General features: G+C 38.6%; 1 protein-coding gene across 1 annotated transcript; it reads left to right on the top strand.

Moving 5' to 3' along the window:
* The first annotated feature begins 32199 nt into the window (after positions 1-32199).
* On the top strand, positions 32200-198214 carry GADL1 (glutamate decarboxylase like 1). The gene is made up of 15 exons (XM_015132407.3): positions 32200-32703; positions 65481-65653; positions 70047-70173; positions 72399-72489; positions 76254-76360; positions 77088-77203; positions 82703-82782; positions 82905-82959; positions 87997-88113; positions 92841-92905; positions 93186-93267; positions 124305-124504; positions 139060-139111; positions 147167-147256; positions 197914-198214. Exons 1-15 carry the CDS (start codon positions 32667-32669, stop codon positions 198085-198087), a joined length of 1566 nt encoding a protein of 521 aa, XP_014987893.1. The 5' UTR covers positions 32200-32666; the 3' UTR covers positions 198088-198214.
* The last annotated feature ends 39201 nt before the right edge of the window (positions 198215-237415 follow it).

The following is a 237415-nucleotide window of genomic DNA, read 5'->3' on the forward strand; positions in this document are numbered from 1 at the left end:
AAGTTTTCTAGATTTTAGTGTAGAGCCCTTACATGTTTTACAAGATTTATTCTATTCTGATGATTATGTCTTTTCAAAGCAGCAAATAGTAAGCTTTTATTTATACAGTCCAACAACACAAATCATTATATAGAATATTTAGCCTCTTAATGTAATTACTGGTATATTGGGATTTAAATCTACCATCTTTACTATTATGTTTTATCACAACATTTTTCTTTATTAATAAAAAGTAAATAATTTTATTGTGTCACTACTTATTTTGAGACCAAATATTTGAAATTGATTCATTGAGGGTTTTCTTGTTATTTACTGCAAATTATAATTAGTTTACGTTAAAAATATAATCTTTAACATCAATGAATCTCAATAAAATAATAGATTTTTTGTTTGTTTTGTCATTGTATTTGGAAACCTTTTTCATTCACTTTAAAATAGTAGCATAATCAACACAGGTTTTGAGGGAGCAAGTGAATGTCACAAACTATAGAAAACATTTGCTGCATGCTAGGCAAGGTGCTCTCATCTCTTTGCATCCTCTTTGAGACTTTAGTCAAGACAACTGCTTTTAGATTTTGGAATTAAAATTTTGTTTCTTTTGTGTATAACTCTGATGAAATTGATCATGAGGTAGATCAATTTCTTTACATTCTGGAAGTTGCCAAGGGTTTGAGTGGCAGGGTTCAGCCAGAAAATAGAATCTATTCTGAGCAGTTTAATGAAAAGAATGTACTATGAACATCTGATAATCAGAGTGCTAGAAGAACTGAAAAAAACAAAGGAAGAAGGTAAGACATCTCAGAATACCAACTGCAGGAAGATGCTTCCATTGTCTGGGGAGGTGAGACAAAGGCAGGGGGCAGTGCCACTGGATTTGACCACCTTGCAGAAGCTGCAGCCCCCTGGTAGGAGCTGTAACCATCATGGGGTCTGTCTGACCAGAGTTGAAACCAATCAGCTTCTGCTGAGGGGACAACTCAAGGCAAAGAAAAAGTGGAATGATCTTTATTTCTTCTTTCAACCACATTGCAATCTCCTGCCAGGGTCCTCGATAGGCTGAAACTAAGTGAAAGGGAACTCCAAATACCATTAGCTAAGAGATAAGCCTTACTGGCTTTCTAGAACTTTGAGGTTCTGTAGGTGGCTATTTGTCTGTATTAATCTGTTTGGGGAAAAATGTAATCAATAGTTTAAAGATCTGGATCCTAATTTGTGTCTTTACTCTAATTAACTGTGTGACTTTATCACTTCACCTCCCCATTCCCCAGTTTCCCCTTCATTGGACTAGATGGGCTTTCTGCTGTATGATCTTAACTATTGATTTGTAGAGGAATTTACAAAATGTACAACTTGATTTTTAAAAACAATTCTGAGTCTGGCTATATGTCAAAATAATTAGATAAGTTGACTAAGTGTTAATTACCAAGCTTGTTTCTCAGTCATAATTTTCAGAAAAATTCTCTACCCTGCCTTTAGGTTTCCCTACCCTTGACATATTTTCTGTCTTACCTTAGCACATTTATACTTGCCTCCCCCACATTTATGCCTCTTCATTTAATACTGTAACTGTTCTTGTCCTTTTATGATTATTTTATAGGGTATAAGCTGTAGCTGACTTTTCTGAAGCAGAGCCACTTGTTTATAAAATTAGATACCTCATTATTTGAAAACATTAATATGAGCATGTAGCTCCTTTTACCTAAAGACTCCTGAGAAACATCACAGATGAAAAAATGAAGAGATATTCAGCCAGATAGGTATACTCCTTGACAGTTGGTTACCTAGATTAAGCTTAAGTACTTCTAAGATGTAGTCCCAGAAGGCTGGCAACTGCCCACATGAAATATCCCCATGATGAGAATACTGAGAGGGAGGAGCTTGTTTTATAATTTTCTCAGCAGGACATCAGATCATGCTGTACAAGGAGGTGTCCTGCATGGCTGAAGTAATCGATAGTCTGCATGAGAAGTTGGTCTGTTTCTCTGCTCTAATCGATGTCTGACCCTCGTCTCCCTCAACACCTCCATGGGCACACACACATCATTAAAACTGGAGACCACTGGCCTGTACAGGGCAGGCTAAACAGAAGGTTGGTTGCACCTCTAGAGAAGAGGAGGCTGGAAAGCAAGTAGCCTAGCCACTTTTCTGGATGGATACCATCCACAGTGAGTGTCTCCTTGCTGAAAGGCAAAAGGGGAAGGGCAAAAGGGCTCCCTCAAACCTCTTTTATAAGGACACTAATCCCATTCATGGGGACAGAGCTAAGGGTAGGTAGTACTCAGCCCCCAGAACAGGAACTTAATTTCCCCTACCATCCCCATGACTCAGATTCAACATTATCTTTTTTTTTTTTTTTTTTGGTATATGTATTTCGTCCATCTACCTCCCATGTTTGTTTGTTTGTTCTTGTACTATTTTACAGCAAATACCATAGTCATATAATTTACCTGTAAATATTTATGTATTGCTAGAAGATAAAAACTATTTCATTTTTTGAGACAAGGTCTTGCTGTGTTACGCAGGCTGAAGTGCAGTGGTAGGATCCTAGCTCATCTGCAATCTCAAACTCCTGAGCTCAGGGCATCCTTCCGCCTCAGCCTTCTCAGTAGCTAGGAGTACAGGTGCAAGCCACTATACCTGGCTAATGTTTTAAAAATTTTTTGTAGCTAGTAGATCTCACTTTGTTGCCCAGCCTGATCTCAAATGCCTGGGCTCAAGCAATCCAACCGCTTTGGCCTCCCAAAATGCTAGGATTATAGGCATTGGTCACTGTTCCCAGAAAGAACCATTTTTAAATGTAACCGAAAGGCCCACTATCATACTTTAAAAATTCATAATATTTTGTTAATATTATCTAATGCCAAGTCTATATTTAATTTTCCAGTATTGTCTGAAATATTTCTTTTCAAAATCAGTTTAGTCAAATCAGGATCCAAATAGAATCCTCATATTACATTTAGTTGACATATCAAAAATTTTAACCAAAATCTTGAATTTCATCTCAGATTTTAGTTTGTTATTTAGAGCATAACACAGTTCCTTTGAACCTGATTTTCCAATGTACTATCTTATTGTTTGCATGACTTAAACATTTATCATAGTGTGTCTTTATCCAAGTTATTGATTAAAAAAATTAAAGGTAAATGATTAAGTATGGATACCAAAAAGGCTGATTCTAATAAATTGTCCAGTCACAATACATCTACCCAACTGCATGATTACCTAGCCTTCATCTTAGCTACTAAGATAGTATGAGAGTTCTTATCAAATTTATTACCAAAATCAAGTGGCCATTTGTCTCATATTTACAATTTTTATACCTGAACTTTTAGCAGAAAGAATTATAAACATGTCCTAAGAACCATGATGGGTTCCAGTGAGTCTCACTTTCTTTTCTGGGGATTTGTTTAACCATCTGTTTAGCTATGAACACATGGATCAATATAACACATTAGAAACTCAGAAATAGACCTATACTGGAAATTAACATGTTGTATAGTTTCCCTTTTCCTTTGGAATAAATGTATAACTAGCAAATAATGCTTTTTATTAAATGCCCCTGCTACCTTTAAATAAAATATGCTTTTGGTTTGTCTCCTACAGTTCCCTCATCCCTCCCTAATATCTAGCCACATTGATGCATCCGAGTGATCTTTTTGTAACCTAAATCTCTTTACAAGCTGCTTTCTCTGTGTACACTCTAGTTCTATTTCCTTCACCTTCTGACCCAGCAACCTCCCACCTTGCCAAATCCTTCTCATCCTTCAAGATGCTATGTCTTCCTTTCAGCATTCTTTCATGGGTAGCATAGTGGCTTATTTACATTTCTGTCTCCCTAAGTAAATGGGAATTTCCCTAGACAGACATTCATTGTTACATCCCTGCTATTAAAATAAATTAATGAGAATTAATGACCAAACGACTCTCTCCTAAAATCAAGAAAGAATTGATAACAAACTTGGTAGTGTAAAATTTCTGAAATTGAACTGACTGTAGAATACATGATCTTTTGAATATCAGCTTTATAAATGGTCACCACTGATCTTTTGGAAATTCTTGTTCCACATATTTTTGTCACATACGTTTTCAAATAAAAATTCTACAGTCACATCTGCGATTGCTATCACTATCCCATCTAGTTCTCTGAGCATTAAACCAACTTTTCAGCAAATACGGGTTCATTTTTTATTCAATCACATTTATTTCAACCTTTCCAGCTTAAATCTTTTTTTTAATGGAGAAAATAGAAGTACGACAGAAAGGGAATAGTGCTGCTTTTCCTGACCATCTGCTAACATAACACTATCTGCTCCAAACTTTGGCCTATCACTTCTTCCTTGCTCAGAACACACATGAAGAATGACAAAACACCACAAAAAGATTGTCTGATAATAAACAACACTGTTTATTGTCTTGATACATTTTTCAAACCTCAATTTATTTTTAAAATTTTTATTCTCACAGATGTCTCCCGTTTATTCTTGATAATGATATTCTATATCATTTGTATCTATCTTTTAAAATTCAAACTTATCAGATGGTTCCCTGTAGAAAAACATTGGTTTTCTTATAAAATTTGATACTTCATAATTATTTAAAATTACTTAGTTTTGTATAATCAAAATTTTATTTTACAATCTTTAAAAAATATCCATCTTTAGAAATTTGTACGTTGGGATTTATATCTCATAACAGATTATTGCTTTGACTTCCAATTTGTTCGTGCCTCCCTATGCCCCCCACACAGGATTGGCCATGTGACTTGCTTTGGCCAATGGAACAATAGCAAATTTGACTAGAGCACATGTTTGAAATACGCTTTCACATTGGAGATTGACTTTCTGCAACTTTGTGACCACTATGAGAACGAGTTCAGTCTAGTCTACTGAAAGATGAAAAACTATATGGAGAGTGACAACAATCATTCCAGCCATCTATGCTGAGGTCATCATAAACCCAGCCAGTCCCAGACAACTCCAGCTAATGTACTGACAGACACATGAGTGAGACCAACAGAGACTGGTCTCAGAACTAATCTGCTGAGGCCAACCTAAATTGCCAACTCACAGAACCATGAGCTAAATAATTTTTTTATTGTGTTGAGCCACAAAATTGTGGGTGGTTTGTTACACAACACAAGATAGCTGATACATGTCTCCATCTCTCTAAAAATTTGAAAGGCTCTGTCTTCAAATCACAGGTACCTTTAACTTAGTTCAGTGTTGCCAAACTTTTATATTATGAATGATAAGGCAGCACAGTTACCATTTCCTCAAGTTCCACTCCCAAGAGAATCTTTTTTATTGGTTAGAACTTCTGAAACGAAGGAGTATGTTTTGATCTTCAGGATGAAGTTTAGGAAAGCACAGCATTTAGTTGTAACAAATTAGAGAATAATTAAAATACCCTTCTCCCTGCTTTTTTTGTTGTTATATTTAGTTATGATTTCCTGAAAGTGAAGTCATATCAAGAATTTGACAGAAAAATGAATCACCTATAATTTAATAGGGGGAAATATTTATTATAAAATGAGATTCCCCCTCCTTGAGTTCCCTAAAGCACAAAGACTCTGGGCTATCCCTCTTCTTGGCTTGAGTCTGAACCCTAAAACCTGGCAAATACATCTATGTAGATAACTTGACATGTCTTCAAGTGCAAATAGACTGTTTCAAGTCATAATTTTTGATGCCAATGAAAGACAGTAAATTAGCATGTTTAACTGTGTGGGCTCTGGAATCAGGTGAACCAGGTTGGAACTTGGGCTCTATCACTATCTACATGTGGACCTTGAACAAGTTTCATACCTTTGCTAAGTTTCAGTGACTTCACAAGTCCAAAAAAAATTTAGTATTACCTCATGGCATTGTTTGAAGATTACATGAATTAGCACATCAAAATGTTTAAAACATTGAGAGACACACAGAAATGCTCAATAAATGATAATGCATATGTTTTCATTGGGTATTATCTATTACACCTAAACATAGCGCTATATGCTACTTCTATGCGTAAAGTCTACCAAGGCATCGGTCCTCTAAGGATATGTGCTCACCACATTTAACAAAACCTATGAGAGTCATACTTTGAAAATAGAATTGTCATTGTGAAAAATATTATAGTGAATCAGATGATATTGAAGCAGGATATTTCCCTGACCCCTTTTTGGGATCATGACAGGGGTGCCTCCTTTACTCAGCCCACTGCTGTCAACTCCTCAAGGGAGAGTGTGTGTGAGTGAACAAGGCAAGAGCTGCAGTTCACGAGGGCCGGAACTGGCCAGCCATTTCAGCACTGGTGGGATCAGACTCAACTCACTCAGACCTGCTACGTTCTACCACTCATGGGAGGGAGCATGCAGGTGAGTGGGTGCAGGAGCTGGAGCCAGTGTTTTTGGGTGCTGGCAGGAGTGAACTTCATGCAAGCCTATGCCAGGATCCAGGCAGGGTGCCTGTGACTCCCGAAGCCCCAAAGGGCATGTTACAGTGCTCTTTTAGCTCTCCTGTCAGCAGATAGCTTAAGTGTTAACAGCTAAGTGGACCCACAGCTGTCCTCTGCCAGCAAGGGTAAAGGGCCAGTGTGACAGCCCTTTTGTATCCATACTTGTGGCTCCCAAGCTATTGTCCAGTGGCCAGGAAAAATGAGGTCACACGAACAAATTGAAAAATGGTAAATGCGGATTTTGTTGTCAGTGAAAGTGGCTCTCCATGGGAAGGGGAACTGATAAGGGGATGGGGTAGGTAGGTAAATTCCCCCCAAAGTCTGGCTGTCTCTGGCTGGATTCTTCTCCGAAGTTATGCCATCAAGCTCTCCCTCTGAAATCAAGCTGCTTCTCTCCAATGTTCAGCTGTAGTTTCCAATGTCCAGCTGCTTCTCCTTTCTGCCCGCTGAGTCTAGGGTGTTAATAGGCACAGGATGGGGTGGGGTGGGGCCATGGGTGGTTTAGGAAAAGGCAACATTCGAGTGGGAAAACAGGGATATGAGTTCTCACTTTGGGCTATGGTTTCAGGTTTTTTGGCTGGAGGGTGGAGCTTCACCAGGGACCTGCCTCTGTCTGCCTAGAATTTCTATGCTTCCTGTTATTATCAGTATCATCAAAACAACATTTTTTTTCCTATGTCTCCAGAAAATATGGCCTAGTATTCCAGAAAAACAAAGAAATGAAGTTACCAGATCCTTTGACATCCGAAGGAAGCCTGTCAGATTACATGGAACTTTCTGATTTGTTTCTCATGGCTTTTCTCTGGTGGAATTCTACTCAAACCAGTCATTGTTCTGACAATCCTGGTGTGTGTGTCTAATGAGCCCATTGATAGTTCTGAACATCATTTGTCCCACAACTCTTTACCATTGCCTTTACTCCCAATGTGGGTAGACACTGATTATTTAATCTCTCTTCAAAAGCAGTATGACTTATTATCTTGTTTGATTCTTCTATACAGATGCTCTTTGACTCAAAATGGGGTTACATCCCAATAAACTCATTATAAGTTGAAAATACTGAGTCAACAATGCATTTAATACACCGAAACTACTAAACATGATAGCTTAGTCCAGCCTAACTTAAAAGTGCTCAGAACACTTGCGTTAGTCTACAGTTGGGCAGAATCATCTGGCAACACAGTAAACTGTAGAGTATCAGTTGTTTACTTTGGTGATCATGTGGTTGACTGGGAGCCACAGCCCAGCAACGTGTGAGAGTATCGTATCACTTTCACACCATCGTAAAGTTGAAAACTCATGTGTCGATTTAGCATAAATTGAGAGCTATCTGTATAGAGTAAGATAGAAGCCAAATTTTAAAATAAACTGAATATATAAAATGTAAATTAGGCATTGCTTTTTATCCAGAGAAAATGTCAGGCTCACTCAAGTGTGTGAAGTCTACTTCTTTTGTAAAAGACTCTGAGGTCATCCTGTGGATGTTGATAGCCCAAAGCTTCAGGATGGGGTCTGAAAGTGAGAGCAAAATTGGGCCCAAGGAGGAATATGCATGATCAGTGCTGTGCATTGAGCAAGCTGATGAACAGCAGGAGGAGAGCAAGGGACAAGCCAGGAATAGAGAAAAGCCAGCAAGGGGTTACAGTGTCCAGATTATGAATAAGACAGGTGTGCTCAGAATTTATGCTTACTTTAAGCATACTAGAAACAAGTGCTTAGGTTTCAGACAGACTTGGGTTATTTTATATGTAAAAACCTCAGTTTCCTTCTCTGTAAAATGGGGGTAATTGTAGTTTCTACCTTGCAGAATTGTTAGGATTTGAAATACTGCATTTGCCTGGTTTGAGCAGCTGGTCAGGAATTATTAGTTATTTTTCCCCTACATACAGAAAGCCTATTCCTCAAATGGACAGGCTAAGGATACGAGTCTAATGTCAGCAAAGGCAGTTAGTGGGAAAACCCAGAAAGGAGCTTTAGAAACGTTAAGTAAGGACTCAGTGTTACCTGGCTATGAAAGTCAAATTCTAAACACCGAGAAGCTTCCAGTGTAGTGGATTCTGATATTGCATTGAGTATGGCACAGGCCCAATAGATGGCAAAAGCCTTATACTGCCTCTTCTAAAGATAGAACAATGAGGGCAAGTCAATATGCACCCTTTTTCATCTTAGACTCAGTGTTTCCTATCCCTACTGTATCACACCCTGAACTGGAGAATGTTATATGTTACCTTTATTATCAAGCCCCCACCCTCACTCTATCAGGTAGCAATGGGTTTTGCTGAACTCTTAGTGGCATAAACAATAAGGGCATGTAATCATATCACCCAAAGAAGAGTAATCCAAAATAGGTGGTTTCAGATTTCATGCAAGGCCCTGAAACACCCTTGAGGATATATACGCATCGAGAGAGACAGACATCCTGACTCTCTGTACATGACAGGGTTTTTGAAATATTGTTTTATTTTGGTCACCTCATGGTCACAAAGTGGCAGTTATATCTCCAGGCATCATGAACTCACACCAATATCCATGGGAGAGCAAATGTCTTTTTCTATCATGAAGCTCTGTCTTTATGTTCAAAAACGGAAGTCCCCCAGCTCACTTCCTTTTACATTTATTGGAACCCCTAGAATTTAGGGCCTAGATCAATCATTAGTAACAAAGATTGCGACCACCAAGAATTGCTTACACCAATCGTGGTTCATCCCGTGGGACTGAGGCCTCCTCTCCCTGAGATGAAAGTCATCTCCATTTACAGCCTGTATCAGTTGAGAACCTGATAACAACCAGATGGTCCGTTCAAATGAGGACAACTCCAGGAGGGTGAATTTACAAAGGGGCTCATTATGAAGATGTGGCCAGGGTTTGGGGAAACTATAAGGGATGGTATAAAAACACAAGCTGCTACCATCCGTGGGCCAATGTAATGAGGTGAAAGAGAGCTTATGAGATTCAAAAAGAGAAAGATTCTCGTAGAGTCATTCATTTTTAGAGGAGCAGTGACCTTCTATCAAGGAAGAGAGCCAGGTTAAGGTGGCCTTTATAAGAGAACCTGGAGAATAAACACCCCCCTTCGGTCCTTCCGTTCTCCTGCCCAGACTCCTCACTGATGAAACAACTGAAAGCCAAAGGGCTTGGGACCTATTGATGTCATCCAAACAGGGCAGTCCCTGGGGGCAGAGCAGGGTAGAGAAAGATAGAGGAGAGGGGACCTCAAGGAGAAAGCGGGGGAAACACAGCACACCACCCGAACACAGAATCAGATTCTGACAGCAGAGAAGAAAGTGACATGTGCACATGGCAGAAAAAGGCTGCTACATTAGGCAACCTCCCCCACAACTCCAGTCAGAAGGAGAATGGAGCAGGTCCTGTTAGTTATTCTCAGTGATACGCAACAAAGGAGAAGAGAGTATATACTAGGCTTCATATCAAGGCCTCTTTTACTACCATGTTTCCTCAGTGCTAAGATGCCATGGATTATAAAATATGCTGGCAGTTTAACAAGAGCCTCTCAGGTGAAGGAAAGTTGGAAGGGAAAGGAAGGGAGGGAAGAAAGAGGCAAGGAAAGTGGAGACAGAGGTAGGGAAAGGAGACAGCACATTACATTAATTGTAGCCATCAATGGTATTTGAATATCCCCATTTCTGAGACATTAAAATGTGAAAAAGATATGGGTCAGGTGGAACACCAGATATTTGTGCGTCAGGGACGAATACATAACATATTTGTGATGAATACATACCATAAGTTTTTCAAAGTCTATAGCATGTGTAACAAAAAGAGTAGATCCTAATGTAAACTATGGACTTTAGTTAATAATGTGTCAGTCTTGGCTTATCAATTGTAATAAACATACCTCACCAAATGCAAGATTTTCTTTATCCTTTTTTTTTTTTTTTTTTAAGATAGAGTCTTGTTCAGGCCGGAGTGCAGTGGCATGATCATAGCTCACTGCAACCTCAGATTCCTGGGCTCAAGTGATTCTCTTATCTCAACTTTCTGAGTAGCTGGGACTGCAGGTTTGAGCCACTTCTGAGTAACTGGGACTACAGGCAATGAGCCATTGCATTCTGTTAATTTTTTTCCTTTTTGTAGAAACAGGGTCTTGCCATGTTGCCTAGGTTGGTCTTGAACTTCTGGTCTCGAGTGATCCTCTTGCCTCAGCCTCCCAAAATGCTAGGATTACAGTATTAATGTCACCACATCGAGTCTTCAAGATACTTACAATAGGGGAAATTGAGGGGAGGGGTATGGAGAGGGGATTTATGGACACTGTTCAAAATACTTTCTGCTTTTCTCTAAACCTGAAACTGCCCTTAAAATATGAGTCAATTAATTAGAAAAAAAAGCCTCAGACCAAAGGAAACATAGTCATTACACAAATCTTAAAATGTTTTTCACCCTGTCAGGATGTGGTAGGCGTGATGGGAATAATTCTAACCCAGCCAAATGGCATTTAACCAGATCATACTGTTCTGATATGCGTGGATTTCATTACATTTGTAGAGCTTCATTAATGCAGTTACAAAATACACAACCTCCTGATAACATAAGGCAAAATATAAAAACAGAGGCAGATTTTTTTTCTCCTTCAAGACCTTAAATTTGCTTTACAGACACCAACAATAGAAGAAACAATATCAATGGACTACACATTGAACACCTAGTTTTCCTGAACATCAATCAGAGCCTCAGCGGGATCATAATTAGCTGCAGTGCAGGCAAACAAAAGCATGTCTGTGGGTTGGGTCCTTCAACCTGGAAAGTTTCTAATTCAGTTTGTTCTTTAGTCCACTTAGCAGTTCTCAATGTCTTTCTGTGTATAGAATTCAATTAATAGGATGGAAAAATAATTTGACTGCAAGATGTAACAAAGCAACAGCCAATTAAGAAGGCAGCCTTACACAGTGGGGGCAGTGGCACTCTAGTTTATTTGCTCTTGTGGCAGCTAGTCTCCAAAGAGAGTCCCTGCAATGAAGCAGGCCTCCCATGTCCATGTCTTGGTGTTATCCCTTCCCAGTGAATCTGGGCTGACCCTGTGATTCACTTTTGGCTGTAGATGTGGTGCAAGGCGCAGCTTCCGCCTGGATCTCTTGAAATGCTCACTCTGAGGGAAGCCAGCCAACATCTAAGACCTGTCTCAAGGGCTCCTTGTAGATGCACATGACTGTAAGCTAATGTGTTTACAAAATGTTGGATGAAGAGAACTGTTTTTGTTATATTGTGGTTATCTACTGATGGATAATGAGCCACTTCAAAACTCTGTGGTTTAAAACAATGTATTTTTCTTGGATGGGTCCATTTGTTGACTAGCCTTAGCTGGGCAGATCTTGCTTGGAGACGCTTATGTGGTCACGGTCAAATGGAAGCTGAGGCTAGAGTTATCTGAAAACTCCACTGCACGAGATATCCAAGAGGGCTTCTTTGCTCGCATGCCTGGCACCTCAGCCAGGATGACTGAAAGGACTAGAGACTGACCAGGCATCTGTCTCTCTCTCCATGCTGCCTTCAGGTAGCTAGTTAGGGCTTCTTCACAGTATGGCCCTTTCAGGGGAGTAGAAGCAAGACTGAGTGTTCCAAGAGTCCCCATGGAAGCTGCAGGACTCTTTTTGACCTAGTCTCAGAAATTATGTAGTGTTAATTTTGCCTCATTCAAAAAAAATTCTTTTGAATAGTGGGTACATACTAGGTATATATATTTATGGAGGACCTGTGATGATTTGATACAAACAATGTATAATGGATCAAATCAGGGTAATTGGTGTCTCCATCACCTAAGCATTTATCATTTCTTCATGTTAGGAACATTCTAATTCTACCCTTTTCGTTATTTTAAAACATACACTAGATTATTGTTAATTATAGTCACCCTATTGTGCTACCAAATACTAGATTTTATTCATTCTATCTGACTATTTTTGTACCCATTAATGAACTCCACTTTATCCTCCTATTCCTCCTACTCTCCCCAGCCTCCGGTAACCATCATTCTATTCTACCTGCGTGAGTTCAATTTGCTTAATTTTCAGCTCCCACATATAAGAATATGCAAAATTTGTCTGTTTCAGCCTTAGTTCACTTACCATTTTTCTGCTGCATCTACAGTCAAAAGTGAATCACAGGGCCAGCCCAGAGTCACTGGAAGGCGATGACAGGAAGACATGGATATGGGAGGCCTGCTTCACTGGGGGCTGTGTTTGGAGACAAGCTGTGTAAATTAGAGTGTCACTTTTCCGTAGTATCTTATTATTTTGTTTCCAGCAGTCCTCCCAGGTTCCCTTTAAGTAGCAAGTTCAGATCATAACAAGGCGAAGCTTTCCTGAGGATTTCCAGTGTGCCAGGCACCGCTCTAAGGATTTTCTCTCACAAGTATTTTATACATCACAATAACCAATAAATATGAGTTTCTACATATTTATCCCCATTTTTCAGATGAGGAATCAGCCTCAGAAAATATCTTGCCTAAGGACATGTAGGTAGTCTGTGGCAGGCCTATGTGTAATACACAGCATAATCACTTTCCAGCTGCTTCAATTCAGAGCACCTAGATAAACATGTTCAATTCTAGCCTGCTTTAATGCTTTTGTATAAAACCTATGAGAAGCCAAGGCAGCCTGGAGGCAAATGCCATAAAGCAAACCACCATTGGAGCAAGAAAGGAGGTTGTTGGAAGCCCCCACTAAAAACAAAAAAATCAAGACAAAACAAATGATTCTCCTTGAGCATCCCTTAGGAAGGCACACAACTCTCTGTGATGAGCTATGCTTATACCCCTCCCTTGTGTCTTGTCTCCACATTTGGCCTTCATTCTGCTTTAGGCCAGTAATTCTCAAACCTGGCTGCACATTCAAATCACCCGGGGCAGGGCATGGTGGTTCATCCCTGTAATCTCAGCACTTTGGGAAGCTGAGGTGGGAGGATCACTTGAGGCCAGTAGTTTGAGACCATCCTGGACAAAAAATGAGACCTTGTCTTTATGAAAAAATAAAAAAAAAATTAACTGGGCAAGGTAGCATGTGCCTGTGGTCCCAGCTAGTCAGGAGGTTGAGGCAGGAGGATTGCTTGAGAGCCCGGGAGGTCAAGGCTGCAGCAAGCTGTGTTCACATCACTGCACTCCAGCCTCAGCAACAGAGTGAGACCTTATCTCAGAAAACAAAAAAGAATCACCTGCAAGTTTAAAAAAAAAAAAAATCCCAATTTTTAAAAAACTCACCCCAGACCAATTAAATCAGAATATCTGAGGTAGAACTGAGTCATCTGTATTTAATCAGTCTCCCTAGTCCCAGGGGAATCAAATGTGTAGTTAAATGGAACAACCAGAGCTCTAGTCATCAAGAAAAATTCATAGTTCACCAAAAACACCAAGATATCTAGTATTACTGTCTTTTGCATTTACTTAGCAAATTTCACCTCATCTTTCAAAGCACAGAGTATTACTTCCTACAAGAAATCACCTTAACTTTATATCACCCTTCTTCAAGGACACACAGCACCTCCCATTGCTTGTCATGCCTCCGTTGTAGCAGCATTCAAGACAGAATATTTCTCTAGCTGACTTAACTGGTCATTTCCTGCCATCGCTTGTCATCACCATGAATTGTAATCCTCTTGAGAGCAGGGAATGTATTTTACTTAATTCCTGTCACAGTGCCTGGGACCTAGTGCAGTCTCTATTTTACTTAATTCCTATCACAGTGCCTGGGACCTAGTACAGTCTCAACAACTGTTTGTTGCCTGATAAATGAATGAATAAATGAACGAATAGAAGGATGGAAGAATGAATACATGAATGGATTTTAAAAGCTACCACTTGCAGTAGTATTTCTAGAGCTGGGATTAGGGGCATACTCTTGCTCTGTGAGACTATGAAGAATGTTAGAACCGCTCATATGTGTATATTAGTACTCCTTATCCTTAAAGAAAAAAACAATCCTGGTCCATTTCTTCACTCCTATTTAGGTAAATTGTCAGGTGTGGCAGGCTGGATAATAACCCCCACAGATGTTCATGTCGGAATCCCTGGAACTTGGGAATGTTTCCTTATTTGGCAAAAGGGATTTTGCAGATGTGATCACACTAAAATCTTAAAATGGGAAAATTATCCTAGATCATCTGGACATACCCTCAACGTAATCATGTGACCTTATAAGGAGGTGGCAGAGGGAGATGTGACTGCAGAGACAGATGAAGGCAATCTGAGGACTGAAGCAAGGTGCTCAGCAGCTGGCTTTGAAGATAGAGGGAGAGGCTTGGAGCCAAGGAACTCAGAGATGCAGCTTTAGAAGTTGGAAATAGATTCTCCTCTAGCTTCTCTGGAGGGAGCACAGCTTTGCTGATAACTTGATTTTGACCCAGTGAAACTCATTTTACATTTCTGACCTCCAGAAGCTGTGAGAGAATAAATGTGTATCAAGTTGCCAAGTTTGTGGCAATTTTTACAGCAGTCATAGGAAACTACTACAGAAGTTGCCATGGAAAGTTTGTACCATAAGAGGTCCAGCATAGGGCCACTGGAAACCTCCTCAAACCTTTGGTGGGTTTTCTAATGTCGCTAATCCAAGCCATTAAATTACTAGAGCAGGGCAAAGAGAGGTATCTTTGGGCAGCTAGTCACCTGCCCCAGGATTTCCTGAAGCAAAGCATTACCATAAAATGAAAGTTGCTCATGTAATGGGGTGGAAGTTCCTTCTGTTTTAAGAACAAACATCAATGTCAGTTAGCACTTACTAAAGGCTTACTATCTGAGACCATGTTCTGTGCTCTTCACGGGTATTGCCTTGCTAAAGATTCACAGTAAGCCCAGAGGAACTTTTTCAAGCTTTTAAGCATGAGGATATTGAGATATAAAGAGGTCACGTTAGTTTTAAGTTCTAGTGGAGCATTTCAGAAAGAAATGTCTGTGTTTAAGACAGATGCTTCATAGAATTGTTTAAGTGTAGAAGATGATACTCCAAGATATATGGCATGGAAGATTGTAGCAGGACAAACAGATGGTTACAGTACTCTTTCTAAGAAGTAGAAGGAATTTGAGAATAAAGAGATGATTCCAGGAGTGAGGAAAGAGGTAGCTTATCAACAAAGGTGGCCAGTCAGAAATCCCCCCCTCCTTGGTGTGACAGAAATGTCTTTCATCTTTTACTTTCAGTAAAAGCTGCAACTTTTAAATACTTTGCATAAGAGACTGGCAGGAAAATCAAGAGTTAGGAGTGACTGACCACCCCTGGGTCAGTGTGAAACCCAAAGGTGAGAAGAGTTATAGAAGGCGAGAAGAGAGAGAGAAAGAAGTGACCAGAGGAAGAGAGGCATATGACTTCCCTCTTAGTGGAGATCTAATGTTGGAGAGAATTTTACGTACATCTCAAAGGACAAGTGGCTTTGACTGACATCTATTGTACACAGAATGCCTTTTCTACCTGGGAAAAGGGTTAAATCATGTTCAAATGTGGGACATTCAATGGGGTATGGCTCAAAGGAGGTAGCTAAATGGTATGTGCCAAGCATAAGCTCTAACCCTCCGTTTCACTCCTATTCAGTAAAGCTCATGGGTTGCAAGTGAGGGAGAGAGACACAGAACACTTCTAATTTACTATTACATTTCAAAAAGATGTTAATAACATATTACATTTAACCCAGTATATTCAAAACAGCATAAACATACATATAATTCAATATGTAATCAACATTTAGATTATCAATGATATGTTTTGCATATTTTTCATAGATACCCTGAAATCCAGTGTGCATTCTACAGTTTCAGCACATCTCAATTTGGACCAGCCACATTTTAACTGCTCAGTAGGGACACGTGGCCTAGGGCCACCATAGTGGGCTATACAACTCTACTATTTCACTAACGAATTCGTTGTCTCCTCCTATATAGACCTTCCCTTCACTTTCAATTATGTAGAATTTTTGCTTATATTTGAAAACCCAAATATGTGAGCTCCATGGTTGGGGGCGTAGGGGAGGACCAGGAGCGCTCTCTTAGCCCAAGGCAGTATGGGAAGCACATGCCTGGAGGCATTTTTCTTATTCCTTCATGGTAAGACAGACAAAAGTTCATGTGGAGCAATGTTATTCCTTTTCAAAATTTCACCTTTGATAACATTAGATATTTTGATTAACACATTACTCAATCTACTAATACAATTGAGTAAGCATTGCTTAACATATAATAGGATCAAACCCAAGAATTTACTAATAAGGACATGGCACAGATTTTGAAGGCCCTGTTCATAAAACACAAGCAGGGTATAAGTGGTAAAGGATATTACACGGTAGATAAGTTTATCAATCAGAGGTCTGGCGGGAAACCTACGCCTGGGTTGAAAGCATTGAGAGTTTAATAAGAGGATTGTTCTCAAAGGTGCCAGTGGGCTTCAGGAAAGCCACTGAAGATGGTGTGGTCTCCTTGGGTGGGCATCCTTTGCCATCCCTGGACCTGACTGAAGGAGAAAACGGTGGAGAGCAATGACTGGAACCAAGAGAACACAGCTGATTCAAGAGAGTTGCCTGGCAGGGGCCCTGGGTCATTGGTAAGGAGACACCGCAAGGCTGCCACAGGCCAGCAGCAGGCCAGCACAGCAGCACAGCAATAAACACACAACCTCACATTTTCTCCTCTCTCTCACCAAGCCTCTCATTGGCTGAATCTAGTTGAACACCCAAGGGCTGGGAAGCCAGAGAGAGCCCACACAAGCTAGCCTCTGGGGACCCCAAGCAGGTGGAAGGACAGAGAGTGGATCTGGGAAGACTGGTGGAAAATACCCAGTGTAGTAAGATGCTGCAATCCTGGTGACAAATAGAGTGCCACTCCACTGGGGTCTCACCCAACTGCCGCCACATGATGGTTCCTACTCAGTATTTTCAGGAGCACCATCTTGTCTTGAACTTTTTATTTATTAATACTTCCTTTTAAACACATGCCAAATTATTTGAGGATTTCTAAGGATTCTTACTACTCAAACGCACAGGAGAAGAGAGAGAATAAAAGAAAGGAAAAATCCCAAAGCTGCAAACTTACCCTACCAAGTTTAACAAAGACAGTGTTTTGAGTCTACAAAGCATTACAGCTGAGGGGAAGAAAAGTTAGGGGACAAGGCTGTAATGCTTTATATACTCAAAACACTTGGTTCTCCTCAGATTTTAAATTCCTTGGGGCCAGCTCTTTTTAGCAGGAAGGTGCTAAAGACCCTCAAACTCCTCTGCTTTTTAGAAACGTCTGTATCTACTTTGGTATCTACTTTTAAAAATTGGCGAGACTTAGCAAGGGTCACAAATGCAAATGCATGTAAACTATGTGCCTGCTAGGAATTTAAATCAATTTCAATTGGGCTGGGTGGAGACTCTGGCACTTATTAAATGCTGGGCATTAAGTGTTTTACCTACATCAACTTCCTTGCTTATCACAAAAACTCTATGAAAGAGGCATAACTACTATCCCCGTTTTTCAGATCAAGAAACTGAGGCACAGAGAGGATAACACAGAAAATACATTTCCTATATAAAGGGAGCAGCTGCTACTCGGCTCCAGCTCATTCCAATCATGCGAGAATATAGGTCACGACACCATATTTTTTAAGGGCTTGAAATCTGAATTTAATGTGAATTCTCCCAATTAAGAGAAAAACCCTGGCAACCATTTAGATATTTTTAAAACATTATGCAGGCCAAAAAGAAAACCTGTGTAGGCCAACTATGGCTTCAGACAGCCCATCTGCAACCTCGGGTTAATGGGTCTAAAAGCCTTGTAAGCAGCAAAGCTCTAATTTTTTAAATAAAAAATACAGATAACCCCGATAAATTACTGTGAATCTGCTTTGGGTTAGAGAACAGAAGTTAACCCTGTTGGCCACTGCTTTTCATCGGCAAGAGGACCCAGGATACCTACACATCATTTGCAAACAGCCTTACTCAACTGAAAGCCAGTACTCACAGTACTTCCAGCATTGGGGAAAAAAATAAAAAATAAAAAGCCAGTGAGGCTCATTTGCATTGCACACAGGAGGCCAGACACCTGTCTTCTCCTTTTCAATTACCCTTCTTTACATACAGTTGCCAGGAGGAATCTAATTTCACCTCCAGTCATTCCTTCCATTATTTTTATTTATGTAAATAACCATCCCTTGTGCTGAATACTCAAGTTAAAATTTTAGAACCGTTACCCCACTGGAAGAAAACGTTTGGTTTGCTGAGCCCATTTACATTTTAAGTTTTATTGTTCTTGTGTTTTGTAATGTTAAGTTTGAAACCAGCACACATAGTAATGGTTGTGCTATAAATACACCAGAAAAATGCCCCGTGTTGTATCTCTTTTCAAATTGCTTTTCCCCCCAAAGAAAACACGAGTAGGAATTAAGGCTGACATATGACTAATTTGGGTGAAAATGCTTTCAGAGTCAAAGGTTTTTAAAACCAAAAGTTGTTTTAAAAGTGTTCATAATTAGGCCGGGCGTGGGGGCTCACGCCTGTAATCCCAGCACTTTGGGAGGCTGAGGTGGGCGGATCACGAGGTCAGGAGATCGAAATCATCCTGGCTAACAAGGTGAAACCCCATCTCTACCATACAAAAAAATTAGCCGTGCGCGGTGGCGGGCGCCTGTACTCCCAGCTACTCGGGAGGCTGAGGCAGGAGAATGGTGTGATCCTGGGAGGCGGAACTTGCAGCGAGCCGAGATTGCGCCGCTGCACTCCAGCTTGGGCAAAAGAGCAAGACTCCGTCTCCAAAAAAAAAAATCATAATTAGTCATAGTTGATAGCCCTTTCTCTTCTCACCATCCAGTGTCCTGAGGGCCTTGAGAGGCGTCGGGGCCATCTTGACTTCCCTGCAAGTAGGTAAAGCTGAGAGCAGGGGCACAGTTAGCCCAATGGGCACAATCCTGTAGAACAGTGGTTCCGGAAGTGTGGTCCTTTGCCCATTTACACTAAAATTATGGGGGGTGGGGAGGGCTGGGGAAAATGGACTTGTTTAAAACACACATTTTAGAGCCCCATCTCAGACCAATTTCATTATGTTCTCTAGAATTTCAGCAGTGAAAATTTGGAGTTTTAATGCATTTCCCCAAGTGATCCGTGCTCGTACTATAAACTGAGAATCATTATGACAGAAAATGTGAAAGAAAAGCAATGTGTCCACATTTTTTGTGTGTTTACTATGTGCCAGACACTGCTGTTAAGTACTTTCCATACACTCATTCATTTACTCCTCACCAATACCCACCCCTTTGAGGTAGGTCCCATCATGCCCATTTTTCAAAAGAGGAAACTGGGGCAAAGAAATATTTAGTAAATCTCCCGATATCATACATTTGGTTATTGGCAGAGATAAAAGTTGAACCCAGGCAACTGGGCTTCAGAGGGGGCATAATTACTCTGTATCATTTCTCACATGGTGGCTTTCTGGGGTGCTGGTTTAAAATACAGGTCCTGGGGCCCTCTTCCCAGTGATTCTGATTTGGTGGCTCCTGGGAGGGGCCCCCTGAGTCTGCTGGGGGTCCTCAAGTTCCTGGGGGAGGACTTTCCTGCTCCCCAAGGCCAAACCTTAAGAAATACTAGGATTTTCATGAGACATTCCCTCAAGTCAATTTCCCTCCCATTACGCCTAAAAGCAGGACTTGTGGTCTTCCCCTCATTCCTAAAGTCCTCACTTGGAACATGCCCTGGAACCGTCTGTCTCTAGGAATTTTCAGCCTTTCTCTTTTCACTGGGCCTTTCCCTCTCATTACAAATAAGCTCAAGACATCCCCAGCAATTAAGGCTGACAAATGGGGATGAAATACCACAATTGTAGCCTGCTTCCAGTCTCTAGGCTGTTGGGTTAGCTTTAACATCAAATTTATGAATTAGTAGTCCACCTTATTGTCAGAGGCATTTGAACCAGAGTGACTCCATCTTGAATAGGGGCTGGGTAAAATGAGGCTGAGACCTACTGGGCTGCATTCCCAGGAGGTCAGGCATTCTGTCACGAGATGAGATAGGAGATAGGCCCAAGATACACGTCACAAAGACCTTGCTGATAAAAATAGGATGTGGTTAGGAAGCCAGCATCCTAAAACCCACCAAAACCAAGATGGCAATGAAAGTGACCTCTGGTTGTCCTCAGTGCTCATTATACACTAATAATAATGGATTAGCATGCTAAAGACTCTCCCACCAGTGCCATGACATCTTACAGATGCCATGGCAATATCAGAAAGTTACGCTTTGTAGTCTAAAAAGGGGATGAACCCTCAGTTCTGGGAACTGTTCACCCCTTTCCCAGAAAACTCATGAATAATCCATTCCTAGTTTAGCATATGATCAAGAAATGACAATAAAAATAGCCAACTAGCGGCCTTCAGGGCTACTCTGCCTATGGAGTAGGCAGAATACATTTGCTTTCATTTTCTCTATGAACTCACCCTGAATTATTTCTTGTGTGAGGTCCAAGAACCCTTTCTTGGTGTATCAGGACCCCTTTCGGGTAACATTACCATCTGTACTTCCACAAACCCTGAGTGCATGCCTCAGTCCACTACATTCTAGCTGCTGGCCATTCCCCTTCCTTTGATGTGGCTCTAGCTAAGGTCTCCAGTGGCCTCCTAATTGCAAAATCCTATGGATATTTTTCTGCACATCCCCAGGCGGACACAAGGACTGACTGCTTCTTGAAACCTCCCTTCACTGGTTTCTATCACTCTAGTCTTCATGTTCCCAATTCTCTGACTCTCCTTTCTTTCCCGTATTGTAGTATCCTCTCTTGTGTTTGTCCCTTTAATTGAAGGTTCCCTAAGATTCTGTTCTGGATCTTCCTTTTCTTTCTAGAACTTTCAGCCACTCATGTGGCTTCATTAATCACTGATATCTCTAGTATCTTTCTTACTCTTGTAACTCTGGTATCCTATTTTTCAGCGTCTTTTGGATAAGTCTGTTTGAAGATCCCACAGAGTTGTTTCAAACTTGTCCTAAACAACTCACTCTCTACCATATCTCCTCAAACATGCTCTTTGCTCTTTATTTTTGTCATTTCTGTTAAGAGTTTCATCAACCACCTAGTCTCCCCAAGTCAGAAAGCACCCTCCTCTCTCCCACCTCCTCGTTTAATGTAAGTCTTGAAATTTCTAGAGAATATCTCACTACTGTCACTGCCTTAGTTCAGGTTTGCAAACAGCTTCAGAGCTGGACTGTCTGCCTCCAGTTTTTCTTGCCCAGTCTGTAGTATGCCATCGGATTTAATCTCCAAAGAAACAAAGTTGATCAGATCACATAATTTTTGAATTTTCATGCAACCAACAAGCTTGAGTAACCTTGATGTGAGGACATGACCTGACTTGAGCTCAGCCCTTTCTCGGGTCCCTACCACTCTGTTTACTCACACTCTCTTCTTGCCATACTAAACTGCTGCTCATTTCAGTCAGCCTTCAGTCTTCTTTATTTACACAAGCTGATTCCTTTGGCTACAATGCTTTATTTTTTTCTTTATCTAATAAACCCACCTAATCTTCAAAGCCCAGCTGAGATGGCATCTCCTCCAGGAAGCCCCAAGTTGTCTGAACAGAGATTATGTTACTCATGCTTTAGCTGCTTCAGGGTTTGGATCATCCTCTGAAATAGCATTCACCCATCTTGATTATCTTTTTACACAGCTGAATTCATCCCTCTGTGAGAGCATCGTAGGGTGAGGAACACTGATTCGTCTCATCTGTCTTTGGAACCTCAAAGCCTGCACATAGTAAATACCCACTAAGTGTTTTCCTTGGCATTCAGAGGGCAATCAAGGTCACTGTTACTCATTTTCCTAAGGTCCATTAAGTTTAGTTTGAGTGCTCGCTTGACAGATTGGTTAAACATTCTCTAGCAATCAAATTTGGGAGACCCCTTGAATCTTACAAGACCAAAGAATTAGTGATGGGAGAATTAGTGATGGGAGACAGCTAGTGAGGGACATTGCTGCCAAGACCAAGACAGACGAGCCTCATGGCTCAACTTCCAATTAATGCAGTAAGATCAGGCTCAGGCAATCTTTATTCACTCCTGTAGAGGTGCCCATATTGCTAGTCCCATCTGAAGCAGACCTACCTCCAAGACCCAGGACCTAAATTACCTAGCAACTGCAAGCACTCTAGCCTTTGACCTGCCCTGTCCCAGATTTGGACAGTCCCTGGGTCTACCATGTTGTATCCTCAAAGTCCAAATCCTCTGTCACCTCTATTTCTCCAGATGTCTAGATGAAATGCTCTGTTGACTTTGTCCAGGAATTGCCAACTCACATGGCTACATGGATCAGGAAGTGAGCTGTCAGGAGACAGCAAAAGAGGGCTGAGGATGGCGGCTGCTTTTCCGCTTCAGTGGTTGACATTGTGAGGTAAGGTAGGCCCAGTGTTCCCAAAAGGCTCTGATCTTTCAAGAGAAGCTGGCAATCAAGATTTCTATGAGAAGTAGTTTTGTAATTAATTTTTAAAAAGTCAATATGAGAGGCAAATAAAACCTGTCTGTAGACTAAATTTAACCTGTGTGGTTAGGGAGTGTGTGACCTCTTACCTAGGGCTTTCTCTCATACAAACATTTTGAGGGTTTACCTCTAGGTTCTTTCCCCACCTTCTCCTCCAGCAAATTTTCATCTGTCCTGAGAAAGAAAAAAAAGAGCTACTTACTTTCACTAGAGAATGAATAACCTAGTGCTGGCTGCTTCTTCCTTTCTAATGATATGGGAAAGTTAAAGACTTCATGATGGGTTACAGACATAAAACCATAAAAAGCAAAGTCTAGTTAATTTCGTCAAAGTCATCTTGTAATGTTGACTGTGGCAGGGGAATGATAGATAGTCCAAGGTTGTGCCTCTTCTTCTAAGGACCACTTCTGTATTTTACAGTGACTTTCTCCCTGTGTGTTTTAAGCTATATATAGGGAAGGGCTCTTTTTAAAACTCTGTAGGAATTAAGAGCAAAATATAATAATGAATTACTAGAAAATGGAATTAAAAGACTCGATACAATTTTATTTTCATATTATTGGATTCTTAGGCATAAAATTACTCTATTAAATTGTTATAAAGACATGGTTCTCACCTGGGACATTTTGACTTATGGGGACATTTGCCAATGTCTAGAGACATTTTTGGTTGTCAAAACTGGGAGAGTGCTACTAGCATCTAGTGGGAACACATCAGAGATGCTGCTAAACATCCTTCAACGCATAGGACAGCTCCCACCGCAATGATCATGTTCCGGAGGTCAACAGTACTGAGGATGTTTCTATTGTAGTGTCTAAATGACTCACCTCAATTTTTGCTCTTACCTTTCATGGGCCAGTTATGAGCATGTCCCAGATCAGCACTGGTCTGCAGAACACACTCTGAGAAGTAACATTCTAGAAGAAGTTTTCCCGCTGCCTTTCTCATTAGCCCAAGGATGAGATCCCAACGTGGGGGAATTTCAGAAGAATTTGTGTATTACCTAAGGGTAATAAAAACAGATGGAAATCATGTAACTTATAATAGAGATATAATAGAGACATTTATTTTCTTAAAATGACATAACTAACCCTACTATAAGTGCTCTAGGATATGAATAGGAGTGCTCATAAACATCTCTAAACAGCACTGAAGAATGAATGCACAATCCCAGATGGAATCATGACACCTCTTTGACATACCCAGCACCCTTGTCCTTTTTGACCACTAATATTTTAGTCAGTTTAGCAGGATTTACCTAATGAACCATTAGTTTCTTACCACTAATCAATAGTTCTTTTTAAAAATAGAGATTTCAAGATTCATCAATAGATGGAGGAACTAGGTTGGGGGATTGCTGGGAATCTGTATATTTAATAAGTACCCTGGGTGAGTCCAATAATTAGAGAGGTCTGAAAATACTGAGAGAAAATATAACCCCATCAGATATGCTCCCACCATTTCTGAATCCATTCACAAGTCTTGTTGATGTATCTATTCAACGACCCCTTATGCATTGCCTCATGCCACTCTGGGTTTGGGGCTTCAGCAGTAGTAAAGGCAAGAAGTCCTGGTGCACTCACAGCTCGGGCACGCCCCTTGCATGCTCCCTCCTGTGGACCCTTCCTCAGTTTTTACTGTCCCTGCCTTGCTGGCAGGACTTGCCACCGCTCACCTGGATTATTACATAGAATAGTACCCACCCCTGCCCTCTGGGCATGTTCCATAATGATACTCTCTCCATCTGTCCCAGATTAAAACTCTTCCCTGGGTCTCCATTGCCTAAAGGAGAAAATCTAAGCTTCTATATATGGCCTACAAGTCCTTCAGGACCTGGGACCTGTTCCCTTCCCCACCCTCATCTCTGAACACCCTTTTCTCCCAACTTTTAACTCCTCCAGAAAGTACTGGCTCAATTATTGGTGCTGGGTCAGAGGTCAATACTTGGCCTGTACTTGCCCCTCTGCCTGGAAAACCAGTATTCTACCTTATTAACACCATCTACATGGAAAACTTGTATTCATTTTTCAAAATTCAGCTAAAATATTAGCTTTTTATGCTGATTGTTAACATTTAAGAATGTACTATGTATGATAGGCACTGCGCTGAATGTTTGTTTCATTTATTCTCTACAAGAACCCCATGAGGTAGGTACCATTTTATTATTAATAGTACATTAACTATTGATGAAATGGAAATGGCACTTAGCTAATTTAGGTAACTTTCCAAGGGTTATACAATAGTCAGTGGTAGAAACTGGATTCAAACCCAGGACGAATCCAGATCCCACCCTTCCACCGGACAACTTCACATTTCTTCTCTCTGGGAAAGCCTTTCTTGTTGCTCCCCTCTCCCAGAGGGCTCATGTGGGGGACTATATTCTTGTTTAAAAACACGTGCTGCCCCTCCCTGGGAGAAGATCAACATTATTATTTCCCGTCCTATTGGTGTCAGTTTTGGCCACGTGACTTCCTTTATCCCATGAACTATAGGCAGAAATATGGGTATTCTTCCTGGATAGACAGTATGGGAGCCAGGACATGGTTTGCTACTCTTATCTCTCTTAAGTGAGCCTGTCCAGAGAGAGGTTACTTCAGCATCCTGGGTACTGGTGGCTGGGGTGGGGCGGGGGGTGGCATGACAGAGGGGGTAGAAATGAAGTACAGAAGATGCATAGTGGACATTTAGCAGGAGTGGGAAATAAATCTTAGTAGTTCTGGGGATTTACTTGTTAAAGGGGTCCAAGTAGCTGCCTGCTCAGCACTGCTTCTGTACATTTTTCTGTGCATACTTCTATTGTTGCACTTAACACAACATATTGTGATTTAACTGTCCACATATCAATCTCCTCTGCCAATTCTCTAAGGAACCATGACTTATTCATGTGCCACATTTAGCTCAGTGCCTTTCACATCAAAGTTCAATAAGAATTATTTGAATGAGTACCTGATCATTGGAAAAATAACTATCAAGTGTCCACACTGTCTACTAGCTAAAAGAACAATGCTCCATGTCAAATGGCCTTGAGTATTACATTGTCATCCCCTCAAATCCCTTGACTTAGACAAAGTGAAGCAGATTTTAAAAAATATGTCGAATCCAGATAAAATAAAATATGGAAGTAGGGTCAAATATTGCAAAACAGAAGAGCTCTTGAAATCCACGAACCTAAGTTTGAGTCCCAGATCTGTTGCTTACTAGCGATGGGTCCTTAGATAAATGCGTAATTTTTAATTTATAAAATGGTAGTTACAATTATTGCTTCCCAGGATCATGGTGAATATTACATGCCTAGTGCTCAACACAGCTTGGCTCATTAAGACACTGTGATTGATATTTGTCCCTCTTTTTTGTTGTTGTTTATTTGGCTGTCCTGCATCTAACCCTCTTTCCTGCAAGTGTAAGAGTCCCTCTTGGAGGATGATAATGGTGGGGTCAATTTACCACCCAGGGAAGACAAAGGAAGAAGATTCATCCTATCTCAATCCTTGGATCCAGGCATGACATGGGTAATCAGGCACATACACCTGATGGATTTGATCAAGTGATACAAAGATAAGAAACTGGATTCACCCATTGACCCTTCCTCCAGGCAAACCACCATGGCACATGTTTACCTATGCAACAAACCTGCACATTCTGCACATGTATCCCCGAACTTAAATTTAAAAAATAAAATTAAAAAATAAACTGGATTATCTCTGAGTACTTGAGATAGGATCTGATGGTAGCAATGGGGCTTTCTTGCAGCAGTGGGACAAGGGGGGTATCCTTTACCAGACTCATCCCTGTAAAAAATTACTTGTTGTGCTTCCTGCCTTTTGAACTTCCAGAGTTTGGTTCTTGCTTAACTGCCAAGTCTGATTTTCCGTCTTTACAACCTTCAGTCAAGTCTGTGTGGCCTTGATATCTTCCCAATTGATTGCTGTAAAACCAGTCTTAAAGGCAGACGTGATTTAGGTTGTTTGCAAGCAATACATATTAGATCTCTTTCTCATTTTTTCTCTTCCACCTTCCCACTTTTGTTTCTATGAATTGCTGAGCTCTTTCTTTCTCTTGGCCTGGAGTTCGTCTGTGAAGTAACTGAACTGTGTTCCTATTCAGGCTTTTAGTACCAAAGTATGCAAAAGATTGTAACCTAAATGATGTTTCCTGGCAGTTTTGAGCTCAGCTTGAAACTGTTAAAATTAATGAGTGTTCTGCCTCTTTCATGAGAAGTATCTGATCAAAACTCTTTCTCACACTCAGCCTCCACACACACACACACACACACACTTAGGCTAGTTTTATTATCATTTGTCAGGAATCTGTTTGATTTTCTAACATACCGATTTTTTTTTTTTGAGTATTTACTTTGTGGCACTGGGTCAAATCTGTAACTACAGTGGATATTGCTGGCTGTCCACCCAATCTCCATTCTCTTTTTCTTTGATAGCAGAACCCCTAAAGTGCCCACATTCACAGACAGACACAGACACACACACACACACACACACTTCCTAGCCTCTCTTGAGAAGAAGCGTCTGTTGAATTTTAAATAGATGTTGTTGAACAAAGCCACTGGGAAAGTTATTTAAAGGGTCTGAATCAACTGCCAGATGCCACTTTCTCCCCTTTCCCCTTTCCTTTCCTTTCCTGTTTGGAAGACTAACGGGAGTCCTCCGGAGTTCTGGCAGCCATTACAAGACCATGAGAAAGTTCTGAGGCTGGAAGGCTGCATTAAAGATGCTACAGAAGAAGATTCAAACATGCTTGATTAAAATATAGAACTGTAATAACCCTAGACGATGTCTACCTCCACACTTTGTGCTAAATGATGAAAAAAACAACCTAATGTAGTTAAATCATTGCTAATTTAGATCTCTGCCATTAGCAACTGAAAGCACTTCTTTACTAATACAGAGACATCACACAAAAGTTCCTTGAAGTTTATACTATTAATCCCACTTTACAGATGTGAAGTCTTAGGGTTAGTTTTATCGCTTGCTCTAGTTACTCATTCATTGGATAGTACTGGACTGACCTCGTATTGAGCACCATTGATCGGACTGGTCAGCATCTGAATGTAGTGTTTACTTGACACCAAAGACTGGATTCTTAATCACTGCATTTTGCTGCCTCTCTGTTGAGTGCGCTTCCAGATTTTTCAGACCCACACAATCTGGGGGGCCTCTTGGATAGATGTGACCGGTAGAGATTTTCTCATCTGAATAGAAGCTTGGGATCTTCTTTATTCTCTTTCACTTCCTATTCGACAAAAGGCACATTTCTCAAGTTTAAATAAAATGGCCTACTGGCCAACTCTGCATGGAGTAATGCTTCTTTTTTCTCTCTTTTCATGTACATATCTAATTCCTTGGAGCATTCCTATGGAAATCTGTTGTTGGGATGACATCAGCTTCCATAAAAAGTATGTGCAATGTAGTAGGTGCCCAGCAAATGTTGAACAAATTTATACATTAATAAATGCATTTCCTTGGCAGTCCTGCCTGGGATATTGATTTTCAAGTGTTTTTGTTTTGTTTTGTTTTGTTGGAGACACAGTCTTGCTCTGTCACCAGGCTGGGGTGGAGTGGCTTGATCTCAGCTCATTGCAACCTCCACCTCCCAGATTCAAGCAAGTCTCCTGCCTCAGGCACCTGAACTGGGTGTGCGCACCACCACACCCAGCTCATTTTTGTATTTTTAGTAGAGATGGCATTTCACCATGTTGGCCAGGATGGTCTCCATCTCTCGACCTCATGATCCACCAGCCTTGACCTTCCAAAGTGCTGGATTGCAGGCATGAGCCACTGCGCAAAGCCTTCCAAGTTCTTTTTAGAGAGCCATTTGTGTGTTCTATCTTGTCATGACAAGTAGTGATTCCTCGATGAGGGAAATGTGACTGCCTAGGCACAGTCCAGTTTCCTATAACACCAAGTGGCACATCTTCGTACTCACAAAAGACTTTCTGAAAGGTTTATGTGAAAAGTTTTACACTACAAGGATTTTACAAAGTATCTTTGCTGATCAATGCAGTCCACTGTAGAGATAGGAAACAGGCTTTATAATAAGAGACAACTGCATTCCGATTATGATTCTAAAACTCTTCACCTCTGGGTTCTTAGGCAAGTTACTTAATCTGTTTTGTTGGAGACAGAGTCTTGCTCTGTCACCAGGCTGGGGTGGAGTGGCGTGATCTCAGCTCATTGCAACCTCCACCTCCCAGATTCAAGCAAGTCTCCTGCCTCAGGCACCTGAACTGGGTGAACCTCAGTTTGTCCATTTGCAAAATGGGACAATAATTCCTATTTTTACAAAGGTTATAAAAGGGAATGTATAAACAGCATTTGGCGGAGTACCTAGTTCATAGTACACGACAGAAACTGTCATTAGTGAATTTTTCCAAGTATTTCAAAATGGTCTTTTCCGGTTGGAGATGGTTTTTAATCCCCCTATTAGAATTAACCATCCCCTCAGCAGCGGCTCCTCAATGCCCTTTATCTTTCACAGAAAATAAAACATCTAGGAAAGGTTAGCTGGTTTTATGCATCTCTCCCTCAATTATACCGAACTCTCCGAGGGCAGAATTTTTCTTTAAATCCTTAGTGTCGGGCGCTGGGAAAGTGTCTAGTAATTGAAGAATATAATGCAATACACCTTTGTACAGGAATAAATGTGATAGTTGAAATAAGGCATTAAGAGGTGCGCTATAGGGCAGTTTCTGGTTTTCAATCTAAGAAATTTTGAAAGGCATATTCCCTGCTTGGGGGTCTTTGTCCGGGTTTGTAAAATGACTGTGGCCCCTTCAGGCCCTGGTTTGTTACACAGAGAAATACGAAATTTAGCAGCAGCTGCCACGGGTCACTATTCTGAACTAGAATGGAGAGGATTTTCTTATTAAAATGCTAAGAAAAAAGCGAAAAACAGGCTGGAGTGTATACGGTCATGTGCTGCATAATAATGTTTTAGTCAACTATGGGCCACATATATGATGGTGATTCCATAAGAATATAATGTAGCTGAAAAGTTTCTATCACGTAGTGACTTTGTAGCCATTGTGATGTTGTAGTGCAGTGCATTACTCCTGTGTTTGTGGTGATGCTGGTGTAAACAAACCTACTGTGCTGTCAGTCCTATAAAAGTATAACACATGCAATTATGTATAATACATAACACCTGATAATGATAATAAACAACTATGTTACTGGTTTATGTATTTACCATACTATACTAACTATATACTTAGTAATTTTATAGTGTACTCCTCATACATATGTATATTAAAAGTTAACAGCAAAGCAGCCTCAGGCAGGACCTTCAGGCGGTGTTCCAGAAGAAGGCATTATCATCATAGGAAACGACAGCTCTATGTGTATTACTGCCACTGAAGACCTTCCAGCGAGACAAGATGTTGAGGTGGAAGACAGTGATATTGATGATCTGGACCCTGTATAAGCCTAGGTGAATATATATGTTTGTGTCCTAGTTTTTAACCAAAAAGCTTATAAAATAAAAATAAACATAAAACTTATGGAATAAGGATACAAAAAATAGTTTTGTACAGCTGGACAATGTGTTTTAAGCTGTGTTATGACAAAGTCAAAAAGTTTGCCAAATTAAAAAACTTATAGAAACTTCGTTTGTTTTAGACAGAATCTCGCTGTCGCCCAGGCTGGAGTGCAGTGGCATGATCTCGGCTCACTGCAACCTCCACCTCCTGGGTTCAAGCGATTCTCCTGCCTCAACCTCCTGAGTAACTGGGACTACAAGCACATGCCACCACACTCGGCTGACTTTTTGTATTTTTAGTAGAGATGGGGTTTCACTGTGTTAGCCAGGATGGTCTCGATCTCCTAACCTCATGATCCGCCCATCTCAACCTCCCAAAGTGCTGGGGTTACAGGCGTGAGCCACCACACCTGGCCTATAGAAACGTTTTATACGTTTTTGGTTTGTTACAATAAGCTAGGATTAATTTATTAAATAAAGGAAAATATTTTTAATACATTTAGTATGGCCTAAAGGTACAGTGTTTATAAAGTCTACAGTAGTGTACAGTAATTTCCTAGGGCTCTCATTCTCACTTAACACTCACTGCCTTAACTCAGAGCAACTTCCAATCCTACAAGCTCCAATCATGGTAAGTGCCTTATGCAGATGTAACGTGTTATTTTATCTTTTATGCCATATTTTTGCTGTATCTTTTCTATGTTTAGATACATACATACTTACCATTGTCTTATGGTTGCCTTCACCATTCAGTACGGTGATGTGCTGTACAGGCTTGTAGTCTGGGAGCAATGGACTATACCATGTAGCCTAAGTGTGTTGTAGAATGTGCCATCTAGCTTTGTGTAAATACACTCTAGGATGTTTGCATGACGGATCGCCTAGAGATGCATTCTCAGAACATATCCCCACCATTAATCAACACAGGACTGCACTTCTTTCAGTATGTTTTAATAGAGTTACAGAAGATTAACTCCTAAGTTATGTATGTTTTCATCACTAGATCTCAGTGATATTTCTGCTGAGACTGGATACAAAAGAGTGTGGGGGGATCTCGGAAGCTTACACAGTCTTTATGAAATTTATCTGCAGCGTCTTGACTTTAGTAACTCTGGTTGTTGGTATATTAGAAATAATCTATCCTTATTTGGAAGAAAGGTCTGCACTGTCTTCACTGATGTGAACTACAATTATGCTTACCAGAGGAAAAAAATTCACCTGCTAAGAAGTGACACTAGGCATTTGCAAATGTAAAGTGAGATTTTTTTCGTCCATTGAGAGATCTGGATTACAAATGCAGCTCCGTAAATGCAGTTGTCATAAATGTGCTTTGAGATGGCATTAACTGATTGTTTCTGTCACATCGACAGCCTCAGTAAAAAGGTCCTAAGGGAATTCCACTTTAAACATAAAGCCTGTTGGAGGAATGACAAAGCTGCACTCACTAATTAAATTTAAATTTACAATAGGAACATGACTGAAACTAAAATTCCAAGGGCTTGCTGGAGCAAATACAGTGAGAAAATTTTACTCTAAAGACCAAATATTGAGCCTTTTGCAATATTTCACCTTTTACCAGCTCCTTTTGCACATTATCATAAGGTAACAACATGCCTACCACTCCCAACCATTTCCCTTTTCCAAACTTAAAATTTTGCAGAGGTACACACACAGAGAAAGTTGAAAGTGGACTGGGAAAAGGGATTCACTTATAGAACTCTTAAATGTCAGGACAGAGCTGAATGAATGGGCAGTGGATCCTGTTCACCACAGCTGCCCTAAAATAGGTTCCTTCAGCTGATGACCTGGCTCAGGCATCATATTTAGCCTGGGGCTCCTCCGGGTGGATGAGGCTCTGCGAAGTGGTTACTCCAAAGAACGCGACGCTGGAAAGGTCACCAGGCCAAGAGCCACTTATCTGCCTTGCCCAGCCTGTATCCTAGGAGGGCTGGTAGGGTGCTCCCTGCCTTTTCCTACCCAAATTACCCACGTTCCTACACACTTTCCCACCCCTTCCCCTCAAAGGCGGAGAGACCCTGGCCCTGGGTCAAGCCTGTGGCAACGCAGCCAGCAGCGCTCCAAATATTAAGAGAGCCGCGGGCTGCAAAAGTCTGGCACTGGAGCCTGGGATACCAAAGCGAAAGGAGCACGGAGCGCGCGCGTCCTCGTCCCTCTCTTTGCACTGGTGTGCGCTCCGCGGCTGCCTGGTGCACCTGCGGGTCCCTAGGGGGGCGCTGCCTCAGCAACCACCGTCGCCGCCCAGACTGCGGGAGCCGCGCCCGGGGCAGCCCGGAGTGGGGGAACGGAGATGAGCAGCGACTCGGACCACCAGTGCCCTGTAGACGGTAACGACCCAGCGCGGCTGCGGTTTTTGTCCTTAAGCTCCCTTGTCTGGATTTTAATCTCCTTACTTTTTGACCTGGGGACTAGAAGTTTGGTTATTTCCTTGTAAAGCGCCTGGGGTGGTAGAAAGTCCCCATCTTCATGGATTTTTTGCACCATTTTCCGTACCTAAAATGTTATCATTATTTAGAATCAAATGAGTTCACTTTTATAAAGCGCGAAGAACCGCGCCTAAGACATAATGGGGTTTTGTTAAATAGATACGTATTGAGATTTTACTGCTTGGCGAACTGCTGCACGTTTCCCTAGTTAGACTGGAAATACCTGCCCTGTAAAAAAGATGATTTTGCTTCTTTTTTGGGGAACAAGGACAGCATCATCCCAGTCCTGTCACCTGCAGCCAGTTATTCTATAAACAAGGGTTAAAAGAGGCTACCCTCATCTCAGAGTGCGTGATGCCCTTGATGTTCTTTGGATCAGAGCTGCGAGTTAAGAACAGGGACGTTAGTTGTTTGAAGATCTTGTGCAGCAGGATTCCCCAAACTGTCTTTATAACTCGGGTGTCACTTAGTTCTACTTCGGTAAAATAATAGTTACTCCTTCTTTGAAAGGTGATCATTATTGTCCTTCAGGTATTCTCACTAATGAGTTGTTGACCTTTTAGGAGTGATCCTCCAGGAATAACTCCTCTTTGTATCAATAACCTTTTTGAACTGTGCTGAACACAGCTTAATGAAGCCTCAAAGCTGAATCTCTCTGGGGGCTTCTGCTCAACAGGTAGGTCAGGTAACTCAGCTAGGGTTCCCTGCAGATCAGTCATATTCAGGGCTGGGAATTTTGCACAGTAGTTGGTGAAGCAGAAGCCATTTTTCTGAAAGAAACACTTCACCTTTTATTGTCCCAAGGAGAGTTTCCAGCATAACTGTCCTGACGCTCTTTTAAAAAAAAAACTTTAAAAGTTGTGTTATTATCATTATTGTTTTTACATATGGCATAAAACCTGGTACTTAGAAGTAGAAAGTTAGAATAGTGGTTACCAGAGGCTGGGGAGGGGAGAGACAGGGCTGTAGACATGTAGGTCAATGGGTACAAGGCTGCAGTTAGACAGGAAGAATAAATTCCAGTGTTGTATTTCACAGTAGGGTGAATATATTTAATGATAATGTATTGTATATTTCAAAAAAGCTAGAAGAGAGGATTTCCATGTTCTCACCACAAAAGAGATGACAGGTATATGGTAATTACCCTGATTTGGTCATTAAACAATGTATATGTGTGTTGAAACATCACATTGTATCCCATAAATAGGTACAATTGTTATGCTTCAATTAAAAACAAAATAAAACTTAAAAAGAAGAAAAGCAGCTGACACTTTAAACTGCTAAGGCTTTTTGTCAGACTCTTATGTTCCTAGGGTCAGCACATACTTATTTAAATATTTGGCTAGGCTGGGCATGATGGCTCATGCCAGCACTTTGGGAGGCCAGGGTGGGCAGATCACTTGAGGTCAGGAGTTTGAGACCAGCCTGGACAACATGGTGAAACCCCATCTCTACTAAAAATACAAAAAATTAGCCGGGCATGGTGGTGGGTGCCTGTAATCCAGTACTCGGGAGGCTGAGGCAGGAGAATTGCTTGAATTTGGGAGGTGGAGGCTGCAGTGAGCTGAGATTTGTGTCACTGCACTCCAGCCTAGGTGACAGAGCAAGACTTCATCTCAAAATAAATAAATAAACAAATATTTGGCTATTTGAGAACAGATTGAAAAGCATAAATTAGATTATTTAAGAATCCTAATACAGGAGACTTTTTATGTGAATGAAGGATGGTCAGAATAATTTTTTCTGACCTTAACCCTGCTCTGTTTTGATTGTTTTTAACCTTAATTCTTGTTTTAAAGCCATATAGCATAGTCTTCAGAAATCTGATAGGAACGTTTTTTAAATAAAGTAAAATAACAAGGTATCTACTTTTCCTAAATTAAGCATGTGCCTTGTAGCAAAGCATGTCTGTAGCTTGTGGTGACTTTGGTAGCTGAATATATGATTTATAAATAGTAAAGTTCAAAGTTTGCCTTAAATCTGAATTTCTGAAAATACCAGAATTCTTGGGTTGCTCTCTGGTTATCCTTGAGCAGGTGATAAGGCAGCAACACACCTAATTATGCCAAATGCTTGCTATGGCATATTAAAAGAGTACAAGATAACTATCTGTCAGACTTAGTAATCCTCCAAGTATGTATGATGAGATCCTGAAGGTAACACTGGATTAGGATGTTAAATGATATCTTGTCTTAAATTCTCTTGTTGAATATCTGTTACAGACCTATACATTATGGAAGAATACCATAGGGAATCCTGTTGCAGATAAAGAATTCTTATTCTTCTCTTTATGCTTTGATATCGTTTATGATCTTGCTGTAGTACATGCAAGAGAGGTTTAAGCAATTAGTTATATCAGATTCAAATTTTCATTATATTAAAAATGAATGATTCTTCAGACTCAAATAATGTTTTTTTCTCTATCACTTGAAATAACAGCACAACCTTCCATTCTTCCTGAATAGCTTTGATTCTTGTTAAAACATGTTTAAAGAGAAGTAGAATTCTAATTTTCATGATGGGTCAAAAATTTGTTGTTGAAATGCTGGCTTTTATATACCGTTGTAAGACTGGCATGTTGTAATAAAATTGGAATCATGAAATTTGGGACCAAAACTTCTGTATTTTTTTGCCCCCTCTAGATTTTTTCTCTTTTTCTCTGTGACTTTTTCACTTTTTATTTACTTCTTATCATTTAAATGAAACCCCCAACAGGCAAAATTCATCACTGGGTGCCTGGTCCCTACTATTGCTGTGCTGAACTACAAATACTATCTTATCTAACCTTCATTAACAAGTCAGTGGGGATACTATTATGGTCTGCTTTTTAATTTTTATCTTAAGGAAACCAAGGCTTGGAGAAGGTAAAGATCAGTTCTGGGCATTAAACCCAGGGCTCTCACTCCAGAGTCCCACACCCCTACATTCCTAACACCTAATCCCAGACCCTGGCCTATGTTACAGAATATGGGCCAGTGACCTGGAGCAGCCTCCTTTGCCTGCCTGTGCTGGGACCATAGGAAGAACGCTGGAGAAGACCCTGAGATGTGTGTGGCTTTAAGTTCCTTGAAATGACAGTAGCATTCTTTCCTCTTTGAGTGGGAAGGATGAGAGAAAAACTGTCAGTTTTGGGAGGTTCGCACTCGTGGTAGGACTGGATGTGGCAATCCTGATGAGGCAGAGCTCACTGCGCCTCTCAAAGGCATGTATATGTGCTCTGCTGTTTGGTTGCTAAGAATCAAAGCAGCTTGGCTCTGAGGGAAAAGGGCAGCACCCCATGGGATGAATTCTGTAGCAGCCCTTTCTCTTGGGGTAGGTTTACTGATTCTTCCTCTCAGATCACGACAGATGAATCCATTTTATAAAGCAGTACCCTGGGAGCAGGCAGACTCACCATAGCTGTTCTCTATCACTTGAAATAGAGAAGGAAGAAATAGGAAGGAAGGAAGGAAGAAAAATGCAAAGTAAATACTCTAGCCAACAGCCTGTTCAGACTGTGTCTCTGGATACATGATTTAACCTCTATGAGCCTCAGTTTGTTAATTTGTAACGTAGGGATAAAAATATGTACTGTTTAAGATTATCATGAAGATTAGGAATAATATGCAGAATACATGGCAGGTGGTAGGTTATAAATAGACTTATGATGTTCAGAAAATTGTATGTGAAAGTTAATGAGGTTATTGAAATGTGTTAGCACCACGTGATTTTACAGAAAGAGCCCACGGTGATGTTCACGCAACTCCACAGTGCTGCCAAACACAATCTCATACTCACCTATTGATGAAGAATGTCCACCAGCTGCGTGATTACCCCACACTCTATACATTTGGTCTGCTGCTGAGTCTTTGTAATTTGAGCTTTCAGTTTTAGGAAAGAATGAGTAGTTAATATACATATTGAAACAGGAGAATGAATTAAGAATCCAGGTGATTCATAGGGAGGTGATTTTCAGAAAGCAATTTGGTCACTGGTGTAATGGAATTACTACCACAGATGTTTCAAGATTTTTATCTCTGTTCAATGGTTTTTCTACTGTATTTGGTAAAGGTTGTATTGCCCATATCATCATTCTTTTTTAAATGTTTACAATTCTATATATCTATTTCTTGCCTGATGTCTATGAGGGTATGGAACACATCTGTTTATTTACTGCATCCCCAGCATCTAGCAAAGTGCCTGGCACACAGTAGGTATATATATTTGACATGTTTGTTCAATAAACTCATACACGAATGATTTAGAGAGTGACAAGAATCATGACAGTGCATGATTCCTGAAATCTTAAGTTCTTTTCATCTTTGCATTTAAATCTTAAGTTCATATTCACTTTTGCCTCCTTGAAGCTCTTTATAATAGTAAAAATTAGTAACCATTTACACATCAAAAAAGGGGCATTGTTTGGAACATCTAAATATCTAATAGCTGGATGGCTAAACTAAATTATGATAGAGTATAGAATACTATGTGAATGCATTCCATGTTTGGACAATGACTATACATTGCAAGAGGTTCTAGGTGGTTAGATAGCCAAGAACAGGGGTTGTCTCTAGGTAGATGGGATTGTGGATATTCCTTAAATTCTTTGACTGTATTTGATTCTTATATAAAGAATTTGCATTGGTTTTACAAGGAGGAAACACAGTATAAGAAATATAAACTATGTATATTATAGATCACTTATACTGTACCACCTGTTACTAGGCACTTAAGGTTGTCTTCTCAACTCATTTTCTAAATTTGCCCTCCTCTAACCCTTTTTGAACATTTCAGTAGTTTCCAACCTCTCAGCATTCCAAAATTGCATAATTGAGTTAAAAGAGATGTGCGATTTAAAAAGAAACTCAAAGTAGGAAAAAAAAGTTAACTGGAATCCAGTGACTAAGAATATTAATTTTTCAGCATGTTGCCAGGTTAAATACGTTGCTTTGCTGTAAATCATAGTTAACTTTTGGTCTCATTTCTGCTTTTGGCTTTTCCTTTGTTATATATACATTTTCTGACAGTTCATGAATACCTCCTTTGTAAGTGTTCCCTAATTGTTTCGCATGTGTGCTTGAGGTGTTTGCAAGGTGGCCACTGTTGAGTATCATTTCTTTGTCTGAGAAGGCAGTTCCAGGAACGAGAAACTTTGTAAAGATGGCTTCTGATATGGTTTGGCTGTGTCCCTACCCAAATCTCATCTCGATTTGTAGTTCCCATAATCCACACATGTCATGGGAGGGACCTGGTGGTTTTATAAAGAGCAGTTCCACTGCACATGCCGTCTTGCCTCCCACCATGTAAAACATGCCTTTGCTCTTCCTTTGCCTCCCACCATGATTTTCTTTATGGATTACCCAGTGTTGGGTATTTCTTCATAGCAGTATGAAAATGGACTAATACAGCTTTTCTCTTTTTTTAAATTAACATTTGGGAATAGAGGTATGAATGAGCAAACTTTTAATATTATACATTTATATATATTGCAGAAATTTTACTGTTGGTTCTACACCATTTCTGGGAGCATATGACATTGTTTTCTTTCTAACATCTGGTTGCTTCTTTGGTTTTCTGACAGAAGTGGAATTCAGAGTCCCTTTTCCCAGGATCCACCAGCCACATCACTTTTTCTTTCATGTAGGGAACTCTTTCAGTCTTAAAGGAAAGCCCTACTTCATTTTTAATATTTTCCCTCATAGGCACTCTGATAAAGTTGCATGCCCTTCATACTGTCTCCTTGTTGTTATGCAGCCCTAATATACTCCTTTCTCTTGAAAAAGGGAGTAAGAAGTCCTAATCTCTTGATTTGAAGGTGATACCCCTATTGCATCCCACTTGGGGATAATAGGTATGGAATGGGAAAAATCCTGAAAAAAAATCTCAAAAATAGAATCTGTCCCCACTAAACCTACTGCTAGCACTCAGGGGTTTGGAACATCCCTCTTCTCTCTCCTTCCCACTTGGTTTTCACTATGAGCTTCTGAGGATTCCTGAGTCTCCACAACTCTATAATGGTGGTCCTGTTTTCTGTTTATTAAACTTTTTTGAATTATGAGGGCTGCACACATAGAACACCCACATATTATTTTGTACACTTGTAACCACCACCCAGAAGAGGAAATATAATTTTGCCATTATCTTAGAAGGTTCTTTTGTGTGCCTTATTCCCAGAGCTCTTTTTTCCCCTAGAAGTAACCAGGATCTTGATTTTGATAGCACAGTTGGCCCTTCATAGCTGCAGTTTCTGCATCTGCATATTTAACAAACTGCAGAAGGAAAATAAAAAATAAAAACACTATAAAAAAGAACACAAATAAAAACAATACAGTATAACAACTACTTACATAGCATTTACATTGTATTAGGTATTATGAATAATCTTGAGATGATTTACAATATACAGGAGGATGTGCATAGATTATATGCAAATATACCTTTTCACATAGGGACTTGAGCAGCCTCGGGTTTTGGTATCCATAGGGGACCTGAAACCAATCCCTTTTGAATACCAACCATTGACTGTCATTACTTTCTGGCATTTTAAAAATAGTTTTACAATTCATATATGCATTCCTAGTTATAACAATTTAGTTTTACCATTTAAAAACTATGAGATGTCTTTTTAATGTATAGATTCTCTCTCATTCTTTTCTATTCTTAAAACTTACCTGTTGAAGAACCTGGGCCATTCAGCTTATAAAACTGACAATCTGGGTTTCACCACTTTTGTGCCTACGGTTCAACATTTTCCTGAAGATTGCCTCTTAGTCTCTTTTCTGTTGCTTATAACAAAATTCCCTAAACTGGATAATTCACAAAACATAGGAATTTCTTATAGTTCTGGAGGCTGGGAAGTCCAAGGTCGAGTGGGTGCATCTAGAGAGAACCTTCTTGCTTGTGGGGATTCTTTTTGGTATCCCAAGGTGGTGCAGGGCATTACATGGCAAAGGGGCTGAGAGTGCTAATGCACTAGCTTAGGTCTCTTTTCTTCTTCTTATAAAGCCACCAGTTCCCTTCCCATGATAACCCATTAATTCTCTAACTCAACAATCTATAAATGCTTTCTCAAAGATCCAGAGGCCTCACGATCCAATCACCTCTTAAAGGCCCCACCTCTTAGTACTGCCACATTGGGAATTCATTATCAACATGAGTTTTGGAGGGGATATTCAATCCATAGCACCTTCTTTTTAACTCCAGTTTGTACCACCCCAGAGTGTCCTCCTCCTCAGTCCTTGACTGCACATGCTAAGTACTCTATTAACTAACAGGTATAACAAGGTGAGGTGACACACCATGTTGGAGTCCAGGCTCTACCAGTTACTGAAGTCTAGGCACTGTGGGCACTGAACTATGTCCTTGGGTATGCTGCCCCAATTCTGAGGTCCAGCTTCCTTATCTGTAACTAGTAACAGAACCTGCCTCACAGAGTAGTGGTGAAGATGACATGAGAGGATATCTGTAAACACTTAGCACTGGCTCATTCTGTATGTGCTCTCTCTAGATTAGCTGCTGTTATTATGATTATCATTAAGTAGAAAGAAGTGGCAGACAACATTTGTACTGAAGCTCCAGTGTACCCTATTAACTCCATGTCCCTGGTTTTTTCCACTGTCTTATGCTGCCTGCCAGGAGCTCTAGGCTGTGACCTTGCACACAATACAGATTGGGACCTAGAAGCTCCAATTCAGGCTGCGTGCTGCAAAGCAATCAGAGTTGTCTAGTCCTTTCTGTATAACGCAGTTGTAGCGAGCAAAGAATTACAACATGAATTATTAGCATAAAGCTAACCCCCATGCTGAGAAGTTTGCGTTCTACTTCAACAGGCTCCAACAGCACTGTTTAGGTCAGAGTCCCCTCCCCTTCAATGAAGCCCCTTTGTCAGACATTGCTGTCCCACCCCACTCCCCATCCCTTGCCCTTGCCCTTGCCCTGTCATCTTCTCACCAGCCCAAGTTTGCTCTTGTTGTGCCCATAGTTTGTTCTTTATAATGCAAAACTACACAGTTACTCCTGGGGGAGGGTCTTGCTTACTTCTGCAGAAACCATGGATGCTGTAAAAAGTAGTGGTGAGAAATCAACACCTTGTCTTTTGGTGTGCAGAAATGTCTACATATCACTTCTTCTGTTGGACATATCCAGTCCTCTTGACTACAGTACATTCCGTAATCTAATCCTTAAATTCCAGAAAAAAGCATGAAGTCATTTTATCATCTATTGGGCTTCTTATTAGGCGATCGAGTCTTTTATTGAGCTCTTCATATTCAACTCTTCAGTTCTTGTGTTAGCTTCATTAACCATTATAATGATTGGTAAAAATTGATGTTCTCATTTACCAATTAGTTCAAATATTAGTAATTTTCATTGTGATGCATTATGGGGCAGTTTTACAGACTTATATATTAAGCCTTTTGTTGACGTATATTTAGAATTTTTCAAGTTTATTGCTAGTCTGTTTTTGGTCTCTTTATTAATTTTCTGGCAATTATTTCTTTTCTCTGCCAATAATGGTAAAATATTCATATTTGTTAAATGCTTAGAAATAAATATTAATTTAAAAACATAGGCTGGGCACGGTGGCTCATGCCAATAGTCTCAGTACTTCAGGAGGACAAAGGAGGAGGATCACTTGAGATCAGGAGTTCAAAACCAGCCTGGGCAGCATGGTGAGATCTCATCTCTATTAAAATACATAAAATGTAATTTTATAAAAAATGTATAAAAATGTAAATGCTGACTTATTTACATTATAGTAGATTGAAAGGGTTTATATAGAAGTCTGTCTTGTTGAAAAATAATCATCCATTTATACATATGAAACTGGAATTGAAAATATTTACATGTAGGAATTAAAAGTAGTTGTGTGTGATTGGGTGGATAATGGAATTTTTCTTTAGATTCATCTGCTTGTCTGTATTTTCCATAATGAGTTTGTATTGTTTCTGTTAAAAAGAAAAAAAAAAAAAACTTGGTAGGGATGGAGCTTTCATTTTGCTTAAATGCTTTTCTCACTTTAGGCCAGGCTTTTTAGCTTTATCCATCTGGTTTTGGTTTTCATCATCATCTTATACAGGCATGAATGTTATTCTATTGTTTCAAAAATTCTTACATTGGAATCTAAAATGTTTTCTAATTAATCCCCTCTTGCTGGATACTTAAGTTATTTTAACATCTTTAAATCATAGATAAGACAGAAGAAAAAATAATTGAATGGAAATTAATTAAAAATATAGAAGCAAAAAATGGAGGAACACTGCAATTCTGGAAAAAGATTAATAATGTTTTAAGGTGGAACATGCCAGAATTACTAATCCCTGGAAATCAGTAACTGGAAATACTTATTTTTACCAATGATCATCTTGACCAATTTGTATTTGGTTAAGTTGGTATTGAACAAATACTAGATGCTTGTCAGGACAGCAAAGGGGAAAAACAAAGTTTGAGCATTATTCTGATATGGACTGAGGTGTGGGTTCTGACTCTAATAGCAATGAGCCATCAGTTCACTCCCCCATACAATAAAAGTGATAAGAAACAACACTACTTACCTCCTAGGGTTTTCTGAGGGTTGATAGAGAATATATGTTAAGTATCTGGCACATTAATAAGTATTTCCTGCCTTCCTCCCTCAATAAATATTTATCACATTGAATTCTATGTATACATATGCATGAAAATCTCTGGGGAGTATGATTTTTAATAAGGATTCATTTAAATATGTCCTCCAAACCAAATAACAAATGCAATGTATAATGAGGAAGGGACACCTTTGACTTTTAGCACTTGTAATAGAATAACTGAAAAAGGGCGGTATCAAAGATTCTTTCTGCTCAGAATGGAAACAGCACAAATAGAAAATATAATAGAAAAATCAGTGTAGGAGATAAATAGATTAGGTTTTTTTGGCTACTAATGAAATTATGGTGGTTGAAGTTGGTATCTTCCTGAACCTGTGCTCAGATTCGATCTCTCATGGATTTAGGGAACTGAATTTCGTTCTGCTTCTATTGCCACCACCACTTTAAGGACTGTCCCTTCAACAGGTGCTGCAGACTTGCACAGGAAGGGAATAACAGATCACCAATATGAGTTTTTGCCTGATGCTCATTTTTGAAGAGTATATCATGAAGTTCTCATGCAATGGGATTGTCTCGGGGAAGGCATTTTCCTTCCCCAACTGGGCTACATCTCAGGTCCCCAGATGTGGTTCAAACACTCTGCTTAATGTTGTCTGATCTGTGACTACTGTGGCTGTGGCTGTGGCTGTGGCTCTTCAAGTTGGAGATGGACCGTAGAAAGTGGTGTCCTCAGACCCACCAAGATAATATGGAATGCATCCCTCCTGTTCCTTATTGGCAGTGGAATAGCAAAATTTTGCAGACTAAGACGTGCAAGCATTTGGAGTTGGATGAGCAAATAGGATATTTAGAGTTGAAGGACTTAGACAAGTGGGATACCAGTTGTCTTTACACAGCTCTCTCATTGTTAATCTCTTAAAAAACCAATTAAAATTTTTATTTAAAAACTTAAAATGTTTACAATAGCATAAAAAATAGTAACAAGTCCAGTGAAGGAGATTAAAGACTTATATACTAAAAACTACAAAATATTGCTAAAAGAAATTAAAGATACAAATAAATGAAGAGACATATTGTGTTCATGGATTAAGAAAATTGTATTTAGATATCCATGCTACCCAGAGCAATGTACAGATTTAACACAATCTTTATCAAAACCCAAATGGCATTATTTTTGCAGAAATATAAAAATTTACCCTTAAATTCACATGGCATTTCAAGGAATCTGAAAGTCCAAAATGATTTTTAAAAGAAAAATAAATTTAGAGGACTCATACATTCGGATCTGAAAATACTACAAAGCTATAGGAATCAAGAGTGTGGTACTAGCATAAAGACAGACGTATAGATAAATGGAATAGGATAGAGAAACCAGAAATAAACTCTCACATATACAGTCAAATGATCTTTGATAAAGGCTAGAAGACCACTCTATGAAGAAAGAACAGGCTTTTCAATAAATGGTGTGGGGAAAACTGAATATCCACATGCAGAAGAATAAGGTTGGATCTTTTTATTATACTGTATATAGAAGTCAACTCAAAATGGATTAAAGATGTAGTGCAAGACCCCAAAATATAAAATTTTTATAAGGAAACAAGAAGGGAAAACCTTATGACATTGGATTTGGCAATGATTTCTTGGATATGACACCACAGCACAGGCAACAAAAGCAAAAATAGACAAATGAGACTACATCAAACGTAAAACCTTTCATGCACCAAAAGACACAATCAACAGTGAAAAGGCAATCTATGGGATTAGAGAAAATATTTTCAAATAATACACCTGATAATATTGTGAATATACAAAGAACTCCTACAACTCAAAACAAAATAATTGTATCACTCAACTTAAAAATGGGCAGAGTACTTGAAAAGACATTTCTTCAAAGATGATACAAAAATAACCAACAAATGTATGCAAAAATGCTCCCTATCACTAATGTTAGAGAAATACACTGAAACCACACTATCACCTGACACCTATTAAGATGGCTACTATTAAAAAAAAAAAACCACCTGAAAGTAACAAGTGCTGGAGAGTATGTGGACAAACTGGAGCACTTGTACACTGTTAGTGACATTGTACAATGGTGTAACTGCTATGTAAAATAGCATTAAAAATGAAAAATCAAAAAAATAGAAATAGAACTACCATATCCAGCAATTCTGCTTCTGAGTATCTACCTCGAAAACTGAAAACAGGGTAAAGAGATATTGGCACACCAATGTTCATAGAAGCACTATTCACGACAATAGAGAGGTAGAAGCTACAGAAGTGTCCATCAATGGAAGAATGGATAAACAAAATGTAGTATATACATACAATGGAATATTATTAAAAAGGGAGGAAATTCTGTCAGTGCTATAATATGGATAAATCTTCATGACATTATGCAGGGTGTAATCAGTCACAAAAAGACATACTATGTAACTCCATTTATGTGAGGTATTTAAAGTAGTAAAATTCATAGAAATAGAAAACAGGATGGTGATTTTTGGTAGATTGTGAGGGGGGAAGTGGAATTATTCAATGACTATACAGTTTCAGTTTTGGAAGATGAAAACGTTTTGAACATCTGTTTCACAATGTGAAACATTGTTATATATGTCCAAATAAACAATGCGAATAGACTTATAACACTACTGAGCTGAACACTTAAAAATGGTTAAGATGGTAATTTTTATTATTCATGTTTTACAATAAAAATACCTAATTAAAAAAATATTTTAAGGATAGAAAAGTGTGTAAAACTATTTAGAACTTTCCTTGTCAAACTGTCTTAGTCTATTTTGTGCTGCTATAACAGAATACCACGGAACGGGTAATTTATAACAATTGTATTGGCTTAAAGTTCTGGAGCTGAGAAGTCCAAGATTGAGGGGTCAGCATCTGGGGAGCCTTCTTGCTGTGTCATTCGATGATGGAAGGTAGAGAGGCAAGAGAGCAACAAGGGGGCACACTCTTGCCTTTGTAGCAACTTCAACCTCCACCCATGAGGCTGGAGCCCTCACGACCTAGTTATTTTTTATGGTATTTCAAGGTCCCACCTTTTAATGTTGTTACAATAGCAATTAAATTTCAACATGAGTTTTTGGAGGAGACAAACATTCAAACCATAGCAGTCACTGATCAAATTTATCATTTTTTGTTTTTGACATTTTTGACATTGCTAGACAGCACTGGTCATAATGTAATATTTCTAAAGAGTAGAGATGTATCCAGTTATTTATTTGTCCCTTCATTGAACAATCTCAGATGGCTGTTCTTGAGTTCTCACATCTTTTTTTATACTGTTGCCATCTCCCTCCATCAGGGTCTCCCATGAAGGTCAGTGATATTTTCTTCCTTCTCTTGAATTCCAGTAGCATCCTTAACCGCTATTTGATGCTTTTGTGTATTGCATTTAACAAGCTTGGTCATCATTTTATCTTCTAGTTTTTTAGCCCACAAAAGGTTGGAATTACATATAGCGTAATTTGGGTTGCCTCTGAAAATGTTAAGAGGATCTACTATAAGAGTTTCAGTATCTGTTACTTTTACATTGTTCTAATTTTTGGCATTCTTCTGTATTCTTGCATATGTTCTAGTTATAAGATTTTATCAGATAAGAAGCTTGCACACAAAGTGTATGTAAGTGAAAATATTTTTATGTAATGTATACATGCATAATTACAATTTATGCCCATGATTTGTAAAAGCTGATAATATTTTATTGCTCAAGAGATACACATATAAACAGAATTGCCAGATAAGTCCCAGTTGAAAGGAATATTATAGCTTTCTACTCACTTACCTGCACTGGAAATGTGATTTATCTCTAGCCCTTAGCTAGGAAAAGGACAATGCCTATGCTTTCTTTCCTTACTTTCTCCATTTTCACTGCTCTCATAAGCAATACTACTAAGAGTTCATAGTACAGCTTAAAGGGGGTGGCCAATTATCTTTCACTCTTTTTTATACTGCATGTAATTTTTTAAGAGCTTTCTTGAGGTCTAATTTGTATTCCACAAAATTCACCAATTTGAGAGTACAATTCCATTTTTAAGAAATTTACAGTTATTTAATCCTCATGTCCATAAAATTTTAGAGTACAGTCATCCCTCAGAATCTGCAGGGAATTGGTTCCAGGACTTCCTGTAGATACCAAAATCCACAAGATGCTCAATTCCCTTATATAAAATGGCATAGTATTTGCATATGTATTAGTCCATTCTCAAACTGCTATAAGGACATACCTGAGACTGGGTCACTTATAAAAAAGAGGTTTAATGGACTCACAGTTCCACATGGCTGGGGAGGCCTCACAATCACGGCAGAGGCAAAGAAGGAGCAAAGGCACATCTTATATGGCAGCAGGCAAGAGAGCGTGGGCAGGGGAACTGTCCTTTATAAAACCATCAGATCTCATGAGACTTATTCACTATCCTGAGAACAGCATGGGAAAAACTCACCCCCATGATTCAATTAATTCCCACCAGTTCCTTCCCATGACACATGGGATTATGGGAACTACAGTTCAAGATAAGATTTGGGTGGGTACACAGACAAACCGTATCAGCATATAACCTGTGCACATCCTCCTGTATACATAAATCATCTCTAGATTACTTACAATACTTAATGCAATGTAAATGATATGTAAATAGTTATATTTTATTTTAAAAATTGTACTTTTATTGTACTGTCATTGTTGGTTTTTAAAAATGTTTAATATTTAGAAGTATTTATTGAATCCATAGATGTAGAACTCAGACAGAGGACTGTGTTTTCATGTATGTATTTAAAAAATTACTGTGCTTTTCTTCTGCTGCTTTTATGAATACCTCTTCCTTTATGCCAGCAGTGTCTGGCTGTGAAAGATTCTGATCTTAGTAAGTAGAATGCAAAGAGAAAGGCAGTTACTGTTTAGATTCAGGCAGTCAAAATAGGAGTTTCAAAGCAAAACAAGAGTTTTCTCATTCCAGCTATTGCCTTGGGCTTTCTACATTCTTTTATTTTCCCTTTAACTTAACCAATTTTGCCTAGAGAACCAAATTATGGAGTTTTTTTCCTGGTGCCAAAAAGATATTTTTGTGTACATTCAATGGCTATCCATGAGGCTAGCATTAAGAAAAATTAATATTTAATGCAGGCAAAGTCACTGAAAAATCTCCATTTCTGGCAAGAAGTGACAATGAGAGGAGGAAGGATTAAGCAAGAGAGGCGAGTGCAGAAATGCACATTCTTGATTTCTTATTAGTTGGGATGGAAGCAGGGGTGGAGTAGTATTTTACTACTTTAAATATATCACACAAATGGAGTTACATAGTATTTGTCTTTTTGTGACTGACTTCACTCTGCATAATGTCATGAGGGTTTATCCATATTATAGCACTGACAGAATTTCCTCCCTTTTTAATAACATTCCATTGTATGTATACACTGCATTTTGTTTATCCATTCTTCCATTGATGGACACTTGGGTAGCTTCTACCTCTTTACCATTACCATTAGTAAAACTAATGGTAGTTTTATGGAAATAAGGTAAGTAACAACATAGGCCTTTATCAGTTTCTCTTGGAGGAGATCACCTTGCAGACTTATCAAAGCCAAAGTGATGGCTCACTAAAGTGGGATGGAGAGGGAGAGCCTGTATTGATCTCTTCAAGGGGTGGAGATAATTCAGAAAAGCCCTTTTCGTCCTCAGAGGAAGATAGATTAATTGAGTACCCTTGGTCCTCCCAATGGGCTTTCTCTGATGAGGATGAAGGCAAAAACTATGGGATGCATTTGCTTTACTGGGGAGCCAAGGAAGGATGGGGCATAAGCCCAGAAATGTCTATTCCATCACCAAAAGCTAAAGTGAGACAACCTTATCCAGAGAGAACCCTAGTCTACGACTAACATGAGAGATAAGAGGCCATGAGTATGCATCTCACATGACTGCCAGGTGTGAATGGAGTCAAGATGTAGACAAGTGAGATCGCCCAGGGACAAAGGTATCAGTCAGTGCACACTGCAGTGATCCAAGGACTCCACCACTCTTCCTCCACTCTGAGGTTGAGTGAGACATTCTTTTCTCCCCATGTACCTAGAAGTCATCAAGAAAATATTAGAAGTGGAAATCTGAGATAACATGTTCAAACAGTTAAACAGAACATTGCCTCAACGAATTGTTTAACTTATTATATATGTTTTAACCAGATTGGACAAAATAAAATAAATTTTGTTACCTTTTTTTCAGCAATATGGGCTCATGTGGAAGACAAGATTAATTAAAGAACATAATAAGGATACTATATTTTCTCTATATACCCTAGTGTCCTAAAAATAATAGTACAACAGGCTTAAAACAAATGCAATTGACTGCTTGAGCTAGTACCACTGCCACTGGCACTGTCTTGGGAGAAGTGCAGTTGCCAAAGGTAAATATGTGCAAAGCTGGGTCTCAGGCCTCTGAGTGGAGTGTCCTATGGTAAGTGAGTCTCACTAGATTAAGTTATGTATTTTGTAAAGAGGGAAAAGAGATGGGTGTCAAATGTCTATCAGTATTCTTATAATTTAAGTCAAAGTATTCATGTATTCATCCAGCCTACAAACTCTTTGTTTAAAGAAAGTTTACACAGATACTTGAGATAAAATTGCGTTTCTATACCTAAAGTAGGCCTCATGGGCCTACAAGACTACCTGCTCATGTTCTCCATCACTTCCTTCCCTGAGCTACTTCCATGAAGGTCCTGGACGATTTTAGAAATTTATGGTTCTGAAGAGCACTAATAAGGACCACTTTTAGAAACGGTAGCATGTGATCTTTGTTAGTTACATGAATAAGAACTTAACTTTAAAAAATAGGCTTTAGCTGTACAATCACTGTTAGAGTGACAAGGTGTTTTGTAGAGCATTATTTAACTGAGAGTATCATTTAACCAGAAAGGTTAAAGTACTTGAAGCCACAGAGCTACTTAGGGGCCAGAGTCAGGGCTAAAACTCTCTCATCCCAGACTCCAGAGGGTTCCTTTTGTGCATATCACCAGGGCAGGTAATTAAAAGTAAGAAACAAAACCTGTAAGATACTGATCAAATCATACTGGGAATTCATGTGTGTTTCTACCAGCATCTGAGATTTTTTGGTGTAGTGCTTAATAATTTCAGCATTCAGAACTTTCTTCATGTTAAATATTGTAGAGCAACTATCTAAATTACTTGATGACAGCAAGCCACTGTTAAATATTAAAATATATTATGGTTAAATATTAAAATCTATATGGTTAATACTACATCATTAACCATCTTAAATTTCCACACTTCAGTTTTTGTCCCTTTAACAGATAAAAGTCAAATCAAAGTCCTTCCTTTGCTGATGTTAGCTGGTAAGCCTATTCCCATCTCAGCACTGTGTGTGCTGTGTTGTTTGATCTTCTAATACTTTGTATTGACTTACAAAATCAATAGAGACGTAGTTGGCATTTTATGACATACCTGATTTTTCAGATGCTATGTGGGCCGAAAAATATACCCAAGCAACGTATTTCCTTCATATGCCTTTTCATCATGGTATATGTCATGACACTCAGTTTTATTTCAGTACCTAATTTGTATGATGCAGTGATAGAGGAGAAAGAAAATTTATGAAAAATTGGATTTCCTAATGTTAGTCAGTGGCCTTATTTTTCAAATTGATGGTACAAAAAAAGAGAATTTTAGAAAGTAATTGTAGAACATAAGTCTGATGACAGTTTTGCCCAAAATTGTTCAATATGTCATCTTAGCATTTGTTCTTTTATTGTTTCATGTGTGTTAGTCCAATCTTTCTGGTAAGAGAGGCTACATAGTTTAGTGGAAAGAGAAGAGGTATTACAATTGATCATAATTTGAATATCAGCTTTGCTATTTACTATTATCAGCTATGTGACCTCCATAGCGTTAACTGACCTCTCTGATCCTCATTTCCATATTTGTAGAACTGGGTATACTTGCCTTATAGGGTGCTATGAATATTTGTCCAAAAACATGAAATATAAGTGCCTCGTGCAGTGTCTTTCTGGTCCATTGGGATTCAAAATATAAAAGGTATTTGTTAGGTTTTTCAGAATCAGGCTCTGAATCAAGAATTAGAATGTGGGTAGTTACTTTGTAAGGTGATTTCAGGGAGACAGCCAAATAGAGGATGCATAATAAAGTAAGGTATCTATCACTGTGGCTAACTGAAGCTTAATCCTGCTGGGTAACTCTGGGTGTTAATGAAGACAGACATTAGTATTATCGCATGTGAAGAGCAAGAAAGCTGGCTATTAATACATCAGTTTCTATCACTTACCGGTTGAAGGATGCTGAGCTATGGGTATTTAATTTTCAGAGCTTCACACTTGGCACTTAAGTGGGCATTAAAGAGAAATTAGAGAGCCTGTGCGTGGAAGAAACATCTGAAGAAACACTACTCCATTTCTGTTATTTTTTCCATTGATGAACTTTTGTTTTCTTGGCTCCCCATGAAAAGGCATGTTGAAACCACCTCATACTTGTTCATCACAAATGTTAAATATTCAGAAATGTTGTGAGCCAGTTTTAAAATTGGCCCTGAAATTAGCCATGATCGGGGTCTTTACACCATAGAAATAGGTAAATGCTACCAATCAGTCTTTTCTTCAGAAACCAATTTATCAGTACACATTACTGTCCTTATCCTATCTCTTTCCATAAATAGAGAATAGGGGTTACAATCATAGGCTTGAGAATCATATAGACCTATTCGAATTTGATCTCTGATACATTTTAACTGTGTAGCCTTGGGCAAGTTACTTAACTTCTCTGAGTTTTAATATTCTCATCTATAAAATGGGGATGTTAGTATGTAACTTGCATGGCTGTTGTGAAGATTAAATACAGTAACATATAATATGTGCAGAATATTATAGAATACGGAATGTATTATAGGAGTTAGACCTTACACAATTGTAATAGGAACTGAAGAAGAAAACATTCATAAGGGAGAATTGGAAATCAGAGAAAAGTCACAGATCAGCCTTCCTGAAGAACTGGCAAGAATGGCCAAGTTGGAGCTTGTAGGAAAATCTGGAAATCCAGGCATGTCCAATTGCCCAAGTGCAATAGTGAAATGGGCTGGAGAAACTTTTTCCTCTGTGTGAATATCTCTGGGATCAATCATGAAGCATCTAGATGAGAAGAGAAGAGAGTAAGGATAAACTGCAGTATGCTGGCACGTTTGTATCTATCCATCATGGCATTTGACCTCAGAGAGGCTGGGCCACTGCTTCACTTCTGCCAGAGTGTGGAGCTAAGAGCCACAGAGAATATTGGTTTAGGAAACCACCCCAGAGGGCAGAATCAGATCCTACTTAATATGTGAAGTATGTGCCCAGTGGGATTTCAGAACTGCTATAAGCCAATGATTACCCTCTGCCTCCCATTCTTTCCTGAGAGTGTCTGCAGAAATTATCCTGGCCTCTATCACTATTGTATGTTGCGTGTGACGTCTGATAACTTGTGTTTTTAGTTTAGGGGTCTCGGGACCAAGAACATAACTGAACAGTCTTGTCCGCCTGTAGACAAGACACACAGACCATGGCATTCTAGACTTCAAGCCTAATTCTATAATGAGATAAGATTTTGGGAGGTCATCATATGGAAGTGAGAGGAATTTAAATAATTTTGGTCAGACACTGGACTATGAGAGATTGCAAAATTGGTTTCAGAATCCTTTCTGCCTAGTATGCTTACTACTTTGCAATGTGACACTGCCCTCTGTCATCAAGAGGTGAGCTTTTTTTTTCCCTTCTCTATATCCTTGAGTCTGGCTGCTTTTGTGACTTGCTTTGACCACTAGACAGCAGAAGTGATATTTCTGACAAATCATCTGAGATCTCAAGAGGTGCTGTAGCTTTTGCCTTCACTGTCTTCAAAGCTGGTATTACTTTGTGAGGAAAAGACGAGTCTTATCTTTGATAATAAAAGCCTACATAGAAAGACCCAGCCATCTCAATCTTCCTGGCTGAGCTGAGCTCTGAGTCAGGGCACAGGTTGGATGCAGTTGTGTGAGTGAGCCCAGGCAAGACCAGCAGAATTACCCCGAAGCAATTATGTACGTTGGTGCTGCTTTAAGCTACTAAATTTTGGGTTCATTTTTTGGTACAACTATAGATAGCTGATATATCCTTTAAGTAGGTTTTTTTTCTGATTTACTTAACCAGAGTGAATTTAGTTGTATTTTCAAAGAGTTGTTGTTTTGTGTAAATATGCTGCTGTTTACAAAGGACCTACAAAAATATGGCATAGAGTAAGCACTAAATAAATGCTAGCTATGATTATATGAAATAGGTTCTAGATGCTTATGAGAGGTGGAATGTAGATAACACTTAGTGGATCTGGTGAATCTTTAGAAGGGGTTACATGGGCTTCAAGCAATCTCTGTGTCGTCAAACCTTGGTTCTCTCAAATTCAAAATGAGGACATTTGCTAACTGATCTGTAAAAGTGCTTGTAAAGCTCTAAGATCCCAAAATCTTACACATAATTGGCCAAAAATATCCTTGGCCCATATCCTAGATGGTTTCAAACCCATATCTCAGTGAATTTCAGTTGAGGAATAACCCAGACCAGCCTTACTATGATCTGTTAGGCAGTGTTCTGCGAGTACTTCATTTCTCAACATGACAGTGGCAGTGAGATGTGTGGGCATTCCCCAGGGCACCTGCATTTGCCACTCCAGTGGTATAATCTATAATGTAGTTTATGTTACTGTGGTGACTCCCAGGAAGCTACAATTTTCAGGACATTTGCTCCAATTCTGTATAGAGGTGAAACTGAATCTGTGTGGCATAAAAGGATGAGTTTCAGCCTCACCCTCTTCACTACTTCACTAAGCAATTCAGCTCTGGCCCCATATTTGCAAACTCTACTCAGCAATGCATTTTTCTTGCAGGTAACAGTGTCCTCCCCTCCCTAGAAGGCAGTTTGGACCATCTGTTTTAATTCAAGTGTAGCCCTTGGAAAGGTTTTATTGCCATTCCAATGAGCATCTCAATATGTATTTTCCAATCACATTTAGTAACTCTGTAAAGGAATTTGGTGAGTAGTTTTCTGTATCTGAAGGTGGCCACATGTGAATGTCACAACATGTGAATTGAGAAGCAAGAGAGCTGAGAGTAATTGCCCCCTGTTCACCTATAAAATGATTCACCAAAGCCCTAAGCAGGAGGCAGAACCCTGGGCAAAGATAATCCCCATATCAGAGTTAATCAACAGATGATGCAAATGAGGCACCCATTTCTAGCATTTATTTAAATTTTCATTTAAATTGCTGGTTAAATGGAATGCATTTAAAATCCTGTAGTCAACACTTGAGCAAATTGTTTTTAAAACTATATATTAAATTGTAACACATTGCAATTTAATACATACTTCTAAGATAATTGCTTATTGCTTTAGGAGCACAAAAATGTGTCCAAATAGTTTAGTGTGGTTGATAAGACACAGAAAGCAATATCTTCTTGCTTGCCTTTTTTAGAAAAACAGGAGAATATGGTAATTATTAACATGGGATCTGGAATCAGGCTGCCTGGCTTTGAATTCTGGCTCCACCACTTACTAGCTATATGAGACTTGGGCAATTCCCTTTCTCTAACTTCAGTTTTCTTATCTATAAAATAGAGTTTAAAAAGATATCTTCATCATAAGGCTGTTATGAGAATTAAATGAAATAATCTATATAAAATATATAGCCCAATACCTGGTCCATTGTAAGTATCCATTAAATGTTAACCACTATTATTTTATAAGTGCAGTTATATTTTTGTTTCGTTTATGCCACACTACAACTAGAAAAGCTACTAGAGAAGATAGAATTACTCGGGTGGCTTGTGTCAGTGGCTTGCATTATATTTCTTTTTGGCAGCACTGTCCTGGACTCTTTTTGCTATGACTGCACTATACCCACTGACCTCAAGCATCCAGAATTATACATGGGAAGAATGTTAGAGAAAAAAACAGCATATTTATTGTCTGACAGTGACTGGTTGACCTCCAAGTTTTGGAAAACAGTGTAAATAGATGAGAGACTCTGAAGGTCAAGAGAGTATACTTAGTAAGGTGTGTCTAGTTGATTTTAATTTTCATCAGTTGGAAACCGCTATACAATCCAGGCTACTCAGAGTATTCATTATGGCTCTCTAGTTTCACAGAGTGCAGAATGACTCTTGCTCACCAAAAGGGGGAGTTTATTGAGAGTATCTTAGAAAGCTCACAGAATTAGAGAAAGATAAATAATTATGTCTTAAATAAGACAGAAACCAAGGTGACTCTGGAGATCTGGAAAACTTAGAACTTGGAGATACCTGCAAAAGGGCCTTTATGTAACTGACAGTATTACCAAGACCATGTCCTAGGGGAACTGTGGTTCTAGTTGAGAAGCTAGTTAGGCCAAAAATGCCCTCAAGTAAACAAGCAAACCAAAAACAAGTCTTCTCTTTACTCGGCCCTGAATCTCAGAAAACACAGAAGTTACCATTAAAGCAATGAGTGAAACTTGGTGTTTTACAAAGGTATATGGACAAGAAAAGGATGAAGAATAAGAAAGGACAATCAGCCAAGATGTCAGAGGAGGAAAATGCCAAATGCCAACAGAAACCGTTACTATGGGAGTGACAGTGGTTAATGAAGAGAAGAAGGAAGATATAGTTAGTACAGCTGCTGAGGAAAGTACTGCTCTGTGGTGCAGTAGCTACTGCTGAGCCACATTAAAGCATATGGTCAAGTTCTCCAACCTGGGACTGAAGGACAGGTATAAAATTCACTGAATGGGTATGCTACATCATTTTTTTTTTCATGGAGCCCAATTTCACAAGTTTTTTCAAGCTGAATTTGGACCCATTAAAAAGTTCAAAAGGTTTAGAAATGGGTTAGTGGGTGGAGGTGTTTTAGAGAGCTGCCTTAATATGACAATGTAAGATATACAATTGCAGCACATCATGCTCCTTATTAAGTAATGTTTACTCAAGCAATAGGAGTAAATGTCTCTGAAAAATCTACTCTCCTGGAAAGATTAGGTTATTTAATTCCTGGCCTTGTGCCCAGTGAAAGGAAAACATTATTGAAATTAAAATAAGCAGGGTTTATGGTGTACTGTGTATTTATTGGCTATTGGTAGGGCACTGCCAGCTATTTTTCTGGCTGTTTCAGAGACTCCCTTCTGAGGAGCATGTTCTCTCAGAAGCTGGATGGTGTTTATGGATCTGGCTCTTTGGTTCGTGGGGGTGCCTTGGTGTTTCAGTAGAATCAGAATTATCTGACTGGTATCAGATTCTAACATAACAATCTCATAACATAAAACTCTGGGTGATGGGAACATGTTTGCTCCCAGAAATATTACATGTTCATCTGTTTTGCAAGAAAGGAGCTGATGCACAAAGTGATTTTCTCCCATCTTCTGTCACTTTTTATCTAATGATCATTTTTAGAACATAGACTTACTGGAGGACAGAAAAGCTGTCTATCCATGGAGTTGTAGAACTCTTTACAAAGATATGGGATACCTGGCTGAAATTCAGTAACAGCATTGTAGGAGAGAGTGTAAAATAAATGTAAACCTACCATCCTGTCTACTATTTATTTCATTTCTTCCCTCTCCCTGACCTGGATTATTGGCGTAATTTCTTCCTTCAGTTCTTGGTTTCCCACCTAAACTTTATACCAGTCCCACTTCATCTTTCCAAGGCAGTCTTCCTATCCCATCGACAACGTTCAGTGGCCTCCTATTGCCCACTCAGTAAGTAACAACTGAACTCTCAGTTTCTACTGAAGTCCCTGCAAGGTTGGTCTCTTTGCCTACTTCTCGAAAGCTCCTTCCCTCATTTACAGACCCTGCCCTTTGGACAAACAGAAGTACTTGAGGTTCCTGGACAGACACACACACTTTTTTGCCTTAGTTCATGTTGCTTTTTCTGTCATGAAAGTCCATGGCGTGAATCTTGTTTCTATGTCATCATGAGCAATCCCTATGAATTTGTCAAAATGCTGATCTTCCTACGCGCCAGCCACACACTTGTCTAACTTGCTTTCCCCCAGCATTCCCCAGATCAGTACAGGGGGTTCCACATCTATCTCATTGCTCGGGTCTCAAACCTAAGAATTACTTTAAATTCTTCTGCTTTCTTGACCCCTACACATCCAATCTATCAGCAAGTTCTTTAAGCTTTATCACCTAAATATCTCCCAAGTTGCAGCACTTTACTCCATCTCCTCTGTTACCATTCAGACCAAAGTTCCCATTATCTACTGTCTGGACTTCTACAGTAGTGACCTAAGCTTTCTCCCTATTTCCACATCTGTCTTTTGACAGTTCATTCTCTACATGGCATCCAGAGTAATCTTCCATAAATGTAAGCCAGTACACGTTACTCCTCTGTTTAAAACCCTTAAGCGGCTTCCTGTTGATTTTAGAGTAAAATACAACCTGACCTGATCTGCTCCCGGTCCCTATTTCCAAATCTAATTTCACCCTTCCTTTCCCTTGCCCTCACACGTGGGCCACACTCGTCTCTTTCTACTTCTTAACGAGGCCAACTTATTGATTGTTTGCATTTTCTGTTCCTTGTTCCGGGATCATTCTCTTTCCATATCTTTTCGTGTCTGGCTCCTTCTCTTTTACAACTCAATTCAGATATCTTCTGCTCAGAAACGTTTTTTCCTAATCATATCTACAATAGCTCCTTGTCCTTATTCTATGAAGTCATTTAGGTATTTCCTTTAGAACATTTATTAGAGCCTGCATTATTTTAATAATTTATCTGTTTAACTGCATATATTATCCACCCTAACTAAATGTAAATTTTTCTTGTTCATTGCTCAACCTCGAATGCCTTACACAGAGTTCTGTACATAATAGGCACTAAATATAAGTCTTTGCTGAATGGAGGTCTGTCTCAAATACCACCTCATCCAGAAGGACTTTCTGCTTCTCACATTCAGAAGCAATACCCTTCTCTGCAATTTCAGTATGTGTTTTGTCTGACTTCATATATCAGAATGTCTGCCTTTTGGATAGAATTTTAAGTATTCATAAACATGTCTCATTTCCCTTATTGGATTTTGGGGTTGCCAGCTATGTGTCTGTTTGGTCTTGAAGTTTTCTATAGTGCCTGCCCTAATGTCTTGAACATAGTAGCAATTCAATATTTTATGAATATTTCATGAAAGTATGAATAAGAGAAGTATCTGCTTACTGTGGATTTCAGCTGAGGAGAATGAGCCCAAGAGGAGACTAAAAGAATGATTAAAATTATCTTGTCTTGCTCTTCCTTTTCAAAAAAAAAAAAAAAAAATAGATACCCATCTCTTGCTGACAAAGTTGTAAATATAGTTTTCTGTTTACTCCTTTGAATTCATGTTTGTGGATTGGATATGGAAATGGTTCAATCCCTAAGCATTATGATTCTATCAAATCATAGGGCTAGATCCGGGGACTAAGTTGCCACATTTGTCGCCATTACCCAAAGCTTCAGAGCTTCTGTTCTCACTGCTTTGTATTAGTGTTATTTCTTAATATTTATTTCCCATAGTCTTCTTCTTTGTAGGTTGTTCACAGTTACCCTGTCATTGTCATGTCATTTTTAAGACAACTAAAATGGCTTTAAAACCAGTGTGAAATTCAGAAGTGTGGCAAACAATCTATGAGGCTGATGTACCAGGTACATCAAGTAAATGAGGCATCCATTGTTTTGAGCTTAGAAGAAATACGTGACTTAGAAAACTCCAGAACAGAAAATATATCTTCAGTTTTTTAAATCTCAATTTTGCTTTGCCCTGGTTTCCTAAATATTCTCTTTCTAGACTTTTAACAACTTGAGAACAGAGACTGTGTTGTTTACTTCTGTATCCACAGGTACCAGGCTGGGTGCTTGATACTTAGTAGGCTCTTATTAATTTATTAATTAATACTATCCCAGCTCTTTTCTCAAACTTTACTTCTCAGACTCTCTTGGACTGGCCTACTGGATTCTCTAAGTCCTGATCCTCCTGCCTCACTCAGTTTCCAGTGTCTTTGCACTAACTTTCTGAAGAGCTCGTTGGCCTCCCCAACCAGATGTCTGGATTCACTTTTGATTCATTGTTTCTCATTTCTGTCCTTTGAAAGCAAACATTATTTTTCTATTGCTAATTTGCTCTTAACAATTAAAGAGACTTGGATGGGAAACTTGGCTTTTACTGGCAGACTTTCTGACGAAACCCTAAGACTGCTAATTATGACTTCTACCTGAGCCAACAGTGTGAGTGCCAAAAGAGAGTTCATATAGACTGAGCCTCATATAGTCACCATTTATTGAGTTCTTTACACTGTCCCTGGCACTTTGTTTAGTACCTTGCATACATTACCACATTTGACCCTTTCGATGACTCATAGCTGTTTTCCCCATTTGCCAGATAATAAATATGGATCACACAGAGGTTAAACAACATGGGCAAGGTCACAGCAGCGGAGTTAGAATTTGGGCCAGGATTTAAAGCTCAGGCTTTGGATTCCACTATGGTGTCAATAAAAGCTTTATTAATGAAATCATGGCGCCCAGAGGATGGGAAATATGAGTTCTCTGTTGAGAGTTGGTGAGATCACACCCGGAATTTTGTGAGATGCCTCATTTTATAAGATAAAAGCAAATTGGTCCAGACTACGGACCACGGACTATCAGAAACCACTGGAAAAAGTGAGAGCAGTTTTAACTGACAAAAGAGAGTTGATACAAAGTCTTCACATATTTGGATCATAGTGCTGTGGAAGAAACATTCCATGCACTTTACTCATTTACTATAAAAGCCTATAGACATGACACAAATGCATATTTGGAGTCACTCTCAGGAAAAGCTGTGTGACCATTGTGAAAGTGACAAGATGGGAGGTCTGAGCAGCTGTCAATGAAGTTGTTACTTTAGAAGTGATGAGGTTTTAAAAGTATTATTATTTATTAGTGCATATGTTCAAAGAGCAGGCAGGTCTTCCAGTTTCAGAAATCTTTCCCGACACCTCAGCTTCTCTATAACCACAACCTTTAATTTCAAATGTCTACATTGTTTACATTCAGAATGTTTTATTGGTGTCTTCCATGTGGCACTACTTGATACCTAATTATCTTCTGTTGCACCTATTATCTTCTATTCATTGCTTTGAGCCCCCCAATTACCCAAGTACAGTAATTTGTCTTGCCATCATTATTAACTCCCTAATGATGCCTTGATAATGGTTGACACCCATAAAGCAGAATCTCATTGATCCTTCATAGAACTTCAGTAAATATTTAGTACTCAGTAAAAATTTAACTTCAGCTTCACTACTCACTAGTTCTGTGACCTTGGGCAAGGCAATTTAACCCAATTAAATCCTCTGTTTTCTGAACTGAAAAACTGAGTAACTGGAGTTTCTGTTACAATTACATTTGTTAAATCTGTAAATCGTTTAGAACAGGGCCTGGCACATAGTAAGTACTCTCTCTCATATATATGTGTGTGTAGTATTGTAATTTTTCAGTTCTTCTCAGGGATTGATGCATATTTGTTAAGATAAACACATAATTATTAAAGGATTAGAAAGAGGGGCTAGACAACTGAAGATTTGAAGTTTTGGAAGGACTTTAGAGGTCACCCAGAATAGCCATGCTCACACCACTGCATATTAGTGTATTTCGGTATTATTAATATAAATGGGAATACTTGCTAACATTTTAGATTCTAGGCTCTACGTAGAATCCTTTTGGGTAGGAACTCAGGATTCTGAATCTTCATTAATTTTCCCAGGAATTTTTTGGAAACTAGCAGATCACTTTCCTCAGATGGGCTCCAATTTTTATAGATGAGGAAACTGAGGCACAGAGAGGTTGTATTATTTCAGTATCAGAGAACTTGGGAGTGATCAAGTGGGACTAGAAGTCAGCTCTCCTCATTTCTTGGCCACAGGTTGTGGAGGGAATTATTGGATTGTATGAAAAAGTTAGATAAGATGACTTCCAAAGTAAATATACAGTCAGCCAGTCAGTCCTCAGAGAGCTATTGAAAGCCAGTTGCTGAACTCTGTTTCTGGAATGGTCAGTAAAATGGTTCTTTTTTTCTATAGGTTTATAACCTGGTATAAGAAATAAAACCTCTACACAGGTAACCACAGTGCAAGGTGGAAAGCAATAAGGCAGGAGGTCTAGCAAGCTACCTACCCAGTGTGGGTTGAACTACTTGGCTACCATCTTGCGTTCATGAACGTGGTGGAGGGAAGCTCTGTTCTTCTCACAGGGAAACCCCCAACCACTGTGGTCCTCTCTTCCTGCCCTTCCAGAGGTGATAACTCACCAGCTACTTGGTCTAGAGTTTATTACCCTGGTCATTTGATCAATCTGAGAAGGCCTCTCTTTCCATTATCACAGCTTACCATCACATGCAAGTTTCCTTTACGCATTTATGTACTATTATTACTATTATTTTTGAGACACAGTCTCCCTCTTTTGCCCAGGCTGAAGTGCAGTGCTATGATCTTGGCTCACTGCAACCTCCTCCTCCCAGGTCCAAGTGATTCTTGTGCCTTAGCCTCCCAAATAGCTGGGACTACAGGCACGTGCCACTGTGCCTGGCTAATTTTTGTACTTTTTGGTAGAGACGGGGTTTCATCATGTTGGCCAGACTGGTCTCAAACTCCCGGCCACAAGTGATCTGCCTGCCTCGGCCTCCCAAAGTGCTGAGATTGCAGGTGTGAACCACTGTGCCTGGTGGCATTTATGTATTGAATAAGTATTGTTGTTACTTAGTACTGTTAGCTAACTTTTATTTAGTTCCCACTATGTACCAGACACTGTTTTAAGGCATTATCTGTATTAATTCATTTAATTCTATGTCAAAGGAAGAGGCTATCTCTCAAAATCTGAAACAATATTTGAAGCTCAATTGTCTGTTAATCAAGGGAGAACAACATATCTCTCTGAACAAAGCAAAAGTTGAGCCTATATAGAATTTTGGAAGCTATGGAGGGGAGGAATTAGTAAAAACGCAGAAGTTGGAGTCTTTAAGGAATTGACTGGCTTTCAAATTCAGAAGTGTGGTTTCTGGAGTGAGCCCGTGGTCCATGGTCTGACTTTCAGAAGTCAAATGACTACCATAAAGAAAATAAGAGCACAGAAAGAGTGGCTGCAGTAGCAAGAATGGAGAGGAGAGGAAAGGGAGGGTCTTTCAGCCACAGTTTCCTTTAATAATGCAGAGAACAGAACCCCAGGTTTGCCTTGCTGACTGTTCGCGGGGTTCTTTCAGCCTCCACTGTCTCTTCTCTATCCCATTATCTGTGTTCTATGTCTATTGCATCCCCAGCCAAAGGTTTTTCCTGCTTAATCAGGTCCAGTCTCCTTGCTGTGCTATCAGTTCAGAAAGGCATACAGACAACCTGCGATGGCATCTCAGAGGAGGAAGACATTATCGCTGGTTGGTTGAAGGAACCGGGAGGAACTTATTTCATTGAATAGTCAAAAAATGTTCATCAAACTCCTACAAACTGCCAGGCACCTTCTGGGTGCTATGGAAATAACAGTGAAACCAACAGACACAAACTTATGCTCTCACAGAGCTTCACCTTTCTTTATTGGAGAGACAGATATTTTTTATATATATATATATATTTTATATATTTGTATAGGTATTATATGTCCCATCGTAGTCACTGCTCTGGAATCAAAACAGAGAAAGTAGTGCAGAGAGGTAGTTGCATCGTCGTATGAGGTGGTCAAGGGAGGCCTCCCTGAGAAACTAATGTTTCAGGAAAGAATCAGAATGGTGAAAAGACCACAGATGGTAGAGCTGTACGAGCTTGGAGAACAGTAACTAGATGAGGTCTGAGGTCCATGAGATAATAAGGAAATGGGCCTTAGAGGTTATCAGAAGGATGTTAGCTTTCAGTTTGATGAGGAGTCATTGAATGGTTTAAGCAGAGAAGTCATCATGTGATCAGATTTACCTTTTCAAGGGAACGTAGGAGGTACTGTGTTTAGAATAGTCCACAGAGAATGAGGGGAAAGGGTGGAAGAAGGTGGTTAGTTGGGAGGCTACTGCAGTAACCCTAGCGTTTGATGGCGGTTTGAACTAAGGTGGTAAAAGTGGGGGTGATGAAAAGCAGTCATATCCTAGGTATAGTCTTCATGGAAGATTCCTCAAATTGAAAGATTTGATTAAGAGCCACTATAAACTCTAGCAGTTAGAATGAAAATTCTGAATATCCTTCCTCAGGAGACCACAGCTTGACCTATTCTAGAATCTCCAGAGGTCCTTTTTTGACCTGGGCTGGGGGAGAAAGAGGCACATTATCACATCTGGCTATAAAAATGAAATATGTCCATCAAAGACAAGACATAATCTAGACCCAATTCTGTATAGATTTTTATAGTATTTTCTCCTAGATAATTGTGTGAATTATGGGGATTTTTTTAATTCATTGGTGTGAAGACAGTGATAATTTAAATTTTACTGCTATTCTAGTTACGAGTGGGTGTTGACATTTTTTATTTTATCGTGTGTGTGTGTGTGTGTGTGTGTGTGACACACACACGGAGCAGGGTGAGAGAAAAAGAAAAAGACTGAGCAGGCTATAGAGCTGCTGCTATTCTCTGGGTAATAAAAGCTTGAAATCCTACTAATGAGGTTAAAAAAAAAAAAACCTTAACTTTTTCTGTGTGCTTAATAATAGCACTGCCTACTCACATAACCAGAGTTCTTGGAATAATTGCCCTCTTTCTTACTCTATTTTTAGGGCCTAGAAAATTTGGGAGGACAGGAAAGTACCTTCAGGTGCAGAGCATTTCCATCTAAAAGCTCAATTCTAGGACTTCAACATTTGGCTCTAAACCATGTTAAATGTTTCCTTTCATGTGAAAGTGAAGGCTGGAACTGACATTCATCATTGGAGCTCTGAATGGCTCCTCTTTCAGTGAGAGGACAAAAGATTGATCCTTTGCTGCAGATTCCATCTTTCCCCAATTGGGGGATCTTCCTGTAATATTTTTTTCTGGTGCTTTTGTAGACACCATTTGTGTTTGCCAATAACAGAATTGAAGTGTTTGTGAAGCCATAGAATTTTATCAGAACGTTTAACTTTGAGGAGAAGGTGGAGTCTAAGGTATGATAAATGTTAATATTGTTAGAGCCCTCACTAAGAGTAGAAGTGTTTGAAATACATATATTTAGAAGGGTTTTTTTTTTTTTGTAGACCATTGGAATATTTAAGATGGATTTAAAATAGAAGGTACTGTGTGAGGTGCAGTAAAATTGTTCCTGTAAATTTCAACAATTAAATGAACATATACATTATAAGGTGGAGAAACACACTGATTAGAAAAAGGGAATATGATTAAATCAAAGCTTGTGCTAGAAATTGGTTGAATATCTGCATTGAGTTGCCAGAATTATTTTTGTGGAGGGCTATTTTGGGTAGGCAGTAACCTTTCTTCTCAGATATAGATTTTCACGTTGACTTTTAACATTTAGTCAATGATCGGCATGTACAGTCTTGAACATGTTCCGTCTCATCCTTTTACCTGTGCTTAAACTGCAAGGTTGAAAAGTTTAAAGTCATTTAATACAGGCTTAACAAACCATTGTGCTGCTTTCTTTCCTCTATCATTCTCTAGGTAGAAAATGGCTGAAAAATTACGGGCTTTCAGGGACAAAACAGTATCTGTAATATAGAGGAACATTTAAACATAGAATTAAAACATACAATTAAGATTAGTGACATATTTATATTGCTGCTTTTAGGAATGATTTAAAAGGGAAAATATGGTATCCCTAACAAATTACGAGAGAAAGAGTGTGTGTGTGCACGCGTGTGTGTGTGTGTATGTGTCTGTGTGCATGAAACAGACGTGGGCTTATGCTTACGAAGATCTTTTTGTACATGTGTTTGAAAGGTGACTGCAAGAATGAGTAAAATGAGTTGCATTTACATTTCTTCAGCTCCTCCACACTCCCTGATGCTAAACAAGATGCTGCAAGAATGGAAAATAGAACTTTCCGTGTAAACTTTGTAATCTAGTTCATAGAGAAATTGGCCAACAGCTACATACACCTAAAGGAAGAGGGAACATACATTTGGAGAAACATATTCATGTGTGCCAGTTCAAGAAGAAAGCAGCTAGCTCTTTGCCTTTGAAGATTTCAATATTCACTTTGCTGAAGGTGACCCTCTTAGATGCTTCCATAATTCAGATACATCAAATACATGATGGATCTTTATAAAATTCAATTTGTTATTTCAGTCTGGAAATGCATTATCTCTTCCTTAAAGAAAACAAATTGTGTAAGGACAGGTGATATTTTTTTTATCTCTGCCCAAAGATTCATCCTAGGGCTCAGAAATGCTAAAGGACTTTGTACAAGGAAATGAAGCTAAAAGCTTGCTACCTTAATTATAGGATACCAGATTCTGAAAGTTATAACAACTATTGTATTATATTGTATTATTTATATTTTAAGGGGACACCGAAAGCATAGAGGAGGTGTTAATTCTAGATAAAATCTGAAGTGATTTTTCCTCATCCTTTTCTCCAAATGCTTTAATCTTCTTCCTCCATCTTAAACTCTCCTGTGGTAGAGTAATGGCTGTCTCTGAGGAAAGGATTAGGGAAATCACTTAATCATTCATGCATGTGTAGGAATGCCAATGAATATATACTCTCTTTTAGGGGTATAGTTGCTTTGTGAACCAACTCTAATTACGGAAATCATTTTTTTCCCAAATCATTTTTCCCCAACTTCAGACACCATCTAGCATGGGAATTGGTGTATGTGAATGGTACCTTTCCTCATCAGACCTGAAATTATACTGAATGAGGGGTCATATACTCCATGACTAACTCAGCCCAGTACAGAGTAACATATAAGGTAGCTTTACTTAATCCATAAATTGTGAGCTTTCCTTGTAAAATTTTCCTTAACTCTATCATACCATTGTGTGTCATAAGAAATCGTCAGCTCAACACCTCAAATGATGCCTTCATGTATTAAAAGATGTGCCATTTGAAGCTGGGATAGTGATGCATTTTGTCCCCTGTGCTTCATTATGTGATGTATTAGATTATATCTCAAACACAATTTGTTTGCATGCTTCCAGGAGCTGTTGATCAGCAAGAGATGATTCCAAGTAAGAAGAATGCTGTTCTTGTGGATGGGGTTGTGCTGAATGGCCCTACAACCGATGCAAAAGCTGGAGAAAAATTTGTTGAAGAGGCCTGTAGGCTAATAATGGAAGAGGTGGTTTTGAAAGCTACAGATGTCAATGAGAAGGTAAAAATTAAAACCTGTAAGAAATTGCAGAAATGGGAAAGATAGATGTTCCCCAAATCAGTATGGCTGAATATAAGGGAAATGGGAAGGCCAAGTTTTTATTTCTTCTATGCCTTTGTCTCAAAAGGATGTCCAGATATAAAAGTGTAGGCTGTCCTTCAGGCAATTCCTGCTTTCCTTGAAGGGTTGACTCCCTCTGCCAGTCATCATTCATGGGAAGATTGACTGAGACCCTAGAGCTTAATCACATAAGGCCATGAAGCACAGGGATGAAACTCTCTGCCCTAGATAATAACATAGATAAGTAACCTGCTAATCTGACTTATGCAACTCTCTAATGCTCTTCACTCCCCATTTTCTAGTGCACACTCTTCATGTTGCTCATGAAAATCAAGCAAAAGATAGAAAAGGATGTGAAGATATTTTAAATTTATCTTAAGGTCCTTATCAAGAGCTTGTCTGAATTTAGCCTAGAAATCTTAGATGGTTAAGCCTGACTCCTTTATGGTACCAATTATTGATTATAGATTTCAAATTCAGGCTCAAATTCAATTCAAATTGATACTAGAACCGCTGCTAATGGCATCTACTCTTAAGAGTACTTACTGTGTTCTAAGGACTACTCCTTATGTATTTAATCCTTTCAAAAGCACTAAAAGGCAGATACTATTTACTACCCCCATTTTAGAGCTGGGAAAGTCAGGCAAAAAAAGAAATACCTTGCCCAAGATTATACACAAGTATCAGAGCTGGGATATGATCTGTACTCTTAACTACTCCATATGCCTCTTAAAATTACTGAATTATCCTTTATCACATTGGTTTTCATGTTGGAGGTAGATTATCACCAAATGTTGTAAGGAAGAGATTTTTATTCTAGTTATATTAGTTAGAAATAAATATCATTTTTAAGAGATTTTAAATGTGAGGTGATATTTATTCTGAAGTTTTGATCACATGCCTTTGGGAAAACTAATAGGAAAATAGATTGATGCATGAATTTGGAAGTTATGTTTAAGGCAAAATCCTGATGGTGTTTGGTATTTGCCTAGAGAGCATATGTATAATTACATAATTTCTGGTCTTCTCTGTACTTGTGAAATACTTTGGACCTGCTTTACTTTGGAGTACACTGTTCCTCTGGCAGGGTTTTTTTTATTGGCCTTTATTCAGTCATTAAATATTAACTGAGTATTAGCTATGAATAAGGCTTTATATTCAGCCCTAGAAATACAAAGAAAAACAATAGAAAGGCCCAGCTCTGAACAGAATTTATAATCTAATTGGAAGGATATGTTTTCATTAGAAAAGGCAGTGGGGGTTCCAGTAAGGATGTGAGAAATGCTTTGAGACTGGAGCAGATTTTTGGAATTTCACTCAGGAGTGGGTACTTTGAGCTCAGATGTGGAATGTAAAGGGCAAGTGGCAGGGGAAGAGAAAGGTTGGGTTTAGGGTACTCATTTCTGAGGAAGAAAGCAGGAAGGTCAATAATGGAAAGAACATTGCAAAAGGACAAGATGTATTTAACACAGCAAGGGGACCATTTTTTGCCCGGAAAAAAGGGCTCACACAGGGGACGAATAAGATGAGAAATGGAAGATCTTAAGATCCCAAGTTGTCAATGAAGGAACCACAAGTCAACCACAATGTAATATATGTGCAGGCTACCACGGGAAGTTGAATTGAAAGCTATGTTAGAGTTCAGGGAAGGAGGTGAAGTTTTGATACCACTAACTTAACCTACCTTGTTTGAGATCCAACAGAGCACCATTAAAAAGTAGCCTGCAGACACATACTCAAGCTTGATGCAATGATCACTGCTAGTTTCATTAGTAGAAAATTCTTCAGTCAGTTTTTAAAACTAAATTGTAATTTACATTCAGTAAAATTTACCCCTTTGGGGTGTGGTTCTATGAGTTTCAGAAGTCATAACTATTACTGCGACATGATGGAACTGTTCTATATCTATTAGAATAGTTATACAACTATTCTGTGCCCCTCTTTAATCAATTCTCTCCTTTCCTCTAGCCCCTGAAACCACTGATTTTCTTTCCCTGATACTTGCCTTTTCTAGAATGTCATATTGATGGAATTGTATTGTAGCAGCCTTTGAGTCTTGCTGTTCACCCTCAACAAAATGCATTTGAGATTCATCCATGTTGTTGAATGCACCAGTAGTCATTACTTTTGATTGTCTCAGGCATTTCCAATTTACCTCTGGCCTGTCATGGTTATAGCATCAGAGTTCAATTTCATACTACTTGCACAACTTGGTATTTCCTTCTGCTTCCCCCAACCTCCCAGTCTTTTCACTCCCTGGCTACTTCCCTATCTCTCTCCTCCCCTCCACAGCCAAAATTTTTAGAGATTATCTATACTCCCTCCCTCCCTTCTATTTCTTCACCTCCTACATCCTCACTTCAAAGCAATCTGGCCTCCGCCCCCACCTCTCTAAGTCAAGCTGCTCTTGCCAAGAACACCTCCTTGTTGATAAATTCCATGAGCACTTCAGTCTTTATCTAATTCGGCTTCTTAGCAGTGTTTGACAGTGGTGAACATCTCCTTCCTAAACATTCTTTCTTCTTTGTTATGGTAGCACTAAACTCTCAGGATTCTCCCTACCCCTCTGGCATATCCTCCATAGTACAGGCAAGCTCCTCTTCCTGTGTCCATTCGCAAGTGTTGGTGATGCCCAGAAAGATTCTGCTCCTCTCTTCTCTGCTGTAGGTTCTCTCTGCGCCACATCATCCACTGTTATATTATCATAGTATATCCCTGGAACTCTGTCCTCGATCTTTTGCAAGAGCCTCAGATCAACTGCTATATAACTTTTGGATATTCTGAAAGTGCCTTGTCCTAAACATGCTTACACCTCATCATCCCCACACCACCCCAAACAGATCCTTCTCCTGCTCTCCCCATTGCTGCCATCCAATCTTGTGTCTAAGCTGGAAACCTCGGAATGATCCTTGGCTCATGCATCTCACCCTCAAAATCTAACTGATTTTCAAGTTCTAGTGATTCTGCATTTTAAATATCTCTAAAAACTACATACTTAATACAGCATTGACCCTCATCCAGATCATCACCTTCTCTCGCCTGGTTTATTACAGCAAACTCTTATTTCAAATTTTATTTGGAATCTCCACATAACAACTAAAGCTATTGCCCCAAACACAAATATGATTCTTCCATTCCCCTGTCCTACACATTTAAATGGCTTCCTTAGAGCCAAGTCCAAACTCTGTAAATGTGTCACATAAAGTCCATTATGATCCGAGCCTTGTTTATCTCTGTTTATTCATTCATTTATTCAACACATCTTTATGGAGCACTATTATGTGCAGACTCTGTGGTAGTCACTTGGGATCAGTGAGCAAAAAGATCTACTTGTATGGAGATTATGTAGGATACAGTAAATAACAGTATATTAGAGGGTGATAAGTGCTTTGTAAAAAGGAAGAGTAGGAAAGGTTAAAGGGGATTGATAGAGGTAATGGTTAGATTTTAATTTTGGGTAAGGGAGGCAGGATTGCTGTTGAGAAAGTGACTTCTGATTTAAGCTTTGAAATAAGTGAGAGATTCGGTTATGAGGATATTTTGAAAAACGTTCTAGGCAGAGGGCACAGACAGTGCAGAGACCCCAGTATGGGAACATCCCTCATGTAGTTAAGAGCAGCAAGGAGGCCAGGGTGGCAGGAGCAGAGTCGGCCAGAAGGAAAGTACTCCCAGATGAGACTAGAGAAAAAATGAAACCAGGAGAAGCAGATCATAAAGGATCATTTTATGTCTTTGTAAGGACCTCAGGTTTTACTCTGAAAGAAATAGGGAGCCATCAGATGTATTTGAGTAGAGGAATGGCCATGGCTTAAGTTTAGGAGGATCATTCTGGCTGCAAGGTTGATAGCAGACTGCATAGGGAAGGGTACACGCAGAGAGAAAACTACTTCAGCATTCCTGTTTTATTTATTTCCTCTCCGTTTCTCAAAAATCCATGTTCTAACCAAACCAAATGTACTTGATTTTTCAGATGTGCCATAGGATCCGAATTTTTAATGTTTTTTAATTTTACTTTTGGTCTCTGTTACTTCTGTCACTTCCATCTAGAACCTCCCTAAACTTTACTTGGTTTACTCTACTCTTATTCTATGTAACAAGTTAGATTATCAGTGTCTCTAAGAAATCAGCCTTAACCTTGCAAATCTAAGATGGCACCCCTCCATTAGTGCCATCAACATCTACATTACTGTCATAGTTCTTTTCGTCTGAACTATAGTTGCATGTTTAAATCTCCCAGTGCCCAGACGTTGTAATGGTAGAGTCCATGTTTCTAACATCCTCTCAATACCTGGCTATGGTGGATACTCAATTTGGGTTGTGGTTGAATCTCCAGGTGTGTGAATGGAGGCCTCCTGAGCAACTGAAACAGCTTCTTGATTTGGAGATGAGAGACTCAGGCGAGCCACCCCATAGACTATTGGAACTCTGTCGGGATGTCATACGCTACAGCGTCAAAACTAGTAAGAACTTTAATTTACTTCCTTGATCTGTACCTCTGACAAGTTCTTATGTTTGTAAAGCATTTATTTACCTCTCAAAGCTGAGTATAGCGATATTTATGGAATGAGAAATCTGGATTAAAAAATTAGTGTTTCTGACGTTTTTGCAATGGTCCCTTTAATCCCTAATCCAGATCCACTGCGAAGGCCAAAGATAAGTTGATAGGAAAACTGTTGATGTTAGTGTTTGTATGTAAATATCCTCTTCTCCTTGCCAACACCCACATACTATTTGTAATCGAGATCACATATCACTGTTACTTATTTCTTATGTTAGACCAAAGTGGCAAATAGTATTTTAATGATATATGTTCGTTAAGGGATTTTAAGTCTTGATGGCCCAGAGTATGCAAAAAAACGTGTTCAAAAGGTATCTTTAATATAAATAGAAATAGATTTGGAAGACACTGATTAACTCTTAGCAGTTGGTAACTGCCAAACTATTTGATCAAATCTGGCAGTATCAAAAAATAAAAATAAAAAATAAAAGCCCTTAGATGGATATAAGACAAACGAATACATTCCAAGTTTTTGATGAGATTATTTCACAGTGATGTCATAACTGTGAACTTTCTACATGCAGTGATTGGACGTCAGTCTTACACTGAGGCGCATTCCAACTTACCTGTTAATATCCTGTTCATCCAGTGAACAAGTTTCAAAAATGGGAGAATAATCTTCCAAAATATTTCTCAGTGTAATGTAAAGGTAATCCAGTGCTTAAGACCATACAGGCATTACTTTGTAAATTCTGACACTGGACTAAATTTAGTGGAAAGAACATAATAAAATTCTGGCTAAAAACAATTGGAGTATATTCCCTTGGGAAAGTCTAGTGTATGTATCAAAAACCCAGTTAGCATTTCAAAAGCAGAGATATTTATCTTATTATTATAGTGCATGTCAAAAGTGTAGAATGACATTTAATGCAGTAGATTTTTCAGTTTACTGGATATTTTCCATGTTACCATGGAAATCAATCATAAATTAACACAGAACTAAAAAAAAGTATTAAAATTACTTGTAGCAGTGTCTGTTTGTTTTCTTTTTTTTGCCAGATCAGAGGAAGTTTTCCACGTTTAAGCTGAAAAGACATTTTCTTTTGAGACTTGTTTTTTATTGAACCCCTAGTTTAAAGAGAAAAAAAAAAAAAAAAACTAAAATAAATTAAAGCCAGATGCTGTAAGTTGTAATGAGAGGTCACCAAATTAAATGATTCCCAAATACTCAAATGTAGAAATAGACCTCCTGCCTATTTATTCTGTCATGCTGAGCTTCCTGTGATTGAGAATGTCAAGCCAGTTAGCCAGGTGTATGGTGTGATTATTCACATGGTATAAAGCCAAGAACCTTTATGAGACCTTTTATAGGAGGGGAAAAAATTAAAACTGGAACAAGATGTTGTTTGTCTCTTAAAGGCAATTGCATTTGAAGCAAATTGAATCAGAAGTGTACATAAGCCGCATAGTGAGTCACATCTTACTCCATCTACATACCGCCAGTCGCATGGGTACAATCTGAAAAATGAAAAGGCTGCTCAGTGCCATAGCCTGGGGTGAACTCTGTTGTAAGTGAAATGTATATGAAGTGAGAAGTTAATATTGATATTTTCAGAGAAAAAGGCAGTACCCTGTGATCCTTGGACAAACAGTGTTCAAATAATTATTTAAAGGGTTCTGGTTTGGGTCTGGGTTGTAAAAAAGAGGAGCAAGTAAATCAAAGCTCTTAAAAGACAACTCATATTTTACTTAGAAACATTGATCAGCAGAAAGGGCTCCGAGATGAGTCTTCAACATGTTCTTCCTTGTACATGATCCTGTTTTGGATTTTTTTGAGAATGGGGTATAATTATATTCAGTAAAATGCACAAATCATAATTGCTTGGCATGATGAATTTGTACCTAGCTGTGCATATGGAGCCATCACCTGGATCTAGATATAGACCAATTCTAGCACTCCAGAGGCTCTCTGAAGTCCCTTCCCAATCCATAATTCTTTCCACAAAGTACCTAGAATTCTAACCATCATCTCCTTAGCTTTGTTGATTTTGAACGCCGTATCAATGGAATTATGTTATATATAATTCTTGTGTGTCTTTCATTTTCTGAAAGATTCAGTTATGTTAATGCTGTATCAGTTTTTTTTTTTATTGCTGCATAGATGAATACTCCGTTTTAAATTTGCAGACCACCCAAGATTTTTCAACCAATTGTATGCTGGACTTGATTACTACTCCTTGGTGGCCCGATTTATGACTGAAGCATTGAATCCAAGTGTGTAAGTGCCATGCTATAGAAATTTCACACCAAATGTGGATTAGAGACTTTTTAGATGACATTTTATTTCAAAATTTTCTATTTAATGGTTTCTTTTGCATAGTGCCATCGCAAATAATGGAATAGTTTTATGATACTTATCAGATTCAAATAGCTGTTTGATTTAAATAGTGGTACTGTGAGATGGAAAAGGCAATTATTATCTCCACTTAACAGATGAGAAAATGGAGTGGGCAATTTTTTATTTGTTCCTGCATGAAAAGCCATTTTCTATGCTAAGTGATGGAGAGACAAATTGAACAAATAAACCTTGACTCTGCCCTCATAGAGCATAATATCTGGTATAAAAATGCTAATCGAAGTGGTCCACAAAAATTCATGTAAAATCCAAACTCTCATCTGAAGGAAAAGTACAAAGTGTTCTAACTATTAATACGAATGGGGCAATTCTTCCTAGTTGGAAGCTCAGGAAAGTGTGCTCTGCAGAGGTGACAGTAGGCACTGAAGAATAAGTGTTATTAAGTAATACGGTGAGGGATGAGTTCTAAATAGACAGAATGACGTGTATAAAGGCTCTGTGGTAGGACACAGCATGCCATTCTCTATGAATTGGAAGGTCAGTGTGGGTATAGCTGAGAGAGTTACAAGGACTGTAGTGGAGAATAAGACTAGAGAAAGAGAGAGAAAGACAGGAGCCAGATATACAGGGCGCAGGTGACCATGTTTATGAGTCATTCTAAATTTAACAAAAAGCCATTGAGGGTTTCTAAATCACTAGGTGCCATTTGCTTATTGAAAATATCTCTAAAAGTATAAATAGGTTGGAGAGGACCCGTTAGGAGGGCATTACTTAGTCAAGTGAGAGAGGAAAGTAGCTTGGACTTGAAGTAGGAATAGAGCGGGAAAGAATGAGTTCAGAAAATAAAACAGAAAGGACGGGATACACATCTTGGAAATAATGGTAGGATGGAGAAGGTTTCTGGGACAATGGCTGGGTTTCTGGCTTTCATAGCTGGGTACATGGTCATATCATTCATAGAAATAAGAAGCACTGGGAGAGGGAACTGGTTTTCAAGTACATGGTGAAGGAGGCAAGAGCAAGCAATCCATTTTCAGTTGTGGGCATTTGAGTTTGCAGTGACTTTAAAATACCCAAGAATACATAGGAACTAAGCTGAGAAATATATGGGCCTGGAATTCTGATGTCTATATGAAAGGTATAAATTTAAGAATTATCAGTGAAATGATGGTAATTGAAATGGTGGACGTGGATGAGATTTCCTATGTCAGTGATTCAACACCCTGACTATTCATGAGAACCACTTGAGAATTTTATAAAAATGTATTGATACCTGGGTACCAACTCAGGCCAATTAAATCTGAATTTCTGTGGCTGTGCCCCATGCATTGATATATTTACAAAGTTCAACAAATGATTTCAATGGGAAGCCAAGATAAAGAACCGCTGCCCAGGGGACAGAGTATAGAGTGGGGAGAGAAGAGGGCTCAAGACTGGGCGTTGAGGACATCTAACCTTTAATGGTTAGGAAGAACAGGGTCAGCTTACAATGGCGAGAATAGAAAGAAAAAACTAAAAGGCTAGCTGTGGCAGCCATGAGGAGAGTGTGCCTAGTGTCACATGTTGTTGAATATTCAACTAAGAGCCTAAACAGCGTCCACTGGATCAGCTACATGGACGTCACTGGCAACTTTAGGGATGTTTTGTTGGAGAGATGAGAGCAGATACCAGGTTACAATTAGTTACACAGTGAGGGTAAGTCAGAAGAGACAGTAAAATTACATACCTTTCTCAATCTTTTCTTGTATATGCCAGGTTTTCTAACTCTTCATCTAAGTTCAAAAATCTCTAAATATTTCAGATTAAAGAAGTGTTAAATTGCTGCTAAGCTAAACCATCCACTCAAAATATGCCAGCCCACGAGTGTGTTCTATCTTGTCTTCCCCTCCACCTCCAAGCTGATTCCTAGGTTTATAATTGAGCCAGTTTTCAAAGACAGGCTTAATACTTTTATTTTGAACAAGTGAATAACTATTTTATATATATTTGTAGGTTCACATAAATATATATGCTTTCTTTTCACACTTTTGGTGTATGTACACTGGTTTCATAACATGGTTGAAAAACAGAATCTTTTTTTTTTTTTTTTTTTTGAGACAGAGTCTTGCTCTGTTGCCCAGACTGGAGTGCAGTGGCACAATCTCGGCTTACTGCAACCTCTGCCTCCCAGGTTCAAATGATTATCTGCCTCAGTCTCCTGAGTACCTGGGATTACAGGCCCCCGCCACCATGTGGCGCTAATTTTTGTAGTTTTAGTAGAGATGGGGTTTCACCATCTTGACCAGGCTGGTCTTGAACTCCTGACCTCATGATCCACCCATCTCAGACTCCCAAAGTGCTGGGATTACAGGTGTGAGCCACCTCACCCGGCCGAATCTATATTTGTAAGATGGCATAATGTCTGTAGAGTTCTTGACACATATGTAGGTGATAAATAGTAGGTGATACATAGATGACCAACTTTTATGCCTCAATCCCAAAGTTTTCCTTTCCAGATGTTAAAATAATTGCATTAAATTCTGTGACTATAAATCTAAATGTGTCTGCTTACACATTTAGAGTACACATTTATTCAGATACAATTTAATGTAATCCCTTAATTGAAAAGGAGATCATAGATATATAGTCACCCTCAAGTTGTCTGGAGATAGAGAAAATACTCAAACACTACCAAACAAGGCATGGTGACTGTTGCAATGTGGGTTCCCAGGAATGCTGCTCTAGATGGTGTTTAGTGAGCGGGATGTTTATTAAGGATTACCCTTGGGATCAACATGAGTGACCTGGGGAGGAGGAGGAGGATGCAAGAAAGGGCAGGGATAGGAGGCAAGTTGCCATGCAGCCTCCATTGCAATCTTGGCTGATGCTCGGAGATCTCTGGAACTACAGTGGCCCTTCAAGACTGGTCTGCAGTTGGGCCCAGACAGCCAGGCCTTTACATCTCCACCAGTCATCTGGTGTAGACCATCACAAGAAGGGGTGTGACCCTGGAGGAGGTAGCTCCCTGCAGCTGAGGCAATTTCTAAAGGGGCTAAAACAGCAATGCTCTGAGACAACAGCATTCCAGCCCGAGCAACAAATCCTACACTGACAAGGGATTTGGGTAGTGCTTTGCAGTAAAATTATCACGTAAGAGATGTCTCACAGAACACTCGTCATTTATACAGAGAGTGTAGAGGAAACCCTGGTTCAGGTGGAGTAGTCTCCACTTAGAATATCTAGAGGGGACTGTTAGCGTACTCACGATAGTAATCTGATAAAACCTGGTTACGATAGTAATCTGATAAAACCTGGTTACCATGACAATGAATTTTCTTTGACCATCAACAGCATCCAAGGCAGTATTCCAAGCATCCAAAGAGTGAAATGGCCACTGCCCATGGCTAATACATAAGATGCAAATGCATTGCCTTTATCTCTCCTCATGGAATTGAGGTTTTTCTAGAAAGTAAGACTGCTGCAGCAGCTTGCAGATCCCTAAGGCCACAAGCTATTGGCACTTATCTAACTATGACTAGTGCTGTCACTAATGGAGTAATTCTCTATTTTCAATGGATAAATTTCCAAAGACTGCCTACACTTCAGCAGCCACTTGGTTTAATAGAACTCTGTGTGCATTTCTTGGGACACCAAAGGAATGTTTTGACTCTAGTCATAGAAGTGAAGTGTTTTTTATATCCATCTAGTTATACGTATGAGGTGTCCCCAGTGTTTCTGTTAGTGGAAGAAGCGGTTCTGAAGAAAATGATTGAATTTATTGGCTGGAAAGAAGGGGATGGAATATTTAACCCAGGTGAGTACAATTAGTTATATCAATCTTCCAATACAAACACATAAAAATTTACCTATATGAGGAACAACTCCTTACAGATTTATATATGACAAAAAGTTGGATATTAATAATTCTACTTGCTAAGAATCTAGGCTTATGCCTTTCTCCAGAGTGATCACATTTTGTATTAATGCTAAATAAGTGACATACATACTTCATGAATGAGATGCCTACAATTTAGGATTCATATCTAACAAATGAATTGATCAGTTGCTGGAAGTTTGGAAAGGCTATAAGTCCTCTAAATTTTAAAATCAAATTTTACTTGAGAAGATTTCTGAATTACATTTGTTTATCCTGTAGTCCTTTTTTGGAGCCAGAGACCAACAAATATTATTTCAATTTTATTGATTAGGTGACAGAAAGAATATTAACTATGGAGACCTAGGTACTGACTCTAAGTCCAGAGCTGACAGATTGAGACTTTTGGTTTGAAAAAAACCCTGTCATGAAAATACACCAAAATTTATCTTTTTTTCTAAGAATAAAAGTTCTGGAATTAGAGATTAGGGTATGCAATAAAATCTTCAGAGTAGTGGGAGCAGGGAGGTCGCTGCTCATGTGCTTTTCACAGTGATTTTTCATTAGACTAGGGCAGCCATGGCCATCCATGCTTTCCACTGTATTCAGCATTTTGTGAGCTACAACTTCATGCTACAAATATGCCATTTTAATTTTGTTTTTGCAGGTGGCTCAGTGTCCAATATGTATGCAATGAATTTAGCTAGATACAAATATTGTCCTGATATTAAGGAAAAGGGGCTGTCTGGTTCGCCAAGATTAATCCTTTTCACATCTGCAGAGGTAAAAATTATTTTTTGTGTTGAATATAGATTTTCTGAGAATGCATTTTAAGAGGGCTTGTTTGAGGACTCCTGATGCGATTTTGTCCTATACCCATGTGACTGATATGCTGCAGTATAACATAGTATTTCATTCCAAAGTAAATTCTAAGGAGTTTGATGTTGTAACGCTTGGTCCAATTGTGTGTAATTACCTTTATTTAAAGTGTATAGTCTGTAAAAACATTTTAAGAAAAGAATATTTAATTTGAAAGTGCTATCTCTGTGAATCTCTTTTTTTTGAGTGTCTTATTTGTCAGTATTTAGATGAACACTACAGATCTCAGCTATGTCTTCTACTCACATTTCCTTGTAAAATGATTGCTTTGATTGGCTAATATAAGGGATGTGTATCTTTTCCAGGGAAAAGGAAGATATACAGTAACAATGAAAACACACACACACACACACACACGCAGAAAGAGAGAGAGAGAGAGAGAGAGAGAGAGAGAGAGAGAGATTTTGCGGTGGCAAAAGAGATTGTGTTCTCAATCTCTTATATTTTACTCTCTACTCAAGTAGGAAGTCAGATGGTGGATAAGTGCATTGGCTTTGAGTTAGGCTGCCTGGATTCAGTCCCTGCCTCTGCCACTTACTATCTGAGTAACCTTGAATGAGTTAATTTCTCTGAGCCTCAGTTTCCTAAATTTGTAAAAATAAGTTTATCGTTTAGCTCTTATAACCAACAAATCACCCCAAATATACAGTTATCATTCCATAACTGTATATTATCTCTTGTAAGTCTCAAGGTAGCTGGGCAAATTTGCTGCTCTTGGCTGGGCCCCCTTCCACGTCTAGGGGTTGGCTGACTGATGGCCCATCTATGAGTGGCTCAGCCTGGATGATTCCAGCGATGCCTCTCTGCTCCATATGTCTCTCATTCTCCAGGTCAGTCTAGGTGTGTCCTCATGGCAATGGCGCAGGTATAAAAGGGCATGGCAACACATCAGGTCTCTTGAGTCTTAGCCTCAGAACCGGCCATTGTTACTTCTGCCTCATTTTCTTGGCAAAGTCCCATCTGTGAGCCCAGATCCAAGATGTGGGAAGACAGACCCCACCTCATGGGGAGACTTGCCGTAAACTCACCAGGCAGAGGATTTGAATACATGGAACAGAGTACCACTGGAACCACTAGAACAATCCAGCAACCACGTGGTAGTTGATTAGTGAGTTTTGGCAAATGTTAAATGAGTAATTGCATGTAAAGTAGCATCTGGGACATAATAGATTTTTTTAAATATTAAATATAATTGTTACTAGGAGAATGATCCAGCTACAACAAGGTGGGCAGAAGTAGATGGCACAGCTTAAGTGCATCCTTTATATGGAAGAGACTTTTTCCCTTTCCTGTTCTTGTGTGACTCCAGTGGATGCCTCTGTCTATTCTACCACTGCTTCATCACCCAGGTTCTTGGCAGAATGAGTTTAGCTTCTTACCTTCTGAGGTAATACCAGGTATCCTGTCACTAACATGAAGTGGGCAAAATAAAAAACTGAGGGTTTGTTATTTCCAGCTGGGCTTTCCTGTATCTATCATTTTCTTCTAAATACAAAAGTTAGTTTCTTATTGCAAAAGGACCAATTGTGCACTAATTTCTCCTCAGTAGGAGAAAATATGACCACTCTCATGTTTTCCTCTTGCCCTGTCTGACCTTTGCTCTGGTTCTTTCAGCACTAAGTGCAAAGTGGGAGTTGAGTGATGGGAGGCAACTGGGAGGAATCATCTAGCGCCTGAGATTCTTAACTCAGCCATTCGAGGCTCTTGTTCATAAGACATTCTTTCTGTACCAAGAGAAGAATGTTTGGTAATATGGACAGCTGGAAAAAAGTACCTGATTATTTGGGATTATTATGGAATAGAGTTTCCTTCTTCATGCTTCAGCCCTGGATATTTCAATGTGAGGGACCCCAGTGGATCATAAATGCAGAGTCTCTTCTGCATTCAAACTGCTATTTCCAAGCATGGGAAAGCTGATTAAATGGCACCCTGGTTATCAGCTCAGGTTTTTCACTTTTGCCTTTTTCATTCTTTATTTGGTTTAAAGCTTGCTGGAGTTCTTCTGGAATAATTACCATGGAAAGGGGAAAGATATTATGTGGAAGCCTAGAATAAAGATGATGCCTGGGAAAGATCAGTAACAGGTGGGGCTTGTGAATTGGGAGTGAAAAGAAAGTGAAACCTTATGTAGTTGTGAAACCAGAACTAAGTGGTTTTCAAAAATTTTCCAAATAGAGGCAAAATATATGCCTTGGCTAACATGCCAGCAGAAGCTGGAGCCAGCAAAACCAAGAACTAGGTGTGAATTCCACAGAAAAATTACATCACTTCGAGCACACTGTAGCCTGGAATTTATATTTTCACTCCATTGGTTGAAACATTACTTTGCAGCTCATTCCTTTTCCTGCTCTCTCGAAGAGTCTAGTTATAGCATTTGCACTATTTTAATTCATATTTTATTGACTGCCTTTACTGCTTATCACAACAAATCAGTCTATTTCATTAAAGAATTAAAGAAGGTTGTGTTTACTAAACAGTCTTAAACGCTGCGTTAGTTTTTTTTGCTATATCTCCCTTATTTCCTTTTAGGGGTTTGGTCCATGGCCCAGTACTGTTCTATTAGGTGATCTTTTCCAGTTTTTGTGCTACCCCAAATTACTCCATCTCTGTCTTGCACCATCAAGTGCAGAATATACGTACCCACCACTGAAGGTGTTTTTGCATGCGTTAGGCTTTTATTTTAATTCTACTATTGATAGAGACCTGCAAGATCACGACAAAAACCTCTGCACTGTCAGTATATCCAAGGTTGCCTATCTAGTGCTAAATGGGAATCTAAGAGAAGGGAACTTTTGGAGAAATAAAAGTAATAAATCTATGACTTGGTTTGTACTTTGATATAAATTCCATGGGTGTATAGAAATCCCAAGTTTGTAAAGTTCCTGTATATTTCAGATGACTTCTGGAATTAGCATAAAGTAGTGATCATGATTTGCCACTAAAAAGCAAGGGTGAAAAAGAAACTCTTACCTCCCAGGCCAGTAATCAATGGCCTAGCTCCTCTCTAGCAGGGCTTGGGCTAGGAGAAGCAAGTGAGGTAGGTATCTAGGGTGTGTCTCAGTGTCATGCCTCTAAATTGTGCACCCTAAGGTGCCTCCTTCACTTCCTCCTGATCGCTGAGTGAGAGCTGAGGTTGAGTTGCGATGGGATGTGATTGCAGGTCTTCTCCACAGGCAAGCAGGTGCTTCGTAGGACATCTCGCAGAGCATGAGTCTGGGTTCAGTCTATCTGGCTTCTGGTTCTGGCCTCTTTGGGAATTAAACCAGCTGTGTGTTCTTAGAGACATCCCCTGGAAACTCTTTTTCTTCATTCTCTAAAATGTAACATTTATATACCCCGTTCTCTCTACCAGCTAACTTGAGAATCAAATTAGTCAGCATTGGAGTCCAGGTGTCCAGGGCACAGTGTACACTGAGGAGAAAGCAGCAGTTCATTGAGCAGCTCAAGGTCATAGAAAAAAAATCCTTGTGGGAGCCAGAAAGTAAAACTCCTGCTCAATGCTGTCTTTCATGTAGGCACTTGCCATTTTATCTTTATAGAAAGGAACACCCACTGAGAGTTTTTTCGTCTTCTGTAGATTTATGAAACCTATGGGGAGGTTGGGTCTTAGAACAACCGACTTATCTTTTGCCAGTGATAGAAACAGCCACTGTTTGTTTCTAAATGCAGTTGTTACTTTTGAATTCCAGCCTTCTAGGTTTTTCCTTTCCTTGAAACTACTCAGCATGTCTGAAGCATCACCTTCTTTTGTTCCCCTTCCAGGACTCTTCCTTCTCTGAAGCTTTCAGATATTTAAACTTCAGTTTTGCAGATTTTTTTTGATCTATCTCAGATTGACATTGGGTTGTATTTTGCACTGAGGTACTTAAAGAGAGCTCCACTATTCTTATTCTGATTACAAGTTTTTTATTCAGCAGATTCATTGGTTGGAGATATTTTGCTATTTCTCAGGGGGAGAGCATTGTGATTTTCCTTATAGGTAGATATCAGTGGGATAGACTAGCATTTATCATTATGAAATCAATAGCTGTTTGGTTGCCAGAGCCCAACTCTCTGGTGAGAAATAACTCACCCGAGCTATGTCACCTTAGCTATGGCAGGCAGGTTACCACCAACCAGCATAGGCTGGTGGAGCAAGTAGAGAATTAATTACACTTTCATGTACATCATTACTCTTCAGTATGCATATGGTCTTGTAACAACCTGAAATAAAAGCATCCTATAGGCATTTTGGACAGGTCCTATTTGATATTTGGAAATTAATTATTTAGAACTGTTTCATTGTTCCTGATGTTACTTCTCCATTTATTTTTACAGAGTTAAAAAAAGAGCTCCCAATAAAACTCTCGACAAAAGAAGGAAAAAAAATTACCACATTTGAGGGAATATATCAAGTGAAGTGTGAAGGCATGACTACTCTTTTAATGTATTCATACCTACAAATTACTAAGATTTTCTTTGGTACAATGATGTCCTTTAGCACCCTCATTTTTCTGGGATGAAAAAGAATTAATTGACCACCTGTCCTCACTAATGTATGAAAAGCGACATATTCATTGTTTGCATGCTAATTATTTTATGGGCTTCATGTAGTAGAGAAGGCCCAATAATGTAAAGCACACACTACTATTTATCAATATGAAATAGACCAGACTTAATTCCATATTCACCTGTTAGCCTCACTCATGCCATAGCTGAGTAGGTTTGTCTATTAGTACTCTCGTTCTTATGATTTTAGCCACATTCTTGTGTGTTTAATTTCAGTCTTGTGTTCAGTATTAAACCAGATTGGTCAAGTGTCTGATCAGCACCTACAACTCATTGTTTGCTCTAAGAAATAATTAAATTCCTCTCTAGCCTGTGATTGCAATCTTTGAGATAGAGTCATGCCCTCTCCTTAGCGGGTTTCAAAGTCAGCAGTGGACTAGATTCTAAATTTCCATTAATACTAAGTCTTAGGGGTAGCATCAGGAGAAACTTTACTTTTCTCAATGGGATGGAAAACAACAGCCTCCAGTGTCCTGGTTTGTTCCATGTGCCAGGCTCTGTGCTAAGCCCTTTACATATATTATTAACCCACTTATCACAAGCAGATGGAGTAGGCATTATTGGCATGATCCCTTTAAAGATTAGGAAATTGAGGCTTGGAGAGTGTATATTATTTATTCAAGATTCCACAGCTGTAACTGGAATACTTGACATTAAATCTTGGTTTCTCTGACCCCAAAGTGGATGTTCTCAACCACTATGCTAAGGAGCTCAATTAAATTACTTTTTTATGCAATGATGTCCCAAAGACTATGCTCAGCCATACTGACTTTCATCTGCCTCTGATAATAAGCAATGCTTTTCTTGTGCCATGTATTCATGTCTCTCCGTTCCCCACTGTCCCTTTTAATTCAGTGTCATTACTCCATGAAGAAGGCAGCCTCTTTTCTTGGGATTGGCACTGAGAATGTTTGCTTTGTGGAAACAGATGGAAGGTAATGGGGACAGGATCCGGAAGCCTGGTGGGTGGAGGGAAAAATTCATACGGTTTATAAAGCAGTATCATTGTCTGTTAACTACAAAACATAACTGAAAGTCTCAAATCTTTGTCCCTTAGAGGTAAAATGATACCGGAGGAACTGGAGAAGCAAGTCTGGCAAGCCAGAAAAGAGGTGAGAGGGGAGAAAGCAAGAGGGAGAGTTAACGTGTGTGTGCGCGCGCGTGCGCTTATGAGAGAGACAGAATAGCAAGGAGAGAATGCAAACAGCCAAAACCATTTCTGTGTGTGGGAGAGAGAAGAGAGCATGTTGGAATTAAAATAGGAAAACTCATTTACAGATGTTCTATTTCCAAGTGCTTGGCTCTCCATGTTCTGTGGAGTTTCCCGGATATTCATGTTCCCAGGTAGCTGGAGCCTATTAAAACAATGAAATCACCCGTATTCAGGATTCTTGGCTAGAAGAAGCTCTAAGGATGAACCCAGTCTCTCCAGCAGGGCCCCAGCATCTCCTCTCCTTATAACTCCTCCCTCTGAGAAATCTGCAGGACAAACCGATTTTCTCTGGGCTGCATTCAGGGTGATTCCTGATTTCTTGACCAACCTATTCTCCCAGGTTGCTTCCAACCCAAAAACCCATCTATTACTATCACCCCCCTGTTGGGTCTGTATCTAGTAGTTCAGTGGCAGAATGTCCTTTCTTCCTTAGCTGCTAGAACATATTAAAACTGAAATATTGGAGAAAGCAAGGCATGGCTCTGTGCACCTGCTATGGCTCCAGCCAAGGCTGGCCTTAACACCTGCATTTTAAAAAGGGATGTCATTAGGCCAGGTGCAGTGGCTCACACCTGTAATCTCAACACTTCGGGAGGCTGAGGCGGGCAGATTATGAGGTCAGGAGATCCAACCCATCTTGGCCAATACAGTGAAACCCGGTCTCTATAACAACACACAAAAAATCGCCAGGCCTGGTGGCACATGCCTGTAATCCCAGCTACTCGGGAGACTAAGGCAGGAGAATCGCTTGAACCCAGGAGGCGGAGGTTGCAGTGAGCTGAGATCACACCAGTGCACTGCAGCCTGAGCGACAGAGTAAGACTCCATCTCAAAAAAAAAAAAAAAGAAAAGTATCATTATTTTGGTGTCAGCCATTTTGCTTTTTGGACCAAAAGCCTGCTAGATCTGCTGCTTCTCTCCCATCCCACCGCTGCCTGCTAATGGAGCTTGAGTCTATTCTCCAGTAACTTTCCAATAGGTAGCAACAAAGTCAGGCATGACTACTGAAAAATAAAAAGCCTGGCTCCTGAGCTGGGATACATGTGTATCTATCCTCATAGGAGTTCATCCTCTAACAAGGATGGGTTTTTAAATGTTTTTAAGTTCAAATATTACAGTTCTGTTATTGTACTTTTTTTTTTTCAAGTTTTCATAAAAATCACCTAGCCCTGGGGAATGCTAGATCGCAATATTTGGCTTGAACTTCTGTATTTAAAATTTCTGCCATTATTGCAGATGTATGACTTCAGGTATGTGTCCTTCATCTACATTTCTTTTTTAAACATTCCAATGACAAGTGAACTTGATTGTTATCTGATGGTTTACGTAATCAGATTTGACTCGGGTATAATTCTGAGTAACAACTTGTAAGTTCGTTCTGCTGAGAACTGCAGATATTTTCTAGTTTTAGTTTCTTTCTACACAAATTCCTATCAAAAATAATTTGCATATATTATTAATCTTGGTGGGGAATATTAATTGTGTCATGATTGTTTTTCTTCCCTCCCTATTTCTCCTTTCCTTCTTCCCTTTCTCCGTTCCCTATTCCCCACTTCTTAATCTTCTCATTACAAAAAATTGTAAATGTTTCCTAAAAAACCAACACACACACAAACCAAGAGACTAATATCATAAGCCTTCATATACCCATTCTGTAATCAACAGCCATTAGGCTCCTTTCTATTTCATCTGTACCACATTCCTTCATACCACCACTAGATTGGTTACCCTAGACATAATATCATTTGATCTATAAATAGTTGAGTATATTTATAAAGGATATATACTTGCTTTAAAAACATACCATAGTTTTGTTTAAAATATAATTTTTAATATCAAATCTTCGGTGTATATTAAAATTTCCCTCATTGCCCTTTAAAAAAAATAGTTGGCTTGTCTGAATTAAGGATTCGAATAAAGTTCACAAATTGCATTTTGTTGATATGTCAAATGTAAATGTTTTCTGATCTATGGCTTCCTCCTCCCTCCTCTGTCCCCCACTACCATTGATTTGTTGAAAAGATCAGGTCCTTTGTCCTGTAGGGCTTTCCACGTTATAGATTTTTGTGGATTACATCAAGAATTTGAGACCCTAAGTGCTCACCTCCTCTGCACCATCCGGTTTGTTCTTTTTATTTTCTGTAATTTGGCAGTTAGATCTTGAGACTCAATGAGATTTAAGCTGTATCTTTTTTTTTTTTTTAAAACCAGGGAGGCTTCATGGGTCCTGCCATCAGGAGACATCCTGCGTCTCTTTTTTGTAATAACATTGATTGGTGGCGTCTGGTATCGTCAGTCTATCCATCACAATATACCCTCCATCAGCTTCTCACTTGATGGATTTTGCTGCCATTGATGATCATTGTCTAGACCCATTATTTCATTAAGCGATGTCCTAATTCCTTCTCTCCTTCCTTATTGTCAGGCATTCTGCTATAAAGAAAAATATTCCTCATTTTGTTTCCCTAAGGAAACACTGCACGGCAAGACAGGATCGACATCCTATTCTTTCCCCTTATTTATCAATTTTTAAAATAGTGAGTTTGTTGCCTAGCATCCCCTAAAGATAATCCTTATTTTTTTTAGTGTCATTAAGAATTCATATTTCTAGCATAGAGGGTTTTATTCCACCACAGTCATTATCATTTTCGTCGCTCAAATTTTTGTTTGTTTTGACAGTGAAAGTACATGAAACGGACATAATACTAAAGTTGAGAACTCAAAAAAGTAAGTTTTTGAAAAGTAAAAATTGCTTTAGGCACATTTAAAAGTAGGGCAATGGGGTTAGAGTTGGTATGTCTCCTCAGTTTTCTTTCAAGTCAGCTAATACTTGAGCCTGGATTCACCAAGGACAAACCTTGCATCCATTCTGAGATAATAATATATGATGACTGGTTCATTTTTCTCAGTAGCTTCAGACCTAGTTGTTTTGTTTCAAGCTTTTAACTTGTGTTGTTTCAGATATAAGGAATAGTAGTACATCAACTACTTTTTCTGCTGGGATTCAATTCCCTGGCCTATGACAATCCATTGAAAAACTGTTGCACGGTGACCTTGTCTTGATGTCATTACAGAGATGGTGAAAACCACAAAGCATCATAGGTTCTAAAGGGCTTACTGACAAGCTCAAACTAGGATGAACACTGAATATTTAGAGACATTTTGTTAGAGTTATGAGTGTGAGAAATGACACATTTTCTTAGGCAATACAGCTCACTGGCAGCATGCAATCAATACTGTTTCTACTGAATTTTCTCATTAACAGCATGAGATATGGGGAAGAAAATCTAGAAGGTTAAATCCAGATTGCAAAAGTTTAATTTCTGGGCTTGTATTTATAGTGAGATCTTTTTAAAAAGCTGAGAAAAACTCATTAATAGACTCTAATAGCTTGCAAAGGTATTTTCTCATGCCTGTCAGGATGTCATATAGCTTATGAGGAAAAGCCCAACCATTAAAGACACCTTAAATGGTTTTAGAAAATTACTTTTTCTATTGCTTTTAATGATTTTAATGATTGATGTAAAGCTGGTCTTATTTCCTTTAGGTCAGTGGTATGATAAAGCCATAGTTGTCAGTAGTTTGAATACAGGGAAGAATTTTCAAAACCTTTGGTTTCTCCAGGGCTCTGTCACCTACTGACTTGGCTCTACAAGTTTTGGGTAGATGGAATTGATTCTATTTGCCACAGCTGTCTCCCAAGATAGCAAATGGATTTATTATATACCATCACTTTGATCTGTATGAGTCTCAATTTAGAGATGCAAACCATATATTCTTGCTCTGGCCCCACTTTCCATTGAGAAATAACATGTTTCTGTCAAAAGTCAGTTAAATTGGAAAGAGTTTGGTTCAAACACAATAATCCCTGGCATAAAAGGACATAAAAATATATTGCAATGAGCATGCACTTTATAAAACTGAGGGGAAAAAGTGGCTCCATGCTAAATGGAGAAAAAAAAAATTTTAGAGGCAGTAAACGACTTTTAGAGGCAGTAAACATTCTTGTCGCCATTTCTCAGGTGCTCTTGAATCTTAATATTCTAGTTGCTCCCCTCACCCCCACGTGTCTGCAAGTGTTCTTGCAGGGCACCTACACAGTGAGCAACACACCTCTGCCACCATCCTGGAGCAATCCATGTGGAAACAACCTCATGTACTCTTCCTCGATCTGGTTGGCATCGAGTCCTTTAATGGGGACAAAGCGTGTGACTAGCTTGACCGAGATAACCATTCACTGTGTGTGTGCACCCACATTCTCCCTTTCCTTCTCTATTTCCCACCAGCGCCTGTTCACTCCACGAGATGCAGTCATCAGCTATGTGAGGAGGAATAACCACGATAGAAGTGATACAGATTTTCTTTTCCAGCACATGCCAATGGATTTCTCTGTTGCAGCACCTGTTTTGGAGAAGGTGTCTCAGTGAGGTTGCCTTATCTCCTCTGTTGCTGAATTTGTACCTGAGTATAATTCTACATTCTTTGTTTTATAACTGCACTTACTTTACAAGGAGACAAGCAAACAGGCCTGCATGGTTTACTCCTGGAGCTCTGTTCATATTCCAATTTTTTTTGAGAAGGTGACAGTGATGGCACAATTTTTTCAGGAAGAAATTAGGAGTCATACAAAATGTCAGTTTGCTGTTGCAGCTGAAGTTATTAAATTTCTATCTGGACAATTTAAAGAACAAAACATTACAAAAAGAACATGAGAATACTGAAGAATACTGAGAATACTGAAGATGTACACTTGATCTGTTTATAATGCCAAGAGACCACATATTGACATTTAAAAACACCCATTGAATTAGTGACTATCTCCAAAAAAAACCATGTAACTCTCTGGATGCATAACCCTTTATATTTTCCAGCTATTACAGGACAAGCTTAGTGATGACGGTGACAATTCTCTTTGTGTTTTGGATCCTTCTTACAGGGGGCAGCACCGTTTCTTGTCTGTGCCACTTCTGGTACAACTGTGTTGGGAGCCTTTGACCCTCTGGATGAAATAGCAGACATCTGTGAGCGGCATGGCCTCTGGCTTCATGTAGATGTAAGTTCATCTATGTGTACATACGTGTTTAACCTTTGGTCTTTTTGTAGCCTTGGTATGACATTTTTCTTATTCTCAGAAACTAGATGTGGAGTCCCCACTGCTTTTATTTGTTTTTCACATTGGGGAAAACAAGTATGCCGCTTTCTGTGAAGTATAAATGAGAAGATTCCAAGGCTTCGTAAATTTTTAGTTTTCTGGATTCCATTTTGCTTCTTTCACTCCCATGAGCCATCTTTGGTCCTCAAATCTACTGTCATTGAAGCAGCCTGGTGTAAGGGACACATCTGGGATTAGGGAGCTGAGAGATTGGTTTGAGACTCATCTGCCTCTTCTTCATTGTGATCTTAGCCTGTTGGATTTCAATTTCTTCATTTGTAAAGGGGGGGGGCATTGTGGATGTGGGCTATAAAGGATCTTCTAGCTCTAAAATTATGATTCCAAACAGCTGGAAAATGCAAAAAGCTACATGACATAATTGCATGCTACACCTAAAGCAAGTTCTCTCTGGATCTATCAACTAATTATTTGAGGGGGGTTGGGATAATATACTCTTCACTGTTTTCTAATAAAGCACTGGCTTTTAAAAATTTTTTTGTAAGTCCTGTGGTTATTCAAAATACGTATTTCTTTAAATCAAAGGCAACTTTAAAAATTCTACTTCTCCAGGGTTAGAATGCTGAATTCAATCAACTATGAACACTTGTTGAGCTTTTTAATTTTCTTTTTTAAAATGAAATTGCGAAACCAGGAGTTCATTAGTTTGATTCTAACCAAAGAGACAATTGCATGTGGTATTTTGGGACCTTTCCTCTGGTAAGTGATAGTTTCAGATCCTCTTTATCAGAAGCAATGTTCTTTGACTTGCTGAACAAAAGAAAACAGCATTTGGGGGATATATCCACACATAATTTTGTAGTTTAGATGATTTTATGCTTTTGAAGTGTTTATTTCAATCCAATCGTATCATGTAGTACAGCGTCTGTGATATGATTCAAAGTTTACCTTAACTGTATACTAACATTTGGTAAGAGCAACAGTAGTATAAAGTTCACTAGAGTTATTGCTTCTATTAGTATGCCAATGGCAATACTTCAGGTAGATTATTTGTGACTTCTTAATGGGATTTTAGCATTTGTATCTGTTCATATTTCAACTTATATCTTATTGATTTTTATAGACTTAGAAGCATAACAATACATTATATCCTAAAAGATAATATGAAGTGAGCATTTTTTAACTGTGGAAATAAGGGGAAAAAAATCAAATACATCAGCAGTTATACCTAAATATTATACTCTCATAAAAGAAACATCACATATGGATTATATAGTTTATGTAGTTTGTATAAAACGGAGAAAAGTAAATAGTTTATGTAAAACAGTAACCACAGCAGCTTTTAAATTGGGAGTGACATTAAGAGATTTATGGGGCTTAGAGAAAATTGTGATTTATAAGTATGAATGAAAAGCTCTTTTGGTTTTCTAAAAATTAAAGGTTGAGTCTTTGAAGAAAACTTCTTTATAAGGGAATGTAAACCACACCAAATTATCCTATTTGTGCATAGCATGCCCATCTGGCAAATGCCTATAGTATTATATTAAATTTGACACAAGCCTACCTGGCTTATTAAAGACAGTGTTTACCCATCCTTTAGTATTGTGGGTGTCAAATCCATAAAATGTTATTACAGGAACATGTAGCTTATGTTGAAGAAACTTCATATGCCATAGGTACTTTATTAGTTTTAAAGAGAAAATATTAACAAATTGCAATAATTGCTTGGACCTGTTGGAAATCTTCTAAATGGCATTTTAAAGCTTCTTTAAAATATTAAAAACTGACATTATCTCTTTTTAAAAATGAAAAGACATTTACTTGTTCTGAGTTTTCAGTAAAACAATACTGCTCTGCATACATATCACATTTTATTAATTCTAAGATGCACTTATTTGAAAAAAATTTAACATCTGAAATTGGTATTTTGATGTCAATTTTTATTAGTAGTACACAAAAAATGGGGATGCTTACATTTGATAGTGTCTTCAATTTGGTAATATAATGCATTTTTAAGCCACCGAATAAGAAAAACTAGTTTTATTAGACTCTTTCACCTCCAGTACAGTTCTTCCTTCATGAGGGCAATTGTTATGCAAGCTTCTGTCTGAGAGCAAAATGTCGGACTGGTCTAGCTCTTCTTTAAATCAGAGGTTGTAGCTGCTGGAAGCCTCATTCCCAGCAAAGCTTCCTATTCTCTCACCCATTCTTCATTCCACGTCCCATAGAAGGCAGCAAACATATTTAAAATCCTGGGCTTTAGAGGCTGCCAAATCTCAATTCCATTCCTTCCTTCACTTCCCTTTCAGGATTGGTTCTACTATTAATTTATTAACCAATTAAAGACAAATATATAAAAAATGATAAACTGTGGTGCCTCACATATAGTAAGAGCTTAATAAATGACAGTCTTTATTGAGATGGAAAGCCAAACTCCATCATTTAGGTGATTGGTTTGATAATTTCACAGGTTCTGGAGTTAGGAATTAGAGTAAAGCAAATTAAAGTACGGCATTTACATCAGGAGTGTTTTATTTATTTATTTTTTTGAATAAATTTATGGATGAGCTGTTCCTAATCCTGCCAAAGTACTTTGCAAACTGGTGAACTAATACCTTGAAAGAGTTCTTGTGATTTCAAAACTTAAATCCAGTTCACTAGAATTGGGAGATGATTATTGACCTTTCTGGAGAAGGAATGGAGGCAGACGCTAGCTCAGGGAGCATGAAGGGGTAGAAGTGTAGGGTATGAGGCAGGTGGAAAGGGTTAGTGAGTAAACAGGTGTAACTGAGTAGACTAATCCTTCCTGTAGTTGTCACTGAAAGGTTCTCAGAGAGGTTGGGCAATAAGAGAAGTGAGAAAAGTAGGTAATTTAGGATTTAGGATATGTAATGCAAGTCAAGAAAAATGGGATATGTAACTCATCTTAATATTTGCAAGGACCAAGTTCTCAAAATCCAGATCTGGAGATCCTCAAGGTGTAGGCTGGGATAAAATTTTCCTAGATGCTGAGGACATTTGCCTTTGTGGCTCAGCCTTAGTCTCACATGGTCCATTGTGAATCCAAGTAAGGGAGAAAATGCAACAGGAAGGGAACTTGACTGACAATACTAAGTTACTAATCCTTTACCTGGGAATGCTTTGGGATTTGAACACACAACATCCTTGAAACACATCAGACCTCACAGGCCTCTGGGGACCCCATCGAGTTGCTGGAGACTCTAGTCCATGGGATCAAGGTTGGTGCTAATATGAGGCCAGTGGGATTCGCAGGGCTCAAATTTTGAGGATTCACTCTTAGGGCCTTGCAAGAGTCCAGCTCTGAGACTGAGTTCCTCCTTGAATTATGCACCCTACTGACTCATTCACTTTACCCTAGTCTCAGCTGTCAATGAAAGTTGTTTTTAAGTGGGATTTAAGGCCACAAAGTTGCTTGTGCTGTACTTTCTCATTGGCTACCAATGGGCCCAGCTTTTGTAGTACTCTGAGGATCATGGAGATACTTCATTTTCTTTATCTTCCATATCTGTGATGCGTACAACCTTGCCACTTCCTTCTATATATTAAGGTCTATCTATGCCTTTAAATTCCATAGCCAAAAACAGAGGTTGCTACATCCTAAGCAACTCCTGAACTTACCTATTGCCTGAAGCATCTCTGTCACCCTCATTGCACATGCTATACTCCCCACTTTGGCCAAATTGTCACCTTCCTTAAGTAATGATGTTAACATGACAAGAGAATAGGCTTTGAATCTCAGATCTGATTTTTGTCATTGGCAAGACCTTGGACAATTTACCTGAACACCTCTGAACTTTAGAAGAAGTGGAAGTGATCATAACTCCATTCTTAATGGAATGCTGTAAGGTTTAAATAAACATGGAAAGCATTCAATACAGCCCAAGCTAGTCCCCTCAAATTCTCAATAGTTATCCTTTAATGTCCCTACAAATTAAAATTTATGTCTGCTCCATTTTCAAGAAGCATACTAACTTTTGTATTTCTTACATCAATTTTTCTCCCTTTGTTCCAGACCTGTTGACTATGGGATTTTATCTGAGCTCCCCTCTCCTTTGCTCACAAAATTTATTTCTCCTGTGGATAACTTCCTTATGTCCCAAGCTTGCTCTCTCTCTCATTTGTCCTTGTTTCATTTGCAGATATTTCTGAAAGCCATTTAGCTAAAATGATCTAATTTTTCATTAACAGATATTTCCACCTAGATCATTCTAGTTGGTCTTCTATCTACCATGTCAATAATATGCCTCGTTCATTATGTAGAATGCTAGTCCTTAGCCCATGTCTCATCAAACACTGAATGGCAAAATGTTAGCATTGTGAAGATGTTGTCTATGTTAGAGTCTAAGCTATAAGAGGGCATAGACTTTGAACCTCTTCATCCACACATAGCTCAGTTGGTTAATATACCAATATATGATGTGTGAATTTATAATTCTAAGGGTCAGTGAGGGCCCATCTATTGTGATGAGGTTCTGGTTGCCTGAGTAGAACCAGTGATCAGAATTTCCTGGGGTACAAATCAGTTAACATGACATAAAACAAAATATCAAATAATGCGGATTGAGGTCATCACTGAGGGTTTTCTATGACAATCCACTGGCAAATAACATTGAAATAACATTGTTTTGGTACTGTAAATATCTCAACAGGCTTCTTGGGGTGGCTCAGCTTTGATGTCGAGGAAGCACCGCAAGCTTCTGCATGGCATCCACAGGTAAATGTAGTTTCCTGGTGTACAGCCAACTTTTGTCAGGCAAAGGGATCTCTTTGGACTAAGTGATATTTTGAAAATAGGAAAAAACAAAGTAATTGTTTTCTTTAAATAAACCAAAAAAAAAAAGAGAAAAAAACCCCAAATTCCTTAAACCACTCAGACAAGGAGTTCTGTAGAACAGTAAACTTTATGAGTACTGAATGTAGATACTGATGATAGTATTCCATTGCCTGTGGAAACTGAGTCTTCTCCCTTCTCTGTCCCTTTGTTTAAAAAATAGGGCTGACTCTGTGGCCTGGAACCCACACAAGATGCTGATGGCTGGGATCCAGTGCTGTGCTCTCCTTGTGAAAGACAAATCTGTAAGTTTTCCTTTTGTGTTCTTTGGGCTTCAAGGGGGTTAAGTCACTGTGTTTGCCAAGGGCTTCATTTTTGCTCACTCTTGGCGACTTGGGCAAGGTGTAAATTGAAGGTCTTTGGGAAATGTTGATGGTCTCTAAATGAAAGACAAAAGAAGCCTAGATAAAATATTTAGTGATTCTGCTCAGGTAATTTTGTGGATTTGATTTAGGTATTATATAATCTCATTAGTTACAGCAAAATGGTCTCTCTCACCCGCATTTGGATTATATTTTAAAACTCAGTTTTAAACATTGCCAAGATTTTTTTCTCCTTGATTAAGTCTGGGATTTAAGTTATCTTGAAACTTCTGCTCACTGAGAAAGTGGAACAGATGTGTGTCATACATTAAATTGAATACTTAATACGCTTAGCTAGGGCTTAACAGCCCGTTTATATGGGAAGACATTTGTTCAGGGCTGATCATTGAACACTGATTTATTAGGGGATTGTTCATCCCAAGTGGTTGGTACTTAGCTTCTTTTGGAATGCTAGGGAGAGTTGGAAACTTGTCTGGATAACTGTGAGGCAAGTGGGAAAAAAGTTGAGGCTCCTGTTGGCCGGAGGTATAAACTCTGTGTTTTCCATGGGTTAAATAAGGATCCTTGTGGGAAGTGGCCCAGGCTGGGAAGTGCTACTTCATTCTTAGAAATGCCTCCTCAAGATCTGTGTTCAGCATGTGGGTGATCTTTCTCAGCCATCTGTTTACATTTTTTTCTTAGGGAACTCCCTTTGCCAATGTTAAAGTCATTTTCTGTTTTTAAGGAATTTTATTTCAAATGAAAACTATTTTTAAAACTTGAAACCTAGTCTTGCATGTGTAGCTATTTACAACTTTGTAAAGAAATTGTGATATTTATATGCTACTGCCCTGTGCATTTTGACATGATCAAACAGAATGTCCATCAGAAACTAGGAACAGGTTTTGCTTCTAGAGAAATAGACACCACCAGAAATATGAATCAGTTCCTTAATGTTGTATTAGGTTGGATATAGTTGAATGTATTCAATACCATTTAATTTTTAAATTTAAGTTTTAAAGTTGTGGTGTGACTGTATTTGTAACTGAAAGGTAGTTTAAGATTACTGTATTGATTGTGAACCAAAGAACGTAATCAACTTGCCCATAGGTACACATTTAGGATGGTACAGAGATAGGAATTTACTCAAGTTTTCTTTTGGTCTAGGTATAAAAACAAAAATGTGTCAATCATCCTTAATGAGTGAGGTATTTTACATGTGCTTGCTACCTAAATCAGACAATCTGAATGACAAACTTATCTGTTGGTGTGATACGCTAAGGAGTGGGGAACTTAAACTAAAAATTTTATGACTACTCTTAAATAACTTTCTAGCTTTCATACACTTTCCTTGTTAAATATTTGAGTAATTTAGCCAACAACTGAATTACATTTATGTACTTGAGGCAATTTAAATTTTTCTGGATCATATAACTCCTTAACAGGGTTTTATTAAAAAAAAAAAAAGAATTCATTCCTGGATCTTAGTGACAATCATAACCATGTCTGTTTTCATGGCATGAATTAAGAGGTTCGGGGAATTCTATTCACTGTGCAAAGAACTGAGCACTTTCAAAAAGTTACCTGATTTTTTTTTTTAAATGAAAAAGACTGTTTTCAATTTAAATGGAATAGAAAGCTGAACCATGAGATATGAGATATGGCAATCAGTTTAAGCTTTGTGTTGGCAGTTTTCTATCTCTTTTGTAACCTGGTTTCTGCCTGTTCTTCTCTCTTCCATATCATTAATTCATTCCATCAACCAGCATAAATGATTTGTGTAGGCTAGACACTGTGCGATTCTAGGCTCTTATAGCATTGAATCAGACATATTCCTCAGAGACAAAGAGCTTTTAATCTCACAGGGAAGACAATAAACAAAATGCAGGTATTTAATTTTTTAACTGCTATTTTGATAAGTGCACCAACGAATGTCAGACTCTGTTGATTGTAAAAATCAACAGGCATTCCAGCCTCCTTCTCTTCTTGCCCATCTCCCAATATTCACCTAACTAGCCTCCCCTGCAGTTTCCATATGACATAGATATGTCTAATGTGATGTAGGAAAATGTGATGAGGACCTTGAGAAGAATTTTATACGAAAGCATTCTTCTCACATTTTTCTACCTTGAATGCAGTTGCATCAGACTTGATACATGGGTTGTTACCGTAAGGCAATTACCCTCAATTTTAAAAATTAATATGCACAGAATGACAGAAACAAAGGGAAAGTCTTGGATTGGGGTAATTTTGAAACGTTGCACCCCCAAAATGTGACTCCTTTCAGACTTTGTGATATCAGTGGTTAAAAATTAAATGTTCTTACTACTGAAACCATCTCCCCATTGGGTAATCTGTTAGTTGCAGCCAAATGCACCCTTGTCTGATATAGAGAAGAATATGTCACTTCAGTAATACACAGTAGGGAGATCTATGATGTTCCAGGTGGAAGGAACATCATGTAAAAATTCCTTAAGAAAGTAATGTCCTTTTTTAAAAAATTAAAAACCTGAAAAAGCCTATTTTGACTGAGGCATAGAGAATAATGTGAAGATTGACATAATATGAGACTAAAGGATCAAGCAGTGGGTAGATCATGAAGGGTCTTACAGACTATTGTGATGATTTTAGACTTGATCTTTAGAACAATAGAAGAACTAAAAGTTATTGGAAAAGATTTTCATTTAGGACAATGAATTGGAGGGGAACAAGAATAGATAGAAGACTAAAAAAAGGCTTGTAATATCCTATGCCAGAGTTGATGGCAAGAGAGATGGGAAAATGTGATATTTAGTATACATTTTAGCTGTCAATTTAGACAGGGCTGAATTATCAACTATGATTATCAATTCATTATCAATTATTATGGAAGATGAGAGAGAAACAGGTGTCATGTCTATCTCCCTAAATAGAATCATTCATTCGGTTGCTGTATCAGTAATCAGGATACAGCAACCGAATGAATGATTCTATTTAGGGAGATGAAGATCACTGGAGGAGAAGAGTTGAGAGTGAAACACGTTTCAGTGTTGCTTATACTAAATGAGGTTCTTCTGAGGTATTCAAGTGAGGAAGTCACATAGGAGGTTGACATACGGACCCAAATCTAAGAAGTCTATATAGTAAAGTCTATTACAGAATTGTTGACACATAGATGACATGTGAGGTCATAGGAATGGGTTAGATGCCTTGGGACGCTCTTTGGAATTAGAAGAAAATAAGATCTAGAACTTAGCCCTGAAAAACTTTAGCATTTAGAGATTAGATAGAGGAGGAAGGATTCCCCATGAAGGCTGAGTCAGAATGGCCAGGGAGATGGTGGGAAGACCACAAAGAGGGATGCTAACCAAACAGAGAAGAACATGTAGGAGAGAAAAAGTCCTCTCTTTTCCTTACCCATTGCAAGGTTCATGGCTGACTTTCCTATAACAAAAGACATTGACAAAAGAAAAGCATAACAAGCTTATTTAACCAACATTTTATGTGAAACAAGAACCTTCAGAGATGAAGCTCCAAAGGCCCAGGTAAAACTATTTTTCTGGACAATCATGCAGAAGTATGGTCATAAGCTGGCAGGGGGGACTTTGCAGAGCCTGTTTGTCTAGGCTTCTTGACCTCCAGGCATAAGGTAGGACCCCTCTGGAATGAGGGTCTTAACAGCCTCCTTTTAGAGGAGATAGGTCAAATAATTATTTATGACCATGTTTCAGGGAAGAAAGATGAGAGAAGGTCAGCGAGTGACCTCCAAGGTGCCATATTTTGGATAACTGTGTTCTGAGCCATACAAAATGTGAGGCATGTGAATGACTTTCATCCTTCGTGTGACAGCTTATTGTCAACCCTCTTCTTTGAAGAGTCCCCAGACTTACCAAGATAAACTGGCACCTCCCCAGTGTTGTTTCTCAGACTGTTTCCCTCCTTTAAAGTGCTTCTAGTTACTATATGCATAATAGTGTGTATAATTACTATTTGTAATGACTTCTCATGTAATATCATTCTCTCCTACTGAATGTAAGCTGCATGAGGAGAAAGACTATCATCATGTTCACCACTTTGTTGTCAGTGCCTAGCAAGTAATTCACTGAAAAGGGAAAAAAATCTAGTATCTAAAAACTGAATGGTTAATACATTAATCATCCTCAGAAATATCTGCCTTCATGTCAGCAGTAACTAAGAATTTGAATTTTTCCCTCACCCCAAATTATTCCTTTTGAAAACTCCAAGATACAATGATTAAAATTACAGTTGATGAGCTCTATTGCTTAGGTCCTAACACAAGGCTTGTGTTAGGACAATCATTGATGAATAGTGATTTTAATTGGTACTTCTTCTGTTGAATGTAAGAGGATAACTCTAGTTTAAAAGAAAGTAAATTACTTAGTAAATATACTGCTGTTCAGGCAAAAACTAATTCCCTAATTTGTACCTGCAAAACCCTGACATCCACAATGCTGTTTTCCTGATTGACTGGTAGCTTTTGCATTTTTGATTTCCTGTGTTAGTAAATAGGACTGCTTCAGGAACAAAGCACAGCTGTTGCTCTCAAAGTTGTAGTATCACTAACCCCCTTTGAATTACAGGGATAAAAAGAAAATCAGGGATTTAAAAAAAAATCTGATTATAAATAGGTTGACTTCAGAGATAAATGCGGGATTTGCGTGGCTGTTTTGGATCAAAGACAGTTTTGATGCTTTGATCTAAAATAAAAGGCAATATATTCTAAGAATCAGTTACATAGATGGAGAAAAATCTCAGTATCAGCTTTTTGATTTTTAGTGTTTATGAGACAGATTTTTTAGTTCAAAAAAAAAAAACCCAACAGGTATGAGAATATGAAACATGCTAATCAGATGGCATTTTAAGTATAAATGATTCCTCTTTATTTCTACCTACCATTATCATTCCATTTGAACTCACAATGCCTTTCTGTTGAACCTAGCTGCTACAGAAAACTCAAGTGAATTTTTTTTACTTTTTTAGAAAGACTATGTTGACAGTATGGATTTTAAAAAATCATGTTCATTTTTAATATTTTTATTTCAGAAGTAATTCATGTTCACCATCCAATGAGTCTGAAAATTCAGATAAAAAGAAAGGTGAATGAAAAGCAACACAGAATACTGATATCTGAAGATGGCCTTTATGTATTTCCCAGTGTATACCTACATTTAAATGTATGTGTATACACCATCCTTCATCTAAAAAATTTGCAGTATATCTTGCTTTTAGCATGCATTTTCTATTTAACAAAATTATGAAAACTGTTTCATGTCAATATGGATGCTCTTACAATTTTAATAGCTGCAGAAAGTCCTATCATTTTGATGTATCATAATTAACTTGGCCAACCCCTTATTGCTGGCCAATCAGATGATTTTAATTTTTGTCTATTACAAATTTGGTTACCATCTTTGAGACTAAATCTTTTTGCACAAACTTTAGTCTTTAGCATAAATCCCTAGAAGTGGAAGAGCAGTATCTAGCTTTCATAATGCTTTTTAAATACAGGTTTCCTAATCTTTCTTCAAAAGCATTTACATTCTCATTAATGGAGTGTGTGTGTATATATATATATATATATATATATATATATATATGCATGTGTGTGTGCATGCATATGTTTTTGTTCTAACCTTTGACATCACAGGCATAGTTTTGTCAATTTGATAGGCAGACATTTGTACACTTACTGACACAGATGCAAACATTTTCCTTCTAATTTTATCTATTGACATTTTATACCTCCTTCTCAGGGATCTTCTTTGGCTCAGTGTATTGACACGCAATTGTAAATTACCTAGGTTTTAAATGTGAGGCCCTGGAGATAAGCTTGCAAGGCTTTTCCTTTCCTTTCATCTTCATTCTAGAGGAGGCTCAGAATATAGACCCTCCCCGCCCCCCCCCCCCACTTTTATTTTTGGAGAAGGAGTAGCAAAAAAAAAAAAAAAAGAGTGGGATAGTCATTCAACACATAGTTATTGAGGATGTGCTGAGCCACACACTGCAATGTAAAGAAAAAAAGGAGACTAATGTCATTTCCCAGTGTGGTTGCCAGGAAAAGACAGAATTTTTGCTGGAAAATATACCCGAGAAGCAGGTTTCTTAGCCCCATTTTCATTTCTGTTCTGAATGATTGATATTACAAATGACAATTATTACATGCCTGTTAAAAAGTGTGCAAGTAAAGAAAGAAAATACATTTTTCTTTTAAATCAGAGAAACTAGAACAAACTGAATCTGGTTTTGTGGGGATTTCTTTCCTAGCTCTTGCTTTTCTTCATAGAGTTCCTATGGAAATGCCATTAGATGGTTTGAACATACTGAACAATCTGATCAAAGAAATTTTTTTCTCTTCTGCCAGAGAACACTCACACTTTTTCTGTACAGGTACCTTGTAAATTTATTTAGGATGACAGCCTACCAGCTAATGTAGCAGAAAAAGGGGAAGGTAGGTGTTCAAAACTGATTAGAAAAGAGAAGCATTTGACTTGTAGGGGAGATATCAGTCTCTTGTGCTTCATGCTGCCATAATCATTCTCTGTGTCTGGGCTGTTCTTGCTTGAGCTCAGAAAATTCTTCCCAGGCCTTTCGGCAAGGTTGAGAATCAAACACAGAGAACTCATTGATTTCCTGATTGGTAAATACTCTTTAATTCCTGTATTTTAAAAATTATAATAAGCAACAGGTAATTTTCTTTCCACGAAGTTTTGCAGGTGCATCACATTAAAAAACATGATTTCATCAGTAATCACAAACACCGCTGTCATTTCTGCTTTCCTTCTCTAAAAGGTAAAGGGATAATAATGTTAGAACCTCCTGTGTTCAGAATCCATTATCTATTTCTCCACCAAACCAATAAAATTTTTAGGATTTGTTGGTATTACCACTGCCATTCGTTTTAACAAGAGAATTTGCATTTTGCTTTAGATCCTTGACCCATACAGCTCAGTATATTGCTGCTATTGCTGACTGTGGCCCCAAGAGATGTGTTATTATGTGTTATTATGTAATTGTGATTGTACTACCTGATCTCAATCATCAGTTACCATCTAGTCATAAATGTGTACCGGTCCTAATGCAGGGCTTGAACTGGGCACCACAGTTCTTAGAATCATCTGTGTAGTACACTGAGAGCTACTTGAGGACAGAATGGGTCTCACTCACCACTGTTGCTCCACTACTGAGTATAAAACCCAAGCCTCAGCTAATTCTCAATTAAAAAATGTTTCCTGAAGTGACTAAATCTGTATCTATTTCCAATACCACCAAATGGCAATGTGTTTTAAGTTTTTTACCCACAGTGTGGAGTAATATGTCCTTTATCATGCATTCTGATCTTTCAAGTCTCAAAGCATGTCCCTTCTTGCTAATATATAGGAATTTTTTTGAAGGGGTATGGAAATCATTTGTCTCATCCATATGGCTTGATGTAGCCACCATTACCTCCCCTCATCCCATCCCATGTTGGCACTTTAAAAATCTTGACTCTGGGTTGTGCCAACATTTGGCCTTTTACCTACATGCCTTAGAGACCAATAATAAACCAGTGACTCATGGTTTCCTTTTTCAGAAACCATATTGTCTTTCCCCTAGGAAGTTATTTTTGTTTTAGTATCTAATGATGCTGTCTTTTATTGGAGACTGGACAAGTAGAAGAGACACTTGCTTTTCTAAGGCTCCCTGGGTCCTCTCTTGACCCCTTCTAATGAACAGAATGACATTCACAATCTGCCAGTTTGCTGCAAATGGCTGTCTGTAATGTTGGATGCAGCATCTTGGCCAACGGTCTCCCAATTTCATCCTTGAGTTCCTTCAAAACTCTTGGGTGGCTGCCACCTGGTCTTACTGATTAAGCTACATTTATTTTGTCAGTTTGGCTTAGATGAGTTGGTGTTTTGCCCATTATTGGATTTTATATTTTCTGCCTGTTTCTGCAGAACCCTGAGGGTGTAGGAATCTCGCTAACGCCCTTCCAGGTAACGAATTCACTTATCTTGGCAGTCAGCCTGTTTCAGTATGGAACTCCAATCTTTGCTTCTCTGCCCCGTCATCACAGAGGACTTCAGATTCGCTAAAAAATGACAAGAAAAATATGAAATTCTGCTTTTGTGTCCTTTTGTCATTTTATAAAAGACCAGCAGTTGAAAAATATCCCAGAGAGAGGATTCTGTTTACACACTAATTTTTTTCCATCTCAGCTTGAAACAAAACTGATTAGGGTCCCACAGCACAGAAAGATTATATAAATTAAAATCTAAGAAAGGAAGAAACATAAGATTTAAGGGAATAAAAGGAAGCCTGGAATGAACGTAATAGAAAAATTTATGCCATACTAAGCATGCTACACCTGCCTCGGGTGGGCTAGAATTTGGTTTTACTATTTTTAAAGGATTGCAAGTATCTGCCTTTTTGCCTTTTATTTTACTATTAACTCGTGGCAACAAGGCCTTCTCTTTTTAAGTTCTGGGATACGTGTGCTAAGCGTACAGGTTTGTTAAATAGGTACACATGTGCCATGGTGGCTTGCTGCACCTGTCAACCCGTCATCTAGGTTTTAAGGCTTGCATGCATTAGGTATTTGTTGTAATGCTCTCCCCCTCCCCTTGTCCCCCACCCAAAGACAGGCCCTGGTGTGTGATGTTCCCCCCTCCCTGTGTCCATGTGTTCTCATTGTTTCTCTCCCACTTATGAGTGAAAACTCGTGTTTGGTTTTCTGTTCCTGTGCTAGTTAAGGCCTTCGCTTTTACCACAACTCTGATAAGATACTTGAGGCCCCCTTTTGAGTTCTTGGAATAAATTATTCTATTTGTTTTTCTTTGTATAATTTTATTGTCATATTGGTTGTTTCCAAGGAAGATATCTTAAAACATACCTGATAATTCTAATTAGGCTTTCTAGCTTTGTTGTTTCATGGCCAAAATATTTAGGGAGTCAATTTTTTGCTTCCATTTCTCTCTCCTTTTCTGGCACATCAATTAAATATATAGTAAGCCTGTTTCCTTTTTTTTCTTCTATTTTATATGTTCCATAATTGTCTTTCCATGTTTCATTGTGTACAGTTTCTTCTGACCTATCTTGAAATTCTCTAATTTTCTCTTCAGCTGTAGCTAATCTGCTGCTAAAGCCATCTGAGTTATTTTGATATTGTCTTACCTATATACTGTCTTCTCTAGGTTCTTGATGTTTTTAAGATTAGTTTTTATCTGCTTGAACACTAAGCATATTTACCATCTCTTTTGTTAACTTCAATATCTAGTTTCCCTTTGGTGTTATTACTATTATTTCTTGTGTCTGTGATTCCTGGCTCTCATATTGTCTAGAGAGGTACCTTATAATCCTTGGTGGTTTACTTAATATTTTATTTGAAAAGTTACCCTTAGGAATAATTTGAGACCTGAAGTGATCTTTCTTTATAAAAATGGAATCTCTATTTTCATTTTTATGAGCATCTGAGGGAACTGGCAGTTTAGGACCAATGTTTGACGTTTTTTCTGGATCTTCGAGGTATAGCCTGCACCTCCATTTCATGGTGGAGACCTTTGGGTCCCAAACAAGAAAAGGGATTTCTTTCTTGGCCTTAATGACAATGAACACTTTTGAATTTTGTTTCCTGAACCCTTTAGGATATCTGGTGGTGAGAACTGATAACACTCTAGGTCTCCAAACTTGGTGGACATAGGACCTCAATCATTGTTCCCTTCCTTCTCACCATTCTGGTTCTTGTCTTGACTGTCCTTCCCAACTCTGAAAATTTCCCGGAGTAGGAACGTCTCTAGCTTACCTCCTTGAGTTCCCTTTTCCCTCTTTGTACCTCCAGCAGTTTATCCCTGTCTTGTGGAGGTCTGCTAGGCTTTTCATTAGATGCAGTTTTATATTTTGTTCCAGGATTCCTGGCTGTCTTCAGTGGGAGGGACTCCAATTCATCTATTCCTTTATTAGAATTGATATGTACCACATTTTGGATTTTTAATAATTAGCAGCTGTTCAGTACTGCCACTGGAAATAAGTATTTGTTTATTCAGTCTTTCATTCAACCTGAAAATATGTAGAGACTACTATGTGTTCAGTGAATAAGACATGCCCCCTACCCTAAGTTAACGCAAAAGTTAATTAAAAAAAAACATTTTAAGTAAACAATTAACATATACTATTCTTTAGTTATGTAATGGTTAAAAAGGAGTTGGAGAATGTAGATAAAATAAGAGAACACTGCTGAAAAGGCTGGTCAAGAAACTGTTGCAACAGAGGTGACTTAAAATATCAGTTACTGGTATTTTCTTTCCATATTTTAAAAGTAATATATGATCACATTATCAAACAGAGTCAAGCATAATTAAGAACACAAAAATTACTTGTAAAACACCAGCCAATATTAAATCATTTAAAATTTTCTTGAGATGCATGTTAATATATGTCTATGCTAAGTATAAATTAATATATTTTGCTTATATAACCAGCATCTTGCTTTCTTTATCCACTTCTACCCCTTCTTATGATCTAAAAAAACAGTCTCCTTGGGTTTAAAGAAGCTTGAGAATATTTCTTTAATCACGGCCATCTTTACCACGAAAGCAGCTAATTCAGCACCTTCAGCCAAGTTCAGCGGTGTGCATTACATGAAAGTCCATATATGTTTTTAGAAGCTTTCTTCCTATTACAAAATTTGCAACACCTTCTCCCCCATCCAGACACTTCTTACAACTGTAGTTACTGAGGTAATCAGTGACTGTCAGAAACATGGGAAGCTAAACCTGTCTTGTTCAATTAGGAGATATTGGTATTTGGAAATATCATCCAGCCATCTATTTTTCTTGTGGAATTTTGTCATCTTTTTGTGACACACGTTAACTATTCATCTATAGAGAAAGTCTCCAAGTGATACCAGATTTTCGTATGAGCAAATTATCCCATTAGATCTACCAAATGAAACCCAATATTGTACAAAACCTGCATATCAACTAGAGGAAATGTGGAATAGTCTAAAGTGAAAATAATTTGTAAAAAACATAGCATTAGTGCATAAACTGGAGGAGAAAAGTAGAGGAATTTTAATTAAGGGTCAGAAGACTGGGTAAGGCATGAATATAACTTGATATTACATTTCTGAAATAATCCCATTCATTGGATCAAACGGCTGTTGATTGTTTTGCAAGTCCACCTTGCTGTAATCATTGTAGCTTCAGAATATATTTCATCTAGTAGAGTCTTTTACAAAATGACTTATCTATTTATTCTTCCAAACAGTTCTCAAAAACTTAAGTTTAAAAAACTTCCACAGGGGAGTTTTTCTAAAGTTTATATTAAACCTACAAGTTAATTTCAGAAGACTTAACATCTTTGTATGATTTTAGCCTTCCAACCTAGTAATATTTATTCAGATCTCATTTATTTCAAAGTTTTTTTAACTTTGTTATAAATTTCAAATATGTACAAAAGTAGAGATGAACGTTCATGAACCCATCACATGGTTTTTAGCAAGGATCAATTCATGAGAAGTTTCATATCTACTTCTTCCCCCTCTTGCCTGTGTATAAAAAAAAAGAGAAAAAAGACACTCATACATTATATCAGTTTACCTGTAAGTATTTCAGTTGTAATGGCTTTTCTAACAGAGGACCCTGCATATGTTTTGCTTGGATTATTTATACATTTTGTATTATATATTTTGTTTTTTAAACCTTCTGACTGCTAAGGCTGATGTAAGAAACACTTTTGAAATATTTACTTATATTTAACTACTTTACCAGATCGCTAGCTAATTGGTTCTGAGAGATTTTAAGTTATAATCATATTCTTAGAAATGCAAGAGAATATCAGTATAAACTGTCATTTTTTTCATTCTAATATCTAACCTTCATATTGGTTACAATTATAATGCACTGATAGAATTTTCAAAAATATGTTCAGTAATAGTAAACAAAAGACATTGTTGTCTTTGTAATTTTATTGAAGGTGCCCTAACTTATATATTCTTAATATTGAGAAATTATCTAGTATTGAGTTTTACCATATATCTTTCTATTATCATATAAGGCAATTCTATCAATTTACTCCTTAAACAAAATTCATGTTAATAGATTTTCTATGTTACTGATTCACCTCATTTTATTACATTAAATTATTTTAATATGTTAGTGGATGATTTTTGCCTCCATATACATGTGATCAATCTATTCTTTGTGTTTTATCTTGGTTGGATAGTATTTTGAGTACAGTTTTAAAATGTCTTTTTTAAAAAAAATTTCAATAACAGGCATCAGTTTTTAGAAATGTTCAGGAAATGTAATAAAACTCTTGCTCAGAAATTTTGGGATAGATAATTCTTTGACTGTGTGTTCAGTTTTTAAATTGAACTATTAATTTTCTGCTGTAGTTGAGTTCAATATTTTCTCAAATACATTTTGCTAAGATTTTCAAAGATCTTAGCATAATATATGCCATGTCTTTATTTTTATCTCATTTTTGTCTCATATCCCTGCCTGAAATCTTAATTTTTAATTAAAAAATTTTCCCTGATTACTTATTTTCTTTCCATAAGGAATCACTTTTTGCATTTATTTTTCATGTCCTTATTAAATTTATGTAATTAATATTCCACTTCTCCCGATTTATGTTTTTGTTCTGTAAGAATGCTGTTTTACATTTGAGGGCAGTTTTGGCTCAGCTCCTTAAGTTCCATTTTGGAGTGTTCTCATCTAAATTATTTTCCAATTAATCTATAATAACCATGTTAGTTTACTCTGAGCAAAGACTGATTTATAATAGTGATTTTAATCTCCCAAAGTGCTTAAGATGTGTTATGAAATTCTGGGTTTTATTGTACTCAGATAATGATCAGAATGAAACCAGAGATAAAGGGTGACAAATTTTTACCTTTTACACTCCATAGTTATTCTTGGAAGGATATCTTATATGAAAAACCATTTTTAATTCACATCCTCTTTCCCAAGTAGATAAACAGGCTTCAGAGTTGGGGAGGGAAGAGGCCTCTCTGAAGAGAAAGCAATTCTTAAGTGTAAACCCAGGGCACCAAGAAAGAATAGAACCTCCCTGTAAATGAAAGGATAATAGGTTCTTTCCTGTCAGCTCAAATTCTAGGTGAAAATGTGGGAAGCCTCCCCCTCCATCTCCCATGTCAATATGGTCAAGCAGAAACTAGAGATGGCCCTTTATCTAGGCATTAGAGTACCTGGGGTAGCCCCCTGTGTTCCTGCAGGCTTCAGAGTGGCTGGTATGGAGGATCATCCAAAAGTGACTGAACATGAACAAGACAGAAAGATGCCTGGAAATAGGAGCATGAAGCAAGAAGCAGGCCTCAAGTGATCTGACATTCAGAGGCCATGGCAGATCTTCAGGCATAAGCAGGAAGGTGGGAAGACCATCGTGGGATGAGCTAAGGGCGGAGCTCAACACACGACTGCAGTGACCAAACTGGACAAGCAGATTTCACACCTCAGTATAAGGTTGCCAGATTCAGTAAATAAAAACACAGGAGGCTCAGTTAAATTTGATTTTCATTAAACAATATTTTAGTGTAAGTATATCCCAAATGTTATATAGGACATACTTATATTAATGGTTTTTATAAATTTAAAATGTGTTTGAAATTCAAATTTAATGGGGGTATTTTGTATTTTAACTGGCAACTCTTCTCAACAGCATTTGAGAAATTCACAATAACATGAAATAGAGAACAAGAGGAGGAAGAAATTACCCTCAGAAAAAAAAAAATTCTTGATCAACTATGTTTTATTTCTGAATGGTCTGACTGGTCAATTTGAGTTTTTCTGGAAGTGACCAGACTAAATATTATGCATTAGAAGTAATGGTGGCTCCAAATCAGAAATGTTTTAAAGAAAAATAAAGTTCCCTTTGTATACATCCAAAGTGATATAATTTTAAAACTTCTAACAATTATATTTGCTTTTAAGTTCTCATGACAGGAAAAATATGGCACCTCCACAGTATAATGTTTACATCTCTGCCCAAAAGACTAGCAAAGCTAAATTAGAATATCTCAGTGTTAATTCTACATTTCTAGTCTTCTTAGCCTCTGGTCCAATTGGTGGGGCAGCGGGATGGAGCGAGGGTTCATTATGCCCATCTCTATGGATGAGAGGGGAAGTAAGGGGTCATTGTGAACTGGGCAAGGAGGCTAAATTGTGTCTACAATGAACATCTTCCATGCCTTGCTGTGACAATTTACTAGTGGATTGCCGATTTTTAAATGTAGTCCAGAAACTAAAAAAAAAAAAAAAAAAAAAACAAACAAACCAAGAATTGTATCTTCCCCATCTCCAGTTCCATAGCAGTTATCAGAAAGAAGTTTACCACTTCTCCTTTATAAGGCTACTCTCTTCCCAGTACATTTCATTATGCCCTTGTCATGGAGTAGCACATGTGGCTATTATATGTTCTTTTGGTCTTACCTTGAAATAGTATTCGTCTGTTTTATTTTCAGTCTTAGCACCAAAGTGTAGATTAAACCCTTGACATCCAGTTATAGAAATACTGGTGCATTCATTCAGAGCACTGTCAGAATCTTTGTGCCATTTCAATATCCAACTTGCCAGAGAGGGAGTGAAATGCAATGAAATACGTAGCTGTTTTCAGAGCTAGTGTGAACCAGAAATTTATATGTAATAAGGAAAAGATTGTTTTCTGCCTGTGAGGTAGCAACATCAAGCGTTAGAGGGTTAGCCACTCTAATAGATTTCATTTCCCAATTTTGAAAGATATAGGGCCCCTTCACGTAAAAGGTTCAATTGAAATCTAAAAGGAAAATCTCTAGGAGTTCTTCAGTTGTCTTCTTTGTTTAAAAAGCTTTTGATTGAGGAAATGACTCACCCATGATTGGTGGGCAAGGTTAATTTCATGGAGCTGGAATCTTAAGTATATTCTAGAATCTGATATTGGATTTACAATACAACAATAAATTAGTATGAACTCATGGAGTTTAACTCTCCCTGTACGGAGATTTATTTTCTCAATGCCTCTATAGCTTTAGACAATTTTGACAAAGGTTGTCACTTACATTCAAGACATTTATAATTATTTAGAACCAAAAACAGACATGCATGCCAGGCTACATGAGACTAGAAAGAAGACATATTGTCACTCATCATTGTAATGCGTTCATGGATTTTGTAAGGCAGGCGAGAAGGAAAGTGTCTATGGTTCATTTTAGGTCACTGGGGTGTGGGCACTGTATGTCAGCACATGGTGACTTTTTAGAGGGTATGCTGAGCCGTGATAGGCGTGGGGACTACATCAGTGTTTGGATATGGGACAGGAATAGGGTGTGGCACCCTTCACCCTAAGATACTGTAAATACAGTTATCCCCTGATTTCTGACAAGCACTGAACTGTCACAGAAATTAAGAATATGTGGGCCGGGCGTGGTAGCTCATGCCTATAATCCCAGCACTTTGGTAGGCTGAGGCGGGCGAATTACCTGAGGTCAGGAGTTCAAGACTAGCCTGGCCAACATGGTGAAATCCTGTCTCTACCAAAAATACAAAAAGTAGCCAGGGATGGTGTCATGCACCTGTAGTCTCAGCTACTCGTGAGGCTGAGGCAGGAGAATCGCTTGAACGCGAGAGGCAGAGATTGCAGTGAGCCAAGATCATGCCACTGCACTCCAGCCTGGGTGACAGGGTAAGACTCTGTCTCAAAGAACAAAACAAAACAAAACAAAGAAAAAAAAAAGGAAAGAAAAGAAAAACACAGATTAAGAATCTATGGTCTTGGGGAGAGCAAAGTCAGATCTGGACAATGACATGTGGGTATCTGGGACTGGGGAACGATGTGCTGGGAGATGAGGCTTGGAAGCAATTTCAGATCACATATGGAGGGATTTAAACATCATGTTAAGAATGCATTTATTTTCCTACAGTCAAGTTGTTCCCTCTGTGTGGAAAACCAGATACTCTCTTTGCCTACTTGAGTCCTACTGTTTCTCCCATAAAACACAGCTCAAGCCTCAACTCTGCCAGGCGGCCTTTCTGCTTTTCCAGGACGCTTTAGGGGCCCTCCTCTCTAGCCAAGCATTTGTTCAGTACATATCGCAAATTCCTCTAATGGTGGAGCCATTAGCCTCTCACCTATATTGAAAGAGGCTCCCTGCCTGTTCCTCATGTCCAGTACAGGCCTGGCAAGTTCCATAAACAGTTAAAACAAGTGGATAAATATAGTAACCCATCAAATCCATATATCAATCCCATGAGGTAGGGACTATTCCCCTTCCTACTGTACAGATGAGGAACCTGAATACAGAAAGCATAAACAACATGCTCACAGCCTTCCATGAATCTCATAAAGGATGGAAGTGGGATTCAGTCAGTCATGCTCAGTCCACAATCCATGCTTTTAACCACATAGCTTATGTGTGCCTAAAACAAGACGGCAGGTAATGGATCAACACTATTTCCTGCCTAAAACTGAATTTTAAAGACATAATAATGTACAGAAATAGAAAACGTTGATTTAGAAAGATAAAACCTGCCTGTTTAATCCCCTTTGGAACCTATACAAAATGAAGTAGTAATGCTGATGATTTTGCTACTTCTAACTCATTTCCACAGCCAGTCTAGTTTAAACTGACCTATGAATCTCCACCTAACTCAATTCGGTCCCCAGACTCTTGCCTGTAGGTTTTTCTCATTACACTTTCCCTCTTTCAGCCAAGGTTGTACAGAAATTCTGTAGATATAGTCACTCTCTCCCCTGGATTTGCAGTCATGGTTGTTCTAAATACATCTGGTTCTCTTGTTCCCTTCGGGACACGTGCAATTTGTCAGACAACGGTTTTCTTGTTTGGTTTGGACACCATAATTCTCATACCTACAGACCTAGGATTGCGCCAGAGAATCGTAAACGTCATCACATATCCCTCCTTTTAACCGACCAGAGAGACCTGTCTACTTTCCCTCCCTGCCTCCTTTTTTGCTCCTTTACTGGTAGCTTCCACTTACTATTTGCAGTAAAACAGAAAATGAAACCAAATTTAACCAGTTTCATCAGAGTATTTTTTTTCTTCTTGGGGTATTGGGGGAACAATGAAAATTAGAAATTATAAGCCAGTATGGGTCTTGATTTTCAAATGTCATTCTCTATGGGAATTGTGTAAAATGTTTCTCAAATCCAGAAAGGAAAATAAACCATGGCCGTTTTATTAAACAGGATTAAAAATTTACCTTAATGAAAATGAAAGAATTTTTTTTTTTTGGAGACAGAGTCTGGCTCTGTTGCCCAGGTTGGAGTGCACAATCTCGGCTCACTGCAACCTTTGGTCTCCCAGGTTCAAGTGATTCTCCTGCCTCAGTCTTCCAAGCAGCTGGGATTACAGGTGCCCACCACCATGCCCAGCTAATTTTAGTAGAGACAGGGTCTCACTGTGTTGGCCAGGCTGGTCTCGAACTCTTATTCCTTTTTTTTAAATCAAGAAAAATGTCTCTGGTTTTGCAGCCTTCATGTAAAGGTTTAACTTTTTCTGCCTCTACAAATTTGGAAATGACAAGGAGTGTCTCTTCACTGGAATGTCTTAAAGCAGGGGTCCAAAAATTATGGCCCTTGGGTTAAACCTGACCTGTCACCTGTTCTTATAAAGTTTTATTAGAATACAGTCAGTCATGCTCATTTAAATATTCTCTATGGCTGTTTTCATGCTACCACCATAGAGTTGAGTGGTTGTGATAGAGATCATGTGGCTTGCAAACCTGAAAGTATTTACTACCTGGCCCTATACAGATAAGATTCTATCTATCCTATATAGGATGTATAAGATGGAATCACTTGCTGATCCTTGTTTTAGAACATCCAGATATGCGGGTTTGCTTTACCCAGTCTCCAAGGCTATAGTCTGAACTGGGAAATTCTGGGATTAAATATTTCTCAGTGGGTAACATACGGACCTTGAAAACCCAGCAAGATTTGTATTTGAGTTATTCCTCTGCGTGGGACTGCCTTGTGTGACTTTGAGAAGTCATTTAACCTTTCTCAACCTTGATGCTGTTGTCTGTATAATGAAGACACTTTCTGTTTTGAAAAACTACTATAACATTAAATAAGGTTCAAACATGTGCAATGCATTGTTAACCAGGTAGTCAGCACACAGCAAATAATTCCCTTTTTCCTTGTTATGTCTATGTTGAGTAAGCCACATGCAAATGCACAGGCTCTTCTGTATGAACAAATATCCATTAGTATAGTGGAAACATTTGTCATTTTAGCACGTTTCTGTAGTTTATAAGTCCTTTAAAAAAAATGCTATTGTCCACTACATCTTTTGTTGTATCCAAAAGGTTCCACCAAGTACTTCCTAAATTTTTAACTGGCATTTAAGGATAGTTTTAAATAGGACTGCTTATGGTGATGGTAATGTCAGTAATGTCCCACAAATCTTCAATGGGATTTATATAAAGAACAGGAAACTTATGTTTCAGAACTCACCTTCCTGCATAGCATTTGCCTTTCTGTGATATCAATCTCCTACCTATACTTCAGGCCTCAGAGGCCAGAACTCTCAAGAATGCTCAAACTCCAAGAAATGTAGGCCACAGGCCTTACTGCTAAAGGTAAAATTCAAATGTAAAATTCCATTTGAGGAGGAACCGTGCCTTTGTTGACAGCATCACAATAAGCTGGGGACATAGATTGATTTTGTTAAGTATTATGCTCTTGGTGAAGAATTGCTCTTCTAGCCTCAGTCCAAAGCAGCACACTTACTCTGTGTCTGTTTTGTCCAATTTGAAAGAGAACATTTCTAGACATCTGTCTACCTATTTTAGAGAGATGCAATTAATCCATCTAGACTGAAGAAAAACATCCTGTGTTAATATGTTTTCTCAGGCATTTACTTACACATCATGCCACAAATAATCCACATATCTCCAGGTGGTGGGCTGCAGTGCAATATTATTATCCTCAATCTGCAGATAAATGAAAATGTTATATGATGAAGCAAGGTGATGTAGTTGACCATTACACAGTAAATACCCAAAGTTCAGAAGCAGCAAATGACTACTAAATGCCTTTGCTACACTATGTGTCAGTTAACTAGATATGCCAAACATTTGCCAAATTCTGTAATCTCTCGTCTTTTGTCTCCCTTCTCATGTGCCTTTTGTGTGCAGACATGCCAGGCTTCCTCACTGCATTTTCTCTTGCCTTTGAACCTCATTTATTCTCCTGTTCCACATTCTCCCTTTTATTTCCCCCTCCTCTTCTTCCCCCATCTCTACCCTACCTCCCTCACTTCTCCTATCTCTTATCTCTCCTTCCTTTTGTCCTCTCCCAATCCTACCATATTGTAGGCTACCTTAAATCCCTTTTGCAACAAAGTAGGGTCTCAAATGGATCCCAGAAACTCAGAGTTAGCAGTAACATAGGAAGAGGAAGGATCGCAGTTCTTCCTATCAGAGACAAGTGAGCAAAGTTCACCTATCAGTTGATACTAGCTTCTGAAAACAAATGGTTTTTCTTCCATATCACAATAACATAATGATATGGTTTGCCTGTGTCCCCACCCAAATCTCATTTTTAATTGTAGTTCCCACAGTTCGTTTGTGTTGTGGGAGGGACCCAGTGGGAAGCAGCTGAATCATGGGGGCAGGTCTTTCCCATGCTGTTCTCATAATAGTAGTCTCTCAAGATCTGATGGTTTTAGAAAAGGGAGCTTCTCTGCACAAGTTCTCTTGTGTGTCGCCATGTAAGATGTGCCTTTCACCTTCCACCATGATTGGAAGGCCTCCCCAGCCACGTGGAACTATAAGTCCATTAAACTTCTTTTGTAAATTGGCCAGTCTCTGGTATATCTATCAGCAGCATGAAAACAGACTGATATACATGGCAAAGCAAAAGGTTGAATAAGGTTCTTGGTTTTGTTTGCACATTTCATCCATGCTGTAAGCCCGTGGACATAGGTTTTATAGTTTGGAGCTTCTTTTTTCCTCCTACTGATTAAGACTTCAGCATGGACGACATGTAACCCATATTCTCTTTGGGTTACATGGAATAAAGCCATTCTTCACTTGTATTCACACACAAATAAAACTCTTATAATAAGTACTAGTAGCAAAAAATAAGTTAGATAATCACCCTAGTTTATATGTTATCAGAAAAACTCAACACTTCAGACTTCTCTAGTCCCAACATGAATGTAATATTCACTGAAACTTCTAGATCAGGATTTTTCAACGTGAGATCAAGACCCATCAGAGCAGTGGTTTTCAATCCTGGCTGCACCTGAGCATCGCCTGTGAAACATTTTGAACAGTAACATTGCCCTTACTTCACACAGAAAATTCTGGTTCTGTGGCCTGGAGTAGGAATCCTGCAATGTTATTTTTTGGGGGAAAAAAAACAACAACAGATGATTCTAATGTTATCCAGGGTTAACAATTACTGTACTAATTGTTCTTGAGTTACAGTCAATTGTAAGTCATGCCAGCTTTTTATTTTTCCTTTTAATGAACAGAACAGACTGAAATAGAAAAAAATCAGTATGCGCTCCATGTGGTAATGTGTACTATTCCATGAAATTTTTCTTTCAGTTTCATGTGTAGTAGGGTGGATACTGTGTCACTATTTAAAAATAATTTCTTACTGTGAGTTGTAGTCAGAGTTTGAAAAACACTGTTTTAGATTATTTTTAATAGAGAAGGTATGTTGATTGTTGCCTAGGGAAAATCAAAAAATCTCCATCTGTCCCAAGAGAGAAGCCCGATTGTACTATTTTTAAACGCTTGTAGGGCATGCCGAGGTATTGCCAAGTGATCTCTGCACTATCAAATGTTTCTTACCTATTTATAGAGGCACTTACACATTCTCTAAGAAACTGAGTCCAACTTTCCTCTCCTGTAGGCAGCGTTATGGTTTAAAATTATTAAGTTGCATTTCTAAAAATATCTTTTAGTTCAGTCTCCTCATTTTCTAAGCAGCTCATTCTAACCCTTAGTTAGGGGTATTTAAGGAAGATTTACACTCTGGGAGAAAATATCTCAGATCTTGCACTAAAGTATGCTAGCAGTTCTCTGAAAATTCCTAACAGGTCTGCAGCCCTGAAACTTAAAGCTTTCTGGAATCTTCCAAGAGGCTTTCTGGAATTGGAAGGGGAGTCTTGATCTCAACACTAAGTGCTGAGAATATTCTAGAAGTCAGTAGTTTTTACAGATGATGTCAAACTGATCTAGTGCCTGCGACCTCTTGGCAGTTCATAGCTGGTAATGTGTAAACCACTATCAAGAAGGCTGGTGTTTCCAGCCCCGCCCTTGTAGCATGAGGGGGAGGGACTTCCCTCCCCCTCCCTCTCTACTTTCATTTTGCGTGGAAGGCTGCTATTTCCTTTGCCCATTGTGCTGTGAGATTACTGTGGGTGACTGGGAGAGAGAGTAGCAAAGATGACAAATGAGAAGAAAGGCGAGCCAGAGGAGGGTGCAGCCAAGAGACGACTGGGGGCTCATGGGAGGAACCTGGGGAGTAGTGCCCACCGCACAAAATGCCCTTTCCTGCTCTTCTGCCTTGAGCTGGACAGAGCTGTAGGATCTCTTTGATAACCTATTACATAAAGCAATATACACAGTGGGAAAGTGAGGATTTTGAACCACCACAAAAATGTCAAATGTATTAAGGAAAGAAGCAACTGACCTCAGCTTTGTAAAGCAACTTAAGAATTTTCAAGAGCGCATCAACGAAAGGGTCAAAGGTGGAATACAAACACAGATCTCTCTCTGTATATATTTCTGTATTTACCTGTCTATATATATCATGTAAAACTTTTCTTTCATAGTATCATGAATTGAAATGCTGATGTTTTCTCAAAGAATATATTTTCACAGATAGCTGTGAAGTTAAAAGCATTATGTCAATTAACTGAAACAAGAGATGAAGTCACATTGTTGGAAACCTAGCACACAGCACCCAGAAACTTTCTGGAAACGGCTTGAACCAGGCAGACCATCGAACCAGTTTGTGAGGAGGGCTGACAGCACACAGTTTTTGAGAAACTGGAGATCAAAATAAACTCGAGGAAAGGAGATGTCAAAATGGCAGTACAAGCTCAAATATGTCACTATATGGCAGAAGAATACAGGGCAGACTGTTCACCAGAACAGAAATTCAATCACAAGCACCTTATGTATCAGCAAAACTTCATTATGTATCTGATACACTTCAGATTATTTCTGAGAAAATATTAGAGCAAGGTTGTTGTCTCCTTGTAGCCTCATGCTCCTTAAATTGGAATAAGACAAAAAATATGTATATATCCCCCAGAGAATATGCATAGAGATTCTTCTTATAGTATGAATTTTATGCAATGATGTTTTTGGAGGAAAAGGTGTGTGTGAAAATATCTTTTTCTTAATATATACTTGTAATAAATCCAAGTAATATAAAAATAGAAACTTAAAGTTCTCTACAATCCCACCTCTGAAAATAAACTATTAAAAAACAAACAAAAAAGTATCAGCAAACTTCTGTACACAACATGTTCCAGGAAGTACAAGAGATCATGAGAAGGAAGTGAGAATTGGAGAACTAATTGAGGATTTGAGCAGAGGTTGATCTATAGGCGATACCAGTGACTGGAAAATGCTTGACTGGAATGGGAAAGATAGCTGAGTCAATATCAAAAAATGATTCGGAACTGGTAATAGAAGCAAGCCTTTATATCATGATTTGAACCTCCTACATTGAAACATCCAATGGAGCACAATGTGTCTGCAATTAGTCTCTCAAATTGCAGATGAAAAGGCAAATAGGAATTCAGATTTGGTGGCAAATTCAAAAAATAATTGTGCCCCTTTATAAAAAATAAGTTCTCTCTCAAAGCTGTATGCAAACCGGATGATTTTAAATATTTTCTATTCTGACAGAATGAAAAATCTACAGCAGAAAAATGAACTAAATAAATCCAAGTAAAGAAATGAATGAAAGACATGCCATAGGAAAAAAAAAATGAAAGATGTCTATTTCAAGATGACAGAAATGAAAGAATACCTGCTTTGGATTATAGGTGAACATAAGTAGAGTAAAATGCAGAAAGATTGTGAGTAGAGACTCAGGAAATGAGTCCTCGCTGGTTAAAGTTGAAGGCAAATTCCCAGTTATAAGTGAATAGCTCTTACAGTAGAATGCCACCATCCTTCATTCACTGTGCATGAGACTAGGAAAGCAGAGGTTACACAGAAGAACAGACACAGGAGGGCGAGGTGAAGGTTAAGTGCAAAGATTGTTTCAAATGATTTTGATGACCTGCTCTCATTCTTACCACAGGACTTGTAACATGTTGTATACATTTGAAAGCCCGAAAAAAGGAACATTTATAACACTGAGGAAAAAACAAAACAAAACAAAAAACCAGAAAGACAAAAGTAGTGGGTGGACTTGCATTTAGAGAAATGAAGAGAGTTATTTTCCCACTTTCTAACTTCATACATCAGCATTTTAGACAAAAAAGGCAAAAGATTGATAAAAGTGGTGTGCTAATGTAAGAATCTGTGTATTAGATGGCATCCAAATAGTCTGCTGGTTTCCACAAGCTCAAAATGCATCCATTTACACAGGTGCCTTGTACTGACCTATACTTTAGCACTTGAAATCTCACCTTTGAATGATATTCCTCATATTGTTTTGTTTTTGGTTTTGAGATGGATTCCTGCTCTGTCACCCAGGCCAGAGTGCAGTAACGCTATCTCAGCTCACTGCAACTTCTGCCTTCCAGGTTCAAGCAATTCTCCTGCCTCAACCTCCTGAGTAGCTGGGATTATAGGCATGTGCCACCACACCCAGTTAATTTTTGTATTTTTGGTAGAGGTGGGGTTTCACCATGTTGGTCAGGCTGGTCTCCAACTCCTGACCTCAAGTGATCTGCCCACCTCGGCCTCCCAAAGTGCTGGGATTACAGGCGTGGGCCACCAGGCCTGGCCTGTTCATCCTTTGTTTCTTCCTTTTTCCACCTCTCTTCTCTGTCCTTCCCTCGCTCTTTCCCCTCCCTCCTTTCTTTCTTTTCTTCCTTGTCAGACTATTCATGGCCCAACCTAATACACTGACGTTTTACATGGTTCGGTCTGATTTGCTTCCTTTTGGGAAAAACAGTTTTATTCCCCCGCCCCGATGGAGTCTCCCTCTGTCACCCAGGCTGGAGTGCAGTGGCACAATCTCGGCTCACTGCAATCTCCACCTCCCAGGTTCAAATGATTCTTCTGCCTCAGCCTCCCGAGTAGCTGGGACTACAGGCATGTGCCACCATACCCGATTGATTTTTGTATTTTTAATAGAGATGGGGTTTCGCCATGTTGGCCAGGCTGCTCTCAAACTCCTGACCTCAAGTGATCCACCCGACTCAGCCTCCCAAAGTGCTGGGATTATAGGCATGAGCCACTGCGCCCGGCCGCATATCCTCTATTGTCCTCTGTTTACTCTCTTCCTTCCACCCCACACCAACTACGCAGAAGTTAACATAACCATTTTTCCCTCTTTGCTTAAGGAAACTGGAGAAAACTCAAGTTACACCTGGCCAATTGATGGCTCCTTAGCTCTCAGTCCACCCGGCGTATGCCCTGGGTCATTCTAATTTTATGTAATGCCTTTAGGGTCTTCCAATTTAAACTACGCTGAGACTTGTAAAGACCCACAGCATCTACAAAGGACTTCAAGTATGGGAGCTTAATTAAGTCAGGATCCGCTCCATTTGAAGGATGTAGAGCATTGATAACTCTTTTTATTGCTTCAAGATTTTTTGTAATATGTTCTGTCAGCTCGGCCTACTTCTATAACTGTATAACTGGCAAATACATTCCATTAAAAAGGAAGGTGGGTGAGGGTTGTAATATGTTCATTTCATAAACAGTGAGGAAGTCGAGAGCTGATGTTCCGTCCTGCAGCTTGCCTGGGGGAAATAAAGTAAACCAAAGGAGGAACAGGCAGTGAGAGCTCAGAGGGGTCAGGGGATACCGGAATGTGCAGAAGAGGAGGAGTGGTGGGTAAGATTTTTGGTTTAAGACTGAAGAGTATTCCCAGTTAACGTTAGTTCCTTAGATTTTCCTAATATGTATGATGGGTAGAACAAGTAACAGCATTTTCATTAGGCCAACGAGAAAAATGAAGCCCAAGATGTTAAGTGACAGGCTTTGAGCTCTGACACCAAGTAACTAAATCAAAAGCGGAATTCACATCTGCTGATTCTCACTTTGTTCTGCCAGATTAGTAATGAAGTTTAAACTGTAAGATCTATAGGAGCCTGGGAAGATTCCATCACTAATCATTCTTACTGTGGCATTTAAGATGCTTGGTGACTGACTACTCTAGATTTCTAGCCTGAACTCTCCAGCTATGGCCCACTTCCTTAATTGGCTCCAGTTATACTCAATTAATTCTGTCCTCTCATTGGTCCAGCTGCCTCTCACTTTTCAGCTCTCAGCATCTTCTGAAAAGCCATCTCTCACACCTCTAAGATGGTGAATATGACCCTCCTTTGTGCTCGGTCGCGCCTTGTGCTTTTTCCTATTCTAGCACTGGACAGTAGTGGCCTGTTTTTTCTGCTCTTATTCCCACCTGAAATGTCTTAAGGATGGTGACTTTCTTATTTACATCTCCAGTGCCTAGCACAGCTTTCAGCCTATATTACTGTACCCAAATGTTTAATAAAGCAAGCCAGTATCAGATGGCATAATCATTTTAAAAGTTCACTTTTATATTTTAGATTACAACCAAGTCTTCTATTTGCAAGAATTTGATTTTGTACATTATGCCAACAAATATTAACCCAGATACTTAGCACCTTCATGGGCTTGTATACCCAGGCTCCTGGCATGATAGTGCTTGTTATGTAATAGGTCCTCAATACATAATTTTTAGATGAATTATTAAAAGATGATTAATATCCCTATTTTCTAAGTCATTTAGTTTAGACCTTTTTTATGGTGACATAGGACAGAATATAGGAAGGGCCATATGGGAAGAGCTTTTGGTAGCTTTTCTTTGATGAGCTGAAAAACATGATTGCAAGGAGGAAATACAAAGGTTTTTGTTATGTACAGCAAGGATCCCCCCACCCAGGCCACAGACCTGTACCAGTTGATGGCCTGTTAGGAATCGGGCCACACAGCAGGAGGTGAGTGGTAGGTGAGCAAGCATTACCACCTGAGCTCTGCCTCCCGTAAGATCAGCCTTGGCATTAGATTCTCATAGGAATGCAAACTCTATTGTGAACTGTGCATAAGAGGGATCTAGGTCGTGTGCTCCTTATGAGACTCTAATGCCCGATTTAAGGTAGAACAGTTTCCTCCTGAAACCATCTCCCCAACACCACCCCCCCACATCTGTGGAAAAATTGTCTCCCATGAGCACTGGTCCCCTGGTGCCGAAAAAAGGCTGGGACTGCTGGTGCACAGAATCCCGACTTAGTAGACCCACATGGTCACTGACCAAAAAGAGACCACAGAATCTGATCTAGCCTATGGAAATCAAAGATGGCTTGGCTAATCTTGGTCAGGAGAATATGCAACCTACAGATTCATTCATTCACATAATGAGTGAATATTTTGGATAATATTTCCAGATTCACAAGTATTCATAAAGATCTCAAAATGCTTTATAAACACGATATTACTGGTGGTAAGACCAGAAGTCATGTTTATAGAAAAAAGTAAGAGTTTGAAACAGGATCTTAGTTATTTTGACCTCTAGCTCAGCTCAGTGTTCTCTCTTCTGCCATTTTCCTTTTTACCAGCCTCTCCAAATGGAGCACCCTCTTTCACATATATTTAAGTGCCCACTGTCGATGCAATAAAGTATAATAGGTTAGAGTTCAGGCCCTGAATCTAAGTTTTGGTTTGAAACCTGGCCCTATCACCTAGTAGCTACATGAACTTAGGTAATTAACTTGCTGTGTTGCAAATTGTACAATGGACTTGACAAAAATAGAATTTATCTCACTGGGTTGTTATGAGATTTAAATGAGTTATTACATATGAAGTGTCTGGAAAATAGTAAGAGTTCAATAAATGTTAGCTCTGGTCATTATTATGTGCTAGGTTAGGTGTTGTGAAGGCAAAGAGGGAAAGTAAAAGTTGTGGTTTCTGTGCTTGTCGTTGGCTTCTCTTTACCGTAAAATCCAATCCATTCTTTACTTTCCTCTGCTCTGCTCTGCAAAAGGGCCAGACTCCTAAAAGCCATATTTACCAGGCTCTTTTGCCAATTGGCTTCCTGCTAGGTTTGGTCACAAAGAGGTTCATATAAGATAGTGAGGTTGGGAGGTCAAGTGTCTCTCTCTACATGGGTAATGTTAAAGAAAACTAGAAGCAGACAGTAAAGTAGTAAAAACAGACTTTGTTCAGGAACTACTGCAATGAGGAAGAGAGACCTCAGTATAACCTGACTCACTTCTGAATACAGCATGGACAAGTAGGGATTCATAGCCAAGGGGCAGGTTGGGAGTCAGTGGGTGGAAAATGACTGAGAAAACATTAGGAATAAAAGGATACAGATTAGACATCTGACAAGATGCTTGCTGAAGGCAGGCTAGAAGGATGAAGAACTTGGTCAGACAAAGGGAGATATTGGGATGGGGGATTCTTTCCAAACTGACTAGCAAGATTCTTGCTACAAGAGGGCGATGCATTTATAGAAAGATAAATATCAAGGTGGAGACCTAGAGGACTTAGACTAACTAAATGTTAGTCAAAAAGAGAATGTTTGTTAGTAGCACCACCAGCAAAAGTTGTCTCACTTCCTGTCTCCAAACAGAGCCTTTCTCCATGCTCTTAGATCCCACTTGGAAGCTTCAGTTTTCAGCCTTCCTACCAGCTTTCCGTGTAGGGAATGAGGCCAATACAGGCTATAATAGAACAAGACGAAAGGACATATTCCTGATAATGGGTATTATTTAGTACCGGATTCAACTGTGCCTGAAGATTATATATACGACTAGATTTTTAAATATACAAGCCTATAAAAAGACTCCCTTTTGCTTAAGCTTCTTTCGCTTGCCACTCTACAAGTCCCAATACAATGTCTACTAACCCCTAAGAGTTTGAATTAATGTCACAATATAAAGCAATTTGAATTTTCATTGGATACTTGTCTCTGAAAGCCATGTTACTAGTATTTATTGTCCTGCTAGGATTAAGAGTATATGAAGATGAGCAAGATAATTATGGTGCTTCTCTTTGATAGCACAATAACTATTTTCAACAATGTTAAATTTTACTATACTTATTCTAAAATGTTTTCACTGGAGATCTGAGCATCTTCTCTTAGTTGATGTCTTAAAACTAAAGGACATCTCATCCACTTTAATACAAGGACATAGACTAAAACGCAAAGTGAAATATTTGGGAGGAAAGTTTATTTTTGATAAAGTAAATCCCAAGCCTCCAGTTCTTTAGGAAACCTTCCCAAGGCAGAATTTTTAGTGCCATGAAATTAACTGTCACTACTGCAGGACAATTGTTTCTTCTGCTATTTGCTTTCTTGGCTCTCTTGTTCTCCACTTGCTTATGATTACACACATTTTTCTTCTGATAATGGATGAGCCTCCTCTCCCTTTCAACTTGCTCAATAAATGTCCAAAGTTCATTTGCTTTGGGAATTTTTAATCTTTCATGGTTGGTGACAGTAAATTTATAATCGTAATGCAAGTGTGTGTGTGTGTGCCTGTGTTGTGAATATGTGTGCGTGATTTGTCCTTAAAATACATGCAGTGGCCTTTTAGTGTTATAATATATGGTCAGACTGTAGTTGCTATGGAAACAACCAAATTTCCCGACTTTTGAGGGCAGGGAGATGCAGCAGTGGCAACTGTGATCAGAGTAGTGTTATTGATGATAAAATCTAAGACTTTAAGGGATTTTTCTACTTTAGTGTTCAGGTCAGAGCAATCTGCTCTTTCCCTGTATCTCTCAAGAATACCCATCGGAACCAGGCTGAAGGCATACTAATGTTTATTATTATTATATTATTATTCTAGAGACAGAGTCTCACTGTTGCACAGGCTGGTAAGCCGAGGTGTGCTCACAGCTCACTGCAGCCTCGACCTCATGGGCTCAAGTGATCCTCCCACTTCAGGCACATGCCACAACCACAGGCATGTGCCACCATGCCCAACTAATTTTTATGTTTATAGAGATGAGGTCTCACTGTATTGCCCAGGCTTGTAGCAAATTGCTGGCCTCAAGTGATTTTCTTACCTCGGCCCTCCAAAGCATTGTGATTACTGGTGTGAGTCACAGTGCCCAGCCTTATTGTTTTATATTCAGTTTATAGTGGATACTGGATGAGGGGCATATTGTAATTCTTGGTTATGTTTGGTATATAATTTTTATGTAGTATAAAATCATACTTTTTGATAACAGAACATATTTAGATCCAGACTAGTATGTACACAAGACAATGTTGCTTAAGTCAGCAAACTTATGCTTTCATTTGAAATGTGATACGTTGAGATTTCCTTTTCATTCGACTAATTAGCACAAGCTGATTAGTCAAATGAAGCACATTTAATACATTCTCTGATCAGAAGGAAACATTTTCTAGGACCCCCATGTCTACTGAGCAGCTTTTTTGTAGCTTCCTGTACAGCACTAGTAGTTTTGAATTGTTAAAGTTTGGAAAATGCACCAAATGAGAAGCTCATCTATCCGTGTTTATTCTATTTATACCACATGTCAGGGGTATTGGGAGAGGAATCATTGTCTTCATAGCTTAATGAGAGTGCTCTGTGCCCAGCAGTGTTAAGCTACATGGATATAACGATGGATAAGAAATGATTCCTGCTCCCAAGAACCTGCTTGACCACACAAGGAGAGAATATAGGTAGTGACTGCTCATTGCATGGGGAAAGCACAGGACGAAGGCCAACGAATGCAACCAAATACCAGTTATTCCTTTGAGTCCAACGAGATGGGCAGATGAAGCTGAAGGGGAGGAAAAAGTTGAGATGGGACCTGATGGAAGGGCAGGCCTGAGAAAGAAGGCAAGGCTATGTTTAGTGTCAGTAAACTTCACAGCTTATAAATAGACTGCATATAGTCTGTTGAAAGTGTCAAGTATCATAATAAAATAGAGAGTTAGATGCAAGCAAATGGTATAAGACATAGAAGAGACATGATGAAGTGGTTCAGGGACATTGAGTACATTGGCTCCACTGAGGAGGCACAAGGATCTAAAATATTTTAGGGGAGTTGTCAGGGCTGTAAATGATTGATTAGGAAATCCTGGCTTTTGTAGACACTAGATGACATTGAAGACAACATGGCTTCAACTTTAATGGTTTGAGGTCGAGGCAAAGGCCCTATAATCGTGGTGAACAGTAAATTGTTACCCACTTCCTAATGATAACAAGTTAGTAAATGCAGATGGAATTTGGTTGCAAATAAAACCAGCATGAGACAAACATGAAAGACCCTGTGGAATTATAGCTGACATTTTGTGGTAGTGAGAACTTGTTGGCTCTTGTTTACCTCTTCCATAGCTCTTTCACTGGGTTTTTATCCCTGGGCTTTTTCCCTGAGTTATGTCGGGTCTAGCCTTTTCAAATGAATATGAAAAAGAAGGTCTTTAAACCTATTTTGCTTATGAAATTGTATAACATGTGTAAATATGTCAGTTTTTTTTTGTTGTTTGCCAATGGAGAGCTGTAAGTGAGTTATAGACAGTTTTATTCATACTGAAAAACTGGCCCGCCTTGATGTCCTAGCGATAATGACATGGTCTTTTCAGCTTCTCAATACTCAGTAAAATTGTGAAGATGGATTTTAGCATTGTCAACTCTGAGGCTTTGTTTGGTAACACTGTGGGTAACGTGTATCTCAAAGTCAATGTACACTGATTGTGTCCAATGCAAGGCAGTCACAAAGTGAGATGTACATTTGGCATAGGTAGAATATACACATTGTGTGTGTACATGTGTATGTTTGCTTTCAAAATCAAGTAGTATTCTAAAATTGAACAGTCTTGTAATCTTTCTTTCTTTTTCAAAGGATCTTCTTAAAAAATGCTACTGTGCCAAGGCATCTTACCTCTTCCAGCAGGATAAATTCTATGATGTGAGCTATGACACAGGAGACAAGTCTATCCAATGTAGCAGAAGACCAGATGCATTCAAGTTCTGGATGACCTGGAAGGCCCTGGGTACATCAGGCCTTGAAGAGAGAGTTAATCGTGCTCTTGCTTTATCTAGGTACTAGCCTCTCTCTCTCTGTGTGTGTGTGTGTGTGTGTGTATATTCGTGACTGTCTATAAAGACCTAAGGAAAGTAATACTTCAAATGTGTTGCAAGTGCATATTTTCATTTGTGCATTCTTTATTTCATCCAATACACGTTTTCTTAATACCTACTACGTGTCAGGAATTATGAACAGAGCAGTCCTACCACCTCTTTCCAAGATCCTAGCCTACTGAGAGATACAAATGGCCCTCCTTTCTAGCAAGGTGAGGTATAGAGTCTCCAATCCCAATCAGGAGGGCTCTCTAGTATGTTCTTGAGGAACACTAGCAGAGGCTCTTTGGAGGAAGTGACTTTCAACTGAGATCTAATGAAGAGAAGGTGATATCGTTTGGCTCTGTGTCCCCACCCAGATCTCATCTTGAATTGTATTCCCATAATTCCCAGGGGTTGTAGGAGGGACCTGGTGGGAAATAATTTGAATTATGGGAGCTGTTTTCCCCATACTGCACTGTGATAATGAATAGGCCTCACAACATGGGATGGTTTTATCAGGGGTTTCTATTTTTGCATTCTTCATTTTCTCTTGCTGCCACCATGCAAGAAGTGTCTTTCGGCTTCCACCATGATTCTGAGGCCTCCCCAGCCATGTGGAACTAAGTCCAGTTAAACTTTTTTCTTCCCAGTCTCAGGCACGTATTTATCAGCAGCATGAAAACTGACTAATACAGCAAATTAGTACCAGTAGAATGGGGTGCTACTGAAAAGATACCCAAAAATGTGGAAGTGACTTTGGAACTGGGTAACAGGCAGAGGTTGGAACAGTTTGGAGGGCTCAGAAGACAGGAAAATTTGGAACTTCCTAGAGACTTGTTGAATGGCTTCGACAAAAATGCTGATAGTGATATGAACAATAAGGTCCAGGCTGAGGTGGTCTCAGATGGAGATGAGGAACTTGTTGGGAACTGGAGTAAAATTGACTTTTGTTATGTGTTAGCAAAGAGACTGGCGGCATTTTGCCCCTGTCCTAGAGATTTGTGGAACTTTGAACTTGAGAGAGATGATTTACAGTATCGGATGGAAGAAAGTTTTAAGCAGCAAAGCATTCAAGAGGTGACTTGGGTGCTATTAAAAGCATTGTTTTAAAAAGGAAACAGCATAAAAGTTCAAAAAATTTTCAGCCTGACGATGCAGTAGAAAAGAAACGCATTTTTTGAGGAGAAATTCAAGCTAGCTGCAGAAATTTACATAAGTAACTAGGAGCTGAACGATAGTCCTCAAGAAATGGGGAAAATGTCCCCAAGGCATGTCATAGTTCTTCATGGCAGCCCCTCCTATCACAGACCCAGAAGCCTAGGAGAAATAAATGGTTTTGTGGGCTGGGCCCAGGGTCCCCATGCTGTGTGCAGCCTACAGACTTGGTGCCCTGCATCCCAGCTGCTCCAGCCATTGCTAAAAGGGGCCCAAGTACAGCTCAGCCCATGGTTTCAGAGGGTGCAAGCGCCAAACCTTAGCAGCTTTCATGTGGTGTTGAGCCTGTGGGCACACAGAAGTCAAGAATTGAGGTTTGGGAACCTCCATTCTAGATTTCAGAAGAGGTATGGAAATGCCTGGATGCCCAGGCAAAAGTTTGCTGCAGGGGAGGGGGCCCTCACGGAGAACCTCTGCTAGGGCAGTTCAGAAGGGAAATGTGGGCTCCGAGCCTCCACACAGAGTCCCTACGGGGGCATTGCCCAGTGGAACTGTGAGACAAAGGCCACTGTCCTCCAGACCCCAGAATAGTAGATCCACTGACAGCTTACACCGTGTGCCTGGAAAAGCCACAAACACTCGATGCCAGCATGTGAAAGCAGCCATGAGGGGTGCTATACCCTGCAAAACCACAGGGGTGGAGCTGCCAAAGACTATGGGAACCTACCTCTTGCATAAACATGACCTGGATATGAGACATAGAGTCAAAGGAGATCATTTTGGAACTTTAGAATTTGACTGCCCCGCTGGAATTCAGACTTGCACGGGCCCTGTAACCCCTTTGTTTTGGCCAATTTCTCCCATTTGGAATGGCTGTATTTACCTAATACCTGTATCCCCATTGTATCCGGGAAGTTACTAGCTTGCTTGACTTTACAGGTTCATAGGCAGAAGGGACTTGCCATGTCTCAGATGAAACTTTGGACTGTGGACTTTTGGGTTAATGCTGGAATGAGTTAAGACTTCAGGGGACTGGTGGGAAGGCATGATTGCTTTTGAAATGTGAGCACATGAGATTTGGAGGGGCCAGGGCCAGAATGACATGGTTTGGGCTCTGTGTCCCCACCCAAATCTCATCTTGAATTCTACTCCCATAATTCCCAGGTGTTGTGGGAGGGACCCAGTGGGAGATAATTTGAATCATGGGGGCAGTTTCCCCACACTGCTGTTGTGGTAGTACATACGTCTCACAAGCTCTTTGTCAGGGGTTTCTGCTTTTGCATCACTCTTTTCTCTTGCCACTGCCATGTAAGAAGTGCCTTTTGCCTCCCACCATGATTCTGAGGCCTCGCCAGCCTTGTGGAACTGTAAGTGCAATTAAACCGTTTCTTCCCAATCTCGGGTATGTCTATCAGTAGCGTGAAAACGGACTAAAACAGAAAGGGAGAAGAATGACCTGGGTGGAAAGAGCAGCAGGCCTAAACCTCTGGATGTGAGGTGATGCAGAAGTCTGGATGTGACAGTAAGGACCTGAAAAGCATATCTGTGAGTTTTGGTGGCAGCTTAAGTCTTAAAGGGAAAGGCAGTATGGAAGCACCATGTTTACTTGCCTTGTAGTAACATTAAGAAATAAAGCTGTTATCACACTTGTGAGAACATTAGAAAAGCTCGAGAGATAGGTGCCAGACATTGCTACTTGAATAGGACTGAACTGCTAAACTTAGATCAGTGGTGGACAGGCCATAGCCAAATTTAGTTTTACATGTATTTTGTTGGGCTTATACTGCTTAGGGTTAACTTCCATGGTGTTAAACATTCAAACATTTAAATATTTAAAATGCTTTTTTAAAAAAATAGATTTCTCAAAAACCTGTATTTTTTGTTTTTCTCAAAGTTTAGAATGTTCTCAATCCCACATGGTAACAATTAGCTGAACATGATGATGCCCGATTCTGGAGAAACACAGTCCCTTATCACTTCTTACAGTTAAAAACAACAACAACAACAACAAATAAATCTAGCCTAATAGCATAGAGGTACAGACAACCTGGATTCAAGACCTAAGTCCTATGTGACTGGGGCAAGTTTCTTACTCTCTCTGCACCTCAGTTTTGTCCCAGGAAAATGATAATAGCACATATCTCAGTTACTGTAAAGGTTAAAGAAATGGATACATGTAGAACCCTTAGATCAATGCCTGCGATGTCCTACATGCTATTTAAGTCTTAGTTATTATTTACTTAACTGCTTGGCCAGTATAGACATTAGGCTTTGAACTCTGGTTTGGATAGTCTTTCCTTCTTTATTCCCTGTTAACATTTCACTTGGAAAATCATGAAGGACCTTCTTAGAGATTTAGAGCAATTTCTTCTTTCTATAGTGGGTATGGGTATTCTGAGCAACAAGCTGTCTGAAACCTAATGTCTTAAAACAACAATTGTTTTCCCCCTAGAGGTCTCAATGTTGGCTAGCATGACTTTATAGCATACCATAGTGGCTGGGGTGTTTGAGTCTACTCTCCACATGTCTTTCATATTCCTTGATCAGCATGCTAGCCAGCACATATTCTTGAGATGGCCATGACAGAAGGCCAAGAAGGCAAACCAATTATGTAAAAGCCCACTTTAAACTCCTGATTGCATTATACTCCCTTGGTCAAAGAAAATCATATGGCTAAGCCCAATGTGAAGAGGTGGGAAGTACCCTCTGGCTTTTAGCAGGAAGAATTGCGAAGTTACGTGGCAAAGGGCTTGGATATAAAGACAGGTAAAGAGATGGCTTTGGCATTTTCAGAGGACGTTTAGAAGTCAGTAATTCTGGTGATTATGGGTATGAAGTAGTTTGAAAAACCTGTGAAAGTTACATGAGGACTCTTGGTAGTAAGCGATGGAAACATTAACTCAAGGTATTATAAACAATGGTAATTTAAGGCTGTTAAGACTAGTGTAGTGACGACTTTTGGAAGGCTTAGTCTAGGTGCTTAAACAATATCAGCAGTCTTCGGTCTCTCTGCATCTTTCAGCTCTGCTTTCCTTCAGGTTGAGTTTATTCCTATGGGGGAAGGTGGCTGCAAAGAGTGTCAGATCTCTGTTCTTCCGGGTTCAAGATCAAAAGATAAAGTACTCCTCTCTCAACAATCTGAGGAAAGTTTAATTATTTGAGAGTGAGGTAAATATCCATCTCTGAATCAGTCATGGTTTCCAGGGCAATATGATGCTCTCAGTAGTAATGATGACTCACCTGCTCTCTTGGCACTGGGGAGAGTGTCAATTCCTTTTATAGAATGTGTACTGAGCCTAGATGACGAAGGTACCTTTGTCAGAGATAGGGTTAAAGTGCTTCTATTAGAAGTGGGGAGATAACCCAGTGTTGAGAAAACAAGACGGTCTACGGTCTACCATAAATTATTTATAGCTGCTCACTAAATTAGAAGTCCAGGAAGCTCTGTTCCCTTTTTGTGGATTTTCTTGCACTATTTAAATGGGGTAGAATCTCTGCATTATTTTGTCTAAGCTTTGAAATAATTCAATGGGAGGTGTTTTGAAATAAGGTTAGATATAAATATTTTACGATTGTATTTATTATAAAGTTAACATTCATCTCAGGGTGGAATTTAGTTTACAGTCTAAGAATACTTTCTAATTTTTGCAGAGAAATATCACAGGAGGATAAATGTTAATATTTCAATTCAACAAACACTTATTGTTTGTAAATGTTTGTCAAGTTGAATTGAATTAACATTTTAGTGAGCATTGCTGCAGACTCTGTGACCTATATTTAAATATTTGAAAAATAATCCCTCCTCTTTCCTGCTGTTACTTATAATAGTTTTTTTTGGCTTAACTTCCCACAGTCTTGATATCCAACAGTCTATTCCTGGGGTGGGCAAAAGTCTGCCTCCAATGCCAAGGAAAAGGGCAGAGTACTTTGAGGCATGTAATTTGGTATGAATGTGAAATTATAAACTTGAAGAGAATTTCTCTAGAGTAAGATTTGTAGTAAATTAGCAACAGAAGGGCTTTATTTTCATGATTTCTTTTCAAATTACAGATTCATTTGAAGTTCTGCTTTTTAGGAAAAACAGAGTATTTTCTCAATTCTAGGGTCTCTTGCGTTTGCGCTTAAGCCTATATGCAGTGGTGTGGCCGTAAATTGGCTTTCAGAAGGAAAAGCAAGCGCCAGTTATGTCTTCCAATTTTCATGGTGTAAATATTTCTGTCACAGCAAATTGCAAGCTACCAATGGTTGTAGTTTATGAATTTCCTGAATATTTAACAGTGGACTCTCAACCACTACAAACTAGCTCTAGAACACCACTGGTTCTGTGGGCCATAATCTTAACTCTTCCAGCCCATAATCTTAACTCTTCCAGTCTTCTAACCACGTGCATAATGTGAAGTAGCATAATCAATTCAAAAACTCTCAGGGTCAAGATATTTCCCATGAAGCTCACTGATGTCTGGCAACTGGCTTCAGAGTTTACCAAATCAAAAGCATTTCACCCATGGTTGGAAGGTTCCACCTGGAATAATTTCTAAGTCACAGTAACATTGTTTTGTTTCCAAGAGGTGTAACTTCTTTCAGTAGATAACTCTAGCAAAGTAAAGCTGCATGTGATGATTGCATTAGTATTTGAGGAGCACATTATTGGCAGGCTCTTATAGCTAAAATATCCACTTCCCTAGGCCCTAGGTCAGATCTCTAAAATACCAGAAAAACTGTGCAACTCTTTTCCTTTGAATTCCATAGATTAATGTTTCTATATTCCTGAATCTAAATGGAGTTTAACTTTGAAGTTTTTATATTGACTAAGATTTAAGGACGATATTTTGATAGGCCAGTGATCACTTGCACTGATAAGATAGCCTTCTTCATCTTCCCCTGGGAAAGTAAGAGCAGACACTTTCAAGAGGACAATGATTCCAATTTCATGGGTTGTCAGAAATTTAGCAAGAAGGAAAAAAATTAGTGCCTAGGAGACCTCTAAGGCTTTTCCTAATTTCCATTTGACCCTGTCAACCCAATTGGAGAGATAACATTTCTCCCAGAAAATATTAATGGCTAATATGCTTTTTTTCTTTGGTTTGAAAATCAGCGACACTGAGAGCCTAAAGCAACATGTGATTATTGAGCATAATTGAAACTCAGGGGGCTCAGGTTTAAAACCACCACTATGGCAGAAAACCAGTGACTATATTTCTGATATCTGCCTAGGAAAGTAAAAAATGTTTTACTATACAAGGTTACCTGTTGCTGAGGGCACCTTCTAGGCCTTTGTGATGGCATTCAGGTTAAATGGATATCCACTAAAGGATAATTTTCAAGCAGGCCTAGAAGAGTCATGTCTGTAAGTCTTTTCAACAACAACAAACAGCTCAGGAACTCCCACTCTGCTACTTTGTTTGGTCTCCCGAGTATCATTTATCTATTCCCTTGACACACAATCTCTGCAATCTCTCAGATGGAAATCACTTCATAGACTTGCATGGATACCGAGGGGTTTATTGTTTTCAATATGGAAAAGGTGAGCAGTTACACAATGCTGCTTTTGTGCCAGTGTATTTCTCTAGGTGATGGGAGGTACAGAGTCTAGAAAACTAGGGAACAGTCTTTGTTTTTATTTTTATCTTTATATTGGTGATCTTTTTAAAAGTTACAATTACAGTAGAATAGAGCACGTGGGTGTCTGTGATGAATTCCACAAGCCATGTGATATGTGCTGATATATGCAGAGCATACGGAAAGCAGATGGAAAAAATCTCAGGAGTGCTGGGAGACTCAGTGCATCAGAAGAAATTTCAAATGGGAAGATGAGACTAGGAGAGAAACTTGGTCCAAAGTGGTCCAGGGAGGCGCTAAGTAGCTGCTGAAGAGGGGGACTGGAAAGGCTATTTTCAGAGAGAAAAGAATGTCTTGCAAAAGGACAAGAGAAATAAAAACAAAAAGCGGGGGACTTATATAACCAATCTGAGAACTGAGATTCTCTAATGTTAGAAGCATAGTTGTAAGTAAAGGAAAATTATTTTGTAGCAAGTTTATCATTATTGCATATGCCAAGATCAAGCCAGAATATTAATGTTATTACCACACAGTAGGATTGGTGAAACCTCTTGCTTATTTTTCTCTCTTCTATGCCAAGGTTAGTGGAAGGGACAAAGAGTTTTATGAAGTTATTATTGCTTTTCCAGTCTACTTACTTGAATGCCTTTTGACAGTAGTTTATGGTTTCGGTATTATGTCCCCAAACTGAACGTACCTTGTTTACTGGCTTCCACCATATAAGATTAGTTTATTAAATGTATTTTGTCTTTAGGCTGTTTTCATATATTGAAAACAAGAGTTGTGAGGAATAAATCGTCCCTAGAAACATAGGCAGAGGTGACTTCAAACATTTTGGCTTTCCTCCCAACAACTCATTTCATTTAAGCATTTATTTAAGAAGAGGATAGGGTACTTTATAGTAGAAACACTTCTAAACCAGCATTTATGAAAGTATGCTGTGGCCAGTAGACTTCCAAGAGATCTTAATAGATGATCTCTCAAAAAATGGTTCCATGGTTAAATAAGTTTGGGAGATGCTAACTGCTATATTATCCCTCTCTTGGAAATTCAAAGTACTCATTAGGACATTTAAAATTTTGAGAGGGCCTGTAATATAGAAGCATTGTTTTTTAAATTGTACTTTAAGTTCTAGGGTACATGTGCACAACGTGCAGGTTTGCTACATATGTAAACATGTGCCATGTTGGTGTACTGCACCCATTAACTCGTCATTTACATTAGATATATCTCCTAATGCTATCCCTCCCGCTTCCCCCCCCAAATCCCACGACAGGCCCTGGTGTGTGGTGTTCTGCACCCTGTGTCCAAGTGTTCTCATTATTCAATTCCCACCTATGAGTGAGAACATGCGGTTCCCCAACTATTAGTTTAGGGGAGGGTATGTGGCTCAGTCAACAAGTTATGGTGAAGACATCAATGTGTAAGATACTGTGAAGACTTCCGGGGAAAATATTCTTACCTAAATAGAGAGAACTTAAGTGCTTTTGCTATAGCCCCCTCCACTCTTGGGACACTGCTGTATAAGGATGGGACATATGGAGTTGTAGCAGCTGTCTTGTGAACATGAGAGGAAACCTCCCTAACACTGAGCATGGCTAGCTGAAATTATAGTAAATAACTGGTTCCTGATATTATTGAACAATCCAACCAGCTTGACAAATGGCCTTATGAATTAAGCCAAGTATACTTTTTTGTTCGAGAAGGGCTTATTCTGTCACCTAGACTGGAGTGCAGTGGTCCAATTATAGCTCACTGCAACCTCCACCTCCCAGGCTCAAGTGATCCTCCCACCTCAGCCTCCTACGTAGCTGGGACCACAGATGTACACCTCCACACCCAGCTAATTTTTGTATTCTTTGTAGAGATGGGGTTTCACCATGTTGCCCAGGCTGGTCTTGAACTCCTGGACTTAATCTGCCCACCTCAGCCTCCTGAAGTGCTAGGATTATAGGCATAAGCCACCATGCCTTGCCAAGTGTACTTCTAAGTGTAGACAAAAATCAATGTAATTGATATGCCTAGCAGTGTTCAAACTTATTTGATAGTAGGACTTTTTAAGTGGAAAACCTATTAAGATGGTATACCATGGAGCATAATTTGAGAATTCTGGTGTAAGACCTTTGTTATCATAGTTAATAGCTGCATCCCCTCTTGCCTCAAATCACCTCTTTTCAACTCAGCTGGAGTGTTACACTGGGTGTATCAGTCCATTCTCATGCTGCTAATAAAGACACCTGAGACTGGGCAATTTATAAAGAAAAAGAGGTTAATGGGCTCACAGTTCCACATGGCTGGGGAGTCCTCACAATCATGGTGGAAGGTGGAGGAGGAGCAAAGGCACGTCTTACATGGCAGCAGGTAAGAGACTTATTCACTATCATGAAAACAGCGTGAGAAAACCCACCCCCATAATTCAATTACCTCCTACCAGGTCCCTCCCATGACCCATGGGGATTATGGGAGCTACAATTCAAGATGACGTTTGGGTGAGGGCACAGCCAAACCATATCCCTGGGCTTTACAGGCTCTGAGAGTGACTGCGATAGGCACATTACCCCAACACAAAGCCCAGATCTACACGGTTAGCAAAAAGTTTTAACCGAAATAATTCAGCTGTTTTAGGATGCCTTTCCCCCAAGAGCACCTTTAGCCAGTTTGACAGAAGCATTTTAAAATGATACTATGGTTAATACATGTAAGTTTTGTGTAGCCATAACTTGTTAGGGAAGGATTTTACCAATTTTATTGTATGTCTTTACATGCACGAGGAAATGGAGGCAGGCTCAGGAAGAGTTAGGAATTTGCCTAGATTCAAAGTTATTTAGCTGCACAATTAGAATCTTATAGTTATTCCCAAGATTTCTGGAGAAAGCTTTCTTCATAGCCTCAGTTCAGGATGAAATCATAGCATAAGCTTTTGAGTTAACAGATTGCCAGTACAATTTGTGCCTGAAAAGGTGAGAAAAAGGATGGTTCAACAAAGCTTTTCTCCTATAGGTAGGAAGTATATACGTCTATTTGTTTTATACTTTTTAAGTTCTTTTCAAAAACTATACGAGAAACCACATGTATGAAACTTTCAAAAGATATAAAAAGCGAATGGAAAAGCCCCCACCCCCATTGCATCTTCTTTCCCCCTCCCTCAGGTAGACTAAATTTATGACATATCCTTCCATATTTTGTGTATACATGTGGATTTTTAAAAAAATGTTTAAAAATTGAATCAAATATCCCTGTTTCTCAGAACCTCACTTTTATCTTTTACTAATTTATCATGATCATCCTGTACTTTAATTGAAGTAGATAATTCATTTTAATAGCTGCGTATTACATTGTTGCTATAGTACATTTTAATTCACTATTAATTTCTGAATATTAAATCTTGTTTCTAGTTATTTTGTATGGAATATACCTATACACCCACAGTACAGAGATTTAGATATAACAGCATATATGTGCACATATTTATATGTACCATCTATCCTCGATATTGATACCTTTTTTCTTGGTAGACCAGCATTTCAAAACTGGTTTGCTCTGTAAGAAGATATGAGTATTATTAAAAGGTTTATAGCAGCTTTCTATCATTCTCACCACCACTGGAAGTTGTCACTCTAAAGTTTGTTTCCGATATCATTGGGAAACATGGTTAATACAGGAATCCTTCATTTTATGTGCTTAACCTTATTTTCCAGACATTGTGTTTTGGGGGGTTTTGTTTTACAAATTGAGGGTTTGTGGTAATCCTCCATTGAGCAAATCCATCAGTGTCATCTTCCCAACAGCATGTGCTCACTTCATGTCTGTGTTAGGTTTTGGTAATTCTCATAATAATGTTTGAGTCATCAGTTCTCTTTGATGTTACTGTTGTAATTGTTCTGGGGCTCCCCATAGAATGCGCCCATAGAAGCTGGAAAACTTAGTATTTATTGTGTGTGTTCTGACTGCTGTCCAACTGGCCATTCCCCCCATCTCTGTCCTTCTCTCTTCAGGCTTTCCAATTTCCCGAGACAGCAATATCAAAATGAGGCCAACAAATAATGCTACAATGGCCTCTGAGTGTTCAAATGAAAGGAAGAGTCACATGTCTGTCACAAACTAGAAATGGTTAAGCTTAGTGAGGATGGTATGCCAAAAGCCAAAACAGACAAAGTTAGGCCCCTTGTGCCAAATAGCCAATTTATGAATGCAAAGGAAAAGTTCTTGAAGGAAATTAGAGGTTCTACTTCAGTGAATACATGAATAAGAAAGCAAAACAACCTTATTGCGGATACAAAGGTTTTAGAGTTCTGAGTAGATCAAACCAGGCATGACATTGCCTTAAGCCAAAGCCTATTTCAGAGCAACACACTAACTTTCTCCAATTCTGCAAAGGCTGAGAGGGGTGCAGAAGATGCAGAAGGAAAGTTAGAAGCTAGCAGAGGTTGGTTCATGAGGTTTGAGCACAGCAGCTGTCTCCATAACATAAAAGTGCAAGGTGAAGCGGCAAATGATGGAGAAACTGCAACAAGGTATCCCGAAGATCTAGCTAAGATCATTGAAGAATGTGGCTACATTAAACAGGTTTCTGATGTAGGCAAATCAGTCTTATATTGGAATAAGCTGCCACCTAGAAGTTTCATGACCAGAGAGAAGTCAATGCCTGTCTTCAAAGCTTCAAAGACAGGCTGAATCTATTTTTAGGAGCTAATGCAGCTGGTGACTAGGTTGAAGTCAATGCTCATTTACCATTCTGAAAATTTGAAGACTCTTCAGATTTATGCTAAAGTTACTCTGCCTGTACTCTGTAAATGGAACAACAAAGCCTGTGACAGCATATCTCTTTATAGCATGGTTTACTGAATATTTGAAGCCCACTGTTGAGACATGAGACTTACTGCTCAGAAAAAAAGATTCTTTTCAAAATATTACTGCTCATTGACAATGCACCTAGTCACCCAAGAGCTCTGATGGAGATGTACAAGGAGATTAATATTTCCATGCTTGCTAACACAACATTCATTTTACAGCTCATGGATCAAGGATTAGACTTTCAAGTCTTATTTAAGAAATATCACAGCTATACCCTTACAGAATATATAAGTGATTCCTCTGATGGATCTGGGCAAAGTGAATTGAAAATTTTATGGGTTTACTCTTTTATACACCATTAAAAACACTGATGACTTATAGGAGGAGGTCAAAATAGTAATAATGGGGATATGGAAGAAGTTAATTCCAACTCTCGTGGTTGACCTTTAGGGGTGGTAAGACTTCAGGCAAGGAAGTCACTGAAGATGTGGTGAAAACAGCAAGAGAACTAGAATTAGAAGTGAAGCCTGAAGATGTGACTGAATTGCTGCAGTCTCATGATAAAACTTGAATGGATGAGGAGCCTCTTCCTATGGATGAGCAAAGAAAGTGGTTTTGTGAGAAGAAATCTACTCAGTGAGCATGTTGTGAATCTTGTTGAAAGGATAACAAAGGATATAGAATATTACATAAACTTAGTTGGCAAAGCAGCAGCAAAGTTTGAAAGGGCTGACTTCAATTTTGAAAGAAGTTCTGCTGTGGGTAAGATGTGTTCAAACAGCATTGCCTACTACAGAGAAATCTTTTGTGAAAGAAGAGTCAGGCAATGTGGCAAACTTCATTGTTGTCTTATTGTAAGAAATTGTCAGTCACCCCCAACCTTCAGCCCTTTGATCAGTCAGCAACCATCAACATCAAGGCAAGACCCTCCAGGAGCAAAAAGATTACAACTCACTGAAGTCTCAGATAATCCTTAGCACTTTTTAGCAATAAGGTATTTTTAATCATGGCATGTGCATTGTGTTTTAGATATAATGCCATTGTACACTCAGACTACAGTATACGGTAAATGTAACCTTTATATACACTGAGGAACCTCCAAAATTGTGACCCCCTTTTACTGCAGCATTCACTTTATTGTAGTGTTCTGGAACCAAACCTACAATACCCCAAGGGATGCCTGTATGATTGTTTTAATTTGTACTTCTTTGATTATTACTGATTTTGAATACCTTTTCTGGTATGTATTGAGCAATGAATTTTTTTTATGAAAGCTAGCCAGTGTGATAAAAGGTTTAAAAACTTTATAGCTACATACGTCTTCTGAAAAAGTGTTCAGAGAATGGCGTACATAGAACATCTAGTACTTTGTGAGCGTGTGTGCCCGTATGTATGCTAACATTATTGCTCAAAGATTCCCATATTACTAGTTAATATTGACAATTTTAAATAAGATATTGTATATTTCAATGATAGTATCTATATGCAAACATCAATATTTAACTTAATATAAAAAGCTGTATACATTTGGAAAAAGGAACTTCATCTTACTGTATTCCATATTCACATTATAGAATGGCCTTCCTAAAATGATGTAATTGTCCCTTCTTTCCAGTTTTTATAGTCTGCATTTTTTCATGTTTATGATTTTAATTTTTACAAAAACCATTTCAAATTAGAAAAGAAGATTGTATTAGTCCAGTTTTACAGGTAAGAGACTTGAGGCCCAAGAGGAGCATCGTTGTGTCTTTAAATATTAGTTGAACATTTATGATTTAGTGACAGGATCATAAGATCATAATTCCATTACTGGAATCTAGTTTACAAAGGCATTCCTTATGTTTGGTGTGATTTTTTTTTTTTTTTGCTATTACATATAAAAATCACAATAAATGCTCTGACAAACATTTCTGTCAGTGTCTCTATTTCCTTAGACTTGATTCCTAGATTTGAAGTACCGGGTCAAGTGTTGTGAACATTTAAAGGCTCGTGAATCGCTAGTTTTTCAAGGCCATTTCCGACTTTTCTTTTGGTATAGACAAAAGCCAAGCCTAAAAGAGAGGAGTCAATGTTATTATATAGAGCACCATGTTCTCAATGCTATTTTAGTCTTTTCTCACTCATATTCCATATTTCATCCATGCCCTTAAGTGTGATAATTCTCTTTCCCCCCAACATCCAAAATGACTTTATAGATATTCTATCAATGGCTACAGCCCACTTTTTTGCCCCCTCATATTCAGGTAATTTATTTTTTCTTGTATTTTTTTAAGTTTTGGGGTACATGTGCAGGTTACCTAGGTAAACATAAACCACACAGTTTGCTGCACTTATCAACTCACCACCTAGGTATTAAGCCCCACATGCATTAGCTCTTTTCCCTAATATTCTCCCCTCACCCTCCCCTGATAGGCTCTAGTTATGTTGCTCCCCTCCCTGTGTCCATGTGTTCTTATTGTTCAGCTCCCACTTATAAGCGAGAACATGCAGTGTCTAGTTCTCTGTTCCTGTGTTAGTTTGCTAAGGATAATCAGCCCACTTACTTTTAACATGATACTGATTATCAGTCCTCCTTCCCGCTGGGCTGGACTAAGATTATGTTGATCTTCCTTGATTTTAAATGAACTTACAAGCAGGATTACACACCAAAAAAACCTCTTTCCTCCAAGCCAGCTATTTAATATAAGTGCCTATGTTAAATCCCCGATTTCGGATATGAAAGTAAGACCCACATGTTCAGAGATATATATCCAACCTGCTTTATCTAGCTTTTCACACCAGGGTTAAAGCCTGACGCTAACATGTGAGATAAATCTCATCATCAAAAAGATGCATCTTTTTACTCAGGCCAAGGAAATAACAGTAGGTCTGGAGTATTTATCTATCCATAGCTCTGCCTATACCTTGACCTTTATCTGTATCTTTCTTATCGCCAAGCCCTGTCTCTGAATCGGTTTTGTCATACATCATTCATGTTCATGACATTTTTACATTGCAGATTATAATATTGTGACTTTTAATTTTAGGTACCTAGTAGATGAAATCAAGAAAAGAGAAGGATTCAAGTTACTGCTGGAAGTAAGTGATTGCATAATTATGCTTGTGATTTTGTCAGTTAACAGTGATGAAGGTGGTAATTTTCTAATCTGTTATATATTTCATTGGTTTTTGTGTTGCAGACTTAAAAAACAAGTCATTAGTTTAATTCATAGAGTCTATTATGTTAATTTACTCTATTAGTGAGTACTTTTCCTTTGTTGGATTCACAGAGAATATACTTGCCTTTAAGTATTGAAAATTAAAATGCTCAATTATCAAGGATAATATTGAATAAATTATAACCTCTATCTTGATATATAAATTGCATAATGATTGTACTGCAAATATTCATCTGTGATTTAGTGGTGCCTGCATGTGAAAATTAAGTGAATGTACAATACTGCATACAGTTTTCTCTTTTTATAAAATAATGAGAGCATATTCGTTTTGGAGCAACGGGAAAACAAGTCATTTTGTCAACGTTGTATTGTTTGCTATGTGTAAGAAATGAGGTTGTTACAAAGCTAACTATAAATTGCAAGGTTATCTTAGATTTTGTTATAGTATATATATTATAGCAGTTTTTAACCTAATGTAAAAATAACCTAGAGATTCTAGTCTTGGAGCCTGTGCTATATATAAGAAATCTAGCTGGCTGGGCATTGGTGGCTCATACCTATGATCCCAGCACTTTGGGAGGCCAAGGCAGGCGGATCACCAGGTCAAGAGTTCGAGACCAGCCTAACATGGTGAAACCCTGTCTCTACTAAAAATACAAAAGTTAGTCAGGCATGGTGGCTCATGCTTGTAAACCCAGCTACTTGGGAGGCTGAGGCAGGAGAATTGCTAAAACCTGGGAGGTGGAGGTTGCAGTGAGCTAAGATCATGCCACTGCACTCCAGCCTGAGCAACAAGAGTGAAACTCTCTCAAAGAAAAAAAAAAAAAAAGCAAAGTAAAAAGAAAAAGAAATCTAGCTTTTTTTGGGTATTTATTCAATAAGATGCATTGAACAATTTACTATGTGTCAGGCATGGTTCTAGGCACAGGAGATAGAAAACAGAAAAGGGGCCCCGATTTCATGATGCTTACATTTGACTGGAAAGTGAAACGCACTAAATAAGCAAATTAATTAATAGGGAAATCAGGTAGTAAGAGTCTTAAAACAATAAAACGTGTTCATGAGATAATCTAGTATATAAATGAGACAAGGTTATAGATATATTATTGTATTAGGGGGAAGAGGGTAAAATGCTGAAATGGGGATGGCTTATTTGGTTTGGGTAATCTGGGTAGGGGATTTTAAGGTTATCTTTGAGCTGAGACCTGAATAAAGAGAAACAGCAAGCCATGCGGATATTTGGGGGAAAGACATTCTGGCAGAATTGGTAAACAACTGCAAGGCTTAAAGCTGAAGAGAGTTCTATCTTTGAGCAGCCAAAAAAAGTTGTATTGAATGAAGGGGAGTGGGCAGCAGGTGATGGAATTGGAGAGGTGGGCAGAGACCAGATCAGGTGGTGGTCAGGTAGGTCAAGGTAAAGCCTTTCGCCTGTATTCCAAATGTAGTCATTGGAGATGTTTTAACAAGACAGGGGTTTGACTTGCATTTTAAAAGACGATGCTTGATGTCATGAGAAGAGAGGAATGTTGAAAAAGCAATAGTGAAGAGAGGACAAGATAAAAATAAGGAAGACAAACTTGGAAACTTTTTAGTAGCCAAAGTGAAATATGACAATAGTCCTCAGGGAAGTTTGGGAAATACTTTCCAAAGAATCTAGACCATGGATTCCACTACTGTCTACAAAGGAAGCACCAGATTAGAAAGTTCTAAGCTTCCAGAAAAGCTAGAGATATGGAAGATCTTGCATGCATTCCAAAATAATAGTTAAACAACTTTCTGGTAGTACTAGAAAGACGACAAATTTAGAGCATGAAAAGTTCTACAGAACAGACAACCTGGTTTCTTCAATAGGCCAGTGACGTGAGGAAAAAATAAAGGAGGGAGTAATGATAATCTCTTTAGGTTCAAAGAGACCAAAGAAGCATAACAACCAAATAAAGCATATAGACCTTGTGAAATCCCAGTTTGAGCAAGCCAACTGTAAAAAGTAATTCTTGTAACAGTTGGGGAGTTTTGAATATGAACCGGCTATTAGACGGTGTCAAGGAATTGTCAATTTTGTGAAGCATAATGGCATTATAACTATGTAAGAAAATGTCTATAGTTTTTAGAAGTACATACCTAAGCATGTATGGGAGAAAAAGCAGTTATTTTACTTGAATTGAGTTTGATTACTTTATATTTTCTCGGGTTTGAGTTTCCTATTTTCTCAAATTTGGGTTGTGTTATTTTCTCTGGTAATGGGAGCTATAGTACTTATGAAAAGTCCTGTACACATTAGAATTGTAGTCTTTTGATAGAGCTGAAAGTGAGAAAAAAGATGGGCCGATTAAAAAGTTGTTTATATATTCTTCCTGAAGGTTTAGAAAAGAGAGGAACCACTTACCATTATCATTAGGAAATTGCAAACACTCAAGTCCTTGCAATGAAAGCTAAGGTAGGGTTTAATTATTAGTCAGCCTTCTGCCCCTGGATTTTTCATCTGTGGGAGCCAGCTGGCCCACAAGCAGTGAAGGTGATTTTCTAAATGGTTTTCCAGAATTCCTGCTGTAAGAATTTTTGTATGTGATCTGCATTTGCCGCTTTTCATTACAGCAATAAATAAAGCAGAATTAGACCTTGAATGTCACATGTAAGTATTAAGTTGATAGTCTTTTTGCTTATATATGGCATTCGTATGTCTCTATGTACATGTGTGTATTAGAGTGTGAGTACATGTGTCACTGTTGTCTAACAGCAAGGAGAAGGTTAAGTGGAACATTGGAAATTGTAGATGAACATCACAAGACAATACCCAGTACTTGAATTTTTTTTCCTGAAAAGAACAAAAATACATTTCCTGAAGATGATTGAAAGTTATTTTAAGTGAATTCTGAATTATTCATAGGCCTCTGAAAATCATCTCTTTTTCTGTGTTGGATCTAAGATCTAATAGACATTTCCTAGAGGTATATTCATTCTTAAACTATCATTCACATATTTTATTTTTATCTCTTGGGAGTCCTAATTATTCAACTTTTTTCTTTTCTCAAGGTCTACACTAGGAGTTATTAATGTTTCATCAACTTTGAGCTACAGAAGATCTTCGAGGACATATAGTCAACTTCCTGCACGATGCAGGAAAGCTATCTTAACAGTATCTGTTAACAAGTGGTCAACCTCTGAATACTTCCTATTTGCAGAGAATTCACTAGTTCATTCCTCTTCCAGATAGCTCTAACTATTCATGTTCTAATGGTGAACCCACTAATATGTATCAAGCAATTGTGATTTTTCTTACATTGTTATCTTGTTATATAGTTTTATTAGATTACAACTACCTCCTAATTGCTAAATCCAATGCATATTTTAATCATCTTGCTGAAATTCTGTAGCATCATGTTATCTATTTACTCCATCTCTTGATAGTCTTCCCCTGTCTTAGTTTCTTTGATTTCCTTTCCCAGTCTCCCAATTCCATGTGACTTGTTCTTTTCAGTCTCCACGTTAAGGGGTCTTTTCATCAGTGCACCCCCTTAAATATTCTTCTATACTCTGTCATCTTTGGCCAGTCTCCCTGAAATTTCTTCACATCCAGAGCTTTGTTATCAATTGCCTCTTTATAGCTCCTCATCCTCAACTTAGCTCCTAAACTCTAGGCCTTTGTATATGAATATATCCTGAAATTTTCACCTAGATGCCACAGACACCTCAAATTCAACATTTCTAAAGTTTAAGTGTAGTATTTTCCTTACCAAAATTCTACTTTCTTCTTTTGGTCATTAGAGCTATGATCCACCCAAGCCAAAGTCTTGATGTTGTTCTTACTATCTCCTTTTCTTTCCCCGCTAAATACATCTTGAATGCTTAGTCTTCTCCACTCCCAAAGCCACTGCGCCTTAGTTCAAGATCTCATCACTCTTCAGGAGGTTGGTACTATCTAGGTACTGTCTCCTAACTTGTGTCCCACTTCCAGTCTCAGATCCCTCCAGCCTAACCTCCACACTGCTGCTAGAGCAGCTTTTCGAAAATGAGATCTATTTCCTAGAGTAGTGAAACTCTCCAGTGACTCCGTCTTCCTCTAGAGTCAAGCCCAAGCTTCCAAGCATGTCATATAAGAAGTCCTTCATGACATAACTCCCATCTGCAATTCTAGCTTCACCTCTCTTCAGTACACCCTGTCCTCTATTCATTCCAAGTTCAGAAAGTGTTAGTCATTTTCTCGTCCCAATGCCTAGTCAATATTTATAACAAAGTTTTGCTTATTAAGTTGGACAGCTTGGTTACCCCTCGTTGGACATTAATGTTTCCCTTCAAATATATTAGCTAGAAATTAACAGTGATGTACCTCACTAGTACACATTTTAATGGAGCTACTCATTCACTTTAAAAGACATCTCTTTTTACCATTATGGCCCCAAATAATAGTCACTGACTACAGTGCTTGCTGTGTGCCAGACATGGTACGAAATTTTGAAAACACATTTTTTCTATCATCAAACCAACCCGGTGGAGCAATCATCATCATCTACATTTTATAGCTTAGGAAGCAGAAACTGAGAAAGTTTGATACTCATTCCAGCAAAGATCTGATGAAGTTGAAATTCAAAGCCACATCCTTCCAACTCCAAAACTTAAGGCTTTTTGTGCTATCCAGTGCTGCCTTTGAAATTTTTCAATAGTCTAATCTTAACACCTATAAGCTTGAAGTCAATTAAAATTCACCATTCCAGCTTTTCCTTCAGTCTATATTTGCATGATTGAATCTGTGTGCTGGATTCTGCATATATATTTATTAAAACAAAACAGTGCTAGCTTTATTATTCTGATCCAATGACATTATAAAGCAAAGGAGATTAATTTCTTTTGATATGATTCAGAATGTGAGCTGCTGCTACCTCTTAGTGACCACTAATTTCTTTCCCAAATGGTCTCAAAATTTGATAATTCTTCCTGAAATTGATAAAGAACTTTATATATTTTTTGTTTGAAAACCAGTATAAAATGTATTCACTCTTCTTTAATGGCACATTACTCTTTTGTTGTGAATTTTTAAAGATTATGATAATGCACTTGCTGCTACGGAATTTTTGCACCCTTCACTAGACACGTGGACTCCTGTAATACCTTCCTAATTTTGTGGATTTTAGAACACACTAAATGCGTTCTCAGGACACCCAAGTAGTCAGACTTTCATATATGTAAGCAATTAGAATTAAGTGGTGTATAAATGATTTTACTCTGAAAATACTCAGTGCCTTGAAGTCTCTTAAAAATTATGTAAAATACAAGCTACAGAGGCAGAGACAGGAAAAACTCATACTTTTGCAGAAATTCAAAAGGTATGTTTTTCAACTCTTAATGATTTGGGAAATTGCCAAAGCGAAGATACTCCAAATGAAGCATCAAATGTCTTCCAATGAAATGAACTGTCAGAAGGACTTTATAAGCTTTCAAAATGTTGTAGCACTGAAGCCATTCCATTCTAAAAGTGTTTGGGCAAAAGGAATCAGATCTATCGCTAAACCGAAACTTACTAAAAAATGTAAAAGATTTAAGTCCTAACTTGTAAAATATAGAACCTATAACAGCAGATAAAACATCGTAAACTGTTTTGTAATGTTCCTATGCAAATGAAAGGGAATAACAAATTTGGTGACACGTATTAGAGTCCATTCAGAAGACAAGAACTGCATGGTAAAGTGGGAAATGTATCAAGAATTATTAAGGGATTGGAGGATTGCTTCATAGGAGAGAATGAAAAACCTAAGAATGAACAGGAGTAGCAGATATAGAGAGCAGCCACCACTCCTGGAACTGAGATAGAGCACCCAAGAGAAAGGCCATCCCTTCGCAGGACTGAGGTCTAGACCTCTTCAGAGAGAGTATGACCTTGGCTCATGGGATAACAAAAATTCACTGAGGTGTTACATTGGTGGTACTCACTAGAAATCTAGTCTGGATTGCTGAGCTGAGGGAAGCCATCCACAGGGGCCATGCCACAACTTGGAAATCACTGCAAGCTACCCAGAAGGAGTGCCAAAGAAGTCATCCAAGGCAAGGTGCCTAGCTGGCATCTCTCATGAGACCACCTGAGGGGAGTATGCCAGGAAAAGCCATTTATGGGCCCTTCACTTGCTGCCTGTCTGCTGTGATGCCACCTGAAAGGGGTGTACTGGGGGAAGCTGCTGGGGTCGATGGGTGGGGATGTGCTCTGGTTTCTGGTTACCAGTGCTGCTGAAAAGAACCACAGATTCTGTAGGAGACCCATGAAGTGAGCACACCAGGAAGGCATTCCTCCTTCCTTCTCCAATGTCTCTCCAGCGCCCTCTGCTGACAAAGTTTAAGATTGGACCAGATGTCAAGGGAGAAATATCTGCAGAGTCCACCTACATTATTTTAGGACACTCAAAAAGGGTAGATTTGTAGCTGAGAGGCAATAAATCGGTAACTGACATAACACAATCTAGTGACAGTGCTGCAAAAGTAATTGCAGTTTTTGCCATTACTTTCAATACATCAGAAATCCACGTATAAATTGTGTAATTTGTAAGAATGATTGTAGTCTCATGTTTGTAAAAATTGAGTTGAATTACAGTGTTTCATTTTTAACTCTTTATTTTGAAGACTTATTGGACTTAAGAGCAGAGCTATAAGAATGTTAATTTCAGAGATGAAATGATAAGATAAAGAACTTACCTTGTTGAACTGGGAATGTTTCTGGGCATTCACTTATGATTTAAAATCCACTAAACATTATATATACATATAATACATATATTTATATTACATATATAATATATATTATATATATAAAATATATATATCACCAGTCTTGATTTTAAGATATGAGATGATAGGTCTATTTCTCTTTATGAAATGCTTTTAAACTTTATATACTAGAGCATAATTCTGATGGTTAGAGAACTGTTATAACATTGATTATTACAAACTGTTTATGGCAGAAAATGAAAATCAGTTCAAATATTGTCAGTGTGAAACTGACAATGAAGATATGTATGACTCAATCTTTCCTGAATACAATTCTGTATGTCTAATTTGTGAACCCCCAACATAATGTCCCAAATCTCCTCGTCCTGAGTACAAGTCTTTTGGTCATGGAACTTCCTATATTTTTGTCCAGTGAGGACAAAGCCTTGTCTGCATGACAAAGGCTGGGCTAAAGCCTGTTAGAATACAGTTCCACGTTTAAGCAAATCACGTCTGATAGAAAAACAGACCAGCAGTGAAGATGACTGGGTTACGGTTACTTAGTGTAGATGACAGTTTCTCATAGAACATACACTGCCCACTTCAGAATCACTTGACATGCTTCATAAACTGCCAATTCTTTAGCCTTTTCTGGGATGGACTTAGACACTGGACATTTTGAACATAGGAACTCAGAATCTACATTTTGAATAGGTCTTCTAGCTAATTCACACTTTTACTGATATTTGAGAGCCGGGAGTCAAGGTGATGCTTTTTCAAAAGCAGTATTGGCTAGGATCATAGTAGTGCTGGTTAGTGAAGCCCACACATGTCGTGCTGCTATCAACTCACAGGTAATCAAAGCTTTTGCATTTGTCAGGTGTAGGGGGCCAACTTTGGCTGCCTTAAGAAAAATAATTATTGGAAGCCTATGATGATATAGCAAATAACTTAAGGATCAGTGTTGGAGAGAAAGGATCCAGGGCATCTCTAAGCATATATGCAAGCAGGCACTAACTGACAAAGCTGGGTTGAGTCAGCCTTAAACTTAACTTTTTTCCTATTTTCACATTAAGATGAAGGAACCCACTAGGTGCACACTATGGAGAAGAAAATTTTTAAATAGGATGTTATCAGAAGGCAGAAGGGATTGTTACTCTAAGATTGTGATATGTTAAAGTTTTATACACATGGTAACCCTTAAAGAAACTAAGTTTTCAAAGTATTTAATTGCATTCTAAGATAAATCTTAGGATGACAATTTTAAATTTTTTCTAATTCTCAGCCTGAATATGCCAATATTTGCTTTTGGTACATTCCACCGAGCCTCAGAGAGATGGAAGAAGGACCTGAGTTCTGGGCAAAACTTAATTTGGTAAGTAATAAGTAAATGGTATTTTTCTTTTTGATGAAGTTGATTCAGTGCACATTATCTGTTGATCCTATAAATAATTCTGTGCTTGCTAGGCCCTCTTATCTAGAGAAGTGTCTTCTAGTTTGTTAAAAAGTAATGACAGGCCAAACAGTTGTAGACGTTGTTTACATTTAACAAATGAACATGGTTGACACACACTCTCAAAACAATTAGGTTGTAAGATAATTATGGAATTTGTTAGAAGTTCTGGCTCACAGTGTACTTCAGGAAGTGCCATCTGGTCATGGGACACAAGGTTAGAGTTGTGTGATGAATGACTATTTCAACTCTGCTACTGCATCTGGGCTGTTGTATCACCTTACTTGGAAAATAATGTTAAAAGTCTAAATCTGATACTTTTTGTGAGCTTGAGACCTTCTGTCTTCAACAAAGGCCCTATATCTTACACCCAAGGAGATTACATAGAAGAGAAGAGATGCTAGCAATGGGTTTCAGTTGAACATTGAACAAAATGTGCTTGGAAGTGTCTTCACACACAGCTGTTGGGGCTGATCATACAGTGTGAGGAGAGGCCCCAGGCTTCAGGGACTGCTTGTGTCTCATCTACTCCTTGCCTAGCATGGCCCTGCCAGTTATAATCCTGCCTCTAATTCAGATTTCCAAGAACTATGGAGTCTTGCAAGTAACACTATTTGATCCCACTTTCCAGATGTATGAACATAATGCATATTGAAAGTGAACCCATGGGAGTTCCACTGGGGATTATGTGGTCATGTAGAGTGCAAATTCTCAGGCTAGCACCAACAAAATCAGGCAATTCCCTACCCTCTTGAGTGAGATCAAGTCAGCACAGCTGACTTTATGACCCTGGTTAGTAAAGCTCTGACTTGCAAACCCCTCCTTACCCTCAGGGGGAAAAGGATTTTTTTTTTTTAAGCAATTTTTGTGTTCCATAGCCTTTAGAAGACAAAAAAACAAAAAACTCCCTGCTCAGATAAGTGACAAACATTTGCTGATGTCCACTAAACTATGCACTGGAAATACAAACATCAAAAGGATGTGTCTCTGCCCTTGAGAAACTCAATATTCCCAGAGACAACGAGTAGAGAGACAATAACAAGGTAGCCAAGAAGTGCCTGAATGGAGATTAACTATGCCAGTGAAAGTAGAAAGGGTATTTACCCCATTGTGTGATACTAGAGCTGAGTTTTGAACAATAAGCAGATGCCAGTCAGGGGACAATTGTAAAGTGGATTCCAGGAAGAATCACAGCATGATGACTCAGGCTCAAGAGGAGAATGTGGTTCCATGACCACAGGGGTGCAAAGAAGCAGTGATGGGAGGTGAGAAGAGTAACAGACAGAGGGAGGGTCATGGAGCCTTGTCTCCCATGGCAAAGAGCTTGGGATTTTTGCCCCAGTCTAATTAGAAGGAAGAGGGCAGAGCCTTTAAGTCATAGTCACTGATTGCCTCACTTGGCAGCATGTCCTATTTAGCTTCAGGTCATTTTCTGTTTATTCATGGTTCAAACCTCCTAACCTGTAACATAATAGATGACCAATACAGAAGTCTTCTACCTCTTATCAAACCTTATCAGGTAGCAAAGACGGGGAGAGATGGATGGTGTTAACTGTGCCCTTACCTATTTCAGGCAGTTAGCATAGACCTTGGGATTTGTCTTGTATTTTTGTCACATGCAAAATAGCAAAGTGCTTAAGAATACATATCAGATGTTAAGTAACTCAGAGAAACAGGAACTGGACAATGTGGGAATTTAGAGGAACATTTTGTCACTTCGATGGAATGTGGCTGACATTTTTTGGTAGGGTAGAGAAATAAATTACAAGTTGAGAAAGATATGGTCACCATTGTTCTCACTAAGCTAGAAATTGTTTTTTCATTAAGAAAAACAATGAAGAATGTGGTATTTGTGTTTCACTAACTCAGTACTGTTGGACTGATAGGAATAACTAGATATTCATATATTTGGGGACTTTTTACTTTTGGTTTACTTTAAAAAATTGAAATTGAGTATGGATATAATACAGAATATAATGCATTTTTCGGCCCAAGATGGTGTCTTGCTCTGTCGCCCAGGCTGGGGTGCAATGGCACGATCTCTGCTCACTGCAACCTCCACCTCCCAGGTTCAAGTGATTCCCACCTGAGTCTCCCGAGTAGCTAGGATCACAGGCATCCACCATCATGCCTAGCTGAGTTTTTGTATTTTTGTCGAGATGGGGTTTCACCATATTGGCCAGGCTTTGACTTCAGGTGATCCGCCAGCCTCGGCCTCCCAAAATGCTGGGATTACAGGCATGAGCCACCACGCCCGGCGTGTAATGCACTTTTTATCTTAATTGGGAATTGAGCAGGAATTGGGACCCCTCTCTTTTATCCCCAATATTTGCCAAAGTGGATCATACGGTAAATATCCAGTTTATTTTCTTTACTGTCCATCTTGGACTCTCCATCCCTTAATTTTGGAAATGCTTTTCTGCCATTTACAGCTATTGCCTGATCTAGTAACAACTTCATTTGTTATATAGTTGCTACTGAATAGAAAAAATGCCTGCTGCAGACAAATTATCACTAGTCCTGAGTTTCTTAATTTCCTATCATTCTCCTCCTGCAAGTCGAGGTGTCTGCATGAATTTGGCAAGGGGGAAGGGAGACATATATGTATATGTATACATATTGTTTATGTGGTTTTATGCTTACTGTAGAATGAGAATGCAAGTGTATGATTTATAACCTGTAGTGTACTTAAAGCATACTTGAAATTTATTTTAGGGTTTATCTTGAATAGAGAATCACAAATTAAGGCTTTGCCCCTCTGATGCAGACTAATGTCAGGTTGAGCTGTCAGATTTCAGGATCACTGGTGTGATAAATCTTCCATTTGGCGGCAGAAGGGGAGAGGGATTATTTGGTAATGAATCTGGAGAGTTGGAGGGTATAAGTGTACATGTGTGCTTGCAGGTATGTGCGCATACGTGAGACTATTTGAGAACACAATTTAGTCTGTGGCCTAACAATACGATGACACTGTGATACTGGATCAGAGTTCCAATGACCTCTTTTCAAGATGCCCACCATAAGATGCTCCTGTTTCTGACTCATTCATTATTGATATCTTACGTCTTCATTACTTCCCCAAGATTGTATTTGTCTCATTTTCTGGTCTCTTTGCCTCCTGCCATCTCCTTTTCCAGTTTCTTTTCTTTACTGTCAGCCCCTCTTTACCTCCATCTCTGCTTCATCATGTCACTCTTCTGGCTGGAAGTCTGACTTGCTTCCCATCCCCTAGTCCCATAGAGCAACAGGTCTCAAACCCATCCGAGTCAATGACCACTATTTATAGTAAAATACAATATTTAGGAGAATATACCCTTTACTCTTCTAAAATGAAACCAATGGAATACATGACCTCCCTATACGCAGTTTTGTAAAGGGCAACATAAGACTTTATAATACAATGTGAAAGTTTATAATAAAAATTTTATGTAAGTGCTTAAGCATGACAGTACTGGAAGACATGAGGAAGTGATAAGATTGTTGCATATACTCTTAGAAACACAGTGAATGTAGGCTATTTATGAATGCACACTATTATAAGTAGGTGATATTGGTGATGAAAACAACAGTAACAGTATGGTATTAGTGATATACTTTTCAAAAATGATGAACAACTTTTGCAAATACTCTGAAGAAATCATTTTTCCCTTGCTTTACACGGTAGAAAACTATTAAAAATGGCCACAAAATATTTGGCATTGGTACGTAAAACAGGTTCTGTGCTTGAATAATTATAATCAGGCTTCTTACCTCATGCATTTCTACTAGGACATTTGAAAGTTGTATAAAACATGGGACAGTTCAATGTCACTCAAGATAACTCTACACAGTGCAGGGCAGCTGACACCTCTGGTCTCCACCTACTAAATGCCAGTAGCAACCCCCTCAAGATCATGAAAATCCAAAGCATTTGCCCAAATTTCCTGTAATCCCCTAGGCGTGTAGTAGCATTTCCTTGAGAACCACTGTCCCACAGAATAAAATCTTAGCATGTCTTACCAATTGAATCTTGTCTCTTTGGCATCCAAAGTCCTCCATGTCTGATCCTAAGGCACTTTGCTAACTCAACCTATGTGATTTCTTATACTGAGTAAATTGGTCCAGGAGTTAGAGAAACACTGGAAACTGGGTAATGGATATCATCTTTCACTAATCAAATTGACAAATCACTGGAGTTTTCAATGTTGATTGTCTACTGTTGGTGAGCGTCAGGAGACTCCTGTAAGCTGTTCTTGGGTAAATTTTGTACCATTTTTCTGAAAAGCAACTTTATAAAACATATCAAACATATCTTTATTTTTCTTTCAGCAAATTCCTTTTCTAAAAATGTATTATTTAAAAATAGTTATAGAAATATTGGGGGAAGCTACTAAGACATTCATAGGCATTTTAAAATAGCAAATATTTCAGAAGAAACTAAATATTCTACTATAGAGAACTGGTTAAATTTTAGTACATAACTTATAAACAAATTTGTAGTGTCCAGACAAAATTGTGTTTCAAAATAATTCATATTAAAAAGGGGTTTGAAACAGCCACTGTATTATACCAATATCGAAATTTTATGCTTAAATGTACATGAGTACATATAAAATACTGTGTATGCTTTAAGGGTACATAAGAGGTGCCAAAATATTTTACAATTGTAGGTGATTTTATATTTCTCTTCAGTTTGAAAATTTTCTATAATTAGTGTATGTTTGTGAAAACAATAAAATGAGATACTTTAGTGGAGTAATTGATCCAATGAAGCCACAGATTTCCCTGAGTGCTTTATCTGGACAGAAGTTATCTAGGTTTCAACCATGTATTTCCCAAGAGCCAGAAAAATTAAGCATTAATCCCAATATGGTACATTTTTACCATTTTAAAATTATCTACACGTATTACTTGAGAAATATAGCATGTAGATTTAACATAAAATTTTTGTAAGGATGAATTTTAAAGTTTTAAATATTAAAATGTTTTAATCTTCTTGTACCATTCTTTAAGGATCATTATACAATATTCAATCGATTAGTTTGCAAACTATTTTCTCTTATGACACGTTCCTAGGTATTGTGTTCAAATGTCATCCCTTCCCATCTCTCCCTCCTTGCTAAAACACACATTCAGTTTAGAGGCATTAATAGTGGTGGTTCATAGTGATCTTCAATAGGCTTCCTAGATTTCCCTGAAAGCTTCCGGCATTGTGGTAGTTATACTTTGCTTTTTTTTGTTTTGCTTTTTTAAGATGGAGTCTCACTCTGTCGCCCAGGCTGGAGTGCAGTGACACAATCTTGGCTCACTGCAACCTCCGCCTCCTGGGTTCAACCGACTCTCCTGCCTCAGCCTCCTGAGTTGCTGGGATTACAGCTACTCACCACTACGCACAGCTAGTTTTCAATATTTTTAGTTGAGATGGTGTTTTACCCATGTTGGCCAGGCTGGTCTCCAACTCTGGACCTCACGATTCACCCAACCTTGGCCTCTCCAAAGTGCTGAGATTACAGGCGTCAGCCACCGCACCCAGCCCTATACTTTGCTTTCTAAAGTGACTTCTTGAAATAAGTTTGTATGTTTCCTTCTTCTGAAGCTGCCCGATAGTGATCAGATATTGAGAACGAGTAAGTTGAGGATAGAATGCAAAGATAAGATGGGAAATGTTAGACCCAGAGAATGTAATTGAAAATTCCACTCGTTTGTTTTGCCCCGTCATTACTTGGTACTCTGATGAAGATTTCTTCTTTTGTCAATATTTCATAAATAATTCTACATTATGCCAACAAAATTTACATTCTTAAAAGTAATTAACAAGCTGTCTTTTTGTATTCATGTATGGTTGTTTTTTCTCATTTGCTGACCTGCAGATTTGTGACGTGACTAATGTTATTTATAACAGGCTCCTTTCTCAATAGTAGAGGGGAAATAAATCTTAAAAATCTACTTGATGGGTTTTATTGTTTGGTGATAAAACTTGATGATATCCCAGATATCTTAAGAATTTAAGTATTCTCCCTGGCAGGTTTCTGATTAACGGCACTTGAAGATGAGACTGCATAATCTGGGTAGGGTGATGTGGAAACGTCACTGTGGAAACCTCACAGTGAAGACATCCACACAGGCTGCTGCTTTGGATTTTAAGGGAGGGTTTTAGCATCTCTTTCCTTGCCCCATTTATTTTCTGAATGTGTTTTTGCGTGTCTAGTATCTGGACATATTTCTAGCCACTCCAACAGCAGTTCTGTATATAATGTCTTCTGATCTTTTAGGGACTCAGATATGCTTACACACGTGCACAAGTTCACAATTGAAGGCTTGTGTATTTTTCAGAATTCTGATTTTCTTTTGTCATTGTCTTTGACATTAGTATATTCAATCACTCAATTTTGGATTGTGAACTAAAAGCACCTGGGTCTTCAAAGGTGCAGCGCTTTAAAAAATGTTCAAAGATTAGATTCTTTTTTAAACTTTATGCTACAGAATTTATAGTATATCCTTCAAAAAATCCTGTTTCCTATCACTTTCAAGCTGTAGTTTAAAATTTATGTTTAAAGAGTCTAATATCAAAGTGCCTTTTAAAGAAAATAGTTCTAAATATGACTTAAGAGGCTCCCCTTATTTGGATAGTGGCTGGGATGTAGATTTCAAGAATGCTTAGCTAATGAATATTCTGTGTTTTGTAGACATATGCTCTTTCCCCTGAACTATTAAAAGCTAATATTAAATGTTATTTTAAGTATTCTGTCAGGTAGAGATATTATGTACAATTTGTCATGCATTCTAATGGTAATCAGTTTTGTTCTTATGCCTTTCTGCAACTAAGGGTCAAGAAGCCACTTAGGTACTTCTGATATAATTATGGCCAGCTTCAGCTGATTGCTGAAGCTGGAGTGTCCCTTCAGCTGGAGGGCAGGGAATATTCAGTGCTTTTCTTGCTTTTATGCTCATCTCTTTTCCAGTTGTTAATTGTTGTCTTTCTAAATATACTCCACTGGATTTATACAATTTCAACCAACAAAAAGTACCAATAAAATTCTTGTTGTATGTGCATGTTTGAGGGGAAGTTCATGAGTTTTCCTTTGTGTTTAATAGCATGTTTCAATGAATTTATTACTTTACTTATTTGCTAATATGTTGTTTTGTGGTCTTTAAACATTTTCATAGATAAGTGTTTTATGGCTAGTAACTTGAACTCTCCAGGAAAGCCAGATAAGTACAGATGTCCTCATTATAAATTTCTTTCTTTCCTTGAGTTTAACAGCCTCCCTTCTCTTATTTCTGTTGGACTGTTCCAATCTGTTGTGGCATACATTGAGTTTGGCCTATCTCTTGAAAATTAAAATAGAGAAGAATGAAGCTGGCATTTACTGCAGACTGAGGCTGACCTCAGAGGCCTAAGGCCAGGATGAGACCAGTTATCAGAGGAATTTTCATGGGAGTGGCCACCCACAGCTCACAACAGTAAACACTTGTTCACTTGTGACCGACTGATCCACTGGGCACCTTTGATGACAGTCATAGGAAATGAGGCCAAGGAACAGCTAAAGCTGCATTTCACGAACATCTTTTTGTACATCAGGTCTATTGTTCTATAGACACACATATGAGGCAAAAGTATACTATTCTCTGTACTGGAGTGCCACTGGCTTTCTGTGTAACATTTGCACATGAGCCAAGTTTATCACTTAAGTCTGTTTCTTTAATGTCTGTTCATGTAAGGTCTAAGTGAAATAATTCTGAATTTCCAAATATATCAGGGTGAACATCAGGGAAAGGCAGAAGCTTAATTAATGCTTATGGACCACTTATCGCTGTGTATCTATGATTTTATTTGATTTACTCAGTCGAGTTGCAAACCCAAATACATATAGAAGCTAGACAAGTGGCATAAATGAGAGGAGCTCGAGCATAACACAGGAGGGAGTGATGGGGACTGTGATACACTGAAGTATATTGGCCCCAGCTAAAGGGAACAACCTCTACTCAGCTCCTAATCATGACTGCCATGCAGGAATGCAGGTCGGAGTTGCCAAGTCTTATTTTTAAGAGAAGCTAGATAATGTACAGATGCTTACATGAACTCTGTTTTTAATGTTTTCAATATTGGCAAATAATTTAGAAACGTGTGATACACATTTGTCAGTGGGATCTGGTCTTCAGGCTTTTAAGCTTGCAATTCCTACCTAAATTCATCAGTCCTTGATTACCTGTGTGTGTCACTGGAAGCTCCTTGAGAGTTTGTCTCATCTTTGGCTCCTCCATGGCAACAATTCTGGGGTTGGCCCACTATCGACTTTGAGGGATGCTTGAGCTCTGTCATCTACCGAAAAACTGTCTCACGCTGTCAGACTGTCAAGTGAGTGTTTTAAGGACTGTAACCTTGTGGCAAATGTGGCAACACAATTTAGACATATGGGTGTGGGTGCGTTTTGGTCTTGTGTTTTCTCCTTTCCGGATTCCAAGAATTAGACAGGGCCTCTGGGCTTTCATGCCTCTCCTGAGGTTTGTGTGTTCTGAAGATGTCCAGCTTCCTAGATGTTCTAGTAACCTAAGCTGGCCCGTGATGAGACCATAGAGGCAACAAAGAGGCAGGCACAGGAGGAAGCAGGAGAAATTTCCCTCAAGCCAGAGGAGGGTACAGGAGACAATTTCTACAGATAGGTTACACAAAGCAGGGAAGCTGAGGATGATTCCTAAGGAGTTATCGGCGGGGGGGGGGGGGGGTGGTGTGCGCACATGTGTTCCAGACATTGGAACTTCTGCCCATATCCTAACAGATAAGGATACAGCACTGTCAGTGTACCAAGACATGTTGGGTCAGGTCATAAATATTTCACTGGTCACTGGATGGACCAATGACCTAAACATGAGCACTGAATAAGATCCTCATTACCTCTATAGAATCCTTTGGGGCTGTGGGAGCTGTAATAACGACTGAGCGACTTTCAGCAGCCTTGCCTAGGATGGTGGCTTGCAGTTGGATTTAATTTTATTTAGAGAAAATATAGTACTGTGACATTTCTTGCACACTTGAGTTTATGGAGCAAAATCCATACCCACAACATAACCATTAAGGAAATTGCTCTGGACTTGATGCAGTATTTGTTGTTGCAAAAATAAAGAATGGACCCCTGGGCTGAAAGCAAAAGACTTTTTTCCATGTTCTCTTTGAAGTCCTTTGCCAGTGCCCAGCCTGCCCCCTGGTGGCACTTTTGCTCACGTTTTTGGTCATAGCTGGAAAATGACACACTAAATGCTGAGTGAACAACTGTGAAATGTTACAGAATTACAGCATCACAGGTGCCAAGGGTATCCGATTCTGCCAGACCAAGAAAGACTCAAGTCAGAAATTCTCAGAGGATCAAATTGTTCCTTCTCTTCACTTCAGATATGTTTCTTTCTTCCACTTTATCTCAGAGGAAGTCACATCCTTTGTCTCCAAAGCAAACTTTTCCACGTTTGCCTTTGAGGCTTCTTCATGCCTCAGAGGTCACTGCACCTGCAGTCTCGCCATTCTCTTCCTTCTCCCCCCCTCCCCCGCTTCCTGTCCTTTCTTCTCTCCCTCTCCCCTTCTCAAAATTTCATTCTTATTTCCTCCGATATCTTGTTCCCCCCTCAATTGATAAACATGTACAGGCTTCAACGAAAGAAATGACAATTTTTCCTTAATATTGTTTTCCCCTCAAGCTACTTCACACTGTCTCTTTCCTCATCCCTTTGGACCAAACTCCTGAAAAATAAGAATCTTCAAATGGCTTGCCCTCTGTAACAAGTCATAATTTATAAAACCATTCCCATAATTTGGGGTATTTAGGTTTCCAGGATTTTGCCACTGTAAACAATAACAGATGAACATCTTTTTTCGCTCACATCTACTTTTGCTATTTCCAGGAGATAAAATTCTCAAAATGTAATTGCTGACTATGAAAACACTCATGCGACTTTGAGCCTGATTAGTTTGTATTACTATTTTTTAAGAAGTCTGCATACATTTACAATGCCAGCAGTAAGGAATGCGCACACCAGGTTCAATCTAACTCTGACAACATTGGGTGTTGTAGGGATAAGGTGAGTATGGGGAGTTAGAGAGATACGATTTTTTACCTTTCTAAAGTTTTATTTTACACATATATGTATTTATTAATTGTTGGTAGGCTGAACAATTTCTCATGATTATCAGTGTATCCATTTTCATATTTTAAGTATTTATATTTGAGATCTGATGTTTTCCTTTGTAAATTTGAATAAGGGTAACATGGTTTGGGTTTTAAAGCTGTCTTTGTAACATGGAAAGCAAATATTGCCTTCAGTATAATGTCCTTTGTATTTAGTCTTGCCGTTTTTTCATTGTACAGAAGTTTTAAATTTTTTATGTATTCAAATCTGTCAATCTTTTCCTGCATAATTTATTCCACTGCTTCAAAGCTGAAGTTACTGTTTTCTCACAAATCTGATATTCTAATTCTATCTCCTGCTGGCTTTACTGTCATTCAATTTTTTGTATTTAACTCCTTAATCCATGTAGGGGTTATTTTAGTGCACCATGCAAAGTATGAATCTAACCTGATCATTTCCTCAAAGTATTATCCAGTTTTTCTAATTAATTCCTCCTAACACTTTATTTTGGGGGTACTTATGTGTTACAATTTTAAACACTATTTCAGTTTTCCAATCTGTTCTATTGATCTGCGTCTCTTTTTGTGCCAAGAACTAAAGGATTTAAAATAGTTTTCCTTTACAATAGTTCTCAAATCTGCTAAAACTCTATCCTCCTGGATTCCTTTGTAAAATGGCATTCTTTAATAATTTTTAGTTTTTATATATTTTAGAACGCTTTAAGTTAAAAATGGCATCTTTTAAATATTCTTATTGAAGATTAAATCACCGATTCTGGAGTTAAGTAAATAATGCCTCTGCCGCTCAGTGGCTGCGTGACCATGAACAAGTTACTGAAACTTGCTTTCCTTTTATTTTTCCATCAATAACATGAGGATGTTAAAAACTACCTACCTCACAGAACTGTGATGGGGATTGACTGGTATAATGCTTAAATACTGTAAAGTGCTTAGCATTGTGCCTGGCACAGAGTAAATGCTTGATAAATATTAGCTTTCATTATTATTCATCCTGTTACCTCACATTTGAAGGACTATATGAGCCCAAGATATCTTCTCCATGCCTTTTTGTTTGCTCAACAAAATACCTTAACACTATCACAATAGAATCCCTAAAGTCCAACTCTCAATATGTCAACTTTCATGTTTCCCCTTGTCCCATAGGAAAGAGTCTATAATCATTCAGGGACTACAGTGATCTCATTTACTCAACCTTCTTACCTTGTCCTCTGCTAATCCTGTTTACGTCCCCTGTGGTCTAGCCGACTGAGCCACCTGGCTCCTGTCTTTACTTGGAAAGCCAGCCTATCACTGTCATTAAAAACACACTGGCTTGGCAGTCAGAAAAACCCGGATGCGAGTTCTGGCTTCATCACTTCTTCGTGATGTGCCTTTTGGCAAAGTATTTTACTGCTCCATGCCTGTTTCCTCATGCAAAACAACAAACAACAACAACAAAAAATCACAGTAATATGTTGTAGATTTTCAGGGACTAAATAGGATAGTACATGTTAACCACTTTATATAGTGCTAAGTAGGACAGGCTACATAATCTGCAGAGCCTGGTGTAAAGTAAAAATGTGGGGTTCCTTTTCCAGAAACTACTAAAAATTTCAAGATGGCAACAGTACAGCATTACCACCAAGCATGAGGCCTTTGTCTGCTCAGGAGCTTGTGACTGTGCTGGTTGCACATCTTGAAGAATCCCTGGTGCTCAGGGTTAATGAGAGTGAATTGAGCATTGCCACCACCTCCTTGTATTTTCTCTCTGCTTTCTTTGTCCCTGGTGTCTTGTGCCTATATTCTACCACCTCTTCATTCTTGGTGCCCCATGTTCAATTTCCTTCCTGGAGGCCCCAGATATATACTTGTCTCCTCCTCTGAATGGGGAATGATGTAATCGTTTGTAAGCCATTTATAGCTTTTAACCAATGTCATCTAACCAATAGTCAGTTTTTATGTCTGACTCCAATTTAAAATTAGAAGGTCAGCCTCTCAGCTTTCCCAAGAACTTATTTCCTGGCACCTGAGCATGAGTACCCTTTTCAGATACTTTTATGACATTTTCTTCCCCTGTCTCGGCAGTTACAATAGGAAACCAATATTGTGGGGGGTGGGGGGCGTTGGAAAAGATTATGTCAAGCTAGAGGCGAGAGACAGTGAGAAATGACGCAATGCATAGGGGAAAATAGCTGATGAATGTTAGCACAGGGATGATGCATTACGATTTCCCTATGATACAGTAGATTGCAGGGGAGATGAAGGTGGGGACAATGTGTCACACTAGGGTCATATTTGAGTTTCAACCTTCCCAAGCCTGGCTACTACAAAAACTCATGCAAAATAAAAATGTAGGGCTCCTTGTTCCAAAATTACCCAGAGTCTTAAGATGCTGACAGCTGAGCATTAAACCAAGCATACCCTTCTGAGGGCAGGGCCTTGTTCAGCTGCACAGGTTGCACACCCATGAAGCAAGCCCTGGTACTGAATGTTAAATAATGGGGTTGATTGTTCTTGTATGTTTTCACGATGTTGCTATCACATAGTAGGATGCATAATATTTTGCTGAATCAATAAAGGCATGAACTTGATTTGGACAACTTATATGCTTATCGTGGCTTCCTGAAGACATTGTGGTTCTTTGTCCATTATCCCACTTATAGTTTTACAGAATATGACCACTCATCCTGAAAGTGTGATTGAGTTGGTCTGCAGTAAAAACCTAGGATCATCTTTTTATCTGGCTTTTGATGTGCAGGAAGAGCTGAGAGCCACCACTTCTGATGAGTGATCTGTGTGGGGAATTCTCAGGATAAGGACAGCTTAATAAGGAAGACATGTTAGGGGAGATGAACATTTTGATGGCTCTCCTAACATTGCCTTCGAGGGAACTACCCTCCTCTGTCTTGCGTAAATCTAGCAGAGTTAGGGTTGTAAATTGATATCTAGTTTTGGTTCTGCTGGCCAAATCAGTTCAGAATGAAAAAAGAAAAAAAGTCAATTTACTGTTGTGACTACAAGATGGCTAAACCTCCATTGTCAGACTTTTCCTACAATCTGTCCTTGGATTATGCTTTATGAAAGTGTCCCCACCTTACAGGATGTTCTAGAAATGGTAGTGCCTCACTGTTTTAAGGATAGGAATAATTCAAATTCTGGCAGTACCACAGCAGAGCTTGCTTTAATCATTGTAGTATCACCTGCCTAATTCCGAATGGAGATTGTCAGTACAACCTGGGGTGAGCTGACACACTGAAGTGTACTGAGGTAGACTAGAATGCTGTGGCAGTTTAGTTTGGTACTAATCACATCTATCATGTGAGTTAACAAGTGTAAGATGATCAGAGAGAATTCTCATGGGAACTTGCTTATTCATTAAACAATATATTTATTGAGCATCTATTGTGTTCCACTGTTCTTGATGCTTGGTACATATCCTTCGAGTGATTTCTCTAAATGCTTAGTAAGGGGCTTAGAAAAATTATAAAGAAGGACCGAGTAGTATGAAAGATAGTCGGAAAGATAAAATGTAACTACACTTGGCTCAATTTTTCCATAAAATTGGAAGTAAACTGAAAATCAAACAGCTTTAATGCACAGGTCCTGTAGTTTTACTTTTCTTATGAGTTATATTTTTTATATTTTAAGTATAATCTTACAAATTTTGCAGGGTTTCTCAGTCTACACACCGATCATGTCTTAGAAATTAGTTTATACTGTGTATCTTCTTACAATGAGTAGGGAAAGTGACTCAGATCTAAAAATATGTTCTTATAACTATTAAGATAAATGAGGACATGAAGAAAAAAATTTTGAAAAACTTAAATCAGGCAATTTTTATTTTGTTTTGTATGAAGTTTAAATATAAAATCACTTCGGTAATGTTAATATATTTAATAAACATAAGTAAATATGCATTTGAATTTTTATGAATGTTAAAAACTTTCTATGCTATTTTTACCAAATTATGGAATATTTTAAATCCTGTATCCTCATTTAGAGATTTGATGTTAGTTTAATAGGAATATTCTATAGTTTTTTATTCTTTGTTAAGAAAAAAAGTCAATGGAAAGTTTTTTTCCTTTGTATTATCAAGAGGATTTATAGTCATTTTTCAAATATAGATAACCAAGTTATATCATTTAAAGGTGATATTTTCTGATATATTCACATTTCTTCATTTAGAATTTTCTGGTCAAAAGCTGACTGAAGATTATGTATATCTATGTATCTATAGATGGAGACAGATATATAAAGATGTGGTCTTTAAGACTAACAATGCTTAGACCTAAGGATTTTTCAACTTTCCAATGTGAGAAACTTGCAATTTTGATGTAATGTACGGTATTCAATAAAGTCTATGAGATCTGCAACACTATTATAAAGTAGGCTTCCTGTTAGATGATTTTGCCCAACTATAGTCTAAGTGCCTGAGTATATTTAAGGTAGATTGGGCTAAGTTGTGATATTTGGTAGGTTAGGTATAATAAAATACAGTTTTGACTTACCATATATATTTTTTTTTCCTGAGACGGAGTCTCGCTGTCGCCCAGGCTGGAGTGCAGTGGTACAATCTTGGCTCCGCCTCCCAGGTTCACGCCATTCTCCTGCCTCAGCCTCTTGAGTAGCTGGGACTACAGGCGCTGGCCACTACACCCAGTTTTTTTTTTTTTTTTGTATTTTTAATAGTGACAGGGTTTCACTGTGTTAGCTAGGATGGTCTCCATCTCCTGACCTTGTGATCCACCCGCCTCGGCCTCCCAAAGTGCTGGGATTACAGGTGTGAGCCACCGCACCTGGCCAATACTTTCAATTTATGATGGAATCATGGGTATGTAAACCCATTGTAAGTTGAGTATGTATATGTATAAATACACATACATACATGTGTAATTTGTATGTACCTTTATACAGTTTTACTTTTAATTGACATGATTGTACCTATTTATGGTCCTATAGAGTTTTAATTGTCTACCTAAAAGGAAATCAGTATATGGAAGAGAAAACTGCACTCCTATGTTTGTTGTAGCACTGTTTACAATAGCTAAGATTTGAAAGCAACCTAAGTGTCCATCTGCAGATGAAGTACAGTACATATACACAATGAAGTCTTATTCAGCCATAGAAAAGAATGAGATCCAGTCATTTGAAACATGGATGGAACTGGAGATTGTAATGTTAAGTGAAATAAGGCACAGAAAGACAAACATCACACGTTTTCAGTTATTTGTGGGATCTAAAGAAACAATTGAAGACATTAGAAAGATGGTTACCAGAGAATGGGAAGGGTAGTGGGAGTCTGGGAGGTAGGCATGGTTAATGGGTCCAAAATAAAGAGAATGAACGAGACCTCTATTTGATTGCATAAGAGTCACTAGTCAATAACTGTATTTTTTTTTTTTTTTTTTGAGACGGAGTGTCGCTCTGTTGCCCAGGCTGGAGTGCAGTGGCGGGATCTCAGCTCACTGCAAGCTCCGCCTCCCGGGTTCCCGCCATTCTCCTGCCTCAGCCTCCCGAGTAGCTGGGACTACAGGCGCCCGCCACCTCGCCCGGGTAGTTTTTTTTTTTTTGGTATTTTTCAGTAGAGACGGGGTTTCACCGTGTCAGCCAGGATGGTCTCGATCTCCTGACCTCGTGATCCGCCCGTCTCGGCCTCCCAAAGTGCTGGGATTACAGGCTTGAGCCACCGCACCCGGCCAATAACTGTACATTTTTAACAAGTATAGTTGGGACATTTGCAACTCAATGGATAAATGCTTGAGGGAATGGATCCCTCATTTTCCATGATATGCTTATTTCACATTGCATGCCTGCATCAAAACATCTCATGTACCCCCAAAATTACACACCTACTAAGTGCCCACAAAAATTAAAATTTAAAAAGTTTATTATAAAAATAAGTTTCTAATTCGACTTCGAAGTTGTTGAAGTACATGAGTTCAGATATGCTTTGTGTATTTTTTTCATGCTGTGACCAATTCAGAAAAATCGCATGAAAACTTTTAGTCTTCCAAAGGACCTTGTATTGAATTACCAGGTAGAAAAGGAAGCCTTTTAAAGCATATGTCCTTGCTTTTTTCTCACTTAGATTACTGCCATGAACCTTCTCGACATAATTCGCGTACTCCTAGCGTTGTCACTACCCCAAGCCCCTCTTCTCTCTTCACTGTTAGAGGCCTTGTATAAACAGCCATTGACTCCTTCAATTCCACTATGTAAAGACTTTCCTGCTGCCTTCTCTATAAAACATGAGTTCCTAAGCAGGGTAGTCAAGGCATTTAGTGATGTAGACTTTGTCTCCTACATCCAAACCTCTTACCTGCTCAGGTCACATTGCAAGGTCTGTACTCAATGTCTCGCCTCTTTTGTGCCTTAGTTCCAGATACTCTATTAGACTCCCACTCCTCCCACGGCCCTAGATATTATATGCAAATACATATACACATGCATATAAATGTCATATTATGTATGCTGTGAAATGCAGCATTTTTGTGTTGTGCTGTTTCAAGATTGCCATTAAAAATATTGACCATAGGTTTGAATCTAATTGGTAGAGGTACTGGGTGGAGGGGATGCTGTATTGTGATTACAAGGTAGAAAATGTGTTCCAGATTTTTTCCTTACTGGTCTAATAATGTTACTTTTCTGTCCACTTGCCTCACATGCAAATGGATACCTCTAAAAATTTTTAATTATTACTACAGCATGCTAAGGATTGACAGTTTCAATTGGATAAAGTTTTAGACTGAAAGACTTTCCAGATGCAAAACAAATGTCAGCTTCAGAGTCAGGGAAGGAAGCTTACTCAATAACCCTTTGCACTAAAAACTTGGGTAGTATATAGGAGCTAAAATATACCATGCAGTAAAAATAAACATATCTATCCCCAGGTTCTGCAGTTCATTGACCATGAAAATGTGTGTGTGCCACCAACACTGGGTGCCTGGAAGAAGACTTGGCTACTTGTTTTGTCAATAAACCCTACAATATTTGGTTAACTTAGTTGTTTATGCCTAGAATTCACCAAATAAACATTGAGTCAATTTTAGCTTAAGCTTGTTGAGGAGCTTTGAAAGGCTGTCTTCTCCCTAGAGACTCAGAATTCTCATTGCTATCCATGATAGAACCTCTCTCAATGTATGTGATAGAAATATAGCCTGATTTAGAGGAAAGCTGGAATGTTATTAAAGTAAATAAAGCACACAATATAAGATTTACATCCAGGATCTCTTCAGAGATCCTTCATTCAATGCCTATGTGAAACCTGACAGGGTTACATTTTTTGAAATGAAAAAAAGTTATCCAGTTGCAAAATGTTCTGTGGGCTGTGTTCTGCATGGTAAATTTTAATCCTTGTTTTGCCAGTCGAGGTAAATATTGCTTATGTTTATTAGCCACTGATTTTTTAGAACAGCACAGGACATCAGCCTTTAATTTTGCTGGTTGAAGCAGGAATGGCCGGTTTCCCTATGTCCTTTCCCTTCTGCAAATGACTACCTGAAATCTTTATCAGTATATATGATGCTCCACATGCTGCCCATCATCACCCTGCCCCCAGCTGAAGAAAAACATATGGAGTAGAAGTCCTGAAATTAGAGAACCAATTCAGGGACAAGTTACATAATCAAAATTGCTCTTTGCTTTACAAAAATGATTTCAAATAGTATTCCTTCAAATTAGAAGCTCCACTAACCTAATAAGTAACTTCCTTTGGAATGTCTGTCAGAACACTTAAGATATGTGGTAATTATTAAAATTTGGAGTCTGGTATGGTGAGAAGAAGGTAACGATAACCGATTTTGTGTATAGATGGCCTGGAAGATGGTAAGAGAAAACTCACTCTTCTGTTTCCTCTTTAAGAAAACATTGCTGGATGTGGTTTGGAGAGTTTTATGTAAGATGTTAGGAAGAATGCCAGCTACAGACAGTCTGTTGGTAGCTAGAGCTTGGTGGCTGTGACTTAAGAAAAAGTCCAAGGTTGGACAGAATTTAGGAGTTTTCCATAGAGAGCGATACAAGTCCCTGAAAATGATTTTTAAAAGAGACGAAAGCTTAATGAAGAGAAGCAAAATTTTTGAGTACCATCTATTGATAATGCAGAAAGATATAAGGTCAAGTCAGTAAGTAACTGGGGCACGAGTAATGTGTATTGCTATGGAAATGAAGGAGATGAGCCTCGAGGAGGAAGATGGTTGTGCAGGAAGGAAGTGTCCTAGAGGGAAGTATTAAACTTCATACCAGTGTATGCCTTCTTCTGGTAACATCGTTTTCTTTGAAAGAATTCTCTAGAAACATGACTCATTGTCACACTGTGAAACAATCACAAAACTTTAATGATACAAGACAATAAGCATTTATCGCTGATGCATCTGCAGGTAAAAGGCAGATTAGGTAGCTAATTAGGCTGAACTTGGCTGGGGGTGGCTGTGCTCCGTGAATCTCTTATCCTTTCTTGAACAACTGGACCGTCTGAGGAATGTTCGTATGATAGAGGCACACAGCACAAGCCCAGCTGCATAAGAGCATTTTGCGAGTCTGTTATATCCGCTGACATCAGCTTGGCCATAGTGAATCGCATAACTGAGCCCAACCTTAGAAGATATTGGAGACGATACTCCACTGCAGTTAGCCAAATCCAGCCATATGCACAAATCCAGTGTCAGTGAAGCAGGGAAATATATTACACTTCCAAGGAAGTGAAGTAGTGAGGATACATTAGTATTTCTGAAGAACCTAATCTACCACAAATAAGGATGGTCACTTTTAAAACAGTTTAAACATAATTTAGCAATGTACAGAATATGGAATAATAAGACCTAGTGACAATTCAAAATTAGGCTTTAGCTTACCATAGTGTTACTGTGGGAACCTGTCTCAGTTCAATTCAGCAAATGCTTTGTGCCAAGCACTATGGGAAATATCAAAGGTGAAAATGACATAGCATCTTCCATCAAGCTTTCAACTTGAGGAAAATATGAATGTATCCAAGAGTTACTGTAATAAAACGTCCAGTGTAACAATTATGTGCAAGAACAAGTCCTGGAGGTACAGAAAAAAAAGAGCAAGAGCTCCTCTTAGCTATTGTTTAGAAATCAAGTGCAGAGAGTAGAATATACTCTGGCTAATTTTGGAAGAAAAAGGTTTATAGAGAATTAAAGATTTACATAATCATTGGGAGAGCTAGAGACAGATGTCCAAGTTCTACCCCAAAACTGGGGTACCCAGGGAGCTGCTGCTTCTGCTCCAATCTGCAGAGGCCTGTTGAATTGTGAATTTGCCTTAAGAAATGCCAGCACTAAATCCAACCACCTCCATCGTGATCTGCACTAGATTGGGGGGGCAGGGGGGAACACGGATTTTTATCATTATGACTCTTCTCCCACTTGTTTGAAATTATAGCTTTTGTGCAGGTAACATCTGGCTGGTTCACTTTAAATTACATCAGACTAACTGCAAGGGAGTTTTGGAAATGTGTAAGCCTCTGCAATATAGGGACTTTAGAAGGAGATTGAATAAATGTTGAATCAGTCCCCTATATCTTCCACTGGAAGCTCAGGGAAGACTATCAAAAGGGTGACACTTGTACCAGCTTTCACAAAGTGCTGCCTAATGGCAAGGATGGGACAGGATTCTGTTTATGAAAGTACTTCACTATGAGGCAAATAAATAATTGCTTTATGGAAATACAATGGAGTCCCTCTTGGAGTCACCATGAAAGCCTTTATCTCAGTGATAAGAATCCAGGATTAGTTTTTACTCTTCCACCAAGTCTATATATTCATAGAAGTCCCACATTTATGTTTGAGCATTTACCATGTTATCTCATTGTTACCATCTCATAGGGTTTTGTCAATCAGTTACTGGCAGAGCCAATCTGATCCTAAAGTTCAAGCAGTCACTGTGGTTCTTTCTGAGAGGGGAAGACAGGGGGAAAAAAAAGGCAAACATGGAGCAAAGTGTAGGAAATGGAGATCTGACAGAAGGAAGAGCTGGAGGGAGGCTGCAAAGAATAGCCCAGAGAAAACTCGTCAGCTAAGGAGGGGCTCCTTTAGAGTGGAGTGCTCCACCAAGCTCTGTCAAAGAAAGGTGTTCACTAAGAATACACACTTGGTTCACACAACTGTGTATGCGATAGTACTTGGCAGATAGGAACGTGTAGTACAAAGGCAAAGAATGTTGAGTAAAGCCAAGACATGACGTTCGGCTGGTTGAAGAGAGTAGTTTGGTATCATACAGATTTGGTTTATGCTCTGACCTGTGCAGGAAACTATGAAAGCTATGAAATTTTTAGGGCAAGCTACTGCATCTTGCAAAGTTTCATCTATAAAATTGGTTAATACCTAACTCATGGAATTGAGAAAACAAATTTGAGATAATGAAGAAACACCATGGTACTACTCAGCACATAAGTAACATGTTCAATAAGTGTTATCTGCATTTATTGGTACTGGGTACCTGACCCTTCCATCTTAAGCTCAGATATTCCTTTTGAATTTTGCTGAACTGCTAATAATCTGAGCAGCTTTGCTACTGGTGTGTTCTGATTAGAGAGAAGAAAGAAGTCTTGGGATCCAGTAGAGTAAAAACTGTTTAAACAGGGGTGGGACTACATTTGTAGGAGTTGTAGAACTCCTTCAAATTCTTGTAATTTTGTGAATCTGATCTACTAATCACAAATAACTCTTTGGATGATTGGAATTCTAGGTCCTTCTGTGTTTACTCATTCTCTGTGGGAGGGGCTATGCCCTGGGAAATAAAAGGGCAACCTTAAAGTAGAAATCTACTAATCTATGGGCCTGTAATTATCCTCTGAATATTTACTACTGATGGCATTACATTAGTTTTGGCTGTACACAGAGTTCTCTGAGCAAGGATATACTTTGCTCATAAAAAAAGATGAACTGGTTTCCCTTTCATGTCTTTAATTCCCTTTTCACTTTCCGTGTGAACTGTCCTAAGCATTTATGCTTTTTATAGCCTTCTGATGATCTAGTCTCTGATCTATTCACTTTCCCACTTTTGCTAACTAATCCCTTCCGGCCTTTCTGTATCAGCTGATTTTTAAGTGTCAGGCTGGGTAGGTTGATTTCGGAGGCTATATTTAAAAGGAGATCTGAGTATTTCACTCTTGATTGAGACAGCATACTTAATTTGATAAGAAATGGCCTGCTGGACCCTATTTTCTTTTATAAATCACATTTTGGAAGCAGAGTTATAGCGGTTCACATAGCACTCTGAATTAAGAGCAGTCTAAGTCTGAGAACTTCTGATCTCAGCAGTCTCGAGGTAAGCCAGAAGCTGTGACTACCACCCCCTGAAAGTGGAGAAAGCTGAGTGGTAATGCTGAAACAGTAGCCATTGATTATCAAGACCTACACATTTTCTGCCTTTGTTAACCCTCCTTTGACATGTCCCCAGGGACTCTGGTTGGCAGCTACAATGCTGAAATCCGTTATTGCTACCAACTACCCCCAAACACAGTGGTTTACACACAATCAGCCTTTATCTTTCCTCATGAATCTACAGATCATCTGGATGGATCTACTTATCTTGGCTTGTCTCTTACAACTTGCCATCAACTATGAGTCAGGTAGGGAGCGCTGCTGATCTTGGCTGTGTTTGTGGCTGAAAGGTGGACAAGGATGGTCTCATCTGGGACAACTAAACTCTACATTGATCTCTACTTCCTAATCAGGCTAATCCAGGCTTGTTCTTCTCCCAGTGGTAGGGTTCCGAGAGCAAATATATTTGCACAAGAAATTATCTTGAGGCCTTGGGTCAGAATTAGCACACCATTACTTCTGCTGTTTTCTATGAACCAGAGCAAACTGCAAGACCAGACTAGATTAGAGAGAGGAGGTGGAGGAATAGACTTCACCTGTTGATGGGAGGAACTTCAGAGGCACAGTGCAAAGTGGTAGAAGGATAATTGGTACCATATTTCTATCATTCTACCACAAAGATGCCTTTAACACTTCATGCATTATAGTGTTTTATGGCTTGACAAGTGTTTACACATCCACAATCTCACTTGATTTGGCTACGAATCCTAGATGGTCCATTTCCTTCTTCTCATGCTCATCGTATGTATGAGGAAACTGAGGCCAGATCAATTGAGTAGCTCAGTTTCAGGACTTACACGTTTCTCTTCGTTACCAAGCTCCATGTTCATGTCATGGTCCATAAAATCATCAAAATGAAGTGAAAAATGCTTGACATAGCTAGATCCTGTGCCCAAAGAGTGGCAAGTCATTTCGTCTCTGCTGCTGCTGGTTTCCTGCTGCCAAAACATTTTGTGAAACTCCTGCTGCACAGTCCTAGATCTCCTGCACAGTCCCAGGTTTCTCTGTGAGGCCTAGGGTGAGGTGACTGGATGATCAAGAAGCTGAGGTCTCTAATCTGCATATAGAAGGTGGCTTGTGGAAGTCTACCATCAGTGACATAGCAGTGGCTCACAGAGGAACCAGCCATTTAAAGCTGACTTGGGACTGTGTATGAATGTTGTGTATACAAGTGATGCCCTCTTAGTAGGAAAAAGTACCTTTGGCATTTAAAATCTTTATCAACAACATAGATATCTAGACATTTGCTTTTTGTTTCACTCATTCATTTAACAAGTATTATACTGAGCATTTCCAATGTGTCAGACACTATTCTACGACTCCCAGACCTGCATGAATTTATAGTCTAACAGGGGATTCAGACATTTAACTGTAACACTACCAACTGAGGCTAGTATATTTTCTACAACTGTCACACTCAAATGGACGATTTCCTGTCATAATATTGCAAAAGAAATAGCCCTCCTAGGACAGGCCCAAGAAATTCCTTAGGGGGAGGCGTTCCTTCAGGTTACTGTAATATTTTTAAATGTGTGAGCAATCACCTTTGTATTTATTCCAGTGCTGGCTTAGAGAAGTTTAGCTTATTAAAAGTTTTGCTATGCAGATATTTCAAGGTTTTTTAGTAATAGTATCTTCTTCCAAAGAGCTGTCTTGGAACTCTCATCTATTGTTGCTATTTAATAAGAAAAGTGTCCAGGTTCTTTAATAAATCAAGCTGATGGTTTCACCATGTAAACATCTTTGCATATATTTTAAAGTCAGTAATTATCTATTGCATGCAAGACAAATATAATTGTGATATGATTTAAAGTACAGGTTAGTTCTTGTGGTGGGAGGTCATCTGTATATACGACATTCGTATACAGAGTCTCAAGTCAGCTTTAACTGACTAATTTCTGTGTGAAGCACTGCTTTGTCCCTGGGCAGGCTAATCCTCTGGATATCCTGCTAGATCAAACGGTATTCTTCAACCAGAATCCTTTTCAGAGATGCTGAAATGCTCTCCTTTTGGTCTGGCTTTCTCAGTGAAAGTCTCTTGGTTTTTCAATATTTGACCCTTATCAGTTACTGAATAATTTTAAAAATTCTTCCCAAGCACATGAGACTTTCAAGAAAGGAAGAAAAAAAAAAAAAGGAAAATAAATCAGTGCCCTGCAGTTGTTGCCCCCTCATAGAACAGAGTTAAAATTCATTTTCAGAGAAACATGCTGGGTAATTACATCTTCTACATTTGCCAGTTTATCTCTGTTAAACATAGTAAACATCTCACTGCTTCATTTGCTCTGTCAGCCACGGCTTTTAAAAGAACTGGAGCTCTTAGGCAGTTGAGATTTTATGTCTGCAGTATAATTTCACAGGCAGTTTTTTAATTTTGTATTCTTGGCTCATTTACACAGTCAAATATCTTCCACTCCATGAAGCTTAAATATTTAGCCATTGAGGTAATACACTCTTTGTCATCTGTCAGCTCAGTGGTAGAATTTTGATTCCATATTCTTGATGCTCCCAGAACTCCTGAAGATTCCAGAGTCCATCACTGGCATTCCTGTGAGGCTTTTTTCCATATCCCTTTCAGGATTCATGCTTTTAAGGCTTATCACGGTTGAATATCCTGTCAAAATGTAGTCCCAACATATTCTCTTTCCTGAAGGAAGCTAAAAGATATTACTTGATAAACTTATTTCATCAGCTTGACAGAATTATAGTTTGTTCCCCAAAAGGCTTGCATATGGTTCTCCTTTACACATCTTGGAAAAAAAAAGGCAGGCTTTCTGCCCCTCACATTGCATTGAACTTGTAGACCCATGGGGAAAGCAAAAAAGGATGAAGCCATACCTTCAAAAGCCAGTAACACAACCTTGCCTATTTTTCTTAAAAGGGATTTTACTCATCTGGAGACACATTAGCAATCAGATGCTTTTTCAGGAAAGCCTGTGTGTTACTAATTGAGTTTACTATTTGCAGGTGGAAAATATAGAATACAGTTGGTAATGCAAGTAGCCCTCACCCTCAGTCCTCCTCGGGAAAATCTGCAGGTGGCCATGGCTTTTAGTGTGCTCCTAACAGAGTAGTGATGTCATTTTAGGCAATTGCTTCCCTCTTCTGATTCATCAATGGTCTAGTCACCTCGTCTGCAGGGTCCACTAAAAGGTACTGAGTGAGGAGCCTCAGATTTAAGTGTACACGGAAGCTAGCCTGTTTTCTTGCAATTTATGAATTATATAAATCTTGCATAAGAACACATTTGTAGGTTTAGTAGTTAAAAAGCAAATAAAGTTCTTTATGATACTTGTGCCACTGAATTCACGTTGGTTTCCTCATATTATCCGATTGGGATTCTCTAAGCCACATCCCACAAGTAAACAGAATTAAGAGTGAATTTAAGTATCACTCAAGAGAAAAAGTTACCCTTTGAGTCTTGTTGGTCTTTGGATGCTTATTTGAAATAACTCAATAGAGAATGGCAAAGCAGGGATTTCATCACCTTTCTACAGGGAACTATCCTTCCTTAAAATTTTTTTTTTTTTTTTTTAAGATTAAAAACCTGAAAATTTTTCCTAAAAATTAAAATTTAAAAATAAACTAAGGAAAAACCCTCAATTAACCAAGGTAAATAAGCAAAATGCAAGTTGTGCACAAACCTACCATGGATATTTTCTTCAAAGATGTACTTGAAATTAGGATTCAAAATATGGTTGAAGGATTTCTAAATCAAAGGAATAAATATCAGAAAACATACTATTGTGTATAGAGAGCATGTAATGTAGACTGGAACTGTCTCCATTCACACAATCTGAAGGGAATTTCTTTCTGCTTGCCTGCAGTCAGGGTGGGGCCGTCAGGGGTGGGGCCTGTGAAGCGTGGTTAATATTTCACAAGGTTACTTAGATTGAAATTACAGTGAAACTAAATGACTCACCGATAAGAAAAAACATTGCATTTGTTTATCGGCAGTGACAGCATTTGAATTTAAAGAGAAGCTGGTTTAAGAAGCTGCCCATTATGATTCTCCTTTAGGAATCTGAATATTTTAAAAATTTAATATTTAAGTATTGCCGATGAAGTGTTCAAAACCAATTTAAGTTGGTGAAAATGTGTTCTCAACTGAATTCAGAAGCACTACCAGCTTGCCATCTTACACTGGTTTGACTTCCATCCACTTTTAGAGAGCTCGAAAAATTATCCTATTAACTTAAATCGAACACACTCTAAACTTCCAGCAGCCTGGATTGTTTTAACCTGCCATTAACATCTCTCAAATGCTAGCAAATCTTTGGACTCCAACACTTTCTAAATACTCAAAGGAACCAAGAGCTGGGGCAAGCAAGTTCCTCTCGAAACAGTCACTTTTCTCCCTTCTGCTGCTGTCATGGTGCTATGAAGTATGCTCCAATGGACGTTTTCTTGTAACTATCAGATATTTTAAGGGGAACAGGTTGAGAGAAACAGACACTTGTTAACACTCTTTGAGACTGGGTTTATGAGTGGTTATGGTGATTTAAAGACGCAGTGTCCCCCAGCATCCTCATCCCCCCTAAGGCTATCACAAATTTGTAGTAATTAGATACAGGACATTATCTAAAAGTGGAGATTGGCTGCGGCACAGACTCCATTGTTACTCGTATCCTCTTATCATACATTTCTGCACCTCCATGCAAAGTGCACCACTTAAATAGATTTTGTGCTTAAACTGCACCCGTAACTGCAGCAAGACAGGTAGGTTCCTACAGTGCCTGAAGTGAAAGTTAAGCTTTGTTTCTTCCCAGCCTGTGCTAGTGCTCAGTTTGTGGATCTGGCTTCCCTTACGTATAAAAGACAAGACTGTTGGTAACAACCCTGAAGTTATCTGAGAAAACTTGATAAGCAGCGCTACATCAGAGCCGCATCTTCTGCTCAAAGTTTTAAGTACTCAGTCAGGTGCCACTTTGTGTGTGGAATGAGAAACAACAGTGCTTTAATGAAATGTTTTAGCACATGGGCCTGGGCGGCTTTTGGAAGCATTCCGCCTGCTGGGTTCAATTTCAGAATCTCGTCCTATCCTATTCAGACAGCCATCAGCAAGTCTTCTGTTTTCATCTTCGGCCTCATTACCCTTTGCCATTCAATGGGATGTTGGGAAGAGAGAGGAACAAGATTGGTTGGGGATGAAGAGGAACGCTAGATTTAGCCCTACCATTTAATCCTACTTCTGTGTCTAGCCAGAGACAAAGGCAAACTTTCCAAGGGACTTTCCTCTAAAAACCGTGAGCCGTGAAATGGTAAGGCCATTGGGGGCACCAGCGCAGCAGAAATCTAATTCAGTTTCTCAGTGCATAGATCTTCGTGTCCGTGGGACACAGTTGTAGTTAAGACTAGGTAGAGGGGTGGGTTTATGGGGAGATAATTCCTCAAGCCGTTTTTCTTTCAGTTTTCACGTCAGCCTATCTTCTACAGATACCTCCACTCAAACTCGAGAGAGCTTTTCCTTCCTACTCAGTAGACTAGAAAAAAAGACATTTCCAGTTTGCCTATGAAACCGTTAAAAGATCTAGCTGTCTAGATTCTTGGAGTGTCGAGCAAAAGGCACAAAGCAACGAAAGACAAAGCAACAGAAGAATAGAGTAAGGGAAAAAAAAGCAGATTGTTCAAAGACAACTCACAGAAAAGAAACAAACTCCAACAAGCGGCTCAAGAGCCTCCTTACCGAAAAGTTCCCAGGGTTTTATAAAGCCGAAAGAACTTGGCAACACCCACCAGGTGTCCTTTAGAGGCCTCCAATTGGTTACGCCCTTTGAAGGATTCGCCTGCGACCAATCAGAGGCCGAAGTGAAGGCTCGGCACGCAGTTAATCAGAGGCTGAACTGGAAACTCCTGTCTCGCTACTACGGAGCGAGAATACGGCCCGTAGGCTGCCCAATCTTGCCTAGAACTGGCTGCGCCTGCTGTTCTTTTGCTTATGCGAATTGGCTGCACCTGCTGTTCTTTTGTTTATGCCTTAACCCCGGTTACCCTAATTCCTATTCTCCTGTCTCAATAGTTCTTTACTTCTTTCTCTCAAAGCACACTTCTTTTATATTTATTACCTTGTGGTTTAGATAATGTTCTGTGTCTTTCACAAAATATTTAAAATATATAGTGCTTTATTTGTTACAGGATCTACCAGAGCCTAATGTTTATTGAAAATAAAAAATGAGCTAAGGCAAATGAATTAGCAACTTTTTAGTCAAGCTGAAAATAAGATAGTTTGAAGATATGAATTTAAATCCATATGAAACCACAGCACACATTACATATACGTATGTGTATATTTTATATTGTGTGTGTATATGTTGCTAATATTGACAGCTGTAGCGATTGTGTTTAAAAAAAAAAAAAGTGGCTATAAGGGGAGAAAAGGGATATACAGAAATTTTTATCCACCGGGCTTTTCCATCATTTCATTCCATTGAAAACATCAACTGGCACTCTTTCCACAACTAGTGTGGCATTTCACATAACCTTGCCTTTGCAATGTTGTTTGGGCATCTCGGTAGACCTGGTGCTTTGGAAGCCTAAGCAGAGGGAGGCCGACAGTGCCGGTGGTGTCAGTAGATGTCGACGATGCATCATGCCCTCTTGTGCCACTCCATGTGCTGTTACAGCTTTCATAAGATAGACTGTTGGTGCGTGTCTGTTGACCAGAGGATGAATTGCCCAACACAGGACATTTTTGAAAGTGAAAGGATACTATCAATAATCACACCAGAACAACAACAAATTCTTGTACTGTAACCTGAATCATAATAAGTTGCCTACACAACACACAACTGATTGAATGACAGCAAAATCTCCTAACCTTTGTCTAAAGTACAAAACCTCCTGCCCAAAGCACTCTTTTCCATTGACCCTGACCATTGGCTGTAGAATATCCTGATTTAACTCTCCATCACAGTTAATTCTTCAGTTATGACAGCTAACCCATTTCATTTTATATCATAGCTGTTTTCATGTTTTATTGCCGCTCCCTGAGTAGTGACATGCTACGTCTAATTATCCTCGTTAGACTGCCTCTGGAGCTTGTGGCAGGCGCTCAGCTGGGGCAAATGAAACCACTCAGTAGAGGACTGCTGCCTGCCTTCAGGTGCTTCTCAGGTGTTGCCTAGCAGATTGAAAATGTGTTGCGAGGTAAAAGCCTTCCTTCTCTATTATGTCCAGGACCACAAACACACACAATCAGGGAAGCACAGTTGGAATGTTTGAAAACTGTTCTATTCTCTAAGATCAAAGTAGGTCCCATTGGTCTAAAGTGTTGGCTTCTTGAAGAAATGCCCCAAGATTCACCTGTTGCTAAAAATAGGCATGAGTTAGTCAGTACATTGCTGGATTAAAGATAGTGACAGCTAATTAGTCATGGTTCAAACAATAGAAGAGTTGAAAGGAGAAAGTGAGAGACACTCCAGCATTCTGGCCAGTCTTCTTTTCTTCCTAATATAGAGAGAAGACCAAGAGTGTAATGGGAGGTCACTATCTTCCTAATGGCCTATACTTGAGGATTTAAGACCTTATGTAACCTTTTCTGCTTCAACTAAAAGGAAAATTTAACATGTTGAGCAACACAAACACAGCATTTATTTCCATTTCAGACTGGCTAGAATCAATTACTCAGAAACTATGATACCGCAAATGGCAGGCTGACCATGTGACTTCAGAGCAACAGCTAGAAAATACAAAGCAAGATTCCAATGAGGAACGGTGCAGTGAGGTTTCCTGAAAGTCAGAATAAGGTAAATGAAGGCAAGATTGATTAGGGAATTGATAATTATAGTGAAAGAACCACAATATTGAATGTGGGGAGTTGTGTTGTTGTTTTGCTTTGTCTTTTTTTCCCTCTGTGGGAAGTTTAGAGGCAGTCATATAATATTTATTCAGTGCTAACAGCACGTGGATCAATGTCCCAAGGGGTAAGACATCGAAATGTGGAGTTGAGAAGTTCAAAAAATAAATAAATAATTGAGGACACACTTTTATATAGAAGAATTCAAAATGTAATGGTTGAATTATATTCAGCTTTCTTCCCAAGTTAAAAATTCTAGCTGCCACCTCTAGTCATTGAACAATATTATATTTATTGAATGCTTTTTGTGTGCAGCACAGTGTGAAATAGGTGCTGTTGGTACCGATTTTCTGGCGATAAAAGCTATTGAGTTCCAGAAAATTTTTTTAATTTTTTGATAGCTAAAGCCTCTTACACATATATTGGTTAACTGAAAAATACCATGGCTGATAGATGCTTGTTTGAAAATCTGGTGCCCTGGCATCATTCTTCTCAAATCCTTTGGTGCGATTCCAGATGCTGACATTCTGGCAGAAGGAAACTATTGATTGTCCCAACTTTATGGGGGTGTTTCTTACATCCTTACTGTAGTCAGTGGGAAAGTGCTAAGACAGAAAGAGGCAGGTGGACTCATTAGCTGAATCTGGTTGGTGCTGGAGTACACACTGGTCATTCTGTTTTGCTTTTTTCATAACTTAAAAAAAATTACATCATTATTCATTTCAGAACCATTTAAAGTAGCCTGAAAGGAAATGTTAAATGAATTGAATCAGGAGTTGATGTGGGATTTTTCTATGTCCATGCACTTCCTCACATCCTTCACTAGATGGTGTTCCAAATCAATCCATAGTGTCTATGCCATTGATTTGGTCCAGGAGGAAGGTGAGAAAACACCAAGCCATCCCTTTCTAACTCACCTAACTTCGTTTCTCTGGCTTCAGCAATGGCTGGACTTTTCATCACTATCTGATGAGTAATTAGGTTTACATGCTGTTGAATTTTTTTGTAGGCTATACTTGTAAATATTTGGGGGATTAGTTTGGACAGGAAGCATTTTTCAGCCATCGAATTGTTTTATGTTCTTGGCAGGGAGGTTTGCTAAACTCATCATTAGTGGCCCTAGTGATCTAGCTGGTACTGTGAATCAGAACGGACTCATTTGAATTCTCTGGCAAAGGCAGTCAGTTAAACCGCAGGCCACGATCCTGACAAGAGCTGGAATCAGGTTAGGAGAATGGAGTGGACAGATGGGTAGTAGATTGAAAATATTTACAGAATAGGATAAACCAAGGAAGTGGATTGACCATGAATGCTCCTATTTAAATGTTTGGTTCCTATTCTCTTAGATATGGCCATGTCTAGAGTCTTCATTTCAAAGGAAATTATAGATTAACTTTAAAAACAAACAAACTAAAAATCCATTTGATTCAGAAAATATATTAGAGACTGTCTTTTCAAAAGAAATTGGATTTGAGAATTCTGCACAGATGTCCAAAGAAATGTACAGATAGATGTGAATTTATCCTTTACCAGAATTGCTAAGTTTGTGAGGTGTCAGACTCTACTCAATTCCACCCTTCTTTCACTCTCTCCTACCCTTCCTTCTCTAGTACTCAGATAGACAAATGCACCATCATTTTGACAGATATATTTATGCAGTTGATTCATTATTGTCAGTAGCCAAGGAGACATTTTTTTCATGGTGTGTTTAAGGTCTGGAAGCAGCTCCCTGGAAAGAACTTTCAGACAACCCAAGGTGCTGGATGCTGAATCCCTGGGAGGGAACAATGGCCTGGGTATTCTTGTGATCATTTGGCTATCAACATAAACAGAAAAGGGCTGATTCTAATTGATTGGTCTGCTAATATGCTTCATGTGCAAATCACTTACCCCAGGCCTGTGATAGTAAAAATCATCTGAGAGGCAAAAAGAAAAACGCAGGATCCTGACAGGCACCATGTTGCAGAGAGACCCCTATATGTCTGCTATAATTATACAAGGTACCAAAAAGGGCCTGTGAGGATAAAGAGTGGAAAATTCCTGGCCTAAATTGGGTTGTTTCACTGAGGGATTTCTCAATATCCTTCTGCCCTTCAATGCTTAAACTCACATATCTCATTTTCACTCCCCTGCATTGCTGGCCATCAGGAACACCAAAACACAACATTGAATTTATAGATAATAATTCTGTAGATATGATAGATCTGGTTCACTTTTTTCAGTTACTTTAATGGACACTTTTATTGTCAATTATCTTAATGTCCATTGTTTTCTTCCGTCTCCAACGTATATGTCACTTTTATGTGTTGGCATTTCTGTGTGTATGAAATCTGATGGCCCGCGATTAGATACTGTTCTCAGCTAAAGGAAAGGTACGAAGTAAAAAGAGAAGAAAACTCCTCCTAACAAATGTTGGCCCACCTGTCACCTTATCACCCCATCACCTGTCCCACCTGGTGCACTTGTCACCTTATTACCTTTATCACAGCCCTGGTGCTGTTTTTTATGCCCCTGTGAAAATATTGATGGTGATGACTATTGGCATCTCTCATGTTCTTCATGTTCCTTTAATAAGGAGGGTCCCATACTTGGCTTCACATTAGAATCATAGGAAAATTTGGTAAACATTGTATTTCTAGAAACAACTTCTTAGAGACTGGAGGCTCAGTAGGTCTGCAGCGAGTGCTACCTTAAAGTGTGTAATTTTAACAAACATGTCCAGGTGATGCCAAGGCAAATTTTCCATATTCTGGAAATGCTACGCAAGATGAATGCAGGACTGGCACAGATGCTGTTATCTTCCCCGCCACTATGTGTCAATTATATTAGCATCTGGATTCAATGCATATTAAGTCATTTCCCAGTTCCATACTCCTTTCCCCACATTTATTCAAGCACACAACAGTGCTGTCTCCTCAGAGAACTTTTACTCACCTTAAACATCTCTTCTACTCTGTGAATAAGGTGGAACTCATCTACTTAAGCATATGCCCAGGTTTTACAGAAAAATATTTACATCTTGTGTTTTTTTTTTTTTTTTTACACCAGTTAAGGAGGGGAAGTATTCACACCCAGCCTGATGTCTTGAGAAGTAATTGTGTAGCTTGATGTATGTCATATTATCCATCTTGTGGATAGACCAGACCTCCTGAGGTTGTTAAAAATATTAGTCATTACGTAGCCATTAGAAGAAATGGAGGCCGGGTGCAGCGGCTCATACCTGTAATTTCAGCACTTTGGGAGGCTGTGGCCGGCAGATCACTTGAGGTCACTTGAGGTCTCGAACCAGCCTGGCAAACATGGTGAAACCCTGTCTCTACTAAAACTACAAAAATTAGCCAGGCATGGTGGCACACGCCTGCAAGCCCAGCTACCCGGGAGGCTGAGACAGGAGAATTGCTTGAACCTAGGAAGTGAAGGCTACAGTGAGCCAAGGCCCCACCGCTGCACTCCAGCCTGGGCGACAGAGCTGCACTCCAGCCTAGGCCACAGAGCTGCACTCCAGCCTGGGCGACAGAGCTGGAGTGCAAAAAAAGAAAAACAAAACAAAACAAAAAAACCCAAAAAACAAAAAACAAAGAAGAAGAAGAAATGGAAAGAATAAGGGAACAGAATTTTAATATTTTGGAACAAGATGAACTCCAAGTGGAGGCCTAGGAAGACAAATTTTAAATGTTAAACGAGGCAGAGAATGTATTGGAAAAACAAATATTCTCTTCTCTGGTGTCATTTAGATTTACAAAAAGAAAAAGATAGTTCAGGTATCTCAACAATTGTCACTATGGCCCATGCACCAAAGATGATGAATATTGGCCATGAGCTTCTGAGCATATTTGACACTAATTATTCATGATAGAAGGTATTTAACAGAACATAGAGCAACATATTGAGATCCATTGCTTTTTGAAAGAAAATCTGATGTCTCAATCTGAGTTTAATGAATAACAAAATTGACTTCTGTTTAATTGAGCAGCTTCTTAATATAGCAGATAGCAATAGGGTTTTATTTTCTATCCCTTGTCCATGCAGGACAGAATTTCATGATTTGGGTGTGGAACACAGATAATTATTTTCTATCATTCCAAATGTACCCCTGCAATAAAAATAAAGCATTTCTATGTCAAATCAATATAACTAGGGATCTAATTAATAGACATGTAAATCATGACATATTAATATTTATTCTTCATTACCATAAGTTTGAATTGCTCAGCAAATGTTGACTTAAAGGATTCTCTGCTTCACCTTATTACTGTTTGACCTCATTCATTAACTTGGCATGAATTAAATAGGCCTTCACTGATAATCTACTTTGAGTCCTGAATAGTAGCACACAGAAAGATTAAAGAAGCTGAAATTTCATTGAGCACTTGCTCACTCATGCACACTTTGTATTTCATCTTAATTAATTCCTACCAAAATCTTTTCAAATACCTTTTACTGCCTCTATTTTACATATAAGAAAACCAAGAACTTAACGATGTTCTTCAGTGGCTCCTGGGTAGCTTTTAATTTTAAAATCATATAAACATAGTTGTAGAACATTCTTCATTAGGTTTGTTATTTAGATTTTGTTCACCACTGTTCGTGTTTCTTATTCTACAGCAAGGGTCAGCCTACAGGCAAAATACATCCCATTGTCATTTTTTTTTGTAAATAAAGTTGTACTGGAACATGGCCACTATCATTTGTTTTATTTATGGCTGCTTTCACTTACAACCTGAGTGGTTGCCACAGAAACTGTATGGCCTGCAAAGTCTAAAATACTTACTACCTAGCTTTTTCTTTTCTTTTTGGAGACAGTGTCCCACTCTATTGCCTAGGCTGGAGTGCAGTGGTGTGATCATGGCTCACTGCAGCCTCAAACTCCTGGGTTCAAGTAATCCTCCCACTTCAGTCTCCTGAATAGCTGGGACTACAGGCATGAGTCACCACACTCGGCTAATTTTTTAAAGTTTTTTTGTAGAGACGGAGTTTTTTTATATTGCCCAGGCTGGTCTTGAACTCCTGGTCTTAAAGGACCCTCTCCCCTCGACCTCCCAAAGTGCTGAGATTAGGGGCCACCATACTCAGCTACTATCTGGCTCTTTACAAAAAAAATTTTACCATCTCCTGTATTATAGATTGATATTATCTATATGACTAAACCACTTTTATAATGGCAGATACTCCTTGAACAATAGCTTGGAATCATCAGCTTGTTGCCTTGACTTTGCCTAAGGAAGTCTAAATGCATAGTATCTAAATGCAGGGTTTGGGGACTTTGAATCCAGGGATTATTAATTAGAGCCATAACTTACAAACAAACAACAGTTACCAGGATTTCCTCTAAAGTAGAACTCACCTAGATCTAACCAAATATACCTTGTTTGAGTCATGTGAATTAGGTTTCACTTAGTTACACTGCAGCAACAAATAAGCCTCCCTACCCCACCCACCTTTCCCAGCCAAATCTCAATGGTTTATATTACAAAGGTGTATCTCTTGAACATGCTTCACGCCCTGGGGGGTCAGTCACAGCTTTGCTCTGCTCCATGGTCTTTCCCCTCGCATCCAGACTGAAGGAGGAGCCTCTGTCTGGGAAATGCTATTCTTGTGGCAAAGGGAAAAGAGAAAGCCTGGCAGAAACACACAATGACTCTTAGAGTTTCAGCTCAGAAGTGGTCACTTAGCAATGGAACAAAGATGCGTACCTCTCCTACAGCAGGCCCTGTGTGTGGGTTATGAGGCAAAGGCAAGAAGGACATTTAAATAATGAAGAACAATCAGTCTCCCATTTACCCACTAGAAAACACCCATGCTCCTAACCATCCACTCAGGGAATCAGGGTGTGTTGTGAATTCTTAGAGTGATTGTGTTCTGTAAGTACCTCGCTAGCACACTCCTCTGGATGGGCTATTGTTCTGTGTTTTGTTCTAGCAACCCACTTTCCTCGTCTTCCATACATGTGTTTCTGTTTTTCTTTCTGGGATGAATGCCTTTGACCTGATGAATAATCAATGGTGAGGTAAAAGCAGACCCTGTGACAGCTTTTGTTTGCTTCCATCAATTGTTAGGCGCTATTCTGAGACACCTCAGACACTCCATCTCTCTCCTTCAGTCATTCCACATCTCTGCTTCCTATTTGCTGGAGTTATAAAATACAAAGTAAAATTATCTAAAAAGCTGCCTGGTGATATAAGTTTCAATTTCCTTTTTAAAGAAAGCCAACCCTTTTGTGAGCTTGAAGATGAAAGTTGCCTGTTAAATGCATGTATTTCTGGCTATTCTGCCTTGAGGTCAGTGAAGTAGAGCAAGATATTAAAGATACTCTCTCTAACTGGGTCAGAACTGTGTTAAAAGATGAGAGGATTATTTCAGGAAGCCACACAATAATCCACTCACACAGGTTGAAAAAAATTGATGTAGCATTTTTGGACTCTGAAAAACCATCTGAAGAGATGGATTAGTCAGCCGTTGTAGCGTACAAGATCATGCGCAGGTTCTGTTTTTATTGCTCCATTCAGCAGAACGTCATTATTTCTAAAGCTAAGCAAAAGCAGGCTTTAAAAAGCAATTTCATAATTTTCTTCCTATCTCTGAAAAAGTAAATCAAAAAAGTAATCCAGAATTACTTCTCCCACTTAAATGGAGCAAAAAAAAAAAAAAAATTACTTGAAATATGCTAAAATATATGACCTTCAAAACTAATAGTAAGGCTTAGAGGTTATCTTCTGATTATATTATTTTGTTTTCTTGTATGATGTTTAGACCTATATATATTAAACATGAAATGCCTTCCCCTTAAACTCATTAACAAATTAGGAACGTCTGGCTGGACCACTGTGAGTTAACGATGTTCTAGGAGTACTAGCCAATATAATGACCAGAAAAAAACCCTGAATTTTATAATATTTTAATGGTGAAGATCCAAATATGTTCATTTTAAATTGTGTGATTGTGTATCTATAAAACCTAAGAATATTAAATAAAATACTTTTAGAAATTTACTATAGTAGATGTACAAAGTTGAAAAACTACACAAAAGGTAAGAAACTGGGAGCTAGAAAATGAAAAATTACATCAGAAGGTAGCTTTTTAGTCAGAATAATTTTATCACCATAATAGCAAAAGTATGTTAAATAACTAAGAGTTAACTTTAATAAAGTGTAATATCTATGGAAGAAAACTACAAAAGTTTAAGGCAAAAAAAAAAAAACAAAAAACACTTAATGTTCCAGTAACAATTTCTGTTTTACAAATCACTCTGAATGTAGGAGCATTAAGCCGTATTTTATTATGCTCATGGATTTTGTGGGTCAGGAATTCTGACAGAGCACAGAGGGAATATGATGGCTGGATCTCATCTGGGAAGACTAAAATAGCTGAAGGTGATTTACTGTCTGGGCCAAATTATTCTGGAAGCGTCTTTACTCACAGGTTTGGTGGTTAATGCTGGCCCTTAGCTAGGACCTCATTTGGAGCTGTCAATCAGAGCACCTACAGGAAAGCCTCTCCATGTGGTCTGGGATTCCTCATGGTGGGCTCAGGAGAGTTGAACTTGGAAGAGTCAGTGTACCTGAGAATAAGTTGGACAATAATCCACCTCTGCTGACCTTGCCTTGGAGGCCACACAGGGTCTCTTCCACTGCATCCTACCAGTGATTAGTGTGCCACAAGCCCTCTCTCATTGAAGAGATCTCTTTGAGGGAAGTGTCAAAAAAATTGCAGTCATATTTTTTAAATTACCTCATTTTGAAACTGAAAAACACCATCATAATTTTAGTTGAGAAGATTAATTTTTCCCTAATTTATACATGGGCTTAATATAATTCTAATCATAATATTTAAATGATTTTTTAAACTCATCAAAAACACTTCTAGATGTCATCTAGGAGAATAAGTTGGTAGTAACAGGTAAGAACATTTTGAGAGGGGAGTTCTCTAGGAACTGAACATATTATAGAATTATATAAATCAAACAACTTGGATTATTCTGAGAATAGACAGGTAAATCTTACAGAATAGAAGACTTAGGCCCAAGTATTTACAGGAATCAAACATGTTTCTGATACCTACTGGGGAAAGGCAGGCTTGTTCTATCAGCAGTGTTGAGACTACTGGTTAAATGTGGGGATATAGGAGTGTATCTCTATGCAAGGTAAAAAAGTGAATGTTTAAATGGATTAAAAGTTTAAGTGTCATAATCAAATCAGAAAATAACACACATTTTTGTATTCTTGGTGTGGGCAGAGAGAGCTTAAGTATAACACCACAGTGTTGGAATACACATACACACACACACACACAATTATATAATATATATAATATTTATACAAACAAACCACCTATCTCACATATATAATAGGAATATATATATAATACAAACACCTCTATATATTTATACAAACATTTATATATTTGAGAGAGAGATATATATGTTTGTTTGTATAAACATAAAAATTGCTCAGGAAATAACGAAAAACAAAGTTAAAAGCAGATAACTTGCAACACGTAAAGTCAGAATTAATGTTCTTCATAATAATGGGTTTTTCTAAATTTGTAAAAAAAAGATGATCACCCAAAACAAAAATATGCAAAGAACATGAATAGGCATTTAACAGAAAGAAGACATTCAAATGGCTAGTAGATAACTTGAAACCCTAGGGGCATATATGGGAGAGTAAGAAAGTAGGAGTTGAATAGTGATTACCTGGAAGAAGCAAAAGAGACCTTTGGTGGGAAGGTGATAGTGCTTTGTTACGTAACTGCTTTAGGACGTACTTAGATGTTCAATTATGTGAAATAGTAGTTTATTATTATCATTACTCGACTTGAACATAACTTGACAGTGTATCACCTACCCTAAACTCTTAAGCAAAACAAACTTGGTTTTAGCAGACAACATGTTTCTCTAGGACCTTTCTCACAACTTCCCCAACTTGGAAAGAATGCCAGACTCCAAGAGCAACTTTCTCCCCTTAGACATGGCATGTAGGAATTCCCTTAGCTAACATCTTGAGGGCTATTTTGCAGTTATTGCCAAATAAAGATCTTGAATAATAACAAAAATACATTACCAATCGAATTCGAACTCTGTCTTTTTAAATACCAGAGTCCTTTTTGCCAAGCAAACTCTTAGTAGAACTCTGACATAGGAAGCAGGTAAAGCAGAGCTTAGTTTAGGCAGAGCTGGGTCCTGCCTGCTTTGCTTTCTTCTTGCCCCTTGTGGGAGCCTTCTATTCTTCCATAGCCTGTAGTTTCCTGGACACAATAGAAACATTATGACTTAGAGGAAAGAGTAATTTCCAAACTTAAACACTAGGAGTGTTGAGCAAGCTCCATAAAAAATAATGTGTAACTTGCTTCCATTAATTTTCTCAAAATGTGCAAATCAAAAGCATTTCATTAAGTAAATGGTCTGGATTGCTTTTAAAAACTGTTGGTTAATATTTATAGCATTAATGGTAAGGACTCTTCATTAGTATTTATAAAGATTTCAAGGAGGAACAAACACCTCATACTTAATATTTTCTCAGTATTTTTATGAGTAATACAAGAATAATAATTATTTTAAAATATCCTCATGGTAGCTTTCTTTGATTCAGTGACAGAAGTAAAGTAAGGTACATAACACGTGAGACTTTAAAAGTTCAGATTTTGCCTCTGAGGTTGAAACACCAAGGTGCTTTAGGATGCACTATAGCTGAATAAAGAAGTGCAGTAAAATATATGAAAATGACATAAATAGAGATGCAAAGAGAAGGTATAGGGAGAGCTGAGAACACATCCTGTGTGTGTGCAGCTAACTTTGTGTGGATAGTGAACACCTGTATTCAAAGAAACGAACAAAAAAAACCGGTCAACAAGACAATTTAGACTTCAGTTTACTCCTGAAGCAAATAATCAGTGGAAAAAACCTATAAACAAGATAAGATACAGGTGCATGGGTGCAGGCGGTGGGCACAGGCAGGTGGGGGCAGGTAGACAGTCACACAGGAGGACAGGACGGGCACAGGAAGGAGGGTGCAGGCTGGTGGATACAGGAATCTCACCAAGGCATAATTGGAATGTCTTGGCAGCCTGTGCAGAACAAGATGTCCCTTAGGTCAAAGCAGCATAACCCCATGGGCTCCCTTCTTTTTTCACCCCCTGCCTTGTCAGGCCCCTGAATCTACTATAAAACCAGCAATTCTGTAATTCCGGAAGCTAAGCCTCCCAAGCCTAATATGCAGGTTCTACAATGTAAAATTACTGCTGTGCCAACACGGGGGCCGCTTCCCACATCTGTGCGTGTGCCACTAGTTAGGAGTTTTGCATTTATGCCCAGAAGAGCTTTGTTGGCTGTCAGTGGCTTGCTAGAGTGGAATAAATCAAAAGAGAAACTTAGAGCTGCTAATTTCCCAATGTCAAATATTGAAAAGTAATAGGATTCTCAGAGAAAGTTGCCCTGAGAAAACCCGTGAGAAAATGAATCATAATTTTCATCTGCTATAGAGTGTATTTGAGGTGCTCCTCATCTCACTAAGTGTGTGGGTAAGGTGTGAATGTGACATCTGTGTGGCTAAAAACTCACGAATGTGACCCACTTATTGTAACAGGCAGTAGTGCTGAAACTAAAGCATTGTATCCCTGCTAAAATGCTCAGACACAATATTCGGAAATATTGGACCACTAGCCGTAGAACCTGAAGAGGAACCTGGGATTGTACTCATTCTCTCCTCTCGGATGGAGTGATACTCACTGAGTATGTTAAGAATCCTTGGAAAACAACATGAACATACCTTTAGGCACTTATGATCCCATTTACTTTGCTCTTGGCCAAAGCAAGGTTAATGACTCCTCAGAGAGACTTAAAGGTCTCGGGGGTGTCAAGAAAGAGTGTAGAGATGTCGATGGGGATTATGGGGCTCCTGAAAAGTGTTTCTCAACAAAGGTACTACTGGCATGTTGGATGACATGATTCTTCCTTGGGCAGATTTATTTTCAGCATTGTGAGGTGTCTGGCACCCTTAACCACGGGACACTAACTGCAAGTAGCACTCCACAGTCATTGCAACCATCCAAAATGCTTTCCCATGATTCCAAATGCCCCAACGGAGTTGGTACCACCTCTGGTAGAGACCTACTGAATAACTGCATTTAGGGAGCAGTACGGGGATCTCCCTACATAGGCAGAAATTTGGGAGTTGGCCCACAACAGTTACTCAGGAGCTATTAGCTCAGATGGCTGCTGAGACACAATTGGGTATTAAGCTTTTGCTTTATAGAGTGTATAAAATGTTTATTGTGTCCATCCTTCAGCTAAAGCTTTCAGTTCAGTTTGGTTTGTTTTTATGACTGTTCATTTCAGCTGCCTTGAATATATGACTGATATTAGCTTTATTGGAAGTGCTGTCATCGTCGTCACTACGTTGTAAACACCAAGTGTGAAGCTCACTGTGTTCTTCTGGCTTTTGGGGTTTCTAAACTCTCTGTTTCTGTGGCTTTGCTCATCTGTATTGGAAAGAACATGAATGAGGCAGTTCTTTTATTTTGTGCATGTCTGATTTTCAGATATACTCAGGAGGAAAATAAGGGTAAAAGTTCATATTTGAAAAACGTATGTTCAATCAAAGTATGGCTTTTTCCTTCATGTTCTGCCAAGCTAAAATGATCCCTTAGATGCATATGATTTCATGGGCTATAGACCACCAATTTTACATAATTTAAACTTGAGAGACTTACACTAATGCATTTTACTTCTAAATAATGGATTATCGGGGGTACCGGGGGAAATGAGTAAGGGTTTTATAAAGGAGTAAGAGAAGAATTAGATAGTTTAAAAATGGCAGAAAATATAGTAGAAGAGAAAAATTGATTCTTTGAGCAATCAAAACTAAGAGGCTCATTGTTTCCTGGGCCATGGTTAAGTATTTTAAACACTTTGGCCGGGCGCGGTGGCTCAAGCCTGTAATCCCAGCACTTTGGGAGGCCGAGACGGGCGGATCACAAGGTCAGGAGATCGAGACCAGCCTGGCTAATACGGTGAAACCCCGTCTCTACTAAAAAAATACAAAAAACTAGCCGGGTGAGGTGGCGGGCGCCTGTAGTCCCAGCTACTCGGGAGGCTGAGGCAGGAGAATGGCGTAGACCCGGGAGGCGGAGCTGGCAGTGAGCTGAGATGCGGCCACTGCACTCCAGCCTGGGCGACAGAGCGAGACTCTGTCTCAAAAAAAAAAAAAAAAAAAAACACTTTATTAGGTTTTATGATTAACAAAAAAGTTGGCTAACAACTTCTTTGAAGGTCACTGGTTTATTACAAAATCGACATAAGCAATGCAACAAGAGGAAATTCTCAATTTCCTCTCCCCTCTTCTGTCAAAATTGTTTTTCCTTTCCTAAACTCCTCTTACCTCCAACCTCACCTTTGCCTCTCCCAAAGTCCTAAATAAGAGATCATCATTCACCAAATTAACATAATGAAAAAAAAGCATTTGGGTGGCCTGGTAAATATACAGACCACTAGGCTTATTCGGATGAAATTCAAACTCAGCTGCTCTGATCGGGGCCTGAATCTAGGTGATTTGTATTTTCATGTACATTTGGGACATACCAAATAGTATTCTTCAACCTTTCTTTGATAAAGACATAAATGACAAGAAAGTACAAGGAGACTGCACAATGCTGGAAACAAGCTTATGAATTTTAAGTACATGGCCTTTTCATGGGTCCAAGAAAAAGTAATTTTTTTTACTTTTAAAATGCTTTTGTATTTTAACAACTTATGCAACAGATAGAAATTTCTAGAATATAATAAACTCATCCATACCCACAATAAATTTTAGTGGAAAACTTCCCTCCAAAATATCTGCCAAGATTATCAATGACTGTGTTACTTTGTGAAGGAAAAATGTAAGTTGACTTTATCAACGTTTGAAAAAATCCTGCAACTTAAATGGAAGATTAATGGCATACATGGGTGCAATATTTAATTTCTGAAACTTCAAACTTGCAGCCTCTCTCATAAATATTTAAATACAGTTTAGACACTTTGGGGAGAAAATAAATTATGTCATGTTTTTCATAGCACTTGGAAATGTTCATGTCTCAAGAGATAATAATGAATAATGTAATGAAAGTCCAAATGTGAGTGTAAATTGATTAAATACAAATTTATTTTAAGAAATAAATAATATTAGTTCCATTACTGAGTGCCTAATGTGCCAAGCACTATGCTTATTGTGTTCTCATTATTTCACTTAGTCCACATAAGGACCTTGCAAAGGAATATCGGCTCTGAATGGAAGAGACATATGATTCCCAGAGGAGTTAAATATTGGCCCAAAGTCACAGAGAATTTCAGGAATTGGGTCGCAAGTCAGTCTAAGCTAGTCTGTTGGTCTATGTATGGTCAATGTAATCCATAAAGTTTATCATCTGAACTGGGACACTTATGGCCATGAAAAGGGGTGTTATTGATAATTACAGGAAAACATGTATAAAATGGGTCTCTCCTGAGCAAACCAGATATTTGATCACACTAGTGTGAACTGAGTTTGTTTATTTAATCATCAGGCAAAATAAACATGAAGAGGATAGAATTCAATAGGGCCACATTAAAATATTTGCTAGTTTTAAAAATGGATCCAAAATGTAAAAGGAAAACTAAAAAACAAACACAACAAAAGATTATGTTAACTGAGTCAATCACAATTCAACTGAAATCTTCTATAATTCCATATGAATTATATTTAATAAGTATGTTGGGTACATTTAAATATGTTCAGTCTGATGTGTGGTAGAGCCCCCCAAAATCCTTGAGCCATGCAGTTCCCATTATTCCACTCAGCCCACCAGGAAGAAAAGCTTCAAGTTCTACCGTGTTCCAAATGCCTTCTTCCTTTGCACCCAAGAGTGAAAGGCCCAGCTTCGAATAGAATTTTTTGCCCATTGGTGTTTATATACCCACCATGACAGTACCACAGTGTTCATCATTCACCAAAATTCCCTAGGACTGACTCATTGCAGTTAACCCTTCCCCTCAGCCCAAGTCCTGGCAACCACTCATCTTTTCTCTAGCCATTTGATTTTGCCATTTCCAGAATGCCACATAAATGGAAACATATAGAAGGTAGCCTTTGAGTCTGGCTTCTTTCTGTTAGCATAGTCTATTGGAGATTCATCTATGTTGTGTTGTTGGTAGTTTATTCCCTTTAATTGCTGAGTAGTATTCCATTGTATAGGTATTCCCATAGTTTGTTTATCCATTCTGTACTTGAAGTACATTTGTGTTGCTTTGAATAAATTACTGTAAACATTCACACATCTTTTTTAAGACTATACAGCCAAAACACCAATGTAAAGAAGAAAAAAATGGAGTGAATAATTTCATTTGATTTGGCATTTTTAAGAAAAATGTTCTAAGTTTTTCATTAACAAACAATTGCCCCAGAAGGTTAAACTGTGTAGTGTGACCGCTTTTACACAATACAGTGGGAGATTCAGTTTTCTTTACTGCATGGATCAAGTAGCTTTCAACAAAGGGCAGCACTCTTGCTATTTTTCTATTCCAAAAGGAAAATGTGTAACTTGATGAAACAACAGTGAAATAAGATCATTTTACCTAAGACTAAATCAGGTAGAAAAAACAACAAAGTAGAGAGATTTAGATGGTACCTGAACACAAACTAAGAAGACTATTATTTTCCCCTCTTTAAATTGTCAGGTGCTCTAAGAAACAAGAAGGTGATATAGTACTTGTTCTGGCAAATACTGATTTCTTCCTTAATGGGGACTGAAATTGACTATACGATGAAGGATAATCAAAATTTCTGCAGTTTATGGCTATGGACAAAAGCAAGCTGTGTTGGGAGGGCAAATGTCTGGTATGTAGTGGTATGTAGGATGTCTCACTTGGGACAAGAGACAAATTACTCAGACATATTTGGAAATAGAAAAGCTTCTATACTGTGGGTTAGCCTTTTTTTTTTTTTTTTTTTTTTTTGTATTTGGTGAGACATTCCATTTAATACATTTTAAAGATGTAAAGCTAACCATTAACACAAAAAAACTTTTTATATAAGACTAAAACAATCACTTTCTTTTTTACACTATCATATGTTTAGACCATAAGGAAATGCTTTCTGTCAACAGCTGTTCATTTAGTAACAGCCTGCCTGGCTAACATGGAGGTGACACACTGGAGGATGTATGTTTAGCTGAATCCAAAACCCATTTCAACTCTACATGTTGTGAGCTGCATGTGTAAAGGAAAATTCAGTTCATATTTACAGGCAGAATAATTCCGTTCATATTTATGGTCAGATATGTAGTTCAGAAATAAGAATGTTCACTAGGTTTTAAGAAGTACTTGTATGAGACATATTGTTGAGCTCTTTCATCATCAGAAACAGATGAAATCCACTTTTCCACTGAAGAATATACTTAAACAAAAATTGAAACTAAAAGGCAAACAGACATGTACATCTATATGAGACTTTGTGATCTAACATGGTTCTGATGACCTTAAATTCACTGCCAACTATAATGCTTTAGTTATGCAGATAAATACCAGAAAAATTAATAAGCAAATAAAAGAATTTCATGCTTTCTCACATGTCTAACTTTTCACATCTGCAGAAGTTGGCATTCAGTATTCTCTACGTTGGCTTTTCTCAGATGGGTAATCAGGCTTTAGCTTTTGAGGACTGTGGCTACTTTCTCCTGAGTCCAGTGAGGCAGGAAAAACTCTACCTTCTAAATTGCCACTGCATTGGTGCACCCTCTCAGAAGGGGGAGGCACGTGGAAAGCCATCAAAATCTGAATTGGTTTGACATGCTAATACTTCTCTTGAACTGAAATCCTTCCGCTTAAGTTCTACCCTTGATGCTGTTCATACCCTGAATTCTGGCCCCTGCCTTGATCCATGGTGGCTTCAGAAAATCTAAGATGACCCCAAACTACAAAAAAGAAAGAAGAGAAAGCAAGCAAGCAAGGGAGAGAGGGAGAGAAGGAGAGAAGGAGGGAGGGAGGGAGGGAGGGGCAGGAAGGAAGGAAGGAAGGAAGGAAGGAAGGAAGGAAGGAAGGAAGGAAGGAAGGAAGGAAGGAAGGAAGGAAGGAAGGGAGGGAGGGAGGGAGGGAGGGAGGGAGGGAGGAAGGAAGGAAGGAAGGAGAGAAAAGAAATGACTTTACAGGGGAAGGAGATATATACGTCTCAGTGATAGTTTTGAGTGCCAGATACAAAGTATGAACATTTCATGCCAACGTTTTCCATGAACTAGATTTCAATATCCCACTCAGCAGAACCCTCCTCAAGTTGACATAGAAAAGTGGGACACATTGGGAACCCAGATTACGTGGGAGGAAAGTATAAAGCAAATTAGTTTTTGTGATTGTTCCAGAAAAACTATACTGGAAGAAAGCCACAGCAGCAATCCCAACCCATCTGTGTTACCAGTCTGCAATAAGAAATTTATGGAAATCCACAGTTTCCATTTAGAAATTTTTATAGCAACCTTAACAGATTAACTTTACTATTGAACTTAAAAATAAACAAAATTGGGCTTGTATTTTTATTTCATTTTGCTAGTAATTGATTTTTATTGTATTTTACAAAAGTGCTAGTCTATAATGCATTGAAAAAAATAAAACTGATCCTTCTCCACAGATAGTTTGAAAAACACTTTGTGTTTTATTACATTTTTTTAAGACAGAGCCTCACTCCGTCACCCAGGCTGGAGTGCAGTGGAGTGATCTTGGCTCACTGCAACCCCCGCGTCCCGTGCCACAGCCTCATGAGTAGTTGGGATTACAAACAAGCAGCACCACGCCTTGCTAATTTTTGTACTTTTAGTAGAGACAGGGTTTCACCATGTTGCTCAGGCTGATCTCAAATTCCTGGCCTCAAGTGATCCTCCCACCTCGGCCTCCCAAAGTGCTGAGATTACAGGCGTGAGCAACCGCACCCGACCCTGAAAAACACTTTGTATTTTAAAAAACTGTTGTTAACACTGAGCATGTAACAGTCTTAAAAAGAAATGTCATTTTATGGAAATTATCATTTTATTTTAATCAAAGGCAATAATGATGCCTGGTCAGTAGCTTTTTATCAAATTGCCCCACTTGGTCAGAAAGAAAGTCATCTTATTTTATTTTTCCTTGGATTTCAGCAACTTTAAAATATCAAATCCTATTTTGTGCTATAGCGATGTGACAACAAAACTCTACTTAAATGACTAACTCACTGATGGAACATAACTTAAGGGTAGGGAGAGACAGAAATTCTATAGAAATGTGTAGATTAAGTCACTGTGTATCCAAATAGAAATATCAGGATCTTCCTCCGCTTAAGATGCAGGAACCAGTGCACTGAGGCACAAGAAAAGAATTTGATTTACAATTTGAAGGAAAAACAGCAGTAAAATAATTGAGAGCTGGAAAGCAATCTCACTCCTGCCAAATTGCTTTCCTCTATGCGCACCCCATTTAGGGGTGATATCTGGATGCCGACATTTAGTTCATACACATTTTCCTTCCCCTGTGACATGCCATCCTGTCAGATCAGGACTGTTTCTCTGCTGTGATCAACAAAAAGGAATATCCAAATTACCTAGCATTGGATTATGACTGGAGCTTTATAAATTAAAAAATGGTTGATTTTTTTTTTAAGTGCAAAGGTGATACGCTTATAAAAGCTTTAAAAAAAAAAGATTGTTAGTAAGAATATGCGTGGTCCCTAAATTACCAAAAACATGAATTCCTTTCAAGCAAGCTTTAATTTCAATTTATGGGAATCAGACAGCGAAAAGACATTGCAAATTGTAAAGAACTGTTAAAATATGTGTTAAAAACAACTACTACTACTACCAGCAGAATAGGTTGTGATAGAGATTTGATGAATATCAGCTTTGATGTTGTTTATTACTTTCTTTCCCTTGAAGTATTCATAGACAGGGGAGACCTTCCGTCTTTACCTAGTAACTGCCTCTAGGAATTAATCTTACAGTTCATAGACTCATAAATAGAAGTGTGTTGTACTGTCAAACCCTTGCTTAGCTAGTCCTCTGAGTCATATATTTAGTTATGTCTTTATAATCTCAGAAAATCAGTAACAAAATTTGTCCTAGAAGTTTGGCTTTTATTCTCTGTGTTTTGCCCATGGAAGTACATTCATGTGCTTTACACGAGAGCAAGAATTTAAACATCCAAAGTATCTTTATATTAAAACATCTGAGGTGCCCTCTTCCTTTAACTTTCTTGTTCACGTTAGAAAGTATTTCTGGCTTCCTCACAAGAAATACAAACGTGACAGATTCATTTTGATAATTGCCTCATGTGAGCCTCAGACATATTATGTGCTGGAATCAAAATTCTAATACTCTCCAAAGATAAGGCAGGAAATACCATTTTGGGAGAAAAAATAGAAGTATTGAAAAGTAAACAGGAATAGACTATGCAAATTAGGTCTGAGCCAAGAGCATGCCTGTTTTAAATTTAAAATTGGCTACAAGCCAGAGCCAGTTATACCCTGGGTACCTGGAGGACAACGAAGAGGAATATGAAGAGCATTTTAATTTCAAAAACAAGAACCACAGAACTACAAGCTGTAAGTTCTAAAACTGATAGCCTGTGGCTCTTCTGGCCAGACATTTGGTCCATGTAGTGGACCAAATTAGGTCTTCCTAATCTTGATTTAGCACTGGCAGTGCTGTTGTCTTTTTCTCACAGTTTACATTCAGAAGGCCACTCGTTCTTTGAATTAAAAACAAACGTACTTTTATCATGAACCTAAGTCAAAGCATGGTTCGCCATTGCCCTGTGGCCAGAGAGGTTTTAAGAGCGGTACAATATGGTGGGTCAGAGGTTTAAATTATATGTGTGTGTGTACATACACATGTGCATATACACAGGCACACACACACACGCTTATGCATGCACACCCATTTATATCCACACACACAGGAGAAGCCCTCCTACCTAAGGTGAGAAGGATTAGTCGGTAAAGCAAATAATCTTAGAAAATAATGTGATGCATACATAATGTGAACATTTTCCAATATTTGTATATTTATATTTACATTTTTAATGTTATATTTGTACATCAATGTACATTTATGTTACCATCTTTTGATGGAAAGGTTTTTTCCACCTAGTGAAGATTTCCAAATGCTTTTTAAAAACAAGTGAATCTTTTCTTAAGTAGAGGTCTGATGATGAGAGGGCCCTCCACAGTTCTTGTATAAACCACGTTCTTCAAGAATCATCTTGTCTTATGCAGCTCAGGTTTCTTCAGGTGAAGTACTCAGGCACCTGTGTAGTGATCGCAATGCACAATCAGTCTGGATTCTCATAAGCTTTTACAGTTCTCTTACCTAGTGTGATCGCAATGATGTTTAGACGTCCCCCTTTATCCAGTCTTTCCAACGGACTCAACTTAGTTTTTATAAAAATCACTTTTTTTGGCACTCACCTGTCTTTGTCTTACATATTATTTTACTTGATTTTATAATTACTACTTGCATAAATGGATTTGGAAGAAAACTCAACCAATGCATACAAATTCATGGGTTTCAAGCAGATACGTGTAAGCATAGTAGAGAGTTACTTCCTAGCTTCCAGCTTCCAGCATCAACTGGACATCTGTCACTCTTTTCAAGTGAATGGAGGCTGTTGTTTAATCACATTTTTCTAATCTCTAGAAAGCTCAGAATAAAATGTGTCACATATATTTAGAAATTTGTAGAACCTGATGGCCCATGCTTTTTTCACTAACTTGACCTCTAACATCACCTTTTCTACATTTTTTCTTTTACATGCATATATTTTCCTTTCGTATCTTGTTATAATGTAAGAAACTTCCAATCTTTTGCTAGAATGGCAATGTGATTTTGCTGAATAGATGTTTGTTTTGTTATTGTAAGCACTGTGTAGTCCATGTTTTGCAAGACTTATGTTCTAAAATTAGCACATATGGAAAAAAATTGTTGAGTTAAAATTACCCTTGAACATCCCTTGAGAAGGCTCTGTGGTACAGTTCAGCACGTAGTATCTTCAGAGGTCTAAAACACCCAATTTTTCCATCAGCTTTGGAACAGATCAAGATTGTGTTGAGTGTCAGATGAAGTCATTCGACTTGCTGACAAAATGTGGGTATGTTCAAAAACTGGAGCGGTATGGGATTGTCACACTATGAGAGAGAGACTCGTGGGAACCAAGATTCATGCCCCTCACCTAAGGAGTTCAAAACCACACTCTGCCTGGTGGTCTTTCTCTATGTAGTCCTCCCTTCTGGAGGACTAAGTCTCATCTTCCTGAGAAGGCAAGGATAGACACTCATCGTATTCCCTTTCCACATATTTGCATAGGACACACTCAAAAAAAAAGTTAAAATAAAATTCAAATGGAAAAACTTCACTTGGATTTCCAAGATAGTAAAAGTGCATTCTTAATATTTTAACTCAGTGTATCAAAAATGAACTTCACTATTTTAAAAGTTTACAACCTAGCTCTTTGGTGGCCATACTACTGATTAGAAAATGGACTGATTTTCCCATGTGGTTTTTAAATTAGTATAGTTTCTTCAAACATTAAACTTTTAGAAAAATCTGTGTATCTGGATTATCAGGGCCTGTACTTCGCATGTCAGCTATAGATCTTTAAAATATCAGGCCTAATTTTATTACCACATTTACATCTCTTAATAAGAGACAGAGTGTTTATATTTCATATGTGAGAATAATATTTAAGTTTCATTTTTTTCTAGGAATGGCAGCCATAAATTTTCAAAGCACAATAATTAATGAAAAATACAGGTTCTATTCATAAATTAATAAACTGTTAGGCTTCAAAATAGAACTGCACATAATATTCATGTTTGTTTTTTCTTGGTAGACAACTGGCAGGTTTTCTTTCTTTTGCATCTAGGACTAATTTTGTTTATTCAAGATACCTGAACTGGGGTGTTTGTTAGTTAAGACAAATTTGAGAATGAGACTGTAATCCCTGTGGACACCCGATTTGTTTTTAACGAGGCAGCATTGCATAATGATTTATACTTAAGAGTATGGGCTTAGGGAGAAAATGCCTGGGACCTTGAGATATTGATTTAGTCTCCATGTACCTGTTTTCTCGACCACAAATGGGCATATTAGTAGCATCTTCCTCACGGTTATTGTGAATATTAATATGTCTAAAGCACTTGAATCAGTACTCATATGTCATCAGTCCTCCATAAATTATTATTGTTACTAGTGTCACCCTTGTGTGCATGAGAATGGGATCCAAACCAGTCGATGCCCAGTAAATGTCAAATGGCTGGTGAAAATGCTATTGAAATGCCTTGGTGTTCTGGTCTTTCACCTCCCTCCCCTTTTCTCTCCACACAGGTGGCCCCAGCCATTAAGGAGAGGATGATGAAGAAGGGAAGCTTGATGCTGGGCTACCAGCCGCACCGGGGAAAGGTCAACTTCTTCCGCCAGGTGGTGATCAGCCCTCAAGTGAGCCGGGAGGACATGGACTTCCTCCTGGATGAGATAGACTTACTGGGTAAAGACATGTAGCTGCGGCTTTCGTCCCCCAGAGGCATAAATCCTGTCCTGGGAGAGTTTAGATTCAGAACATCTTGGGGATACACAGTAGATTGCAGCCCTTCTGATGAGAAATAGGAAATACTCCCAAGTCCAGGCCCAACAAAACCAAAATGCTAAGCAATGAATATGAAGGACTCTCTAGCTGCCTGGGCATTACTGTTGCTAAAAGAAGAAAGTTAAAAAAAAAAATGATTTTCTCAAGGAATGCCCCTGGAACACAGCTCTGATAGTAAGTACCATGTAGGTTCTGGATTCTAAGCTTACATTGCTCTTTTTTTTTTTTTTTTTTTTTTGAGACGGAGTCTTGCTCTGTCACCCAGGCTGGAGTGCAGTGGCCGGATCTCAGCTCACTGCAAGCTCCGCCTCCCGGGTTCACGCCATTCTCCTGCCTCAGCCTCCCGAGTAGCTGGGACTACAGGCGCCCGCCACCTCGCCCGGCTAGTTTTTTTGTATTTTTTAGTAGAGACGGGGTTTCACCGTGTTAGCCGGGATCGTCTCTCGATCTCCTGGCCTCGTGATCCGCCCGTCTCGGCCTCCCAAAGTGCTGGGATTACAGGCTTGAGCCACCGCGCCCGGCCAAAGCTTACATTGCTCTTTAAAGAACTTATAAACTAACAGTTTAAAGCAGTGGTTCTCAAAGTGCGGTCCCTGGACTATCAGCATCAAAGCATCACCTGGGAACTTGTTAAAAATGCAGATTCTCAGGCTTTCCCCAGACCAACTGGATCAGAAGCTCTAGGGGTAAGGCCCCGTATTCTGGGTTTTAACAAGCTCTTCAGGGTATTCTGATGCACAGTAAAATCTGAGAAACACTGGTTTAAGAAAAACCTTGTAATGATCGAATGCAAAGGGATATCTAATGTTTCAGAAACCTCTGAGCCAGTCTTTGAAAAAATACAACTATGGCATCTGTAGCACAAATATTTAAGGACATCAGAAGCATGTCAAAAGCTGTTTTTAAAGAGAGAAACTGTATAAGATGTTTACTTCATAGAGATGTATGTTTTATGCAGGCTGAATGTTTATCTCAAAAGTTCAAATTATCCATTCTGTTTTTTCTCAGTTAGAGATTAGAATAAAAGGCAAACACTTTGTAGTATGGCTCTTTCAATCAATGAGCAATAGTCCTAATTCACTTCCCAAAATCATTTGTGTCATTAGCCAGGGATGGACTCTCTCTATATATATATTCAAACCACAATAATTGAAAGCACAATAATTGACAGAAAAATACAGGTTCTATTAATAAATTAACAAACTGTTAGTCTTCAAAATAGAAATGCACATAATATTCACATTAGTTTTTTCTTGGTAGACAACTGGAAGGTTTTCTCTTTTTTTTCATCTATGACTAATTTTCTTTATTTAAGATACCTGAACTGGGGTGCTTTTTAAGAAAAATTTGGGAACAAATTTGGGACATATATATATGTTTCTGTGATATATATACATATATATATACACACATATGTGTGTGGATATATATACATATATGTTTCTGTGTTCCTCTTTTAGCTTGAGTGGCTTGTTTCTTATCTTGCTCTGTGCCTCCTAGGGAATAAACACAAGGACATCCACGGTTGTACAACATTCCCTTTCCTAAGATTTGAAATATCAGTATAGATTATTAAGTGGTTTATATTAGAGATCTGGGAATCATCAGCCTTTCAGTGGAAATACTTCCTCCATTTCGCCTGTGATTTTAACTCTATCTCTGACCCTGGTCCTAGATTTCTAGGAAAGTTTTATTTAACTAAGAAATTGATGGAATTCATAGGTGTGGGTGTAGAGTTCAACAAGATAAGATTATGAATATAATAAAGCTCTGCATTAAAAGGTGAATGATTGAAGAGTATTAAAGTATTAGACTTAGCATATTCAATAACATTTTCATACTCCATTATTAACTAATGTCATTTAAATTTTGAGTACTATTTGCTTTTATTGCTTATTTTCATTTTAGTGTGCAGTTTCTCGGTATCTCTATTGGTCAAAGAATATTAAATCTTTCTCTGAATTACTTCAAATTCTTAGGTGAAACCTATTTGTGTGTGTGTGTGTGTGTGTGTGTATTTATTTTGCATTTCTTGTTGCCTTTTTGTTTTAATGTCTACATAAAATATTCCTAAAATTGATGTTTGTAACAATTTGAGTTTCATGAAACAAAAAGGAACATTACTATACTTAGTGTTGTTGACTTTTCTTTTCCTGTCATCTCCTCCTTACTGGATTGTACCAACACATTTTAGAAGTGAACTGGACTTGGTTGGCATTTTAGCTTAATGACTGAAAAAGCAGGTTGAAAGCTCTCTGTATTTTAGTTAACACCTTGAATAAAATGGAAAAAAGCAGTTATAGCAAAGAGTGGACTCTCTTGTTTAGTCTTTCTCAATTACTAGGTAAGCCATGGGTAGCTCAGCCACAGCTCAACTCCTGCTGTGCCTTTTTATGAGAGGGCAGCTCCTTGATCAATATAAAAAAACAACTGCTGCCAGAAATTTTGAAAATTTCATTATTTTTTCTTGAAACATTCAAACATACTACACTCAATCAGGTATTTGACTAAGTGGTCAAAAATAATTTTTTGAGAGAAGTATTATTATCATGCATTTATTCTTTCATTAAAACATTTATAGTATGCCTGCTATGTTCTAGGCAATTATCTAGGTACTAGAGATATTCAGTGAATAAAATAGAAAGTCCTTTCTAACATTTTCATCCTAATAGAGACAGACAACACATAAATATGTAACAAGTCAGGTGGTGATAAATATTCTGAAGAAAAACAGAGTAGAGGGATAGAACCTGGAAGGGAGAGCGTGGTGGGCCATGCTATGGTAGAAAAGTTGGTTAGTCACGGCCTCTTGAGTGGAGACTTCCAGGAAGTGAGGGAGAGAGGCACAAGGTAGCTGGTGAGAAGATCTTCTAGATAGAGGGTATGATAAGTCAGAGGCCTGAGGAGTTGCATTCATGGTATGTGTCCAAGGATCAACATGGAGGTAAGTCTGGCTGAAACCAAGTGAATGACAGAGTGAGTGGTAAATGATGAAGTAAAAAAGTGTCTGGGAGTCAGCTACACTGGGTTCTGTAGGTGAAGACTTAGAGTTAGATGGATATACAATGGAAAATTTGAACAGGGTACTGATGTAATTCAACTTATATTTGAATCAAGATCACACTGATTACTGCTTAGAGAACTGGGTGTGGGGGGGTGGGGGCAAGAGTAGAGTCAGAGAACTAAAATAGGAAGCAATTGAAAGAGTTCAAGCAAGAAATTATGGTGGTTTACACTAGCATTTTAGTGGCGGTATGGTGAAAGGGGGTCAGATTCTAGAAGTATTTAAAGGTAGAGTTGATAGGATTGGCTACTGGAGTGGAGTGTTGAAAGAGAAATGAGGAAATGTGGCTAGTTTCATATGCTTTTGGCCTGGGCAACCATTATAAAGGAGTTGCCATTTACTGTGTTGAAGATTGCAGGAAGAGTGATTTTGCCTGGTTTCAGCCATGTGAAAATTGAGCTGTCTAAAAGCCAGTCAACCACAGATGGTATATAAGTAGTTAGTTATGAGTCTCAACTTCAGGGGAGAAATTGGGGTTGAAGATGTAAATTTAAGATCCATCAACCTAGGGATACTATTTCAAATTATGGGATCGAATGATATCATGTGGAGCATGCTTTTTGATAAAGAGGAGAGACTGGCCAAGGATTGAGCCTGGGAATACCAGCTTGAGATGAGGGGAAACCAGCAAGGGAGACTGGAAAGCAGCAGCCAATGAGGCAGAAGGAAAGCCAAGAGAGGGTGGTTGCCTACAGACCAATTAGAGAAACATTTTTCAGAAAGAAGGAAAGGACTCTCTATCAAAAGCTATGGATGAATCAAGTAAAAACTGAAATTTACTAGTTGGCAATGTAGAAACCATTTACTTGTTGAAATTGTATTTGCTAAAAGTAAACATTTAGAATATAATTTTCAATATTTTAGTAGGCATCAGACTTTATTCAATAAAAAGGCTTTTAAATTTTTCTTCTGGTTTTTGGTTTTTAATAGCTGTTCTTCATTGGAAAAAGGTCTAGTAATAATAAAGTGATTTAAGCTTAAGAAATTATTGGCCAGGCGCGGTGGCTCAAGCCTGTAATCCCAGCACTTTGGGAGGCCGAGACGGGTGGATCATGAGGTCAGGAGATCAAGACCATCCTGACTAACACGGTGAAACCCCGTCTCTACTAAAAAATACAAAAAACTAGCCGGGCGAGGTGGCGGGCGCCTGTAGTCCCAGCTACTCGGGAGGCTGAGGCAGGAGAATGGCATGAACCCAGGAGGCGCAGCTTGCAGTGAGCTGAGATCCGGCCATTGCGCTCCAGCCTGGGCGACATAGTGAGACTCCGTCTCAAAAAAGAAAAAAAAAAGAAATTATTACATTGCTAATTGGATCGGATGAGGTTTAGCAGCACATAAGAGAATATTCAAATAATTGTGATTTAATTAAAGAGGCTTATGTTTCTTTATTCAAAATAAGTTCCAAGATAGACAATCCAGAGATACTCTTACATTTGGTTACCTCATAGACAGGTATGAGACAAGGATTTGAGAGCAAGTAGCCTATTCATTTGGTGATGCCAGGAAACACTGTTTAGAGAGTGGTACACTGAGACAGGAAATGGAAGAGAATCAGTAGTGATATTAGTGAGAAAATTAGTGCTCTGAGCAACTGAGGCTTAATCCTACACATGACATCTGGGAAAGGGTATAGAATATACCTTGGAGATGTTCCATCTGAGGGCTGGGGAAGAACAGCTGTTAATCCACTGGTTGATAAGTTGGTTGATAACTGATTCCAGGGGCATTAGCAACACGACAGTCCCCCACCATGCTCCCATGGCCCAAGAAATCCTTTAGACAGAGTACAGATGCTTGAAGCTAAAGTCTTCAGCAGGACTGGTGAGTGCCTAGGAGATTTGGAAGGAGCACTGACCACTTTGGAAACAGGGGATGGTACCTTCACCATGTTATCAGGGACCCAGGATCCTTATATATTTTTATTCTGACATCCTTAGAGATGAATTAAGTCACCATGTTTTACCCATGGTTGCAACTCTGTGGTTCCAGACATTTTCCACAATTCAGGCACAAGAAATAGAAAAGAACTCATTTTTCAATGCCCACTCCACTTGTCATATTTCTCTTCAGGACAGACTAGAAAATGTAGTCTTTTGTTTGTTTTTTGCTTTGTTTTAGCTAGATACATTGATGACCACAATCGTATAAGGTCCACTAGTAATGAAGAAAACTACCAGAATGGACACTGACAAGCAACTCATCGTTTTTGCCACCATGACTCAAGCATGGAGAGACACCAGTTCTTAAAGCAATGTTTTGTTTTTCCAGACAGCACAGAAATTAACCTAGATTGATAAAGCTTGATTCGAATTAAACTGTTTAGCATTCAATTTGTCTCATTCTAGCTGATCAGAGCCAGCTTGCCTGGTTCATGCTTATCTAATCCAACTGGAAATGGATTGATACAACTTGAAATGTCTTAATCCCCTTGACTCAATTAGAGCCAATTTTGAACTGGAAAAAAAATTTGACTCAACTTAAGCTCTTCAGGACCAGTTTGATTCCTTTTAACTGGTCTGAGGTAGCCTAATATCATTTGAACTGGCCTGATTGCAGTTTGAAGTAATTTTATATCTCTCTGTTTTGATCACATTCTATTTGAGCTCATTTGATCTTGGGCAAATTTATTTCAACTAAGTAGAACTTGTATGATTTGTTCAAATTTGTATAGGATTTATTTTATACAATTTAACTCAAGAAAAGATGGATTAAATTGTTCAATCCAACTGGATTCAGAAAGAAGTTCCTTTTTCATGACTCTCTTGGCTTTAGGGAACACAGTTCAGTAGCAACATTGCAATAAAGGGACTCTTGACAAGCTTTTAAGGGAAAACTCATCTAATGATACAAAAACAACCCGAAGTTAAATGTAAGTCACAAGGGGAGAAAAATGAGAGCTCTCAGTCTTCATTCTATTTTCCACTTCTTCTCAATGGGCATGAGTTTAGTCAAATGAAGCACTGGATATTTAGACCCTTATAGTTCCATAGGGTTGGCAGTGAGTTTGGGTGTGGGCCTGAAGTACATTAGAAAAATAGTATAGGTTTTCTGTTTCCTTAACTCTCTAATTTTGCAGGCATGGCACTTCTTACGGCCAAAATTCTACAAGCTTGAGAATCCTCTAATGCAGTAATCCAAGGATGAAAATTATAGCAACAACTAACATTTATCGAGTCCATACTACACACCAAGTACTACACCAGCCACACTACATGGACTTAATTACTTCTCATAATACTCTATGAGGTGGTAGTTGTTATTATCCTCAACTTATAATTGAGGGACCTGAGGCTCAGTTTAAGAAAATTTCTTAAGATTATCGATCTAGTAAGTTATAGATTCAACAGTCAAATCTAAGCCCACCTCACCCCAGAGACCAGACTCTTAACTTCTTCTTGTTAGTATAGCTATACGGAAAGGAAAGGCCATTAAGAACCAAGTTGGTCTTAGAAGGCAATAATTACATCATACTACCCTGCCATCTTTCTCAAGCCTGAATACAAGAATTTTCCTTTCTGCTTTTTGCCACTAAAGTTGGAGGATAGCAGTATAAAGGGCCCTTTGGGTGCACATACTAAGAAATTTAAACGGGAACCACAGTGGAGATGAAATAATTATTTTCTGAGTATTTGGTCATTGCTTTGTTTCTCAGACCTTTTCTGATCTCCATGACCACATGTCCAAATGCTTACTTGACAGTGCCACTTGAGTATCTCAAAGACACCTCAAACTCAGCATGTCCAAAACTGACTCATGATTTCCTACCCACAACCCTCACATTTCTCTCCAAACCCGTTCCTTTTCTATGTTTTCCACCTCAATAACTGCCAGCATTTTCTATCTAGTTTGCAAACCAAAAATTCATAAATTAATGCTTAACACCTCTAACTCCCCCTCTCCTCCACTGTTAGCAGGCCTTGTTGGATCTACTTTCAAAACACGTCTCTAATCCATCCATTTATCCTATCTCAATTGTCATGTTAAAATTCCAAGCTTCGATCACCTTCCCCCTGGACTATAGCAATAGCCTCCTTACAGCCACATCCATACATTGATTCTATGCTTTCTCCAATCTACTCACCAAACTGCCACCAAATTAAAATGCTGGTCCTATCTTTTACTTTCTTAAAAATCTTCAATAGCTTTTTGTTTGCTCCCAGGATTGACAACTACCAACTCTGCCAAAGACTACCAGAAAACCTGTTAAGTGAAGAAAAGCTAATTTATCCTATGGCCTTGAATAAGTTTTAGAGGTGTCCCAGAAATGGGGAAGAGGAGACATTTATAGGCTTTGGTTCTGGACACAAGTGGCTTAGAAGACAAACTGACTCAAATACAATTTATCATGTAATCATTTGGCACCAGTGAGCACAGCAAAGTGAAAGTCTTGATGTGAGTCTTGATAAATAAACTGCTGTTTGATAAGCAAGCTGTTTCTGCAGGTGAGCATTCTTTTGTCCTGATGTGAGAGATGAGTCAAGTGTTTATTTGGATAAATCAGGTAGCAGGAATTTCCTAAAGTAAACAAAGTTATTCATTGATTTACAACCTTAACTTTCTGAGCAAGAATCTACAGTTAAGAATAAAGAGTTAAATCTTGTTGGTGTAAGTGATCTTCATTCTTAGTCCTGATAGTTAAGCTCTATGGAAGGAAGTCATTTGAATTCTCATAAGGATCAAATTCTGCAAATGGTTGCCAAAGCTCTGCATGCCTCCAGGTTCCATGAAGTTTCAGCTTTATGTTTTGCAGCCTCTCTCATGCTGGGCTCCAGAAAATTCAGTCTTCTTTCAGCCACCCCTGTCCTTTCCCCTGAATGTCAAAACCTTTGAATATTGCATGTACTCCCTTTTCCTCAAGTGTGATTTCCTTCTTCTCTCTCTACACCTACCTAAATTTGTGCTTACAGTTCAGATCTCAGCTTGATTCTCAGTTCTTTAAGAATGGCTTCTCTGCCTATTCTCTACCCACCCAAATGGCGTCTGCACCAACATAAGCTGCTGTACTTTCCCTAAACTACAGGTGCAACTATTTGTAATTACCTATCTCTGTGCATTTAAAAAAATTAGACTATAATATTTATAGAGGGCTTCACACATAGTAATTAATTGCTCAATATATAATTAGGGAAGTGAGGAAGATTGGCAGATGGGTGCTTTTGTATTTGGAGATGACTTTTTAATTTGAGGGGCATATCATAAATGTAAAACAACTAACCAATTGCCTTAAAGAAAGCGCTAAAGTCACCTCTAATTTTAAAACACATGCTACAAATTGAGACATGATGTGTTTTGGTCAGTAAATGTGCCCCTACAGGAAAAGAGAAAAGTTTCTTCTTAAAAATAAATGTAGACTTGACTTACCTCAGAAAATGTTTCTCTTTTTTTTTTTTTTTTGAGACAGAGTCTCGCTCTGTTACCCAGACTGGAGTGCAGTGGCATGATCTCGGCTCACTGCAAGCTTCGCCTCCCGGGTTCATACCATTCTCCTGCCTCAGCCTCCTGAATAGCTGGGACTACAGGCCCGCCACCACTCCAGGCTAATTTTTTTGTAGTTTTAGTAGAGATGGGGTTTCACTGTGTTAGTCAGGATGGTCTCGATCTCCTGACCTTGTGATCCGCCCACCTTGGGCTCCCAAAGTGCTGGGATTACAGGTGTGAGCCACCGCGCCCAGCTAGACTTGACTTATCTCAGAAAATTTTTCTTCTTAAGCATGATTTTGAATTGTAAATATTTCCTCACGATAGAGTATGACAAGAGTTCATCCATCTTAAGACTTCGCAAGACACCATATAGACTCACATTTGAAATATTCTGGAATTTGAAATTCTAACTGATAACAACGTAGTAGACAAATAGTTCAAACTATGGTTCATGTGGATGGTGAGTCCTAAACAATTTTTATTCTGTTATTTGAAAGCTGTTTTTTGAAGTTTTTTTTAATTCTGAAGTGAATTTATTATTTTGAAGTGAATTTTTATTCGTTATTTGAAGTTTCTCTGGGTAAGTCATGCTCTGCCAGAAATGAAGGGATGAGAAGATGGTTAAACCGTAATGGAAACACAGCTGTTCTCTCTGCAGGTGTGGTTCCTTTCTGCTGATGGGCTGGGTACAGAAGAGGATGAGCAATGGATGCTTGAGCAAATGTCATTACCTCCTCAACTCTCTTCTTTTAGGACTAATTTTTGTATTTAGCATGGGTTCTCAAAAATGTCTTTCGTCTCATATCTAAGTTAACGTGTGTTGAATTTTTAGTTGAATGACTAGGTCAAGTATTCAAAAACCCCTCTAAGGCCTCTAATTTGGATCTATAGGAGAGAATTTTCTCATTCTGGGATGAATATCCCCAACTCAAGTGTTTACTCTCTGCTATCTGGAGCCTGTGAATCAATTTTGGTATTTCTCACATCTTTGAGGGCAGAGCTATACAATCCAACCTGAATGACTTCTAAGGAGCTTTTATATTCATGTTATAGTGACTTGCTGGTTTATCAGTCAAGAACTCACATATCGCCCTAATCTGGTATGCAAATTGTGAAGAATTTTTAAAAATCTTTACTCTCTGCAAGCTCAGGATATTCATATGTAGTGGTAGCTGAGTAAGGTGTAGGTGCGAATTTCTGCATCTCTTCTCCTAACGTGAACAAACAAGAGTGAAGAACAGATCCTAGAGTTTGTGAATAAACTAATTGTGTGGCACCTAGGCCTGTTCCACCCCTGCTATAGCTAACTAAACCAGTGAAATAACAGTCACGTGACTAGTCCTGCATATTTATGCTCTAGCATAGTGTCTTCCAATCTCTATTGGTCTGAGTTTTAATATCATGGAAACATCTTAATAGATACAGGTTTCACACAACAGCTCTACTCTTGGCCTATGGTGTGTGTATGTAGTTACAGGTTGGGGACTGGATTATAGGTTGAAGGTATGGTACTTTTAGGGATGGGGCTGACTTGGTCAGGATGTTGGCCAAGTGTTGGCAGCAGGTCTGGGTTCTCTAAAGCCAAAAATGAAGTACAAGATTTTTAACTGAAATGCAGTGACCACCACTACACTTTACACCTTGGGAAAAGAGCAAATTGAATGCTGCATAGGCCAAGCCTAAACAATAAAATCCAATTTCCAAAAATGGCGAGTAAGGCAGAGTTAACAGAACCTGGTAGAGCTACAAACACATAACTTCTAAAAGAGATTAAATTGGTACCAAGGTCATTGACCTGAACACTAGCCAATGTTTAAGCTTCCCCTTCACAAGTCAGCAGTTTAATATACATGATGTGTGTATCACACTATTCTAAAGGACCAATAGTAAGGGTGCACTATTATGAGTAAGGATATTTGTGGAAGATTGATGCAAATCTTTGATTATGGGTAAGTGGAAAAAATGACTGTCATTACCAGGGAAATTTGGAAGGAAGGTTAAGTAGGCAAGTGGGTGAATGAATTTGGATGAGCAAGTAACTTCCAGAAAGAGATGTGATACAACTCAGAAAACAAACACATCAACAATCATAACTTACTACTGCACATAAAAACTGAAGAAAAACTGGATCACCAGCCACTGTGCCAACTGCCATCTTTTAAGAAGTGCTTGGTAATTAGAAGTCAATGGTTGGCATTTATGCTGCTGCTCTCAAATCCCATGGTTGCTGAATGTTTTGTGATGCTGCCTGCTGTAATGATAACTAAATGTCTTAAAGTCTTAGGACTGATGCTATCTAAATGGGTTGTCTTTGGTTCTTATCTTCAAAATTAAAAATCCAATGAATATTCTTCAAAGAATTTGCTGAATTAAGAGCACTAGCTGCATGTTTGGGTGACTTTGGACCCCACTCTGAGTTTGATTGCTTAAAGATGATTTTTCTTAATTTGAAGAGTAATTGCTCATAAAATCCCTTTTCTCTCTTTTTCACCAAAATAGCCATTAAACCCTTAAAACGAGGAAAAAATACCCAGCAACAGTTATTCTGGATCACAAGAGTCAAGCATATTTCAGGTTTCACAAAGATTAGTTATCAGTTTGCTTCCTATTAGAGAGTTCACCTGAGTGAGCGAGCTGCAGTGGTGAAGTAGAGCATCAGACTCAACCAGTTTAAGCTGCTGTGGGGTTCTCACGAACTTAAAAGGACAGACCTGAATCACTGGGAAAGAAATGGAAAACATGCATAGCATACTGGGAGAAAAAGTAGTAATAAATTGATCTCACAGAGTCGAGAGAGAGAGATTATGGGGGTAAGATTTAGTTGTGGGTAAAAAATATAAATATTTTTTAAACATATTAGAGTGCTTTATGTTTACCCAGATACTCTTTTTTAAATAATCCTGAAAAGTATTATTTTATTAATTCCATCACTTATGTATTCTGCATATACTTTTTGTGCTTCTGTAATTCATCTCTGTACTGGAAACAGCAGGTATTAGCAATGATTGTTGATATTTAGATAATACATAAATATAAAATACTTTGATGTTTAGATGAATTAAGCACAAGATTGACTTGAGAAAACTGTCATAAGGGAAATCAATGGACACAGATAAAAAGATTGGGTGATAAAATAACAGATGTAAAAGCTAGAATTAAAGAACTTAAAGAGTGTTTCACTTCTACAAGGTGGAGTAGCAGGAACCAAATTTATTCTTTCACATGAAACAACAAAATAACATGACAAAACACATTAGGTTTTTAAGACACTGGACATCAGGTAATGAAGGACAGTGATCCCTGAAAAATAGGAAACTAATGAGGTGAACCCAATGATTGCTCCAGCTTAATGAATGAGGTGTTTTTTGTTTGTTTTTTAAGTGTGGCACAGGAAGAGAAACCAAGGTGGATCTCAGAAGACTGAGTTAGAGACAGATTTGAAAGACTGGGGAAACCTGGTATTTAGAGAATATGGGACAGATTACTGAAGAGAAAAGAGCTGCATTGAGAGAAAATTCTGATCCACAGAGTGTCTCCCTTGAGTCTTCAACAGAGTACTTATCAGCACATGTATGTTAGAAAACTACCTGAGGCGGAAGAAAGAATTCCCTTAGAAGGTTTAAGGAAACAGTGTCCACTTCCCATACAGAGCCTGTAATATTGCCTCCTTCTATTAGCCAGGCTGAAAAACCTCATGATTTACAAGACATTGGGTAGAATAGTTAGAAAAGCATTGGGTAGAACACTTTAAAAAGCCTTGCCTCAGTAGTAGTGTGTCTGGTGTCTGAAATGAGGGGTTCTTGTTCTCGCTGACTTCAAGAATGAAGCCGTGGACCCTTGCAATGTTACAGTTCTTAAAGGCGGGGTGTCTGGAGTTGTTCATTCCTTCCGGTGGATTCGTGGTCTCCCTGACTTCAAGAGTGAAGCTGCAGACCTTCACAGTGAGTGTTACAGCTCATAAATGCAGCGCTGACCCAGTGAGTGAGCAACAGAAAGATTTATTGCAAAGAGCGAAAGAACAAGTCCTCCACCATCTGGAAGGAGATACCCGGGTTACGTTGCTGGTTCAGACAGCCTCCTTTTACTCCCTTATCTGACCCCGCCCACATCTTGCTGATTGGCCCATTTTACAGAAAGCTGATTGGTCCATTTTGACAGAGTACTGATTGGTGCATTTACAAACCTTGAGCTAGACACAAAGTGCTAATTGGTGCATTTACAAACCTTTAGCTAGACATAAAAGTTCTGCAAGTCCTCACCCACCTCAGGAGCCCAGCTGGCTTCGCCTAGTGGATGGCGCACTGGGGGCAGCCAGTCCTGCACAGCGCGCCTGCACTCCTCAGCTCTTGGGCGGTCCATGGGACCAGTGCTGCGGAGCAGGGGGCGGCACCTGTCGGGGAGGCTCCCTCCGCAGGAACCCACGGCAGGGAAGGGGGTGCTCGGGCATGGCAGGCTGCAGGTCCTGAGCTCTGCCCCATGGGGAGGTGGCTGAGGCCTGGTGAGAATTCCAGCACGGCATGGGCAGGCCGGCAGTGCTGGGGGACCCGGTGGACCCTCCATAGCTGCTGGCATGGGTGCTAAGCCCCTCACCGCCCAGGGCTGCCGCACCAGCTGGCCGCTCTGAGTGCAGGGCCACAGAGCCCAGTCCACCCAGAACTCGTGCTGGCCTGTGAGTGCCGCGCATAGCGCTGGCTCCCACCCAGCCTCTCCCTCCAAGCCTCCCGGCAAGCAGAGGGAGCCGGCTGTGGCCTCCACCAGCCCAGAGAGGGGCTCCCACAGTGCAGCAGTGGCCTGAAGGGCTCCTCAAGTGCGGCCAGAGTGGACGCTGAGGCTGAGGAGGTGCCAAGAGCAAGCGAGGGCTGCTAGCACGTTGTCACCTCTCAGTAGGACAAAGTTAGCCTTAGACTAAGATGTCTGGGTTGTGTCTAGTCTTATTACTGATGATGTTAACGTTGATCACTTGGTTAAGGTAGTACCTGACAGGTTTCTCCATTGTGAAGTTAGTTTTTCCCTTTTCATGCACTATTATTTATAAGTGAGTTACTTATGGAGGAGAATTAAGCTCCATTTTTGGAGTGAGGAGTATAAATGAATCTGTAGACATAAAGTAAAACCACTAACAGTAATTAATACATATTTTAGGGGAGATTTTTAGGATATGCAAGTATCCTCTTTCTCCTTAAAGTTTTGCTCATTCATTTTTGCAGTCATCAGTGGATGTTGCCAGCTGCAATTATTCCTGTGGTGTTCTAATGCTGACTTTATTGATTTATTTATCTATTTGAGATGGAGTCTCGCTTTGCAGCCCAGGCTGGAGTGCAGTGGCACGATCTCGGTTCACTGCAACCTCCACCTCCTGGGTCCCAGAGGTGGGACCCAGCACTCTGTCAAAACACCCTTTGCTGGGTCTCGGGAGCCTCAGCCTCCTGAGTAGCTGGGATTACAGACACGCACCAACATGCCCAGCTAATTTTTATATTTTTAGTAGAGAGGGGGTTTCACCATGTTGACCAGGCTGGTCTTGAAGTCTTGACCTCATGATCCACCTGCTTCAGCCTCCCAAAGTGCTGAGATTACAGGCATGAGCCACTGTGCCCAGCTTGACTTTATATTTCTGTCATGCCTTTTACATTTATTAATTGGAATTATTTTGTAAGAAAAACATGCATTTCCCCATAGTTATTTATGTATTTAATTTTGTACTTACATCAGTGTGGACTCAAGGATATTCATTTTATGCTCAGGTGGTTCCAGGTTTGATCACTGGGAGCTTTCACAGATTAACTTCTGTGTCCTTTTGACATGCCCTTATCTTTTACAAAAAGCAGTTTCATACCTTTTGGTACTATAAGATGCTCCAGGCTCATTTTTTCATTATCCTAACTCTAGATTCAGCCATTTCTTCGAGAAGTCCTGGTTTCTTTTATTGGAGAATGGTAGAAACTACTATCTGGACCTTAAGTGTGCTCATTATCCCTGGGTGCCACTAAGAGGACATCTGTTCATCTAAGAGGACAAAGCTAGGAAATACATGTGTATATCCTAATACAAGTACATATACATTCACAAACATGTAATTTATACATATTACAGACATATATGTGTACATGCATGTTTGTGTGTGTGTGTATATAAACATGAGTTTTTACTGATTTCTGTGATTTTAAGGCAGCATCACAGAGTTATTTTAGCCTTCTCCGACTCCTCCACCTCTTGATTATTTGTAACTCCTTTCTCTGGCAATAAGAAATCTGGCTGTCTTTATCTACAACATATTTACTTATTGGTTCAAATTTATTATACATATAGATTAGTTCCAGAATTGCTAATCTGTGCTTTTGTGTGAAAAAAAATTTCCCAGCTAGAGGATGGTGTTTGTGAACAGTACTTTTGTTCTCTAGCTTTACAGCACCCACACAAAAAATTGTTTTCCAAAGTTACCTAGGTCAGCTTCTTTTCTCTCTATCCCCTTCAGTGAAGTTATGTCATAAATTTTTAATACTGCTAGATTTATTTGTTACCATCTACATTTCATTCTGGTTATGGATAGGCTGTCTCCTTAACCAGTCTTTAAAGGCTCCTCTGAGCGTGTTTCTCAACTAGGCCTTCATCTTGGACTTTCATGTCCATCCTTGTGCAGTCCAGTTTTAGCAAGAATCCTGCTAAGTCAGTTTAGGGAGAATCTTCCTTTCTTGATATCTGATCATCCTTGATATCTGATCAAGCTCTTCATCCCCCACCTTTGATGTCCAAGACCTTGGCCGTTTGTAGCAAGAATCCTGTCATGTCAGTTAGGCAAAAAAATCCCCCTCCCCTTGAAGGTCTCCTGTTAATGATTTCCCTTTTTTTTTTTTTTTTTTTTGCTTTTATTGAGACAAGAGTCTCGCTCTGTTGCCCAGGCTGGAGTGTAGTGACACAATCTTGGCTCACAGCAACTTCCGCTTCCTGAGTTCAGGCAAGTCTCCTGCCCTGCCTCAGCCTCCTGAGTAGCTGGGACTGGAGGTGTGTGCAACCATGCCTGGCTAATATTTTTGTAGTTTTAATAGAGACGGGGTTTCACCATGTTGGCCAGGCTGGTCTCGAACTCCTGACCTCAAGTCATCTGACCGCCTTGGCATCCCAAAATGTTGAGATTACAGGCGTGAGCCACTGTGCCCAGCCTGCTGTTAATAGTTTTCTATACACTGACTCCATTCAATGTGCTTGTTGGATGTAAATCCCCAGTCGTCTTTGTTGTTTTTGAAACTGAGCCTGTTCTCTCTTGATATTCTTATTGCAATAGAGGAGAGAGATCAGATGGAAGTTGATTTATTTAATAGTCCTGAATGAAATCTTACTTACCATTTTACCAAATGCCAGAATAATTTTTTTCTTTAATATTACCCTGATATCCCAGTTGATTTGTTAACATTTGCATATAGTAGAATTCATTCATTGTGGTGTGTACTTCCATGGTGTATACTTCCAATTTTGAAAAATATTAAAGTCAGGTATCCACTACTGCAATAGAGAAAAGTTCTACCACCTAACAATTTTCTTGTGTGATCGTTTTGTGGTCAACTCCTCTCTTCTCACCTTCAACACCTTGCAACTAATGGTTTGCTTTCTATCCTAATGTAATTGCCTTTTTTTATAATGTCATATAAATGGAATCATATAAAGGTAGCTTTGGGGGTGTAGCTGCTTTCATTTAGCAAAATATATTTAAATTTACTCATGTTGTGTTAACCAATAATTTATTCCTCTTATCACAGCGTAATATTCCATTGTATGGATATAACACAGTTTGTTTATCCACTTACCTGTTGAAAGATATCTGAGTTCTTTCAAGCTTTGTATAATTATGAATAAACCATCTATAATATTTATTTATAGGTTTTCATGTGAACATGTTTTCAATAAGCTTAGAAGAGGATTTCTGGGTCATATGATAAGTATGTATTTATTAGAAACTGCCAAATTATTTTCTAAAGAGGGTGTACTATTTTGCATCTCTACCAGCAATATATTCTATTTCGGTTGCTCCATATTTTCCTAGCACCTAGTAATGCCATCTTTATTGGCCGCTCTAATACCTGTATCTTCTTGTGGTTTTTTTTTTTTTTTTTCCATTTTTACTGTGATAAAATACACATAACATTTACCATCTAAACCATTTTTTAGTGTAAACTTCAGTGATATTAAGTACATTCACATTGTTGTACAACCATCATTACCACCTATCTCCAGAACTCTTTTATTCTTGGAAAACAAACTCTAGATTCCCCCCAAAAACAGTAGGTCTCCATTCTTCCTTCACCCCAGTGCCTGGAAACTACCAATCTTTCTGTCTCTATGATTTTGACTACTCTAAGTACTTCATATAAGTGTAATCATGTAACATTTGTCTTTTTATGACTGGCTTATTTTACTTTGCATGATATTCTTCTTTGTCTCTTGTAACTTCTTGTTATTTCAAGTTTATTTTGCCTTGTATTAGTAGAGCCACCTGTGTTCTTTGGTTAATGTTGCATAGAATACCTCTTTGCATCCTTTCACTTTCAAGCTATTTGTATCTTTGGATCTAAAGTGAGTATCTTCTACACAGCATATAATTGAATCATATTTTTATATCCATTCTGCCAATCTCTGCCTTTTGACTGGGGAGTTTAACCTACTTACATTTAAAGTAATTACTGATAATGAGAGACTTACTTCCATATGCGTTATAACTTTTTGTCTCTTAATCCCTATTGTCTTGTGTTTAGTTGATTTTTCTTGTAGTGAAATATTTAAATTCCTTTCTCATTCCCTTTTGTGGATATTCTATAGCTATTTTCTCTGTGTAGTTACCATGAGGATTACATTTAACATCCTAATTTTATAACACTCTAATTTGAATTTATAATAACTTAACTTCAATAACATACAAAAATTCTGCTCCTTTACTACCCGATAGCCATCCTTTCCAGTTGTTAATATAACAAAATTATATTTTTGTACATTGTTTGTCCAAAAACAAACTAATAATTCCTTTTTAATACATTAGTCTCTCAAATTATGTAGAAAACAGAACATAAAATTAAAAATAAATGTTATAACATTAGCTTTTAAACTCATAATTTTTAAAAAAATGCATTAATCTCCTAATCATGTAGAAAACAGAAAGTGGAGTAACCAACCAAAGTTACAATAATACTAATTTTATAATTTCCCATGTGTTTATTGAGATCTTTATTTTCTCATACATATTTAGGTTACTGTCTACTGCCCTTTCATTTCAACCTGCAGAACTCCTGTTAGTATTGTCTGCAGGGCAGGGCTAGTGGTAATAAACTATCTCAGCTGTAGTTTCTCAGGGAATGTTTTCATTTCTCCCTCACTTTTGAAAGACAGTTTTGATGGATATAATATTATTGATTGGTAGCTTTTTTCCCTCTCTTTTAGCCTTTTGAATATATCAGCCCACTGTCTTCTGGCCTCCAAAGTTTCTGATGAGAAATTTCCTAATAATCTTATTTATGATTTCTTATATGTAATGAGTTACTTCTCTGTTGTTGCTTTCCAGATTCTCTCTGCCTTTGGCTTTTAAAGGATTTATTACAACATGTCTTGGTTTGAGTCTTATTGAATTCATCATACTTGGAGTTTATTTATTGAGCTTCTTGGAGGTTTATATTTATATCATTGATCAAATTTAGAAAGCTTTAACTCATTATTTCTTTAAATAGTCTCTCTATTTTTCTCTCTCTTCTCCTTCTGGGACTTTCACAATGTGTACATTGATTCACTTGATGGTGTCCCAAAAGCTGTGTTCACTTTTCTTTAATCTTTTTTCCATGTTTTATCTTAATAATGTCCATTGCCTTATCTTCAAGTTCACTGATTCTTTCTTCTGCCTGCTCAAACCTTTGAATATCTGTAGTGAATTTCTCATTTCAGTTATTGAAACTTTTGGCTCCAGGATTTTGGTTTTTGTTTGTTCATTTCTTTTTCGGTTTTACATGTCTTTATTGCTATTTCCATTTTGTTCATAAAACATTTTGTTGACTTTCTCCACATCTTCCTTTAGTTCTTTGAATATCTTGAAGACAGTTGTTTTTAAGTCTTTGTCTAGTATATCCATTTTCAGGTATGGTTTTTATTATGTTTCTTTTTTCTTTGAATGAGCCATTATTTCCTGTTTCTTTATTTGTCTTGTAATTTTTTGTTGTTGTTGAAAACTGGCCATTTGTAAGTAATAACATGCTAACTCTGGAAATCAGATTTTCTCCCTTCCCTGGGGTTTAAGTATTTTTGTTATTAAGACCTTTTTGGTTGTCATTGTTGCTATAGACTGTATCTTTGCCAAGAATCAACCTCAGATGTGAACTTAAGGTCTTCTCAGATCTTTTCTGAGCTTCTGTCTTTCCCTGGGCATATATAGTGATTTTCTAATTTCTTTCATGTATGTGCATACTTTTGAATGCCATAGTCTTTCATTTCTGGCTTCCAAAAAAGGAAAAAAAGAAAAATGAAGGGGAGGGGGCACCAGCTTTATACATCCCCTGGAAATCACTTCAGCTGGAGAAGAGGCTTGCACAATTTGGGAAGGTACAACAACAATGCTATCACCTTAATGTCTGCACCCTCGTGATCAGAGTGACAATTAACAACTAAGCACGGATGAACACTATTTAAAGACTAGAATTAGTTTTCTCCACCCTGGGTCCTATAAGCTGTGTGCAAGTTGCTCCAGGAACATGTGCAAATAGTCTGCCATGTAGCTGAGGTGTACAGCAGGGGTCCCCAACCATTTTGGCACCAGGGACCAGTTTTGTGAAAGACAATTTTTCCATGGTCCTGGTATGGGGGATAGTTTCAGGATGAAACTCTTCCACCTCAGATCATCAGGCATGAGTTAGATTCTCAAGATCACTGACATGCACAGTTCATAATAGGGTTCATGCTCCTATGAGAATCTAATGCCACCACTGACGTGACAGGAGGTGGAGCTCAGGTGGTAATGCTTGTTCACCTGCCACTCACCTCCTGCTGTACTGCTCAGTTCCTAACAGGCCATGGACCTGTACAAGTCTGTGGCCCAGGGGTTAGGGACCCCTGGTGTAGAGCATAGGTAGCTACTACTATTTTAAGAGCTGGAATTGACTAAAATAACAGCAAGTTGTCATCCAAGCTTTCCCCTGAAAGTTGCAAGCCTTCAGTAGACTTCAGAGTTCCAAAACAGTTACATCAGACAAATTCTGCCAGTGCAATTATTGACTTTGGAGGAGTCAGATTTTGATGCTATATACTCCACCATCTTTGCAGAATCCTCTGCCTTCTTGTAGTTTTAATTTGCATTTCTGTAATGACTGATAATGTTGAGATGCTTTTAATATACTTACTTGCCATTGTGTATTTTATTTGATAAAGTTCTTGTTCAGTTTTTTGCCCATTTTTTTAATGTGAGCTTTTTGTTTTCTTCATATTAAGCTTTAGATGTCTTTTATATATTCTGGATAAAAGTCCTCTATTGATACATGATTTACAAATATTTCCTCCCAACCTGTGGTTTACCTTTCTGTTTTCTTAATAGTGTCTTTCACAAAACAAAAGTTTAAATTTTAATCAACTGAAATGTATTAATTTTTCTTTTTGTAAAATATCTAAAAAAAAAAAAAAAAAAAAAGCTCATTGCTAAACTCAAAGTCACATAGATTTTCTCCTGTATTTTCTTCTATAAGTTTTATAATTTTACACTTTTTCACTTTTTTTATAAACCATTTGAGTTAATTTTTGTATAAGGTGTGTGGTATGTGTTGAGGTTCATATATTTTGTATATAACACCCAATTTTTCTATTTATTGAAAGGACTATTCTTTGTCCACTGAGCTGTCTTTGTATATTATATAAAGTATAAATATAAATTCTAAAAATGTAATTTTGCCTCATGCCAAAAGAGAGAGAAAACATTTTCTCCCTTTCTTTCTGTTAGACAGTTCCTTTAGAAAATAGATTGCAAATGTTTTATCTGTCATGTTGAGTTGTATTTAAATCTCTTTAAAAGCTAAATTAGTCACTTGCTAGTTTTGCATTTCAGAGATTTTTATTTCTTGGGAACGTTTGGGCCTTCTTTTTGAAATGCAAACATCGAGGAAGATGAGCTCTGTCTTCCTGTTCCTGTGGGAGTTTTAGCCTACATGTTTGACTCCTAGTGTAACTTCCTGCTTTTCACAAAAATATAAGAAGTTGTATTACTCTTTTTGATAAAGACAATTCACATGTATGTAATGGATTGCAACTGCTTTGCTATACAAAATGGTGTGATTTCTTCCCATTTTTACAATCACCTTAGCCAGTTGCGTGTGATGCTCCTTACATTATAGTTTAATGCTTATAGAATAATAAAATTGCTTTATTTTTCTTCTACCTTTGTTTTTTGTTTTGTTTTGTTTGAGATGGAATCTCAGTCACTCTGTTGCCCAGGCTTGAGTGCAGTGGCACGATTTTAGCTCGCTGTAACCTCCGCCTCCTGGGTTCAAGTGATTCTTGTGCCTCAGCTTCCCAAGTTGCTGGGATTACAGGCATGTACCAACCCCAGTTAATATTTGTATTTTTAGTAGAGATGGGATTTAAACATGTTAGCCAGGCTGGTCTCAAACTCCTGCCTCAAGTGATCTGCCCGCATTGGCCTCCTAATGTGTGGGATGACAGGTGTGAGCCACCACACCCAGCCTCTCGTCTACCTTTGTGAAGGGAGAGATTTTATGGATTTGTGAGAGATTTTTTTCCATTTCTTTTATTTAGACTTCTCTGAAAATTATTAAAAATAAGTTACTATATTTCTGTAGTCTATTTCTGGGCTTCTTATTCTGATGACTGTAACTTTATAGGTATTTAAAAAATCAGATAGTATGAAACCTCCAACTTGGTTCTTTTTCAGAATTGTTCAGACTAGTCTATTTCCTTTGCATATCTACATAAATTTTAGAATATTCTTGCTAGAGATTCATGATTAGAGTTTAGTGTTTTGTTTATGTTTTTCTTTCCTTTTTCATTAGTTTATTATAGCTTTTAGCATACAGATTCTAGACATATTTTGTTAGAGCTTAAACTGACAGATGTATCCTCCTTTTTGAGGTTACAATTACACTGTGTTCTACTCTTTATCCTATCTGTGTCTTCACTGAGTATGTTCAATCTTTACTTTTCAGTGAATTTTTTAATCTAAATTGTTTTGTTTCTGTTAATTAACCTTGATATTTTATCTTCTAATAAAATAGATCAAGTCTGTCTACTCAGCACTTTGTAATTATAAAAAGCATTGGAAATAACCCAATGTCTTTGAGTAAGGCAAATAAATAAATTTTGTTATATTCATGTGATAACACTACATAGCAGTTAAAATGAATAAATTAGGTCGATATTCATCAACATAGATAGCTCTCAAAAGTGTAATCTTAAATTTTAAAAAAGTTGTAGAGCAATATATACAAAATACCATTTACATAAATTAAAAAGAACATGTACAGGAAGTAACACTCTAGATTTTAGATACATATATCGATAGGAAAGATCCACATTTAAGCCATAAGAGAACTGTGCTCTTGGAGGATCAATAGAGACAGGACTAGGAAGTAAAGACAGTTACTTAGATGTTAATGTATTTGTAATATTTTGTTACTTTTCAAATGAAAGGCCAAGTTCTGAATCAAACATGACAAAATACCTTTATTAACTCTGAATACATGTTATAGGCCTGAGTATGTGCTGACTTTTTAATTTGTTTCTGATAAAATAATTTATGATTGAGACAAAAAAAGAAGCATAAGAAAACAAACACAAAAACATTAACAGCCGTAATTTTTTTTGTTGTTCTGGAATTAAAATACACAAACATTAATTAGAGTAATATTATCTATGATAGACTTGTATGAAATCTGAATTATGGAGCAAAATAGTCCAGAAGGTTTCAATTGCAAGGGCAAATGTACTGAATCCTTAAGAAAGTAGCACAAATTGACAACAAATGAAACTTTCTCATTCTTACTCCACATTAAATGATGTTGGGGTCATCTGTTTAGCAATTAGAAAACATAAATAATCTTCCATCAAGCCCACACTACACACCTGAATAAATTCTGGAGAGAATAAGCAATTAATTGTTTTAAAATAATGCCATAGAAAATCTTTATGAAAATAAAGGTGGATGTTTACTAGATCTTTAGACAGACACTTATCTTCTAAATATGAATGCAGCAGGAGAATTCATAAGAAAATAGAATGAGTGATTATACTCCACGAATATTTTTTAGTTTAAATGTTTTAAATACACATTAAGAAAATTAAAAGGCAAGTGAAAGTCTGGTGATAGGGTTTAATACATGCTACCCTCAAAATATGTCACCTTGAGGCTTGAGAAAACAGTAGAACCAGGAAGGCCCCTCTCACCTTTCACTCGCCCTTCTCCCCTGAAGTGGGCCATAAGACCCTCAGAGAGGTACCCTTCCTATGCCCAGAGGAAGGAACATCCTTATCTCTGAAGACACAGGGAGAGAAAAGAATCTGAACAAACAGGTCTTGCTGTGTTCCTCCTAGTTTATTACCGTAAGATTACGTCTTATTTGTTCAGTCATACTTTTGCAGAACTGTCCGCTCTTCATCAAACCTAAGCATGAAAATACATGGGTTTCCCTGTTTCTGTAGGTCTTCCTTTCTAAAGACTCCCATGTCACAAACAATTTATAAGAGAATAAATTTGCATGCTTTGTTGTTGTCAATCTATCTGTTGTTACAGAGACTTCAGCAGTGAAGCTAGTGATGGGTAAAATAAATCTTTCCCCTATACACTGAGAAATTATTTCTGGCAAATATTATAATTCATAAAATCACTTTAGTGTCATAGACAAATATATAAAGGATTGTCAGGGCTCAGAACATAATAACCCTTGGCAATATGTCACCTTGGCATGATGAGTATTTTAAGCTGAAGGAAATTGACAACAAAGCTCCACAGAAACAGGAAGGTCCTTGCTGATCTTCTCTTGCCTTTCTCCTCTGAAGGAGGCCATAAAAGAATTCCCTATACTACCTCCCTTGAAAGTAGGACATAAGACCTTTATTCCAGAGGGGCTCTGCCCTATACTGGGAGGCCAGTAAGACTGTGAACAAATAGGTCTGGCTGAGTTCTCCCCTGTTTATTTCCATTAGATCACACCCCTTTGTCCTCTAGTCACACTTCTGCACAACTTTCTACAAAAATACATAGATTTCTGTGGGTCTTTACATCTTCATTTGTGAAGGCTCTTGTGTCATGTAAAACTTATATTAAATAAAAATGTTATGCTTTTCTCTTGTTAATCTGTTTTTTTTTTTTTTTGCTATAGGTCTCGTAGCCAGTAATCTTGCAATGGGTGACAATAAGATACTACCTGTTCTCTCCTACAGGAAATTACATGTAATTCCCAGCCTAGAAATATAATTTCTAAACAAATACATGAAAAAATTCAACCTTCTATGAATAAAAGAGATACAAATAATAACATTAGTGAGGCAAAATTGTGGAATATTAAAATTTAAAAATGCTAATATGTAAAGAAAGTGAATGTTCTATGAAATATATGTCTTACATGTTGTTGGTGGGAATCAAAATGGATACAACCTTTTTGAGAAATAATTTGGTCAGAGACCATAAGAATCATAAAAATACTCATAACCTCTTATAGTATATCTTAAATAATAAAACATAGCAAACTTACATGAAAATATTAATTGCAGCATTATTCATGATGGTGGAAAATAGGAAATGGGAAGCAATCTAGCACACAGAAATGCAGAAATGATAAAATAACAAGCATAGATGGGTAGGAACAGAAAGATGTGATGCATTTCCTGAGTATGATAAAATAGCCAACACTCCTATTACAAAAGACAGGTTAACAAGAGAAAAGCATAACAGATTTATTTAGTCCAAGTTTTACATGACACAGGAGCCTCCAGGTTAAATGACCAAATGATATAGGGTATAATGGTTAATATTAAGTGTCAACTTGATTGGATTGAAGGAAGCAAAATATTGTTTCTGGGTGTGTCTGTGAGGTATTGCCAGAAGAGATAAACATTTGAGTCAGCAGACTAGCAGAGGAAGACCCACCCTCTATGTAGGTGGGCACCATCCAACTGGCTGCCAGTGTGACTAGAAAAAGCAGGTGGAAGAAAGTGGAATAAGCTGGCTTGCTGAGTCTTCCAGCTTTCATCTTTCTCGTGTGCTGGATCCTTCCTACCCTAGAACATCAGTCTCCAGGTTCTTTGGCCTTTGGACTTACACCAGTAGTTTGGCAGGGACTCTTGGGCCTTTGGCCACACACTGAAGGTTGCACTGGCGTGTCAACTTCCCTACTGTTTAGGCTTTGGGACTTGGACTAAGCCACTACTGGCTTTCTTGCTCCTCAGCTTGAAGATGACCTATTGTGGGACTTCACCTTGTGATGCTGTGAGTCAATTCTCATTAATAAACTCCCTTTCGTATGTACATATATCCTATTTTTTCTGTTCCTCTGGAGAATCCTGACTCATACACAGGGAAAACTATCTTATTTTATATTTAGGTTCAGTGAAGCAGGGACAGTTGAGTAGAAATGTGATTGGGCAATAAAATGTATTATCTAATAGTAATAGACTGGAGGAAATTCATTTCTTTCTAGCATAGGGCAGGATTCTGGAATGGGGCTATTATGACTCATAATCAAACAAGGTAGATGAGATACCTTCTTTCTGGCCATTTCCTACCTGGAAGGAAGTGGGTGGGGAGAGTTAGAGTAACAATTTTAAACTTCATAGCTGACTTTGGGGAAAAGAGATTCTGGTTTCTATGATTTGCCTTGGAAGAGAACGAGGCTGAGAGATAGGAAGGCAGAAGGCCAGAGAGAAACTTTGATTCTGAGACTGCTTCTGATACTTTAATTTGGGGGATATCATTTTGTGAGCCCCAACAGATGCATACATAAGACATAAAATCTTTTTAAAACAAGGTAAAAATTGTAGGTTTTTCATGATTCTTTTCAGTGTAACATTATATCATGCATAGCAGTCTACATGACTTGTCACCATGATTAGCCCTAACTGTAGTTTACTTAATCACTTCTATATTGTTGCCTTATAAAGTTTTCAATGTTCAACATTTAAGTTGTAACTTCATATTAGCATTTTAAGAAACCACATTTAATATCAATTAGTGAAAATATATAACACAAATAATTTAATTTCTTACCACAATACTTATATGTGAATGATTTAATTTTCTAATACAATATCTGTGTATTCACACAATTACCTGTCTCATAAAACAAAACCACAAGGTATGGCCACATTAACAGCTTTTTCTTGTATCACTGTGCTCAACAATGGAGACATTTCTTGCAGAAAGCATGACTCAGTGTAGTCCATAGCAGAGCTATAGTGAAAAAACATTTCAACAAAGTGAGCTCTGTCCCAAATGTAGGGTATGTTCCCTGAGCAGAAAGAATAGAAGATAATATACTTCTTTCCTGGTTTTGGAGGAGATTTTCATCTGATTGCATTCAGTTCCAAACAAGTTCACCTGTGAAGTTTGAGAAGCTGGGAGGATTTCACCTAAATACCATCACTATTATCCTTCTAGGTATCCAGTGCTCCACACTCTAACTTGAAGGGCTTCTGAGTGCTCTGGGAAACTGAAAAGCAGGTTACCCACACAGGACCTCAGTTAATAAATTGTAGTCTATAGCTTACTTTCAAATAGTATTACACATGTATTTGATATATGTGTGTGTGTGTGTGATGGCTTTAATGCACATTAGTAGGATGGATGGCTTCCCAATTTCAAAAAAATACTCTAGGGATGGTGAGTCAGTATGTTAAAAGTTACACTTCAGAGACTGTTACTACAAGCATTTCACCTACCTTTATATATCAATGGTGGAGGTTTTGTTAATTATCATGATGGATGTACCAATAAGTGCTCATTGCTGAAATTACTGGTGATCAAGGTGTATGTCTTAGTCCATGTTTGTGTTGTTATAAAGGAGTACCTGATAATGGATACTTTATAAAGAAAAGAGGTTTATTTGGCTCACAGTTCTGCAGGCTGTACAAGAAGGATAGTGCCAGTATTTGCTTCTAGTGAAGCCTCAGGCTACTTCTACCCGTGGCAGAAGGTGAAGGCAAGCTGGCATGTGCAGAGATCACAAGGTAAGAGAGGAAGCAAGTGAGAGGGGCGTTTCCATCCCTTAAAACAAAACAAAACAAAACAAAAAAACAACAACTCCCTACTGGAACTAATAGAGTAATAAATCACTCATTACCATGAGGATGGCACCAAGCCATTAATGACACGTCCGCCCCCATCATCTAAACACTTACATTAGGCCCCACCTCTGACATTGGAGATCAAATTTTATCATACTGTTTGGGGGACAAAAATCCAAACTATAGAAATATGTGGATGGGCTAAATATGTTGTGAAGATCCCTTTCATCTTCAGGTGAATAGAATCCAGCTAGCTCAGACATCCGTATCTTTTACAATGGTATTTGAAGCTTGTTTCTGAAACAATGTCTAGGTACTAATTAACTAGATTCTGGTTGTTGGACACCAACTGTAAAGTTGCTGCCCCCTAACTTTAGAATATTGTTGCACTTGTCTCAAGTGTGAGGTCTGGTGATGGTACCTAAAGAGAGAGACTTGGAACTTCCTTGAGGTTGTGGTAAAGGTTGTATTATCAAATCTGCCGAGACCAGCTTGGTCAGGGAGACCCTAACCCAGCGGTGCTAGAGGAATTAAAGACACACACAGAAATATAGAATGTGGAGTGAGAAATCAGGGGTCTCACAGTCTTCAGACCTCAGAGCCCTGAACAGAAATTTACCCACATATTTATTGACAGCAAGCCAGTCATAAGATTTATTAAAGGTATTCCTTACAGGAAATAAAGGGATGGGCCGAATAAAGGGATAGGCTCTGACTAGTTATCTGCAGCATGAACATGTCCTTAAGGCACAGACCGCTCATGCTATTGTTTGTGGTTTAAGAACCCCTTAAGCGGTTTTCTGCCCTGGGTGGGCTAGGTGTTCCTTGCCTTCATTCTGGTAAATCGAGAACCTTCCAGCGAGGGTGTCAAGGCCATCACGAGCATGTCACAGTGCTGCAGAGATTTTGTTTATGGCCAGTTTTGGGGCCAGTTTATGGCCAGATTCGGAGGCCTATTCCCAACAAAACCAAACTGGGATCTGTTAATCCAGTGCAGCAAAGCCAAACAGTGACACTGGGATGGAGATGAGAGAAAATGAGGTATTTATTGCAGGGTACTGAGCAGGAAGATTCAGGCAGCTCATGTTTAAGACCTGAACTCTCAGATGGCTTAAAGGTAGGTGTTTATAAAGATGGGGAGGCAGAGGTTACAGAAAAAGTCATAAATCAATACATTGAGGCTATACATTGGTTTCACTAGAAATGTGGGACATCTTGAAGCAGGGCCTCTAGGTCATAGGTAGATTCAAAGACTTTCTGAATTGTGATTGGTTAAAAAGCAAAGCTTTGTCTAAAATTTGGGATCAGCAGAAAAGAATGTTAGCTTTAGCTCATGGGTTTAACTGCCTCCCTCAGGAAGAAATTTAGAAGGAAGAATGGTGATCAGAGTTCAGTCCTCAGTTCCCCCTTATCTAGGTCTATGTGCCAATGGATCCGTTTGGTGGGAGTCTGGATTTCTGTAAACCAACTCAGGAAGAGAGGTTAAAATGTTATCTTTAATTTCTATAGGGAACAAAACATCTCCTGATGCTAACTTCTTTAGCTATTGTTTTAAGCTACTTTTGCCTTCTTGCTTATCAAATCACTCATTTACTTCTCAGGGCTAACTAGGTACTTGGAATTTCCCTTAAAGGAACTCAAGATATTCCCTTATTATCAAGCTTTGGTGGTGGGGGGTGGGCTGCAGGCCTTTAAGAGGGTTCCCTGCTCCGTCTCAGTTGTGTGACTGCTTTTTTTGCAATCTGAGATGGTTTTCAGCGAAGCCTGCTGGGGAGGTTTTTGGGAGGAGTCTTGTATCCTTAGTCTGCTTCTAAGCATTTGAAACTACTGATAACCAAAAGAATCCAATAATTTTGACTGGCAAAATTGAGTTAGGTTAATTCACAACAGTCAAGGCCTGAGAAAATTATCTTAGGCCACTAGAGCCAGTACTGATTAACATTAAGTAAGCAGTAGGCTGCTATGGATGGGAGCTTCTTACCAGTTGCTAGTATGAAAGACTATTGATGTCAATCTTTGGCACAAGAGACATGATTCTCACTTGAATGGATCCAGAAGTTTTAGAGTGTCTGACTTAGTATTCATGCTGTTCCCATGGGCTGACAGTATAAAGTGCTACTCCAGTGGGGGCTGGCTGTTCCCTGGATTATGACTTACCTTCATTCTGCATGGTTCCTCCAAGTCTGCAGCACATTGTGCCTCAGCCCCATGAACATCTTATCTCATCTTAGCTCCTTTGTCTCCCTTCAACTGGAAAATTTTAACTAGACTTGGTGGTGGGGAAATAAGAAGCTTTGTTCTTATGCTTCCTGTCTTCTTTCTTGCTTTGAATCTCCTCACAGATTGCCTCTTGATATTCAGAAGCACAAGCATTTGAAATTTTAAAAAGCCTTTCCTGGTATTCATCAACTGAAAATCATGCTGCCCCATGATTTAGTGTGAATGATGTAGGAGACCAGAATATGCCACCCCAAAATTTGCCTCTTTAGCATAAGAATTATTTTGAGAAACAGCAGACACAGGAGAAACTCTGAAAACAAGGGAGAAGTAAACCCTTTTCTATGGGAAATTTGCATTTATAAAATAAATCTCCGTTTTTTAAGTGTGTCTCCCTCTTTGCATAAGAAAGAGAAAGATGGGTAAATCACTAGCGACTCTTATCCATGAAGAAGGTACTGACTTAAATCTGCATTACAAAACTTACTCTTTACTGTACTTTTCCTAGATACCTCCTCCTGCCTGACACCTTTCTCTGTTTTGTCTTTAGCTGAAGATAGTATTTATGCTTGAATTCTAAGCTATCTCTTTGAGAGTTCCTCATTTTTCCCTGGGTGTCTCTCATGCATACATTTACTGCAGGGTACCAAGCAAGAAGATTCAGGCAGCTCGTGTTTAAAACCTGAAGTCCCAGATGGTTTAAATGTCGAGGTTTATAAAGATGAGGTGGGGAGGCAGAGGTTACAGAAAAAGTCATTGTATACATGTTAATAAACTTCTGTTTGTTTTTCTTTCATTAATCTGTCTTTTTATATTGGGGCCCCAGCTGAGAATTTACAAGGGTAGAGGAAAAATTATTTTTTCTGTCCCTGTAATGACACATGAAGAAATACCATGAAAAAGAAACTTACTAATTCATATGTATATACACACACACACATATATATGAAATATATACATAAAAGATAATATGGTACATATTATGTATGCAGGGAAGCTTAAACTTCTCCTCTGAAGGTTTGATAATTGAGTCTGCTGAAATAAACTGATAATAGACAGATTAACAGGAGAAAAGGCATACAAATGTATTAACATGCAAGTGCACAGGAGTCACAAAAAGTGAAAACTCAAAGACAGTTCAGATGGTTGAAGCTTAAATCTGCTCATATAAACCAAAAAAAAAATCCTAAGCCCCTCAGCTAAATAAACGTGTAATCACCTGGTGGGTTCTTCCTGCCCGTTACATGGACAAAATTAATTCACCGAGATTGTGGGACTGCAGTAAAGAAATAGCTTAATTAACACGAGGTAGACCACACAGGAAAACTGCGGTTGCCACTCATATCAGCCTGCCTAAAGGCTCAGAGGTTAGAGTTTTTCAAAGATAGTTTGGTGGGCAGGGGACTAATGAATGGGTACTGCTGATTAGCTGGGGATACAATCATGGGGGCATGGAAAATAGTCCTTGTGTGCTGGACGGGCACTCTGGGTACAGGGCCACAGGACCAGTTGAGTCCTGAGTCTGGGTGGGGTCAGTGGTTGCCAGAATGCAAAAGTCTAAAAAACATCTCAAAAGGCCAATCTTCTACAATAGTGATGCTATGTAAAGCAGCAATAAGTCACAAATCTTGTGACCTCCAGCCATGTGACTCCTGAGCAGTAATGGACTATAGAAAGTAGATCTTAGCAGAATTCAGTCCCCTTTCACGGTTAGCTTGGCCTATACCCAAGAATGGGTAAAAACAGCCAGCATGTGAGACTAGAAGCAAGTTGGAATCAGCCATGCTAGATTTATCTCACTGTCACATTCTTTGCAAATGCAGCTTTAATCAGACCCTCTCTAGTTCAGGGAGGACCTAGAGAAACCTGGAAAACTGAATTCCCAGCTATGATGGGAATGGAGGTCTGATATTCCTCATCATACTTCCACCCTTTGTGGTTTAGGCACAACTGACCAGCATTAACATTAAAATAGACATCATAAGACTGAGTAAACAGACTATGGCAATAAGACACCAGATTCCAACCTGACTGGTATAGCATGTCATGGCACATGACAGCAGACCCTGAAGGAAATAAACAGATTTTACTTTAAATTATATTTCTTTAACATATTTTGAAATGGCCCCACAAAGCCATCTTTTGTGGGGAAAATTTGCATCTGTAGAGAATCTCCATTAATGGAGTCAGGCCTTCTCTTTCTAGGCTTTTCTTGGATCTAGGAGAGATTAACTGAGAGTCTGATACCTTTAAAGTCTGAAAAGAGACATTTACCTTCTATTCTCTCTGAAGACTGCTATCTATGAAGCTTCATCTACGTACCAAAAATTTGGCCCTCACAACCCCCCTTATCCTTACTCAAGCATTTTTTTCTACTGACTTCAAGTCTTTAGACAAAACTTAATACTTTCAACCAACTGTGAATCAGAAAATCTTTGAATTTACCTATGATCTGTAAGCATCCCCTCAACCCTGCCTTCAAGATATCCCACCACTTTAGACTGAACCAATGTATACGTTCTATATATAGATTTATGATTTTACCTACAATTCCTGTCTCCCTGAATGTATAAAACCAAATTGCAACCTAACAAGCTCAGTCACACTTTTGAAGGAGCTCTTGAGATGGTTCTCAGGCCATGGTCACTCATATTGGCTCAGAATAAGCCTCAACACTTTTTCATGGGGGAAAGGGAAGAGGAAGATAATAGACAATTTTTGAGGAAGAATACATGATTTTTTGGGGGAGGTGAATGGGCCTGAAGAACAGACAATAGCTTGGGAAAAAGTTTGTATGCGCTCCAAGATAGAGTCAGCTCCAATCTTCTTTCCTATGAGTTGATCTCCTCTGTTTGATGAAATTCTAGGGGTGAAGGGTAGGGTGGGGCAAGACAATTGAATGCCTTCTGAAGGAAATTATCTTAGTCAAATAAGGAACTCAGCATTTGCTGCTTCTCAGGTCCTCTCAGTTGGAAGTTCAAAGCAGCATATTTCAGGGTATCATTTTCTGAGCCCCAACCTGTGATACCCTGCAGCAGAAAGTAGGTAACACTCCCATAATCAATCATACTAATATTTCTGGTATATAATATAAAAATATCAACCCTTAGTGTGATAAAGACTTAAAAGTACCCTCACATTAGTTCAGGTCAGGTTTAGAAGCCAAATGAGCGAGAAGTTATTTCAATTTTTCTGAGCTTTTGAATGTGAAACAGCACATAGGGATTATGAACCTGTAGTATCTCATCCCAACAATAAACACTAAGTCTGCCATTTTGCTTTTTCTTTGGCATTTCTTCAGTGTCATCAGCCATGAAAGAGGCTGTTCTCCCATTAGACCCAGGAGATTTAAGAAGCAGTTGAACACAGACTCAAAAAACTCTCTGATGGAAGTGTGATTCCCTTTATATACTGGAGAATATGTAATGCATATAAATTAGCCTGATGTATTCTTTTGTAGTAGGATGTGAACATTCACTCTTATTGTGGAAAAATAGTCATTTGGTTCTTCTTTTCTCTGAAGCAGTAGAAAGATGGAACGCAAATATTTCCTTCTCCAGGGAAAGTTTCAGGATGAAGTGAAGCAGTTGTTTGGTTGCTAATGATTTTGATAGGCTATCAAAAACTATTGAGAAAGGAGCAGGAGTAGAGCCTGGGTAAGGCAAAAGGAAGAGGATATGGAATCTGTAGGACCTGAGGGAGAAAGAGTCGTGGTAATCTCTGGAGCAGAGGGCACCTGCCTACTGTTCCAAGGCAGGACTCTGAGGACATGGAGGATATAAGGAAATTGCTTATGGTGCACCAGAAAGCAAGTCTAGACCTGAGATACTCTGTTTCCTGGAGAATAATAACAAACTCCCTGCAAGGCAGGGAGCCATAGGAGAGACAGACTTGAACAAGTCCAGCAAACAAGGATAATGGGCATTTTAGGGCGAATTCAGTTTCATGGATAGTTGAGAACAACCCTTCAGCCCCCTCCCCATTGTTCCAAATGTGTGAGACCTGGATGAATGATATAACCTCAGGAGTTAGTGGGGAAGGTTGTCTCAAAAATGAAGGGCTATATTTCCCACCAGCTCAGCAGGACAGGAGTTCAGAATCAAAATTAAAACAAATTTATTGTAAAATAAGACATTTCTGGCCCACCTGAGTTTGTAATCTGAGGTCAACGACCACTACAATTTAATTGGGATATTAAATGTTACTGTTGCATAGTATGTTTAGTTGTAATGGCAACTGATGGTCTTTAAAAACCAACTTTCAGGCTGGGCACGGTGGGTCATGCCTGTATTTCTAGCACTTTGGGAGGCCCAGGCGGGCAGATCATAAGGTCAGGAGATGGAGACCATCCTGGCTAACTCGGTGAAACACCATCTCTACCAAAAATACAAAAAAAAAAAAAAAAAAATTAGCTGGGTGTGGTGGCGGGCGCCTGTAGTCCCAGCTACTCTGGAGGCTGAGGCAGGAGAATGGTGTGAACCTGGGAAGCGGAGCTTGCAGTGAGCCAAGATTGCCTCCCTGCACTCCAGCCTGGGTGACAGAGCGAGACTCCATCTCAAAAACAAAACAAAACAAAACAAAACAAACAACCTTTCAGAATGTCTTTCTGGCTTAATTCTGAGAAAAGATGCTAAAATGATGTACTGTTAGGTTCACCACACTCACACACACAGAGAGATACACAAGGCACCACAAACAAACAAAAACACAGAAAATAACTCTAAATATGTAAATATATAAAGATTTAGGCATTGAAACTGAGCCTTTTTTTCTATTTTTAAAAATTCTATGTACTATGGTTATTTTATGATAGAAAAGAATTGGCATACAAATACTAATGTAAGTATCTATAAATTAAGATTATTAAAGGAAAGTGCTCCATAGACTTTAAGCCCTAGAGGAGTCTTAGAGACAATGTAGTCCCATTTTATAGAGAAAAGCTAGACTCATGTAGTATAAAGTACCTGTGGTGGTTTTAAAATATTGCTCCCAAATTCTTGGTCACGTCTCCCATTGAGAGGTGGGGAGCTATGTCCCATTGCTTTGAATTTGGGTGACTCGCAACTGCTTGTTTCAATCGAGTATGGGAGAAGTGATCTTATATGATGTCCAAGGCTATGTCATAAATATCCATGTAGTTTCCACAGGTTCTACACTCACCCTAGAGGAAGCCAGATGTCATATTAGAACTATTGTCTTAACACTGCCACTTGAAAAAGCCATGTGCAGGTGTTCCAGATGACAGCCCCAAATGATCTCCCAGTTAACTACCAGCACTAACCACCAGAGTGAGGCATCTTGGGTATCTAGCCTAGCTAAGCTATCAGATGATTTCAGTCCCAGTTGACATATGACTGCAATGGTAGAAGAAACTCCAAGTGAAAACTATCCAGCCTAATCCTTTCCCAGATTTCTGACCCACAAAATCTGAGCAAAATGAAAAGATGGCTTTAAGCCACTAAGTTTTGTAGTAATAACAACTAGAATATCCAAGGGTCATGGAGCTCAGAGATTTAGTAACAGGAGTTGGGCTAGAACCCAACTTTCCCTTCTCACCTAGGGTATTCCTGTAGCCCAAGGTAGTCAGATGAGACACTGGATCAAAACAAATATATATACTTGTTGTTAAATTCCATAACATTCTTTGAGCACCATGGATTGCTCCTACATTCTGTCAGGTGCTGTTAAACACAGGGTGGCGTTAAAAGAGGATACAATGTGTGGGGGAAAAGTTGTCAGTTTCACCTCATTCCCATATTCTTGGGAAGAAAAAATCATAACTGCTGGAAAAATGATAGATGTTCAAAAATATGTGCTAACATTTAGATAAAGAGTAATCTTTACATGATGTTTTCATTATCATACAGTATAAACATTATCATTTTTTTCATTAAGATAGGAAATGAAACCAAATGAAATCTGTGAAGTTGTCAGTCATCTTTGGGAAGGCTTCAAATGAACAAGGGAGGGTCTTGAGCTTGGTATCCTTTCATCTTGGAAGAATTCATAGCTGGGAATTGGCTAAAGCTTTGCAGTTGGTTGAATGATGGCTTCCAATGAGATCTGTCCATGCCTTAGTCTTCAGAAGCTGTTAATGTGACCTATTTGGAAAGATGGATTTTACAGGTCTCATTAAGTTAGGAATCTTAAGATGATATCATCCTGGATTACCCAGGTAGGCCCTAAATCAAATGAAAAATGTTCTCATAAAAAAATTCAGAGACAGTGAAGCCTGCAGACACATTGATTTCAGGCTTCTAGCCCCCAGAACTATGAGATAATAAATGTCTGTTGGTTTAAGTCACCAAGATTGGGGCAATATGTTACAGCAGCTCTAGGGATCTAATACAAGTTCCTTAAAAGAGAGTTGTAAGAGACCTGGAGGAATAAGGCTGTCCTCTTAGGGTAACAACAGTGGCTACAGCACTATGGCCACATAGGTAGATGTGGGACAGCAGTCAAACTCATACTAGGAGTTTCTCTGCAAAAGTCAGACATTTTTTTGCGGCCGGCTGTCTTATTCCAGAGACATTACCAATTAGAACATGCTGATCATATGCTATTGGTTAGTATATCTGTCTCTTCAGCTGATTTATGAATTTCTAAAGACCAAGAGCCTTCATTTCTTTCTTCAACAAAACTTAGTTGAAAGACTGTTATATGCTCCACTCTTTGCTAGGTGCTAAGAGGCTGAGTAACACATAGTTTTCAAGGTGCCAGCTGACCTTGGGTGATATACCACGTTGTGTTCAACTAATGTTTAATGGAGGAAATAAATTTGGATAGATAAAACAGTTTGGAAGAGTAGACAGTTTTGTACCGACAGAGACCTGGGTTCCGGTTGTGTAAACCTGGATAATTTCCTTAATGGTAAAATGGAAAAAAGTAACACCTACCTTGTAGGGTTTCTAGGATGATTAGCATATATGTAAAACATAGGTCCCACATAAAGTACATATTTTCAAATGCCTGTAATGTTACTAAAAAATGAGGAGCTAATGTTCCAGCAAAGCTTATACCTTGCATCCTTGCATTAATATTTTAGTACATTTTCCACATGTTTTCACTTACTTCATATTTCTCCAGCTTTCTAATGTAGGCAGGATAGGGATGATTCTCACATGGAACAAAAGAACAAGACACTGAATCCATAAAAGAAGAGGATGGTAATGGAGCTACACAACGCCCTAGATTTCCTGTCTCACAGGGCCCCGTGTTTCCCACCACAGCCATGCCATTCACCTGGTTGAGAAAGCCTCTCGAGGAAAAAGGGTGGTCTGCTCACAATTACAGTTTAAACATGACTCATATTCCTTAAGAGTCAATTGTACCCAAAGATTTTGGGAACAAAACATCTTTAAAATACTGCAATAACACAGCTTCATTTTAAAGCACGCAAAACTTAATCATAATAACGAATACTTAACGTGCATCGGTCTCTGTTCTAACCATTTAAAAAAACCACCATTTCATTTAACTCTTACAACTTTCCAAAGTAGAGCTTATCATTATCCTCATTCTACACATTAAGAAACCAAGAAATAAAAACAGTTAAAAGACTTACGCAAAGTTACAGTTAGTGGCAGAGCTAGGATTTGAACTAAGGAGATTTGGCTCTAGAGGTTCCAATTTTAACCACTTTGTTAGGAAAGTTTAGATAATTTATTATGAATATTTTAATGGACCTAGGGTAGCAGGGCTGCAGTTATTTTATTCTATTGTCTATCATTGTGGGCATAGGTCAGGGGAAGACTTTGAGGAGAATTTCAGAAGCACTGTGCCACACAGGCTGTTTACAGAAATGATTTTTAAGGATCAATTGTGTGTGTGTGCGCGCACGCGTGTAGAGAGAGAGAGAGCACGAGAGAGCAAGAGAGCAAACATTTCACAGTGCATGCAATTTTAGCTTAATTAGAATAGGAAGACTATTAACAAGTTATTTTTAAATGCACCAAAGATCAGGAGGTATATTAGAATTAAATTACACCGTGTGAGGCTGATTGGCAGCCCGTGTAATGTGGGCAAGTTCACCATCTTGTGTTTATCAGCACAGTTTGCAAAGTAGGCCTGAAGGGCATGGCCCCAAACCCATAGAGTGTGGAGCTATAATTATTCAAGTAAAAAAAAAAGAAACTAATTGGAAATGTGATAAGCAATGATTAGCTAGTCTATTTCAGGAGGAAAATGAACAAAATGAGCAGACGCCAACTGTAGTTGCTTTAGTGAAAAAGGATAGATACACTTATTTAAATGAAAAGTTCTCTGTCACCTGAAGACAGAATTTCCCTAAGGACCAGACCATTAGCGTGTCATTTGCATAGAGAGCTTAAAACAAAAACAGCCACCACAAATAGAAACTCCTGGGCACAAATATAGACTGAATTCAAAGGATGCTGATTGGTGCAAAGGACTGAGTCCGTGCTGAGGGCACTTGCAGACTAATTGCCAGTTGGGAATGTTCCTGACCTTGCAGTAGCAAGAACTAAAATAACCCCAGCAAAACAGAGCGTGGAAGAAGGGAGAGGGGTTAGAAGACCTTGGCTCCTGTTTTGGCTGAAGCTCTTGGGCCGGAGCCCAGAGCCCATGTGCATTTGAGGAATAACTTTTTCTCCCTGGGTTCCCTCATGGGTAACTCCCTCTTCTCCAGTGCTAACTGCATCTGCGTCCTCCTTATTTTGGACTGTTGAATCAAACCCTTGGGCTCTCCAGAGGCTCCACGTTGTTATCCCCCAACTCCAGCTTTATCTTGTGTTCAAGGTGGGGGTTTGAGCTCTGGAGTCCAACTGCTTCAGTTCAAATTTTCATGCTAATGATTGCGACCCTTAGCTAGACCTTGCTCTCTGCCTCAGTTTCCTCCTCTATAAAATGGAGGAAAGATACTTCACAGGGTTGTTGAGAGAATTCAAGCAGATAAAGAAGGTAAAACAGAGAATAGTGCTTGACGCTTACCAAGTACTCAATAAATGTTAGGAATTAATATGAATTTGCCTCCTTGGGTAGAGCTCCCTAACTTCAATTATTCGTATTCACATCTCCTATAGTTGTCATGAATAGATATCATCTACTTAATGTACTTTAAAAATCCATTCAAGTTTTTAAACTCAGCCATATTTCAAGCAATATTATTTGTGAAAGTCCAGGCTGCGTGAATGATTTTTTTCTAATACATGTTAATGATCCACTAAAATAAAGGTGGATCTATTTTTATAAACGTGGCACAATCTTAAATCATCTATCAGTACACATTTTACACATGAGGAAACACAGTCTACACACATTCACTCGTCTTCCAGTTGTTCTCTCAGCAAGCATCTAGACAAAACTTACCACGTGACTGGAGAGGAAGTCAGACAATAGAAGTGGAAAAGCATCTTTTCTGCCTCCACTGAGCAGAGACCCAGAGAGAGATGAGAACAATGACCCAGTAGCAGGGCTTTTCTTCATGAGGTAGCCTTTTGGTCCTGCTTGGGCAGGTCAGTTCCCTCAGGAAACAGCAGGAAGAACCAAGCATGTCAGGTGTTCCAAATTCCAGTTCCAAGACAAGTTGGCCTTGCATCCAGATTCTACATGGTGAGACCCTGGGCTTCTTATCTGAGCTCTCTGACCATCTGTTTCCTCATCTGCTAAATGGGCATAGTATGTACCTCACCGAGCTAGTGGAGGATTCAATCCGACGACATAGTGAGTATTCAGTGAATGAGCGTTCTCTTCAAATGATTAGTGCTCACACAGGACTCACATTTCCTGTCCTGCAGACCTGGGGAATATGCCCATTCTCCTCTGTTGTAAAGGCTCTCTAGGTTTTTCCCTAAAAATCTGCTTCTTTGCCTAAGCAGCCCTTAGCGTACTAAACCAATTTAACATTGGCCAGCATGTAGTGAAGGCTTTCCAAAAAATTCAAGACCCATCTTCAAAGGCCTAATGTGTCTTCTTACCACAATTTTATCTTGTATAGGATGAGTCTTGTAAAATCTCATTTTACACATGATGAAACTGAGGCATGGAGAGGTTAAGTAATTTGCCCAGATCACAAAGCTGGCAAATGGAGGAGCAGGTAACCTCTACAATTAGTAACCACTAAAATTGCTACTACTAAAGACAAGACTATAACTAAGGCCCCCAGTAGGACCACATCATCTAGCTCAGTGATTCTCCACTGAGAGGGACTTTGTCTTTCAGGGGACATTTGGCAATGTCTGGAGAAAGTTGTGGTTGTCACAGCTGTGGGGTGTGTGCTACTGGTATCTAGTGGGTGGAGGTCAGGGATGCTGCTAAACATCCCACAGTGCACAGGA

The sequence above is a fragment of the Macaca mulatta genome, chromosome 2 (genome assembly GCF_049350105.2).
Source record: "Macaca mulatta isolate MMU2019108-1 chromosome 2, T2T-MMU8v2.0, whole genome shotgun sequence".
Classification (NCBI taxonomy): domain Eukaryota; kingdom Metazoa; phylum Chordata; class Mammalia; order Primates; family Cercopithecidae; genus Macaca; species Macaca mulatta.

Bases quoted from the DNA above. Each gene is read 5' to 3' on its own strand.
- GADL1 (XM_015132407.3), top strand. From the start codon at position 32,667: ATGAGCAGCGACTCGGACCACCAGTGCCCTGTAGACG. The intron at 139,112-147,166 runs GTAAGTGATTGC...TCTAATTCTCAG, and splicing joins GATTCAAGTTACTGCTGGAA to CCTGAATATGCCAATATTTG. The intron at 147,257-197,913 runs GTAAGTAATAAG...CTCTCCACACAG, and splicing joins TCTGGGCAAAACTTAATTTG to GTGGCCCCAGCCATTAAGGA.